General features: G+C 36.4%; 16 protein-coding genes and 3 non-coding genes across 30 annotated transcripts; 7 read left to right on the plus strand and 12 right to left on the minus strand.

The window, feature by feature from the left end:
- The first annotated feature begins 10172 nt into the window (after window positions 1-10172).
- Window positions 10173-21927, plus strand: LOC138329327 (uncharacterized). Of its 3 annotated transcripts, none has more exons than XM_069276236.1 (3): window positions 10173-10226; window positions 17269-17338; window positions 18546-21927. In XM_069276236.1, exon 3 carries the CDS (start codon window positions 18568-18570, stop codon window positions 20473-20475), a length of 1908 nt encoding a protein of 635 aa, XP_069132337.1. In that variant the 5' UTR covers window positions 10173-10226; window positions 17269-17338; window positions 18546-18567; the 3' UTR covers window positions 20476-21927. The 3 variants fall into 3 exon arrangements, with proteins under 3 accessions (XP_069132337.1, XP_069132335.1, XP_069132334.1); XM_069276234.1 differs by lacking the exon at window positions 10173-10226 and adding an exon at window positions 13490-13768; XM_069276233.1 differs by lacking the exon at window positions 10173-10226 and adding an exon at window positions 16180-16624.
- A 13990-nt stretch (window positions 21928-35917) lies between these two features.
- On the minus strand, window positions 35918-47647 carry LOC138329328 (uncharacterized). The gene is made up of 2 exons (XM_069276237.1): window positions 47409-47647; window positions 35918-39475 (listed from the first exon to the last, which is right to left on the minus strand). The coding sequence occupies exon 2, from the start codon at window positions 39450-39452 to the stop codon at window positions 36096-36098; it is 3357 nt and encodes a 1118-aa protein (XP_069132338.1). The 5' UTR covers window positions 39453-39475; window positions 47409-47647; the 3' UTR covers window positions 35918-36095.
- A 1500-nt stretch (window positions 47648-49147) lies between these two features.
- LOC138329330 (toxin CfTX-A-like) lies at window positions 49148-54059 on the plus strand. The gene is made up of 2 exons (XM_069276239.1): window positions 49148-49286; window positions 52658-54059. The coding sequence occupies exon 2, from the start codon at window positions 52695-52697 to the stop codon at window positions 54054-54056; it is 1362 nt and encodes a 453-aa protein (XP_069132340.1). The 5' UTR covers window positions 49148-49286; window positions 52658-52694; the 3' UTR covers window positions 54057-54059.
- A 1947-nt stretch (window positions 54060-56006) lies between these two features.
- Window positions 56007-60960, plus strand: LOC138329331 (toxin CfTX-A-like). Its single transcript, XM_069276240.1, has 2 exons — window positions 56007-56138; window positions 57989-60960. The coding sequence occupies exon 2, from the start codon at window positions 58061-58063 to the stop codon at window positions 59420-59422; it is 1362 nt and encodes a 453-aa protein (XP_069132341.1). The 5' UTR covers window positions 56007-56138; window positions 57989-58060; the 3' UTR covers window positions 59423-60960.
- A 208-nt stretch (window positions 60961-61168) lies between these two features.
- On the minus strand, window positions 61169-65365 carry LOC138329329 (toxin CqTX-A-like). Its single transcript, XM_069276238.1, has 2 exons — window positions 65150-65365; window positions 61169-64274 (listed from the first exon to the last, which is right to left on the minus strand). Exon 2 carries the CDS (start codon window positions 64272-64274, stop codon window positions 62850-62852), a length of 1425 nt encoding a protein of 474 aa, XP_069132339.1. The 5' UTR covers window positions 65150-65365; the 3' UTR covers window positions 61169-62849.
- A 1127-nt stretch (window positions 65366-66492) lies between these two features.
- LOC138329332 (proline-rich transmembrane protein 1-like) lies at window positions 66493-69727 on the plus strand. Its single transcript, XM_069276241.1, has 4 exons — window positions 66493-66643; window positions 67228-67276; window positions 67760-67867; window positions 68598-69727. Exons 2-4 carry the CDS (start codon window positions 67235-67237, stop codon window positions 68748-68750), a joined length of 303 nt encoding a protein of 100 aa, XP_069132342.1. The 5' UTR covers window positions 66493-66643; window positions 67228-67234; the 3' UTR covers window positions 68751-69727.
- A 1044-nt stretch (window positions 69728-70771) lies between these two features.
- LOC138329334 (C2 domain-containing protein 5-like) lies at window positions 70772-114037 on the plus strand. The gene is made up of 30 exons (XM_069276245.1): window positions 70772-71237; window positions 73336-73460; window positions 73774-73860; window positions 74285-74325; window positions 74836-74966; window positions 75491-75586; window positions 75891-76046; window positions 76571-76631; window positions 76924-77055; window positions 79880-80193; window positions 80602-80705; window positions 81282-81390; window positions 81803-81917; window positions 82824-83057; window positions 83318-83398; window positions 83757-83846; window positions 84362-84419; window positions 84901-84954; window positions 85235-85309; window positions 86119-86181; window positions 86828-86926; window positions 96192-96296; window positions 97738-97866; window positions 98365-98451; window positions 98922-99011; window positions 102080-102185; window positions 107089-107203; window positions 108196-108361; window positions 108871-109017; window positions 109668-114037. Exons 2-30 carry the CDS (start codon window positions 73371-73373, stop codon window positions 109794-109796), a joined length of 3264 nt encoding a protein of 1087 aa, XP_069132346.1. The 5' UTR covers window positions 70772-71237; window positions 73336-73370; the 3' UTR covers window positions 109797-114037.
- LOC138329333 (putative ankyrin repeat protein RF_0381) lies at window positions 87495-91813 on the minus strand. Of its 2 annotated transcripts, none has more exons than XM_069276244.1 (6): window positions 91671-91806; window positions 90946-91123; window positions 90218-90316; window positions 89503-89601; window positions 89043-89144; window positions 87495-88648 (listed from the first exon to the last, which is right to left on the minus strand). In XM_069276244.1, exons 2-6 carry the CDS (start codon window positions 91108-91110, stop codon window positions 88070-88072), a joined length of 1044 nt encoding a protein of 347 aa, XP_069132345.1. In that variant the 5' UTR covers window positions 91111-91123; window positions 91671-91806; the 3' UTR covers window positions 87495-88069. The 2 variants fall into 2 exon arrangements, with proteins under 2 accessions (XP_069132345.1, XP_069132343.1); XM_069276242.1 differs by having other exon boundaries at window positions 87497-88648; window positions 90946-91119; window positions 91671-91813.
- A 1621-nt stretch (window positions 114038-115658) lies between the features above and the next one.
- Window positions 115659-124654, minus strand: LOC138329337 (uncharacterized). Of its 2 annotated transcripts, none has more exons than XM_069276254.1 (3): window positions 124527-124654; window positions 119818-119983; window positions 115659-117023 (listed from the first exon to the last, which is right to left on the minus strand). In XM_069276254.1, exons 2-3 carry the CDS (start codon window positions 119980-119982, stop codon window positions 116163-116165), a joined length of 1026 nt encoding a protein of 341 aa, XP_069132355.1. In that variant the 5' UTR covers window position 119983; window positions 124527-124654; the 3' UTR covers window positions 115659-116162. The 2 variants fall into 2 exon arrangements, with proteins under 2 accessions (XP_069132355.1, XP_069132356.1); XM_069276255.1 differs by lacking the exon at window positions 124527-124654 and adding an exon at window positions 124118-124437.
- Window positions 124655-124762: 108 nt separating this feature from the next.
- Window positions 124763-133848, plus strand: LOC138329335 (forkhead box protein M1-like). Its single transcript, XM_069276246.1, has 8 exons — window positions 124763-124932; window positions 125397-126780; window positions 127044-127213; window positions 127919-128086; window positions 130159-130297; window positions 130634-130756; window positions 131179-131376; window positions 131889-133848. The coding sequence occupies exons 2-8, from the start codon at window positions 125424-125426 to the stop codon at window positions 132776-132778; spliced, it is 3045 nt and encodes a 1014-aa protein (XP_069132347.1). The 5' UTR covers window positions 124763-124932; window positions 125397-125423; the 3' UTR covers window positions 132779-133848.
- LOC138329336 (uncharacterized) lies at window positions 133840-145834 on the minus strand. Of its 7 annotated transcripts, XR_011209446.1 has the most exons (12): window positions 143854-144060; window positions 142904-143065; window positions 142023-142181; window positions 141072-141200; window positions 140482-140573; window positions 140049-140160; window positions 139522-139609; window positions 136049-136149; window positions 135516-135541; window positions 135458-135483; window positions 135374-135425; window positions 134498-135330 (listed from the first exon to the last, which is right to left on the minus strand). XR_011209446.1 is itself a non-coding variant. In XM_069276251.1 (11 exons), exons 1-10 carry the CDS (start codon window positions 143854-143856, stop codon window positions 135413-135415), a joined length of 885 nt encoding a protein of 294 aa, XP_069132352.1. In that variant the 5' UTR covers window positions 143857-144060; the 3' UTR covers window positions 134498-135330; window positions 135374-135412. The 7 variants fall into 7 exon arrangements, 6 of the variants coding, with proteins under 6 accessions (XP_069132349.1, XP_069132348.1, XP_069132352.1 ...); XM_069276251.1 differs by lacking the exon at window positions 135458-135483; XM_069276253.1 differs by lacking the exons at window positions 134498-135330; window positions 135374-135425 and adding an exon at window positions 135355-135373 and having other exon boundaries at window positions 135475-135483.
- A 4647-nt stretch (window positions 145835-150481) lies between these two features.
- On the plus strand, window positions 150482-206853 carry LOC138329340 (lipoxygenase homology domain-containing protein 1-like). The gene is given in 50 exon segments (XM_069276257.1): window positions 150482-150687; window positions 153779-153927; window positions 158108-158254; window positions 158635-158789; window positions 159319-159486; window positions 159958-160131; window positions 160525-160690; window positions 161211-161455; window positions 161817-161952; window positions 162419-162563; window positions 163324-163426; window positions 176678-176810; window positions 177218-177601; window positions 178217-178600; window positions 179021-179106; window positions 179109-179192; window positions 179579-179736; window positions 180054-180124; window positions 180487-180680; window positions 181146-181338; window positions 184090-184104; window positions 185389-185549; window positions 186065-186151; window positions 186454-186507; window positions 186510-186616; window positions 186618-186823; window positions 188200-188351; window positions 188628-188761; window positions 189281-189423; window positions 189624-189728; window positions 190104-190212; window positions 190439-190623; window positions 190920-191098; window positions 191294-191410; window positions 193897-194059; window positions 194406-194560; window positions 195152-195361; window positions 195719-195890; window positions 198517-198722; window positions 199041-199230; window positions 199506-199666; window positions 199880-199966; window positions 200334-200460; window positions 200849-201079; window positions 201302-201478; window positions 201666-201801; window positions 202059-202226; window positions 202517-202632; window positions 202928-203119; window positions 203432-206853. Coding segments are annotated over 49 exon segments (7701 nt in total). The 5' UTR covers window positions 150482-150687; window position 153779; the 3' UTR covers window positions 203614-206853.
- On the minus strand, window positions 166568-173756 carry LOC138329338 (putative leucine-rich repeat-containing protein DDB_G0290503). Its single transcript, XM_069276256.1, has 2 exons — window positions 170711-173756; window positions 166568-167453 (listed from the first exon to the last, which is right to left on the minus strand). The coding sequence occupies exons 1-2, from the start codon at window positions 172914-172916 to the stop codon at window positions 167350-167352; spliced, it is 2310 nt and encodes a 769-aa protein (XP_069132357.1). The 5' UTR covers window positions 172917-173756; the 3' UTR covers window positions 166568-167349.
- A 6086-nt stretch (window positions 206854-212939) lies between the features above and the next one.
- Window positions 212940-222712, minus strand: LOC138328776 (uncharacterized). Of its 2 annotated transcripts, XM_069275518.1 has the most exons (5): window positions 222216-222712; window positions 219113-219335; window positions 215899-216564; window positions 214993-215155; window positions 212940-213778 (listed from the first exon to the last, which is right to left on the minus strand). In XM_069275518.1, the coding sequence occupies exons 2-5, from the start codon at window positions 219294-219296 to the stop codon at window positions 213487-213489; spliced, it is 1305 nt and encodes a 434-aa protein (XP_069131619.1). In that variant the 5' UTR covers window positions 219297-219335; window positions 222216-222712; the 3' UTR covers window positions 212940-213486. The 2 variants fall into 2 exon arrangements, with proteins under 2 accessions (XP_069131619.1, XP_069131618.1); XM_069275517.1 differs by lacking the exon at window positions 222216-222712 and having other exon boundaries at window positions 219113-219773.
- Window positions 222713-239734: 17022 nt separating this feature from the next.
- On the minus strand, window positions 239735-244422 carry LOC138329341 (small ribosomal subunit protein uS17-like). Its single transcript, XM_069276258.1, has 4 exons — window positions 244359-244422; window positions 243212-243340; window positions 241136-241341; window positions 239735-239897 (listed from the first exon to the last, which is right to left on the minus strand). Exons 1-4 carry the CDS (start codon window positions 244368-244370, stop codon window positions 239774-239776), a joined length of 471 nt encoding a protein of 156 aa, XP_069132359.1. The 5' UTR covers window positions 244371-244422; the 3' UTR covers window positions 239735-239773.
- LOC138330457 (small nucleolar RNA SNORD35) lies at window positions 240696-240774 on the minus strand. The gene has a single exon (XR_011209580.1). It is a non-coding gene; the product is annotated as a small nucleolar RNA SNORD35 (small nucleolar RNA).
- LOC138330460 (small nucleolar RNA SNORD35) lies at window positions 241810-241888 on the minus strand. Its single transcript, XR_011209583.1, has one exon. It is a non-coding gene; the product is annotated as a small nucleolar RNA SNORD35 (small nucleolar RNA).
- Window positions 242820-242900, minus strand: LOC138330458 (small nucleolar RNA SNORD35). The gene has a single exon (XR_011209581.1). It is a non-coding gene; the product is annotated as a small nucleolar RNA SNORD35 (small nucleolar RNA).
- Window positions 244423-248625: 4203 nt separating the features above from the next.
- Window positions 248626-252539, minus strand: LOC138328832 (uncharacterized). Its single transcript, XM_069275560.1, is given in 4 exon segments — window positions 248626-251050; window positions 251052-251393; window positions 251558-251666; window positions 251995-252539. Coding segments are annotated over 4 exon segments (2415 nt in total). The 3' UTR covers window positions 248626-249631.
- Window positions 252540-271971: the final 19432 nt, after the last annotated feature.

Consider the following 271971-nt stretch of genomic DNA (forward strand, 5'->3'; position numbering starts at 1 on the left):
CTGTGTGACAGGTTGACCAGGTACACCTGTGATTGATGGCGTATTGTGATAACCATACATATGGGAAAAGTTCTGGTCAAAAGTTGAACACCCAGGAGAAATAGGCATGTCTCCAAACAGTGATCCATGAGCATTTGTAATTACCTGTGAGGTTTGCATTTGCGTACCTGTGCTTGTACAAGTACTAGTAGTATTCACCTGTGTCGTACATGTATCACTAGAGGTCACACGTGTAGTGAGCTGATTTTTATTCGGTGGGGTATCACCTGAGTTTTTACTTCTCCTTCTTTTTTGACTTTTCCCCATATTGTTCGTAGATGAAAAATACACTGTTTTCACACATACCTTGTACTTGACCGTTGCGACGAAATAAATTCAGGAAAAAAAGTCAATATGACCGCATATTTGTTCATTTTTGTCGGAGCTGTTTAGAACACCAACCTGCCACCCTGTCATGCGCACTCTCCCTCTCAACAACAGATAGATTTGTTTATCAACAGACACAAAAAACACGAAAATGGGAAAGTCGCCTCTATTCAGCGATTACACAGTTCATTTCGAATGTCAAATTGACTGCAATTGACATGCATATAATTGATGTACATGTATGTAACTTAACACTACATGGCAGAATGTACATAAGCATTGCTTCATATTGATGAAACTGTGTTCTGAAATAAATACAATGTATGGCAGGATCGTAATATTTGAGGATTAACTTGAATGCATTTTTTTGTTATGGAGATATGACACAAAAATATGTTGATATTAATCCTTATAAATCAATTTACTAACAATATTAATCTATATAAAATTCCGAAATCATTTTTGGGATTATTTTTTCTATGAAATCATCACGCCGTTATATCAGCCAATCAGAAGCGACGTTACAAACGGCGACGCCATTTTTTCCTTCTATGGGCTAATAAAGCAAATTTTATGTCAATGAAAATACCGGTGTAAACACAACATTTTCTTTCTTGTAGAAATTTTTATTTTGTCTACTCAATTATCTTAACACATTTCTTTTTTATAATATTCGCACAAGTTTGGGAGTTCCTTTCTTTTGAAAAAACAAAATGTCTTGGAAAACGGGTAAGGCTATAAATCTAGCTATAGTGAACAGTGTTTCTCAGTGCTTGCTGGAAAGGCCCGAGTGGTTTCTGGTTAGGATGCTACAGTGTCGGACCACGTTCCTTCCTTCCAGTGATCTGTGTAAGTAGATTACCATCGACAGATATAGATTGTGTAACAAGGGACAAGAATATAAAGCTTGACCTAGACTGGTCACCAGTTTGACAGGAATACCACTGCTACATTTTAATCCTAGATTATCTCTCACTTGTTTACAACTTTTAGATTCACCTACTTAATGTGCAAAATTATAAAGCGAAATTGTATTGGTAATTTTGATAATTAAGAGATGTGAAGGCCTGCCTAAACAAATGCTGAAACCCGATTCCTAGATCGTCAATATGCTTTAAGATGTTTATGTGTACAATATTTATTGATTAATTGGCATTTGTATACGTCTTAATTTCTTATTACGTAGATACTATCATATCACATTGTTGTATGATATTGGGGGGTTTTCTGTCTCTTTGAAAATTTTCTCCTTTGTTATAAATTCCAATTAAAGATATCTTGACAAAATATTTACTGTATTAATATTTGTATTTTACTGTGTAGTAAAAGAACAATATATTAGTATCGCTGTGAAAGTGATCTATAGCAGCCAAGTTTAAAGATGCTCCATCGACGACAGGGGATAAAAGATACGCATCATTTCAACAATAATTGGTGTTTAATCGTGTACATATATATTTAATGAACACAAACAATGATTTAAAAAAAAAAAATTTTGCTGCATGTACAATCAGTACTTCATTTTGTATAGGACACATTGCCACGGACTTTTTTTACGGAACGCAATTAATTATTTTAACATTTTTATCTTTAAGTAAAATTACAAGCTCAAACTTTTGAATGGTGGTAATGGTGTAAAGAAAGTAACTTTTGTAATTAAAGAAAGTACTAATTTGTCTGCTCCTGTTTTTGATAGAGTACCATTATTCCGCGATGAAGAATCTTTAAAGGTTACATTATTGCAAGTTTTTAATTATTTGTTCAAAGGTATACATACATGTAATTGTAATAAAAGAGAATCAAAATGGTTAATATTTGACGACTCGAAGCTCAGATGCCGAAGATGTATTTAGTGACCGAAATTCAAATGCAAGAACGTGTTTTAATACATTTATTAATATCATAAAGGTGTATTCCAAACTGATGCTAAATATCCTCACTATCAAACATACGGAATGAAATTGCAAGCAGGTAATGAAAAACCAAGTTTTAGCAAGCATAGTTGTACAGTTCTCAAACGTAAGGCCTGCTAGTTGTTCCTGAACAGCTGAATCCTCCACTTAACCATATCGTCAGCCTTGATCAAACATGGAATTTCCTAATATGTATACGCGGTAGATACAAGATAAACGTTGGTAGGTATACTGATAAAGGAGAGGAATTCAAGATATCAGACTTTCATAATCAAGGGTAACGCCGGAGGTAAGATTTGACCAACAAAGCCTGGACTCAATATGACACAATCGGCAGAAAATCTGAGGACAAATCATCTTGTTTCATCAACCGTGACGGGTTATTATCTATCGCAGCTATAGATTTATTTTCGTTTCTAAGTATGTCTAACGACCATGAGCGTAAATGTATTTAGCATCGAAACTATACGGCGAGGAATGCGTTTAATTAACAAAGAAGACCGAACCTCTGGCACACTTTAGTCAAATATACATGTGACCGCTTCATATCATTATTTGACACTTGAACGCAATTTGTAAATATAAATGTTTGCTTATTTTCTATTCTAGCGTTCCTCTTACAGACCAAAAATATTAAGTATCTGTAATGACTTGATGGCAACCCTATGTAGTTATGGCCGAAAGAGCGGTAGACTGGCCACCAGTCTCTAGAATGTTAAATTGATCACTAAAATATGACTTGATTATTTTTGTCCCTACTACATGCCTGATTCTAGTTTTAAACTAGGAAGGTTGCTATAATCTTGTAAAGAACTCCGCTGAGAGAGTCTTATCAGCAATTTAGGGTCTGGTGGCCAGTCTAGGAGAGCAGGGCAATATTGTCTCCCATTTTGCTTCATATGTATATTTGACTCCACTTCCTACTCATGCCATCATATAAATTATAAATCTGAATTTTACGAAAACATTGACTCTAAAAGTGTAGCAGATTGTAATTGTTAATATTAGGTTCTTCATTTTTCAATGCCAAATCCAAACACATATGGCAATAGGCTATAAAATAGTAATAGTATCAATTGGTATTGACATGTTCTTGATTTTGTGAATGCATGAAATATTATTATAATGAATGTGGATGCATCTTAAAACAATCTAAACTTGTATGAAATAACGATGTAACTAATTATGGAACGTAAATGTCGTAATTAAACATGATTTCAACTAGGTTTAACAGAGTTCCTGTCGAACGTTATCAAATGAGCAATTGTACATTTTTTTGTAATTTAGCAATTGAAAGTTACAGATAGTTGAATAATTCAAGAGACATTGACAACGGATTTGATTACTAGTTCAATAACAGTGACCAGTTTATAAAATCAGGAGAATGAACCATGCATGTACATATGTCTATATATTATATTGAAATGCCAAACACGTATTTATATAATACTGTCAAAGTAAAGTACCATTACCCAATTAATGAAATTAATGGGAACATCCAATCAACTGATGTCCATCGTGATCAGCTTAATGTTTTTATGTAAGCTTTGTTGTGTAAATAATTTACTGTAATGTTTATGAGAGAGAAAAAGAGCAAAAATACCCTTTATTGTCATTTATTAAATCATTTTCGTTGCATGGCACAAAATAATCCGTTTGATACATTGAGGTATATGTATATTGTATATTGTGTATAAAGATTATTTACAATATGTACTTAATAATTGATATAAATAGTTAATATATTAGTTACAACTATAACTTGAATTATATGCGTGATATAGCACTTAATGGAATGTTTATAACATGAATTTATGATCAGATTTCTACATCAAAGTAAATATACACATGCTATTTATAGATAAACCTAACCGACCACTAGAAACCGGTTAGTGCGGTGAGCCTAAGCCAACATATAAATGCTACATTTTACATTAATGCTGTCCATCTGACAAGGTCTAAATGGCCCTTCATATACAACTGTGTTATTTTTAAAATTAGCAGTGTTATTTTTAAAATGTAAATTATTGCGCTGTTATTTCCTGACAAAAATAAGAAGATATTAATTTTTTGATAAACACGTGACCTACTCTGGAAAAGTCCCCACGATCTCTGAAATGAAACATTCCAATCATTCATATAATGCATCGACCGTCAAATCTCCCCAGCTGAGTCCGAGTGTGAATACCAGATGTGATAAAGGTTGCTGCTATAAATTCAAGGTAATATTTCTACCTTTTTAATGCATTTAAGGTATTTCATACATCATAGTCAACAGTCTCTAAAATATTAGTTATCTCCAGTAAAAGTTTGCTTTTTTATTTCTACATCTATGGGGATAGATTATATTAAAAGAAAACATATATACGATTTGGTGGTCGATTTAAGTTTGAGCATAATGTATTGAATAGCTGGATGACATATACGGAATTTACATTAGGAGATTGAAATTGAAAATTGGAATGATATTGCATGAGAATATTGCGTTGCATGCACATATGTCATTGCATATTACTGAGTTATATGCTCTTGTGGGTAGGTAATGATTTCCGTGACGTCATGCGTTTGTGAGTATAATGTCAGAGTTTCCATAGAAGACAAAACGAGTTTCGGTCACAATGTAATGACGTCACAATAGATATCTACCCGCATGGGAGGTTACTCTCTAATATGCAAAGATAGAAAGCAGTTTACTATACGAGACTGTGATCTTTCAACTCAGTACGATTTTATCAATGAATGGTTCAGTAGATTCATGTCAGTAAGATATTGCAGTCATTTGGCTGACCATCAGGTCTGAACATGCAGTCGATTGATATCTTTGCTAACTAGCATGGTTGTATTTGTATTACAATATAGATATGATTGATTTGACTTTTGCATTTAACATGCTGTTTGTAAGTTCATGGTAGGTTTCTTTTATTTGTATTGAAATATCAACATTGCTTCCTCATTATTCTCACTTATATTTTAAGATTTTTTATCTAACTTATTGTATTTAGAAAGAAACATTATCAAACCATGCAACCATGGATGTATCATTGTGAACTAGAGTCGTAAACATCCTCACTGTAACGTTTACCGTGACATAGTTTGTCCGTGGTTTATCTGTCAATTTCTATTGTTATTTGAAGCCAATAGTTCCACATATGAAAATGTGATTGACAGGTGTAGGGGCGACCAGAGTGTTACGGTCTCTCTATCAAACATATTTACTAATATATCATATACATGTACATATATCATTTTGTGAATCGTATACATGAATATGACATTTAGGATTTTAAAAAGAAAAATAATAAACGTGCCATTTTAGTATAAACATTTACGAACCAAGCATGTTTATTTTAACCACTAAATAATATTTACAACAACAGAGATCACACTGTTAAAGTTGTGTAACGAAGTCGGTGCTGGTTACTGGTTACTAAATTCGTAACAAACGTCAATCATTTCCAAATTTTATTTACCATTTTCTCTCGTACAACTATTTACAATGACTTTGTTTCTTCTCAACAAAGACCTACATTCTTTAATATGTCCCTATCTTTCTAGACTCCCTTGATATTCACTTTCACGTTCGTTCTCTTGTAATACCGCAACATGTTTTGCCAATTCTTACTTCAATATTTCGACTTTCCACTCATGACACGCCATATCATTTATCTTTGAATATCAACTAGAGCAGAGCACTCTCGCCACCTAGTCATATCAAGAGCAACAGCTCAATGAAGGACGATGTTGTCACCAACTATCGGCTCCTCAAACAGATCCCTAGAACCTTACTAATTTTCCTTCGGGTGCACGCCTCGCATTCCCTTCCCATGACCCTTTTAATTCCTTTTCTCCTACGACCCTTTTAATTTCCATATAATTACCTGTCAGATTTACTGGAATAAAACCACATTACTTCTTCATTATTTGACTCCTCTAATCGTAAACCAATAAATGTTTATCAACTTAATTGGACACAATATATACCATCTAACTCCAATTACCCACAAATACTACCCATTGGCCAGCCCTGAAACTAATCGCTCTTTTCAACCCAATTAATTGGAACTCATCCCCCTCACCCCACTCTCTCCACACACATCATTTATACCCTTTCTCACCAAGACACAAAAAGTGACTAAAGCACAAAAGGACTGATATTGGCCCCTATTAAAATCCAACAACAAAACCATTCTGGTTTAGCACAATAAGAGAATGTCTGGACATATTTTTTTCTAAATGATATTTTATAAAAAATATTTTGATATCTTTTGCAGTAAAATTCAAAATTAGTTATGTGTCTGATTGTGTCGTTAAATAATTCTTTTCGAGCGTTGAATATTATTATAACCCATTAAAATGTATATGAATACTAATATCCTCAATCGAGATTGGCGCCCAGCACTATATATCTTAGTTATGTAGTATCTGTATATCGTACAGATATCAACAGTATTTGTAAGAGGTGTTGTCCATATTACATCGTTGTCGGTATAATGTGATCACGTGAGGCTTGTGCGGTCGCCACATATACATCAATAGTGGGGACCGCAATGCACTCCGGGATAAATTGGCTTGGTTTGGTATCTTCAGCGGTATGCTCCGTTGAGATAGCACTATAATAAGACCGGGGGTGGGGGTAGGCTTTTATTACAAAGAAACACAACACAAATACACAAACAAGCAGAAAACTAAACGCAGTTGGGACCGTAGCTGTTAATAGGAAGTAAGCGTAATGATTCAAACCCATAATCTGTACACCATCATAAATGATTGTTGATTTACGATGCAGTCTATGGTACTTAAATGTGAAGTGATGACAAATTTACTCCCCGGTGCATCCTCTACATACGGCCGAGAACAAATCATCGGAAATTGACCCTCGGGATTCTTAATGGATGTGGATTAGTATTAAATCAGACTCGTGACTCGTAAATGGAGATCGCTAGCAAGTTATCTATTTATTCCGTTTAAATTAGTTGTATTGTCATTCGCCTAATTCCTAAAAATTCGCCTAAAAAATCATGAAGAGATTGTTCCAATTTGATTAAATACACATTATTACAGCAAAAACACATATTACAAATAATGCTTTAAATTATTATAATGCATAGAATAATGCTCAGCATTCAATCTCAATCCTCTGAGTTCTATCCCCTAGCCATAATGAAAGTGGGTGGTTGTAATGATGTGTCTGATGTATGTACTGACCGGTGTCTTGGGCAGCAAGCTTCATTGAACTGATAATGCTACAAAAAGACCCGAGATACACAGTCACGTGGAGAAGCAACAAAAAATACCCCAACTTCCAAAACCAACATTTACAAAGGCAACACATTGCATGCACGTGAAACTGTCGTTAAATGACATTAGCTAACAAATGAATACTTAGTACTGATGATGAACCAAATCTACCAATTAACAAATTTACGTCCATATGTAATTGATGAAAGACTTGTTTTGGAAATCGGGATCCATGCCAATTACTTTTGACTCACAACTTGCATTTTTCAACTGGAAACTTGCATTTTTCAACTCGAAACTTGCTTTTTCGAATTATCCAACTCACAACCTTTATTTTCCGACTCGTAACTTGTATTTTCCAATTCGCAACTTGTATTTCTTAACTCGCAACTTGCATTTTCCGACTCGCAACTCCTATTTCCGAACTCGTGTGTGAAGTGAGAGGTGCGTGTTTTGGGAGACAGTGGTATGTTCGTGTTGTGTCTTCTTGTATAGTGAAACTGTTGCCCTTTTTATAGTGCTATATCAGAGAAGCATGCCGCCGAAGACACCATGCAGCACACCCAAACCGGTCACATTAAACTGACCACAGTCAAGATAGATGTGCGGCATAATATAGGGATCTGAGAATCAGTTACATTTCATATTTACATTATGAATTGGGATTGACCTGAGTGACCATAGATCATTTTTCAACTCGCAACTCGCATTTCCGACTCGCAACTCGCATTTCCCTATTCGCAACTCGCATTTCCCTATTCGCAACTCGCATTTCCCTATTCGCAACTCGCATTTCCCTATTCGCAACTCGCATTTCCCTATTCGCAACTCGCATTTCCCTATTCGCAACTCGCATTTCCCTATTCGCTACTTGCATTTTCCGACTCGCAACTCGCATTTCCCTATTCGCAACTCGCATTTCCCTATTCGCAACTTGCATTTCCCTATTCGCAACTTGCATTTTCCGACTCGCAACTAGCATTTCCGACTCGCAACTCGCATTTGAAAATCGCAACTCGAAGAAAAGAAACCTGCCTCCTCCGGGTCATGCTATGAAGCCCCTCTGTTTCATGTATTATCGTGTCCAGACACACATGGACAGAGTCAAATCCTCCTGCAGCCAATAACGAGTTGAAGTCTCCATAAGTAAAGAAATATATGTAATGAGCACTTTATAAACGAAATTTCAACAAGTAAATCTAAGTTACATTTTTATTCTATTCTTATTTTGTTGGGTTTTTTTTACTTCATGTACCTTTATCAATACATTTGTATGTTACGTTCTATTTATAGATACATGTACGTGCATGTAAATTCCCACCAATTTTTCTCAAGGAGATTTAATCTAGTTTTATCTATTGATTCATGGTTTTAATAACAGGTCTCGGAGTTTAAAGACACAATACACAACCGTATCATTATATATAATTAGCCGAGCTGTCATTCACCCTGGGAGGGGCTATACAATGTCAGTGTCGCCCCAACCCATATATACACAGGTGGTGTTCTTTGAGCCAATCAGAATAGTATTTTATAATTTCCAAATTAGGAGGGGGATTTACTGCGCGAGTTACTTCGCCAGGAAATATCCATACAGCAATTCGTACCCTTTATGTTTGATATTTATCAAACCTGATAGATAGTATGCAAAGTATAATTCATTTTATTGTTTTATTCGCGTATTTTTTAATTCATCATTATAAATTATATGAAAAATGTTGTGTATATGTACAATGTTTTAGTAAGAAGAAAAAAATATTTTGAAAACTTCGGCACTGTGACAAAACTTACTTCAAAAGCATAGAGCTTGGAGAGGATTTAGAATAATGTAACTGAGGTAAAGTATTTTTAGTTCAATGCAACTAAATACAATAAATAAAACAATGCAATCTAAAATAGTAATCTATATACAAATCGCGTCAAAATGCTTCAAAATATACACTGCATGGTAAAAACAATATGAAAAGAAAGCATTGAATCCCGAGAATATTTACAATATTAATTTCATAAGATGGACAGACAATTGTTAGTTCTAGTTTTATCTAGCCATTGCACCGGACTTGGACATTGTGACAGACAGATATAGTTTGTAAGTCTGGTATGTGAACAAGGAGATCAAAATTTACGTTTCATATCTTCGGACCAGTGTTATAATATTTTCATTTCAAATAAAAATTGCAATATGAATTATGAATGTGGTATTTTTTCAACTGCTATATACGTGTTTCGCTCTAGATCTGGTGCATTACAACAATTAGTGTGTGACATTAAAAATGTAAACTACAAATATTACTTTTCACTCATCGTCTTCGCCTGCTCCATCAGTTTAGAATCTGTCTCGATAGCTGCCGTCAACCTGTGACACATAAAACGTAAGATACCTGAACCTACATTGTATCATAGAACCTCACAGTAGGTCCCCGGCCCGACCTGTTCTTTATTTTCGACCTGAAGTAGGTGTTCAATTCGTGCCACACGAGCCAATCCCCTTTATGCTCTAATAAATACCTAACATTACGGTATACATGATCCTCGACTAACACAGCTGAAATTTGGAATCGTCCAATTAAACTATACGGCTGAGTTAGGGGTTTTTAAACTAAAATACACTAGTAGATTATCAGATGTGAACCACATGTGCTAGCGCGTATACAGTCTATTCAGTAAGAAATGTATTTCGGATTTTAAAAAATAGTAACGTGAAAAAAGGTATGGAAACCACTTTTAATTGTTTTGTGTTTTTGTGACATTCTTTACAATTTTGGTGTTTTGCAATACATGTATGACGCATTATATTTAACATTAGGGGGATGGGGATGGTATAGCTGTGTGGCGTGGGAGACTGTGGAAGTTTAATGTCATAAAGTACATTTTAGATTTTAGAGTTAGCATTTTTAGATACCAGTTAACCAGATTTTCTTCGTTTAAAAGAAAATGTTACAATTTAAGCTGAATTTCACAGCATATTTGGTGACACCCTTTAAATGTATATGTACATGTATATAGTGCGGACTTATAAATCTTGTTTTTAGACGATTCAAATATTACTCTATCATAATGAAGTTAATTCATAGTTCTTGTACATGGAGTACAGCAGAACTGTAGGACTGGCATTGAATATGTACTTATATACTATATATAAAAACAACTGTCGAGTTTTTCCGTTTAGTCACAATTAAACTAACCTTGACAGAGCGGAAGTTCCTAATTGAATCTATTTCATTTATTTACACCGAATGATTGTCACCATGTTTGAACTTGTTAATACATGTACAAACAACTACGGATATTTACTATAAATAGAAAGCGGAAGATATTGGTTTCTCGCCGAAGTCTTGTCAAAATCCGAGTGTCCGTGTTTCTCAACATAGCATAACGTTGACATAACGTTGGAACATTAATCGCGTAATATAGGTAACATTTATCGGATTGAGCCAGTTATGGACCTTTAGCCAAGTTGATAAGTTGTTATGTTAACCTGGTGTTATCAAATATTAACCGAGGATAAAGTCCATTGTTAATTTATCTTAGATAAGATTATCTTCCATGATAAATGATTTGTCTTACTTAGTTGCAGTTAAAGATGCTCCACCGCCGACAGAGCATAAATGACACTGATCATTTGAACAGTAATTGGTGTTTAATTGTGTGTATATATATATGTCTAATTAACACAAAATATAACATATAATTATTCATTTTGCTTTAGGTGCATGCGCAATCAGTATTTCATTCCATATAGGACATACATGTAGTGCCATGTAATATTTTAGGGGTGCAATTAATTATTTTTAATATTTTTATCTTGACGTAAAATTAGAAGCTCAAACATTTCAATGGTAGTAATGGTGTAAAGTAAGTAACTTTTGTAACAGAAGAAAATTACTCAATCGTCTGCTGCTGTTTTTGATAGAGGAAAAACACAATATGTCAACGGTGAAGCATCTTTAACAAAGTTCATTCATTGGAAGCGAGATAGTATTTAGATTATACTAAAGAATAAATATATAGTTAACATAAATTAATCTTAAACATTAAACCATTTATCGTGATAGAGATCGCATCGCTGTTTGCTTTTGTCTTTGTCATCTTAAGGACCTTATAGAATTAGTGGACGAGATGTAATGTCATCTTTGTCGTTTTCAAAATTTCTATTTATTTTGTGGATGTCTTTCTTAACTATGTTTGACATCTGTATTCCATATTGTCTACGTCTGGTACTAGGGTAAGCTGAAACTCGGAGTGTTCCAGACATCTGTATTTTATATTGTCAGTGTTGGGTCCAAATTGCTATACACAGTAACTCATACCCCTCTGGTACCACCAGACATCTATGTATATGTAATTGGGTCAAGTGGTGTTACATACTTGGCCACAGCGTGAAGACGTCGATATGATTTCTTATGAAACCTACTACAATAAGACTGATTTCATCTGCAAACAAATGTACACCACTTTTTCACGCTGCCTCAGGGGTTTACATAACGCAAACGTAAAAAAAAATTAAATTCAATCGAGAAGGAGCGATTAAATTTTTTTTTCTGATGACATGTTGTTAATTACTGAAGCGTTACTAATGTACACTGGATCCGCGATATTTGAGAGCCACTTTCCCATAAGTATTATATCTTGTAGATACGATCGAGAGGTGTAATCATCTCGGGAATATTTGTTTACCGCTGGGTCCGACCAAGGTAATCCTCTTCGTGGGTTCTGCTCAATGGTATAACAAAACAATAGAAAAGCACTGTATGGAACGATTTGTTTACTCTAAGACTATAAACAGGTATCAGAAAAGCCCGAATTTCCTCTGGTCATAACGCCAGCTTACTATGTACAGATTACAGAGTATGTCATGGTGTCAAAGTCTGTTTATTTGTTAAGGTTTGAGGAAACACGGACTGCTTTTTAACACTTATTAAACGAATGACACAATAATACATAATTATAGATATATCTGAGATAATTAATTATTTATTTATTAATGACGTAAGTTTCATATAATGCGAATTGGGATTCGTTAAAAATAGTGGTACATGAAATGATTCATGGCCGTTTTCATTTTTTATTTATTTTTTAATCTCAGCCTTATTTGTGTTAATTTGTCAACATGCTTTAGTACAAATTTTAAATGTCAAATACTGTATGATGAAAAAATCCAGACACACAATAGCCGTTTTTTTCCCATAATTTTTAATTTCTGACTTTAATTTCAAGTCAGTATTTGTTCTTTTAAAGTTATATCACACTACATACTAGTAATGCAAAGTTCAATGTTAACGATTAGATAACAATAATCTGACAACAACAAAATCATGCTACACAACCGTCCTAAAGATATGATTATCATTCCAAACGCATACCACTAACGAATTAAAGATTTTGACGTGTGGGCGGAAAAGAAATTCATTTAATTAAATAGAACAGTGAATAGCCGAGTCAGTGACGGTTTGACTCTAATTCCGTAGGATATTGTGTCACTTTGATGTAGACATGCAAATAAACCATTACTATAATGATGGCGATAATTACATTTTACAGTTGTGTAAAGTTTTAATATTAAGTATTTATAAGAATAGTGTTGATCAACAGTATTCCATTATGTCTAAAAGTAGAGATAGATAGGTATACTGTCTGTGTCTGATAATATATATTCATGCTTTTAAATTCTGCCTGCAAATTCATTCAAGGACATAGAACTGTGATTTGTACAGCCTTCATTCAACGATCACAGCGGGAAAATTAGGGCATGCTGGTGTGAAAGAAGACAGTTCGCGCCAACAGGCCAAGTAAACAAAACCTGGCTTTGTCGCTTTATGTAAGAAATGTACATGGTATCGCAGCGGGGTTACTCGAAGTTCATCTCTTTATCAGCGTTGTCACGAACACCGGTTTAGGCATGGTGGAAATTTCCACTGCTCGAGGATGGGGGCGGAGCTTAAAAGTAGCGTGCCGTGTGCAAAGTGGTGAACTAGGTGTGTCGCGTAGTGTTAACTTAATGGGAGCCACAAGCGGTGGTAGGTATCGTTACAAAATTAGGGGCGGGGCTTACATGATAGTGTCGTGTGCAAAGCTGATTGATCCAATCACGATGGATTATAAATTTCGTGTGCAAAAACGTATAGACACCATGCTTGGCACTTGTCGCCATTCAGCCGCGAGATACTGATTTAATCGGAAGTGTATAATGTTCACTGGACTTCACGAGGAGGGTGCGTCCTAGAACACATGTGGGAATTAATATCAGCTAGGTATGGAAACAATGTAAAGTAGCACTGCTTTAAAATAACTTATCTCATGTAATTTTGTGATACTGTAAGTCTATATTACTAACCGATGTTGCATGTCATATTTACATACATTATTATATATGATATAAGTAACAATCAACATTTTATAGTTATAAGTACCTCATTGTTATCAGTTCTGAGAAGTTGATAGTTACTTATTTATTCATCATTCAAGGCTTTAGTGTGGAACGTTTTTATAGAAGTGATGAAATATGGATGCAGGCCCGTAATCAACACAAATATATACATTTTTTTTAGATTTTTTGTAATGCTGACTTGTAAATTGTTTATGTTAACGAAGGTTTGTGTTCCTGTCACTGTTCGCGTTGTCGCCATTGGCCGATATATCTAAACGTGTATCGCTTTTATGGGCGAAAACAAATTATTCACTGATTACGATATCGTTGTTGATTTATTTTCATTTATATTGATGATATCGCATGAAATTTGTGAACATGTTTTGCCAATGATTTTGTAAGGATGATATTCGATACTGATAAAAGTATATAGACGTCTACTATGGGTTTCGATGATATCGGTGCTATCGCTTTGAAATTTTGGGATATATTATCGATAATCAAAGAATCACTTCAGCATCATCACTGAACATTTTAATTTGTATCGGTGATAATGTCAGAGAATATGTACATATGTATGTATTAGAGATATCGTAAGGGAACATGTTTGTATCGGAAGAATATATTATATCGGTATGAAACGGGAATTATCTATGATATCTGAAGGAGATGTGTTTGTTCAGGCGATATCGTTTGGTAATATGAATGCGATTATTTTTGCACTGGCGATATTATGTGTTAATACGATTTTATTGGTGATATCGGAAATGTTTGTAACCATTGGTTGTATATTAAATGGTAATATCGACGACATCGTTCGGAAATGTGTTTTCACCGGCGATATCGTTCGGAAATATGAAAGTATCGGCGATAATGTTAGCTGCTTTTCGGTGATATCACAAATGGGAATGTTTGTAGTGTGAAATTAGCCTCTATCAGAGGTATTTAAGTATCTTTTGTCAGCGATATTGTACTGAATTTGATTTATCGGCGATACTATAAGGCCACAAATATCGAATGTTAATATCGACGATATCGCACGGAAATGTGTTTGTACAAGCGATATCGTATGGGAATATGAAGGTATCGCCGATAGTGTCAACTCTTACTCTGCGATATCTCAAATGGAAATATTTATCGGCGATATCTGAAGGTAATTTATGTTTTTGCGATATAATTGAAAATACAAAGATTTACGTAAGGCGATTTCTTATAGTAATACGTACCTAACATATTCCCAACATCGATATGGTGTTAAATTGTGTTTTATTTAGATTTGTATGTATCGGCGATGTTATATCAGAGTTGCATAGCATTTACAATATCAATTCGAAGTTAAATCTGGATTTATCGTCGATTTAGTATAAAGCATCGTGATCGATTGGCGATTTAGAATAAAAATATTGTGATTATCGTCGATTTAGAATAAAATGTCGATTAAGAAAAAGAATATCGTGGTTCATCGTCGATTTAGAATAAAAAATATCGTTATTTATCGGCGATTTAGAATACAAATATGGTTTATCGTCGATTAAGAATAAAAAAATATTGTGATTTATCGGCGATTTAGAATATAAATATGGTTTATCGTCGATTAAGAATAAAAATATTGTGATATATCGGCGATTTCGAATAAAAATGTCGATTTAGAACAAGAATTTCGTGGTATATCGTCAATTAAGAATAAGAATATCGTGATTTATCGGCGATTTAGAATAATATTGTTGTCGATTTAGAATACGAATATCGTGGTTTTATCGTCGATTTAGATATAAAATATCGTGTTTAATGTGAATTTAGAATAAGGATATCGTGGTTTATCGTCAATTTAGAAAAAAAAATCGTGATTTATTTGCGAATTAGAATAATTATATCGTCGATTAAGAACCAGGTTAAGGACTTTGTTAACGAAAAACATAAATGATGTATATATATCGTTTACATCGGCAATATCGTAATAGTTTTCCATATTATTGTGTTTGTATCGATGTTATCATAGATAAGTCAGGCCTCTTAAATATAAATCACACGCTGTGTAATGTTGTAAATGAAATAGATTCTATAGTAATGGAATATTAATAGCTGTGGGCGTATTTATTGAGACATGTCACAACATGTCGACATATATATATATGATGGCAACTTTATAACTCCTTACCATGTCTTGAATACATAAACCTAAGGGCTATAAGTATATCTTAATAGATTATTTTTCATTCTAATCTAAGGAAGGCAATTCAGAATCAAGTTTGATTCACTTCAGAAACACCGAGCCACCGTATGATAAAACACTTGATGACCTTCCAGTATACGTAGGTTTTCACAATCTATACCGACAGAAACCAGCCGACCGACCTTTGGTCAGACTTATGTCAATAGTTATATGAGACGCACGGCTTTCCCGCGAGTCTTTGTTGGCAGGGAACTTTATATGTGTATACATTTCTAGTAGATAAAGACCGTGGACTGGTAACTGTAGTGTTGTTGAGGTAATACATCGCGGTGCTTGGGGGCAGAATCTGTTTAGCTGTAAGTGATAAGTGGAGCGGAACGTTGATTTATTGGATGATAAGGGGAAATGGGAGGGGCTAATTGATATAATTGAGTGTGGTAACGCTGTGGTGACTCAGTTATCTAGCGGACACAGAGCAGGATAGGAGTGGTGCGGTAGGGCATTATACCGATATGATAGTGCGGGATTTACATGTGTAGGTCTTGAATATGATTTCGTTTTATTAAGGTAACCAAGCTTAACCGTGAGGTTTATGCTGTAATGTTTTACTAGTATATATAACATATCTGGTGTGTTGCACTCGAATATTTTGATTTTATAGTTTTCTTTTTTTGTTTTTCTTTCCCCTCTGATTTTATACTTACATTTCATTTGTTTAAATACGACAAATATTTAAACATCGTTTGTAGATACTATGAAGTTAAATTTGATGAAAAAATATCCTTTCAAAATCTTGATATAAATTTTCCTAAATCAATGACTGACATCGTTAATTGTGAGAAATTAATGGAATCTGTAGTTACAAGATATCTATATAGAACTCCGGTGATAGTGTTGACACGGAGTGTTTATTTTATTTTGTAATATATATATATAGTTCGATAATTTTCTATTTTTTTTTTTTTGACTTTTCGTTGGAATTTTTCATTTTTTTCAGTGTTTTATGATTCTATTTTTTTCAAAGAGATTGATTCGTGAAATTTTGTTGTAAGCATACCACGGTATGATGATAAGGAGTGGTGATAAGTATTACCTACTTTACCTTGTTTCACATGCATCCATTTGCAATATCCTGTGTAACCAGAATACAAACTTGTTTAATACATTAAACAGATTAAAGTAACATGGAATTATTTATTTATATTTTGTAGATTGGCTTAACTTTCGACTATAAACACCAACTGAAGACAATCTCAAGAAACCAGTTCCGAGTCCCCTCAGGTAACTACAGCAACGACCATAGAAGGATCGATTTTAATTGCAGGAGAATTGTAATTGGAAATAAAAGTTTACCAAAATATCGGGTTTTGTTTCTTATCATCAGTGTTGTGACATATTCATCCGCCATGTCAGAAACATTCACTCATCTGATGATAAGCCTATACTGTCATTTCATAATTTGCATGTTCATTTAGTTTAGTTTTGTTTTCTTCATTAGATTGGTACTTAATCCATGATTTTTTGTAACATATTTATTTTATTATTTTTTCTCTTGTTTTATTTATTATTTGATTGCATTATCATTTTCTAAATACAGTATAAATCGTTAAAACATAAAGCCATGTTTTGAACATCAATAACACTACACTAACATCTATAGCACACACAAAACATTGACAGGATTAGACAGGACGATACAGTAACACGAGTGCCTACCCGCAAGGGGGACAACTATTAATATCCAGAGACGGACGAAGAATGTAAACTACAAATAATTTGTCCTGATCTCTACAAATATGTAAAAATTGGCTGAGCCAAATGTTATACCAAATAAAAACTGATTAAAGTAAACGAACAACTAGTAGATTCGTGTAGTATATATGCCATGCACGCGACCAACTATTTGGACAAATTAAGAACTAGCTAGGCAATGATAAATGCATGGGCACTTATTTCAACCAAGAACGTGAAACTATTTGTAGGTACCATAAAAGAAAATAGTACGCCTTGCGTCTTAAAAGAGGCATGGGAATTCATATAAAGATTTCAGTTTTATACTGTAAAACAATATAAATTCATGTATACCTTTGTACTAAGTAATCGCTATCAAATATGAAAATGAATCCAAGATTTATGACATAATTAAAGAAGACATAATATCGGTAACAAAACAGTGAATGTTGTATATTTTTGTTTTGAGGAAGATTTGCAATGTAGTGCTTTGAGAATATTTACGTTTGGATGCAAGAAGAGACTAATGTTATGAAGTCTATAATTTAACTGAGAAAATCCTATTTAGTGAGTGGTTTAATTTCATTATCATAAATATCTGATTTGTAAGGAAAGAAATCATTTAACATTTCATGGATCTAGTTGAATTGCAATGAAAAGTTCTGGTGTCAACGCTCTCGTCTGACTGCTGTTGCGGCCCACGAGTGAGTGTCGAAGCAATGCCCTGTTCACTACTCTCAACTATTGCTATTTGTAGGAGACCTACTGAACCCGCCAGCATGCCTAAGGTGTTCGGAGTAGAGGTGGCAGAGGAAGAGGACGTGGACTGGGACTGGGATGCAGAATTGATAGATAACACCACAGGAAAGAAAGTCTTCGAATTGAGTCATCAATATATTCCTCCTGAACAACTCTTTCCTAGTTTCAGCGATGGGCCATGTCTTCTGAGTTGCGACAACTGTGCAACTGTGATGCGAGTAGAGGAACTCATTCAGATAAAACGAGAGTACTATCCGCGACTGGACGTGAGTGCCGTTTTTCACGACATGAGAAGCGCATATCGCTCTGAAATCGTGCCGATCTGCTATACTTGTATGCAGACAATAACCGGTATGCCAGATACGTCTTGCCCGCCTCAATTGTTGAGAGAGGAAATTGCGAATGACGCTCTCCAAGAGGAGTGTCCGCATAAGAATAGTTGGAAGACCATCGATGTGAAGAAAGAAGAAAAAGAAGAAAAATATGTCGACGTCATCGTGCCATTGCCAACCAACACTATTTCAAATGTTGGTGGAATGGTTGATTCTGGTGTAGAAATGGATGACAGCGATACATCTAGTGAGGACATGGCGGATGAAGGTAATTCTTCAAGAGAGGGTCTGGAAGATACCGATGCTTTCGACGAGACACAGGAAGACGACGAGATGAGTTATAGTGATACATCATGCCAGGATATGAAGAGCAAGAAGATGGAAGACGATTCAAGTATAGATTCATTGGACGAGGATACAACGTATACTTGTACAATATGCGATTCGGAATTCCAAACCGCTGAAGGATTCGGAAAGCATATTCGGACGCATGAAAGAATCAACGCTGCCAAATGCCCAGTCTGCAGCGATAATGTTTCTCCAGATAAACTTTACAAACATATTGAGAGGCACGGAGAAACCGTAAAACGAAGTCTTGAAGATTTGAAGAAAGTTAACCAGAAGGGAGCTATAAAGAAATTAAAATTAAATAAATGTTCTGTATGCAGCTGGGCCTATCGCAGTCGTGCAGAATTGAAGAAGCATAAGCAAGAAGCACATGTCAAGTGTGCCTTTTGTCCTAAATACTTTAAAGATAAACAGCGATGCAAGAAACATGCGTTAAAAGGAAAGTGTGACAAACATAGGAAACGTAAGAAATCGTCTAGCAGTCCTTGTCAAAGCGAATTTGCGTGTCCGACCTGCCAGAAAGTTCTTCCTTCCCAAAATGATCTGACACGACACCTAAAAATGCATATTACTTTTAAGAAATGCACAATTTGTCGTTCAAAAATTCGAAGTGGTGAACTTTTCAAAAGTCATATGCGCAAGCATGAGATCGCGTATAAAGAAAGTGTAACTAATCCCTCCTTAACATCACGGCCAGGTGAAGAAAACGTCGGTCCGTCTAAAGTCAACCAAAGAAATTGCTCTTTAACATTAACATCTGAAAATCAAGAAACAATAACCACTACTACCTGGCGCCAACTCTCATTGCAAATGAACAAGAAGTCATCCGTAAAAGAATCTGGGGTTACTGGCACTAGAAACTGCAAAACATCTGGAAGCCATGCAAGTAGCAAGAATATCACCAGCCTATTTATGAGTAAAGTCAACAGCGATAACATTCTAGAAAGGGACAGTTCTTTGGTCAGTAACAACACCTCTTCCAATAGTCCCAGCAAGATGGGACAGCCTACGGGTGATGTAAACAACAATGAGAGAATTGGCCAAAGAGTCAAGAGGTCATCCTCGGAAAAGGAGAACGAACATCAGAAAAATGAACCGCAGGAGGAATTCGTTCTACAAAAGAAGTTTTCATGGAAGAACACTTCGAAAAAAATATATTTCAAGAAGTCTCCAGACATACTGACCCAGCTGGCTAATAGACAATTGAAACATAAGGAAATGGTTAATGTGCATGACAGAGTGCCTTAGTGGACTGCCAGGTGTCTACAATATTATTGCAGATCTGGATATAGATGCAATGCTTCCCAATACCATGAATTTAGTTGCATATATGCTCCAATGTATATGCGAGCATCGGTTGTTAGGGCTCCCCCGAGGAGATAAAGGTTATCTAAGTAGGATAATACAGGTGTGTACATTTGTTGATAATGGAAACGCGGGGAGCCCAAACAACACCATATCGAAGTGGCCAAGTATTTGTGTATATTATAACGCCACTGGTTACAGCGTGTTAGAGAATGTTTATAGGACTGTAAGGCGGGTGTGTGGGCTCTTACTTAGTGATGGGGGAATCCTTTTGCTAACGTTGGAGTGCGTGTACAGTGTTGAGGAACCCTCACACTGATTGTAAATAGACGGTTCTGAGGTACGTAGTCTGAACAATGTATTGAATGTAACAGTAAGTTTGTCCGAAACTGACATTGTTGCAAACGCTTATCATATGTGTTATGCAACCCCGATGTACAAAGCATGCATGGCTCTACGTCGAATGGAGAAGATGTCGGAAGAACATCGATCACGAGACAGCAAACTTGAGGATGCACAAAGACAAGGAATGCGACAGAATACTTTTACCAGAAATGACTTTGGGTCTGAACAAATGACTTGAGATCGATGTGGCCATTATGGATATACGAATAAACTGAACTAATACCATTAGTGAGCCGGATACCATACCTCAAGGAGCCCCAACAGACGTGATCATCCATCAATAAGCTGTATTAGCATTTGATAGTGGCTACCATCTAACCGATGCGCAACATCTGCGTTTCGATAGTATGGATATAAAGCGACGAGGACGTTGAGCAACTATTTGTGTGATGAGTCAAGTAAGCGTTGAACGTTGACGTTGGAAAAAAGACTGCAGGCTACTCTAGTGAACACGAACTGTTCGCAATCCTATAGACAAGGATATAAGGAACGTGTCCATACCTTATTAGGTGATATGGATATACAACAAACGGGACAATACCAAACATACGGGTATACACGAAGAACCCAATACCGTGTATGGAACACTTATCACCTGTATATATGTATCTTTATTAGTCGTACGATATCACCTGTATATATGTGTCTTTATTAGTCGTACTGATCAGATGATAAATGTAATCACGCAATACTAATTAGTTGTTCTATTATCCCGTCATTTTAATGTTAAGTTTATTTTTATGAAAATAAATGGTGGTTGGTTTAAATCTTGCTCATTACGGTAGGAACTAAAGTGACGAATAAAATTTGTTGAAAATAATCTTCTAAAAGTGCTAAGATAAACATAATTTAAGAAAAATAGTGCTAATACGTTTCACAGAAAAATGTATTCCCATTTCCGTTTTGAGGAAGATTAGCAATGTAGTGCTATTTGTCATTTTCCCAATTTTTGTCATTTACCCAATTCATAATTAAATTAATGTAGTTAATCGCTCGTGTTTTTGTTGTTGTTGATGTGTGCTCTTGTCGAAATATACACAAACAATGTATGCTGCAGAAAATACTCAAAACTTCTTACGCTTATCAGATGTGTATGCAACTCCGATGTATAAAACATGCAAGGTACTACATCAAATGGAAAAGATGTCGGAAGAACATCGATCTTGTGACAGGACTTCAGGAAAAAGACAAGAAATGTGACAGAATACTTTTATCAGAAGTGACATTTGGTCTGAAAAAATGACTTGAGGTGTCATGTGGTAATTATGGATTTACGAATAAAACAATGTATGCTGCAGAAAATTCTCATAGCCTCTAGTCGATAAAATACAACTGATACACAAAGTTTGAGGTCAAAATACAATCGATAAACAACTCTAAAAACTGATGCGAGAAACTATAAATGACCACATCTATAACACTTTAGCAGAAGACCGTAATTTGTAGAAAGGTGAACAGAGGTAATGTTGAATAGAAGATATCGTCCTATAAACAACCGTAGTATGTACTAGAGAAACGTTGTAGCAGCTGGTGACTATCACAAGGAAAAACGCACTGGGAAACTCTTATCTCATCCTCAACATAAAAGTGTATTACTCGGGGAAAGACATTGTCAGCACAGACCAGTCCATTTCTTAGTTTTCAAAAATAAGCCGTCATGCGAAGAGGTCATTTTCGTTAAACCAATATATGAGCTTATTACGTTCAACGGAAATCTTAATTAATGGTTCTGGAAAGACATAGTCAGGCGGTCTTTGTAAGCATCATATTACTAAAGTAGTCAGAAAAACCCCCACTTATATACTGCTCTGGAATAAAATTCTGACAGGCGGTGTAGTAAACATATTTACCATTTCCTTAACGCTCCTAAATCCTTCTGTATATGGTACATTTATAGCTCATATCCTAAACGACACGTGGATGTACCACTGTCAGACACGATAACCTATACATTTCTACGATGTCATGAAATATATTAAGCAAAATTGATTTATGAAGTTACATTACAAATCATTAAAAAAGACGAAAATAACAGTAGAAAAAGACGTTATGCAACAACGTAAAAGAGCTACTGGAGGCTTGCTTTAAATACTATATTTTAATTACCTTGCAAAAAAACATTTTTTCATATCAGAGGAATCGCGTTAACCTTGTGGTTAAGGTTCATAGATGCACTATATTGCGATTGTGACACTCCATAGGATTTGCGACGGTGATTTTGTGTGTGTTTTTACTTCCCTTCACCTTCAAAGCCTTGGTGTTAATGTGACAACATAGGCAGAAGAATTCAAGTCATCTACTTCACAGACACACCGCGTTCTCTCTCACATGCAGCCTGAAAGGAGAAACATGGAGAAGAAAGATGTTACATTACATCAAGAAAGCCGAAATTTTGTCTGCCTGAGCAGGATCATCATTTAAGATCGATTGAGACATCGAAGTCGAATTTACAAATCCTATTGCGTTCAGCTCACTCAGGTAACAATACGATGATCAAAAGCCCTCGTGCTCAACCATGAGATCCGGATCTTCAGTACTAACGTCAATCATGATCCAACCTAATAGATGATATAGACCAATACACAAGCACTCACTCCATCTATTCACCGACAGATGTTTCAAGAATGCGTTAGTGTCAGATAAGTGAAGGTCAGCTCTAGTGAACAACTAGACGCCCCCAATCGAGACCAAGGGAAATCGGTCATTCACATCGCAGGCCAACTTCTAATGTCACCACGGGCCTTTGAATGGGATCCACAAGAAAAGCAGGTCTGGTGCAGACGTGTCGAATCGGAAGTAGAGGCAGACATTTTTGACGCCGGCTAAGCTGAAGAGGATTCCCAGAATCGTTGTTGCAGACAGTCCTCTGCTCCCAAAGGAGTCAATATGCATAAATAAAATAGAACGTTAGATTAAAAAAAGTCCGACCGTCTTCCTGTATTTGAGAGCATTGCTTAACGCGAGGCAAACGCTATACGATGTTATGATATACGATATTTTGTTTTCAAAATTTCAATTCTGAATAAACCAATCAGCATACAAAAGATTGATTAAAAAGATATATAACAAAATGTCGACGCATAATAAAACTTGATCATGTTATGAGAATATCAAACAAAGAACTACAATTGAGAGAAAGTCTAAAACTATCAAAATTTCACTGACGTTTTCGATCTTCTATCCTTTCAAGAAATGGTAAACTCAGTCAGAGGCAAGAGGTTCAATTCAATTCTTTTATTACCTTGAGCCTTTTGGCTCATCAGAGGTAATCCTTCTGTATGAATATTCTAATATGTCTTTGTCAATATGCATGGTGACGCTGGACTAACGTTACCTTAATCTTTTATGGAGTATATAACAGCTGGGCCCGGCAACATAAAACAATATATTCTCAGGCAGATTTTTTACTCAAGTATATGATTTTCATAGACTTGAGAAAAGAACCTGTTTGATGAAGTTTTATGGTGCCGGCTCCAGGTCTCAGCACACGCAGATAAGCCACGATAAGGGAAAAAGACAATCTTGCACAGATCCTTTGTAAAGAAGGAACGTTATAATTAAAATACTAGTAAACCAGGTTAACTTAAGACGAGATTCCAAGACAGCAGGTATGTTGATGTGCTGTGAACCATCTTTCACATGCCATTTAATTTTCCGATCCAAGTACATTCGTACACAAGCACTATTTCCTTACCTGAAATTCTTACCTCTCATAAACCTCAAATGTAATCTTTAAAGTTTGAAACAATAATCTATGGTGAAGAACATTTGTTAAAATGTTATCTTTTGTCAGACCATTAAACTTCGCTAGGTTGTCTCCTGTTGGTAGTATTACCCGACTGTACGTGTTGAAGGAGGTTATAAACATGTGCGGATGCTGCAACCTAGTAGCCTCGTGACCTGATCATTTGGAATGTTTAAGGCCGTAAGCTCCTTGCTATGAACTGGATGCGGTCTTTTATATCCACGAAGTTCATGGTTTAGAAGTAGTTAAGCCGCCTCTGCTACTTTTGGGTGGTCACACTCATTCCTTATGGTCAGTAAAGTTGAAGTTGAAAATGATGTTAAAAAGATATAAAAACGGTTTAATGATCTTATTTAGATGAATAATCATCAGCTGTGTTTCAAACTAAAAATATCTATACAAATGACCAAACTCACTAAAAATAGCTAAGCAGTGTGATTTGCAATCACTGATATGCTCAGAAAATGCTACTATTCTCGGAATACCGTGATTTACCAGGAAATGACATTGACAGTAAAATATACCTTCAAATAGCATGAATCTGGTCAGGTCAAATTCTGGTCAAGTTTTATTTATGAAGAAATTGACCCAAAAAGAGCTTAATAGTTCACCTGAAATTGACCAGAATTTCACATGAATTTGACCAGACATTGATCAGAATTTTACCTTAGCGATTATCATGTGAAATTCAGGTAAATTACAGATGAAATTCAGATTAGCTTTTTAAATCTGAAATCGACTATTCTGTCCTTTAAGGACAATTCTCGGAATCCCTTGGATATTATATCAAGCGCAAAATGCAAGTGTTTTTTATCAATGCTTCGAATTTTAGACACATTAAAGTTTATATTCCAAATGTTATTAAGAAACTAAAACTCTATCAATATGTATACACACACGTAAATGGCCAATTATGCGGATCTATCGTCCCACACTGATGTTGACGGCACATCAGTTTACAACAGTCCAATGTTATTTATAACGAGGTAAAATGTGGAGAATGTTATCAGGTACTTGTTATAAGGCAATTACTTATCTGGACAATAGCCGATGGTATTATAAATACCCGTGGCGAAATACTTCGAGACTAGGACAGATTTAATTTCAGATAAATACCCGTAGTTGCTATGACTGTACATAAGTCATGGTAAATATCTTTTTGAGAAGTGAAAGTGTCATTATCCTGTTAATTTAAGCCGCATTAGTTGTCAAAATTTGATATCTTTAAATAACTTCCTTGAACCATGAAAATATTGTATTAGGAATCTTCAGTATGGACATGCGTGTAACACAATATAAAATCACTGTCGATGATTAATCTTCTGAATTTAGCTATTCATTTTATTAAACATCATCAAGGGCATTTGTGTGGGTTTTTTTTCTCTCTCCTTTTTTGGTTTGGTTTCGTTCATAGACCAATGATTAACGTCTTAAAACTTAGTTGAACTCGATTTTAGAGTCATTTACTTGTGTTTAATTTTTCAAAATACTAGTGGAAGCTATGGACGGATTTTAAACATTAGATATTTTTCGTTTAAGAAGTCCTCAGTGGAAATTTATTCCATTCAGAAATTAAAACCATTGATGCACTAGGAATATGTATGAGCTGACTTTTCTTTTACATACTGCTCGACATATCACTGCATTTAAGACAGAGAAAAAAAAGAAAAGCTAAACAACTTGTTATATTCACACGGATACCGATTATTCTGGAATATCATCTTACCACAAAAAATAGTATACAAAGTCGTAAAAATAATTTAGCCTACACATTAAAACGAACACCTGCGTCTGTCCCGAGATAAAGTATGTATTGAGTTTCATCTATGTATACAATAAATAACAATAGGAAACTCCGAATGGTGTTAAATGTCGCCACACCTGAGTGGTTAGGAATGTTTGCACCATCCTTTTAAAATACAAGACATTCCAGCTACATTAATCATTATTCACAGAACTGATAATGAATTGCTTTCGCGGGCTGGTAATACCTGACTTCAGAAAACGTGTCCCGAATTTCGATTTTTAGCACATTGTTACGAAATATCATAATTGTGCGAAATCAGAAATCTGGAAAACCAAATGCTATGATCATTTCTTGAAGTGCATATTTCATATAAAGACAGTATGACGTCATCGAAAATAATGATATCTGGGATTTTATAAACATAATATCGAAAAAAAATGAACAAAATTTAAAAAAAAATCTAACATTGACAATACAAAGCAGTTGAAAAGCTAGCGTGTTAATGTTATTATTTGGACAGTTGACTGGCTTACTGGCCTATTACACCTGAGATCATTTAAAGGACGATCTCTCCAGTATAGGATGTGTGAATATCTGTGTGTTTTGGGAGGATGCGGTATATTTGCGATGCGTCTCATTGCGATAGTGGAACTTCTGCCCTTTTTATAGTGCTACCTCACTGAAACATCAAAACCACATCGAACAACACATCCTACTCGGCCGCCCATTATACTGACAACGGACAAAGTCGTCGTCCCACTTCTTTTTGCGCCTAAATGTTACACCGAAACAAGAAAGTGCTGTTTCTTATATTGTCATCAATATTATAATTTGAATGTTAATCTTCTGCAATAATTACTGATCGAATAAAGACGACATTCGAAGAAAAATTATTGATAACTAATACCCATATGATATTACTAAGAAAATGGTTTGTTATGTGTGTGCATAAAGGCCGTATATTTATATTACATCTAGGATACACAGCCTCCACATTGTCTAGACAGTCATGGCTGACTGATCCACAATTAATGTCAGGTCCATTCTGGGATTTGGCTTTAAAGTTAGCATATAGTTTCGGAAACTCCTTGTTTATATGCTTCGGGTCACCTTCACTAATATTCATTTGACACCGAACGTCAATTTTCATATTATTCAAAATATAGCCTCGGAGAAAAAGGTTCATTTGAGTTTACGCTTGACTGGCAGCAAGATATTACTTTTACAACCTGGCGTCTTTATTGGGTACTCAACCCACGAGACCTACACTTAACTAAGGAATGTAGTCGTTAAAAGACAAATTACGCATAGGGTTTTGAATTTTGTTAAAAAGATTGAAATATATTTTTTTCACAATAATGCAATGCTAAGTTATTGATACTTGGAATATGTAGAAGATACGTAGAAGTAACTAGTTCGTCAAAAAGGAGTAGAGAGAAAGTAGATAGGGGTCATATGTCTGATAGGATATTTATGACGCCGTCTTTAGCGAAATAAGAGAGGAATGTATTTTTAAAAGCGGAAATAAATTGCACACAAGACTTTCGCCAGATCTTAATAAAATAGTAATGGCTTTAACACGACACAAGCTTCTTACTGTGTAGAGCACAATAGTGACAAGAAAGAATTGTTCTCTCTTCGTGTATACTCCATTGTTTGACATCAATGCCAGCTCCCAGTGTGAGCAGTTTGTACCCCACACTCCGCCTTCAAGCAAACATACTTTCGGTACCCGGCGCCCCACAGTTGTACAAGTTAACCTCGCATATTTAGTAGTTCATGGATGTGAGGTATATGTGAAACAGTAATAAACGTTCAATGAAGTTTGATGTGTTATAAACGTATAAAGCCTCGGTTCCTGAGTGAATATTGCTATCGACATCAGTTAGCAGTAATAAAACACTATATATGAGATATTTCCTAAATGCATTCGATGTCATCGAAGCTGGAACATAGAGGATACAGCTCGTGCACTTTAATAGTAAAGTTATGAAATTATTGAATATGGATTTTGTAAAGTCATGTTATTTACCAAATGTATTTGTCAAAGAATGGTGTCATTCCTATTAATCCATGTACATGTATATGTAAAAAATCTTTGTCTTCAGTCTGCTAACAGAAAAAAGAGACCAGAGGTTATTTATTTATTTATTTATTTTTGCTTTTTTTGAACATAATGTCAAGCCTTAAACTATTTTCGATGCTCATAGTATTTTTTTCTGCCTTTCACAAATGTTATACTATTGTTAACACCTAGCAGTACTAATATGAGATAAACATTTGCTTGTTCCTTGATATGAAAAAAAAGTTGCACCAAACATCAATTTTGAAAATTAAGAAGTGACGTCATATTAACTAACACAAACTTTAAATTATTTTTTAACTACACATGGATACCAAATTTCGTATGTAATAATAATAAATAGAACATTCCTTCAATGACCACCAATATAAAGTCCCCATTGGGTGGCCACTGTTATCCTACTTTATTTCTGTAATATTATTGGTTCTGACTGGATAACATTTTGTCCAATCACAAGGCAGTGATAGCTATCTTTGATACATTTACCTAAGCGACCGTTTTGGATTTGTCTATTTTTGAAAGTTGGTCCACGGGACTGACTTGGTGTTTACTCACTCAGTCATCCTCGATATTCTAGGGATTAATAACATTTATCGATATACATGGACTATGTCATAGCAAAACTGAAGACTATGTGTGCGATAACGGATGAGATAGGAAGTATGATCCTTAGAACTACCTTCAGTTTTGCTATGGCATATTCCAGAGGTGGAAATAACGACAGTGATAGTAATTCCTGGAATATCGAAGACGTCACTCAGTGTTAAAATGGCTTACAATTGTGAAAAAACGGTATCTAATTAAGTGAAATAATCCTATTATATCGGAGTAATTGATGTCATGGGTGACTGGTTCAAGCAAAGGGCGACAATATTAACTCAGATTAGTCATAGGTCATAATTAAACGTTGTAATTAAGACAAATGATACATAATCATAGATTAAATAAAAAATTAATACCAATCAGCGATCATTTCCTCCACTCTCGCGTCCCATGTACTTCAGTAAACACTATTTCACGCCTGATTGATTTCCTGATATTACATTAATGTAAAGGCTACCTGTCAAAGTTTGACAGATTTTGGCTATTAGCAATGAAATGATGGATGAGTTGGTTGACATGGCAATCAATCATCGAGTCGTATCTGGCTATATAAATGTTAGGCCAGAACTACATTTAGTTTATCCGTGTACCGCTGTATTATACACAACGCAATCTTAAGTCTACAAAATATCCTGTATTCTTTACTTCTTTCATTATTCACTTTACTTGATCTGCATTCTGATAAATATATTATTCTAGTACCAATATTAATATAGTAATTAAAGTTTGTATGTGTTACGCCGAAGTTGTGAGTAGCTAGCTATGGATATACGGGGTTCTACTCTCATTTTACCTGAAAGATTTAAAATATCTATAAAAATGTTTCTTTCTTAATGTATTTTACCTTCTGAAGGACACTTGCTTAAGAATAAAATTTCAATAAGTGGAACTATAGACACCAATTTGTCTGCCTCTGACTTTACGTTTTGATACACACTGCCAAGAATAATATTAAATTGACTAGCCACCGTCTTAAGAACGAATGCGCCCTATTAATTTACATCTACTGCAACCAAAAGCCACCAACATTTGTTCTTCACACTCTGAGTTACGATCTCTGTAGAGATCGTAACTGATCGAAAGCCCTGGAATATCGAGGATGAGCGAAAGGCGAGACCAATGAGTTGAATTTTATTTCAACCATACACAGTCGCTACTTGTAGATGAGAAGTGTAGCTTATGAACAGGACGGTGTCAGATTGTATTAAACGTCGCTAAATTTGATAATAAGTATTCGAGCATTCACTTACAGTGTTTTCGGGAGTACAGGAGTTGTTAGAAATGTTTGCATGCTGTTGCATAACTACGTTTGATTACAGTCATTTTACCAACATAGAGTTTATTCCACATAATATTATTATTCTTACCGTTATACCGTAGTATCGGTAACTCCTCATTTGACCACGATAGTTTACCACGTATAGTGTATCGATACTTTATAAAATACTGAGTATAGCTATGCTTAATAATATTTCGATTCCATACAATCATGTTATATTTAAAAATTAATTCCATAAAACAAATCCATATCTAATAAAAAGGATTTATATATAAAAAGGTAAGTCTCCAACCGATATACTTGTCGTCATAAGATATCAGTTTGTTTCTTGTTAACACGTACAGCTATTGCACAGAGCCTGTTGTTATTCGACTTATGATACTGTTTTTGTTAAATAGCTATGATTGTTCGACAACATTGTCCAGCATTACAGCAATATTATTGATGAGGCATGCATGGTGGAGATCTCCATGGATTAATTTCTCCAACAATTCAGACAATAGTGAATTTAAGATAATATCACATATCAGACTATAAGGTATTTCAGATAATAGCATGTTTTAGACAATAGGCTTTGATCTGCATTGAACGGTCCAATATCGCAGTAAGTAATACATGATTTATTCATAATTACAGACCATTTTAAATTTCTCCAACAGTACAAGTAAAATTATTTGCTTTGCATTATGGAAAAACGGTTCAAATTCGATGAAACTTTTGGTTATACATTTCTAAAATGTAAAAAAAAAAATGCCAAAAAATGTGTTAAGTAAGTTTTGAAAATTACCGGTCAATGAGGACGAACGCATGCGTTTAGGATATGTTCTCTCTACTCTCGATCCGTGAGCCGTGTCTATCAGTAGGATTCGGGGATCGTGTTTATCTCCAACACAGGTGTTACTGTGAGTCCAGGTCCTGGTGATCGATGTCTACCATACGGACTTTCACATAGTGTTCACTTTCGATTTATACTACTAGTTTTTCAGCGTATGATTCATAAACACAACAGGGGGATATTTATGGTATATTTTATTATAATAGATCCACAATTAAAGGTTATATAAACAAACAAAACATATTTTGATAGTAATCTGTTACTCCTGGTTATTGAAAGCGGCTAGTTTACGACAATGTATATACATTAAACAAAGCACAAATGACAACATTGTTGTGTACAAAACATCAGCATTTTATTACAAAATTGTGCGTAAAATAATTTTGCATTTTGAATGTAATGTTTGTAAACATCAATGTGAGCACTTTTATATGTCATATTGATATCTGCTCAAAAAATGAAAACAAAATTTAATTTAAGCTACAAAGTTTGTTTCTTCTTTAATAGCTCTAATATAAAGTACTGTGTAATTACGTATGTTGACATGGACGATTTGCAAAGTTTCAATATTGTTGCATCACATCCAAGACCACCAGACCGCACACCATTAGTAAATCACGATACTCTCAGTAAACATGCATGACCTGGTTTCACGTGTTACAACGTTTAGTTTTACGTCCTATTAACAGCCAGGGTCATGTAAGGACGTGCCAGGTTTGTTGGTGGAGGAAAGCCGGAGTACCCGGAGAAAAACCACCGGTCAGCGGTCAGTACCTGGCAACTGCCCCACATGGGATTCGAACCCGCACCCCAGAGGTGGAGGGCTTGTGGTAATATGTCGGGACATCTTAACCACTCGGCCATCGCGGCCCCCCCCCCCTGGTTTCACGCATAACACCAATTAAATATGGCACAAATAATGATCTGAGAACGCACGTGTATAAATATGAAACATTTGGTCTGTATCCGTCTTGGTGGCCATGACCGATAAACATTATTTTTGTTAATGTTTTAATATGTTCAGAAGTGAGGGAAACTGGGTGAAATATTTCTATTTTTATGCCGATGAATCACATTTGAGATAATATAATTATGTTTAATAAAACGCACGTTTGAAATATTTACAAAGTCATCATTGCATTTCAACATTTTACAGCAAAGTATTTGAGCTACTTTATAGCTGAAAAAAAAAAAAAAAAAAACATTTATTGGTATTTCAAAGTTTAAAAAAAAAAAAAAAAAAAAAAAACTACCCCTCAAAATCAAGGCTACCCTCACAAGCTTTAAACTCTCTGTTTCTAGATAAAGTAGTACTGTGTATCCCTGTGTATCTATTTTGGTTGATGAAAATACTGTCCATGTACGATGTGTAATGTTCAGTGTAAAAGCACTTGTATCCGCAGGATGGTGAATTTTTTGGCTTATTTCCCTGTCTTAGCAAATATAACAAAGTGTGAACATATTAACAAGTGTAAAAACTACATTTAATGATTTTTAATAATTTCATAATAGATATAAAGCAATAATACTATAATATCGCGATCATTTTGAAAGCTGACTAAGAAAAAATATCCACATTTCCAAAGCTAACACGAGCCTGATTGTGGTATTTTCCGACCCACTGGAATACTGTTTGTAAATTTCAGTTTGAACTTTGTGAAGCTTGACATATTTATTGGATATGTTAAAATTGGAATGCAGTATGTATTTTTCTGAGAATTTTATACTTGTATTGATCAATGATTCTATAAACTGTAAAAGTGTATCCATCTAGACTACTACAATCCAACGCATTGTTTCCTAAGTCAGCACGGAAAGTTCGTTTAATCTTTCCATTAAATCCAGTGTGTAAGCTCAATTCGAAGAACAACCAGCAAAATATCATCCTAACGGCATCAATAACACGTTACAGCTATACAAAAATAATATTTATATTACTTTTTATTTAGTGTTAATATTAATATCTTGTGAAATTTTCTCTAAAATAGCATTTAGGTTATTTGGTGGTTTGGAACGATACCTCTCTTAGAGTTTGTCAAAAATCTTAGAACCTCCGAACACTTTTGAACTAAATGATGGTTAGTTCGTCAGCGAAAATGTTTCAAGTAATTTTCAAGAATAACTATCTAGCTGATTAAAATGTATGGTAATAACTGCTTTATTTTTCACGGTGATTAAAATTGACAAAATATGTCATGTTCCGAAATAGTTTAGAATATGACGAAAAATTTCATGTTCCGAAATATCATTTAGATTTTGAAAGCACTATTGGCCACATTTATCTTATTAAAACGGTTCCAATTATAGCCGTATTTCCATATTGGCCACTTTTGATTGCTGTACATGTATATAGTTGCATGAATAAACATTTGAATTTTATAAACAAATTGAGCAAAATATAACATTTCATATACATAGTGAATTACCTTATACGAGGACCAGGGTGTCATATCTTATCCAGACAAACAATACGAATTACAGTCGACTGAATATACTAGTAGACCCGAAAGCATAGTAATGAATCAGGTTTTCCATCCGATGCGACCAGACTTGAAGGAAATCACATACTTCATAATACCTGTAAGCCACTCTGGTCAATCTAACTACTGGATACTATATGGCAAATTTCGCTTTGATTGCGGTCGTTAATCGTAGTCAATAATCAGGATCATCGCTGTTTAAAAACTAATTATATAATCTAACCATAATAATGTTGCAATTAATAACCGCTCCAGTTAATTACCCTGGCATTTGCTAAGATTGTTATATGTTTAACTACCCATAATCACAAGCGCTCCACATGGGTAATAAATAAAATAAATGTGGATTAAGATGTGAAAGATTGTGACATTTGACTTTTTCAATTGACCCGACACAAAATGAGGTCGATGGTTAACCAACACACTGGGGTTCCGCTAGTCATCATTAACCAGCGCCCACATTGTTCAGGAAGTATTTGACCGATAACAATTATTTGTATATACTTGCATGATACCAATAACAAACAAAATTATGAAAAACGATGTAAAAGATAATTTCCATTCTCTGTTACATTAAAACGTCCAATAGGAACAAGACCAGATTCATTACTGAATGCAGAAAATTCAGCGATAGGTGGAAGGCACAATCAGAAAATGAGCACCACATTAAATTGGACTTGATTTCGGCTTGATTATTAAACCGGTGTTATTTCACGAAAAGACAAAAAATACCATTGACCTTTGAAACACTCGTAAACAGTCTCGTACGCGTATTCGTGGTCCCGTGTAAGGAACATTGCAGAATTCGAGTCTGATGTCGCATATAGAATCGGGGACTTTTGCAAAGAAATTGGTATAAATTCCAGTCAAAGTGCTCTTTTTCTATTTTCAGGCTTTCAAAGTCATTCCGAGAAAACACTCTAGGAAAGGAACACGAAATATTTGATTCCAGTTTAATAGAGTTGCCACATGGAATCATCATTTTTCATTTTAATTACAATGGCCTATAGACCGCAAATCCATGAAGTTTAACTAATTCAAGAAAAAACCTCAGTCATCACACTTAAACAAAAATACGATTTCAATAATAGTGAGGTTGACTTTCATTATTTAGACTTGCTACATGAAAAGGTCTGTGCAGCATACATGTCCACCAACAATTTAGTTACTGCACATGTAGTATCCAAGTAAAACCTCAATAAGAGATGTTAGTTTACATCGTATGTGTAAAGCGGCTTCATCTTCTTGCCAAGAGGGAGTCATGTACCACGAAGTTTCAGTGCCTCCTGGTGATGGAGGCAGAGGGTATGTTGGTAGTTCTTTTCTTCATTTTAACATCTCCTTGTGCGTGGCAACCATGTGAAGTTTGAATTACATTTGGCAAAATTTAGTAGTTTTCTTCTTCCTGTTCATTTTATGATCTCCTCACCTCCGTACCGATGTCCTTACAACCATACATTTGAAATAGGATCAAGGGTTTAAGTGGAGCAGGCCGTACCTTATAATATAAGGCTTCTGTATTTCTCAAGTAGACAGACAAACGAAATTGGAAATCTAAACATAAAAAACTCGCAACAAAATTTCTTTTTCATATAAATAAATATTTGACTTTAATTACAAAATTGTTTATGCTATCATAATGTCGTGTATATAAGCGTTGCTGTCCCGTTGGGTAGCAACTTAAGTCATGTAAATATTTCACTGGCTGTACCCCTTACTGTAAAAGTTAACGTTCGTTTGATTGTGACACCTGTGCTCAAGTATGGCTTCCTTTCTCCGAATACTTAGTAATAAGTAAAGTTGTTGCATTCATACCTCCTTGTTACTCTCTGTTAGCCTTCCCAGAGTGGTTCGAGAGGTTTCTTCCATACTTCCTCATCTTTCCACTCAAATACTTCGCTCCTTCCTATTAGTATTCATCAAGTTCCGCTAATAATACTTAATCACATGCATGTCTATGGTAACATTTAAAGCTAGAAAAGGAGAGTAAACAATATCGTTTTCATGATAACAAAATATATGTAATACAGATTAATAATTAATAAGAAAAGACTAGGACACCAAACTAATATATAAAGTAGGTATCGTTGAGCCAAAATATTTTTTTTTAATTATAGGCCCAGAAGTTCAGTTATTCACAGTTCACTTTACCGTCCGTTCTCGGCTAGAACCGAGAGTTAAGTAAACTGTAAATGAGTGATTTTTATAAAAAAAGAAATGTCCATATAAAGAAACACGTGTGTTCTAGCCTAACTTGATTTACATAACCTTTTGGAGTTAATTACGGTTGTGGGATCACAGCCTGAAAAAGACACTAGGACGGATGGCAGGACGGAGTTCAATTCACATTCATTTCCCAGGTAGAACTAGTACAATAGATTGTGCCTCATGTAAGTTTCTCTCCCACCGAAGGTGGTTTGTGCTGTTCTTGCTTAAACATTCTGTGTTTATGTTTCTTACTCTTGGTGTGACTGAGAAGATCACTTTTCGTTCTGAAGGACTTCCGACACACATCACATTTAAAAAGTCGTTCGCCAGTATGTTTAGACATGTGTTGAAGTAGTTCAAATCTCGTATCGAAACCGCTCTTACATATATTGCAGTTATAAAGACGATAGTCTTCAAACTGTTTGTGCGTCCTCAAGTGACGATTATATTCTAGGCGCCTGGTAAACTTCTCGTCACAAATTGTACATTGCATGTATTTTCCGTTTTCGTGCTTCAATAAATGCCGCTTGAGGTCGCGGTTTTCGAAAAACTCCTCTCCACATTTGTCACACGTGTGTAACTTCTCGCCTGTATGTACACGTCGGTGTCGAATCATATGAGGTTTCTGTGTAAAACGTTTGTCACACAAATCACATGGAAAGGGTTTAGCCTTCGCGACGTCTGAATTCCTGTCAACATGTGTTATCATGTGTCTATTCAGATTACTATTCTGAGAGAAGGCCTTGCCACAGATATCACAACGATAGGGCTGGTCCCCTGAATGAACAGTCAAATGTTTCTTCAGATCTCCACGTGTCTGGCAACTCTTATCACAAATATCGCACTTATACGGTCCTGTACCATCGTGTGTTGTAGATATGTGGAGAGTGAGGTTACATTTACGCCGAAATATCTTAGAGCAATATTTACATTTCAGATGGTCTTCGGTGAAATCAGAGCCGATGGAGGAGTTCTCTGAATCCTCCGAACCACTGACAAGTATATCCGAAGACTCTCCTGGCTTCTCCGATGAAACGCTATCAGACGACATCACTTCTTGTCCACCCGATGTCAATTCCCGGTCACTACTAGGTGACGTATAATAATTCGATGAACGGTCTTTTTTGCCACAAGACTGGCGCTTCCTCTTCCATTTAGGTGATCCGAAACAAGGCCCGTTTTCCGCCTCACGTTTAGCTGGTGATTCTACAGATGCACGGTTCTGTTCACTTCCCGCAAACTCCAAATAGCATGACCTAATATATGGAGGACTACATCTACTTTTCAAAGGAGAATCCTGCTCTTCTGATTCGTGAATACTTTCTTTGCTGGTTGATTTGTCATCGAATCGCGTTGCATCGTTCAACGAGCCTTCGTCGCGGAGAAAACTGGAAACCAGAACTTTATTTCTCTTGACTGCCTCGCTATTGATACGTTTTGGTATATCAGGTTCAACATTTTTATATTCCCTCTCATGACTAGCCTTTGGCAGTATGCTGATATGTTTGTTATGCTCCACATATGAGGGTTCCGTCTGAACAGCAGGAGTTTGCGGTATACTAGCACATTTATTATGCTGATCGGGTGAAGCGTCGGTCCAAATAACAGGTTTTTTAAGTAGGCTTACATATTTCCTAAACCGAACAGTTGCAGGTACTAGAACTTTTAGTGTTCTATTCTCCATCATGTTAGCGGGTTTTGGTAATATTCGAACATATTTTGTTCTCTTCACATTGTTATTCATGTCTGGAAACTCTTGTTGTGAATGTGCCGTACTTATCATTATTTGTTTTTTGTTGACATCATTGTTGTCTGGTAACTGTTGTTGTAAATTTGCCGTGCTTATCATTACTTGTTTGTTGTCAAGATTGTTGTTATTCGTATCTGTTTTACCCTTTTCCATCATAAGTTTGGCCTTCGGTAAGACAAGAGTCTTTTTAATACTAAGCTTTTTGCTCTTGTCAATCTTAAATTTTGTTTTGCCGATGATTGTCAAATCTACCTCAATTTTTTTGTTCGGTTCTAAGAGATCCTTTGATTTCTTTGATCGAATTTTTGTCCTGCGGTTGACTCTCTTCTTACTGATATCTAAATCCTTCTTGCGCGACCTTGTAAATTTTCGATGTCGTGTAGAGTTCGTAGCATTACTTCGTACTTTTACATCCTTCTCGGGATCACTATCTTCACTTTCCTTTTCCCTGGTCTGACATGAAGCATCCACAACTATCTGATTTTTGCTGTCCGTTCTTGTACAGTCGGCATCTCTCTGTTTCTCCACCACATTACAATTATTATTGTGGTCACTATCTTCAATTCCTTGTCCATCACTTCCATTGTTTGTGTCTTCCACTCTCTCAATTCCTGTTTCTGTTCGGTCTTGATCTTGTACTTCCGGTCTCTCACTACCGGTTTCAGTGCAACTACCGCTGTTCTTTTCCTTTTCCTCGGTTGACTCGTTTAGTTCCTGATAGAGCCTATCAGCATTTCCTTCCACATTTGTAATCATCATTTTGGCACTTGAATTGCTATTGGTGATGACGTCATCATTTTCCAATGACATAACGTTAGTAAGGTTTTTAGCACATTGATATTCGTCCATTTCACTTATTCGTTCAGCGTGAATAGTTTGCGTCTTATTCTCTACGATTTGGTGAGTTTTCACGTGAAAACGAAACTTCTTTTCACAAGTGAACATTTTCTTACAAAGTCTACACTGAAATTCACGTTTTTTCTTATGTGTCAGAAAGTGAGCGTAAAAAGTTTTTCCATCGCTAAACACTTTTCCACACAACGGACAAGCCTGATTTTGAATTCTGTTATGCGTGTTTATATGTTTATGGATTTCCTTTCTTGTTTGGAAAACTGCCGTGCAGATCGTACACTCGAATTCGACTTTTGATGTGAAGTCATCAAGAATGTCGCACTCTTCCCCTGCAGACTCGACAGCGCTGCTTATCAAACAAGTCACACATAGTTCCTTCAGCTCGTTCTGGCCAAGGTCATATGACGACAAGGATAAGTCTTTTGTCAAATCATGAACGTCTCTTCCTTGCACCACTTCCTCTCCACACGCCCTACATGTGAATGTTGCACCTTGGTCAACAGCCGCTGAAATCGTTGTTTTTGAAGGTATCTCTTCGTCTTGACAGAACTCGGTATCCATGACAACATGTGTTTGGCTCCGTTGACCGTCGTCATAATGAAGAAGTTTACATGCTCCGACAAAGAGCTTCTGGCAGACATCGCAGTCACATGGTTCGGGTTTGACATGAACGGGATCCTTACTCACTGGTATAGTGTTGATAACACCATCCTTTTCTGATTGATTCGAAGTGGGTTCCTCTGTTGTAGTGACCGTTTGTGTTGAATCACGGGAAGTCGCGTTGTGTTCTAACCACTGGTAAGGGTCAACTTGTGGATGAAAGTTATAAGTTGACCACAGCTTATGTTTATCATCCTCTGGGCTATGGAACTTGACTGGACTCGGGAAGATATTGTATGGGCCACTGTTATTGAAGACAACCTCAACCGCCATTGGTCACTTCAGTACGCATCACTCTACAAGAAAAGAAAGCGGACAATCAAATAACGTTCAGTGTACTGTTAGGTTGCAAATAAGGCATTATTTATGTCATATCGAGATCATCTTAGTACAATGCAAAAACAATTTTTTCAAAACTATATGTAACCTCTAGTAAGTCTCTAGTGTAATATGTACTTGTCTGGGCTTTAGTCTTTAGAAACAGTTATGGAAGCATTCAAAACCAAGAAATCTATGTATTTGTGTTGGCAGATTCCGGCGACTAGAAAATCTGACTGGACTGAAGTTACCGTTAACAAATTAAAACATCTGCCGTTTTACCGCAGAAATTAAAACTTCCATTGCTTCATGTAAGATGACATTAGTGACCGGTTCCTACAACACTGTTTGGCAACACGTTCTCAAAACGCAAACAATAACACCTTGAAAACATTAGAGGGAAACTATTTTATTGTCTTAAATGCCAACCTATGTCATACTGCGGCATCGGATTCGGTCTGTTGGCTGATCATGACAGTAGCTATAAACTGTAACACAGAAAGTAGGATTTACATAAACATAATCACTGCCTCTGACTGGGATCGAACTCGGGACCTCTGAAATACTAGTCTGACGCTCAGCCGATTCATCTAAAGAGAAGCTATCTCTAGCTGTGAGGTTTATTACGGCTATGGGTATTAAGCAGGGTTAAATGACAAGCTAAAACGATAAATATGCTCTCTACATAATTACTTATTCTTTTACTAAAAGACAAGAAACAGTACGTGTCTTGTTTATTTTCAAAATCTCTCGACAAAATAACATCACAAATAACAAAGCAGTACAACATCATCACAAATATACATAGCAACCAAAGCAACATAATCACAAATATACCATAGCAACCAAAGCTACATAATCACAATTATACCATAGCAACCAAAGCAACATAATCACAAATATACCATAGCAACCAAAGCAACATAATCACATATATGTAATAGCAACCAAAGCAACATAATCACAAATATACCATGGCAACCAAAGCAACATAATCACAAATATACCATAGCAACCAAAGCAACATAATCACAAATATACCATAGCAACCAAAGCTACATAATCACAAATATACCATAGCAACCAAAGCAACATAATCACATATATGTAATAGCAACCAAAGCAACATAATCACAAATATACCATAGCAACCAAAGCAACATAATCACAATATACCATAGCAACCAAAGCAACATAATCACAAATATACCATAGCCGATAGCAACCAAAGCAACATAATCACATATATGTAATAGCAACCAAAGCAACATAATCACAAATATACCATAGCAACCAAAGTAACATTATAACAAATACCATAGCAACCAAAGCAACATTAGCTTAAATATGTCATAGTAGCATTCAAAACAACATCATCACAAATATACCATAGCAATCAACGAAATGATCCGTTTTGACGATTTTAAAGTCCTATAATTCTTGCTAATATTGACGGAATTTGACCAGTATCAAATTGATCTGGGATCTTCTTGATATAAAGCAATATACCAAATTTGGTTGAAATCGGATGATAAATACTAAAGTAATCGACGCATCATATATTGACAAAGTAATGTATTATAATTATAACAGTGTTGAAACCAATGCAGCTTCAATTGAAATACATGTTGTAAAAAAGCAAACGTTATTGTGATTATAGTGTTTTAAACAAAGCAAAGTTATTGTGAATATGATGTTGTAAACAAAGCAAACGTTATTGTGAATACAATGTTTATGATGTTGTAAACAAAGCAAACGTTATTGTGAATACAATGTTTTAAACAAAGCAAACATTATTGTGAATATAATGTTGTAAACAAAGCAACCGTTATTGTGAATATGATGTTGTAAACAAAGCAAACGTTATTGTGAATACAATGTTGTAAACAAAGCAAACGTTATTGTGATTATAGTGTTTTAAACAAAGCAAACGTTATTGTGAATATGATGTTGTAAACAAAGCAAACGTTATTGTGAATACAATGTTTTAAACAAAGCAAACATTATTGTGAATATAATGTTGTAAACAAAGCAACCGTTATTGTGAATATGATGTTGTAAACAAAGCAACCGTTATTGTAAATATTTAAGGAATGATTTTTATTATTTTTGTTTACTGGTGTGTAAGCTGTAAGCGCGTCATGTTGAAATATCTGTACAAAAAATGCAGTTTACACACCAGTAAACAAGAAACAATAAAAATCATTCCTTATATTTACATTTCGATCGACCATTTCATTTAAATTAAGTGTTCAAATGAATTAAAACTTTGTCTTTTTTAATGTTATGCGATTGTTAGAACAGCCGGTCAATTGATGGAATCCTGGAACAGCTGGCTTCAATTTAGCGGGAAATGTTTTCAAATTCAGAGTACACAAAATATAGTTCCATATTAACTTTATATTGTTTCATCCCATTTTTGCCTTTATATTGTTTCATCCCATTTTTGCCTATATATATAATTTAAGATTTACATTACATTCATACATGCAATATATTGAAGATTTGTCATACAGATATGACAGGCCTAACCGGATGCGCATTCACACTACTTGCGGATGTCAGTGTTCCGATGTGTTATTCTTGCGCGGCAACCACTGCGTTTACGCAAGTGTAAACGATTTCGCAGTTGGTAAGGTTATGAAGCAAAGAGAAATATAATGTTGTTAACAAAGTAAACGTTATTGTTACATTATGAATAAATATATTATTATTATAATATATTATAACCATAGCAGTATAGGCCTAATCATAAATACATATGTGTGCCCGAAACATTACAACGTCAATATATATGTATATATCGTAATACGGTTATCAGCATTACTATACAATGTTACATAAGTACCAAAACTACGTGTACAACAAAATTCATCAGTATATATACCTAAGCAAAACTCTTAGATATTACTTTAAAACCGTTTGTTTATATTTTCAAAGGTAACATGCCAGTTTGATTTACCTTCGCATTCGACCTCTTTATTTATATATTTACATCACATGTGCAACCACGAAGCCAAAATATAGTCCATACTTTTTAGCAGAAACATATATATACACATATGTGTCTGTTTTTAGCATTCACCATGATGAGCAGTTAAAACCGTGATGGAAGTTTCCATGTTTTAAATACGTTGAAAATAACAATTGAAAGTTATAACGTTCAATAATTACAAAAGTATTTATCTAATGGTGTTATATTTATACAAAAAAATACAAAATGATTTTGATATCTTTAATATGCTGTTGACTGCTACCAAATATATATGTTGTCATTTCGTTATTTTAGAAGGTGAAACAGTTCAAATATTTCCTATCGGTTTTAATATCATGACAACGGGTTTTTTCCAGTTGTAATATCCTACTTAAAAAACAAAACAGAAACACTCAAACAGAAAATATTAACGCATATATAAATAGAACTTAGCTACATTTTTGTTGATAGGCGGGCAATTTCCAGAACATTCGCTAATTTTCAAACATCCTCCTTTCTTCCCGAGTCCTAGTTTCCAACTGTTACCACAACCTTGGTAATCGACAGTATATAAAAGAATTGATTGACAGGCGACAACCATAGCTCTTTTGTGATTTGAGAATGTAACCGGACAGGTAAGTAATTTACCTATCTTTAGTCCTCAAGCAATGTCTTACATGACACGGTTACGTCATACAGGAAGTTGATTGGTGTTAGATAGGTAGGTAAAAGACGGACAATAATAACTGGCCACGGGTCACCGGTAATTATGCGTTAATCTGTTAGTTTATGAAATGGACGCAACATGATTTATTGATTTATGACCATACCAAAATACCAAAAGATCAACAAAGCATTATAATGTGGCTAATTTTTCATGCAATACCATGGCCAACCAGTCTGACCCATATATAATATGGTTAATTTTACAGTCATTACCATGGCCAACCAGTCTGACTCATGTATAATATGGTTAATTTTACAGTCAATACCATGGCCAACCAGTCTGACCCATGTATAATATGGTTAATTTTACAGTCAATACCATGGCCAACCAGTCTGACCCATGTATAATATGGTTAATTTTACAGTCAATACCATGGCCAACCAGTCTGACCCATGCAATACCATGGCCAACCAGTCTGACTCATGTATAATATGGTTAATTTTACAGTCATTACCATGGCCAACCAGTCTGACCCATATATAATATGGTTAATTTTACAGACAATATCAAGTCAAACCAGTCTATCGGCTTATTAGTATTTAGTATTCTCACGTCGACATTGCCATTAATAACATTTGATCGAAGACACTGTTAAAGTTGATCTAAACTCCATGATATGCTAGGTGATATTTATGTTTTTGTGTTTTTTAAAGGGTTTTTACTTTTTAGTTACGACCAATCTCACAATGGAATCTGTCCATACATCGCGGGATCGGTAACTACAGAATTAGTCCGCTAAACCTGCCTATATTATTAGGCTTTTTTAAAAAAAAAATTGCCTAATATGCCGTTGATGTAGCGTAGCGTAGGCCAAATCTGTCCTACGATTTCACATTTTTAAGAGGTACCGCGAGCTGACTATATATTAGGCCAAAAAAAATTAAAAAGCCTAATAATATAGGCAGGTTTAGGGGACTACTACAGAATATGTCAATACATTTTTTACATTCACTATTATAGATTTTCAGTTAATTCCTATTCTATTTGTGTCTAAGATCTAGGAACGCTAATCGTGCAAGACACGACACACAAGTAATGTTTTGGTTTTGATCAAGTGTGATCATATAAATTCTTGACCAGAAGAATGGTATGGTCCGGCATTGTCACGATCACCAACGTTTTTTTTTTTTTTTTTTCTCTCTTTTAATATAACAGCCAACCTACATCTATTGGCGTTGTCTAGAGACCTGTGTGATCCAATGGGGAATTTCCGGTGTTAAATAAAGCTTGATTGATATGTTTCCGAAGATTGTCGGAAATTTCTCGAGATGTCGTGATTGCAATCGCGACCATTCGGAGTAATTTCCGTCAATCTTCGGAAATATATCACATGTTATATTTCCGAAGAATACCGGAAATTTCCCCGAGGGGATTCGATTGGTTGTGATTGCTAGTTGTGCAGCATGATTTGTTCGGTAACACTAGAGTGTTAAATTTGTGGTAAAATTGTTTATGAAATAATAGTTCACTTTTGTATAACAATATAAAAAATGTTACACAACATTAGTTTAATATTCCAATTTATTCTCACACAAATCACTACTATATAGTATATAAATTAATATATTCAACAATTACATGCAACTCTTTGTGACTCATGAAAATGACATCCTTGATACTTCAGCGCTTACTATCACTGTTGTACGATGGCCGACAGCGGCCGGCAAAAAACAACTCCTACAAAAAAATTTCGTACTTAAATATTCATTGATATTTAAGTACAACTTTTATTTTCTAAAAATGTTTTTTATCATGAAAAATAATTATGTGCAAAATAATTATGTACAAAAAATATTTTCTAAAAATATTTTTTGTCGTGACAAATTTTTATCACATATTTATGTACAAAAAACAACAGTATCATATGTGTTGATACTATAATACATATAATATTAACCGTTGACTGGAAATTTGTGTCAAGTCCCCGAGTCAACTTTGTTTTCTTTCTCTTCAGCTAGACGCAGGCGAGAAATCTGCTATGGTATGGAGCTGACCTCTCTGGTGGCCAGTCTACGCTATACCTTCAGGCTTCATAGCTATAATTATTAGCCCACCATCATCAGATGTGCACGTTTCCCAAGGGGTCTAGTTGTGTATATTGCATTTTCGGATCGATCGGTGAACAAGATGGCCGACAGGCTGCCATCTTGAATTTTGATAGTTGAAGTTTGTTACGGCTATTTCTCGGGAAAGTACTGAAGCGATCTGTCTCAAATTGTATATGTAGGTTCCCCTAAGGGCCTTGTTGTGCATATTACACTTTAGGACTGATTGGTGAACAAAATCGTCGATAAGCCGCCATCTTGAATTTTGATCGTTGAAGTTTGTTACCGCTATTTCCCAGAAAGTGTTGAAGGGATCTGTCTAAAAGTTCATGTGCACGTTCCCCTATGGGTCTAGTTGTGTATATTGCATTTTTGGACCGATCAGTGAACAAGATGGCCGACAGGTAGCCATCTTGGATTTTGATAATTGAATTTTGTTACTACTATATATCTCAGAAAGTACTGAAAAGATCTTTCTTAAATTCCATATGTAGTATGTAGTAAAAGTTTGAAAATCAGAGAAAAGATCCCTCTTTCCATTGTCAGACATAGATCAGTCTTTGGAGGGCGCCAAGATCCCTCTGGGATCGCTTGTATTTATATAGTTCCATAAAATCAGAAACAGATATATATATACATAGAGATTGGCAACTTCGCCATTTTTACGATAGGCAGATGTACCTCTGTATGTCCCTAGGGGCTTTTAGATAAACTCTTAAATAGTTAAATACAGCAGAATAACTTTGATATTTTATAAAAGTTAAGTAATTTTCAGATGGTTTGAGTACGATTTTGGAAAGAAAAAATAATATTTTAACTTATATATTAATAAAACAAAATGCACTTCCGGTTTCGAATGCCTGATTTTCGAAAAACCGGGTAAAATTGCTCATTTTCATACTTTAAAAAATCATATTAAATAACATCAATTGGGAAAACTGATCACATCAAACCATGATATAATGTTTTAACTTTGTGTTGATGCAAAAATATCATGTTTAAAAGAATACACTTAAAAGTAGTTAGCCAAGGGAAAATGCCTATAAACTGGAGGTCCCTCTGCCTGTCAACATAGACAAAGGAGGAGTTTCCAATGTCTATGTATATATGTTTCTGATAAAATCACAGACCCTTGGCTCTGTAAATACAGACACTTCATTCTAGTCCGCTCAACCTGACTATATCATTAGGTTGTCTTTTTAATGTTTTTTCCCTACTATATAAAAAGTCTAATGATATAGGCAGGTTTAGCAGACTACTCGATTTCTATATATCTATATAGAGCCAAAGGCCTGTGAATTTACTATATATCACCAAGAAATCAAATGAAAAATAAATGTTTCTGATATAATGTATTCTCTTGATGAATATGTAAAACAACACAAAACGTTATCTGCATTTATGTTGTGTATAAAACTTTGTCCAAATATACATCATATCCCTGTGATATACCTCCCAATTATGTGGCATAATAATATGCGTCCCTATGTCTGACAAGTCTAACGGCGTGCAAATATCTATATACAAGTGTAGAACTCCTGGTCAAGATGACCTTGGCCAATTGGTCAGTGGGCCAGTTTCTCACGACCGACTGGATGTAATTAATCAGTAGTGGTTTGGTGTGTAATGGCTATACATAATGTACTACAGGCTGTCAGCGGGGTCTTCAGAATCACCAAGCTTAGGTCTGTAGTATCCCGCATAGTAACAAAAGGTATCAATCCTGTCGAGATCGACAACCTTGACAGCTAGACGTCTAGTGTATATGACATCCATCTGTCAGATGTCAAGACTGTAATCAGAAGATATATAGCCAAATGGAGTAGGGGCCACTAGGGGCACAGGTGCCCCCCCCCCCTCCAACCAACTCCCATCTGAGCACGCCTGATCATGAGTATACATAGATAGACAGTGTACAAAGTGTACAACAAGGACGCATATATATGTACGATATGGACTCTTTTTTACCAGAATATATATATATACATCTAATAATATGTTTCACTTATGATGGGTAACTTATTGTTATTTGTCTTCAAACACAATTAAAATATACTACATGGGATCCTTGTATGTCTCTGACATGTATCTAAATAAATTTAATATCCCAAAGGACGTCTGTCCAAATACTGTTTGTCGAACCTCGAACTCGATTATATAATTACCTTTCATTTCAGCAGCTGTTCCAACCCTCTTGGCACATTCAACTCGTAGAGATAATTTTGGTAAATCTACGAATACCTGGAATACGGCCACGCACACGCATATATCCAAGCTCTTTGGAGTAAAATGAATGAATCGGCCCAAAACCTTGACTAAAAACTAAATCCTCGTAAAATCCATGAAGTAGCCTCCGTCCTTTTGTTATGATAATCCCACGCGCCCCATGATTTACCTGACCGTGTAGAAAGTCTTTTGTTCCTGATCAGCTACCCGCGGTGTTACAATGACCCCCGGGGCACGAAGGCACGCTGTTGACGTGTGGCAGGCTCTTCTAATTGGCTATTACGTAATATTTACTCACCTTGTTAGATGGACTTGAAAAGAACTAGGTGACCTCATGTGGTCAAAACCTGTTCGGTCAATGGCATTACAATTTATGGTTTAGTAATAATAATAACTATGGTTTAGTTGTCATAACGCTGATGGTGTTACACGAATTAAGAAATAATTAGAATTAAGAGGGAAAATACGTCTCTTTATAAAACTATTTAAATGTTAATTCAGCTATTTGGGTAGTATCAGCGACATAGATAGTAGTCAAATTATCTGATATATCTCTGGAGTTTATTCTTCAAAGCCAATATAAAAGTAATTTAGATTTCAAACATGCCAATAATCTACGTATCTTTCATGAGAAATTTATAGCTTACATTCTTGCAAGGAAATGCTGTAGATGACGCTTACAAATATGCTGATGAGCTAAGGATTTATAAGTGATTTAAAAGTTCTTGTGGTTGGTCAATTAATAAAACTTCAACTTGATTGATTGAGAATAAACTTACATTGTATACTAATTGTACCGTATGGAGTGGGAGATTATCAACATCTGAAAATTATTACTACAAACAGTGGCAAAACACATATGTGTTACCCAATATCCAATGTCTACCCGGCTACACATATGTGCTACCCAATGTCTACCCGGCTACACATATGTGTTACCCAATACCCAATGTCTACTCTGCTACACATATGTGTACCAAATACCCAATACCCAATGTCTACCCGGCTACACATGTGTGTTACCCAATACCCAATGTCTACTCGGCTACACATGTGTGTTACCCAATACCCAATGTCTACTCGGCTACACATGTGTGTAACCCAATACCCAATGTCTACACGGCTACACATATGTGTTACCCAATACCCAATGTCTACTCGGCTACACATGTGTGTTACCCAATACCCAATGTCTATACGGCTACACATATGTGTTACCCAATACCCAATGTCTACCCGGCTACACATATGTGCTACCCAATGTCTACTCGGCTACACATGTGTGTTACCCAATGCCCAATGTCTATCCGGCTACACATATGTGTTACCCAATACCCAATGTCTACCCGGCTACACATATGTGCTACCCAATGTCTACTCGGCTACACATGTGTGTTACCCAATACCCAATGTCTACCCGGCTACACATATGTGTTACCCAATACCCATTGTCTACCCGGCTACACATATGTGTTACCCAATACCCAATGTCTATACGGCTACACACATGTGTTACCCAATACCCAATGTCTACCCGGCTACACATATGTGTTACCCAATACCCAATGTCTACCCGGCTACACATATGTGTTACCCAATACCCAATGTCTACCCGGCTACACATATGTGTTACCCAATACCCAATGCCTACCCGGCTACACATGTGTGTTATTCAATACCCAATGTCTACCCGGCTACAAATGTGTACATGATGTTCAACATTCATGATTATCGGTCCGTGAAAAGACAACATGACGAATCCGAATTATTTCACACAGAGATTCAATATATTTATATAAGCTGTACATGTAGATTAGGTAAGTAATATTAATGCTATGGGTACCTTAGTCATCCATTTTGATGAAGATGTGCATTATTGATGAAGTAATTATATATTAATTAGCTTCTGTAACGTGTTTAGGTTCATTTTACTTCCTGCTTCCGCATACGTGCAAATTAAAATAACAAACCACACTTTACAAATTGATAACAGATCATTTTCTTATATGGACGATTGTCAGTTATTTTCTGTGTGAATTAATGTACATTTGTGTAATTGTAATTATCCATCATAATCATTGCATATAATTATATAATACATTGAACGTATGTTTCTAGGGTCTAAATTAAACATCTGCATAGCTACGAAGCAGTTTATAACCCCATTACACGTATATCTAAAACCATTGATCATGGTTCTTAATGGCGTCTAGTTTCGAATTCGAATTCTTGGTAAAAATAAATTATGCACCAGTTTAACTGTGTTTTAAGCACATGTTCCAGGAAATTGTAGTGTCATTGGTACAAGGGAGATAACCGCTGATAAATTCATGCAAAGCCACAATACACGTATAACAATTTTTTAGTTCAGTAAATGGTATGTTTTTACCCTAAAAAACATCATTTTCATTAGAATTTCTGTTGATTTGAGTTTGTTTTATACAAAAGAGACGCCACAAATCCAAATGAGTTTTTTTCGACCCCCCCCCCCAAAAAAAATCAGAAAATTATAAAGGGTGATGCTGGCAACAGTCCAAGGTTTGAGCCGTTTCCACTCTTAATTATTACTTAATTTAATACACAAAAAATATTTTATCATTTCTACTTATTTGTGAATGGTGTAAAACCTTTGACCGTTTACGATGCTATCTTTAGTGTCCTTTTGCCGGGGTCGTAGAATTAGAGAACATTATGATCAAAAATTTGAGTCAAGCATTTTTTGTTAAAATATTCATGTAGTGAGTTCAACTTAGTCTTTACCGATCTGTATTTATCACGGTACTCTATTTTATTTACAGAAAAAAACTACTGTACTGATGCCAAATAACAAATATCGTAATACTATTTTTTTCATTAAAACCTTACGTTAACGTTGCCTTATGAAAATACAATCGCCGTATTTGACTTCTAAACCGAGAACGGCTTAATTAACTGCAGCTTTGTGTACAAGATTAGCATTTTATACCGTTATTATACATATGTACATTTTGGAAGTAAAATAAAGATGAAATATGATTTTAGTCCTCAACATGAATATTGGAAACTCCATTCAAGCACAAGAGAAACATTACAGGAATCTTTAATTCGACTAAATCAAAGAAAAGTTAGATACAGACACAATATACAGATGTATATACATACATTTTATATACATGGTCTTATAGGTCATATTAAAAGGATTCGATACATATATAACTTTTGTACATCTATATTAGAAATTTCTTTATATGCCATTTTTAATCCATGCCGTTGTCCGTATTTAACGCCGTTCGACGTCACGCTAGTGTAACGTTAAGTATCACCAGTATCTTACGACGCGTCTATGCACTCTATTTCCAAATTCCGGTGTACAGTACCCACAGTGATCTTATATATATCAAAACGACGATGTATGTACCACAAAGTCGAATACATTTAGATTTTAAAATGATAACATCAAACGGTAAAGGTAGGAAATGAAGCTTTCTGTCTAATTCTCACTCTTTATCTAATTCCTTATTTTTTCCCCTTTTTCCTTTCTCCCTCTATTTTTTCTTTCTTTCTTCTTTTCCTTCTTCCCCTCTTTCTTTTTCCCTTCTTTTTCCCTTTTCTTTTTTTTCTCTCTCCTATGTTAGGGGGGGGGGGGGCGTACGCCGGGTCCCCCCCCCCCCCCCTTGGATCCGCGCCTGGTCAAGTTCCGCTAATGTTCTGCGTACAATGGAAAAGCCTCGTATAAATTCGCCCAATTCTTTTGAATTCGAAGCTGCGTGGAAATATCAATACAGACATAGCCAGTCGGGAGGACATTTTATGATTCCTATAATATGTATTAATTTCCTCGCATGAAGAGCGATTTTGATGGAAAATTATAATTTTCTATTTCTTAAGAAATTATACTGGATATCTTAATACCAATTTTACCAACTTTAGCCTTCATTCTCCCGACTATTCACTTTAAAAGTGACTTTCATTATATTCTTTGGGTGTTGAAAAACGACTGTACAAACATATTCTGGTTAGGTCTCTATTTCGTAATTTTACTGGATTTTTAGGTTTACCTGAATGAGTAGTTTGTCAGTCAGTCAGTCCGATACTGTGATAGTTAAGTCGCTTTGTTCTATACGCAGCATATATCATCAAAGTTTGAATCCCCTAACCTAAACTTGGTAGATTTTTCTATCAGAAAAAATCTGAACTGTTACAGCTAAGTATAACATTGTTTTTAATCTTTTCCCTAAATTTGTCCTAAATTACAAAATATTTTACAAAGATACCTACTCTTTCGTATATGATGCCTCCAAAGCAGACTCCCAGTTATTTTAATAGCATCTATACGAATATGAGAAAGATTTAATCAGAGATATTTAAAGTTATATATGCCGTATTTTTCATACTCACGAATCAAGATGAGCTTTTGATATGTTATTTATTACCAAAAGTTATCAACATTTTGAGAATTACAGTATTTTCAATGCTTACGTTTTAATTTTACGAGTACATATAAGAGCTGAAAATGATTTTTGGCAGTACTGCCAAAAATCATTATATGTACATCTATATGGAAGTGAAATGAGTACATACGGTCGGACCATAAAGCCAAATCGTGGTCTACAATTTCATTTAGCATTTTTATAATGTTCTTAGTCATTGTAAAGTGATTTCTGCAGGTATGTTTCCATATAAACATACATAAGGCATAAAAACCAACAATTTTGCATTACTTAAATTCTGTGTTGCAACTAACGTTTGTCAGACATCTGGAACCATTTGAATGATTTTCACGGCTTAATTCATCAAACCTTACGGTTTTCAATAGATTAATGAAGAAAAAATAACATGTCAAAATTTTCGTTCAGTTACGGCACATATAACTTTAAGTATTAGTATATGTTTGAATTAGACGTATTTGGTTGGTATAACATTCATGGAGTATATATGAACCTGATTTGCTTTTGAGTATTTGTTTACTTTTAAATACAGATATGTGTTTCAAAAAGTTCTGAATAGCAGTTAACCTGTTGTCACTAAACCATCCATCCTCGATACATTGCAGGGGTTACTATCACTGCCGCCCCTCCCTCACTCTGATTATGTCATTAGCATAACCCATGGGGTATTGGCGATGCCGTTCATTCTTAAACAAATTTTTGTTCACGCGACTTCGTATTGGAGATACTGTATCTAATTATTCGTTTCTCCTTTTTTCCAGACAAATAGGCGAACGAAAACAAAACTTCGGGAAAGAAATGTCGTCTGTCTGTGGTATATCTGAAATTCTTACCAAGATTGGAGAATTCCTACAGCAATTTAAAGTTAACGTTAAGGAACAAATTGAAGCTGCCAAAAAATATTTCCAAACAAACGAAGGATCATTGGACGTTAAAAAAATAGAGGATGTTCTGTCCCGCTTGAAAATAATATACGATTCTCTGGCAAAGTTTACTAGTGGCGACTCAGCGAGGCTGCTCCAGGGCGTTTTAGAAATAGTATCCTCCGTCTCATCTTTCACTGGCCTCGGTGGAGCAGCTGTCCCGGCTATCTGCGGTGTGCTAAGTAAGGTGTTTTCAGCTTTTGGCGGTCACAAACTTACCATAGGGGAGGTCGTTGAAGGTGAAATCCGACGAACGTTTGCTGGCCATAGCAATGAAACACTTTTTGAGGAAGCAGAAGACCTCCATCTTCTATATCGTTTTGCATACGACTTCCTTAACCCAGCACATGAGAAAAGCCATTTTTCAGAACATGATATAACAAACATGAATATTCAAATGAACGTGTTCCAAGGAGCTACGTTTCTTCGTAAATTAGGGAAATTAATCAAAGAGCTGGCAAAAGAACACGAGGAAGAAAACTCTGACAAAAAAATCGAGAAAGCAAGGAAAGCTATGCAATTCATTGAATTGTATGTAAAATTAGCATCACTACGCGACATGATTTTATTTCAATTCTATACCATTACCAATTCAACACCCCACAGCCTGAATCTAGCTGGCGGAGTACAACGAGTACTAGGCTCGTTTGAAGAGCAAGATCGAGAAGCACTTGGCATGTTCCTCAGACCTTTAAAAGAGTATGTTTACCTAGTGTCATACGCACAAGAAGAGGAAAGACCACTTTTGATGATGTTCCTTGACCAGAAGAAGCTACTACCAGATCATAGCTGGCTTACACACGGAATGTTTTCACTGTATTCAGTGAAATGGCCAGAATGCCATGCCATCCGTTTAACGAGGCATCGGTCGTTCTTTGGAAACGGAGATCTGAGGTATTTACGGAGTAACAGTGAGGCAGTTGGGCCTGAATCTTGGTTCTACTTTATACGAGTCAAGAGAAAAAGAAATTATTTTCGTATCATACCAGTAGCCAGTTCAGACGAGTGTGTTTGTATGACGAAGGGCCAAAGTAGATGGGTGATGTGCCTTAGAGACGGCCCGAAACCACAGACTGAGTGGAAAGTGATCCAGATGGACAATGGGAACTACGTGTTTTCTTCACTAGAGTTCCCGGACTATTTTATGGGGGTGACGAAACTGTTAGATGGGAGTGTAGCCGGCTTCAATGGGGGATGTAGTAGGCAAACACACTGGACGATCCGCTCCTCAGAATAATCCCAATGTAGTAGGCAAACACACTGGAGATCTGCTCCTCAGAATAATCTCAATGTAGTAGGCAAACACACTGGAGATCTGCTCCTCAGAATAATCTCAATGTAGTAGGCAAACACACTGGGGATCCGCCCCTCAGAATAATCTCAATGTAGAAGGCGAACACACTGGACGATCGCTCCTCAGAATAATCTCAATGTAGTAGGCAAACACACTGGAGATCCGCCCCTCAGAATAATCTCAATGTAGTAGGCAAACACACTGGAGATCTGCTCCTCAGAATAATCTCAATGTAGTAGGCAAACACACTGGGGATCCGCCCCTCAGAATAATCTCAATGTAGAAGGCGAACACACTGGACGATCGCTCCTCAGAATAATCTCAATGTAGTAGGCAAACACACTGGACGATCCGCCCCTCAGAATAATCTCAATGTAGTAGGCAAACACACTGGACAATCCGCTCTTTAGAATAATCCCAATGTAGTAGGTAAACACACTGGACGATCCGCTCATCAGAATAATCTCAATGTAGTAGGCAAACACACTGGACGATCCGCTCTTTAGAATAATCCCAATGTAGTAGGCAAACACACTGGACGATCCGCTCATCAGAATAATCTCAATGTAGTAGGCAAACACACTGGACAATCCGCTCTTTAGAATAATCCCAATGTAGTAGGCAAACACACTGGACGATCCGCTCATCAGAATAATCTCAATGTAGTAGGCAAACACACTGGGGATCTGCTCCTCATTAATCTCGATGATGCGTATAAAACAAGTTGTAAAATGAGATGGTTGCTGTCTTAGTAACGACATTTTGTATAGATATGTAGGATGATTCTCAAAGGTTTGTGAAATTTTTGCTCTTTCCAAAGATAGAATCAATTTTGCGACGGCTAACTATAAACATGATTTTTTAAGCCACTAAATCCAGACGGGGTAAGTTTTTTGTCTCGAGTTTTCCACACTTTTTGTGTATAGTGCTACGTAGAATATGAATTTAGCGATTTTTGAGCTAGACCTCTAGAACGTCTAAAAAGGGGTCAACGGGCACTCTGGAGAGTCCATGTTGATATAAACTTTAACCAGTATCCCGATCCCTATGGTGAAATCAAAACTATGCTCATGCTGCGCGCTTTCACTGACCCCCTTCCAATCAGGTACTGGTTAGGTGGTATTACCAAAAAGGTAATATTTGGCATGTCAAAATTGTTACTGTGGCGTAGATGAAAAAAGTAACTTGATCAATGTGTTACATGTAGTATGCATTATAACTTACTATATTTCTTACTGATAGCACGCAACTTATTTGAAAAGTTGTACAAAATACACCAAAAATTGTAGCTCATGCATTTTACATAAACGTTTTTATTGCTTATCGATTTCTACTCTCATTTTATTTATTTTACCTCAATGATTATGCGTAATGGTGTGTGACTGAATTTATATACATGTACTTACATATTTTCATGCAATAAATGTGTATTTCGTGATATTATATTATCATATACAATGTGCGTATGTATGAATTGGCTCTTGCTGAATAAAACTATTTTTGGAACAAAATGTCCTGACATAACACCACAAGCCTCCCGCCTCAGGGTCGCGAGTTCGAATGCCATGTTGGACAGCTACCAGTTATTGACTAGTGGTCGGTGGTTTTCTCCGGGTACTCCGGCTGCCCTCCACCATCTTAACACGGCACATCCTTAAATAATCCTGAATGTTAATAGGACGTTAAACTAATCAAACCGAACACATTCTTCACGCATTCAAGGAATTGTAGGCAATATAAGTAGATGAGGTTATTTGTTTGTCGTTTGTTTGGTCGTAGTTTATCACATCTGTGTTTAAAATGCAAGTACACGTTATTAAATGTAGAACTGATGCACCACGTTATCAGATCACGGTGATAGATTGTCCATATGTTTTCACAACATTGATATAAGTAACACCATCTGTTATCTCAGTCGAAAGGTCCACAAAGAATGTCCATCCGACACACACTAAAACGACGATACATATTGACTCCTGAATTATGTTTACATCAAGGCTGATGGTATCACCTCAGAGGCACCAGGTAAACGGTTTTAGCTTTATTTTCTTATATGCATTCATAAAAATTCATTAAATACTCTGATGGAAAAGCATACTTTCGTTTTGTCAAATACATAATATACTATGATTAACAAGGCACATACATAAGATAACGTTTTATTATTATTGTTTCAAATCGCCCACATTGTAAACTGTATATACTGCACGTCGGCACTGTTTGAAGTGCTGTGTCTGTTTCCATTGAACCTTTCCACACTTGCTTCACCTTGCTGAAGGACTAGATGTGATGTAATGGGTACTGTATCACATGGAATATTCGTGAGTTTTCATTTCGCGTTTCGAGTATGACAATGTTCTTAATATATTTACATATGTCCCTATATAGTCAATGGGAGGGGAGTTGCGTTCATATTAGCGTAATCGCAATGACGTATGAATACAAACGCAGTGCAGGTTGGGAATACTTCTAGTTCATGCTTCGAAAAGATTTTGCGTCATACGTTGACGGATTTTAAAGGAACAATTAAGAGTTTTTATTAGATCCAAATATGTATTTGACATCAAAACAAAATTTGTGTTCAAGTATTGTAACGTTAATAAACAACAATATGAATCGCTTGTCGGGGTTACAACCGGGAAGGTGGTGGCTTTCCTCAGGAATGTTCGGGGAAATTCCATATAGTAGTTACGTCAGTATGTGTGTACGGTCATTCATCTCTCCTACAGAACATCTGATTCTCGGAGAACAATTCTAGGAGCGTCTAAGCGAGCAATAGTTTAACAGAAAATGTACAGGTTTTCAGGAAAAAACCCCCATTACAGGTAGCCTATCAAAAACAGTATACTATCATCAGCTTTACCGTAGTTACCCAACTTAACAACCAACACCGTTTTCAATTTGACGTAAAAGTACACTTATTCATGTAAATACATAGATTGATCAGTGTTTTGATTGCGTTAAAGAAGGTATGAACGCAATGGGCTACAGACGTTTTCAATGTAGCGCGTTAACTTTACATGTAGAATATGTCTGTATCCCATTGCGTTCATATCACTTGTAACGCAATCAAAACACTGCTCAACCTATATATAAACTTCCATTATCTACAAGTTATTGTTAAACAAGCTCAATCAAGTCACACTTGTCAAAGTGTAACCAAAGAAACAGAAAAGGTGTTGGTTGTTTAGATTGTGAGTTATTCAAATCGACTTTCGTCCGTGGTTCGTCCATCCTTTTGTCCGTTAACAAGCCTTTGGTACAGCTGTTGCTCAGAAAGTCTTAATGGGATCTTTCTAAAATTTTATTTGTAGGTTCACCTAGGATCCGTGTTTAAATTTGATACTAACATTTCAGAAAATTAAATATCCACTATCTTTCCGAAACGGCTTATAGTTTTCAAAATGGGAATGTAACCCGTGATTGATATTTTGTAGAGTTGCGAAAGTTATTACCTTACTATTAATACTACACTTTTCATCTTCTTCTGAGTGGAAAGGGTGCCCAACTGAATTCAAACAAACAAAATATTTATATTCAAAACGCGGGTCGTATTATGCTTTCTAGCTGTCGTCCTGATTACCGCGCGTTAGTTGGCTACCACTGCCCCAGAGATAAAACAGCAAAATGAATACTCATTGTTAACATTGATAACATAGAGAATTTTGCATATGTTTGGTATTGTTATACCTGAAACCATCACTATGAATTCTATTATGTTATAATTGTATTTGAGACGCTTTAATTTTTGCTTCTGAAAGGAAATGGGTTTGAACTATTCTATGTTTGTTTCTGACAGGATATACGTACATACATTGGTAAAACGATATATGACTATAATGAAATAAAACCTTTGATTTTTTCTTCTTTTTCAGATAATCATTTAATATTCATTTCTAAAAAAAGGAAAACTACCGAGTTACAAATGTCTAGATAGATCTACAGCAATGTCGGCGAGTACCACTGCAAAAGAAATCATCGCAAAGATTGATTTTCGTTTGCAACAAATAAAAGTAGACCTAGAAGGAAAGCCTGAATTTGTCAAAGCATATTTTAGGAACAGAGACGGGACAGTGAATCTGCAGAGATTCCAAGAAGTTGCAGCTCATTTAAAAACTCTTTACCAGCATTTACCAAACTTCACTAGTGGAGATCCTTTACAGCTTCTCAATGGAGTAGCGGGGGTTGTCCACTCGGTATCTTCCTTCACCGGCCTAGGGGGACCAGCTGTTCCGGTCGTTTGTAATGTGTTAAGTCAAGTATTCGCTGCTTTTGGAGGAAGGAAACTCACCATAGGCCAGGTCGTCGAAGCCGAAATCCGCCGAACCTTTTCTGGACATAGCAATGAAACACTTGTTGAAGAAGCCGAAGATCTTCAATATATGTACCGATTTGCTTTCGACTTCTTAAACCCAACAGAGGAGAAGAGTGACTTTTCAGAACACGATATAACAAATATGAACATTCAAATGAACGTGTTCCAAGGTGGGACATTCCTCCGTAAGCTGGGCAAGTTAATCAAGGAGATGGCAAAAGAACATACGGTGAACAATTCAAAAAAGAAAATCGAAAAAGCAGAGAAAGCTATGCAATTCATTGAATTGTATGTAAAACTTGCTTTATTAAGAGACATGCTTCTGTTACAATTCTTTGTAATCATAAACTCCACTTCCCACAGCCAGCACCTAGCAGGGGGAGTACAAAGGGTTATGGGCTCGTTTGATGAGCAAGATCGTGAAGCCCTTGGCATGTTTCTCAAACCTTCAAAAGAATATGTCTACATAGTGTCATACGTCAAACAAGAGGAGTGCAAGTTATTAATTAATTTTCTTGACCAGAAGGGGCTGTCACCGAATCACTCCTGGTTAGAAAACGGAGAATTTGAACTTTGTTCCGTGAAATGGCAAACACATCGTGCTATTCGGATGCTTAGTCATCGATCGCTGTTTGGTAATGGTGACCTGAGGTACATCCGGGGTACACGTGATGAGGTGAGCCCAGAATCCTTATTCCGTTTTAAGACGGTTCCTGGAAAAAGAAACTGTTATCGAATACATCTGGGTGGAACACCAGAAGAGTTGATAACTATGACGACGGGCGAAAATCGATGGGTGATGTCCCTTAAAAACAGTCCGGAACCACAGACTGAGTGGAAAGTGATCCTGATGGACAATGGGAACTACGTGTTTTCTTCACTAGAGTTCCCGGATTATTTTATGGGGATGACGAAACTGTTAGATGGGAGTGTGGCCGGCTTCCTTGGTGGATGTAATGAACAATGTCACTGGATTCTTCGCGCCTCCGAATAAGTTTCCCGGCAATAACTTGTTTATTTTAACTGATTGACAAACAATAAGAAAGCATCATATACGAGCTAAGATGGATGCCTATCTGACATGATATATTTTTTTCTTTTAAGCTTTGTTCATTAAAGGATTTATGAAGTTCTGAATGTGACATAAAACAGAAAAATCTCCATCTGACGACCCGAATTTAAGAACTCCCCTTCATAGGCCTATCGTTACCTAGAGTGCATGGAGTTGGGGTAGGACTATTGGTGGGCTAGTGGTAAATACCGGATACCATTACCTCTCAGTCCCTGTAACCCAGAGGTGGAGGTTTAGTCGGAGAATATCGGGCACCCTTACCACTCAGAAACTTTTATCAAACGTTGGTATACTAGAGGTTACGTAGTAAATCCATGATTCCCTTATCAATATCACTCCATTTGAAATGATATTTATTATTGTCTGTCATTTGGAAAACCAATCGTGTCGAATGTTTTTGATGGGGTAAGTGAAATAAGCAATGTGGTGTATATCTAAATTTCCACATTTTCGCTGCATAGATACATAAATTGTTATACATCACTGAATGGAATGTCACCTAACTTCATTTTTTTTTTCGAATACATTTTTCACCTTTGACCTTTAAGTTAGGAACTATCAAAGTTCACAGAAAGACGCTTTTTGATTGAACGAATCAATTGTGTGTTTTCTGATCATTTAAAGCACACAATAACACCAGGAAGTCATAATTGAAGTTTCAATGTAAAAAACATATAGTTCTGAAGATAATTATTATTAATCATCATCTTTAAAATTTTGGCTAAAACATTCTTTGCATGATCTTCAAAAATAACAGCCAAAATGACAGCATTGACAGCAAAACCAAGTATACATTAACCCTTGTTAGTAATTACATATATCATAGCAAAACATTGAATTGATATAGATATGAGGTGATTAAGGCATTAAAGAGCCTAAAATATGTGAGGATATATGTAGAGATCTTTAATAAAACTTCCGTAAGAGTATGCAAAAACAAGTGAGGTAATTCATTTCTGTGCATACTACTACACTCGTACTTTTCTTTTTAGGAGGGATATCTGCATATTCATTTACTAAAAAAAACATGAACATTGTAGTATATGAGCGATATTGTGAAACATCTTCATCTTAAGATATTAAATTCATTTATAGGGACTGAAATTAGCTACGAATTTTTTAATTGAACCTCCAATCCGCTGCATAACGAATCCGCGGCTAACTTAAGTCCCCTAAATATATATGTACATGTACAACCCTGGTATAAAACTTTCAGTGATTCTGATTATCACACCGAGCAACGTCAATATTTAAAGGCGCTAATAGAAACGCAATTGATTACTTGGTATCAAACTATTTGTATTACATGGTAGGTTTCTTTTCTTTATAATAATGATATGGATATGGAAGTTTACAAAAGACTAATCATAAATCAGAGAATGAACGTCTAAATGATCATTGAACTTTAGAATGTAAATAAAAGCCGAATAAACCATCATTCTTCTTGCTTTATTATATGTCCTTGTTTTGTGTTATCCAAACATATAATAAACATCCAAAATAGGCTGGCTCTATGGTAATGGGTAATGGTCTCGCATAACATATATTTTGTATTTCTTGCCACATTAATAATCAACTTATGAACATTTCCCATTCTGCATCTACCAAGTATCATTTGAACGATCACCAAGTAAAAATTAACGTTGTTCTTCAACACTTAAATTTGAAAACTGTACATAAGACCAAGGATTTCTAAGTGAGACATTACCTCTATTGCATTCACCACGCCATCCATTAATTTATCATGAGTTCAATATAAACGTGGGTATTCTAGTATAATGAAATAGATAAACTTTTCACTACTTGTTTTACCACATAGTTTACATCTTACGACTACATTCACACATGATATCTACTCCTATGAGCATGAGAATCTAACTTCCCTTCATGGATTTCGATTTCTTAACAATTACCAAATGTCGGAGAATGCAGGGAGGTGTTCATCACCTAGCTAACATGGCCCTCATTTTATCTATACGCAGTTCTTCGATTTAACGTCTCATCACTAATATATCCATATTCCGTCTTTCCATGATAAAAATTAGTTGACATTGTGGGTAGGTGTTTAAAGTAACACTATTTGTTTTTTTGGACGTAACGTATTTGTTTTAGAGAAAATGACTAAATTAAACAGTTTTACTCACAAAATGATGACGTCACAATCAATACCTTAAAACAAGAGTACGCAAAGACGAAATATTTCACATTAAAAGTAGATTCTAATAACAAGAAGGGTGTACAAAAAATGTTTTATTTGATAAAACTCCAAAGTATATATGACCAAACAGCAAACTGAAAGGCGGCGATCGCTAGAAGCAACTAAGCTATATTTTTGTACCTGTATGTTTACATAACATCATTTAAATGTTTACAGCACATATCACAGGAGGTTTTAAAGGTAAATTTATGACTTCAATAAACATCTCTTGTCAATATTTCAGCGGATATAAATAATATGAAACTTAAAATGTCAACCACGAAGTATTTCTTTGAACTCCGCAACTGGGATTAGTTACACTTAATGGATTGTTTTAAGTTCTTGTAAGGACTATTTCCATTAAAATTCAGTTCAATTCAATTCTTCATTACATGGAACTATATGAGTCGTCAGTGGTGCAAAAGATATACAATCGAAGGTCGCATTTGCTGCCATTTGTGCATTCAAACGTTGTGGTAAGTAGGTTTCACCAGCCTACTTGACCAACCCTTAACAGGCTATGCAACATATGCTTAGTTTTCGATGATGTTTTAGCGACAAATAAGTACAACGTATACATAGATACACTTCGAGTTACTATAAAACTATTTAAAGTGTTTGGTCTCGGAAGGGTAAGCGCTGGGCACGTAATCGTTACTTGACAGGCTACTCTAAGACAAATTTGAATCGCTCTCTTCAACAACCATACCGACACTTTATATAGCTAAATATGTTATCATAACTTAAAGATGCTCCACCGCTGACAGAGCATAAATGATCTTCATTATTTGAATAAAAATTGATGTTTAATCGTGTATATATTTGTCTAATTAACACAAAAAATAATACAAAATAATTTATTTTGCCTTTGGTACATGCGCAATCAGTACTTCATTCCATATAGGATATAGTGCCAAGGAATTTTTTCGGGATGCAATTAATTATTTCTCATATTTTTACCTTGAAGAAAAATTAGAAGCTCAAGCTTTTCCATAGTGGTAATGGTGTAAAGTAAGTAACTTTTGTAACTGAAGAAAAATACTAAATCGTCTGTTCTTGGTTTTGATAGTGAAAAAAATACCATTTGTCGGCGGTGGAGCATCTTTAATGTACCAATATGGGAAGTACATTGTACTTATTGTGACAACGTCTTTAACGATGGCTCTTTATTACCCATTGACATCGCCTACGTAAACAACCAAGCAACCCAGCTGCACTCCCGTCCAATAGCTTACTCATAGACATAAAATAGTCTGGAAATCCTCGGGGAGAAAACACATAGTTTTTATTATCCAATTTGATGACCTTCCATTCGCTTTCGGGACCTGGAGGCCCTTTAAGGGACATTATCCATTTGTTGGAGCCCTTTGTCATCGTTAAAAACTCCGAATCGTCCGAATCCGCAGCTCCCTTCGGAGTGATGTAAACGTAGTTCCCCGTCCTCTCAACCTTGCGAAAGGAAAACAAAGATTCAGGTCCAACTTCCTCCTTGGTGCCGCGAATGTACCTCAGGTCACCTCCTCTAAAGAAAGATGCATCCGACCTGAGTCGGATAGCATGGTATTTCGGATGTTTCACCGACCAAAATTCACAAACCTCCTGTACTATCCAGCTCTCTTTTGGCAAGAGGTTTTTCATCTCCAGGAATCTCATTAAAAGTTCTTGCTCCTCCTCCCTGACACTCGACACAATGTAAGCGTGCTCTTTTGTGGGGTTCAGGAACAGGCTGAGAACTTCCCTATCTTGTTCATCAAATGAGCCGATCACCCGCTGAACTCCTCCCGCCAGATGCTGACTATGGGCTGTGGAGTTTGTGATTGTATAAAACTGAATCAGAATCATGTCACGAAGTGACGCCAAGGTAATGTACAGTTCAATGAAATCCATCGCTGTCTTAGCCTTTTCGCGTTTTATATCTGGGTCGCTCCCTTCCTCTTCTTTTGCTAATTCCACGATAAGCTTTCCTAACTTACGAAGAAAAGTAGCGCCTTGAAGTACATTCATTTGAATATTCATATTTGTTATATCGTGCTTTGAAAACTGAGTTTTCTCATTCGTTGGGTTGAGGAAGCCAAATATCAATCGATACATGCAATGAAGATCCTTTGCTTGCTCATGAAGCGATTCCATACTTTGTCCAGAAAATGTTTTTTGGATTGCTTCCTCCACAACCTTTCCAACGGACATTGCATTGCCTCCAAAGGCAGTGAAGACCTTACTCAACACCCCGCAGATAATCGGGACGGCTGGACCACCGAGACCAGTGAATGCAGAGATGGAGGATATTACTTTCACCGTGGCATTAAGCAACTTAGCAGTGTCAGCTTTGGTGAAGCTTGGTAGACTATCAAGTAGGTCCTCTAGGAAACTCTGAACTGATTCGAGTCTACATTCGTCCATCAATCCGTCGGCATTCTCAAAGTATTCTCTTGCTTCTCTACATTTGTCCGATATATCCACATTTGTGTTTTGTATGCATTCCTCTATCTTAGAAAGAACTTCAGTCACATCGGCTACCGAAGACATTTTGCAGCGTTTACGTGGAAAAAGAATACCGGTGTTAATACCTGTGTTCATCTGAAAATAGAACATGACACTCATATAAATCTTATGATTGGCGTATGCTAAGATCATATTGTTATCCATAGGAAATAACTTTGCTGTTATAATACACCTTACCAAAGCTCAAACTACACTATGTAATCTTTAAATGTGTCTTAATCTGCATACTCTAAAACGTTTCTTACAAAGTTAAAAATTTGTAAAACATTGATTATCCTACAAATTATGAAAGATTCGGTTTTGCCAGACGGTATGTATTCAAGTTCTCGCGCAAAGTATTCTATATTGGAGCACAGACATTTCAAAGCGCAATACGTGTCATACACGGGTGGTTTGATTGACAAAAGCCGTCAATAATCGTGATATTCGTATGGAAATGCTTTCCTCACTGAATCACGTATGGGATATTATTTCTGTAGTTGTGGTTTGAATCAAGATTGCATTTTAGTGTTCAACACGACCACATTATCACATATATCCCCATCCATAATATTTTTAGCATTTTATTTCGTCTGTTTTTGCTTCTCGGATCAGATATTGATGAATCAAATGTCTATTAAAGGCGCTCATGTCTTGATAGTTGTTTGAAAAAGAAACATGCTTAAACATGTACAATACAGTAAATTCCATATTAACAATTAATTGTAATTTTACAGTATACATTCTAGTTTGGAATATTTTGCTAAATTATATATGCGTTGATCGTAGTTTTTTTCTACAGTTTCTGTAAGTGAACGTTGTGTGCTAATTGCCATACCACTTTGTTTGATTTGGCCCAAATGATAGCGTATTTAGGATGCAATGATAAATAACATATGTGGTATTTTAAAGTAAATAACGAATATAATGATAGTGATTTCATTTAGATATTATGTATACAGTGTACTTACCTATGATATCGCTGATTTATCGGAATGGTACTCTTCAAAGCCTTAAAGTCTTGGGTTAAACAGAAGACTGTCCTCGCCATGACTATAAACCACATTACAGACGTGAGCTAAGGGGTGCACAACACAGTATAGATCTAGTTCATGTCGGAATGTAGATATGGATTTATTGCATTAAATGACCGCGACAGAAGAATAAATATGACACAACACTTGAAGACAAACTGCTTCACATGTGCACACTCACACAGCACAGAACATCAAACATAAAAAAGTACAAAAGAGTCAATATATTATTAATGAAACTGCGATTCTTAGTAAGTAACCTGTTACAGTCGACTGTAAACGTACTTTGTGCTGTAAACAGAAAGTAAACATCCATTCTATATTGTCACATAAGGCGAGATCATTGGAGAAGATATATTTCTATCAGTCATGGACCCGTGGTGCGGTCAATGTGGTGGTATACTTACCTTGTAGGGTTAAACCGAGAAGGAAGTCAAATACCAACATTCTTATTTTTTCCATGTCAGTTTGTACGCCATATTATTGAAACATATTAAAGATTTATCCATAGGCCTAAAAACAAGTATGTCTGTTTAGGGTTACCCGACCGACCCTATTTTTTAACCCCCGACCCTATTTTTTTCACTTTTCTACGAAAAAAAATAGAAGTCAGGATTTCGATCTCAAGTTTTGGCCAATACTTTAGTGTGAAAGACACACAAAAAAGCCTGACCTATCCACCCTATTTTATTTTATTATTATTTTTTTTTTTTTTATTATTTTTTTGCCAATTAACCCTAAGCAGACTTTTTTGTATTAATTTATAATTTGGATATGAAACACATGGCTTTTATTATATTACATATTTATGTTAGTAGGCCGGAACATTGTTTATTCAGGAAATAAGAAACAACCTACAATTTTATATTTTTAAAACGTATCCTAAAATTGTAACCTCCACGTTCAGTGTAAGCAAGCAACTCCACCATTGGAAAGATCTCAAAATATGAGTGGGAAAATTGTTTTTGATTCTGGCATTTGCTATGTTACAAAGAGTTTCATTGTAAAATTTTGCACTACAAGGTTTGGTTTACACCATATTAACATCAACAGAATTGCGGTAGTTTAATTTGGCTCTGCAAAGTTTGGGTTGCACCAGAGATTTAGATATTATATACTATATAGATCTCTGATTGCACCATAATAACTTCAACAGAAGTACGGTCATTTATTTTTCTACATAAACATTTACACTACAAATCTGTGTTGATTTACACACGCTGTGTATACGCCGTGTATATTTTTTCTGTATTACACAGTAAAACCTTGAGACATTTCCAGCTTCCGGTATGACGGCAGTGCCCTGTCAATCGCTGCATTGTTTTAGTATATATAACGTATTTAATGTGTAAACAACGTCTGCCTGAAATGTTATTATAATTACACACGAAGGAAGGGCATGTAGAATTTAATATTTTACATTTTTATCAGGTATGTATGCATTATTTTACAAATAATAATATTCTGGTTTCTATTTAATGTTATATGTTACTGAAAATCTTACAGTTTCTTAAAATTGATCCAATTGACCATGTACAAGTTGTTGTTTTTTTCAAATAATTTTATGATAGCAACATTATATACCTGGTTGGCGTTTAAAATACGACAGTTAATCCCAATAGCACAAGAAAGTTGATCACACCATCATCTCAAGGTTATTCTTTTATAATGTCGATGTCAAATTGGAATTGACATTTTATTTTCTTAATCGAAGAGTTCTGACCATCCCATTCGCTGAAGACAATGCGTAAGAGGATGATAGCTAATACCTCTCCCTATGTAAAGACACTAAAGACGTCTTTCAATTCAATATTTTAGCGAATCGGATGGCACGAACCAATCAGACATTTTTCTTTTTTTTTCTAGATTATCAAAATATCAATTGGAAACCGACCGTTAACAATGTCATTATCACAGACAAACGATGTTCTCCAAAGCGAAAATAAAATAATCTTATTAATCTTCGTACAGTCACTTCACGTTGAAATAAATCCCGTGTCGTTTTGTTTCATTAGCCTGGACATGCAGCCGACACCATCCACAAGCACAGCCAGTTCCAACGGGGTAGGTGAACTTGTAGAGACACCACAGGTGCCTGTCGGAATGCTGGTGGTATGAGTAGCGATTCCACAATAACTTCCTCGCTCATATCAAATTAAATGTGTGGACATAAATTTTTTAACAAAATATTAAATAATAAAGTATTGTTCTCGCTTTAGAATTTCCCAGTCAAGCTAGATTGTCTTCTTTTGGAGGTAGAGGGAATTTGTTGCACATTCCGCCCGGGGTTTCTCATTTGGTTGCATCCAATTAAGATTCTTCAGGAACATACTTTTGACCTGCTGAATCACCAATAAGAAAAAAACAGATAACTCTATATGTATTTTAAAGGTGACTAGCATTTGCAGGAATAATATGACCGAAATTCGGGTCGCAAATCCACACAGCAACTTTACTTCGACATTGTATTTTACTTTGAAAAAGTAATGTGTTAAGAAGTAATGTGCGAACATTTTTCACATTTTTACATCTCTATGTACCTTTCAGTCCGTAGGTAAGAAGCGACATGTCCATTACTACATGATGCCCGCCATCTTCGTTACCCTCTTCTGCTTCTGGCCCACTGGTATCATGGCCATCATGAAAGTCACGGATGTAAGTAGTCAGTCATGGATAATGTTTGACCCAACTTAGTTCCACCGGCCAAACAAGTTAATACAGAATATGCTGAGTGCTTATAGACTTATATGGTGTATATAGATAGCGGGACAAAACCCAGAGCTTTCCTCACATTGACGAGCGCTCACCTGTGGTGGTCAGGCGGTGTCAAGGGGAAGGTTAGGTAGAAGAGAAAAGATAATATCCTAAATTTACGATCTTTCCGATCATGCAATTAGGCAATAAAAGAGGCTGTCCATATTTGGAAAATATACCCCATTTCATGTTCACTGAATTGAAGAAATAGTGTGTAAGTCTTGCTTGACACAATTAATCAATATTGCTATGCGTAGAAGTCGTAATCCAATAAAGTCTTAAAATCCCAAACCAACGCCAAATATAAACAATGTAGGCCTATACATAACCATAAAATTTAGGTCGTCGCGACATTCGCCATACAAATCTAGGTCAAATTTAGGTAAAGTAAAAATGAGAATTTGGTCTTATAACAACAACGAGATTCAAGAAGTGTAATTGAGTCTATTCTCTATTTTGTTCATCATGTCGATATTTCTTTCAATTGCTAAGTGTTGGGTGAATTGTTAGAAGAGATTTCGTTGAAAAGTTAAAAAAAAAACACCACTTCGTTATATAGGTAAGTTTACGCCAAGGATACATCAAGCTTGGATAAACATTGTCTGCTGATATGTGCCTATTTTTATCGTAGATTGATGATGCGAGGAGACGAGGTGACGCCATATACCTACAAACCAGCAAAACTGCCGCCAAAAAGTGGATAGGGATAACATTTCTGTTCGGCGTGGTGGTCGTATCGTCTGTGTTTTTAGTGATCGGCTGGCAGATATTCCTCAAACCATGATAATAAGAAATGAATGACTTATATATGAGAAGAAGGACCATGACAATGAAACTTGATAATTGCAAATTAAGCAGTTGAACAATTTGAATTAAATGTATTAACGCAATGAATATTGTGGATATACTTGGATTTTTAACGTTCACTGTCCAATGTGGCCAATTTATGGTGCCTTATATCACTGTGTTGACTGTCCTAATGGAATTAATTATCATTTCATTGATCGGTTAACTTTGGTTGACATCTGGTAATGCTCAGACACTATCTTCGCTTGCCAAGAATTTGAGCCCCTATTCCACTTCTATGCGGCGTAGATCATTCTCAATAGTGGTTACTATCACTATCGTTAAAACTACCCCTGGATTATCTCATGGTAAAACTGAGGGCAATACAGGAGGAAAAACTTATTAATTACAGACATACAGATACTTCCTTTGAAGATTCATAGAGAGCGACATGCAATGTACCGTTATTCGATTCTTTTGATGTACATCAAAGGGCCAAATTAACTATTCAAACGTTATCGCTGACAGAGCATCCGGTCGGTTTTACCATGATATAGTCCTTGGGTGGATATAATGACAGCAATATACCATTGGAAAGTCGAGGATGGGAGCTTCTGTTATCCTTTGTTAGGAAAGATGGTTATAAAATTTATTTATTTTACATCGATTACGAAACAAGTTATACAACTTATGAAAATCACTCTCGATGGCCCGGATGTAAGCGCGCGAGGGATCTTAGTGTGGGAGGAAACCGGAGTGCCCGGAGAAAACCCACGTGGTTAAGAACATTATACTCAGCTACGTGGATCTACATCAACTGTTCTTAATCTATTACTTTGACGCATCTGTGATCCTCAATTTTCCAGTTTCTTGGTATTGTAAGCAGTACTTAAGCAATAAATATAAGTTTGTGGGAGCTGCACAGAATATGATGATACTTTTCATCTATCTTTAAATAAAAAAAATCCACCAAAATATGACTTTGTTTCTGAACGAAACACGCTTAGTCTTTTTAGTGTTAATTTGTCCCATCCTCGTCGTCATATCCCCCAATGAAGTATCTCATATAGTAAAATTGAAAGCACTCCAGGAGGAAAACTTACCAATCTTGGACCTGCATAGACTTTCTTTGAAGAATACATTTAGAGTTATAGTCCAAATTCAAAACCATACAATATATCTTTATATATAAAGGACAAAACTACTTACTTCATCTGTTATTGCACATGTATATGGCCTTAGCGAGACAATTAATTATTTTTTATGTTACACAACCATATGCCGATGGTGTGAAGCCGGTGTATTCAGATCGAGTAGGGTTGCATAATATTTTGACGACACAATTATCATTTCTAAATGCAAGTAGCTTTAAATCGAAAAATTACCATGTTAAGAACGCTTTATGATCATTAAAATACATCGTAAAACTCATCTCAGCCATTCTAAATCGTAATTTTTTTCCGACGGAGACCCCCGGACCCCCAAACACCAAAATCTCGCGCTTTCGGGCGCTCACAAATTCATCCAAACTCATTTAAGCTATTCTAAATCGTAATATTTTTCCTGGAGGAGGCCCCGGACCCCCCAAGCACCAAAATCTCGCGCTTTCGGGCGCTCGCAAAATCATCAAAATACATTGTAAAACTCATCTCAGCCATTCTAAATTACAATATTTTTCCCGGGGGTCACCCTCAGACACCTAAAACACCAAAATCTCGCGCCTTCGGCGCTCACACGCTGATTTGGCCAATTTCTGTATTCGTTAATTTCCTTTTAGCGACTCCTCTGTCTATAAATGTGTACAAGGATTAAATTTACTGATATGAAAAATGTACATAAAGCATATATGGTTGGGAGTTGAATTAATCTCCTCCTGTAGGTGCGGCGGGGGGGGGGGGGGGGGGGGGGGGGGGGTTTACAAAATATTGAGGACCTTTGCCCCCCATTACGTTTCATCTTCCTACGCCACTGACATATATACAAAAGTCTCTCTAATATACGTCTCTAGTAGGGCCTATTATGAAAATAGTATATGAGTTTAAAATGTAGATAATTTTCGCCAATTTATGGCACACATAAAGAATGATTCATAACGTAAAGCATAGGCCTACTGTTCATTAACAAAAAAAAGTGTTACCATCTTACGGCAGTGTAGATAAAAAAATCACAATATAATAGTCCAGATGAATGTGTGTATTTGGGTAATTTTATATATAATATGTGGAATAGGTAAGTTTTCGTCATTATTTTGTCAAATCTTGCCCCGGGATCGGACTCACGATTACCTAAATAGTTTCGACGTTATCTTTTTTCGAGCGACGCAGCGTAAACTAAATACAGATACAGTAACATCAACGACATTACGCATTTCGTTCAACGATTATGTGTGTGTGCAGAGATTGCGACTAGACAATAACAAGAAAATCAATGGCCTCTATTCGGAAGGAAGGCCTGTTGTAAACACCGAGTCGTTTACAAAGTTAAAGTAAGTATCTGTCAGTTTTTAAAAATCATCATTTTCACAAATGAAGTCCTTGGCTTCCCATTCTTTTGTCTTTTTTTCACGCATTTACAACAAGGCTGGAATTAAAACGAATACATCACTGGGCCACGAAAGTCTGTCACGATTTTTTTTCTGTAACGTTAACTGTTTTCGCCGAGTACCAATTCTCGCCATCGCATCTTTAGCTGTACGATTACCACTCAAATAAAGTCAATAAAATCATATTCTGGTAGAAGACACTTCCTTTGTATTTCCCACAAAGAATTGTCTGAAAGTTCGTGTGTGACAGCATATTATACAAAACCACACATAACACACAAGATGTACTTCAATTACAAGAAGATCTAGACGCAGCAGGTAGGTGGGAGGAAGATTGGTTAATGTCCTTCCACCAGGACAAGTGTAACGTCCTCAGCATCTCAAACAAACGCACCAAAACCAAATATACATACAAACTCCATGACGACAAGCAACATCTTGCACATTCCTAGGAATCACAATACAAAATAACTTACGATGGGACACGCACATCAACAACATAACTGCAAATGCTAACAAGACACTAGGATTCTTGAAACGAAACCTACAGATAAACTCACAACATATAAAAGAACATGCTTACAAATCCATAGTAGACCCAAACTGGAGTACTGCTCCGTATGGGACCATCACCAGACAAATCAAATCATGCAAATCGAAAAAAAACACAACGCAGAGCAGCACGCTACACAACAAGCAGGTACCACAAGACAAGTTCAGTACAAGACATGATGGAAAACCTCAACTGGACCTCACTAGTGTAAACACGCAGAACAAGAACACATTTAATTTTATTTTATAAAATCATACACCATCATATGGCAATAAACTATAGTCAAATTCTTAATCTGACAGACTACAGGACCAGACAATCACATCCATTCACATATAGACATATAGCTGCCACCAAGGACATATTCAAACACTCATTTTTTCCACACACAATTAACCAATGGAACATCCTACCAGTGGCTACAGTACAAAGCACTAGTACTACACTATAGGTCTTCAAGTCACATATCCTAAAAACAGATTTGGAAGACCTAAACCCCACTCCCTAAAATTTCTATCATATTTTTATCTTATTACTATACACTAAAAAATAAAATAAACAATAACATAGAAGAAGAAGAAGTGATCATACAAATACACATGCGATGGCGAAAATTGGTAGGTACTCGGCGAGAACTAGTCACCTGCCAGTAAACATGTTACGTTTCGAGTGTAAGCTTAATCACTAGATAAGGCTTATATAATGAGGCTGCTCTTTTGACAATCAAATTAGGAAATAAAATCTTGTCTGGGATAGGCCGCCTATGTATATGATCTTTCAATATTCATTCCTAGACAAGACCAGCGATAACCATTCAGTTGAGATTGCACCAAAAAACTGAAAAAACAGAATCTTACTTCTGGCAGGCGACCAGTTCTTGCCCAGTTCTCCCCATCCCATCTGTATACGTATATACAATTTCCACACAAAGTTAGTCAAAAGCCTTCTTCTGATAGAAGACACTTTCATGCTGATTTAAAAAAAAAATTCAAAATTTGTCTGTGATCATACAATTACATTTGCGATGGTGAGAATTGGTACTCGGCAAGAACTGGTCGCTTGCCAGTACAGCTTGTATATAACTGCTACACGCCACTGCGATCTACCCTAACAACCAAAAATCATCACTATTGATCGGTCGTTATACAAAGAAGAAGTACACGATTACTGTTGTAAAATCTCAATATGACTGAAATAAGCTCAGTCAGTAGAGCCGTAGTTTTTCCCACCGGAGATCCCGATTCGATTCCTTATTATAGTACACACATTTGCTTTTGTCTAGCATCATCTACTGAGTGTATCATTTATGGTAACGGATGATAACTAACTCTTACAGGGTATCATTGAATGTCCATCAGTATTAATGTCTAATTCAACCACACATGATTATGAATGGAATAAAAACATCAAATTAGCTGCTCCTTAAAATGAAGTATACAATGAATCATATATACCCTACTATTACTTGATTGCTAATTTATTTTATAGAACCTAAAAACCAGAAGAGCTTGTTAACAAACAAGATGCCAGGGAAGTTGAAGGTTCGGGTTGTCAGTGGGCGAGCCCTGCCCATCATGGATCGGTCGACTGACCTGACAGATGCCTTTGTTGAGGTACATGTATGATAGGCCCTAAGTATTGTTGTACCTGGATCCATATACTGGAGCTATTAATTTATGATAGTACAAGTAAAAGACTTGAAACTTTCCAATTCTAAGGCTAGTAAGGTACATAATGTTTCATGTCAATTAAAAAGGTTCATTATATAATCTAGTTTGACAATATTGATTACATTAACGATTAATCCATCATCAATTTGTTATATTCATAAAACTGAGTTGATTTTTCTCAATTTTTTTAGTAGCTAAATCTTTTCGTTTGGCATTTTATATTTTAATTCATTTAACTTTATCAAACTTTATTTAGGTTCGATTCGGAAATGAAGCTTTCAAAACAGATGTGGTTAAGCGATCTCTTAACCCACAGTGGGCCTCGGAATGGTTCATTTTTGAGGTAAGATAGCTTGCAATTGCTACACATGACATCAAGTCAACCTTTGACAATAGTCATTTATTCATTTCAGATAATTATTTTTCCAAAATCTGAAGGATCAAAACAACTGACAGTGCTTCCAAAAGGGTCTATCAAATTATGGTTCATACTTCTTCCAGTGAAAGTTTATGGTCAAAACATTTTAGATGGTGATATTCGTCGTAGTCCATGGAATGTAATAAAGACACATACCAATATATATACATTATCGACATGTACTTTCACTATGTTTTGTGATATTTTAATTGTTATATGATGACTTTCATCCTATATTATAATAAATAATAATACCTATATACATGTACTGCATGTATTTCTTATTAGATGATTATATCCTAGCCTGATAATTGATGAGTAGTTAACCAGTGATGTTATATTTATACAGGTAGAGGATGAATCACTACAAGATGACCCATTAGAATTAAGGTTAGTGCATACAAAATATGGCTAGTATATTTACACTTTAAGGAGAATACATTGCCGACAGAAATTATTTGTAAATTTTGGATTATGAACGATTTATATGTCTGATTTTGATTAATGAATTAAGAATTCTCTAGAAATTATATACAGTATGTCAAACATGGTATAATGGATTGCGTACATGTGGTATACAATTGTTTAGTGTAACCAAACCAATGGTTCCAAATTTCTGGTTTTGGTTTATGAATTATGATCATGAATGTATACCAGGATAGGTATATCAATTGATTTCTACGCAATACCGGTAATCTATTCGGCCAGATATGCAAGTGAGATAATGAATTTCAAATGTCAGTAAGAAGATCATGTATTCTGTGTATGTCTGTATGTGTTACGACTGCCATTGATACCAGGTCTGGCATACATAAGGAAAGAAGATGTCAGATTTATGATTCAATTCATTCTGTGTTAAATTGTTAGATAATATATTATAATTTTTAATCCCTTTTGTAGGGTCCTGGATCACGATACCTACAGTGCACATGATGCTATAGGGAAAGTGTACATTGACCTGAACCCCCTCCTCACCAAGGACAACCCCCATGTTATCAGTGGCTGGTTCCCTATCTATGATACCATGCATGGTAAGGCACTAGTACAAATCAATGAGCTCATGAGCTCTATCATATTTAAACATAATTAATATTGTGATAATAGCAAAGTATAGTTTGTTATAGGCGAACAAATAAAAAAAATATCAATTTTCTGAAGCTCCATGCAATGGTGAAAAATCAACTTCAATTCTATAAAAAGTAAAGTATTCTATACTATAACAAGAACATACATTAAAAACATATTTATAACAAACATACTTAAAATGAATTCATGGTTATATTGTAGTAATTTCCATTCCCTATAGGCCTGTTGATGTTCCTATAAGATGTTTATAATGTGTGTATAACAAATTATATATTTGTAACATTGCTTACATTGGGCCCATTGATTAATTTTAACTGTGTTTTCCAATACTGTATACTGATTTTAGTGATAATAAATATGAAGACCCCCTAATATATCAGGCAAGGAAATTTGAAATTGTAATCTCACCTTTAAAATTGGCCTGTCTTGTTTATCTAAAATCTGATACAATGTTTTTTATTTTACCCAGGGATTAGAGGCGAACTCAATGTCATTGTCAAGGTCGACTTGTTCAGTGACTTCAACAAGTTCCGACATTCTTCATGTGGAGTGCAATTTTTCAGCAGTGAGTATACACAGTGCATTCCTTTGACTCTGCAAAACTTATGTTGATGGATGAGTCATTAATGAATATCTATTGCATACAATTTAATTGTAGTTTGATTGGGTTTAACACTTTGATATTTTACAACTAAGGATGACTTCTCTTGTATGTGATGTGTTTTGTCTGATGAGTTTTTCGGGAGCCCGTTGTATGTCTGTTTTGTGTCTTTTTGTCATACTGAAAGTCTGAATCATTTTATGGTGCCAATCAGTGATGACTTGGTTTGGGGTTTTTAGTGAATCAATGATGGCCTTTCTTGTTACAGCTGCTGAAGTACCATGTGGATACCGTCTCCAGATGATCCATGGATTCGTCGAGGAGTTGGTTGTCAATGACGACCCCGAGTACCAGTGGATTGATAAGATACGAACACCCAGAGCATCCAACGAGGCCAGACAAAGGTTATTCTCCAGGCTCTCAGGTTAGCATTATTGTTAGTATGTTTTAAAAGTTGCTGTCTTAAAGTTTAGCCTAAAGGATGTGTGAAATTTTTGACGTAATTCTGTCCATGCTGTCCTGCTTAGAAAAATTGAGGTCTTAAAAATCTGATGGTTATCAAATCTGTAATCTTAAGATAGAAAAACAAACAGAAACAAATTATCATATTTGCTGTTAATTAAATGTAAAGCATCAATGTTGCTGTGATGGAACAAATACTGCGTATATGTACCCTGGTGTAAACTAACCGTAATATACCTCTCATCTAGAGAGAACTTCATTTAAATTTTTAGTCCTGGTACAAATTGTGCGAAAGCTTTGAGTTATCTGAAAATTAAAATGATTAGTCCTGTGACATAGCAAAACCATTTCAACAAAATTGTACAAAATATACTCTTAAAGGAACAACTGTTACTAATGCCATCTATTCTTGCAGGTAGTGATTCTTACAGGTATTCATAATTCTAATATATGAATATTCAATATTGATGTGGTTTTTTTTTACAGGAGAGTTACAGAGGAAGATTGGACTGAAGGTCTTAGAACTCGGTGGGAACTCAGTAATAGGGTAGGGAATTAATTAGGATATTGTTAACATTATGGCTTACAGTGATGAAGTTTTATATTGAATAATAACACGAAAACCTTGTGTAATATCTCTTTTGACAGCTTAAAAAACTTATGTAATTTGCACATATTTTCTGTTTTGCAAAAAAGTTTGGAGTTAGTGGTGTGGAAATTACATTAATATGCATGAAGCAATAAAGAGATATGCATGTATGCAATAAAATATTACAAGTATGTTGTAAAACCAAGCCGAACATTAAAACTTCTGACATAGATGATGTGTTGTTTTACAGATACACTCAGTGCTTTGATCTGGAAGGCGAGTCTGGCATCGTTGTCCGCAGCATTGGTACGGCTGTTACAATCAATAGGCCTGACCTCAGGCCCATACCATCACCGCTAGGGGTCTCGCCACAACCGAAGGAGTAAGTTGACTGCTAGGGGAGATAATCCTGTGGTAGTTTACTAAGGGAGATAATCCTGTTTTAGTTTGTTTGAGATCATTTTTGCAAAAGCTTTGGTTGAAATTTTATTGAAATTTTAATTGCATTTTGTAGTCTTGCATCTTTTACAAATTTTGTCCCATTTTTATGAAGAAGCCGATTTTGAAAATAGACACCATCATTATAAAATAGGAAGTCTGATATTTCCTGGAATTGTCCTCAAAGTGTATGGTTAAAATTTTATATCTTATACTTCTATGGGTATATTGTTGATTAGGGCTATTCTGTTAAAATATGTACCTGTCTCCAGGACTTTGATGTCTGATTTCCATGATTTCATTTCTTATTCGTTATTGCTCAATTTAATTTCATGAAATACATGTGTGGTACCCCCTAAACTAATTCTGAGGTCCTGGGGTCGTGTACATATTTTACCAAAGTAGATGAACCACTGCAGTTTGATAAGCTATCTCTATTAAATTGTTATAAAAACTTTGAAATCTAATACTTTTATACGTTATGTTTTTCATTGCAACATTATTGCTAAGCGTACAAGAAACATGTAAAAGGTAATTGCTTTGTTTTGTACCTGTATTGTAAATACTCACCTAGTAGTTGGATTCACTCGTTTTTGTTCCCACTTGAGTATAGACACCTAACTTACATCTAGTATCCTTTCTCTATCTGCATGGATGTTCATCTTCTGTTGCAAAAAAACAAATCTGAAAGAATGTCAATTTGTACTTGCACCTTTTCCATTGAATGTGCATCAATAACTTCTATTTCATTAAAGTGTTTAAATATGTACAGTATAAGTTTAAATGCATACACTATAGGAAGAATATTGAGACAGTGTAAATTTTCAACTATTAAATAAAAAAAATTGTAAAAAAAGTAAAGTTTGAAATTTATGGAATCCAGTATCGTGATTAATATTGATTCAGAAATATCTGTACATGTATATCAGCATGCATTCAATTTGTTAGAGAAATATGAACTTAGCACATGTGGCCTTAATTATTAGTTATAGCAGTTTATGTTCCTTGGTTCAACATTTTTCACGGGTTAATAATACCATCTATTGACCTCATCAGAAGGCAACAATTGTATATGTGTTGGTATACAGGTATAGCACAATACACTATATCATACTAACATAGAATAGATATTAATTAGTTCAGATTTCAGTGAGTTAGATCCACTGGACATCATGATCAGTTTAGTGTATTTGTGCTCATTAAAAATTTTATTTTGCTATATATAATTTTTTATTGCAACTGTAATACGTTTTAAACAACAACTTTTCGGATAGAGATTTGGAGTGTCATGTATGTTACTGGAAACCAACAAGTTACCGCTCTATCATTTGTAACAAACAATAGAACAGTGACGGGTAGGTTTCTGACAATGGTATACCGATGCCAATTTCATTGGTGTGGATTTCCAACTGTTATTTACTGACACATTAAAATGTCTCCTACTCTTTGTATTATTTGTATATCTCAAGTATGAACCTGACATGAAAATGGACTTTTGAACATTAAATTACTCATGAATTGCATTGATTTAACACATTTGATATTCTATACATTGTCGCAACTTAAAAGTTTGTTTTATCATATATGAAGATGGATTTTTGATAAATAAGTTATGTTTATCATTGCAATGGTTCTGTCAAAATTCATAAGGTTCTTTAGTTTTACTTTATTGATATCTGCATTCTACGACATGTTGTTTTCACACTAACAACCATGGGCTGCATTCATTGGTAAAGTGTTTAGCCTTCAGGCTTTAAAAAGATAAGAGAAAAGAATGACTGGTGTTGGATTTGGTTTGGGTTTTTATACTAATTTAAACAGAAAACATAACTTGGGGCTACCCGTACTTAAAGATGCTCCACCGCCGACAAATAGTATTTTTTCAATATCAAAAACAGGGCAGAAGATTAAGTATTTTTCTTCAGCATTACCATCATTCGAAAGTTTGAGTACGTCAAGTTAAAAAACCTATATCCTATATGGGATGAAGTACTGATTGCGCATGCACAAAAGCAAAATGAAAATACATATATTTTTTTTTGTGTTAATAAGACATACATACACAATTGAACACCAAATATTGTTCAAATAATGAATATCATTTACTGGAGCATTTAACCAAGCAAGGCACTTTATAAACCAATTACTAATTTGGGTTTGTGGTCCTACAGAGTTTTAACCCCCTACCTTCATTGTTCCTTTCTCCTCCCCCAGCCCTCCGTCCGTCTGCCCATTCCCCACCCCCACCCTCTTACTCTTCTGTCCTTGATTACTGATTAGAATGGTTGTTGGTTGTATTTCCAAGTTTCTATCAGCAAAAACTGTCAGTATCACGAAATCAACACTGATATATATATTATATCATTTTATGAAATGTTCTTCATTTTGTAGGAATTTTTTTCGATTACCCTGGCTAAAAGATTCATTCTCTATCAAATGTTGATCCAGAAACCCAAATATGATAATGTTATGATTCTGTAAACCAATTTATTTTTGTGTGTGATAAATTTTCAGATATTTAAAAAAGAAAAAAGCCAAAAAGTTTGAATACTAGCAAATTAGACATAAGAGTCTAGATTATGAAATTAAATCGTGGTAAATAAGTCGTTTGGCAGACAAGCGTGAAGTTAAATCATCACAAATATAAGTTGGTTTTTAATATAGTTGTATATCTAGGTAAAAAATAACAGATATGTTGTTGTTTGTATTAATGATGTATTGTGACTAACTGTGTGCAGTGATCTAACAGTACTGTGTTTCTGTTTCAGTTTGCGGCATGCTCTCCACTCATCCGCATCCAGGTCTCTCACATTCCACCACATTGGGACTCCGCCCCATACACCTGTCAGACAATCACCCCTATCGTCGCCCCCACCCTCGGCTCCGCCCTTCCATAACGGCAGCCAATCAGCATTCAGTTTTCATTTCAGCTCCCCCGTACCAGAAGATGCTGTTGTGCCATCCTCCCCACCCTGCCAAGTTCAGCAGAGCACCACATCTCCGGTAAAAGTGTCACCACTACTTCCACAACGTATTCGGCGAAGATCGTCTGACTCGGACCTTAGTAACACTCCACCTAAAGGTTGGTATAGATGATATACAGTTGATAAAGAGTGTTGAAAGTATGAGTAAATTGCTAATAAAGGTACAGATATTTCTCTATCATGTAATTCTACAAGATTATGCAATAACCAGACAAAATCACTAAACTTTTATTTCCAACATAAGTCAGCAGTTCTTTTGATGCACATCAAAGGACCAAACTACTTGTCTCTCCTGTTGTCACACACTGAGCCTTCAGTTTTGCTGTGACATAATCCAGGGGTGGATCTAAAAACAGTGATAGTAACCTCTGGAGTATCAAGGATGTCTTTTCCTGCAAGACTTTTTAACAATTTGAAAACATACTTTATCTCTTAATTTTAGGGCTAGTCAATTTGTCTTGATTAATCATAATTAAGGAACTTCTTAATGTTTTGTTGTTTGTCAGGAAACAACAGTTTGACTGAGAGTAGTGGCAGTGGTAGTGCATTTGGAAGTGGAGGGAAAGCTATACCAAAATTATCTTCACAGCAACCCAGTATAGAGATGATGGTAAGTTTAGACAATACAAATTTCTTAATTCTACAGGGATCTCTGTGGCCGACTTATTAAAATGTCTCAACATAACCACTAGCCTTTCACCTCTAGGTCGTGAGTTTGAATTCCATGTTAGGTAATTGTCACATACTGACCTTTAGCCAAGCGCTCTAAACCTGGCATGTCCAGAAATGACCTAGCCATTCATAGATTGTTAAATAATTTTTAAGCACATTTTAATTCAATACTTGTGAACTCAATTATATGTGCTTTTGATTTGTCAAACTGCTGTTTTTTCCACATTTTCTTATCAGGATTATTTGATCAGAGTTTATTTTCATTCTGCCAGTTAAAGAAAAAGATTTTGTCATTTAGAATAAAAAATCTATTCAAACCTTTGCTTCAGATTTTTAACTACCCAAATTTAGAAGAATGTTAATTTGAAAAAGGATTTTATTTCTTACTTTATGAAGAAAATGTGTAAATTTGGGAAAGGAAGTTTCCTTAGTATAAACTGCATATCTGCCCTATAATGTCCCTATAAAAACCTTGGATGATATCCATAGTAACCATTTGACTTTTACCACACAGGAGTACCCATTTTTCACCATGACATCATTCCCTCCTGGCTTCATCGTCCATCTAGGAGGTGTGGTATCGGCCCGCTCAGTCAAACTTCTCGACAAGATACACAACCCAGGTGACATATAATAATTTTGTGTTCACATTTACTCTTTTCTCTGCTACTTGGCAAATTGATTTGAAAGTTTAAACTAAAGGAAACTGAAATTTCACTTTCGAAATATGTAGATTTAAATCAATTATTAAAGCATCCATATAGATTTGAAAAGGAAATGTAAATGATTGATAGATTTGAATGGATAATGTAATTAGCAATTCAGAAGATAATTTCTCATTTTGTTAAAATAGTGAAAGGGAAAAAAATGGATATTTGGTCATAAAAAATATTCTATAAAAACTTTTACTTTTAATGACAATTGTTAAAGATTTCTACACATACTTCAAAATAGAGTTTGTTGTTTATACTAATATTCTACACATGCTACTATAAATACATAGTTCTCTGATGATGACCATTCTGGTTTTTACAGAGGAACCAGAGACGCGTGATGCCTGGTGGACAGAGATACGAACAGAAATACGATCTCATGCCCGTGCCATGGGATGTCACGCTGTCCTTGGCTACTCCGAACACACCTCTATCTGGTAAATACAGGATGTGACATACACATTTATACTCCGGCACTGTCTACTGTAAAGCTTTTCTTTCAGAATATTGTATATAATTTGTAAATAGAATGATGTTGTTTGGCACTAATTAGTGTGTCTTTCAATCTTGAATCAAGTCTTGAATCACAAGTAAAATACAATGCTATAATATCTAGAAAACGTCAATGTGATCTTGTGTTTGAAATTATTGGGTGTATTGCACATAATAATGGAGTTATGCCTTGTGGGTAGGTATACATTTTGATGTTATTTATAGTATATGAGCACAATTTACATTAGACTTATAAAATCGTGACATCACAATTAAGACCTCCCCACAAGGGCATATAACTCTGTCATATGCAAATGCAGAATGCCTAGCCCTTAACCTCTTAGTTTTGAATTAAAGGACCACATTGAGCAATGCTGGCTCTATGTTGGTGCCTGGCAGGGTTGGGGTCAATTACATTGCAAAGTAATTAATTACAATTACAATTACTTGGTCAAAACTCAATTACAATTACAATTACTCAGTTTTGTAAATGTAATTAAGATGGAAATGTAATTAAGATGGAAATGTAATTGTTAATTACACATTTTTAGAATGTAATTAATTACAATTACAATCACATGTAATTGAAATATTTCTTAATTACAAATTACTTTCAATTACTTGAAAAAATGTAATTAATTGCAATTAATTACAATTACATTTTTAATTACCCCAACCCTGGTGCCTGGTGAACTCTTCCACAACCGAGTACTGTTATAATGTAGCTGTTGATAGAACAAAAGCACAAACATACAAGTATTTTCTGAATTAATTTTGTAAGTATAAGCACTAAGCAGATATATGCTGACAATTTTGAAGTGTATGTATTAAAACATTATTTTTATTTACAGTGATGAAGTGATTGTCCTGTCTGCCATGGGAACAGCTGCCCGAGTCACAGTGACCTCTGACCTGACCCAGTTACTACGACACCAGAGCCAGCCTGTAGTTCCTCCCCATGAGCGTGCTCAGATGACAAAGAAACGGACAAAGATAAACAAAACTTTTTGTGGATGTGAATTGGCCAATCAGTCTCTCAAAACAAAACCTTCCATGGAGGCTTTGGGTAAGTCAAAAAAGGTTTAGCCAATCAAGTTTCTCAAAACAAAACCTTCCATAGCTACTGGTAATCAGGTTTATTCAATAAGTTCTTAAAATTAATTGTCATATCTAGCAAAATCCAAGTTTGAAAAATATAAAGAAAAAAACAAGACATGGTCAGACTTGTAATGATTGAAAAAAGCGACAACCGTCATATTGTGTTTTGTTTTGTTCCATTACATATGTAAGTAGATTTTACTTTAACCATTTTGTTGTTTTCTAGGTTTGACGATACGACCCAAAGTAACTGTTCGCTGTGTCATATACCTTATAAGGCTAGCTCAACGCCTTTTCCTGTCAAACTAGCTGTCTGTGCTATCTGCAAGTAAGTCGTGGTTAATATGGTGGTGGGGGTGGGGGGGATTAAAATCATGCAAACACTACAGATAGAATAGTATTTCACTATATTTGCTTGTGCTAGTTATGGTATGCAAAATGATAAATATTGCTCTTTATGCATTTGAGCTTATTTTGTGTAACAGCAATCCAATCCGAATTAAAGCACTAAAAAAAATTTGAAAGAATTGTAATTTTTGAACAAGAAACTTAAAGGCAAATTCAGTTTCTAACGTGCACTGCTTGGAATATCTGTTTATTAATCTTTGACTATAGATGTATATTGATAACTTGAGATGAGTAATGGAAGGTTTTGTATTAAGATATTTGTGTGTATTATTGTTAAGGAAGAAGAAGGTACCTGATGTCCTATTTACCACTATAGATCCTCCAAGTGAAGTTCAGATTTGTGGGCGGGGCTCGCTCATTCAGGCAAGGTAAACAGAGATGTAGTAAACACGACAAATGTCTAACTCTTTTCATCAGTGATGTTATTTATTGCATGATAATGCCTTTCTAAAATCATGATTCACAATGCATTGTTTTTCATGATTTTGATTTGGAAATTTTAGTGGGTGCTGATTTTCCTGCCTAACCTTTGCAATTCAAAGAATCTGCAGTATATGAATTGTGTTCTCTTTATTGTTTGGTTGCAGTAAATATATCATGCCATTTAGTAATTGTTGAGAAGCATGATGTCTGAAAGTTGAAAAGTTAATCTTTTCAAGTTATACTTAATGACTCAAATATGTTTTGGTAGATATAATAATGATAAAGTAATATAAACAAGCATACCAGTATTTCAGTAATGATTTCTTTGATTGATATTATTACAAATTATTTGAATTGTCCATGTGAACTACACCAAATAATACCACCTTTGTCTATAGTCTATTAACCAGTTATGAAAGTACATTGTATATCAAACCCTATCTTGTTTATTTTGTTTCAGAATCTGCAGAATGAAATTAAAAGGAAAAGGGGAGACTAATGCAAGGGAGATCAGCGATGTAAGTTTCTTAGCTTTCAGATTAATTCAAGGGAGATTAGTGATGTAAGTTTCTTAGCTTTCAGATTAATTCAAGGAGATTAGTGATGTAAGTTTCTTAGCTTTCAGATTAATTCAAGGGAGATTAGTGATGTAAGTTTCTTAGCTTTCAGATTAATTCAAGGGAGATCAGCGATGTAAGTTTCTTAGCTTTCAGGTTAATTCAAGGGAGATTAGCGATGTAAATTCCTTATTTTTTCAGTCCATATACAAGATGCAGGGCTTGAAACCTAAGTAAATCTTAGGTATGAAAGAAAAAATTATACGACCTCTAGAACATTGGAAAAAACATGTAGAATTTCTGGAGAAATCTGGCTTATGTTCTTTATATATGCAGATGAAGTTCGAGCAAAAGAATAGATACAAAACCTGGCAGCTACAATTTGTCAAGTACCGAATCTCAATCTATTGAATAAAGTGAATATGTTATGTCTTTATTTCAGAGTCTCCCATTCCTAGAGTACGAGCTTCACAATCAACTTATGAATAAATTAAAGGTACAAAAATATGCTACTTGTATTTTCATTATCATTAATAAGAAATACCTGTCGCTGTAAAATATATTGACTAAACATAATACATAAAGAAAATTTGTAGTCACTGCACTATTTATAATGTTAAGTTCTTTAATTTTGCAGGGTGTTATTTTTAGTTACATATTTAAATCCATATATATTAGATCTCATACAAAAATAAATGTTTTTGTTGGGAAACAAGATAAATATGTGGAGTAGACCTGATTTTCTAACTGTATTAAATCCTTTACCTGTGTTATAGTTACGAGGTATGAATGGTCTGTTTGGATTGAAGATACAGATTTCTGTTGGAGACACACTCCTTGTGGGAATCGCTGTAAGTATGGAAACTTTGTTCTTCTTCACTCATATATCAGTTTTCTCAATAGAAATATTGAACAAATTAGTTTTTTTGACATGAAAATTGGTTGAATTTGAATAATTGAAGGAGATAAAAGTTTAAATGTGCTGCAGGATAGGAGTTTAAATGTGCTACAAGATAGGAGTTTAAATGTGCTGCAAGATAGAAGTTTAAATGTGCTACAAGATAGGAGTTCAAATAGTGAATAGCTTGCCCTAGTGTAGCTTGGGACAAGTTAAAATTTTCTTTCAATATAAATGACATAGATGTTAATTTATGGGGATAAACTTTTGTGAATTTACTTGGATCACAAAATCTACGAAAGTAAATCGCACACAAAAGACCTATGGTTTACAGTAACACAATCTTACATGGGTCTGTCAAGTAATTAGGGATATCTCTATTCAAGTGAAAGATTTTGGCTGGTCAGCACAAGGCTTCCCGACTGCTAAACTGCCAAAACCATTCATGATAGTTGAAGTATCTCTACCTACTTGCCTGACTCATGCTTGTCCCAGACTTAAAAGAAATATGATAAAATTTCAGTTGCTCAGAAGAATTTTTATTATGCCATTGTGGGAACGTCCTAATGTATCAAAATTTATGATGTCATGAACACGACAGTTATGCCACATATATTGGTGACATCATGTAATTGTCTAGTGTGTGTGAAATTGCTTACTCATGCACCCCTCTGTTAAAGATAGAATTATTGTTTCCTTAGCAACCTTAAGCTGACCTTGTTAATTTATGTCTGAGTTATTGGTATGCTGATCCGTTTACAGACTGCCACGGCTGTGTTCCTGACAGCCCTAATGCTCCCTCCTGTACCCAAGGTCACAGGCCAGGTTAGTATCTGCCATACATCTGTCAGGGTCAGAACAAGTCCTGTATTTGTCTGACACCATATCTGATGACAAGCTTATCCTACATCTCGTCAATATTCATCAATACTGGAAGGATCTGTGTTCTGTCCTAACAAAGCTTGCTATGAATACCTGTGCATACTTTATATCTTTAACAATTGTAGTGGTTAAAAGGCTGTAAAAAATGTTTGTTATCATCATTGCGATTGATAATATTGTTATGAAAGTATTCCATATATATGTAGATTCCCAAGAATGGCAGCCATAATCTATGATTACAAAAGTATGGGTTGATATATGAACATATCCAGTTATAAGCATGATCAAGCCCTGATTTCTTGAAACAAAAACTGACTTAAGTCTTAAATTTTCATATCAGGAGAAAATTTTTAGTTTTGACTAAAGTCTGCACTTGTGTTTCGAGAAAATGGGTCCAAGTGTCGACTACGCGGATAATGGTCACAGACTTCCACACGCGATCACTTTCGGCATGAGTTGACTCCTGAGAGTTGAAACCATACTCCTTTGAAGCCCAACTCGACAAGTGTTCTCACTCACAAAAATATTTTCTGAAATACTTTTTTTGTATTTTTTATATTAAAACAATATCAACTTTGTATGCTTATAGGCAACTTCTGACCGAGAGAACCTAGCCCTTATAGAACTACAGAGGAAGATCACAGAGACGGTACAGAAGAACCGGGAGATACATGACCTTTTACAGATAGTGAGTACTTCTTGATTATACTGTATAGCCGGCTATTTTTGTTAGTAAAAACAAAAAAATTACAATTTTCATTTAAAGCAATAAAATTAAAAAACAATGGCTTAAAAATTTTGTGATTTGCTCATACAAGTGCAGTTAAACCTTGTTAGACCTACACTCACACTACTCCAAGTCATGTTAAATTTGATGTATTTTGTTGGTCTCAAAGATTTACCATCCGCCTGACTGTGAGTTAACTAAGTCAGGTTGTATAATCATTTACACATTTCTTAATCCTTCACAGATCAAATTTTCATGACTTTGTCTGTGTTATGCAAAATTGTAAAAATCATCTCCATGGATATGATATACTCACAAATTTATCCAACGTCATATAAATCTTTACTAATACAGTGAGTCTAGTGTAAACCAACATATTTTGGTGTATAATTAAATTTTGCATATTTCATGAATGATGATTAACTGAAAGCTAATCACCACGAAAATGCTTTGAGCACAAATTCAGCCAAAGCATATTACTCAAAATTGCGAAATTAAATCGCTGTGAAAAGATTGTTAGCCATGAAAATGCAAAATTTGTCTCAAAGATAAGTTTGATTACAGGGATCTGTGTTACAATAGTGAGTACAACTAATAGTAGTGATATCATACTTGTGTGGTGTGCTTACATTGTTGTCAGCTTTTGCAAAAAGGAAGTTGATTTAAAATTGTTTTTAGAATTATTGGTCTCCCAGTAACCATAATGAATCATAAGTTGTTATTTCAAATTAACTTGAAACTGTTTTTATTTACATTACCCTTAAGTGATATAATAAATAAATTACATACATGTAGGTCCTAAACATGCATATAATATGATATCAGTCAAATAAAAAAAAACAATGATGTACACTTGGTGGGCATTTTCCATCAGTCTGTCATAAAAGGATAAGATTAATATTCCATTCCATAAGCGGTATACATGTAGGTAAAAATAAATTACACAAAAAAATACTTACAAATGAGGATATCACAGATATTTATGTGTCAACATAGAACACCATTGCTTCGTGAAAGCATGGTTCTCCAAATCTCAAATGGTATGAGAGAACCGTATTTCAGTTAACAGATTTATTAAACTGATGAAGTTTTACATAATCTGTTTTATTTTTTCTTGCCAGCCAATCTATCAAACACATTGGTAGCCATGCGCTCTTGGTGCTCCTTCGAAAACTCAAGTTTCCTGTTGACATTGCGATTGGATGTAGGATTCTTTTTGGTGTTAATTATTTTCTTAGCTTCAGCATCCTTCTTATAAGAATCCTTTTCAGAATGCACTGAATGACCTGTGGTGTCTTTCGATGTTTTCAAATTCTTCATAGATAAATCGGATTGGCTATTTAGATCTTTTGCTTGTCCTCTTGGTTTTGTGTTAGGTTGCATTGAGCGACCTTTAGGGTCATTGATGGGCGGTGTTGTTAATCTTTTGTTTGGCGATGCTGTCGACTCAGTTTGTGAAGCAGGTGATGTGTTACGTTTCAGACGTCCTGTATTGTCCACTCTTGTGCCTTGTTGCCGATATTTACCAGGCATGTTGAGATTCTGTTCCTTCACAAATACATAATCCTTAGTTGAACCTGTTTTATTGTCATCATTGGGTATGTTTCCATTGTGTTTTTTCCAATCTTCAAACTCTTTCTTTGTGGGTTTATTTGCTGCATAAAACTCAGGGATTTTACCTATCTGTAGAGAAGAAAATTTGGTAATGTGATCAGGATTACATTTTATTATCAACCAACTTTTCCAAAAATACATGTACTCATCTAAATTACACTTGAAGTATCATAATAGTGTTGAAGACAGAAAAAAAAAATTACTTAGATTTTGTCAAAGTATGATTGATCTTTCATATTATCAAGCTAAATCCAGTGGATCATGCTTATAGAAAAAAATCATGTTCTTTAAAGACTACTTCAATGTGCTGTGAAGGTCAGCTGTATTGACAAGCAGTGTTATTCACATTCTTGTTATTGGAACTATCAAATAATCTCCGAATTCAAATCCTGTTGCAGGATTTTTAATATAAAAAAAAAAAAAAAAAAATTTATCTATTTGATTGTTATCGTAAAAGACGTACACAGTCTGGTTCATCGGGATTTGAGCCATTTTTGAGCAGCAAGCAAACAATGTTATGATGCCCAGCCTTGGCAGCCAGATGTAGGGCTGTCATCTCACTGAACTGGAGAGGAACAAACAGAGCTTGATTATAAAAAATTCATATTTTTCAGAAAATAAGGTTTGACAAACTTGTTCAAAAATCCTTTATAAAATTTCTTCATCCCAGTCATTTCAAAATTTGTTAATCCTGTTTTATTATATATTCATTCCTTTTTTCAAAATAGCTTGTTTCATTTTAAGTAGAGTTCAGATACGAGTACAGGAGTGTCATTACACTTTCTGGTGATGCTCATTCATGATTGAGCTGTATATGCTGTCTTGATCGTTTACCCACATGAGCTAATTGAGCTCATCAATGTGTTTAATTTTGGAAGTGAGTTAGATTGCCACTAAATTATCCCATTCAGATATCCTAATACCTTAGTTTTGATGTCTGTTTGTGCTCCGGACTCCAGTAGTTGTAGTACAGCATACCCTTTACCCTTGTCAGCTGCCAGGTGTAGTGGAGTCTGGCCATTCTAGATATAAATAGAACAAAAAAACATCACTTGTTTTATCTACAAGGATTTGTTTGTGTTTGTTTTATGTCTTATTAGCAGCCAGGGTTAATAAATGATGTGCCAGGTTTAGGAGGTAGAGGAAAGCCGGTGTACTCAGAACCTGTTGTCAGTACCTGGCAACTCATGACTCACATGGGTTTCTAGATTGCTACCCAGAGGTGGAGGGCTTGTGGTAATGTGTCAGGGCACTTTACCACTCAGCCACTACAGCTGCATACAATTTACTAGACACGTTTTGAGAGATTTACTTTGTAAACGAGTAACAAGTACTGACCAAATGTGTTGTCCTACAACTGTGTTTTGGAAAGCAACTTGGCTGTCAGCAAAGTCTGGGATAGCTTAAAGAATTATATGCTGTACGGTTCGATAATGTAGTGATGGCTGTTCGTGTATCAAAGGGGTTTGATATTCTATCACTAACCCCAAACTTCTTGGTTTCAAACTTCAATTCTGTCATTATTATATCATGGATAAAGAAGTGGTGATCTGGATCGTGTCAATGTCTGGCAAAATAGTTCAAATACAATGCCCTAAAGATTTATCTAGCTATGTAATATGTTGTAATTATACTTACATCGTTTTGCCTGTTGACATCTGACCCAGCGTCGATCAGCTCCCTCACCATGTCTGACGACTGCCAGATAACTGCTGTATGTAACACCAGGTTACCATGCTGGCAAATTTAGAATCCAACACACACATTACACGAAAATGTCACTAACATTCCCAAACACAACTAACATTTCTATTCACACTTATAATGAGGACATTTGATTTGTAAAAATTGAAATTATATTAATGACTTTGATAAGATATGTCTTGAGTTTGTATTGAATGGGTTATATTGTGTAAAATAGTTTAGAAAAATTGAATGTTACAGATGTTATTGCAGTGATATATTAAGATTAACTTAGAAATGCTCCACTGCCGACAGAGCATAAATGATACTCATCATTTGAACAATAATTGGTGTTAAATCATGCATATATATGTCTAACCCAAAAAATGATATAAATTAATATATTTTGCTTTTGGTACATGCACAATCAGTACTTATTCCATATAGGACATAGTGCTACAGAATTTTTTCGAGGCACTATTAATCATTTTTTATCAAGGAGTAAAATTAAAATCTCATACTTTTAGTAGTGGTAATGGTGTAAAGTAAGTAAATTTTGTAGCTGAAGAAAAATGCTAATTTGTCTGGTCCTGGTTTTTTTATTGAGAAAAAAATACTATTTGTCAGGGGTGGAGTATCTTTTTTAAAGTTAAAACTTTAACTGTATTATGTACCCAACTTACCATATCTGAGGTGTTGATGTCCATTCCATGATCAATCATAGCTCTGACAGCGGTCAGATCTCCCTTGTCCACAGCTGACCACAGAGCCAGCTGTCTGTCTCTCTGAGTGACCACTCCATCTGTCCATTCTCCAGTCCAGGGGTCAAGGGTCAGTTCCCCGGTCATTACACTTCACTACCTCATAAAACAATGGACATAACACAATGACCTCATTATGGTATATTGTTATCAGCACTGATTAAAGTAGCCATTGGATTGACATACACGGTTGATAGATTTCTTTTCGCTTCTTTTGGTCATGTATAGAAAATATGTAAGATTCATGAATGTAAAGAGGTTAAAATTGAAATGAAATATTGCCTATTTACAATCATTATGTAAGAACTTTTGAACTTTGACACAAAAAGAAGGATTGTCTAAATAATAATAAGAAGAAAATCACAAAGTTTCTCAAACATCATAATTGAAGTTGCATAAATATTTGAAGTTCAAAAAATGTCCAGATTTAAGATTTTTACCAGCAGGGGTGAAGAAACTCATTTTGCTTGCATAATCATTATTCCAAGGACAAAAAAAAAAAAGAACTTCATAGAAAGAATAAGATTAGTTTTAGAGCAGAAAGGTCTTCTTATGCCAAGCACGACATAAACAAATTATGAGAAGAATAACTTTTGTTATGTAAAGAAATTTCTGTCAGTATTGTTCTGTTGATCAACACCACTCACCTGTTGGGTTGTGTTATTCCTGTGTGTCCAGGTGTACAATAATATATACAAGTTACTGTCGTTGACGAGAGCATCGACCATAAACAGTCCTGATAGCCACTCTCCTAGCCACTCTCCCCATCACCCTACTCCACTCAAGACTCTTTGTAGTCAAACAGGTAGACCACGATAGCTGGTCCTTTAAATTGTCGTAACGCAGTATGGAAGCATTAAACGTTAAGTTATGGTGGCCCATTCTTACCCAGGATATATACTTCAGATTTATAGTCTTTTTAGATGTCCCAATATATTTGCTTTAATCCCTCCACCTCTAAGTTGAGAGTTTGAATCCTATGTGGGGCAGTTGCCAGATACTGACTGCTGATTGGTGGTTTTTCTACAAGTACTCCTGCTTTCCTCCTCCAAGAAACTTCACATGTCCTTAAATGACCTTGGGTGTTAATGGGATGTTAAACTTCAAAAACTAAAACCAAATTATAGCCTCTGATATCCTTTATGTGAATGACGGGATTTAAAGATTGCCAAATAAGTGCAAGACAAGTGAGATGCTTAGAGGCTTCTATATGTTTGTATTTAGTCTCCATGTTATTTGGGGTCTATCTTATGTAACATAAGCCTTGGTGCACTATGTGTGTTATCAAATCCCTAAAACAAAGTGAGACACTTTTCTTTGTATTCTATGAAAATTCACCTGCCATGAATTTCCTCAAAACTCTACCCATAAGAAAATGGAAACGAATCACAAAGATAAAGTCACAGGATTTGTACCATAATTTTCACTTTGCAATTTTTAATGCTTAAATGAAGCGAGTACACCTTTCAATACTGAGACACGGTCATTTGAAGTCATCAGTTGATAGACAGCTAGGATTACTTAACAAAGACCAGAAAAAATAAGCTGCACCTGATGATCTTAGAACGGATAGCATTAGGTAGAGTTTTTACTACCTGTAGGAGTCATACCTTTATATATCACACATAAAGGTATGACATGTGCTTGAGTCGTGTATTACAGTAGATGTTACAGATCTATACATTCCAGTCAATGGTAGGGTAGTCCAGATACAGCTAAAATTGAATTGATTATTGACCTGTTTATTTTGATACGTGCACCTCGAGTATTTAATACTAATCCCAATCCAGGTATAGATATCTACCAAAAATATATTATGTTGTGCTTGTTCTAATAAAATACATACCTAGAGACATTCTCATACGAGCCAATTGATTCTCAATCGACAAATACTAGAACTGACAATATCTTGGTACTAAGGTAAACCCCACATTTCGAGAATGAGCTGCTTTCATAGATGTTGGGCCATGGTGGCCGAGTGGTTAAGATGTCCCCACATATTGCCACAAGCTCTCCATGTCTGGGTTACTAGTTTGAATCCCATGTGGGGCAGTTGTCATGTACTGAGAGCTGGTCGATGGTTTTTCTCCATGTACTCTGGTTTTCCTCCACCAATAAACCTGGCAGGTCCTTAAATGACCCCAGGATGTATAACTAACACAAACCAAATCATAGATGTTGGTTACAGAAAAATATTCTTTCATTAAAAGCTGGTTTTTGTAAAATCTTAAAGATAACTTGAGTTTAGGTTACAGGAAAGTCAAGAGTACCTAGAGTAAAAACCACCAACCTAATTAAAGCTATTGCCAAGCTCTGCTAGTGACTACGCATATGGGTCTGTCAGTTAGTGAGAAAAGTGGTTCTATATATATAGCTCTGAATCGAAGAACAGTGGAGCTTTGGTGTATAATGTAAATTTTATAATGGTGTAGGAATTGGTGAAATATAGGATATATGATTTTATGACACTGTCAAGAATATAATGTTTGGTGTATTTAGCAGTATGCTTCAGTGAGATTGCACTATAAAATGGAGAGGAATTTCCACTACCACAATGAGACACAACACAAACATACTGCAGTCTCCCAAAACATGCATGATTCACAGCACAACACATTTGCAAGTTAGCCTTCATTGGCTTAGCTGTTAATATTAAGGGTAGGAAAATCAACCAATAGTATCTTTCTCATTAGTCTGTGCAATTCATAAGGATATTTTTTAAATCAATGATAATCATTTTATAATCATTTTAACACCTTTCAAACTGTCTCTGTTGAACTTTGGACTTGAAAGTTTAAACAGTGAGTCATATTTGATGCAAAAATCCAAAACATGTGTCACTTTACTAACTTATTAATTCCTGATCTGATCAAATATGATAATAAAAGCCCTCTGCATTATATCTTTTAAATGAGTTGTTTTGTCTGCTGAAAATCTACCAAATATGTATTTTAGCTTTTCAGATCATGATGAGATATTCTTTATTCAATACGTGTCGACAGATTCCAAATGTATTTCTTTGCACACATATCATTGATGATGGATTAGGTTAATGGCCTGCTGTATATAGATTTTTATGACAGTCTTGTTACAAGTATCGTCAAAATATTACCTTCTACCTACTGCAAAGATATGATAGTTTTCTTTAAAATCAATGGGCCCAAAATATTATATGTCAAACTTGGTCCAATCAGTTAGATAAAATAAATCTTTTCCTAATCTGTTTGAAACATTTCTTTCTCAAATGCACAGGCTCCTGAAGTAACTTCAAAACCTACTGTCTTTTAATTAATGTTAAATAGTTTAAGTACAGAGGGACGAGATTTTGTTACAAATTTCTATGACCAATTGTGATATGGTTTGGTTTGATTAGTTTGATATCTAGTCAGAGTCATTTAAGGACATTACTGGTTCAGAGGATGGAGTAAAGTCGGAGTGCCTGGAGGAGAACCACTGCCCTGCTCTCAGTACCTGGCAACTGCCCTGCACATGATACTCAAACTTGCGACCCATATTACTGTAGATAATAACTTTGATTGTATCATTGCTTTCACATCTCTTTTTACTGGTATGGAATTGAAATGAATTCTCACGTATCAGAGTAAAATCAGAACATTGTAGATCCCCATACCACTTATATGGGGAGTTTTCCCCTTAGTGAACTTAGTGAATAGTTTTAGATTGGATATATGGAAATACAGAATGTATTAAGCATATTAAGTATGATATAAACCTGTGCAGTAAAAATGTATTTCAATTTTGTCGGATACATCCAAGCAAAATGATAGACATGAAAGAAAATCAGATATTGGAAGATTTGATTTTCTAGATGAAAAAAAGCCCTACATAGAATTTATCCTCCATGCTGTTCAGGTGGTAAAGAATTTATGTGGTTAAATGGTTTCTTCCTTTCACTGAGGCCACCGTCTAGAATAATTTAACATTTACAAATCTGCCTTTTAAACATTTAATGAGGATTTGATGTGTCACCCGGAATTTCTGCATTTTCAGAACCACACATTCTGGATAAGTAGTTTTGACTATTTTTCAGGTTATTTGAGCAATCTTTATCGGTAATGATAAAACCGTCGTTTCATCAATCACTTCTAAGGCCAAATAAAAATTTTAATCTGTTTCCTGTAAATTCTTTTCAGGAAAGGTTAGTAGATGCCTGGTAGGCCTCTTCTACATTTTTCAGTTTGCTTCCTTCCATGCAATGATACATGAACTTTAGACCTCATCTAACCTTATTTAGACCATGCATTTAATTTCCTATTGTATTCTTTGTGTGGTTTAAAGGAAGAATCTTTGCATAAAATCCTTATTTTTTTCGCAAAAATAATTTATATTTGACTGATGAAAAGTCTTTGGATAGCCAATGATTCAGTATAGTGTCACCAGAAACACAAAGCATTTTTTGTGTGGCCTAAATATCTTTTTAGATATTATGTGTCCCTAGAGTCATCCATTCATTCTAATGTGTATTGAATGCGTGTCTGCCAAAGTAATAAATATTGGTGTTGGTGTATTAGGTGATTATATAGGTGTCTTAGGCTGTTATAACTGTTCATGTCATTTCAGTATACAGTTATTGTTGGTGAAAAGATAAATCACTTCATATAGCTGGCACTGATGTTAATCAGATGATATCTTGTTCAGTCACTGTCGCCATCTTCAAATGGGGGCTAGTTTTTCTCAAAAAAATATTTCTATAGGCTCCTTTACAAAAACAGTTGGAAGACCCAGGATTTCATTAATATGTCAAATAAAAACAATGATAAACATTTTTATAATTAGAGACATTTACAAACAGAATAAAAAACATGTATACATTGTAATCTGTTTTTAAAAAAGCTACTCTAATTAGTCTCGAATAACAGCTCCCTTCGAAGCAAGGTACATGAAAATTATAGTTCTCAAAACATCAAATTTAATTTTAAACTTCATAATAAACATGCTATTGCTTTTAGGGGACGACATATACAACAGTCCTTTTTCCTACTTTAGAAAATCCTGTTGCCATGGTCACAAATGAAGGGAACCAGACTGTATTGACCACTGGCTTACAGTTCTAGTTCAAAATATAAATATATATAATATGATTTACACATATCTGTTAGATGTACCTTTTACCTGTGGTTTAATTATAGATCTGTTTTCTATTTTAGGATACGGGTCAGACAAGTCCTCACTCTGTGACCACAGATGAAAGTGATGATGATGCGTCTGACCTTGAACTGTCCTCTGGAAGCAAGAACACATTTATACTAGAGGTACTAACTTTATGTAACATGCCTATATCTATAATTATCAAACTAAGTCAAAATTGTCTATAAAGACCACCCATGGAACAAAGTACAAAAGTCTTTGTAGCCAGGTGGTCTTTACATACAGGTCAAATGTTTGGGAACCAAAGAAAGTGGTCATTATACACAGATATGGTCGCTAAGACAGGTTTTACTCTGTACCTCTTATAACATGACTGAGCTTATATAGCAGAGGTTGACTTGGATAGATGATAGAATTTTAAATCCTGTATAATTAGGTACATGTGCACTATGCATAACTCCACCTTTATGATTTCAGACCTTGAGATATAGTCATAAATCCACTAGTCTGTCCTTCTATCTGACAGTATACAACTCTATATAGTTGTAGTATTTATTATACTAGAGATAGATAGTAACTCAAATCTCAAAGGGACTTTCAAGTGGACACGTCAAGTACAGATAAATTATAGATCCTTGTCCTTAGTCACCTTGTCTGAGAGCACTGGTTAGCCACCAGGAACTACAATGATAGACTTAGTGCTGTACAGTGGGTTTTGATTTATCACCGTTATTGTCACTTCTATACTGTTCATGTGTTCTGTATTTACATATTACATAGTTATCTGCCCATGTGGGTAGGTACTGGTATGGACTGTGACGTCATATGTTTGGGAGAGTAACATCACATTTTAAGCTCACTTGGCCCAATGGGCCTGTTAGCTTATGTCATGGCCGTCGTCCGTCCGTCAACATTTCCTTTAAATCGCTACTAGTCAATTTAGCCAGAAACATCCTTGGGGGAAGGTGAACAGAGTTTGTATAAATTTTGACTCTGATCCACTGGGGGCAGGAGGGGCGGGGCCCAATAGGGGAAATAGTGTAAATCATTTAAATCGCTACTTGTCCTAGAGTTCTGCATTGAATGTAATCAATATTTTTTGGATGTTTATAAAACAAATGTTAAAGTTATCTACAGTACATTTGTTATTGATGAAAATAATTCATTGATTCAAGCTTCGACATCATTTTCAATGTGAATTCATGTACCGAAATCAGCTGATCAAGATGCGACTAATACAATTTTGTGTAATTTCATTTCAACTAGCACTTCAGATTTATCTAACAATTAGTTTGTGTTTTTTGGTTGGGTTTTTTTTCCAATTCTCACAAATTGAGACTAATTCATGTGCCACGTGATACCCGATAACATTTGTGCAGGACTAGTATTTTCAGTTGTGCTGGAATGTAACTATTTGTAATCTTCCGGCTGAAATGACATTAGCGTAGATGGTATCATTTTATCACCAATAGAAACAATAGTCCTGAACATACGTTATCAGGTATCACATGGTATGTGAATAACCTCATAGGAAGTGATAGTATTAAAATAAAGAATTTAAATCTTGACATATTCAATACAGTGTCATATAAACCATATCTTCAGGTAGACGATACAAAAGACCAGAATATCGCTTCCATCTTGAATGATCCTGTGACACCTGAGGGATTCAATCTGATAAACACGGAGCGTGTCCCTGGATCTCTCTCAGCAAACCTTACCTATAACTTCCAGGTACGTTGTTGATTAACACGCTAAAGATCATCAACTGATTCATTCTTCTTTTGATAGAACAAGCACCATATTGATTAAGGTCACGGAATCAACAGTTTAAAAAATATTTGGTGATTTCTGTGACCAAATATGATTTGTGTGCATTTAAATTTTGTGTATTTTGTGGAGAATTAGTATTTGTAAACATTAATCACTGCAAATTAAGCTAAAATCCTATGCAATAGAACTTTTATTACCATAGATTGCAAAGTATTATCATTTGAAAAGTCGTGTGGCATGAACATAGAAAACAAAGTCACCTAGAAGTGTGTCTGTTGATAATGAGAATGACAGCTATGTGTGTCATTTTTTCTAAGATTTACAGAGTTATCTGCCTTTGTTGAATTTTATTGTTATACATAATCTTAATATAATCAATTTTTATTTAATTCTACTGTACTATCGTGTTTTGTTTTGATAAAATGAGCTAACCTGAATTGAATGATTGATGTATTTCAGATGTTCAACTATGTATGGCGCCATGAGTTTATTCCAACAGCTGATAAAAAACAAGACTTTTCTGACCTGTTTGAAAACATTAAAAAGGTTATAAAGAATCTAGTTGTGATCTTACAGATCTTGTATTTTGATAAATGAAAAATGTTGCTGATAATTTTGGATTTAAAAATAATTTAAATATTTATCTGCAACTATGAACTTTTACAGATTTTACTTGGATCATGAAATTCACGAAAAGGAAATCATATGCAAAAGTTAGTTAACAGTTGTGAGAATTTGAGACAGGACCAACACAATTTGATTAAATCAAGTCCTCTAGTTGTATTATTTCAGATTAACAAGGTTCAATTATATTTTGTTGGTCATGACCAAGTTTGATGCTATATACACAATGCACCTAATTTAGATACTGGTATAGCTCAAAGTTTTACCATTCCCCTGTTTACTTCAAGGTAACACGATATACTTTAATTGTACCAGAAATCAAGTTGGCAAACAATAATGTCAAGGTCACTGGTCACTATTGCTATTTTTAGAAAAAATTCTTGTCTTTGTAGAAAATATGTTTTAAATTGAGACGAATGGTTCCTTGCTGTGTTTGTAAACTTGATTTCAACGTTGAGCTTCCAGATGAGGACGAGATACAGGTTAGTGGAAGTTTTCACTCCTCATTTAAAAACTACAAGTGTGATATTTAAAAGATACAAAACAGAGTGAATTGCAAACCATGATAACTACTGACACAATACTTACTGGTAAGATAAAATACAAGTATGACATAACCAGATGTTTCAGAATCGTATATATATGTACTGTTGTACTGTATAGATGGTCAGGTCATTTTCACATATCAAAATATTCGCATTTCATCTAAAGACAAGAAAATCTCATTTAAGCAGCTTTAGATTTTCATGATATAGCTATACTTCTGTCGGTACAGACACAAGTGATTAAGAGGCCTCAATATATTACCACAAGCTCTCCACTTCTGGGTTGCGAGTTTGAATCCCATGTGAAGCAGTTACCAGGTACTGACCGCTGGTCAGTGTTTTTTCCAGCTTTCCTCCACTAATACCGTAAACCTGACACATCCTTAAATTATCTTGTCACTTAATAGGACATTAAACATATAAACCTAAATCTAATATTTCACAGATCAGATTTTCGCGATCATAGCAATATTCCACATACCTCAGTAATCGCTAATATATGATCCCCAAGAAAATTACCAACTAAATGTATATTGTATGTCTTTTATCACTTAGCACCTCTTTCTCCCTCTATTAGTAAGTGTTAATCTTAATCCAATTGTATTGACTGTTTTGTTAAAATAAGACTGATTTAATTAGGGATGTTTATTGAAGTAAAACAAAGCTTCATAATGGTGAAGGGGATTTAGATATTTACATGAATTTGTGTCTATACTGACAGAGGTATCACTAATACAGTCTGGGGATCCAGCATTGAAGTCCTATAGATTTGAATTTAGAATTATATGCTCCTTCCTGATAATACTCAAGCAGGAAAGATCATTATTTTAACTCATTTAGAATGCTTTATTGTTTCTCTTTACTAACCCTGGGTTGAGATATTCTAACCATTTCTACTATTGGTCCTCCGTAGATAAGTCTAACCATTTCTACTATTGGTCCACGGTAGATAAGTCTAACCATTTCTACTATTGATCCTCTGTACATAAGTCTCACCATTTCTACTATTGATCCTATGTACATAAGTCTAACCATTTTTCTACTATTGGTCCTTGGAAGATAAGTCTAACCACTTCTGCTATTGGTCCTTGGTAGATAAGTCTAACCACTTCTACTATTGGTCCTTGGTAGATAAGTCTAACCATTTCTACTATTGGTCCTCCGTAGATAAGTCTAACCATTTCTACTATTGGTCCTCTGTAGATAAGTCTAACCATTTCTACTATTGGTCCTCTGTAGATAAGTCTAACCATTTCTACTATTGGTCCTTGGTAGATAAGTCTAACCATTTCTACTATTGGTCCACCGTAGATAAGTCTAACCATTTCTACCATTGGTCCTTGGTAGATAAGTCTAACCACTTCTACTATTGGTCCTCGGTAGATAAGTCTAACCATTTTTAGCTCACCTGGCCCGAAGGGCCGGTGAGCTTATGTCATAGCGCGGCGTCCGTCCGTCCGTCCGTCCGTCCGTCCGTCCGTCCGTCGTCCGTCGTCCGTCCGTCAACATTTCCTTTAAATCGCTACTAGTCATAGAGTTCTGCATGGATTGTAACCAAATTTGGCCACAAACATCCTTGGGGGAAGGGGAACAGAACTTGTATAAATTTTGGCTCTGACCCCCCCGGGGCAGGAGGGACGGGGCCCAATAAGGAAAATAAATGTAAATCCTATAAAACGCTACTTGTCCTAGAGGTCTGCATGCATTGTAACCAAATTTGGCCACAAACATCCTTGGGGGAAGGGGAAGAGAACTTGTATAAATTTTGGCTCTGACCCCTCCGGGGGCAGGGGGGGCAGGACCCAATAGGGAAAAGAAAGGTAAATCCTATAAAACGCTACTTGTCCTAGAGTTCTGCATGGATTGTAACCAAATTTGGCCACAAACATCCTTGGCGGAAGGGGAACAGAACTTGTATAAATTTTGGCTCTGACCCCATGGGGGCAGGAGGGGGCGGGGCCCAATAGGGGAAATAGAGGTAAATCCTATAAATCGCTACTTGTCCTAGAGTTTTGCATGGATTGTTACCAAATTTGGCTAAAAACATCCTTGGGGGAAGGGGAACAGAACTTGTATAAATTTTGGTTCTGACCCCCGGGGGGCAGGAGGGGCGGGGGCCCAATAGAGGAAATAGAGGTAAATCCTATAAATCGCTACTTGACCTAGAGTTCTGCATGGATTGTAACCAAATTTGGCCACAAACATCCTTGGGTGAAGGGGGACAGAACTTGTATAAATTTTGGCTCTGACCCCCGGGGGGCAGGAGGGCCGGGGGCCCAATAGGGGAAATAGAGGTAAATCCTATAAATCGCTAATAGTCATATAGTTCTGCTTGGATTTTAACCAAATTTGGCCCAGAAACATCCTAGGGGTTAACAGAATTTGTATAAATTTTGGCTTTGACCCCCTGGAGCAAAAAGAGTGGGGCCCAATAGGGGAATTAGAGGTAAATATTCAAATTCCTTCAGAAAAGAAACAATGAACTTATATTCAGAACATTCCTAGGCATTACAAACCAGGTGAGCGATACAGGCCCTCTGGGCCTCTTGTTCTACTATTGGTCCTTGGTAGATAAATCTAACCATTTCTACTATTGGTCCTCTGCAGATAAGTCTAACCACTTCTACTATTGGTCCTTGGTAGATAAGTCTAACCATTTCTACCATTGGTCCTCGGTAGATAAGTCTAACCATTTCTACTATTGGTCCTCCGTAGATAAGTCTAACCATTTCTACTATTGGTCCTCCGTAGATAAGTCTAACCATTTCTACCATTGGTCCTTGGTAGATAAGTCTAATCATTTCTACTATTGGTCCTCGGTAGATAAGTCTAACCATTTCTACTATTGGTCCTCCGTAGATAAGTCTAACCATTTCTACTATTGGTCCTCTGTAGATAAGTCTAACCATTTCTACTATTGGTCCTCCGTAGATAAGTCTAACCATTTCTACTATTGGTCCTCCGTAGATAAAAGTCTAACCATTTCTACTATTGGTCCTCTACAGATAACACTGACCGGTGTCTGTGTAGGAATTACAGATCAGCATCTGGCCACATCTTCTCTGTTAGATATCAACGCCTCAGCCATCAAAGGAAACCTCCTCAAAACAGGTATCAAAATCTATACTCTTTAACCTTTTAACCCTGTATATGCAGGTTTAATTGTAGAGCTAGAACTTTTCATTATAAAATTACAGCGATAAATGGGGGACATTCAGAGGCTAGTGAGAGGTGATACTGTGTAAATTCAATAAGTAGGGAAAGAATCTACATTGAGTAAGAGAAACTTTAGATTTTAGCTCAATTTAAAATGATTTAATAAGCTGTTTGCAAATGTCAATGAAGACTGCACCAGGAGGGGTTGATAATTTAAGTTTGTTAATTGTAGCAGCGTCAGGAGGGGGTGATAATTTAAGTTTGTTAATTGTAACAGCATCAGGAGGGAGTGATCATTTCATTCTGTTTATTGTAACAGCCCCTGGAGGGATGAAAATTTTAGTTTGTGTTTTGTACATTGTGTGGAGGGGGTGATAATTTGAGTTTGTTAATTGTAACAGCGTCAGGAGGGGGTGATAATTTGAGTATCTTTATTGTAACAGTGTCAGGAGGGGGTGATAATTTCAGTTTGTGTATTGTAACAGCGTCAGGAGGGGGTGATAATTTGAGTATATTTATTGTAACAGCGTCAGGAGGGGGTGATAATTTCAGTTTGTGTAGTGTAACAGTGTCTGGAGGAGGTGATAATTTGAGTATCTTTATTGTAACAGTGTCAGGAGGGGGTGATAATTTCAGTTTGTGTATTGTAACAGCGTCAGGAGGGGGTGATAATTTGAGTATCTTTATTGTAACAGTGTCAGGAGGGGGTGATAATTTCAGTTTGTGTATTGTAACAGCGTCAGGAGGGGGTGATAATTTGAGTATCTTTATTGTAACAGCGTCAGGAGGGGGTGATAATTTGAGTATCTTTATTGTAACAGTGTCAGGAGGGGGTGATAATTTCAGTTTGTGTATTGTAACAGCATGTGGAGGGGGTGATAATTTCAGTTTGTTTATTGTAACAGCGTCAGGAAGGGGTGATTATTTTAGTTTGTGTATTGTAACAGCATGTGGAGGGGGTGATAATTTCAGTTTGTGTATTGTAACAGCGTCAGGAGGGGGTGATAATTTCAGTTTGTGTATTGTAACAGCGTCAGGAGGGGGTGATAATTTTAGTTTGTGTATTGTAACAGCATGTGGAGGGGGTGATAATTTCAGTTTGTCTATTGTAACAGCGTCAGGAGGGGGTGATAATTTTAGTTTGTGTATTGTAACAGTGTCAGGAGGGTGTGATAATTTTAGTTTGTGTATTGTAACAGCATGTGGAGGGGGTGATAATTTCAGTTTGTCTATTGTAACAGCGTCAGGAGGGGGTGATAATTTCAGTCTGTGTATTGTAACAGCATGTGGAGGGGGTGATAATTTCAGTTTGTGTATTGTAACAGCGTCAGGAGGAGGTGATAATTTCAGTTTGTGTATTGTAACAGCATGTGGAGGGGGTGATAATTTCAGTTTGTCTATTGTAACAGCGTCAGGAGGGGGTGATAATTTCAGTCTGTGTATTGTAACAGCATGTGGAGGGGGTGATAATTTCAGTCTGTGTATTGTAACAGCGTCAGGAGGGGGTGATAATTTCAGTCTGTGTATTGTAACAGAGTCAGGAGGGGGTGATAATTTCAGTCTGTGTATTGTAACAGCGTCAGGAGGGGGTGATAATTTCAGTCTGTGTATTGTAACACCGTCAGGAGGGGGTGATAATTTGAGTATATTTATTGTAACAGTGTCAGAAGGGTGTGATAATTTGAGTATATTTATTGTAACAGTGTCAGGAGGGTGTGATAATTTCAGTTTGTGTATTGTAACAGCATGTGGAGGGGATGATAATTTCAGTTTGTCTATTGTAACAGTGTCAGGAGGAGGTGATAATTTCAGTCTGTGTATTGTAACAGTGTCAGGAGGAGGTGATAATTTCAGTTTGTGTATTGTAACAGCATGTGGAGGGGGTGATAATTTCAGTTTGTCTATTGTAACAGCGTCAGGAGGGGGTGATAATTTCAGTCTGTGTATTGTAACAGTGTCAGGAGGGGGTGATAATTTCAGTCTGTGTGTATTGTAACAGTGTCAGGAGGGGGTGATAATTTCAGTCTGTGTATTGTAACAGTGTCAGGAGGGGGTGATAATTTCAGTTTGTGTATTGTAACAGAGTCAGGAGGAGGTGATAATTTCAGTCTGTGTATTGTAACAGTGTCAGGAGGGGGTGATAATTTCAGTCTGTGTATTGTAACAGTGTCAGGAGGGGGTGATAATTTTCAGTCTGTGTATTGTAACAGTGTCAGGAGGGGGTGATAATTTTAGTTTGTGTATTGTAACAGTGTCAGGAGGGTGTGATAATTTCAGTCTGTGTATTGTAACAGTGTCAGGAGGGGGTGATAATTTCAGTTTGTGTATTGTAACAGAGTCAGGAGGAGGTGATAATTTCAGTCTGTGTATTGTAACAGTGTCAGGAGGGGGTGATAATTTCAGTCTGTGTATTGTAACACCGTCAGGAGGGGGTGATAATTTTAGTTTGTGTATTGTAACAGTGTCAGGAGGGTGTGATAATTTCAGTTTGTGTATTGTAACAACGTGTGGAGGGGATGATAATTTCAGTTTGTGTATTGTAACAACGTGTGGAGGGGATGATAATTTCAGTTTGTGTATTGTAACAACGTGTGGAGGGGATGATAATTTCAGTTTGTGTATTGTAACAACGTGTGGAGGGGATGATAATTTCAGTTTGTGTATTGTAACAGCGTCAGGAGGGGGTGATAATTTCAGTTTGTGTATTGTAACAGCGTCAGGAGGGGGTGATAATTTCAGTTTGTGTATTGTAACAACGTCAGGAGGGGATGATAATTTCAGTTTGTGTATTGTAACAGCGTCAGGAGGGGGTGATAATTTCAGTTTGTGTAGTGTAACAGTGTCAGGAGGGTGTGATAATTTCAGTTTGTGTATTGTAACAGTGTCAGGAGGGGGTGATAATTTCAGTCTGTGTATTGTAACAGTGTCAGGAGGGGGTGATAATTTCAGTCTGTGTATTGTAACAGTGTCAGGAGGGGGTGATAATTTCAGTTTGTGTATTGTAACAGCGTCAGGAGGAGGTGATAATTTCAGTTTGTCTATTGTAACAGCGTCAGGAGGGGTGATAATTTCAGTTTGTGTATTGTAACAGTGTCAGGAGGGGGTGATAATTTCAGTCTGTGTATTGTAACAGTGTCAGGAGGGGGTGATAATTTCAGTCTGTGTATTGTAACAGTGTCAGGAGGGGGTGATAATTTCAGTCTGTGTATTGTAACAGTGTCAGGAGGGGGTGATAATTTCAGTTTGTGTATTGTAACAGCGTCAGGAGGGGGTGATAATTTGAGTTTGTGTATTGTAACAAGTGTCAGGAGGGGGTGATAATTTCAGTTTGTGTATTGTAACAGATGTCAGGAGGGGGTGATAATTTCAGTTTGTGTATTGTAACACAGTGTCAGGAGGGGGTGATAATTTCAGTTTGTGTAGTGTAACAGTGTCAGGAGGGGTGATAATTTCAGTCTGTGTAGTGTAACAGTGTCAGGAGGGGGTGATAATTTCAGTCTGTGTAGTGTAACAGTGTCAGGAGGGGTGATAATTTCAGTTTGTGTATTGTAACAGTGTCAGGGGGGGTGATAATTTCAGTTTGTGTATTGTAACAGCCTCAGGAGGGGGTGATAATTTCAGTTTGTGTATTGTAACAGCGTCAGGAGGGGGTGATAATTTCAGTTTGTGTATTGTAACAGCGTCAGGAGGGGGTGATAATTTCAGTTTGTGTATTGTAACAGCGTCAGGAGGGGGTGATAATTTCAGTTTGTGTATTGTAACAGAGTCAGGAGGAGGTGATAATTTGAGTATATTTATTGTAACAGTGTCAGGAGGAGGTGATAATTTGAGTATATTTATTGTAACAGTGTCAGGAGGGGGTGACAATTTGAGTATCTTTATTGTAACAGTGTCAGGAGGGGGTGATAATTTCAGTTTGTGTATTGTAACAGCGTCAGGAGGGGGTGATAATTTCAGTTTGTGTATTGTAACAGCGTCAGGAGGGGGTGATAATTTCAGTTTGTGTATTGTAACAGCGTCAGGAGGGGGTGATAATTTCAGTTTGTGTATTGTAACAACGTGTGGAGGGGGTGATAATTTCAGTTTGTGTATTGTAACAGCCTCAGGAGGGGGTGATAATTTGAGTATCTTTATTGTAACAGCGTCAGGAGGGGGTGATAGATAATTTTAGTCTGTGTATTGTAACAGTGTCAGGAGGGGGTGATAATTTCAGTCTGTGTATTGTAACAGCATGTGGAGGGGGTGATAATTTGAGTATATTTATTGTAACAGCGTCAGGAGGGGGTGATAATTTGAGTATCTTTATTGTAACAGTGTCAGGAGGGGGTGATAATTTCAGTTTGTGTAGTGTAACAGTGTCAGGAGGGGGTGATAATTTGAGTATATTTATTGTAACAGCGTCAGGAGGGGGTGATAATTTCAGTTTGTGTATTGTAACAGCGTCAGGAGGGGATGATAATTTCAGTTTGTGTATTGTAACAGCGTCAGGAGGGGGTGATAATTTGAGTTTATTTATTGTAACAGCGTCAGGAGGGGGTGATAATTTCAGTTTGTGTATTGTAACAGCGTCAGGAGGGGATGATAATTTCAGTTTGTGTATTGTAACAGCCTCAGGAGGGGGTGATAATTTCAGTTTGTGTATTGTAACAGCGTGTGGAGGGGGTGATAATTTCAGTATGTTTATTGTAACAGCGTCAGGAGAGTGATAATTTGAGTATATTTATTGTAACAGCGTCAGGAGGGGGTGATAATTTCAGTTTGTGTATTGTAACATTGTGTGGAGGGGGGGATAATTTGAGTATCTTTATTGTAACAGCGTCAGGAGGGGGTGATAATTTTAGTTTGTTTATTGTAACAGCCCCTGGAGCTGGTGATAACAGTGTAGGGGGAGAGACACAGCCAGACGATATGATGTTCCACATGGAAGAGTTGTCAGAAAGCTCACCTAACTTACAAAACCACCTCAAAGGTCAGTGTATATTGTTAAACATGGAAAAGTTGTCAGAAAGCTCACCTAACTTACAAAACCACCTCAAAGGTCAGTGTATTTTGTTAATCATGGAAGAGTTGTCAGAAAGCTCACCTAACTTACAAAACCATCTCAAAGGTCTGTGTAATTTGTTAAACATGGAAAAGTTGTCAGAAAGCTCACCTAACTTACAAAACCACCTCAAAGGTCAGTGTAATTTGTTAAACATGGAAGAGTTGTCAGAAAGCTCACCTAACTTACAAAACCACCTCAAAGGTCAGTGTAATTTGTTAAACATGGAAAAGTTGTCAGAAAGCTCACCTAACTTACAAAACCACCTCAAAGGTCAGTGTATATTGTTAAACATGGAAAAGTTGTCAGAAAGCTCACCTAACTTACAAAACCACCTCAAAGGTCAGTGTAATTTGTTAAACATGGAAGAGTTGTCAGAAAGCTCACCTAACTTACAAAACCACCTCAAAGGTCAGTGTAATTTGTTAAACATGGAAGAGTTGTCAGAAAGCTCACCTAACTTACAAAACCACCTCAAAGGTCAGTGTAATTTGTTAAACATGGAAGAGTTGTCAGAAAGCTCACCTAACTTACAAAACCACCTCAAAGGTCAGTGTAATTTGTTAAACATACTAGTGACAAGTGTTGTTGGCAAGTTTAGAGGCTGGATTTGATTTATTTGACTGCTTGATGTATATCATAACAATGCTTTGTATTTTGTATTTGTAGCTTCTCGAACTTCTAAAGAAAACATCCAGATAAGCAACTCAAAGCGCTGCATTCACCCAGTGAGTTTATACTAACCCTATGATGAAACAGTACTAGTGCAAACACTGCAATAATGAACTGAGAAAGGAGTTGAATGTACACTCGTCTGTTTGCAAATTCTAGTAGAATGTTTTGAGGTATCACAAATACTTGTCTCAATAGAAAAGGCATCAAAGATAATTGAACTTTTATACCAGTACTTGCTAAAATTACCAGATTTGTTTTAAGAATGACCTTGACATACTTTGTATTTCAGTACATTCCTAAACACAAGGTCGGTATAGAGATCACTCCTCTGTCCTATGTTCCTGGTGGCAAAATTGAACGTTACCTTGGTAACTACAATTTCTTCTTTATTCGAGAGACGACATCTCTACGAGAAGTAAGTTATATTTTGAGGAGGGAGTGTGATAGGGGCCAAGTGGTTAATTGTTTGGTATTCTGCCATTAGCCCTATGGTCTGTCTGAGCCTCAGATATTGACACACAATCAATGCATTGATCAAGTTAATGTAGATATGATTACTTGGAAATCAAACTTCAAATGAAAAGTGAAATTCTGACACTCAATTGAAAGATCTTACAAGAGTTTGATATTAAATTTGTGAGACAGTGGCTTTTCTAATGAAAATGGGATACATTTGTGAAACAAAATCCTTAATTATTTTTTAAAGATTATTTAAACAAAAATTAGTTGAAACAAGTTGATAACTTTGTTGTTTACTGTTACTTATTTCCATATTGAAAGGATTCATCTGATTATTGTTGAACTTAAACACTTTTTACTTTTACAAGGTATTGTATTTATCTATTGAAACTTAAGGTGTACTGTAATTATACAACAATACATATGTTTGCCGTATACATTATATCTAACCGTTCCCTGTTATAGATGGGAGGAGATGGAGGTTTCATGCAGACCTTTATAGCTGAGGTCCTTGCCAATGTCCGTGCTAGCGTGGCTGCCCTGGGAGGAAACGGCCTGGTTGCTTACAGAATGAGCCAGTGTGTCCTACTTAGTAACCCACAGAAAAATCAGGTGAGACAAAGCTTGATGGGATTTTCCTGATTCAGTAAAATATTATTATCTTAAAATTATCCTTGATATTCCAAGGGTTAATTATTCCACTGGAGTTATCGTTATTCAATATTTACATATTGCAGAGTTATCTGCCCTTGCGGGTAGGTGTCGGTTGCAACATGATGTAAACTCACATAATCTTGATGTAACAATCAATACCCACCTGCAAGGACAGATAACTCTGTAATATACAAATAATATCCACCCATAGACTATAATCAAAGCGAAACCGAAGGCATTTCAGCTGGGGGAAAATCTGACCAATCATAGGCCTACAGAGACTTCATTTGAAGATTGCAGAGATTGCTGCCTAACTTTAAAGCCATTCAGTACACTTAATCAAATATTTTAATGTACATCAAAGGACCAACCTACCTGTTTCATCTGTTGTACATACAGAGCCTTCAGTTTTAGTCTAGTGTTGGGTATAATGTAACCCCTGAAATATTGAGGGTGCAAGTCATTGAAGCTGTAGTGAAATGTGTTTTCCCAGTCGTACCTTGTAATCTTGAATGTGCCTTGATTGAAATGGAGAACATGAGCAATTCAACAATTTATCTTTCGTTGTTCATGTTTTCACATAAATTGTTATTTTTGTGTTATTTCAGAGCCAGTGTTTGATCAATGTATATGGCGATGCAGTGTGTATTAGTTATGATGGTGAATCTACATGTGGATCAGCTTTGTTGGAACCAACAGGGAAAATCTCAGATTCTCCAGTCATCATACACACATAATGTAGGGGACACTTTCTGTAAGTTCAAAGATTCTCTGATCATCATTGGGGCAATTTCTGTAGATCTGCCTCCCAAAACAAAACATGGAAAACATAGAGATGATCAAAGATTCTCTGGTCATCATACACAAGTATTGTAGGGGACTTTTTCTGTAGATCTCCCCCCAAAAAACATAGAAGACATGAGAAATTCGTAGATTCTCCAATCATTATACAAACATAATGGAGGAGCCCTTCCGATGAACCTGTACCCATAGAAACCTCAGTTTGAAAAATTAACTGTCTAAATAACTGATGTGGACCCTTTCTGTGGATCTCCATAGAAAAAACTGACATGTGGATACAGTTAAAATATTGGATCAGTCCGGATAGAATGCACAGAGATAATCATACCATACAAACTTAATTAACAGTTTTTCTGTGAATTATTTCTGAAAAAAAGGACAATAACAAATCTCTAGTCATCGTACAAGTGCTAATATTAAATGTTGAGCTGCTGTAGTAGAAATTACATACAAAGTCTCAGAATCTTTGGTCTACAAATAATCCAATACATATATAGATAAAAACCACGGAGAAAGGGCAGATTGTTCTGACATTGTACAATTACACATCAAGGACTGTCACCCTATAAATCTTCCTTTATAGAAACCACAGGGGTAGTCAGAGATTCAACAACATTCAGAATGATTACAAAATAACAGAAAATTGCAAACCATATAGCCATTTATTTTTATTTTTGCAATTTCGTGGTACAGTGCTATGATCTCAAAAAATTTATAAACAAATTATTAACTCAAAATTCAACCTGCAAAATTAACTGGCTATATAGTAATCAATGAAAAATTGTCAGCATCAATATATACATGATTGAATAGACTTCAATACTGGTAACTGCTGTCAGTTGTTTGTATTGGTAAACCAAATTTCTTTTGTAATCAGCTAATGTTGGCAAAATTTATGATCAATGTAAATTTGTTATTTACGTTTCATCCCCAAAAATTAAATATCTACCAGGTAATTTATTTTTGATATTGAATTGCTAGGCATTTCCATTCACATTTTGAATATGTGATAATTAATCATTACAAACCTGTTTTTAAAATGGAAATATCTTGAAAGTTAGTCGTCATGAAAGGAAGTTGGTTTATAGTAATCTGCTGTTTAAGGTATAACTGCTGGTTAGTTTTTATTGTGCTTCCACATTGGAATACAGATCAGACAAAACATTACCAGGAATTTTGTTTATGTTATTTGTTTATCTTTTATGCCTTTTTTGTGAATATATGTATAGCACTTGTTGGCATTATTATGGTACTGTTTTGATTTTGTTACTGATGTTATTTTGCAAAAATAAAAAATTAAGAAATGTTAAATTTCCAGTAGACAAAATTAAATTGCTTTTTAAATACAAAACTAAAATTTCTTGTAGTGAATTTTCTGTATCGTCTTACAGACTTGTGATATTGCTCAAATTGGTTATTACTTACTAATTTGTCTTTTAAGTATGCTGCAGCTTTTCTTTAATCAGCTCAAGTGTGTTCATTCCATATAGTGTAGACTCTGAGATGTTTTCAGTATACTTTGTAGATAATAATGTGATGTTTCTTATAGAAACAGCTGTAAGGTATCACATACTTATTTTGTCCTTACTAAACATAATTTACCAGCCTACTGTGTGGGTTGTAATTCAGAACTGTATATAATTCATCAAGTTCTTTATTTGCAATATTGTAGTAAAAAGAAATTTGTCGTTGATTACATGAACTGTTGTAAATATATTATCTGAATTATAATTCCTTTTATTAATAATGGATAATCTCTATGTTAATACGTAAACCACAGCACAGACCCCAAAGGACATTATGAAATTACATATCATATTTAATGTATTCATATACTATGGATTGTATTTGAGAATACTGTAGATACCATTTAAGTCATTGTCATCAACTTGATTAGTGGGCTTCAGTATAGTTCTGAAAAAAACCTTCCTCTTCCAGAAAAGTACTGCCATACAAGTTGACCTATGGTAGTCTTGATTCTGCCTTTGCATATTAGAAAATTACCTGAAGTTAGGTATTGATTGTTATGTCGTCAGTTTGTGTGTGAAAATGTCATTGAATTCTGTGAAAAAAACGTTATACTCAAAAACATGTGATTTAAACATCAATACTTATCCTTAAGGGGAGATCATTCTGTTACTTTTACTTGATGAGACTAGATTAAAGGGAGATAATTCTGTAACTTTTACTGGATGAGACTAGATATAGGGGAGATAATTCTGTAGAATTTTACTTGATAAGACTAGATAATTGTGTACTTTTACTTGATAAGACTAGATTAAGGGGAGATAATTCTGTAATTTTTACTTGATAAGACTAGATTAAGGGGAGAAAATTGTGTACTTTTACTTGATAAGACTAGATTAAGGGGAGATATTTCTGTAACTGTTACTTGATAAGACTAAATTAAAGGGAGATAATTCTGTAACTTTTACTTGATAAGTCTAGATTAAGGAGAAATAATTATATTTCTTGATAAGACTAGATTATAAACAAAATATAACAGTATCTCTTTGTGAATCAGTCAGCAAGGGGAGTAATATACTTTTCCTCTCTTGACTTAATTCTTTACCTTACACATGTGGTGTAATGTTACATGAACACAGGGCATTTGATATGACTTAAATAGTTGATGAACTTAAAAGTTCAAATGAAATAACATGTTTTGTGCTGTAATGATTTAATTTGTCAGCCTTGCTCAAGAATTATGATTTTTGCCTGATCAATAATTTCTTACCCATGTGTCATTATTGATGTCTGTATGAATAAATTTTTAAAAATAAATGTAACTTCTGATCTTAAAAATACGAAAATACCAAGAAATTTCATTTTCAGAATGTTACAGACAACTTTAAGTCAATATTGTAATAGTTCCAGGCTAGCCGTTTTGTTATTGCCATGCCCACCAGTATTATAGAAAACTATATTATATTATAAGAACTTTACATGAGCCTGTAGTTAAATTCAGTGTTTTTCGTGAATGCTAGCCTGCAATTTTTGTACTTTCAGTCAAATTCTTTTTCAAACTTTCAAACTAATTTTCAAACTAATTGATATTAAATCTGTTCAGTATTTTTTTAGACATTACAAATATTTCATGGTTGATTTACTTTTCAAGTCAAGTCTTCATGATTTTAGCAATCCTTGATAATTGATTTACTATCAGTGTCTCTATATCAACCTCTGGACTATGTCATAGTAAAACTGAAGGCATTTCAAGAGAAAAAGACTGACCAATTAAAGGCATGCAAAGATTTCCTATGAAGATCACAGAGAGCAACTTCAAAGCCATACGGTGCACCATTATTCAATTCTTCTTATGTCATTCAAACAATCTGATGTTGCACTCAAAGCCTTTAGTTTGACTATGACATAGCTCAAGGTGGATATAATGACAGTGATAGTAACCCCTGGAGTATTGAGGATGGATTTAAGCTAGTTTATTGAATGCCTGTGACGTGCTGTAATGTTTGTGATCAATTCTACTTTTGTTGTTGTTTATTTATTTGTATTATTCTGTTGAATTTCATGTAAACGTGATATTGTTTAATTGGTGCCAAATTTTATTTCCTTTGAAATTTTTATTGAAATGCATTTTTATGACAGTTTGAAACCAAAATATTGATAGTTTTAGAACACTGGTTATTTCTTGACCAAACAAATTTGTGAAAAGGAGTTTAAGTCCAGCTTGTCTCCTCATTAGTATCTTGAGTCCTGTGCTTGGCTCTTCAGTTGAAGATACATGCAGTGATGTGATTGATCAGTCAAACCGCTACAATGTAGAGGCATTATACCCTACTTAACCAGTATTACTTTGCACATTTTAGGCAGCAATATAAGAACTTGGCAATGTCAAGTAGGCTTATATTGTTCACCAGACTCTAATAAACTTTTAAAAATAAGTCTGTAGAGAGTCAAACCATGAAGATGGTTCTAGTGGTTATTGGTTATGTAAGTTACATGTATATTCTTTTTTACCAAATATGAATTTTCTCTTTGAAAAATATATTAAGTGTAGTTTCACATTCAATGCATAATAAAATAGAGTTGTGACTTTGTCCAACACATATTAAATAAATGGCACCATGATTCCATCAGTTCTTAATGATCTTAATGTATAAAATGTCATTGGTTTCTGGTTACCAGAAATTCAAACAAAATAAAGAGATTAAACTGGTCAATGGCTTAGTTTCCATGTGCATTTCATACATGAATATTTACAGTTTTCACTGACATGAACTCAATAACCATCCTTTCTAGTATTATCATTATCAGTGTATAATGATAGCACAACACGCGCTGCGATTCTATTGTTACGGAAATAGTAGCAACGGGGTGTCATGACCCAACTTTTGGTGGGAACATATGAATGACTCGATTCCAATCAGCTGAATTCGTTGACGATGACAGGAGAGAGAAAAATATGTGTATTTTAATAAAAAATATGCAACTGCCGCGAGAATAAATAATATTAATTTACGTGAAAAACTGTAAATATAAGGAATTGAAAAACTGTAAATATAAGGAACTGATGTTTATTTTGTTGAGGTTATGAGGATATAATGAAAATGGAGGCCGTGTAAATTTTATGTAACCCGGCTTATAAAATTTACACAGGCTCCATTATCATTATACCCTCATTACCTCAACAAAATAAACATCTACATTCCTTAAATACATGGTTAGCAAAAGGAGAGTCAAGAATATTGGAGCTTTTAAGAGATAATTACCTATACCAATAAGTCCAGGAATGTACCTGCCTAAGAAAGGGGAATGAGTCAAATGTACTGGACCTAATTTGAGGTACCACAATATAATGAAGTGTAGATGGTAAAAACAGCGACCACATGGTATCATCTTTTAATTTTGTATTCCAACAGAATGATGGTCACAATAAAGGAAATAACTATCAAAATGGGGATTATAACAGCATGAGGGAGGAATTAAAGAATACTAATTGGGACAACTTATCAGAATAGGATATTGAGGACCCATACACAATCTTCTTACAAATTTTGAAATGAAATACAGATCAAGACATACCACACAAAATAATACATCAAACAACACACAGGTAAAGGTATTGTATTGGGGAAAGTCGTCAAGAAAACCAACAAGAAACAGAGGGCTTGGAACTACAGAAATCAAGTTAAATGGGAATTAAGAAAAGCAAAGAAGGACATGGAAAAGGAAATTGTACAATATACTAAATACCAACCAAAACGCTTTTGGATGTATGCAATGAGGAAAGTAAGAACAGGGATTTTATCATTTCAGACCTAAAGGGATTAAAGTGAACAGTAAATGGAGACCTAATGTAGATTGCATCAAGGATTCTGAGAAAGCAGAAGTACTTGTTAATTTCTTTACAAATGTCTTTACTAAGAAACCATCAGGAGAGCTACCTGTATTTGAGACAGAAATGTCAGTTAACCATTTCCTAGACACAACCTGCTATGAAGAAATTATTTTTAAATTTCTGTCAAAATTAGATGGGAAAGAATTCATCAGGACCAGATGGATTACTGTAAACCCAAAGAAATGGAAGGAACTTGGAAATGTCTTGAGCACTGACAGAGAAAAAAATCCCAAGTCATGGAAGGAAGCTAATATTACTGCCATGTATTAATGTTTATTAGACATATATATACACGATAAAAATCAATTACTGTTCAAATGATGAGTATCGAATATGCTCTGTTGGCATCCTCAGTTACTATGACAGTCAATATTCCATGGAATAATGTGATATCTACAGGACAGGAATGTCAAAAACAAAATAAAGTAGAAAAGTCCAATATGTTTTCATGCATTTAATATAAGGCAGTGAATACAAATACAATTTAAACATCATTGATTTACTGTATATTAGCATTGCCGACCTGCAACAATGTGGAAATACCATTAGTACTCAGCCATATCTATAGTAACCATAGTACTCAGCCATATCTATAGTAACCATAGACACTTTTCTAATCTTTAAATCCTGGTTCTACCTTAATTATTGGTATCTTTGATGACCTTCAAGGATAGAGAAGTCTTGTACAAACATTTCAAAGCTGGTCTTCTCTGTAAGAATTATTGTTTTTGATCAACTTTTAAAATTAAAGTTTTCCATCACCTTTCTCAGTAGAATCACTTGTTTAAATCGACATGAATCATGATTTCTATAAATTCTAAAAAGATTTTTTTTACTTATCACTTGTTTATGACATTGCATCTTTATAAAAATTCTTTTCAAAAAATTGTAACAATAATTTCCAGACTATTTCTGAAAAGATTGTAAACTTAACAACAAAAGTTCATGGTGCTTCCTTTGCAGCTTCACCCAACTGCCTTTTCCTTGCTGGTAAACCATATTCTGTCTCTGGGGTGTCTAAAACAAGAATCCTTGACCCTAGTGCTCGGCCATCTTTGGGAGTAGAGCATACAGTCATTTCAAAATACTTGCGCAGAAAATATCTAGATTTTGGTGTTTGTTCCTCTGGGTCGCTATCACATACAGAATCACAGACTGGGCTTTGTATGTTTGTGTCACTGAACGGTGAATTTGTCATTCCCTGATGTTTTTTCCTGGGTTGAATGTAGTCAGGAAGATGTCCTGCTATTTGAATTTTTCCTGGAAATAATCGTTTCACTGGCGTTTGAAAGTTAGCACCATCTTCCTTGTTGATAACTGGCGTACTCACGTCAACAGGACTCCCAGGTAAGGGAGAGCACTCTGTATTAATCGATCCTATCAAATTTTCTCTGTTATTGATATCGTCTCTCTCTACACTTCTTACACTTAGCCTTGAATTTTTTTGTCTTACTTTACGCTTTAAAACAGGTTCATCATCACACCTGTCATCAATCCAGGATGTACGTGATTGTCTTCTTAGTTTTCTCTGATGTTTAGGTACATTTGGAGAAGCATTTTCCTCAATACTTACTTCCTCCAGCACTGAAATACTTGTTCTAGCTCTTTTATTCTCCACAAACTCCAGAGACCTATATTTGCTTCCTTTTTGACCTTGACCTTTGACCTGGTCATGGCTTGTTGACCCACATGTACATTCAGGTTTCTTTCCATTGATATCTGCAGAAGACTTCCTTCGGCGTCGTAAAGCCCTTCTGCCTCTTGGTCCCCCAGATTGGACATTACTACTGAACTGTGGTGAAACCTTGTCAAGAAAACATAAATATTTCAAAACAAAATATCTGCTACTGCTACCATTATGTGATAATATGTAAATCTGCAATTTTCAAGGTTCATGTACCTGATCAAGCTCATCAAAAATTCCAAGAGCAACAACCCAGAATTTTATTATCATTTGATTTCATGGTCGATCATAAGTTTTATTTAACCAATCAATGATCCATTAAAATTGATTAGTTTTTCCTTAATGTATAAACAAGTCTCATATAAAAGTTTCTTTCAAAGCCTTACAATTGCGAGGCCTCTCTGTGCTGTCATGTTTTCTTGTCGCTTATTTTCTTCACAAATCATGCTCATCTGAACGTTTACATTAACACAGCGATACCGCTTATTATTTAGCGAAACTTGTAACGGTAAATAGTTTCGATCCCTTTGATCTCTCACACAGCTCGGTGATGATCAGTTTACAAAACTTTTCTGATTTGCCAACCAATCAGGGAACAGTATCAACCGGTGTAAGTGTAACACTTTGATTGACTAATAGTTTGGAAAGAAGGCGCGGCCACTGTTCGTCGCATTTTGTACCATGACTTTCTAAGTGATCTACTTCCCTATTTGTACCAAAGATACACTTAATTGCATGATACCAGAAAAATGAATGATTTGCTGGTTGTTTTCTCTCCTCCTTCTGCTTACATAATTATACAACTATTGCCTAGATTTTAATGCGTTTTGCAAACTGAAATCTGTAACCAAACATGCAGGAACTATATACATTTATGTTAATATTTGCTAAGGCAATCTTAAAGTAGGAAGTTCTGAAGCTCTGCATGAAATATCCTTGGCAGACATTTATGTTAATATTTGCTAAGGCAATCTTAAAGTAGGAAGTTCTGAAGCTCTGCATGAAATATCCTTGGCAGACATTTATGTTAATATTTGCTAAGGCAATCTTAAAGTAGGAAGTTCTGAAGCTCTGCATGAAATATCCTTGGCAGACATTTATGTTAATATTTGCTAAGGCAATCTTAAAGTAGGAAGTTCTGAAGCTCTGCATGAAATATCCTTGGCAGACATTTATGTTAATATTTGCTTAAGCAATCTTAAAGTAGGAAGTTCTGAAGCTCTGCATGAAATATCCTTGGCAGACATTTATGTTAATATTTGCTAAGGCAATCTTAAAGTAGGAAGTTCTGAAGCTCTGCATGAAATATCCTTGGCAGACATTTATGTTAATATTTGCTTAAGCAATCTTAAAGTAGGAAGTTCTGAAGCTCTGCATGAAATATCCTTGGCAGACATTTATGTTAATATTTGCTTAAGCGATCTTAAAGTAGGAAGTTCTGAAGCTCTGCATGAAATATCCTTGGCAGACATTTATGTTAATATTTGCTTAAGCAATCTTAAAGTAGGAAGTTCTGAAGCTCTGCATGAAATATCCTTGGCAGACATTTATGTTAATATTTGCTAAGGCAATCTTAAAGTAGGAAGTTCTGAAGCTCTGCATGAAATATTCTCGGCAGACATTTATGTTAATATTTGCTTAAGCAATCTTAAAGTAGGAAGTTCTGAAGCTCTGCATGAAATATCCTTGGCAGACATTTATGTTAATATTTGCTAAGGCAATCTTAAAGTAGGAAGTTCTGAAGCTCTGCATGAAATATCCTTGGCAGACATTTATGTTAATATTTGCTAAGGCAATCTTAAAGTAGGAAGTTCTGAAGCTCTGCATGAAATATCCTTGGCATACATTTATGTTAATATTTGCTAAGGCAATCTTAAAGTAGGAAGTTCTGAAGCTCTGCATGAAATATCCTTGGCAGACATTTATGTTAATATTTGCTAAGGCAATCTTAAAGTAGGAAGTTCTGAACTCTGCATGAAATATCCTTGGCAGACATGCAACATTGCTGTCCAATATTAGATATTTGAATGCAATCTGTTAGAGAATGTAAAAATTTCATCATGTTTTGAATATTCAGAAAGTTCCACATTTGCAAATTTTCAGATCGGCAAAAATGAATGTTTGTTCAAACTATTTCTAATAAACTGAAAAAAATGTAATTTTCTTTCATAAATCATTTTCGCCTGGAGTATTAGCTTTTTAACTTCTAAAGCAAATTTTCAATAATTGAGACATGTATATGGTAATAAAATATTATTTCCCTACTTTATGTTACACATAAAAAGAAGTTGGTTACAAACTGCAAGCTGCGTTTAACGAATGTGATCATTTGAATATTATCAAAACAATTGTAAAGCAAAAAAGACATTATTTTTACGTATACTGTCAAACGTTGGTCCCGCCTACCAGCAAAACTATTAGTCTATCAAAGTCTTACGCACATGTCAATACTGTTCCCTGATTGGTTGGCCAATCAGAAACGTTTTGCAAACTGATCGTCACCGAGCTGTGTGGGAGATCAAAGGGATAACTATTAACTGTTACAGGTTTTGCTAAATAATAAGCGGTATCACTGTATGTAGTGCTAATATGCTCTTTAATTTGTCTAGATGCTTAAAATTTGAAACGATATGAATGTCAACCATGCACAAAGGAATGATTTTGACAAGTTGACTATAAGTTTTTTGCATGTTTTACTGATCAGCTAACTTTTTGCTTTGGTTTATCATGGTGTCGGATAATCCTGACGAAACTTGATTACAGATTTGTTACTCAATTGTTACCAACAATACTCGATGGACTCAATTAGTAAGAACACCACTTATTAAAATGAAAAGAGGGGACCCCTGGGTGATCATTGACAAAGGAAAGAATTACATTAACATGTAGTAATCAGTTCAATCGGAATTATTACCCAGGATGATTTGTTTAGTTGTTCCACTGGAATAGTCTGGGCAGTGCGCGGATGAAGAGCACAGCACACAGGACTCGGCACATTTCGTTGTATATCAACAGGACTCTCTGTAAATATCAGTGGTGCTTTCCTGTCCCTACCTGATTTCTTACGTTTTCGAGGCATCCTGTAATGATAAAACATCCATAAGTCATTAAAAAGTGACCAACTAAGTGTAATTTAAATATTCTTACAAATACACTCCATGCAGGACATCCAGAAGACCCTTCACAGTGCGTTCTTCACTCCCAACAACAAAATTTAGATAAATAACTATTTGATAATTGTTTTCAATGCTTATTTTAGATCTCTTGTCTGAAAAAACATATCACATGGCTTTTTGATTGGAAATCTAATATCTTTAAAAGTTTTGAATTAAACATTCTTAACTTGGTCATTACAGACATCATTTGTAAATGAATATCATGAATTTTAAATGATGGCTACCGGTATTTTAGATTGGAAATGGGGCCTTTATATCACCTCCAAACTGGCTACGTATACAATAGCCCTGCAAATAGTTTTAAACCGTTTTAAGAAATGATTTGACATGATGTCTGAAATTTGTCAAAATTCAAGGGTTAATTGGATGTCATATATATATATATATATATATCAATCAATCAATGGGTTGAATCGTTGAATGCCACTTCAGGCTTCTAGTGAAGATACATTGAGGTTAGTTCTTTAATGTAGATGGATACATTTTCATTTTGGATGCGCAGTAAGATTTTAAGTTTTTCGATAAGTTTAAATAAAACAGAATTTTACTGAAGCATCATAATAGCTGAGACCCTTTCTATTGGTATGTTTCAACTGCAGCCATATATAGCTAGCCGATAGTTAAGCTGAAAAAATTAGGTTTTGTGCTCTGTTTGCTACATTATGGTATTTATCCTAGCAGTATCATCTCAAATGTTTGGGTTGAATATTGGAGTTGATTTGGTATTTTTTTAGACAGATCTGATATAGAAATCATCAGAGTAGTAGGATTCACCTTAAAGTGGAGTTTACTGCAGGAATGTTTTATTAGTGCCATGAAACTATAATTGAAAAATACTCTCGTTCATTCCTTAGGGTATGGATGCTTAGGGATCACTGATACATGCCAAATGATTCCCTCAAGATTCATTTCAAACAGTACCTACTGTTGTAGTGGAAAAGATATCACCTTCTGGTTGGCTTTCAGTCAGAAGGTGATATATCTTTTTCCCTACAACAGTAGCTATTCAAACAGTAACTTTAGACCCCTGGATTTTTTTCAAATAGCTATTACCAAATATATCACAATAAAGCGAGTCTTTTATTAATTTCATCAAGACTTTGAATAGTACTGGTATATCTATTTTACCATAAATGCATATACAACAGACTTTTAGTATGTAAATAATAACTGCACTTTATACATTCCAATGTTACAGTATGTAAACTGGTAATAAAATATGTACTATTTATTTTAGTACCCTTTGTTATATCTCCTTTTCTTTCGAGTGGCATCAAACAGCTGAGCTGTCCTCACTGGGACCGGGCTGACTGGGACCGGTGCTGGTGGGGCCCGTAAAGATAGATAACTCGTCTATACTTAGAGCAAACTTATATGTCAGAATTACAGATATTATATCCATGTATTAAAATATATCGAGACTAACCTGGTTTTTAAAATAAATGATATAGTGTATATTGATATATATGTATTTTATTATTATGTAGCTTTATCTAAATGTTACAGATAGCTGTTTCTTCTATTTTTCTTGCATTTCATCCACGTTCCCACTGACTGATAAATACCAATGTATGTTTTCAAATGAATTAGCTCCTTTTGTGTTCTTGTTTGTTTTTAACGCTAAAGAGAAAAAAAAGAAAAACATGTTTTTAAACTGTGGCAAAATTGTTTTAAAATAAAAGAAATCATTTTTAAACTTATGAACATATTTTAAACACTTTTAAATACATGCTGAAAAAGTCTCAGCTCTAACTTTTCAAAAAGTATTTTTGTTATTTAATTCTGATATTGTATATAGCACTTGTAATGTTCAAGTACTCTAAAATAATATTTCTTATTTCAAAAGTAATTTTGAAATAAAAACCCATCTTAATTAAAGTCATCAGATAGACAAATCATGCACTTACTTATAGAAACTGAAAGATGGACTGGGACATCTGGAAGTAAATATAACTTGTAATCTATGTTTTACTGATATTGGAAACGAATACCATTATTTGTGTTTAATGCAGTAACGAAATGCTGAAACGTTTAAGAGAAATGTTTATATACCTACTATTATAAAAAACATACTGTTATCATTTGAAAGGCCTATTTACTATCATATATTGTAATGTACTGTTACGCTATATGTCCTTTATACATATATGACTATAATAAATGAATAGTGACCTCCTGGGGCCGCGGTGGCCGAGTGGTTAAGATGTACCGACATATTACCACATGCCCTCCACCTCTTGGTCGCGAGTTCGAATCCCATGTTGGGGCAGTTTGCCAGGTACTCGGCTCGCTGGTCGGTGGTTTTTCTCTCCGGGGGTTTTAACCTCCGGCTTTCCTCCACCAACAAACGCTGGCACGTCCTTAAATGACCCTGGCTGTGTAATAGGACGTTAAAACTAATCAAATAGTGACCTCCTGATACAAACTTACATGTCTGGTAGTAAAAATAAAATCTGAAATCCGGTATTTATAAACTGGCCCCAATATGACAGATGTGCACAATCTTACAAAAACTTAAAACATATGCCCGTGACTTGAAGATAGATCGCGACTAACACTTCTTTACAAAGACATATATCTAACGCCTCATATAAAATGAAAATACGCCAAGCTCTTCTTTCTTAGCACAACCAAAGACCAATTTGTAACAACGGATTTCAAGAAAAAAAATCGTCTAAATCTGAATGATGTTAAAAACTACCTCAGTTTTATTATTATTAAAAAAAAATCTTTTGGTAGGTTTCCAAGTATTTTGTGCGTATACCAAGCATTTACATATTATTTTGTCGAAAACAAACATAACTACCATTCATGATATCTAACTACGTCAACCGCTCACAAAACGTCAAATATATACTTTGTAGACTTGCTGTATAAATTCACTGCGGAAAGGTATTCATATGTGTATATTGTAAAACAAAATGTCTCGCTGAGAATTTGATATTTCATATGGTTCAGTTTTATTGCCTAGTAGGTAACCGATGTAAAACAAGTACGATAAACTTAATAATGCATATGGTTTCATTTACTTTAATGCATAAGAGTGAAATATACTACAGAAACTGAGGTAAACTGTGTGTCTGACATATAGAAGAACGATTAAAGGGAGGCAAATGCTGTCAAAAAAATCAAGAATGAATAAAAATTAAAAATTGTAATAAAATTCTCAGTTATTTTGGTTATAATTAGGTAAACCACCTAGCATGGCATATATCTCAGGCAAATATAGCTACAAGGTTAAGATATATTGTTGAGGAGGAAATTTGTTTTAAGCGGAATACAGCACCACGGTCCTAGCCAGCACCGGGCCCAGTCAGCCCCGGTCCTGGTGAGCGCGCCAGCTCAGCTGTTTGACACTGTTGATTTCTTTCTGCTCTACTTATAATTACAATATACCTCTATCATTATATACACTATACACCTTAACTTAAATCTAATTTTACAAAATTTTCTTAAATTAAGTTCTGAGGACGGCTCGCTTCGAGTCGAAACATGTCAACAACTGTCTGATTAAAAAATCAGCTTACTGGAAGGAACTACCCTGTTGGATCTTTATTAATATCGCCTTACTAATAACCACCTTCGTGAGTGAAAGATAGAGTGTGAGAAGACTATATATGATTATGTATACTTCTTTTCTTATGTGTCTGTGGAATGGATGGAATAATAGTGCGATTGTTCTTGAATAATTTGTATAAGATGAGAGTATGAAGTACCAGTATGATAAGTGACAGTATGATTACATATGCATGTTGATGAATAAGACGATATGTTGAATGATGCGATGATGATGCTGGTACTATTATGATGATGGTGATGCTGCTAATGATCATGATTAAAATGAATATGATGGTAGTGATGATAATGATGAGTAAGATATGTTAAGAATTATGGAATGATAATGATAGTGATAACGAATGAAAGTATTTAGATATTTGTAGTATTTTGGTTTATTGCACATGAAAAAGAAATAAAAAATAAATTATAAAAAATGAATGTTGCAAAAGCATAAAAAAATCCGGTATACACTATACTGACTGTAAGCTAAATCAGGAAACTGGATTTTTGTGGGGGTGCCTTGTTAAACTATCTATCTGTGGTTGTCTGCATGTTAGCTGGTTGACAACTTCAATGACAAAGTGATAGTGAACTGATCATAATATTATCATTAGTATGCGCGTGTTCTATTTAAAGACTGGGCGATGGCACAGTCTCCAAGCAAAATAATCGACAGTCTCGTGATAAACAAAGATTTGTCAACATGGACTTGGGAATGTTTTTGTTAGAGCTAAGACCATCACAGCTGGAATACAGTCTAATACAAGTATCATCGTTTGTCACTTTCCGTTCATTCCAAAATGTAATCTGGGTTTAAGTACATGCGATCAGATTAAGACTTATTTGCTAGACTGACTTATTCGTCTAGTTTAGACATAGTTCAACTAACCTGCCGCGAAAGACGTGTCTGGACTCATTTACTGAAGTTTGTTTTCATTCGCCGCCATGATGAATCCATGGAACATATAAGAGCCGCTATTTCATTGGTCAGAAAATTTTAATTAACCAATGAACTAGAACGTCACAAGCAGGTGTTCGGGTATAGTTGTCGGGAAGTCTCACGAGATCGTAATTCCAGCTATTTGATTGGTCAATTACTTTCAAGCCTCAAAATTCAAAAATGGTAGACGTGCCTGCTTGGGCATGCTTGTATTGTGTATGAAGCCATATCCATTTGCCATTTGTTATTGTATGTGCTATTTGTACAAACACCTTGTGCAATATTTGCATTGAGTTATGCTGAATAACGAAGAAAGTACCGAATTAACGAAAGGTGAAGCCGGAATTTTCTACAGGTTAGTTCACATATCGGGTTATCAAAAATGACCTTAGTGTTTTGTTTTCTTAAATTTATTACCTCATGAAATTGCTATCCTGGCATATACTGTTTCAAGAAGCTACCTACCTGTTATTTGATTTTGACTGAGACAATATTTCAAACCTAGTTCTGATGCTTAACATTGGAGTATTTAATCGAAATGGGAAAAGTGGATGAATATAATGTTTCGACACTTTTGTAGAAAGCATAACGTGTTATGTTTTAACGTTATAAGAGAAAAATATTATAACTGTACATGCTAAAGTCTGTCTCACTCGACTTGTTTCAAAGTATACGTACAAGTAGTCTAAACAATTGTCTATTTCAGTATTGTAAATTTAAACAGAACTATCTTGCCTTAGAATTCTTTCAAATATCAACTACTTAATTATAATAGAGTTAATATCCTTGGCTTCATATCATGAATCGGTTGTATTTCAGGTGATGTCGTATCAGATTTAGATACAAATGCAAACAAAACATGATTTTCTTGGAGGAAGTGGGACGCAGCCTCCTTGTGTGGATGCATATAGAGGGAGACAAAAAACCACCATAGGACAGAGAATTCAGAAATTGTCGAAGGATGATGGAACAAATTATATTGTAATTGTAAATCAGCAGTCACAAAAGACAACAACAGCCCAGATACCCAATGCAGAGATGCTTTTAAAATCTACAAATGCACCTCGTTTTGTTCTGAGGGAAAACAAAAGTAAAATGTCTGGGACAAATGCCACAGTCACTCAGGATAATTTTGGTCATGATAATATACAATGGAAACCTCAAAGCAAAACAATTTCACGATGCAAAGGGCACTTTGGAAGTGAAATGAAGGAACATGTTAAACTAAATTTCTCTGACTTAGGATTTGATAATTATGATAGTACAACATCATCACATAGTGTTTTCAATGATGATACAGACATAAAGGAATGTTCAGCAGCTGTTAAGTCATTAGATGAAGGTTATTCCGAATCTGCAATGACAATAGAAAGTTTCGCACAACGTCAACATAAAGTTTATAACTTTGATGAAACTCAAGAGATGAATAGTCCTTACAATTTATCAAAGTCAACATATACTCCTTCCAGTAACACAGATCTTTCAGAGTCCTCTGGGTACCAGTCTGCTGGAGGATCCAGTAGTTGGTTCACCAGTCCGTCCACTTCAGATTTACCGTCGCCAAGATCAAACTGTTCAGCCAAACAAGTTATTCTGATCTCCCCTGGGCCTAGTAGAACAATGGCAGCACCTGTGTCAAATCATGATACCTTTAACTGCTCTATAACCTCACCAGTTTCCTCGTTGGCTTGTAACTTCAAAGGAACTTCATTTTTTCATTCACCTTCTGGTATTTCGCCTGTTCTCTCACAACTTCAGCATGACTTAGGGAAACCTCTATCCAGTTCTACTCCTGTTGATCACAAACGACCGTTACCTGTGTCCGCCATAAATACTTCAACAGGGGCCTCGCCAGTTACATGTGCTTCAAACAATATTGGGAAGGGGTCGCAGGTCCGGACTTCTACATATAATCCCATAGGATCAAGCAAGGTCTCTGCTGCAAAATGTCTCAAATCAATGAATATTGTGTTACCTAACTTAAGCCAAATACCAAAGACAAGTACAAAAATGACCATCACTGACAAAGGCATAAAACAGGAGCCCCCAGAGCCTCCAGATCCACAGGCTGGGGAAGTTGTTATACACATCAACATTAAGGAACAACAGACTGTAGTGAAAATGGACAAGGACACATCTCGACCAACTACGCCTCTTCAGTTTAAAACAGAGCCACAGTCTCCAGACCTGAGTAACTCTTCAGGTATATATGGGTTTTTTTATGTCTTGTTTATTGTAAAGAATTTTAAAGGTAGTGGACACATATACCTTCATCACAATGAGCTATAATGTAAATATCAGATGAAAAATTGCCTCGGAAAGTCTCCCAAGTATGGTTCTTTATTGGGAGAGGCTCTAATTAATGTTTTTAATTTGATAATATTTTCATATCATCATGTCAGCAGTAAAAGTTGTCAATTACATGTTAAGAATAATATAAAATGTATTTACATTATCTATTTTCAGACTGCCTGAATAATTCCCTCACTAATATGCATTGGCTGAAAGGTATCCAAGGTATCAATGAACCGGTACAGGGTAGCCCAATGGTAGTGTCTACTCCAGTAGAGACTCCCAAAGGTGTTGCCTCCAACCCCTTACAGTGGCGCTGTCTCAGTACCTCTGATGTTGAAAAGGTGTGCAAGTTTGATATGTTGTAAAAGGAATAATAAAAATTTTATCATCACCAATAATGTCTTGATTAACACCAACTGAATCAAGATTTAGAAATTACTCTTCAGTGGATATAATTTCAGGGTAAGATACAATCTGATTAAAATACAGATCCTTATTAAGTTATTATCACTTTGTTGGATAAGAAGATCTGACAACATCCCATTAAGGGGTCACGTTCTGGTGACCTTTGGACACGGTTAATCAAATTGCTGCTGCCAGAATCTTGACTGGGGATGGATTACTTTGAAAAAGCTGTCAGACTTATTTTTGTGCATGTAGCCATCTCGCCCAAAGAGCACAACAAAGTTAAATGTATTTGCATACTGATTTCAATTGAGATAGGCAGGTGAAAAAAATGCATTTGATCTGAATTACAGGTGGTATGAAGGTCATCAGAACTTTACCCCAGATAGGTGGTTGTCAGATCCTCTATTGTTTAACGGGGGTTATAAGGATCTGTATTTCAATCAAATTGGGGTCAGATGACATCCAAAATTGAATAAGAACTGATGTTTCTCGATCATGAATTAAATGACAATGAAAAGCAGGAAAAATCTTTCCTACAGAAAAATATTTAGTGAATATGGAGTTGTACAAAAATATCTAAGGGACATTGAAGAGAAATATAATATTACCTACATCTTTTCGTTTTCTTACCTGAACAGATTGCAAGGGAGTGTGGCCGTCAGAAAAGACCACCTTTCTCGTATATGACCCTCATCCAGATGGCATTGAACTCAAGAGAAGATAAGCGTATGACACTAAGAGAGATTTGTCGTTGGATTGAGGATACCTTCCCATACTATAAACACACCGCCAAACCAGGCTGGAAGGTGTGTATAATGAAAAAATTATCAAATTCAAATTTACAGTTATTTTTCTAATTTCAAAGTGTTTGTGAAATAAATAAAAACCTGAAATAGTTGCAGTGAAGAAAATTTAATGGACTTGTTATATAATTATGTATTTGCAATTTTTAAATAAGTTGTGTTAGTGACTATAAGGTTATTATTAATACAAATGTGTTCCGTCCATCCGTACGAATGGTTTCCGGAGCATAACTCTAAAACCAGTAGAGATATTTCCACGAAACTTCATACACACATTGGTCTTATGGTCTAGTAGTGCCTTTTGCTATTTTTAGGTTTTCATTTTTTGCATTTTTTCCGTAACCATGGAAACATTGCTGAAAATATCATATTTTTGTACCAGGTTCGTTTCCGGAGCATAACTCTAAAACCAGAAGAGATATTTCCACGAAACTTCATAGACACATTGGTCTTATGGTCTAGTAGTGCCTTTTGCTATTTTAAGGTTTTCACTTTTTGGACTTTTTTCTGTAACCATGGAAACATTGCTGAAAATGGCAGACTTTTGTGTAAGAATCGTTTCCGGAGCACAACTCTCAAACCAGCAGAGATATTTCCATGAAACTTCATAGACACATTGTTCTTATGGTCTAGTAGTCCCTTTTCTATTTTTAGGTTTTCATTTTTTGCACTTTTTCCGTAACCATGGAAAATGCTGAAAATATCATATTTTTGTACCAGGTTCGTTTTCGCAGCATAACTGGAAAACCGGTTGAGATATATGCACAGAACTCCATAGGCACATTAGTCTCATGGTCTAGTAGTGCCTTTTGCTATTTTAAGGTTTTCACTTTTTGTACTTTTTTCTGTAACCATGGAAACAATGCTGAAAATGGCATATTTTTGTGTAGGAATCGTTTCCGGAGCACAACTAAAACAGCAGAGATATTTCCATGAAACTTCATAGACACATTGTTCTTATGGTCTAGTAGTGCTTTTGCTATTTTAGTTTCATTTTTTGCTTTGTTCTGTACCATGAAACATGCTAAATCATTTTAGTTTCGAGCACAAACCAATTTCACGAAATTTAGACACATTTTTTTATGGTCTAGTAGTACCTTTTGCTTTTTTTTCATTTTTTGCACTTTCCGTAACCATGGAAACATTGCTGAAAATATATTTTTGTACCAGGTTCGTTTCCGCAGCATAACTGGAAAACCGGTTGAGATATATGCACAGAACTCCATAGGCACATTAGTCTTATGGTCTAGTAGTGCCTTTTGCTATTTTAAGATTTTCACTTTTTGTACTTTTTTCTGTAACCATGGAAACAATGCTGAAAATGGCAGATTTTTGTGTAGGAATCGTTTCCGGAGCACAACTCTAAAACCAGCAGAGATATTTCCATGAAACTTCATAGACACATTGTTCTTATGGTCTAGTAGTGCCTTTTGCTATTTTTAGGTTTTCACTTTTTGTGTTTTGTTCTGTTACCATAGAAACATTGCTGAAAATATCAAATTTTTGTAGCAGGTTCATTTCCGGAGCATAACTCTAAAACCAGCAGAGATATTTCCACGAAACTTCATAGACACATTCTTTTTATGGTCTAGTAGTACCTTTTGCTATTTTTAGGTTTTCATTTTTTGCACTTTTTCCGTTACCATGGAAACATTGCTGAAAATATCATGGTAAATGGTAAATGTTACTTTGCAAAACTCCACCCATCTTTGTGTATATAGTCTAATATAAATGTCAAGGCTGTATACCTGATTCAACAATTGCAGCCCCGCTCTACTTGAATTATACTCCATCTTTCTTTAGCTCAACTTCCTTTTTCCTGTTTTTTTTTCATACACATAAGCCTCCACAATCAAACTTTCTTCAGCTTTGATATCTCCATTGGCGGGGGATCTGAATAACTATGTCCTTGTTGATTTTAATATTAATATTACATTCAAGCAGTCTTGTTGGTTAATTTGTTAATCTAACATATATGATTTATCAGAAGGAGAAATAAAAAAAAATCAGTGTTTGGACATTGGCCTATATCCAACTGAACGTTTGTGATATAAAAGAAAATGTTTCCTTTTTAGAACTCCATACGGCACAATCTTTCCCTGTACAGTATATTTGAGAGGGAGAAATCCAAAAAGCATGGTTCCCATTGGACAATAAGAGAAGACTGTCCAGAGAAGTCCAAGTCTGTTCCAGCTAAAGATGGATTCAGAAAAGGTATAGGTCATGCTCCCTAATACCAGCTACTGACCTATGTTTGGTATTTGTTTAGTAATGACTGTGCTACATGGTGTGTTAGTTAGTATAAAACACTTAATTAGGAGAAGGTGTAGAGAACAATTGTTATAATATAAGATTGGTGATTCTCTACAGATACTGGGACTGTAGTTGTCATCCTTTATTCTGCTCATGGACAAAATCTTTCTATATTTAGTATTATTTACTACTTAAGGATGAGCTCATTTTGTTCTTTTCAATGTTTCAACTAATTTTTTTTCTTCACAGTTTTATCAAAACATTATTATATTGGAATTGTCTAATTAACGTGTACAGGAGCAGGCCCTCTGGGAGTAGGAACCATGCTGCCACTGTCACTTCCCACCTTTTTACAGCAATCACATGGACCAAAACTGGCTCTACCTCCTAACCCAGCGGTGACAGACAGGTCCAAAAAAGGTACATACTGTCATACTTATAGGATAGAATTTCATTGTCTACAGAATGTGACAAAGTAGATAATTACAAGTGGTCAAATATCACTCCTGTAGTTATGGGGCAACAATGTGAACTCAGCAGGACCATTACTGATTAAACATTTTAAGTTAACTGTGTTTGAGTTACAAGTACTTGAATGAAGTGGAAAGTTTTATTGGAATTGTTAGAATACGAATACAATTATAATTAAATGGATCTTTTCAGTTAACAAGCTTCAGCTTTACCTCAAAAATATTTTGGAGGTGACTTTCTTGTCATTACCGATATGTCTCATGTAACAGATGTCTCAGATTATACAGATTAATGTTTGTATAAAGTAATCAAAGTATGTACAAAATGTAGTTGATCTTGTTGATACAATGTTTACATTGTGATGTCTTCAGGTCCCCAGCCAATCCTGCCACGGCCAATGGCTGTGTCACAGGCACCTCTACAGACCTACGCACTCATCCCCATACAGAACGTGGGCCAGGGCATGCAGTCAGGAATCCAACAGGGTATTCAGATCCAAGATCAGGGTCAGCCAATGATCATCCAGCTAGCCAAGTCTGGGCAAGGTCTGGCACCTTGCTCCAATCCAGGTTTGTATATGATAATCCATAGGGAGAGAAACAAATAAGTAAAAAAAGGATTTTGACAATTGAGTTGTGATATCTTAGTCAGCATGTTCAAGTATCGACCAATCTAATTGAAATTAGACTTGTAATTCCATTCCACTACGATATTCTAATTTCTATGTTGCGCTAAGATACAAGATTTAACAACTACCCGTTCGGGGTCAATCAGCATCTCGCCTATGGAATCTTCCATGTCATTGATTCTCTCAGAAGTTTAAAAGGTTAACAGTACATCCCAAGTTGTTCTGATTCTAGGCCTGGGGTGACCCCAAATGGGAAGTTGTTAGATCTTGTATTGGAGCATATCGTAGAGCAGAATTACAAGTCAAATTTTAATTAATTATGTATCGACAGACTTATAAAATAATGAAAGGAAATTGTTAGTTTTTGAATCCTGAAACTTTTGTGTAAATTTTTTGTTTGTTTCTTTCTTTACATTCTTGCAATACAAACATTATTATTGTTTACATTTACAGAATCTCCAATAGTCTCACCGCTAGTGCCTAGCACAGAAGAGAAACCATCATGTACTCGCCTAAAAAAGAAACGTTATTCCAACATAGCCCCTAAGGAGACTTCATTGCCATCTAAATCTCCAAAACAGTCGATCAGTATTGTACGACAAGCTTGGTTAGATTCACAGAACAATAGCACAAGTGATGAGAGTGATACAAATCGACTGCGAGACTCGAAAGGTAACTTAACATCACAAACATGTGCAAAGAAGCCAAAACTAAGAGCAAATCTTCCAAAGCCTAAACTTTACATGCGCACAACCCCACCCCGTAAGGGTAAGGCAAGAAGGAAACAGAAACTTGTTCCCAAGGAGCGTGAGCTTATGGTCGACAGCTCTGAGGAGGAGTTGGACAATGTTATTGAACAGGAAGATCCACTGACAAATGTGTTATCTACCAGTGGTAACAGCACCGTATCTACATCTACTCCTCTCAAGTCGTGTGGCTTTCCCTCTCCACAGATGCCCTCCCCTATCATTGGACTAACTCCACTCCGCAGTAGTGGCCTATTAGACTCCAGTTTCTTAGACTGCTTGAAGGATTCTGATACCGAGTCCAAGGGCTTTTTGATATCACCTGATATTCGATGTGCAAAAAAGTTACCATTAGGGCAAAACCGAACTCCACCCAACTCAACCGTGTTAGATTTTAACTTCTCTTTTTCTCAAACTCCTTTACGCTGTGATCCTGGAACAGAGTTTGGGGATGGGGACCATAACCAGAGTCTTTCAAAGTTTTTGGCGGAGTTTCCAATTGACACTAACATGATGGAAGATGGCCTGCCTGTAGATATTTCAAATTTAAACTGGAGTGTTGGTGAACAGGACCACAGTCCGCTAGAAAGCAGCTGATTCAGGGATACTCTTTAGTGATAAATGCTCCATTATAGAGAATGGTAGATTGGGGCAAAAACCTTACAAACAGGTCATTGCCTCATTCAGAATATTCTGATTCAAGTGTTCTCCTTAGAAATGTGTTGAAGATTCAGGGATGTCCACCAAACTAGTCTGAATTCTTCTACCATTCTATTGTCTACTTTCTCTATAGCTCCTAACCTGATAAAGTCAAAACTTTATATTATAAGCTATGGGAATTAAATCATTCAGAGGAATCTCATTTTATATAAATAAATACCATAAAAAAAAATATATTTTTTTAAAGAATTCCCAGTGCAAATCCTAAATTAGTCTTGCAAAACTGAAGAAAGAAAGAAATCCCCTTTTTAGTATCTACCCTATCAATTCATTCCTAACCTGTACAAAAAGACATTAGAACAACAGAAAAATTCAGACTACCAGGAATTTTGCCCACCTTGTAATCAGACTATTTCTGTTTGTCACCCTATGGCAAATCTGATGCTGGCAAATCAGCTCCATTTTGTAATTTAAAAAATATCATGACTTTAGACCAAATTTTGAAGCAGTGAAATCATGTTTGAAATGTTGTGTGTGTCAGAGAGTTTTACTGTAGATGCTATGTTTTCATCCCTGTACGACTAGCAATGTATTTGTTAAAGTTTAATGCCATGTTAACCTGAAATAGAAGCAGAATGTTTTGCTTTCAAGTGTTTGTTGGGTAGTAAATTATAAAAGAATGCAAAAGTAAAATATAGTTATTTTCTTTAACAACCTTGTAAATATAGGAAATTTGTTATCTTATTAAGTCAAACTTTATCATCTAACAGTAAAAATAGACAATTTTCAACCCTAATATCCTGTAATGTTACTGTCACTTTGTACCATCAAACCCTATTGTTAGCAGACTGTACAGATGTTGTTGAGTGTCATGTTAAAGGATTGTATAGAACGTCTGTGTTATGTATAAAGACTTATGTTGTTAGTGTATAAACATACTCTATGTATGTTGATATTCTGTCACATGTGCCTTGTGACTTAACTTATTAAAAACTATTTTACATATATACACAAATTCTTGTTTTTGTATCAGGACTTCCAACTGAATGTAGGACTAGACAGCTTCCCGCCTGAGTTACCTCCCTTGTGGAAGCAACACTGAGAATCGGTAGTGACCAGTCATCTTGGGTAGGAATTTCTACTCCAAAGTGTGCATCATTTCTGCGCATGTCATCATGGCGATGATTACCTCTGTTAAGAAAACATAACGTCATTAATGTGTTTCCCATATGCACACTAAGCTCTAGAAATGTTAGCATAATCTTAAAACTTTTATCTATATTAAATCCAAATAGAATATTTACGATCCATTGCTTTGTGTGTAAATGGGTTTCCCACGTCTAAAGTTGGTGGTGCCTGTGAAACTAGATATGTAGATTGGCCAATCAGAAAACCGCCATGGTTACCCGCTACTGGTCCCTAGTGAGTAGAGCGCAGCCTGGCGGAGAGTAGAGAACTAAGGAAAGGAACTAGTCTAAATGTAGCACAATTGATAAAAGATAAAATGAAGGACAGAATTCAATTTTGGATGATATGATATGAAATCATTTAAGGGGGATTGAAATTAGTAGTAGTAGTCCTAGTCAACATTTAAAATAAAATTCTATCAAATTATTTAGCATTGATTTCAACTGCCTTCAAACAAGAAAGCAAAGGTGTATTTATACTTTTAATTAATATATTCATATACATTTCATAAAGTATACATAATAAATTTGTATAAAAAATAACATTAAAAATAAAATGTTCCATTTAACATACCAGGTATATGAGAATTGTGAAAAAATGAGAAACTAGCACAATCACTTTCACATAATTTTTCACCCACAATACGCACAAAACAAATGGATTTGTTTCATGAAAATCACAGGAGAATCATGCGTAGTATGTATATCTTATATTGTTATACAATTGTTTGACATGGTATACTGGCCACCAAACCCTAAGTTGTTGATAAGGCTTTCTCAACATCTAATAGATGATCTCCCCCTTGTTTGAAAACTTATAAGCTGACATATTATAGTGATTCTTCAATATTCTAGAGACTGATGGCCAGTCTATCTGACATGGTATGTCGGTTAATTTCTGTGTATGAACACCCCAATTTCTTGTTTGACTTATGTTGTTTTTTCTGGGCAAGATATGTTAACACTGCTGTTATTTGTCATCCATAGTTCAGATTCTGTTGATGAGTTTGTCCTCTGCTATGGTCTTTATAGATGGACATGACAAGGTTTGGTACAGGAGAAAAGCCAGAGTTCCAGGAGAAAATTCACTTATATCTGGTTAATAACTACTGTGATATCTGCTATCAACCATGACCACCAACTGATCATGATGATTCCGAGATGTATGGTTCATCGTCCTGGTCACCGACTCCATTACTGTACTCGACCAAATGTGGATGGATAACAGTCATTTAGATCTGTCTAGATAGTCCATCAGTATCCCAGGTCTGATTTATCAGTACTTGTTGTTAAACGGATCTGCTCCGAGTATTGGTAACAGGGGATTCACTATGTCACTGATCACCTCCGAGTATTGGTAACAGGGGATTCACTATGTCACTGATCACTTCATAGGCCTGAAAAAAACAAGTCAATTTGATTTACTTACACTATGTCACTGATCACTTCATAGGCCTGAAAAAAACAAGTCAATTTGATTTACTTACACTATGTCACTGATCACTTCATAGGCCTGAAAAAAAACAAGTCAATTTGATTTACTTATATGGATATGACCAGCACAACTTAACACACACCCACTTACAAATATTACATGATGTTTACCAAAGCTTTAATCTATCTAGTTGGATGAAAGCAATCCTGTAGTTTGGAGAACAAGAAGAAAATCCTAGATAACTGTCAATTGACCCAATAACTGCAGCGGATCATTTTCTGCTGAGAAGTTGACTTAACTGTTTCCATGGGGAAAGGTTAGTGAAATTTTCTTAATATTAATACACTTGAACCATCCAATGATCTACAGATTAATCTTATGTCATGATTTATTTTTAATTAAACCTATTCAACTACTGGAGAAGTGGGGGACATGGTGTTTGTGTTTTCGTTATGTCTTGTTTAGATTTCTTATGGAGGCAGGGGCATTTGTGTCTTACAAATAAATCATTTTCTGTTTACCTATTGCAAATCATGTCCATGGCTTCCTGCAATATTGTATATCTAGTATAAAATGTATGCTTACTTCTGTTGTAGTTCTTGTCATAAAGCGTATATAGATGCCAGACATTCCTAGTTTGTTTATTGGACTGATACAACATACTGTGTCTGTATTGTACTTCTCACCTACAAAATAAAAAAACAGAATCAGATACAAAAGACCCTCATTTCACCATACAAAGTAACTTGTCTAAACTGGATATCACAGTACCAGTAACTTCACTAGCCAAGGGTACAGTAGTTGTAGGTAGAGTATAGGACTGAATATACCGGGACCAGTAACTTCACTAGCCAAGGGTACAGTAGTTGTAGGTAGAGTATAGGACTGAAAATAACCGGACCAGTAACTTAGCTAGCCAAGGGTACAGTAGTTGTTGAGGTAGAGTATAGGACTGAATATACCGGGACCAGTAACTTCACTAGCCAAGGGTACAGAAGTGTAGGTAGAGTATCGGACTGAATATACCGGGACCAGTAACTTCGCTAGCCAAGGGTACAGTAGTTGTAGGTAGAGTATAGGACTGAATATAACGGGACCAGTAACTTAGCTAGCCAAGGGTACAGTAGTTGTAGGTATAGTATGGACTGAATATACCGGGACCAGTAACTTCACTAGCCAAGGGTACAGTAGTTGTAGGTAGAGTATAGGACTGAATATACCGGGACCAGTAACTTCACTAGCCAAGGTACAGAAGTTGTAGGTAGAGTATGGACTGAATATACCGGGACCAGTAACTTCATTAGCCAAGGATACAGAAGTTGTAGGTATAGTATAGGACTGAATATACCGGGACCAGTAACTTCACTAGCCAAGGATACAGAAGTTGTAGGTATAGTATTGGACTGAATATACCGGGACCAGTAACTTCACTAGCCAAGGATACAGAAGTTGTAGGTAGAGTATAGGACTGAATATACCGGGACCAGTAACTTCACTAGCCAAGGGTACAGAAGTTGTAGGTAGAGTATCGGACTGAATATACCGGGACCAGTAACTTCGCTAGCCAAGGGTACAGTAGTTGTAGGTAGAGTATCGGACTGAATATACCGGGACCAGTAACTTCACTAGCCAAGGGTACAGTAGTTGTAGGTATAGTATCGGACTGAATATACCGGGACCAGTAACTTCACTAGCCAAGGGTACAGAAGTTGTAGGTATAGTATAGGACTGAATATACCGGGACCAGTAACTTCACTAGCCAAGGATACAGAAGTTGTAGGTATAGTATCGGACTGAATATACCGGGACCAGTAACTTCACTAGCCAAGGGTACAGAAGTTGTAGGTAGAGTATTGGACTGAATATACCGGGACCAGTAACTTCACTAGCCAAGGGTACAGAAGTTGTAGGTAGAGTATCGGACTGAATATACCGGGACCAGTAACTTCACTAGCCAAGGGTACAGAAGTTGTAGGTAGAGTATTGGACTGAATATACCGGGACCAGTAACTTCACTAGCCAAGGGTACAGAAGTTGTAGGTAGAGTATTGGACTGAATATACCGGGACCAGTAACTTCACTAGCCAAGGATACAGAAGTTGTAGGTATAGTATCGGACTGAATATACCGGGACCAGTAACTTCGCTAGCCAAGGATACAGAAGTTGTAGGTAGAGTATTGGCTGAATATACCGGGACCAGTAACTTCACTAGCCAAGGGTACAGTAGTTGTAGGTAGAGTATAGGACTGAAAATAACCGGACCAGTAACTTAGCTAGCCAAGGGTACAGTAGTTGTAGGTAGAGTATAGGACTGAATATACCGGGACCAGTAACTTCACTAGCCAAGGGTACAGTAGTTGTAGGTAGAGTATAGGACTGAAAATAACCGGACCAGTAACTTAGCTAGCCAAGGGTACAGTAGTTGTAGGTAGAGTATAGGACTGAATATACCGGGACCAGTAACTTCGCTAGCCAAGGATACAGAAGTTGTAGGTAGAGTATCGGACTGAATATACCGGGACCAGTAACTTCACTAGCCAAGGGTACAGTAGTTGTAGGTATAGTATCGGACTGAATATACCGGGACCAGTAACTTCACTAGCCAAGGGTACAGTAGTTGTAGGTAGAGTATTGGACTGAATATACCGGGACCAGTAACTTCACTAGCCAAGGGTACAGTAGTTGTAGGTAGAGTATTGGACTGAATATACCGGGACCAGTAACTTCACTAGCCAAGGGTACAGTAGTTGTAGTAGAGTATCGGACTGAATATACCGGGACCAGTAACTTCCTAGCCAAGGTACAGTAGTTGTAGGTAGAGTATCGGACTGAATATACCGGGACCAGTAACTTCACTAGCCAAGGGTACAGTAGTTGTAGGTAGAGTATTGGACTGAATATACGGGACCAGTAACTTCACTAGCCAAGGGTACAGTAGTTGCAGGTAGAGTATGGACTGAATATACCGGGACCAGTAACTTCACTAGCCAAGGGTACAGTAGTTGCAGGTAGAGAGTATGGACTGAATATACGGGACCAGTAACTTTGCTAGCCAAGGGTACAGTAGTTGCAGGTAGAGTATTGGACTGAATATACCGGGACCAGTAACTTTGCTAGCCAAGGGTACAGAAGTTGCAGGTAGAGTATAGGACTGAATATACCGGGACCAGTAACTTCACAGTAGTTGCAATAGAGTACTGAAATACCGGGACCAGTAACTTTGCTAGCCAAGGGTACAGTAGTTGTAGTAGAGTATCTGACTGAATATACGGGACCAGTAACTTCGCTAGCCAAGGGTACAGTAGTTGCAGGTAGAGTATTGGACTGAATATACCGGGACCAGTAACTTTGCTAGCCAAGGGTACAGTAGTTGCAGGTAGAGTATTGGACTGAATATACCGGGACCAGTAACTTTGCTAGCCAAGGGTACAGTAGTTGTAGGTAGAGTATCAGACTGAATATACCGGGACCAGTAACTTTGCTAGCCAAGGGTACAGTAGTTGCAGGTAGAGTATTGGACTGAATATACCGGGACCAGTAGTTTCACTAGCCAAGGGTACAGTAGTTGCAGGTAGAGTATCGGACTGAATATACCGGGACCAGTAACTTTGCTAGCCAAGGGTACAGTAGTTGCAGGTAGAGTATCGGACTGAATATACCGGGACCAGTAACTTCACTAGCCAAGGGTACAGAAGTTGTAGGTAGAGTATTGGACTGAATATACCGGGACCAGTAACTTCACTACCAAGGGTACAGTAGTTGCAGGTAGATTCAGAGTACCAGGAGAAACAACACCAGCCTATGGTCGGTACCTGGCAAGTGCCCTACATGGGTTTCAAACTCACGACCCAGAGATGTTGAATATCTGAAGCAATGCAGTGTATATTAGTCTACACAGCAGGTAAAATGTCCTTGGTCACTAAAATTATAAACAAAATACAGACTATTCAGTGAAATATATGCCTGAATGCATTGACAGTATCATCCTGTTGAACTTGTCTAATTTTCTAAGTTGAAGAGAGCATTTTTGTATTCAGTATGAGGATGGCATTCTTACCAAACTTCTTCTTAGGACAAAGAGATGTCTGGAGATCTGCACATATATCCTTGAGTTTGCTGCCCAATATAACACAGGTACCAAGAACCTGTAATCATACAGAAATAAAAACCTGTGTAAACTGAAACATCTACAATCTCTTTATAAAGACCACCTGCTTAATAAGGCCACTGTTTTGTTTTCGCAAATGGCCGACAATTTGTACACAATTTGACCTGTGTATAAAGACCACTTGGCTATTAAGACCATTTTTGTTCTTGTCCCTTGGGTGGTCTTTATATACAGGTTTGTGGTGCATCAAGGTAATGTCCACTGTTGTATTACGTAGCGTATAAAAAGTTTATTTGAGCAATGACACTAGGTAATTTAGTGCAATAGTTTAACTCAAGAAATATTCAGATAAGATTTTCAGTCATTTTTCAGTTGTCAATAAACAACTTGGCACGAATGCCATTTGAAATATTTTCCACAAAAAACCCCTACACATTTCTGATATAAAACAGGTGCTATATAGCAATGAGACTTACTTTATAATTCTTCATTGACTGATGTATGGTCAGGTAGGGCGAGTCCTGCATGAGGACTTGGTCCTTAAATATCAACTCCCCGTCCACTTTTATCTGTGTCTTATTGAGATACCTGTAATCAACAATGACAGGTGTATCAGGAGCTACAGTATTTTGTTTGTCTTATTAATGACTGGTCCTTTTAGGACATGCCATGTTAAGGAGGTGGGGGAAAAACTGGAGTTTCTGGAGAAAAACCACCAACAACTGCCAAATGTGGGTTTCAAATTAGCAACCTACTCTCATGATCACAAAATTTGCAAGCCTCGGATAATATTTCACTGCACAAAATGTACTAAATGATGTTATGTTTGACGTCACATAATGATGTCACAAGTCTACTGTAACAGTGACTATAATATTTTTTTAAATCAATTGTGACAGTACTAGTTACCTGTTAAACTCCCACTCCTCATTCCGTGCTACTCTACCAGCTGTCAACCAGTCTAGGTAAACAACATTTCCAGATCTACACAGATTAATCTCCTGAAATAGACATCCCACAACTTCACATATTAACTTGAACAGACAATAACAACATGATCGGAATATTTATAGATATTCCCCAAAAATAATCATCATGACATTACCAAAGTTCTTACGAAATATTCCAATCATCAGGCAGGTTTTAAAGATAATCAGCCTCATTGGAGGAAAGTCAAAGTACCCAGAAAAAAAGCATAACCTGTAAATGATACCTATTGACTACCATACAAAACTAGCAACTCAGACATGGAGGGCTAGTAGTAGAATGTCAGACACATTAACCACTTGGCCATCATTACCCAGAGGTGGAGGGTTAGTGGTAAAATATAAGACTCCTTAATCATCCAGTCACCAGTACCTAAAGGTGAAGGGCAAGTACATGTAGTAAAATATCAGAAACCTGAACCACTAGACCACCATGGCAGAGTTGGAAGGACTTTGAAGCCACGGCCCTTTCTCGAATAATCAAAGACAAACCTGAGTATCAGTACCACCTACCTGTGTTTGAGTATATGCTGCGTCCTTGTAACAGACAATATAGTCAGGTAACACACAGAGTAGAGCTTCATTCCCTACAGTATACACAAACGACTGACTCGTCTGTCTGTCATCTTCACAATGGTACACCTAGAGGATAAATACAACCTCATTTATACCACAGCAAATATCATATACAAGTAAGTATATCAACAGCAAATATCAAATACAGGTAAGTATATCAACAAAAAATATCATATACAGGTAAGTATATCAACAGCAAACATCATATACAGGTAAAAATATCAACAATTATTTACATTTTCAATGCATCCCCACTATGTGATGTTACCAAACACAGTTGGCATTCATCAGTCCATGAACTGCCATCTGCTTTTTTTGATATCATTGTCATTATGACTTCACAATTGTCATGCCAGCGATCACGTAAGATGGTTGTTCAAATGGCTGTTCTGTCTTTGACAATAATAGACTCTGTATTCATTATTGATGCAAAATCTCTTACCTTTTTATCATAAAATTAACATCAAATGTAAATATAAGCATTGAACTGCATTCTGTTGGCAACTCTGTGAGTGTGAATGCCAACTGGACAGCAGCAAATTCAACCTGGAACCCTAGCACTTCATTTAATTTTCCTCTGTCCAGTTGGCATTTATACTTCCATAATTGCCAACTGAATGCAGTTCAATATTTAAAAAGTACATGTATCAGATACCTTGTATAGCAACTTTTATTTCAAAACAGTAAAAGAACACATGACTCGTTTGTGAAAATCCAGTGAAGTGATTGTAATGTTCTTTGTTATTGAATTATATTATCTTTCTTTTTTTCTGGGAAAATAATACTGCTTTAATCAAAACTCCTCTATCTAATTCATTTCCATGTATGTTTTTATAGTTTTTCAATAAAATTCTGATATATATCTTAAAATTGTTTGTACTCAGTCACCTTTGTGGCCTCTTGGCTTGTTAGCAAACCACAACAGCCATCTTCTATGTCTATCTCCATGGAAACCTTGTCCCCGCCCACCAAACCACCTCCAAATGTGATGGGGAAGATCCAGCGACAGGTGCCATTACCAACATGTTCTGGTACAAGGATTTTCATCTGCAGAGGTAAATCAGGCAAATATCAATGAAATATTACATGATTTTTTTATGTTAATATATTTGTTATTGGTACAAGTTTGGTGGGTTTTGCTATTTTTGATGTTGATATGGTACATGTATTGCTTGCAATAATTGTAATAGTAATATTACAGTCGAGGAATAAAATAAACATTTTATGTAGAGATTCACATTTATCCTAATAATGGCCATCCTTTTTTATGATGTTACATACCTTATACATACATACTACACTAATAGTTTATAAATCCTATAATGTGATCCCTCTCCTTCATCATCCCTGCTACCTTCTCGCCATTCTATTCATCAACTCACTTTCTCTAAATTACCTTCTATCTTATCCCGCTCCTCTTCCCCCATCTCTTTCTTTCCTTCCTCTTTTGTCCCCCTCCTCCTTCCTTCCCTTCCTTTTGTCCCCCCTCTCCTCTATTCCCTTCTTCCCTTCCTCTTGCCCCCTCTCCTCTCTTCCCTCCTTCCCTTCCTCTTGCCCCCTCTCCTCTCTCCCCCCCCCTTCCCCTTGATCCCCTCCCCAATACCTGGTATATACTTACAGTCTTACAGGATAAGTATAATTGATGGTCACTGCCTCTGACTGTCCAAACTCCTACCCCTTTCTCCTCTCTCTCCCCCCTTTCCCTCCTTTCCTCCCCCTTGCCCACCTTCCCTCCCATTTCTCCTTTCCTATCCCTGTTGAATACTTACAGGATAAGTATAATTGATGGTTACAGCTTCTGACAATCCAAACTCCTCACCCTTCCTCCTCCCTTGTGCCTGTAACACTACCTTCGCTGTAGGCTCCTGAAGTGGTCGCATTGGCCCCATCGCTGTTGGTGTCTTCTCCTTTTTACCATTGTCAGTGACAAGCTGTTAAAATGAGAGAAACAAAATTTAACTTAAATTTGTACCATATATCTATCCGGTAAGATCTTTTTTCAAAAACTTTTTTTTCACGATATTTGGGCCAACTAAGATCAATGGATAGGTGTGGCTCAGTTTTGATATTTAACAAACAGACATTGATCACCTACCGAATGCACTTCTCAAATAGGGTATGAACTTGCAAATTAATTCAAAACTAGTCATTTCAATCTTTTCCATACCAATAAGCTACAATGTTGTTACTATTTATGTTTGTGAAAAAAATAGATAAAGAATTAACTTTAACAATAATATTCAGCTAACACCTGAGCTATATATATCTGATCAAAGGAAATTTGACCTACATCAGAGATTTGTCTGTCATGATAATGTCTAAATATGGTTCCAGGGTCAGAGGATACTCGGACTACATCTATCTACAATTCTTATAAACAAAATGCCTTATTCTGGTGTCAAGGTTAGAAGAAGCTCAGTATCCGTTGTTGATAACTGCATGCCAGTACAGGGCCAGAAGAAACTTGGCCAAGAGCTATATTGTCAAAGAATGGTGTCAGGGTAAGAGGAAACTCTGACTACACCTGACATACCGGAAATAACAGTTGTATTATCTTAATTCGGGTGTTAAAATCAGGTGAAAGTGGCAAGACCTTAAGATTATGTTAAAATCAGGTGAAAGTGGCAAGACCTTAAGATTATAGTTAAAGTGCAACTTGCACACCTACATGTTCATGTGCCAGACAAAATGTAAACAAATCAGCGGTTGTAATTCTTACCATATTCGATGGCTGTTACAGGTTCACGTATACAGTTCTTTACATGTGTCAAACTTCTTGTAACATGTCTAGCACATATGAACACGTACGGTGTGTGTGTTTATAATGCCTTATGGTACCCTAAAGCTTCTGTAAGAGGATCAGGTGCATAGCTGTAATTTGACCTACATATGTAGCCATGTGTGTTAGGAGTACAGGCTTATCACCGAGAGTTGTCTCTCCTTGTGTTCCGTGACATTCAGCATGCATTTCACTTGCACCTAATCTTGACAGCAGACAGATAGAAAGATATAGACGGAGACTAACACTGCAGTTAACCCAGATTCACCTGCAAGGGACTAATTGGAAGTAATATTTGAATTGCCAATAAATTAAGGAGAAAATTGATAACTACTAGAAAGAAAATTATTTGAATAGGGTGTAATGAAATGAGAAGCATAGAAAAATGCAAATATCGTTTTATTCTAAAGTCTTTTAGGGGTCAAAAATATGCACCTGACAACAAAGACGTGGGCAGGTGTAAATGATAAACCTGTAAATAAATCATAAATTCTGTAAATAAATGCATTTGGTTTACGACTCATGCTCGTTTGTGGATTAGATCTATATTAGGTTGAAGAAGTGTGCAAAAAACCAGAAGCCCCACCGACCTAATTCAAACCTGTTCAAATTTAAAGCAAAATTTTATCGCAACCTTATTCAAATTCAGTTTCCGCTTTTTATTCTCCAGTTTGCTATAGTAAACGTCTTCCTCGTGCATCCCTTATTATAATTAATTATTCGACAATCCTTTTCCCTCCTTTCCTCCCCCTTGCCCACCTTCCCTCCCATTTCTCCTTTCCTATCCCTGTTGAATACTTACAGGATAAGTATAATTGATGGTTACAGCTTCTGACAGTCCAAACTCCTCACCCTTCCTCCTCCCTTGTGCCTGTAACACTACCTTCGCTGTAGGCTCCTGAAGTGGTCGCATTGGCCCCATCGCTGTTGGTGTCTTCTCCTTTTTACCATTGTCAGTGACAAGCTGTTAAAATGAGAGAAACAAAATTTAACTTAAATTTGTACCATATATCTATCCGGTAAGATCTTTTTTCAAAAACTTTTTTTTCACGATATTTGGGCCAACTAAGATCAATGGACAGGTGTGGCTCAGTTTTGATATTTAACAAACAGACATTGATCACCTACCGAATGCACTTCTCAAATAGGGTATGAACTTGCAAATTAATTCAAAACTAGTCATTTCAATCTTTTCCATACCAATAAGCTACAATGTTGTTACTATTTATGTTTGTGAAAAAAATAGATAAAGAATTAACTTTAACAATAATATTCAGCTAACACCTGAGCTATATATATCTGATCAAAGGAAATATGACCTACATCAGAGATTTGTCTGTCATGATAATGTCTAAATATGGTTCCTGGGTCAGAGGATACTCGGACTACATCTATCTACAATTCTTATAAACAAAATGCCTTATTCTGGTGTCAAGGTTAGAAAAAGCTCAGTATCCGTTGTTGATAACTGCATGCCAGTACAGGGCCAGAAGAAACTTGGCCAAGAGCTATATTGTCAAAGAATGGTGTCAGGGTAAGAGGAAACTCTGACTACACCTGACATACCGGAAATAACAGTTGTATTATCTTAATTCGGGTGTTAAAATCAGGTGAAAGTGGCAAGACCTTAAGATTATGTTAAAATCAGGTGAAAGTGGCAAGACCTTAAGATTATAGTTAAAGTGCAACTTGCACACCTACATGTTCATGTGCCAGACAAAATGTAAACAAATCAGCGGTTGTAATTCTTACCATATTCGATGGCTGTTACAGGTTCACGTATATAGTTCTTTACATGTGTCAAACTTCTTGTTACATGTCTAGCACACATGAACACGTACGGTGTGTGTGTTTATAATGTCTTATGGTACCCTAAAGCTTCTGTAAGAGGATCAAGTGCATAGCTGTAATTTGACCTACATATGTAGCCATGTGTGTTAGGAGTACAGGCTTATCACCGAGAGTTGTCTCTCCTTGTGTTCCGTGACGTTTCAGTATATGCATTTCACTTGCACCTAATCTTGACAGCAGACAGATATAGTCCAGATATAGACGGAGACTTACACTGCAGTTAACCCAGTTTCACCTGCAAGGGACTAATTGGAAGTAATATTTGAATTGCCAATAAATTAAGGAGAAAATTGATAACTGTTAGACAGAAAATTATTTGAATAGGGTGTAATGAAATGAGAAGCATAGAAAAATGCAAATATCGTTTTATTCTAAAGTCTTTTAGGGGTCAAAAATATGCACCTGACAACAAAGACGTGGGCAGGTGTAAATGATAAACCTGTAAATAAATAATAAATTCTGTAAATAAATGCATTTGGTTTACGACTCATGCTCGTTTATGGATTAGATCTATATTAGGTTGAAGAAGTGTGCAAAAAACCAGAAGCCCCACCGACCTAATTCAAACCTGTTCAAATCTAAAGCAAAATTTTATCGCAACCTTATTCAAATTCAGTTTCCGCTTTTTATTCTCCAGTTTGCTATAGTAAACGTCTTCCTCGTGCATCCCTTATTATAATTAATTATTCGACAATATGCAAAAGAAGTTATTGCGTGTAAACCGAGATTACTAGCTTCGTGACTTGCAAATTGTGCCCATTCTCTTTCATGTCTATGGACACATTATTGACTTTATAATTTGTACAGATCAAACGATTCATATCGATTTTCCGAACGTAATTTCTACAATACGTGACAGGTAACCAGTGTATGTTATCAGCTGTCTTTCGATGTCAGTAAATCTTCTCCAAACCTTTATAACTGATTATAGATATATGCACGCACAATTGCATGTATTTGTAAAATGCAGTCTTTATTTGAAATACAATGTGCTCTTTGCATTAAAAAATAATGCATCATCGTAAGTCCAGGGGTTACTGTCACTGTCGTTAAAGGTTCTGTGTATGCGACAAAGGATGAGCAGGTAGTTTGGTCGTTTGGTGTTGAATAACAGTACGTTGTTGTTGACTGTGTGGCTTTGAAGTTGGGTGTAGCTGTCTCTGTAATCTTCACAGAAGGTCTCTACGTACAGGCCTGTGATAAGTCGGGGCTTTTTAATGAACATTAGTTATAATGAATTTTACTTATGTATTTTATACATGATTTATGGTGATTTGCGGATAAGAATGCTTTTAAAGTCTATACACAGCAGAGATCTTCAGTGTCCCAGTATTTAACCCTTGACAGGCATGGAAAGGATTTCCTGTAACATCAATTATTATCATTTGGGGCTATTAAAGGGACAATTTGGGAAATTAACTTATCTAAATGTCTTCTATGATAGTGTTCCCTTTCGTCTTAAATATACTGTCATTGTTCATGAGGGTATTGGTTCGAAATGTATGCAATTATGTGAAAATATTGATGGAAATATTGGTTTACCCGAATGCTTGTATCGAAGCTCTTGCTGGTCAAGGGCAGCACTACACGTACCGATGCCACATACATTCCCGTTGGGATTGCACTGGGTTAACAACAGACACAAAACAAACTACAATGACCATGCATGGAATTAAAATAGCCAAGACAAGTAGAATCCCAGAGAATGTACATGTATATATATGTATATTTATTCCGCAATTACAGTTTTGATATAAAAGATGTTCCATTGCCGATAGAGCATAAACAATACTCATCATAAGTATATGTGTCTAATTTTAAAAACACAATAGTACATATAAAATAATCTAACTTGCTTTTGATGCATGTCCAATCAGTACTTCATTCTATATAGGTCATAGACTAGTGTCATGGAATTTTTTCGGAAGCGATGAATTATTTTTAATATTTTTATCTTATAGTAAAATAAAAAGCTCAATCTTTTTAATGATGGTAATAGTGTAAAGTAACTTTTGTAACTCCAGTGAAGAAAAAATACTGATTCGGCTGTGCCTGTTTTTGTATGACAGTGTAAAATACCATTCGTCAGCATTGTAGCATATTTAGATGATCGGAATTTAAATTAACGGGGTTGATTCTTAAAAATAAGATATTAAATGTATTAGCATATGAAACAGTTTATTTACCGGCTAAAATCAATACAAATGATATAATTCACTATTAAACGCAACAAATGTCCTAAACCTTAGAACTTTAGCAAGTCTACAAAGTATCTTGTGCAATTACAGCAAATTAAAACGGACGTAGAAAATATATATGACGTAGAGAAGGGGAAATTGTGGCACCAGTGTGTCTTTGTACGCATAAAATATTCATAGTTAAAAAATGAAAGGCTTTTTTTGCAGAATGAATGCACAATATGCATTTTATTGTGCAAATTTGGTCAATCAGGGGACATAACTCATGTTGAGAGCAGACGGTAAAAATGGTGTGAATGTATCCAGTATAATTTCTTAATAAGATGAATTAGAACCATTGGTCAATCTGACATATCCTGTTCACGGCATTCACGTCTTTTTAGACGTGGGAAACCCCTTTACGCACGAAGCGACGGATCGTCACGTAAAGAATAAATAATTTATTTGAACGATATATAAACAAATAAGTAAATAAGGTCTTAAGTTTTGAAGCTATTTCGTGCTTAAACAGAGATTAAAGTGTTCTATAGGACGACGGTTAATGACGTTTATTCTTCCTCTTAACGGAAGTGCCGTCTCCATGATGACATAGCATGCGCAGAAATATGGATGCGCACTACTCTGGAGTTAGGAATTCTCATTCAGATGAGCTACTCAGCTACCGTTCCCTCATTTGAAAGCGTACGCAGGGAGGTAAACTGAGGCGGGAACCAGTCTAGTTTTGAATTCCAGAATGTTTTTTCCGATACCGCCACGACAATCACACTTGGATATTTTTTTCAATAGGTGAAAATTGTCTACATATAATATTGAATGTTTAAAATCATTTAAATAAATCAAAAAAATGAAAGCAGTGAAGTGAAAATTATATGCTATTCTCTGAGGTTTTTGCGGTCCCTGTCGTAAATGGGAATGGATTTTTAAACACCAACGGAAGTGCCGTTCGTCGCTATAAATCATAAGACGGGAACCGGCAATAAAAATCGCATACGGATTTCCTTTAAACACACAATTTGGAGAAAATCATGAAAAACAAATCAGACATAAAAAGATATAATATCACAAAAACGTATGAACTTGATGTGAAAAGTTTTTTTAACTCGGCATGATTTTCATAAAAATAGTCAAACTTAACCGATCTTAGCTACTCAGATGGATATGGGGGTAGGGTTGCGAGTTACAAACTTCAAGCTTACAAACTTGTGAATTTTGATCGGAGGCCCCGCGTTTTTATATGATATTTTTGAAAAACATATTATCCTTGGGCAGATCAATACAAATACAGTGAAATTTGACATGGGTTTTCATTCCTATTTGGCCTATTCATTGATTTTTTACGGGCGAAAATATGGCAAAAACCCATGGTAATTACGTATAGAAAACGGTTGGGAAATAACAAAAATTAGTTAGCATTGTAAAAATAAAATCGTTTCTGTATAATTGTTCTATCGTAAGAAATTTAGGACAAAAAGCAACAGGATCGGAGGGGATACATTCACCCTATATTACAGAAAAACATAATTTGTGAATTTTTCTATTCTCGGTCAGCAAATTTGCCATGGATGGTATATTTCAAAGCTCTAATATCTCAAAAAGTAGTTCGAGAACACCCATTGATCTTTTACAGATTGGAAATCTACATGAAAAATGCAGAAAAATAAGACACTGTTAGAAAAAAAAATGACATGGGTTTTCCGAAAAGTATGGAGCTACCTTAAAATAAAAAGGCCCACTACTTTCGAAACGGCTTTTAATTTTAAAAATGGGAAAAGTAAATCGAGATCGATATTTGTGTATAGTCTTTAAGTTAATTAACTTACCGTTAATACTTACACGTGCATCACATCTGGAAAACAATTGATTAAAATAAATAAATTGTTAATTTTCATTAACGCGGGTCGTTTTATGTCCCCGCCGTTCGTCCTAAATACGCGCGGTAGTTGATATATTAATATGTTTTCCTCCGGAAAGGTTTGTGGGGCCTTTAATGGTCAGAACTGGGAATACGTAATCAGAATTGCGTATTAATATGTGAGAACATTTGGAAGGCCAATGAACGCATTTAGACTGGTTTTCTTTGCCCGACTATTCACTTTAAACTAAAGTATGTCCTATATTATAACACTGTCATGAATTTCTAACTATATAGACCAATCTACAATATTCCAGGCCAACCTTTTGTTGTTTGTTCATTTAGAAAAAAAAATATGTACACTAACGTTAGCCCAAGGATTTCACTTGTACTAAGGATTTATAGTCAAGGATTTCCTATACCACTGTAGGTATCCACAGATACAGTAACCTTTCACGAATCATTTGATCGAGTTTTTCATCAAAACAACAATTAAACCATCATTTTTTCAATTGATATATTTTTGCTCTATCGACATTTGGCCAGGTCTTCCTCAGGCATACTGTGGCGCGAAATGGATTGATCCTACTGCGCATGTGCTGTGAAACTTAGGCAACGCTTGTAAACAATGGCATACAATCCTACTAGCATTAGCCCCAATGGGACTCGCTCCCACGTGTTTACATGAAACTACATGTTCAGGTACCCAGAAATACCCGTACAAAATGGCAGACCCGTATCCATTTAACCAACAACAGAACTAAGGATACCAACTATATATCGTGTAGGATTTATTTAGCTAAAAGGCAGTACCAAACACAGAACAGGTGCCCGTAGTGTGTTATATATCGGAATTACTAATCAACTCTAAAGGTAGGTAATTCGTCGGTTTCTGTCTATATAAGATTGGGTCTACGACAGTTTACCACAACGACCGGTTGTTTGTTTACAAAGTATATTTACAGCCGTATGTTACTATCAGTATTTATGCACATAATAAATATCTATACAGTGTAATTATGAGTAATGAACATGTAGATCTAGATGTATACTTTAGTTCTGTTGGTATCTGAGGTTGCAGGGTTATCATGCTCAGTTATCAAAATATAAAGTATATCTATAAACTGACTGTTTAAGTGACAACTATAATATAAATGCATTCATGTATGAGTTATACATATAAAGACTTGAATTACTAAAAATAATTTAGTACACAAGGTTATCACTTTGGAAGAAATGGATTTTATTCCTAAGTAAGATAATGTGTTATTTGTCAATGTAAAATTCTCCTTCACAAAAATTAAAAGCCATATCAACAATTATGAATCTTCATTTTCCATAGTGCAATTTTAGTGTAATTGCTACAATGACACGCGACATACCAAGCAGCTAGGGAGTTTAGGCTTAATACATGAATCTTTTTTTTCTTCACATTTTTATATGCACATGGTTGGACTGAGATTAAACCACATATTTAGAATATTACAGGCTCAATGCCAAATATTGCTGACGGCCAATAAATTAACAATAACACCCCACATACCATGTACAGTAGTCTTTTGTTTCTTAATGTTTTTAAAGTGAATGCTTTAATGGAAAGGACTAGATTTGTAGTTGTTATTTAGAAATTATGGTAATCAGATTTATAAAGGATCGTTTTGACCATGTTAGAAAAGTTACTATCAATATACAATGTATCAGGAATATTCACTTAATGATAAAAAAATATCTATGGTTACACTTACAGGCACAAATAATAAATGAGGGCATTTGGTTTCAGCAAAACTTGCTCAAACAGAAAATTGACCATCCTGTTTAACAAGAAAAAAGAATAATTACATTGAAATGAAGGGTATATAATACCTATGTTAGTGTGTATCCATGATAGTATTTTATCAGTTGTCATTGTTGGAGATGCAGCACAAATTATCAATGTACAGCATAATACAGTATCAACCATGGTTCTCCAATGATGATCTGATGTCAGAGGAATGGTTACATTTGCTTAGGAATTCAATCTTATATCAAATGATTACCATAGTCACCATCTGTTCACAGCAATGCAAAATCATATGGGTTATTATGTTATTTATAATTTTAATGTTATATGGGTAATATTTCTATGTATGGTCATCAAGTATTCAAACCTCAGTTATATGAATTAATACAATATTATTGTATCAAACTAACAAAGTCTCAAAAGTTTGCTATTTCACCACTCTGTGAAATAGGTGGAAAATCATAACCACAAAATTATTTTTTTTAAATCTGTCATGTCACTAGAATTTTAATACTTGAGCAAATCATCATTCACGATTTGTTAATCTGTTGGTGTTCCGCATGATTTGCTATGATGACCCTGACAGGTTGACAGATTTAAAAACGACAATCCTTTCAATGCTGTGTAAAAACCATCAGTTACATTATCTGATTATTTGTTCAGTGTTTATATTTCTGTATATATTAATACTATGGTATCCGATTTGATAAACACTCCATCGTATCCGGTATTGATAGGGTTTCTTCATCAAATATAATTACTAAATAATCTATGAATGACGAATGTCTATTTATGTTTTTCCCTAAAGCATAACATTGACATTAGTACACAACAGATTAAATATCCAATCAATGTCTCCCATTTGGTAATTAAACTTAAAACTTAGGTTTTAATGTAAGCAATGTCGTTAAAATTCCTTCATGAAAATTACAAGTGATGAGATGGCGATTTTGTACTGTGGGTTTTCCCAGAAACTCGTTAGGTCTGTTGTAGTCATAGTGTTAATCAATATTATTGATTTTTGAGGTAGATACTCCTGGTCCGCATGACTTAACATAAGCTATCGGGTCATAATTACCACCTGATGTTTCTTCTCAAATATAATCATTTTACCGGACACATTTTTTGCATGGTTTAGAAACCGTTCATGGTATGATTGAGTCAAGCTTAAGTCTGTACATTATTATACGAGAAACAGTTGCAATGATTGGATGGAACTTAATTAGTTATTCTATTGAATAATCGGATAATTTTCAGACATTAAGGATTTTCCCTGAATTTTTGTAGGAATAATCACAATATGATCAGATGAAAATCCATTCTTTCTCTTTTTGAAAAATTTTAATACCCATTGCTGTCCTTTCATTAGTTTCAGATGTTTTCTTCTCCGTGACATTGATGTGATGCTCTCCAATCAAATCACTCAATTAATTACACGGCTTTGGTATAATAGTAATTACTATAAGATCATTTCATTAATGCTTTGCAGTAGATTGGATTTTAGTTAATTAGATATCAGGTGATTTCTGGTCTTTGTCATTTACACAATCAGACCTTTATCATAATTAACAATTACCAGTGGAATACATGGCTACTAATTCATCCAAAACTGGACCTCTCAAGACCTTTCCATAAAAGTCCTGTTGTGTAACCTTGTCACAAGAGTCAGGAGAATGTAATTACAAAGGTTATGCACTTGTTTCTAGTCCACATACATCTAGTTTTAAGTTTGGTAATTAATAGTGCTATTGTGGTTGGTTTAGTTCAAAGGTTGAGACTGGCTAACCAGGGGCCTCTCACCCACTCATCATTCCCCATCGAATGTTTCAGATCCATGTGATGTAGTTATCAGACATCAGCTGTAGGTTGGTGATATTTCTCCAGGAACTCTGACATTCTTGGCAATAACAACCCGTCATAGATATCATAGATATCATTAATTTTTCGTAACTGTTCAATTAGACGTATATCACCATCAAACTAGATTTTTTAATTGATTCTCAGTTAGCAGATTGTCATTGTATCAAAATCGCTGTTACAGAGAATGAAATAAATGCAATTGGTACAAATTCATGGAAAAGGGTGTTTTGCTTTAGACATTTAGTAGCTTCTAAAGACTTGTTTAAGTCCTGAATCCTTTCTTGAGTGACACCCTTTGATCCATTTGCTTTACTTTCAGTGAAGAATGCAGGCGCCATGTACAAACTCCGAAGCGGTCAAGCGATGCATGTCCTTTCCAAACAAACCACTGTCCAGTCAAATGCGATATGTTGAACCACGTCCACCATACGCTGCCGGGAATAATGTGGTCAAACGTGAAAGACCATACTCAGGTATGTATAGCACACTCGGGTACATTGCATCATACCACCAAAATATATACCTTATAGCTGGTCATTTTCATGGGATGATATTATCATGATTTTACAGAACATTGATATGATCAGGAATATTTGATCTGCGAAATATTGAGGAAAAATGGCTTAACTTTTTGCCTACGTTAATAACAAGCTATACCATATCTTACATATGTCACCAGTATTAGATAATGTACCGGGTATATATAAAGATCGAGTGGTAAGGTGGTTGGTTCAGTTGTAATATATATATATTATAAGAGTTTTATTTTGTGAAGAAAAAAAAATAAATAAACTGACCACTTGGATATTCACAGGTGACTCTGGTTTCTTCTGATGATGATGTCACTTTCATGTTCACCAATGATAAGTTAACAACTCATTTGCACTTGTTGCATAATTATTCAATAAAAGTCATACTTTATAAGAAAAAAATCTCATTGATGCTGTAATCCCAGGAAGAGATAGAGATTAAATTACATCAAAGGCACACATCTCTACCACATAGTAACTTTTATATAAAAGTGATTCATACAAACCCTTCAGTGGACTTTTAAACGTGATGGAAACAGATACAATTGATAGGCTAGGAGTAAAGGTGTAACGGTCCTTTCTATAGGAATACGGTAGTAATATAATATTGTTAGGCTTTAAATCTCCGCCTTAGGAATGCTGCACACTTATCTGAATGGCCAATACCCTATACTGAACAGATTTATATGCTGATGGTATAAGGACTGACTGTGTTTATCATAAGAATGTCTTTCTCATTATAACGATGATATAGAAACAAGTAAGTAAAGATACAAGAGAGATTTTCAGGGATACCAATACAGGTGGGATTTCTTTAATTAGTAGATCATTCTTAACACTACTGATGAATATTATATGAGATTTTGTTCATTTTACCTCTGGGTAACCCATTTTGGGAAGTTGGCAGGTACTGACCACTGGTCAGTAGTTTTTCTGCAGGTACTCGAGCTTTCTTCCACCTATAAACCTGGCACATTCCCTGGTTGTTAATAGGACATTAGACTAATCAATTCCAATCATACAACATTTGAAGCATATTGATAGGTAGGAATCACATCTAATGTGTGTAATATCTAGTTGATATGTCAGAGCTTATTTTGGACAGGTATTAAAAGTATAAATTTGACAGAAAGAAGCTTCTTATCAAACAGTTCAGGTTTAATTGACAAGTATAGGTCACTTATAATACAGGTGAGACAACAGATAGACACAGATGTTTAATATATCTGGTTTGCATGCCATAATCTCTCGAGAAGTTTGTTGCTACACATATTGTACTCTACTGATATGTGATGCAGCAGAAACCTTGTGCCATCACCATCTTAATTAGTCAGGTCACCATGACATCGGGCCTTCATAAACAGCTAATTTACCAAGCTTTTGATAACCTTGGTGATTTTATTGATTTTTGTTGTCATTATTGTTACAAGCAAATTAGGTTACATAACTCAGTACATACACAGGCATATTTTTTTCTCATGAATATTCATAGTTAACACAGAATTCACATGAAAAAATAAATGTGAATTTCGCATGAACCATAGCAAAAAGATGAATTTCGTGTAAAAAAGTGAATTTAGTGTGAAATTTTTCACATGAAATTCATGGGAAGAAACATTGCCTGTGTAATATGCATAATGGCACTGAAGTATTTTGATTTAAATTTTCAGTTTTTAGACAAATTAAGAGGTACTGTATATATCTTAATCTCAAATTCTGAATGTATTCGATTAAAAATTCATATATTTCAAAGATGTTTAATGTTCTTGCTGTGCCTTAGGCAGCATTTTGTACTTTAATACCATTTTGCACTTTTGATGCAAAGAGTTTTATATCGGCTCACATTGTTTCATAAAATATTTATGGCTACCAATGTAAGCAGACGTCACTCAGGGCAAACAGGCAGATCAGCCATAGATAGTGACGCTGAACACATACGGCCCCACACATACCTGTACTGGTGTCATGTCGGATAAAGAACAAAGCAAATTATTTATTCTGAGATATAATGATACTATCAGTAACATCCATTAAAGTGGTATGTTGTTTTATTACACTGTTTAAAACATCAGACAACAAACAGAATTTAAAATTATTTTTTAATTAGTGAATTGTGTGAAGATTCACGTTAAAACAGTAATTACAAAAATATAATTTAAAAACAATTCTAAACTGAACTCCGAATTATATCTAACACAGCTATTTAGAACAAGAACCGTGTGAACTATATCAATGTTCTTACTGTACATGTATTTAAATTCCCCCACTCAAATTTCAGCGCTCCGAAGCCGTATAGACTTATTGGCGCAATCTTGAATTTGCGCAATCGTAACAAGAACATTTTTAATTTAGCGCTGTTACAAGAAATGTTTTAAATTAACGGATATATATGGATGAGAAAAGACAGGGAACTGTGTTTGAACTGATTGCAAATTATAAATACCAAAGAACTTATGTTGTTCAATTGTAAAGGTTTCTTTACGCATGTGTTTAAAAAATAAAATATTTAATGACCAATGACAGCTGTTTGAAGCTTCAAATTTAATCAGTTTTAAGAAATGATACTAAACTACAATAAATATCAATATTGAAAAGATGTGGCGTAGAAACATCCAAAATGACCAAATCTGAAATAAGAGCTGTTATTGAACAGAATGCTAAAAGAATGAGGCTGCAGTGGCCAATTGTTTGACCACAAGCCCTCCACTTTTCGGTTGTAAGTTTGAATCTCCTGGGGCAGTCGCACTGACTACTGGTCGATGGTTTTCCCCGCACCTCCTAAACCTGCCACATTCTTGAACAATCCTGGCTGTTAATAGGACATAAAACCAATGATGACCATCATAGCAATGGTTGTAGTATTACGCCTTTAGGTTTAATACCATTATAGATTTTGCTGACAGGCGTAAATCACACAGGTAAACATACAGGTGCTCGTTAACACTTACCTGTAAATTATAGATAATGAGTACCACGGCATTGTATGTATTTTTGTGCCAGGTATACATTATTGATTAGAGGGCAAGCCTACAGAGACTTGGAGGTGTGTAAGAGAATAGGAGATGTAGAACTTGTCTTGTTTTCTTCATTAAAGGTGCGAAGGCTAGGATAAGTACAAGTTGGCAATATGTGGGCATACCCTATAAAGTTGGCCATGTCCATTACACACATTGATCTGACGTAACAAATGGCAACAATGCTCTGTTTCTATGCAGTGGTGATGACATGGTTATAAGGTGTTCCAACATGTAACCACTGGCCCTTCTCCTCTAGGCTGTGAGTTGGAAGCCCTTGAAGAGTAGTTACCAGACACTGATCATAGCTCAGTTGTTTTTATCTGGGTACTCCAGCTTTTCCCCCACTTTAATCTGGCTCATCAGTAGAACTAAGACAAAAGTAAAACCTGATGCTCTGCAATAGTTCAGTGTTGTACTTATACATTTGTAGACCCCTTTGTAGACCTATGGTTCATAGGTCGACTCCTTCTGCCTGTATATGCTAGTTTTGTATATCTCTGTTGGATGAGAAATGTACTAGTTGGTACCTTGATGTTCTGTCTTTATGCAAAGCTCTTCCCCTTGTGAGTTTGTGACTTTTGTACCTTTTGATGGCCTCAGTTTTGTGTATTAGCCTCTGATCATAAAGGGTCAGAATAAACCTACTGATCATTTAATAATAAAAACAAAAGCAAACAACACTACAGAAATTTACATGTAAGGCTTAACAGAGAAACATTTCTTTATTTATAAAAGCTCCAGTCAATAACAATGTTATCTACCCTATATAGATGACTCATTGTCATAAATAATATGAAAATGTTGCTAAGTAACAATAACTGTCAATGACTTCTTCCACTATAGCACAACACATGAGGGGCAGACATTTGCTTAAACTGGCAACCAGTCTCTAAAATATTGAGAGAGAAAAAAAGTCACTAAAATTTGGCTTGAATATTTTTGTCTCTACTTCATGTCTGATTCTAAATTTCAAACTAGGGGAGAAAATTTATTAAAGAATTCTTATCAACAACTCAGGGTCTGGTGGCCAGTCTAACATTCGCTGTCTGTTATCCAGCTTAACAACAAGTACCAATATTTTAATAACAGCATTTTTTCTATTTCAGCTCCAATGCGACGCATCACAGCAAGCAATCATTCAGAACCCTGGCGTGGTCCAAATTACGATAGGACCCCGGCACGACCAAGTTATAATGTGACCCTCCATCATCATACGTGGGACACAGAATTCAGCAGAAAGGCCCCTTACGCACGTATGTACTGTTTACCTCTGAAAGGCCCCTTACGCACGTATGTACTGTTTACCTCTGAAAGGCCCCTTACGCACATATGTACTGTTTACTGCTGAAAGGCCCCTTTCGCACATATGTACTTTCATTTAACTCTAAAAGGCCCTTAATATAGTCATGTACTGTGTTTACCTATGAAAGGCCCCTTATGTATGAAGTTGTACATTTTGTTTTGCCATGTTTGATAATAATCATAATACAGTCAATGAACAATTACATGGCTATAATTTTCTCTCTTGTATTAATTATTGTTTGTTCTCATATTTTCATAGATTAAGATACAAGAGAAATTTTCTGTTTCCATTTTCATAGATTAAGATACAAGAGAAATTTTCTGTTTCCAGCGCGGAGAAAAGATGTCTATTCTAACTCTGTGTACGATCCAGTGGACCGAGGAGGAAAGACGCCCCCCTTTCCTCCATATGACCCACTAAACGACCCCCACCTCACAGAGTACTTTGACAGACGCTTTGGGCTCATACAGGCAGCTTCAGCTATGGTAGGCATAACAGTGAGATAGTACAAAAAATAACTCAAGTTTACAACAAAAGTTTATTCATTTTCATGTAATTAAAAATAAGTTTTCTTGGTTATCAGTCTATCAAAAATGAATTTTGATACTAAATACATGTGCAAGTAAGCATATGGAAAAAAGAAAAATCGTAGTTTCTTTGCAATTAATTTTGAAGTTATAAAGAACTCTGCTGGATTAATGATATTTATTTTATAGTGAAAATGCTAAACATTAATTTTTATCTTTGTGTCTAATTGATACACGAGGTACTTTGTTAACATTGATTTTGTTTTTGAAGAAACTAGTACAGTGGACTCTGAAAATCCGAACATTTGTGTCAACCTGAATTGCAAATTTCCGGACACCAAATTCTGTTTTCTTCATTAATAATTCAATCTATTGCAGACTAATAATTCAATCTATTGCAGACTAATGACGTTCAGATTATCACGAGTCCACTCTGCAAGGTTTGATGATGTTAAATTATGTTTGCATTGTGTTTTATCTGTTTCAGAAACGAGGCTGGGGGTCGCGACCTTCCAGTGCCAGTAGCTACATGTCAGGCAGCAGTAAAAAAATTAAACGGTCCAGTGCCTTAGGAAGTTCATCTGGAGATAAATCTACATTGTACAAAGTAGCAGTCGTCACGGGCGACCTCAAAAACGCAAGCACAGACGCAAAAGTAAGATTTTTATAAGAATGTCTTTGAATTTCAATAACCAATTCTGGTAAGGAACAAGTTTGTATACTAATTGTCTAAACATAACTTAATCTTTACTTCAAAATTCAGTGATAAGAAAATACCAGTGGTGCCACATACGAATACAATGTAAAAGGGCGATAACTCCATTCATTAGAAAAAAAATGCTGAATGAGAAGAAGATACTTCCGTTTTTTATTGTGCTTATTCTCTTTAAAATGTATTCATTTTTTAAGCTGAAAATTTCAACAAATAAGCCTAAAGAGTGGAGCAATGTATAGAACCTTGAAGAGGAATGAAAAATACTACATTATAGCTAAAAATTTGTTTTAGGCATGTTTGTTATAAATGCGTTTTATTGTAGCAAATAGATTCAAAACATACTAAAATGTCTTATTTCTAGATTTGTACCATATATTTGTACTATTAAATCTACATATGATTTTTTACCAGGTATTCATCACTCTGAAGGGGTTAAAGGGCAAATTCCCCAAGACTAGACTAACCAAGAAAGCTGGATCTGTTAAGTCCAACAAAGATGTCGCCTTCAGATTCTCAAGGGACAGTACTCACATATTCAAGATCCGAGGGCCCAATGTGGGCAACCTCAAGTCAGTCATTATCGAGGTAAGGGCGAGATTGTATTGTAAAGTACAGAATATACTGTGTAACTTGTCTAAACTGGAAGTCAGCATGTTTGGCTAGTAAAGCCAGGTTTCCAGTTAATACAGGTTTTATTACTATATATTAACAAAGGAAAATGCTATTTCGGAATACACAGGTTTTGACAAGTTGTCTTGTATTTCATGTTATTAAAATACAAGCACTATGATTGGCCACTGAATCAAACTTGTGTTGTTCTCCATTCTGACAAAGGACGGTTAAAAAAGCTTCAACAATAAACCTTTTTATGACATACGATGCCCTGTAAATTTGTTGTATGTTAATAAAATTTTAAATAATTATTAGATGTTACAGCAACTTTTCCTAAATCTGTATTGTTTGTTTTGTCTTGGGCAGACCAATGGTACAAAGAAAGAGGATGCCTGGTTTTTACGGGAGATTGAAGTCATGCATGTGAAAACAAAGAAGAGTTGGGTGTTTGTGTGTAACCAATGGTTGTCTCTCGTACATGGAGACCAACAGACACTGCGCGAACTCTTCCCTCGTATGTCTCCGAAAACAAGTAAGTTGTCATAGCAACAAACACAGAGTGAACATCTCCATAAACAAATAAGTTAATTGCCATAACAACAAACACAGCGCAAACTCTTCCGTCATATGTCACCAAAAATAAGTCAGTTGTCATAGCAACAAACACAATGTGAACTCTTCCCTCAAATGTCTCCAAAACAAGTAAGTTGTCATAGTAAGGTGTGATTTCTTTCCCTTCCACTATAACATTTTGTTCAAAGCTAAAGATTTACTGGCTGATTTTGGAAGTGATATTTGTCCTGGCCATAAAATGATTCATGCCTACTATTAAAGATATGTCATTGATAACACATTACACATGATTGAGATTTACATAGTCTTATAATTTTATGGCAACATACCTTGTTTTATTTTATAAATTGGGACCGTAAGCTCTTTTCTCTCCAGTAGTCTGATATAGGATACACATTTTTAGTCTATAAGATATCCATCAATGTCAATGATCAGGGTTATTTTTTTTTTTACGAACTTATATCTTCTCTTGTCTACAGCCTATGAGATTGTGACAGTGACAGGAGACAAGATGAACGCTGGAACCAATGCCAATGTATATTTGACACTGTATGGAAGAACAGGTGCTACAGAGAAAATACCTCTGAAAAATAATACAGGGAAAATGTTTGAACGAGGCACCAGTGACATTTTCAAAGTGAATACAAGATGTGTAGGACCGATGCGTAAAGTGAGAATTGAACATGATAACACTGGTATGGGAGCAGGCTGGTATGTAGAAAGGGTGAGTTTGGATTTGTTACGATAACCATGATATACATGCATTATATTACCTTTAATACCAATTACAAAACATGTTCTGTATCTATACAAGTCACTTTCGATGACCAAGATGTAAGGGTATGAGTGGTCAGTTGGTGCAGTGGGTAAAGCATTACCTTTCACTTAATTGTCCTGGTTTCAAGTTCTGGCGTAGATGTGAAAAGATGTGGTCACCTGCCTGATCATGTGGGTTTTCTCCTTGCACTCTGGCTTTTTCCCACTTCAAGACACTTATAATATACCAATCAATATATGTTACCTTGGTAACAGAAGTTATGTTACTTTGGTAACAGAAGTTTTATATTGACACTTTACATTTACAGGTTGTGGTGTCAGACATGAAACACCAACAGTGGAAGTACTTCTTCCCGTGTGGACAATGGCTGGCTCGAGATGAAGGAGATGGCGCCATCTGTCGTGACCTCATCGGCAGCAAGGACCCGTTTGGGATCAGGAAAGGTGAGAGTTTCATCAGTTCACTGAAGATTATGGACCTTTGCGTAATTAGCTAAATATTTCCCTCTCGTGTGAATTAACATGTTTAAAGTATATCATAAAATCCTAAATATTTTACTGCTTCAATATTCCTATTTGCCTACTTAGTGATATATTATATGATGTCCTTAGTGATATTATATGATGATACCAACAATAAAAAAATCAAGCTTTTATTTAAGCTAACATGAATAAGTTCAATGTTTCAAGACTATGTTTTTAAGTTATTATAAACATGTAAGAAAAAGAAAAAAAGTTTTAGATTTTAAAATTCATGTTTAATTTTGTTGTAATAATGTGTTTTAAATGAGCAATTTTTTACACTTGTTTGTGCATAACTGGTAAATCTTTTGTAGAATTAAAGAATATCTTTTAAAAATTTTCTAAATGACATTGGTTCAATCCATCACAAATTAAATTTATTTTCCAGAGAGCAAATACAGAATCACAGTATACACCGGTGATAATCGCGGTGCTGGCACAGATGCCAATGTTTACATTACAATATTTGGGGAGGTTGGCGACTCCGGAGAGAAACGATTAGACTCTACATCAAACAATTTCAGACGTGGAAAGTAAGCACAAATCTTAAAAAAATCATCTTCATTTAATACTTATGAAAGGTTTAAATGTGTAAAAAAAACACTTATTAAATGAACAATATGTTGTAATGATAAAGTCAGAAGAGTTGTTTCCCCTTAAACAGCAGTTTTGCTTTTGGTGTTTACAGATTTTTTCAAAAACCATAGGGCCCATTGTTTTGAAATTTTACATGTTAATAGCGGATAGATGTGCAATATAGGTTTGATTTTTTTTCTGGGAAATCTAAGATGGCCACCATAACCCTAAAAAAGGTCATAGATTAACATAAGTGTCTAAGACACTTGTTTCTATTTTCTTTATATCAATTGTATGTTATATTGTTGTATGAAGAAATTATAAATTAAATTTTTGAAATAAGAAAGATTTAGTATACCAAGGTTTTCGGGGACACTGCATACTATGGTGATGGTTTTGAGAAGGTCTGGAGGCCGCCAGTATGCTGCATTTACTACAGCTAAGAGAGAGGCATAATCCTTACTGACAGATATCAGTTTTCTATTTGTATATCATATAATCCCTTGCAGTAATTCTATCCATGTTCATTTTTGGTTGATAGAAATGATTCATTTTTTTTCTTTTTTAATTTTTTAATATGGTACCCATACTCCTACTCAATTGTCTTATCCATTGGTCTCTCATAACCCTGATGAATGGGGACAAGAATCTCTGAATATATTTTTGTAATTTAAAAGAGATTTAGAATGTTTACATTGATGGCTTTTTTTGTTCCAGGTCAGACGAGTTCATGGTGAAGGCACCATGTTTAGGGAGGCTGGAACGTGTCCGAATCGGACATGACAATTCCGGATTTGGTCCTGGGTGGTTCCTGGATAAGGTAGGTGTAGAATTATAGAATCTTCAGAGTCATGCAAGCTTTACGTCAACGACTTGTAACCACTTACACAGAGACATAGCAATAACAAAAGCAAAGGGGAGAAAGTGAGAGGCAAAAAAAAACCAAAAACAAATTAAATTGAGGCAGGGAAGTGATTCTTATACATGTGTCAGATTATATTTTTTAGGTAGAAAATGTTTGTTGTCAGTCTATGTAACAATAATTTAAGTTCCATATTAAACACTTAGATACACAGTATGTAGGAAAATATTTGAGATAAGACAAAAAATAATTGGCTGTATAGTCTGTCTCGATAAGTGATGAATTGGTCTTATATGTGTGTGCGAAATATCAGAGATATGTTTAACGAGGATGTTTACTGTTTATTTAATCGCTGTCTGCAAACTATATCAATATCAGGTGGAAATGTGTACTTTATTCATAGGTATGGAACAAAGCCAATAAAGTTTTTTGTAAATACATGTAAAAATAAAACATCGTCATATGTTTGCTAAGAATAACGCATTTATTGTGTTATGAACATTTGTTTAAAGATGCTCCACCGCCGACGGAGCATAAATTATATTCATCATTTGTACAATAATTGGTGTTTAATCATGTAGATAATAATCTAATTAACACAAAAAATAATATAAAATTACTTATTTTGCCTTTGGTGCATGCGCAATTATTATATCATTCCATATAGGATATAGTGGCACAGAATTTTTTCGGGATGCAATTAATTATTTTTCATATTTTTTACTTGAAGTAAAATTAGAAGCTCAAACTTTTCAATGGTGGTAATGGTGTAAAGTTAGTAACTTTTGTAACTGAAGAAAAATACTAAATCGTCTGCTTGAGTGAAAAAATACCCTTTGTCTGCGGTGGAGCATCTTTAAAAAACATCTACTGAAGTTCTAATGGTTTCGTGCTATTGTTGTTACTATTGTAATTTAGCATGTGGTATTCATAAAATATGCAGCTAATTAGAAAGGGTTAGGGATGTTAATATCCCATTAAAGCTTCTAAGTCAAAAGTGTTTGTAACATGTTTTGGCTAAAAATTAATCTGATAGACAGCTACTTGTATATGCATTGTACCGGATATTTGGTACAAGTGAACCTTCCCTGAAACACTTTTATAGTTCTAAGATAAAACTAAGCATGGCTTCTATAAAGATTTTTTTTAAATTTCTATAAAGAAAACCACATTCATAGTGACCAATGTCTTGGTACCTGTAATGAATTTTACTTTAGAATAAATATGGAAAGTATATCTTGTGTTAGAATTCAATAACTTCTGCTCTGATGTCCTAATTGGTTATATATCATGTTATTGTAAAAGTGAATATTTTTGCGAGTTCTTAATTTCATGATTTTAAGCATAAAACGTCTGTGGTAGTATATTTTTGTGATAGATATAATTTCAGTTTTAAAGCTACACAGTCAATACAGTCACAAAATATTATGTGCGGGGATTTTTTAATTATTCCTATTTGCCTACTGAGTTATATCCAGGATAATTCTAAACTTCTATAAAAGGCTTTACTACATGATATTCCTTACGAATGATCATTTGAGAAGTCTTGTATGATTGTAAAAATACCCTTTCTGCAGTGACATTCCTAAGCAGTGATGGTTTCAGATACCCTGTACTCTTATAAATGACCTTACTGTAGTGACATTTCCACTCAGTGATGGCTTGAGATACCCTGTACTCATACAAATGACTTTACTATAGCAACTTTCCCACACAGTGATGTTTTTCAGATATCATGTACTCTAATAAAATGCCTTACTATAGTGACATTCTCATCCTATGTAGAAAAAGATATATTTTCTACACTTATAAAATCCCTTACTGCAGTGACTTTCCTAACCAGTGATGATGGTTTCAGATATCATGTACTCTTATGAATGGTCTTACTCTAGTGACATTCCCATCCTGTGATGGTATAAGATATATTGTGTAAGTACTCTTTTTAATGGTTGTACTATACCAACTTTCCCACACAGTGAGCATGGTTTCAGATAGCCTTTACTCTTATAAAAGGCCTTACTGCAGTGACAATCCTAGCAAGTGATGTCATGATTCCATGTAATGTAAATCATGCTACCCTCTCATCCCTCTAGACTAAGCAGCTCTGGGTATATATTTATCTTAGCGCCATCTGGTGGTGTACAAATACTCACCAGGTTGCACTAAATGTAAACTCTGAGTCAAGAGTCAAGGCAGGACAGTATTTCTGTTGGGTCATGGTGACCTAATTTAGTGCTTCAAGGTCAAATGAAGTGAGCATGTCCAGGAAATGATGGTTTTTTAGGTCATCTGACCCAAAGGGTCAGGATGACCTATTGTCTTCATGCACCATCCGTGGTCGTGCGCCATGCGCCATCCGCCATGCGTAAACTTTTCATTCAAGATCACAAGAGTCAAATAGGCTAAAAATCCTTTAAACAACTTCCATGTGAATAACTAAGAGGCCTAGAGACCTGATAATGGGCCTGTGACATGCTTTGATGAAGGGCTACCAAGTTTGTTCAAATGAATGACCTTGACCTTCATTCAAGATCACAGGGGTCAAAATGGCTAAAATCTTTAAATGACTTCTTGTGAAAAACTATGAAGCCTAGAGACCTGATATTGTCCTGTGACATGCTGGGATGAAGGGCCACCAAGTCTATTCAAATGAATAACCTTGATCTTCAATCAAGGTCACAGGGGTCAAATAGGCTAAAATCTTTAAATGACTATGTTGTATTGTGCTAATAGTCAGATGACCGTTACGGGACACATTTACCGGCGGTGTAGATGGCTTTATAAATAGGTATAATTAACCACTTTCCCTTTATGGGATTATAGTCAAATTTTTACCAGTTACTTATAGTCGAAATCTAAAAACATTCCAACAAAAATAATTTCTGTTGCAATTAGTTTGATGTTGAAACCTATTGTGACTGGACTATTAAGGCCCATGGGACTCTTGTTTCTATCATCTTTTAATGTGTACACCAAAGTTTCTAATTCATCGCATTCATTTTTCTCTTGTGTATTTACCCAAAATGCAACAGCTAAAGCCTATAGCCTTCAGTCATAATGGTAATCTCCATTTGTCGTTAAATAATAAATGAAAGAAACTTAATGGATTGACCATTTTAATTATAAAAATATCAAATTTTATTATATTTGCATTGTTAACAACCTTTCCCTTTTTTCCACTGTCTATAAAACAGTTAGTTCCATCAGTTCAGGATTGTTTACAATTTTGATTTGATAACTTATTTTGTCTTTTTACTCTCCAGAATTTGCCAACAAGACCTTTCCACACACTGCAGTTATCTCCCATTAGAAGATCAATAAACCCAGTCTTTCAGTTCATTCTTTGTATCCATTCACAACACATCCTTATGTCCATTTACAAATAGTTCCACTATATAAGTATAAACATGTGTATAACAGATATATCATAGCAATAACAAAAGGCTGTTTATGTCTCACTGATATAAATCACAGTTATCTTTCCTTGTTCAGAGTCGTCTCCCTTTGCACAACAAGGTTCGCCACCAATTTCCTCACAATACTTTATTTTATCATTTCAGCTGGAAAAATTGTTTTGTTTATTTTGCCATTCTTTAGTCCATAGAGAAGTTATCTCCCCTTTGGTTTTTTTAAGAATCTTTTGCTTTCCCTGAAAATGCATTTTCCAGCATTGTAATAGATTGTTCTTCTTATAAAACATAACACATACACATGTTATGTATTCAATGTCTTTTTCTCTATGTACCGGTATTTGGTCTAAAATGAGAAAAATCATACTGATTCCACTTGGTATCATAAAGCACCATTTCACTTCGTGCTCCACATCATCTGGTCCTCTCTGACCAATGTCGGTCAGTCCAATGTAGATCTTAAATCTTTGCTTAGGGAATTTTAACACCACACTCGTACCAGCTAGCTACAGGGGTCAATATCGGGGACATGTTGGCAAGGCGAGGTTCCTGGCCCCAATTTTCTCTCATATAGGCTGTGGAACAGAAACAAAACAAAAAATGAAAAAATAAATTTATTTGAAGAAAAGTAATTTTGAAAACTCCTATGGTGTATCAGTTACTTGATGCACTTTTGGATAAATTATTTTGTTAACCTTAGAATCATGGTCAGTTTAGACTGAGAAAGTACAAATTATCTTATCAAATCTGTTCAGTTTGGCTCTATTTCCTGTCTATCTGCCAGCAAAGGACCTTGAAATGTTATCGTATTAAGTTTTGATATGTTATGGCCAAAGGAAGCTCTAATACCACCTGTTTACAGAGTTATACCCCGTCCCTTGTAAATACTTAATAAAACACCACATGTTTATTGACATCAACAGTGTAGTAGATCTTTAACGGAAGTACGTGTTTAGAGTAACCACCTGTCAAAACTATAAACCTGAGGCCTAGTGTTGGCAGTGAAGTCCTGTGTAGATGGTTTATCAGATCTACAATTTCTTTAATTATTTTTGTTCCCTGTTTACTGAAATATATTCCTCTCATATCGTTAAAGTATTGCTTATATAGTTTTTTAAAGAGAAATTTTCAAAACGTTTTCGTGGAGATTAAGTTTAGCAGATAAATATTGAATGGAAATATCCTTGAATTATATGGTGCAAGAATTAAAGGGACAATTCACTCACGCTAATTCTTTTACATAACCAAGAAGCAAAATATGGCATAAATGTATTGTTTTACATTTCTTATGAAACATATAACATAAGATATTGACAAATTCCACATCATTGTTTAGTATTTTAATTGATACCGTTGTAATTACAAATCGTTGATCAATACGATTAAGCAGGTACAATATGTACGCTGTACCAATATCCGAGCCAAAGTCACGCACGTTAAACAAATGAACTACATAACCACTGTGGAGGTGATATAATGATTTTTTTAGGCAAGACAATTCACCTAATAAGGTAAACACACTATTGTCAGAGCGATTTGAGCTGTTCTAGACAAAAGTAGCATTACTCTACGAGCAAGGGACTGGGTTCGGCATACAAGATATTCGACCACAATTTGTAATGGCGGACAGCGAGTGAGTTTGAACATTTCACACGCATTTCACCACCATGGGATTTTCTGACATATCACAGTAAAACCAACTGATCTAATTCCCATTAGAACTGGGGTTTTTCCGATATATATACAAATTTTAATGTTCTCGTAGAATGAATTGTCCCTTTAAGGAAGATTACCAATTTGCGAATTTACTTTGATCATGAAATTTGTAAAAAGTAAATCGCATGCGAAAGAAAGTTAGTTTACAGTATACAGTCAGATCTTCTTAATTCGAGACCTAGGTTAGGGGCATCCTGATTATACCAGGGTTTACTATCACTGCTGTCATATATACCCCTGGTTTATGTCATAGCTTAACTGAAGGCAGTTCAGGAGAAAATAAGTGACCAATCACAGGTTGCAGACACTTCCTTTTAATATTACAGAGACAGTGACGATATAATGACTGTGATATTAACCTCAGGCGTATTGATGACCCGCGAGGGTGGTCAATATAAATACAAAAATAGTAACCCTGGAGTATTGAGGAAAGGGTGGATATAATGACAGTGATAGTAACCTCTGGAGTATTGAGGATATGTGTCAAGGATTTTTACCCCTGGAATATTGAGGATTGGGATGAACATGACGATAGTGATAGTAACCCATGGAGTATTAAGGATGGGATAGGGATTGAGGGACCTTCTTTTTGATATAAAATGAAAAGTTTAGCTGGGACTGACAAAATACCGGTACTTCAAATTAAGTCTTCAAGCTAATGAGTGTGAGTCAACGTGGTTAAAGTACATCAATGTTGTATGTGTCATAATTTTCTTACTCACACTAACAAAAGGTCAAAGTTCATGATAATTAATGAACATTTTTTAATATTTGTTTTCACTCTCTAATGGAGTTCATTATTAAAAATGATGTATTTCATGTTTGACCTTTTAATATTATGTTCATACCATGCTTTATCAAAAATAGAATTTGTTGTAGAAAATATTTCCAACATCAAATTCTTGATATTATTATTGTGTACGATAAGTAAAGGAAGTGGCTTTGAAGGATTCACTGCAGAATCCTATTCATTTCCTGTTGGCATTTAAATCAGTTCTGTTTATTGTACAAATAGTGATTGTTGACATGTAGGACTACCCTCTCAACAGAAACACCAACTTTACTTACTGCATGGTGTGAATCATGGCTAATTAAGGGGTGATAGAAGCTAGACAAGTGTGGGGGAGGGGTCGGGGGGGGGGGGGAGGGGGGAAGGGACTTCATTAGTGTGGGGGAGGGGGGAGATTCATTAGTGGGGGGGGGGAGGGGACTTCATTAGTGTGGGGGAGGGGGGGGACTTCATTAGTGTGGGGGGAGGGGGAGGAGACTACATTAGTGTGGTGAGTTTTTTGGGGCCCTTTTGAAAGTAAAAGAGGAGAGAACTACTATGAATACTGTTGAATGTGGATTAGTATTATAAGTAATGTTGATGTTGGGGATAGATGCTCACAAGTTGATAAAGCTTGTAAGTTAGTATGGGAATCAGGTTTTAAATTTGTCTCAATAAACTCAGAGGGTTGGCCCCAACGGTTATTAGGGGAGGCAGTGGTTTTGGAGATTGGATCAGCTTGTAAAATGCGTTTATAGGTCATTTGGTTTGGAAGTACAAAGTATATATCAATTTACTTGGGGATATGGTCAGTGCAGTAGCCACAATTAGGTTTGGACATAAAAATATATATAGTCCTAAAATATGTAGGTAGAGACTGCGAAACAGATCTTAATAAAAATATCTAGAAAGCAAGGGTTAGCAATGAAATTTTCTCTTGTGCATGCATGGAAATGTTTTATTACATGTAACAGCTGATTATTATTTTTTTGCGAATCCAAAAAAAAAATAAGAAATAAAGGGTGCTTAATAGAACCTTTGGACTAGCCTTTCATCAAATGATTATACAAAGTAAGCCATAAATCAATTTGCAAAAAAAAATCAAACAAGAAACTTAAGGTTTTCATATTCTTAGTCTGACCAATGAAATTGAAGCCTCATTAAGAGAAGTAGGGGGTGTTTATATTGATGCAGGTGCTATATTAGATTGAAAACAGAACTTATCATTTCATTAATCAATTTGTTGTGACCACAGTGGTGTCCTAAAATATCATGAAAATATATTCCTCAAAAATTAATGGCTACCTGGTAGTTATGACTTCAGTGAAACACAATTTTGACACCTACCTTTTGTTGAAGGGAAATAGGAAAACTCCTTTTCTACTGAGACACCTGTCTCTCCTGCACCGCCAACAAACTCACAGTGATCTTCTCCGTGTCCATGCTCATCTGCGATGTCCAAAAAATCATCGTCCAGCGAGTTTCCGAGTAAAATCTTGTATCTGTCCTCGGAACACAAAATCACGCCTACAAATCTAGCTGTTGTCCCACTACACACGCTGTTCTGGCGGACATATTGAAGTTTGTTACAGCTGTTTTTTACGCTATTATAACTGAAATTATAAGCCATCCACTCACCAGACTCTAACCTCTGCTGTATATATAAGTACTTAATTGTCTTTTCATTTTTGGAGACTTTTTTCTCCATCGTTGATTGTTTCACTCCCATAATCTGAATGTTCCGACTCATATTAGTAAGAATTGAAAATCTGGATTGCACACGGTTAAGATTTTGCTGAAGTGCACGGAATTCAGTGCCCACTTCTCGATCATTTTGTGCCATAGAGTCTTTGATTCGATCTAATCTAACATCAAATGCATTTTGTCTGAAATCGAAATTACCAAAATCAGCCTCAAGGTCATTAACACGCATTTCCATGTCTGTGTTTTGGTGTCGCGATTTGTTCAGATGTTTGATTTGAGATTCAACGGTATTGATGTTCTGTCGAAGAGCTCTAGTAATATTTTGACTTTCATTTCGATAACTCTGCAGCGTTTGCTTAAAAATATTGAGATAACTGCTTGACACATTATTATTCCTTTCCACAATGGCTACTCTTTGTTCCAGTGCTGTTATGGACGAATCAAGACGTTCCTTTACATTCACCTGAATATGTTTTTTAAGTAGATCAAGTTCATTTTGTAAATGTGATGCTCGTTGAAGTGTGTTTTGAGGCCCATCAACGCGTCTGCTCAGTGATTCAAGTTCTGCCTTCATCTCGGCAACTTGTTGTGTCATAAGAAGTCCTGTTGAAAGAGACGACGTTCTTTCAGTTCTATAAAATTCAGACAAATTCTTTTTCATCTCAGAAAATCTTATTTCAAGTTCTGAAATTTTTTCGGTGAAGTTGCACTGAGAGCATACCATTTCAGAGTCTTGCGGTTTTGTTGACATCTCAGCTTGTTGTTGAATGACAGCCTTTTTAACGATTCGCTGTATTATAACTTTTAGCTGTTGTGATATTTCACTTGTAATCTGGTCCTTATCCTTGGTACTCACAACAGACTGTAAGTTGTCAGGCAAAACTGTCGACCAGTTAGATGAAATTGAATTTAAACTTGACGTTTCATTCTCGGACAATGAATTTTCCAATGATGCATTGTAATGCAGTACATCGTCAACATCGTCGGAACTATTAGACACATTTAATTGCTGTTCGTCATCTGTTTTTGTTACAGTAGAATTGTCTGTCAATGTGACATTTGATTTAGATTGGGCCAATTCTTTTTGTGGTTGACTTTCACTTTCTGTCGTCTCTTCGTTTCCATTGTTAATTCTCCCTGTTAATCGTTGAAGGGACCGAGCCAGCTGGTTAATATTCACTGAGTCCACTTCCAACAATTCATCGAGTTCCTGATATTCATTCCTAAGGGCAGAGTCATCTCCTGCTAACAATTTCTGCAAATAGGAATAATCGCCATTTTTACTTGGCTCCAAATCAGTAGCAGAACCGATTTCATCAAAGTTCCTAGAATATAGATGGAACAGTTCCTCTTCCAAACTCTGCATTAAATTTGCTTTTAGAATTTGAAACTCCTCCATAAGCAAAGGTTTAATGGGGTCAAGTAATCTATCAGAGCCCTCTACTGGTCCTGAATTTGACCTACTTAAAGTTTCAAGTTTGGACTCAAGTTCGTGATATTTTGATTCTAGATATTGGTTTTTTAATGTCATAGCGCTCATTTGACCTTCCATGATTTCGACCTTGTTTGCCAGATCTGCGTATTGTGTCATGGCTGGCTGAATACGTTGTGTGTCTATCACCCGTACATGGTGTGTCATTTGTCGTAACTGGGCCTCAAGTGACTGAATTTTCGCCATGAGTGCCTCATGGTTGTTACAATTATTTTTAATGCTATCCTTCGGAATGACAAGACTAAGTACACATGTGTCCTGGGCCGAGTTGTAGTATTGAGGAATAGCCCTGACAGGGATGGTGTAGCACCAACTCAGTAGGAAATAAGCTACAAATATTGTACACAAATATTCCATACTTATATCCAAGAATATCACAGATACTTCAATGTTAAGTCTCACTCCAAAAGCGTTGATGAGAACGTTCAGCAGCAAATAAACGGTCAACAAGTTTTAGTATTGGTCTAATATTCAATTCTTTGAAAGTAAATTGAATGAGACTGTTCCACGACGTAGTTCACTGTATAACAGTCATCTTCCTATCTCTGTGTATCAAAATTATCATTGCACTCAAATATTGAAAGTATTGTGTTTCCAACATTTAAATTTGAAAATCTGGAAAAATGACAAATTTGTTTCCTTTATGGATTAAAACGTAATTTATCAGCGATGAAATGATAACAAGCACTCTCCTGTGTAGTCTGTATCATCCGCACTGCAGGGCATCATGCTGGGATGGCATTCATATCATTTTAACACGGAAACCGACACTTCCTTTAGTTTTTGTCTCATTGAGCAATCCCTCCTCACAGAACACCAATATATCGCTACTGGAAAATGTTCATGTTTTTTTTCTTTAAACCAGATGTATTCAGTGTGTAAATACGCAGATATTTTTGGTGTTTCTTATAAACATGGCTTCTGTATCACATTGGTGAGTCGGATGTACGATTGTCGGTAGGAGGTTTACTTGATCATTAGACATATTTCCATGCCGTTTGATGTGAGTGCGCCGTCTGCCGTTTGGTTGTAAGTGAGAACTACACTGTACCCCACCAGCCTCTGATTGGTCTGGCAAACTCACACAAACAATTCATTCAGTGTTTACAAATGTCTGTAATGGTTCCCAGTCTCAGAGACATGCCCTCTCGTTTGTAATCCAATGGATCATTAGTTCTGGCATTCTGAAGATTGGACTCTGGTCAAAGAATTTCCTACAGGCGGAAATGTTCTAAGTGTTGTTTGTAAATAAATTAATGTTGAAATTCTGAGTCATGTACTTACACAGCAAACATATTTGTTTTGTGAATGGGTGTAACTAAAACACTGTCTGTCACCTTCCCCCCCCCCCCCACCCCATGCCCCTATCCAGCCTCTCCCTACTTCACCCCATCTTCCATCTCTCATCCAATTCTTTACCCCTACCTTGCTCTAACTTCAGTCCTTCATTTCCAACAGACATTCACTAATAATTGTCTAAATTCATTTTCATGAAAAATTCTAGTTTTCTACACTTTTTCATAATTTTCTTCAGTAATGGAGATACGTTAAATGAAAAGCAGAAACACAATGCAGATGATAACACTTTCAGTAGAACCTTTGATACTAGTCTAGGGCCGCATATTTTATATAGAAATATAAATATGGAATTTGGAAAACATTTTAAGAATTCTAATTAAATTGCAATGCAAAATTGGTTTCATACGGAGTTGAAGGCTATTTTAAACATCTTCAGATTATATTTTAAATAACTGTAAACGAACTTTATGTATATCTAAAATGTAGGTTTAGGTTATTTTGTGAAATGATGTCTTTCAAGGGGAAATTAGATTATTTTCACATTATGAGGTAATTTAATTACCAGTTATGTCTAAATGTATCTAAACATCTATTTCCTTAATGAGTAGTTTGATCAAAACTAGCTGTGAAATTCTTACATCTTTCATTTGATATGAATATGAAAATGAAGTTAATGAGGAAATGTTTCTATTTTTATACTCTTTAAGAAATTTACGGTCTCGTTTGTGCTAAATGTATGTGTTTTAAACATGTGTTCAATTACGAGTTAGGAGGTAATATTGAAAATGGGTTATTGTAAATTACCGTATTACTGAAATAAACATCCCTTCAATCCTGATATTCACTGCAACTGAAAGCATTTATTAGACATATCAGCCATAAAATCATTTGTAGAGTTTAGAAAAACACCCAGGAAATTCAATTAAAAACAGAATTATAACTTTTATTTATTATTTATTTTTTTTATAAAACAAATATGGTAACTTCTCAGTAAGGACTTTTTTTATATCAAATGTAATAAAAATCTGATCAAAAGATATTAATGCACTGCTCAGATTTTGAAATGAAAAAAAAAGGAATTGCAAAGCATTCTTAGTAAATATTTCATCAAAGAAATAATAGTCCTCAGTTTACTTTGAAAAATCATTTCTTGAAACTTTTATCAGAGCGAAAGATATCAATGAAAGGATAAAAGATCTTTAGCTATACAACACAATCTTTTCTTTTCTTTTTTTATTCTACACCTATTCAAAATGTATTGCTTACTTTTTGTATATGTATCATTTTGATAAAAATCTTCAATAAATTTGCCAGATATATGGCTGATATGGGAATACAAACTGATCCCAGGTGCGGTTTGGAAAGGGTGGGAGTTGTCAGGTCAGTTTAGGGTAGGGGGAGGGGAGGGTGTAGCGAAGGGGTAATACATATAGTAGTTGGAGGAGAAGTTGCTTGGGCAGGGGAGGGGGAGGAGTGATAAAAGGGAAAGTACACAAAATATTTGCAGTTTTTGGAGGAGGGGGGTAGGGGACAGTATTTGGTACTAGCTTACCCTCCTCACTTGAGTGGGTTAATAATCTATCGTGAAGTTGCAGGGATATTTAAGATAAGTTAACTCCTGGTTCCCATTATGTTGTCAACACTGTAAAGAAATATCTCCAGTGTATTGACAGCATGCATTTGTTACTTCCTAAATCTGCCTTCCACACGTCTGCTTCAGCATCGTAGTTTATTGCCTCAAAGAACAAAGGAGGAAATCTTTTGAAAACTGAGAAGAAAGGACTCTCTATACTTCCTTTTCCAATTTGAATTTTGAGTAATTTTTCAGCACTTCTCATGTCGATCTAGTGTTAACATAAGTACCGTACATGTTTGAAATACGATGGAAATATTGTTTGCATGCAAAACAAATTCTCTGGAAAAAATGATTATTTGAACATTGTTGATATCCTATCTACTCAATATATCTATTGTTTTCTGGTGGGATCAGGCTTTGTATAATGTCTTTATTTTTGTGATAATGTTTGATGGTTTGAATTTTCACAAACTTTCACAATGGATAAATTGTATAACAATATACATGCCAGAAACCTGATCACTACACTGAAATGTTTGCTAATTCCTTCAATATGAAAAACCCGCTAAAATAAAACAACTACAAAAATGTGTATGGTAACAGTGATGATGATTGTGTAAGTGCAGACTAACAAAAGAATGTGGGAGGCACTACAGAATTTGGGCGGAATGAAAACTGTGGTTTTAGCACTACAGGGTTTGAGGGCGGGGTAAGAGCTTTGTGGTGCAACATCACAGACATTTACAAACAAAATTCTTAATTTATTAATATGATACAGAACTAGAGCTTTTGGTGTAGGCAAAACTATTTGCTATGTCAGCAATTTTTAACTGGATCTAAATTTTCACCCCCAGTGAAAACATACATAGCTTAATTAAAGAAAAAATATTTGTGTTTTTCTTGAGAAAAGGCATATGTTGGAGGGAGGGAGGGAGAAATTGAGCGTGGGAGGGGAAGGGAGAAAAGGGACTGTTTGGATGATGTTTCAGAGTTTCCAGGTGTTATATTTTTATGCAAGCTGATGATTTTTGATAAAATTTATAAAAAAAACATTTTACACAAGTCAATTGTTTTCATGATATGAAAGTGGATGATTTTTTTATTAAAAAAAAGTATTATCTACATTTGAGTATCTTTTTAGAATTATCTTTTATATTTATCTTCAACTTCAGATGACAATTTGAGGACTTCACACCTGTAAAAAGTTAATCTGTCTCACCCTTGTTATTATCTTTATCTACAGGTGATCATTGATGACGTTGACAACAACATCGTGTACGAATTTCCTTGTAATCGATGGCTGGCTACAGACGAGGACGACGGCATGACTTCTAGAGATCTAATTGTCAATGTTGGCCCAATGAACATTGCCCCAGGTATATATACATGTATTTCGGAACGTCACAGTCCATTTTTTAGAATAATAATACAGTATTCTGTCAATTCTAGCTAAAATGATACATTTACAAAAAAAATGACTTAACTGCTTTATGTATTAATTAGGATTTCAAAAAGCTATGCATTTTATTTATGTTATTTTAAGACCTTCTGTGTGACTCCATGGATCCTGTTCTAATACTATTCTGATTTTTTAACATGAATGTTTTGATATCTCCTTTTTCTCACCCTTCTTCATTAACTATGACTGTTGCTTCATTTCAGAAGATAAGGAATTCCTCCTGTTATAAAAAAAAAAAAAAAAAAAAATTCTGAAATTGTAATTAGCACAGGTATCTAATTCTTATTTGTTTTGCTACCTAATGTTAATTTCATTTCTTACTAGGAATCCCATATGTGATCACCGTGACAACAGGGGACAAATCCAACGCTGGCACAGACGCAAGGGTCTTCGTCGTAATGAATGGACCTCAGGGAAAAACAAGTGGCAAAATTTGGTTGGAGACAGGAAAGTTTGAGAGAGGAACAACAGACATTTTTAATGTTGATGTTGTGGAGATGTTGAGTCCCCTAAAGGAGATCGAAATTGGCCATGACAACAGTGGACTAGGACCGGGCTGGTATATGGAGCAGGTGATCGTGTTCTGTCCCAGTACAGGGATAGAACAGGTGTTCCCCTGCCAGAAGTGGTTCGCTACCGACAGCGGCGATGGTCAGATACAACGTACTCTCAAGGAACAAAAAGCGGTCCGCAAAACAAAAGAAAAGAGTAAGTATTATCTTCTAAATTTTCAAATAATGTCACCTGCTGATTTCATAATATGCTGTTGATCAGCAATAATCTGGATGCAGAAAATCTGAAAAACTCATAATTTAGACCGAATGGAAGGAAACTTATTTAATTGATGATCATGATAGACGGTATTCCGATTCTGGAAAAATTCTCAGTCCCGAGATTTTAGACTGGGAACCAAGTGTCTGGATTATCAAGGTCTGCTTTAGAGATTCCACAATTACAAAGTGAACTTTATTTATATGAGCATAATTGTAGCTAAAAATTACAGAACTTTGCTATTTTTTCTACTGTTTAGAGCTCTTTAACTCCCTGAAAGTTCATAGTGGACTGGTCTAGTCTTTGATTTAGAAGGGCCTAAATGTGTCTTCAGGGATGAATGAGTTTAAGACTGTTAAATTAACCTTACATCCTTTCTCTTTTAGTATTGAACAATTTCTAATGGTGCTTACTAGCTGTTGTAGAGATCATCATGAAAATTTTAATCCTAACAAGTTCGTTAATACACAAAGAAACATTGAATTGTAAACACACGGTATATTACTTGAGCGTTGAAATTTGTTCATACTAATTTTAATTTCTTTCTTTCAGAGATACCTTGGCTTGTTCTTGTCACAACAAGCGATATAAAAAATGCTGGTACGGACGCAAATGTTTACATGGTTGCCTATGGCGACAAAGGCAAGTCTGACAAGATCACCCTGGACAACAAGGGAGATAACTTTGAGAAGGGACAGTCGGATCACTTTAAAGTGGGTATGGTTGACATTGGCAAGTTGTATAAGATACGAGTATGGCACGACAACGAAGGATTCGCATCAGGCTGGCATCTTAACAAAATAGTCCTTGAAAACATGACAACAAAAGAGAAGTACAATTTCAAGTGTGACAGATGGCTGGCAGAAGATGAAGATGACAAATCACTTATCCGTGAAATTCCAGCGGAGAGTAAAGAAATCAACAAGCCGCTGCCTTGTAAGTGCTGAAATATTTGTTAATGAATAGTCTTTTATTTTTCAAATACATGTATTATCCTGACATTGCATCAATGTCTGATGTCCACCCATTAGGATTTTGTCTAGATTTCCAAGTTTATTTAAATGGGACTTACTGATGCAAGAAGAATGTAGAGTTGTTGCCCTTGCTTTGTTTTTTTAATTTCCTCTTTGTTTTGCTGCTTCAATTAATACCTGCTGAAGAACTATTTATATTGTCATGTTCAAATTTTAGAAAAAGACTGAGTGGATGCAAATGAAATTAGTTTGATTTACCATCAAATTTAATCAAATATGTAATTAGATTTGTGCTCATAGTACTTTCCTATGATTTAAAATTTAAATGATTTTTAAGAAGCTTATGGTGTGAGAATAATGTTTTCTTTTTTTTCTCTAATAGTGGTGAAATACACGGTGGAAGTTCACACAGGGAAGAAAATGAGAGCAGGAACAGACGCCAACGTGTTTTTGAACATGTTCGGTGAACTAGGAGACACGGGCGGCTAGGAGACACGGGTGACCGACCTCTTAAAGAATCTAAAACCAACAAGAACAAATTTGAGAAAGGAAATGTAAGTGTAACGATCTCATAAATACACACAGGCTTGGAATATAATCAGTGACCTGGATCAAACAGATTTATCATAGGGGTCGGACTATATGGTTGATGTTTTATCCTGTGAAAATGAAAATTGTCGAGCCCCTATGAATGTGATCAAATGATGTAAATGAAGTCAATTATAATAGGTTTTAAACTAAATTTTGTTTTTGTACAGTATCTCCTCATGTAAAATTATATATAATATTAACAGTATCAACATTATTTGATGAGAGTCTGTTACATACTCAGTACTATATTATATTTTTTATTACTATTATTAGTTTTATATATTAGTCAAACCATGAACAAAATATTTTTTAAACATAGTTGTCAATTTCAATATTCTCACTATTTCAGGTGGATATTTTCACATTAGAAGCTGTGACCTTGCTCAAGATGAACAAGGTCATTATAGGGCATGATGGGAAGGGTGCAGGTTCAGGCTGGTTCCTGGACAAAATAGTGGTGAAACAAGAGGGAAGCGACAAATACGATTACACCTTCGAATGTGGACGGTAATTATACCCACCTTAAATTCTGGGGGAAAAATGCTTTATTTCATTGTTGCAAGAATTGAAAGATATCTGTTTATAGATATGTAAATAAGGAAATAGGCTTGTTTTTGAAACTCTGGTTGAAATTTTCAGTATTCTTCAAGTTAGATAGAATTGGTTCCCTTAGTTAGCTTGAAATATTGAATGATACTGGTAATCCTTAGACCATGGATCTGAAGGAGAAAGAGTGAAATTAAATCTAATGATAGTGTTTTTATTTTGATCAAAAGCATTCTAATTTGCCCCTGTAACATGCATTTATATTTTGTTTTAAACAGCTGGTTAGCCACCAGTGAAGATGATGGTCAGATTGTCCGAGAACTGACCCTGGGGTCACACATGTTGTCAAGTAAGTATTATGGGATGGAGTATATCCTATTTATGTTCAAAATAAAAGATGTTTGTAATGTTTTTCTTTAATTTCCTTAATTCATCCATTCTGTAAATTAATCTACAAATCTAACCAAATATTTTAATGTGCAGTTTAGTAAGTGATTATACTAATAGGAAGAGCAGGATGCCAGCAATATGAATATGAGCCACAGTCAATATAGAAAGAGGCAAACTTATATTTACCAGCTCTTAAGACTATAGCCATTTACAGGTCCATACTGTAGCATTATAAGCTGAGAGGTTAAGATATCCCAACATATGACATTCAAACAAGCATAAACAAAAAACATATATATACTGTCTCTTGCTTCTTTTCAGCGACCACCTACAATGTATTTGTGACAACAGGCGATGTTAGAAGTGCTGGAACCGACGCAAACGTCTCAATCCAAATATTTGGATCTAAAGGGGATACGGGAGAGCTTCAGCTACGATCCTCGGAAAATACCTCAAACAAATTTGAAAGGGGAAAGACAGACATGTTTAAACTGGAATCTGTCAACATTGGCCAGGTAAACTGGAATGTGTGGTGTTTGATTTCGTCTGTAATAGTAGTGACATATTTCTGTCAGCTTCTTCAAAATATGACAAAATAATAAAATAATAGTATGTTGAGATTTTATATGCTTCAGTGCGATTAGACTTTAAAAAGGCAAGATTTTCTTCTATAAAATAGAGACAAAACACAAACATATTGCAGTCTCCCAAAACATACAAGCTCATAAAATCAAATTGCATACAGAGACAGCCATCAGCGACCTTAGCTGTTAATAGGATGTTTTTCAACCAACTTACCAAAGTATGTAGGATTGTATATGCCCCCCCCTCCCTATCTCTATTCAGAATCTTCTTGTTCGAGTGTATACATAATTTTTTTTGGAATTTCTCTCTTTAAATATGTTATTGTGATTTGAGCTGTACATTAAATATATTTTTGTGATTTGAGCTCTCTATTTAATTTGCTTTTGTGATTTTAGCTGAAGAAGATAAAGATAGGACATGACAATTCTAAGCCAGGAGCTGGCTGGTATCTCGATGAAGTACGTATCGACATTCCGTCACGAGGCGAACATTATCTGTTTGCGTGTCATCGCTGGCTGGCTAAGGATGAAAAAGATGGCCTCACAATGGTCGAACTGGAGCCTTCACATAAGGAGGATCGTGAAAAACGTAAGATTCATATTTTTACTAATTGAGAGTTTATTTTTTCACACACAAAAAGACACATTTTCTGCAATTGCATGTTTCTGGTTATAAATTTAAGTTCACAAGTTTGCTTATCATTTGACTGCAGAGATTCACTGTAACAATGATATTTATATTAATGCTATATTTGTTTACTGTGGAGGTCTTTTGTAAGTTGTGTCCCATTATACTAACAACATATGTCTTCCAGAACATTTTACATTGCTGCCGTTGTGTTAAAATCTGCTTTGCACAATGTAACTAATTATATATTTAACACATTACTACATGTATTTGTATATTGTGTGTATTGGAACTTCTGCAAAGATGTAATGGTTTCTTCGTGGTGCAATAACCAAAATAGGTAAAATAGATCAGATTAATGATACAGAAAAAGATACATGTGGGAGGAGTCAATTATTTGTGACAGGAGTCAAAAAGCTATTTCTTAGAGGAGTTATTTTTATATGTGGAAGAAATCATTTCTTTGTGAGAGGAGCCAAAAACCTGTTTCATAGAGGAGTTTTATGTACATGTGGGAGGGGTTACTTACTTGTGGGAGGGGTTACTTACTTGTGGGAGGGGCCAAAAACCTGTTTCATAGAGGAGTTTTATGTACATGTGGGAGGGGTTACTTACTTGTGGAAGGGGTTACTTACTTGTGGGAGGGGTTACTTACTTGTGGGAGGGGTTACTTATTTGTGGGAGGGGTTACTTATTTGTGGGAGGGGCCAAAAACCTGTTTCATAGAGGAGTTTTATGTACATGTGGGAGGGGTTACTTACTTGTGGGAGGGGCCAAAAACCTGTTTCATAGAGGAGTTTTATGTACATGTGGGAGGGGTTACTTACGTGAAGGGTTACTTACTTGTGGAGGGGTTACTTACTTGTGGAAGGGGTTACTTACTTGTGGGAGGGCAAAAACCTGTTTCATAGAGGAGTTTTTAATGGGGGGGTTACTTACTTGTGGAAGGGGTTACTTACTTGTGGGAGGGGTTACTTACTTGTGGGAGGGGCCAAAAACCTGTTTCATAGAGGAGTTTTATGTACATGTGGGAGGGGTTACTTACTTGTGGTAGGGGTTACTTACTTGTGGGAGGGGTTACTTACTTGTGGAGGGGTTACTTACTTGTGGGAGGGGCCAAAAACCTGTTTCATAGAGGAGTTTTATGTACATGTGGGAGGGGGTTACTTACTTGTGGGAGGGGTTACTTACTTGTGGGAGGGGCCAAAAAACATGTTTCATAGAGGAGTTTTATGTACATGTGTGGGAGGGGTTACTTACTTGTGGAAGGGGTTACTTACTTGTGGAAGGGGTTACTTACTTGTGGGAGGGGCCAAAAACCTGTTTCATAGAGGAGTTTTATGTACATGTGGGAGGGGTTACTTACTTGTGGGAGGGGTTACTTACTTGTGGGAGGGCCAAAAACATGTTTCATAGAGGAGTTTTATGTACATGTGGGAGGGGTTACTTACTTGTGGAAGGGGTTACTTACTTGTGGAAGGGGTTACTTACTTGTGGGAGGGGTTACTTACTTGTGGGAGGGGCCAAAAACCTGTTTCATAGAGGAGTTTTATGTACATGTGGGAGGGGTTACTTACTTGTGGTAGGGGTTACTTACTTGTGGGAGGGGTTACTTACTTGTGGTAGGGCCAAAAACATGTTTCATAGAGGAGTTTTATGTACATGTGGGAGGGGTTACTTACTTGTGGAGGGGGTTACTTACTTGTGGGAGGGGGTTACTTACTTGTGGGAGGGGCCAAAAACCTGTTTCATAAAGGAGTTTTATGTACATGTGGGAGGAGTTATTTACTTGTGGAAGGGGTTACTTACTTGTAGGAGGGGTTACTTACTTGTGGTAGGGGCCAAAAACAAGTTTCATAGAGGAGTTTTATGTACATGTGGGAGGGGTTACTTAATTGTGAGAGGGGCCAAAAACAAGTTTCTTAAAGAAGTTTATTTTACAGGTGGGAGGAGTCAATTATATGTGGGAGGACTTATATTAGTGAATTGTTAAAGAAAAGAAATGATTTCTTGTGGTTTTTTCCATATAAGCACAACATATATGATTCAACATATATATTTATTGTCATAATGATGTGGATATATCTCATGTTATTTCTATAATCATCTAGGTTTCTGATATTAACATATTATTGGCTGATAATCGACCCACATTAACATCTCACAATGATTCTATTGTTCTTGCTCTATTGTCTTCTTTGGCAAATGGACCTTGTGGTGATTTTGGGGTTTTTTTTTTCAATTTTTGCAAAGAATACAATATGCAAGATCAGTTTGAACAATTGCTTCTTATTCTGAGTACACAGTCTGGTTTGGTCAATCTGCTGAAAAAGAATGTTGAAAGATCTTTTTATTTCAACAATTTCCTGTAAAGGTTACCAAAAGATGTTTTTGTCAAAGACACAACTGATAAATCAAAAACTACTAATTGTATTACAAGGAAAAAACATGCTAAACAAAAAATAAATATATGACATATTGCTATGGAAGAGTTTGCTGACTGAAAGTAAAAAATAGAAAAAAAATAACCAGTGGTTGATAAGAAAAATGACAACAACTGGCCAATGATGAACAAAAAATAAAGTTTATAGCAAAATGATGGAATATTTCTGACCAATCAAACACAAACTGGTCTGTAATTTACTTGACCACTGGACTGAGTACGTTTCTATTCTGTCACTGACTTTATATTTGTCTTGCACAACTATCTAGGACGCCGTGGGCCAGGTAAGCTGGATTATCTCCCTTTGAGAATTAAATTGTCTCCCTTTTCAGCTTGACATTTTCAAATATGGTATCACTGCATGAGCTCCATAAAACAAGATTATATTACCAAACTTTTTGAAACATGATATTAAAAAAATATTGTACAAAATTGGATATTAAATTTTGAGATTTTGGTTTATGGAGAATTTGTGTTTTTGGAGCTAAAATTGCCATATGCATGTATATTTTTTGTGTCTGATAAGCGTTTATCATTGTGGAAGTCTTGCAACCCCTGCTTACATTTGTTGTCAATTGTACTTGATGCTTATCAAACTGATTTATTGATAAAATCTTATATGGTGGATGTTAGAACATAGGAAATGTATTCAATATTTGAATTTTTGGTGAATGCCTGTTCAGTTGTAAGCTAGCTGCATGGAAAACTCCTGTAGCGTTAGCAACAATAATGAGTCGTAGACAACAGCATTATGTGGTATAGCTATTATAACAGATTGAGTAGAACCCCAGTGTTCTGTGTAGTGGTGTAGATACGACATGATTAACTGTTTGTTATGTATGTCAATAGAATCATAGAGCATGTGGACAAGTAATTAAAGGGAGGTAATTAGGGGAGTAGACCCGCAGGGGTGTACACTGCTGTAATGATAATCTCTTCAACATGGAACGAAGGCGAGGACACAAGGCGGAGGACGCGGGGGTGTGTTTTGATGACCTCAGGTCATTATAGAAAGTGTTTATGTGATAATGAACCCGTGTTTACCAGGCCTCTGTATAACTGTTGGTTTGTTATAATTACTGTACAGTTACCACTAATTATACAAAATCATTGATACTGTCACTGTTTATATAAGAGAGAAAAAAACACTCTTTTTCTCAAGACAAGTGTTTTTCTTAATTATAGGCATTTGATGCATAGAAAAAACAATGGTACATCCTTTTGACAAACTAACATTCTTTCTGTTTTTGTCTGGTATTCTCTTTCTTTCATCTTCACCTAGGGGCCTTTATTTAACATTATTTTATAAGAATTTGAAAAATCAAGAGGTCTTTTTTATTTTAAATCCATAGTATAACAATTGAGTTAAATTACTGAAGACATACTTATTTTAGTGGTAGTTTTATTTTAGTACTTTTTGCACTATCTTTGGAGCATTAATTCTTGTACAGTACTTAATTTTGTATAAGGTTATTTCCGTACTGAACCACCGAATTCCACTAAAATATGTATGTTAACAGCAGATAAATCACTATTGATTACTTACACTGGTTCTCTGTATATTAAAGGTCTGCCTTACGAAGTCACAGTCTGGACGAGTGACAAATCCAGCGCTGGGACAGACGCCAACGTCTTCCTTCAGATGTACGGAGACAGCGGTAAAACTGAGAAGGAAGTGCTCAATAATCGCTCAGACAATTTCGAACGCAACAAAAAAGACATGTTCAAGGTAATCATCTTCGTTAGTTTACAAATATTCATGAATATATTAATTCATAATCAAGCGCTGTTTAATAAATATATTTGCATTTTGTAATTACATTTATTAACAATGTTAACATGTTATAAATTGCCCTCAAAAGTTAAAGTGAACTGTCGGGCAAGGATGGCTAAAGTCGGTAAAAATGGTGTGAATGTATCCAGTATAATTTCTTATGAAATGGAAAAAATAAAATCTCTCGTCAAAATCTGTCTGCGTACGAAGAATTTAATTTAAAGTATGGAGAAATTCTAAAACCGACCTCCCGCTCACTATGTCCGTGGTTACATTTCCACGCAGCCTCGCTTTCAAATGCTTTCAACTTTTCTTTACTTTAATGGTCAGAACTGGAAACTAAGCAGAACTTGACCGTCGTATTAATATGTGAGAACTTTTTGGAAGGCCAATGAACGCATTTAGACTGGTTTTCTTTACCCGACTATTCACTTTAATTATAAATAGAATATTTCTCTTCTTTATCCCAGATTGAAGCAGCAGATGTTGGGAGAATTCAGAAGATCAGGGTTGGTCACGATGGTACAGGGATGTTTTCAGGATGGCATATGGAAAAAGTAAGTAGAACTCTCCTGTTTCACTTCCTTTTGGTCAGAATCATAAAATGATAAAGTCACAAAAATATATGATCCAAAACCTCATTTTGATTTGAATGAGTCTATCAGAAATCTTGGTTCTGACATTAATCAGAATATGAATGAATATACAATTTGACATAAGAACTGAACATTTTGATTAACAGAATGCATTAATTCAAATTTAACTGTATTTGAGAAGAAAATTCAAAAATTGTATATATGAAAACATGAATTTTATAGTTTTATGTATAGTAAGTAACTGTGGTTATTGTCTTGGACAGATGTTGATCCAGAGGCACCCACGAAAGGGAACGCGTAAAAATCCCAAACGACGACGACAACACCATCAGCCAATGAACGTCGGAAGTCTCTAGTCTCAGACCTACAGGAACGAGATGACGATTCTGACGGAAGCAACTCATCATCATCTCCAACACCACGGCGAACGAAGAAGCTTCAAGAAACATAAAGAGCCGGAGTTGAAGACGGTGGAAGAAGAGAGCGAGGAGGATGTATACGATGGCACCGAAACAGAAGACTACTGGTTCTTTGTTAATGAGTGGTTTGCACGTGGTGAAGGGGACGGTGCTATTCAAAGGGAGTTCACTCCTACTGATAAAGATGGAAAGCCACTCAAGGGAGCTCTCCAAGGTAAATTCATGTGTAGTATAAAATATCATGAAAAATTCTTTCACATGGCATAACTCTTACAATGTAAGAGCTGTTTGTGCATTGAAAACCTATTAATAAAATGTTTTAATGTCTATTTATTAGAAATATTTTGGAGGTTAGATTTCGAGCCACATATTGATAATAATATTGACATATTGATACTGGACTTTATTGGAAGTTTTTTTTCATAACAAATGTCAGCAGTACCAGATGTTTGATTTTGTAGGAAAAAATAGTGGTAAGTTTAGATATTGTTCACATGTAATCACAGTGTTACCTCATGCCACCTCACAAAATAGTCTGAGCGTGTCACGCTCATGGATTCAGTTCAAATTCATCATTGAACATCACAATATTTGTTAACATTTGATGTACCAAATAAAAAAGGTACGTCATCCCCCCTCCATCCCCGCCCTATCCATATTGTTGAGTACTTCTCAGGAAGTTGAGTAATTTAATGGTCTGCACTGTTGTGGATTTATCATGTACATTGTTGTTCAGGTAGCTCAGAATGGGCCTTTTGTATGTTGTATAATATGGTAGTAACCATTTTGAAAAAAAAATCAGAAGCAAACAGAAAATTATCAGATGACTAGGTAATAATTATGGGATGTATTGCTCATTTTGACATGTTTGAGATATTTATGAGGAAAGGTGAGTTTTTGGTATGTTTTGACCTCTTGGGGTTTTTGACAGTTTACATTTCACATTAAATTTTGATGGGTTGTATTTCACATTGATAGTTGTACATTTCACACATTGTTAGTTATACATTTCACAGATTACCACAAAAATCACAACTTAACACAAAACAGCTTGTTTTAGTTTTTGAAAATCATTTGACCCACATAAATCACAAACGTTACACAATATATTGTACATTACGTGCTTTAAAATGTAAAAAGTTTAGTCTCAAGAATAAAAATTACTTTGAAAAGTGAGGCTAAAATAAGTTTGAACAACTATTATCAGAAATTCTATGTTTCTACCTTGTAAAAGAATGTCAACTTCATAAATTACATCTCACAATTATCGAAAAATGCAGTAGACCCCCGATAATCCAAACAATTGGCCCAAACATCGCTATTGCTAATTTTCTGGACTGTATGATTTAGTTTACGTAGTTACTAGTCAAATATATTCCCCCATATTTCGATCTGGATTGTGAGTTTTCTGGATTATCACGGGTCCACTCTTTTATGTATATTTACTGGGCACACAACAAAATGTATAAAACATTATAAGACCATTGTAAGTACAAAGACTCTACCAAATGTTACAAAGAAAATACGCATCTTAACCTCCAAGAAAATCTGAATAATCTATAAAAAGTGTATTATACTTGAATGTTTCAGACGTGGAGTATGAAGTCCATGTATTTACTGGAAATGTAAGAGGAGCAGGAACAGACTCCAATGTATTTGTTAACATATACGGAGAAAACTTTGACTCCGGAGAACGGCAGCTCAAGGATTCCAATAACTTCAACAAGTTTGAAAATGGACAGGTATGATCTGAAGTCTTTTATTGGCATCAAAATTGTATAAATATTTTCTGTTTTATTTGACATTAAAACCTGTAATTGCATAGTTCATAACCTAATACATGACATTTTGTAAAGTTTAAGAAAATCAACATAATTTGAATTATTCTTCTCTTTTCTTCAGCCAATTTATGAAGAATCAGATATATTGGCTATTTAGTCCAAATTTTTGTCATTAAAATCACTGAAGAAATCAATGTTGTCATTTCTGATGTACAAGGTCTTAATAAACTTTAACAGGAAGATGTATTCAAGCTCAAGATCAAAGAATTGGGACGACTGGTGAAGTTACGTATTCGCCATGACAACAAGGGCATTGGTGCTGCCTGGTATTTAGACAGGGTTGAAGTTGTGGACACAAAGAAAAAACAAACGTAAGTTTGACATCATTTTCAAGTAAAAAAAAAGTTTTAAAAAATATCAGATTTTTGTTTTGTAAAAGTCTAATTAAGCATTGAACATCTTTCAGTTGGCATTCATAGCCCATATGAATGCCAACTGGACAGAGGCAAATTCTATGAAGCACACTGGGGCTTCATTTTGAATTTGTCTCTGTCCTTAACCAGTTGGCATTCATATGGGCTATGAATGAAAGACGTTTAATGCTTATATTTACATTTGCTTACAATTTTATAATGAAATCCAAAGAGATTTTGCATCAATAATGAATAAATGTTTCGTTACCGTCAAGGATGGTACAGCCTTTTGAACAGCCATTTTTCGTGATCGCTGGCACGATAATTGTAACGTCATAATTATAATGACGTCATAATAAGCGGCTGTAGTTCATATGAATGCAAACTGGGCTTGGTAAGATTACATAATGGGACTGCAGTGAAAACGTAAATATTAGTGGATGTCTGATTTGTATTTGAAACTCTTTTGTGTTGAAGGTATTACTTCCTGTGTCAGCGTTGGCTAGCCGTAGGAGAAGACGATGGACAAATCTGTAGAGAACTTGTGCCTGTTGACAAGTCCTTGCTCAGTAAATCAGGCAAGGATTCTGCTCGGGCTGAGGTTGCCTTGGAAACCAAAGGTAACTCTTACAACTTAAACAATCATATGTCCTTACTCATAACGTCATGACCTTGAAAGGTTTTTTCTTACATATGGATTATTTTCTGTAATTTGTTAAATGGCTCTTTCATTTATCTCTGACAAAAAAATATATAATACCATTATTTGATAAAAAAATATATACATGTAATACCATTATTTTGTCACATTTTTTAACAGCTGCCATGACAACCTACTATGTGAATGTGAAGACTGGAACAGTTTGGGGAGCTGGAACAGACGCCAATGTCTATGTCGTCCTGTTTGGGGATAAGGATCACACAGGTAGGAAGGGAGATAACTCTATTCCTGTTAAACATATCAAGATTGACTGTTACATTACAGCTAACATCAGTCCTTATGTCGTATTATAGGTACATTTTAAATTGATGTGAGGTGTTAACTTTACACTCAAATGCTGATCCAAGGTTTTGTATCCAAAGATAAATTATCATTTAAAAAATGCTGAAATTTTAGTTGTTTTGAAGCATTTTCATTTTGCCATAATCAAAGAAATATTGTTATGTGTCAACAAAAATGTATGTCACAGTTATGCCTCGTGTATTAATGACATCATAAAAAAATCTTGTGGAATAAAGTAGGGTATAGACTTGTCTGTATTAATTATCAATTTGTAAATTTGTAATTGTCTTTGTTTAGATACCATTTTCTTGAAATCATCCATGACAAATAAGAACAAGTTTGAGAGCGGGCAGACGGACAAATTCCTTGTGGAGGCTGTCAACATTGGAGAACTCAAGAAAATCAAGTAAGATTTCTTTCCAATATTTTTCACATATCTTCATGAATGAAATCTGAAATTCCACACCAATTCATTGTTGATGACTTTGAACTTTGCAGAAAATTTTCAATCTTATATGCTCCGAATAATCCAAATTTTTCCCATTTTTTTTATTAACCCAAATAAGGACTTCCTTATTGATATATCTACTGGACTGTATGTTATTTGTGTGTAACTGTTTTATCTTGACCAGAATTGGCCATGATGATGCCGGAGGTGGTGCCCCCTGGTTCCTTGACGAAGTTGTCATTGACAGTCCGTCGTTAGGGAAATGCTGGGTGTTCCCTTGTTACAAATGGCTCAGTTCTAAGGACGGAGACTGCCAGTTGGAACGGGAGCTGTGGCCCCAGGAACTCAACACCCAGGAATACACGCCATGTAAGTATACTTGAGAAAGTAACTCCAAACGGTTTGATGAAAAATATTTTAAAGTAACCTATTCCATCAAGACATATCACAGAGTTATCTGCCCATGTGGGTAGGTAGTGATTGATGTTATTTTGTGTGGGAAACTTGCATTGCTTTCTCTGGAAAATATTATGTTTCGCCTGCAAACATAATTAATATGATGTTGCAAGGACAGATAACTCTGTATTATGCATACACAGAGTATTGAAAATGTTTCCTTAACATCCAAAATGTGTACACTAAGCATAAACTTAATTGTTATTCAGGTATTCCTTATGAGATAAAGATATACACATCCGACAAGTCAGGAGCGGGGACCAGTGCCGATGTCTACATTCAGCTGTACGGCAAGGAGCTATGTACGACACAGAAACAGATCTGTACAACCAAACGAGAACGAAGTGACAAATTTAAACGTGGTGCTACCGACCTCTTCTTACTCGAGGTGAGGTTTTGAAATTCTGAATTTTAAAATCTTCTGTTAATTTTCTTGAAGAAAGAATGTTTATACTTTGATCTATAATTTAATGCTTCTGACAGGAGCAGATAACTCTATAAGTAAAAATAAATCAAACTAATTTTACTGAATACAGCAATATGACAATTCTCATTTCACCGTTTTCATTGTTACTATTAACAGTTGGAAGATGTTGGCGATACTATCGAGAAGATCAGAATCGGTCACAACAATTCAGGCTTGATGGCTGGCTGGCATTTGAACCGTGTCGAGATCCGTAAACTCCATGATACAGGAAGGGTAAGTCTGGTTGTGTTCTTCTCTATTCTTTTACCTCATTATATCTTACTTCCCAAATCTACAGTCTTTAATTCTTCCCATTAACAATTACACAGAGCTAACATGATATTTCTGACATATTTCTAGTCCTTTGATTATATCTTCATTCCAATAATAGATTATAATTTTACAAAGAAATAAAGTTTTGGGTTTAATACTGTTTACTGATTTTTTTTCACAAGTTTAGTCAAGATGTGTGAGGAAGTAAAAATTTATTAAGAAATATATTATGTTTTGTAAGGTCAAAGTCACACTAACTCTACATTTCTGTTACACATTACTCCTACAGGGACCACAGGTAGGTTGTTGGTTGTTTGTTTCCATGGTAACCAGTGTTTTGTTAGTTTTGTGTTCAGTAGAGATCCTGCATGTGTGATTACCTTCCCACCTCCCAAACCCCCAACCCCCCAATTTTTTTTTTTTTTTTTTTTTGTCTTTAATAGCTTAAATTTGGAAACCTTGAGTTATCAAAGACAGCATCAAAAATCAATGTTACTAAATGTACTCATTGTATGACCCTTTTAAAATATAAAATGACACAGTTGAAGGCTTCTGTAAACAAACATATTTTTGAAAATGGTAATAAATTCTGCGTATTTTATGGGGAATATGAATTCACAGATAAAAATTGCAGCGAAAAAGTTTGAAGTAAAAGCATAATATCTTGGATAACAAAATCAATTTGCTTTGAAATACATTGTGGTCATATGCTAAATCAAATCAAAGTCGGTTTACAGTAAGCCACTGCCCCTTTTTTGGAAAAGGTTTCTACAAACCTCAAAGTTACAATACATAATGATCCTTTATTACAAACAAAAGAAATTTAAATGTTCTGACATAGCTTTACGTGTTGTTAAGTCTTTGAAAGTTCTTAGTTCTTGTAGTCTGTGGTGGATTTGATGTTGAAAATATCAGCCAGATGTCTAGCCCTGTTTTATCTGCATTTTTGATTATTATTTTTTTAATCTAAATTTACCATAAGAGAGCCAGTTGAGAATGAAAATGATTTTAAATTCTTAGGAAAATGACTTTGGATAATCTTAACTTTAAACTTCTTTTTTTTTTTTAACAAGCTTAAAGTGAATAGTCGGGCAAAGAAAACCAGTCTAAATGCGTTCATTGGCCTTCCAAAAGTTCTCACATATTAATACGACGGTCAAGTTCTGCTTACGCTTCCCAGTTCTGACCATTGAAATAAAGAAAAGTTGAAAGCATTGAAAGCGAGGCTGTGTGGAAATGTAACCACGGACATAGTCAGCCGGGAGGACGTTTTAAGATTCTTATACTTTAAATTAATTTCAACGTACACAGACAGATTTCGATGAGAAATTTTATTTTTCTATTCCATAAGAAATTATACTGGATACATTCACACTATTTTTACCGACTTTAGCCATCCTTGCACGATTGTTCACTTTAAGTGGTGGAAAAGATTTTGATTGTATGATAGTATGCTTTCTCTTTGTATCTGCATCTAAGATTGTGATATATAGACTGAAAAGGTTCAAATATATGGCAAAAAAATTGTTCTGACTAGATTCTTATAATTTTACAATATGAAATTATTAGGCTGCTTTATCAGAGGGAGATGTATGAATAAGAAATAAATAAGCTTCACTAGAAAGAGTAATCATCTAACAGAGATAGTTATGGTATATGTATACAAAGGCTGTGTGTGAATCTATAAACAGCATTGGATCCATAAGAAGATATTAGTTATATGCATGAGCATGAGGTACAATTGTAGATAGATAAACAGAATGAATCAATTTAAAGCTTAATTAATCAATTACACCGAAAAAATCCCAAAACAACTAACTAGTAATGTGTAAATGGTGAATTATGTGCATGCTGCTAGATTGTATAGTGTTAGTGCTTTAAAGCTGAGAAATGCTGGAAAAAAATATTCAATGCTATGATTTTGAAACGCAAAGTCAAGCTCAAAATTTTCTATGACATGAAGTTGTTTTCATTTTCTTAATTTCAAAAAACCATATCACTTAGTAAAATTAACTGGTTTTATCTGGATAATTTATTAGTGTGATTGCTTTAATGGTGACAGTCAGATGTGACCAACTAGCTGTAATAGAACGAAAACAGTATGAAATTATCTGTATGTATCTAATGCAAATCCAAGCTTTGTATTACAATTTCTAAAGATATGAAAAACAGAACTAATAAAGGGCTGAATGGTCTGCATGACTTATCAAAGCTAGACTGTGCATATATGATTCCTCAAGATGATTCTCGATCCGTTGAATAGTTTTGATAACATTAAAGTGAAAGGATACATGGACATAATATGATATCATGATGAATAAATAAATTCACCTTTTTCAGCGTTCATTGATATTTGAATAGGTAAGATTGGTAAATAAGATCATCAATTAATTATTTAATGTTGATTCAGGGCTCTCAATAATCTGTTGACCTTTGACCTGTTCTAGGGGTCGGTGACCTATGTTTTCCCATGTGATCGCTGGTTGGCTCGAGATGAGGACGATACAGCAATAGAACGTGAATTGATTGCCGGAAAGGTCCACCAAGAAATGATAGGCAAAGATGGACAGGTCAAGAAAAAGGACATCAAACTACGAGATCAACTTCAAAGTAGGTCATAGGTCAAGGCCAACAACCTAAATGTCATTAATACAAGATCAGCTTCTAATAAGGTCATAATTATAGAAATTATTTACATTGTTTTAACTGCATTCTATTGAGTTATGAAGGTATATTTCATCAAAGTGGAGTTTGTTGCCTTGGGGAAAAGGATTTTGTAAAACAAAAATACATGTATACATGTATTATTTTTTGGAAGGGGGGAGGGGGGGTCATTTTGCTTTATAGATATATATGACCAATTTTTTTAACCCAACTTATTTAGGTATTGTTACAATTCATAGCCTTGATGTTGTATATCAAACTCTAAATGTTGCTGTATCTTTCCCGTTTCCAGACAAGCAGTATCTGGTCAATGTCCACACAGGAGATGTGAGTGGGGCCGGAACAGACGCCAACGTGTTCCTCACAATCTGGGGTGACCGTGGCGACAGTGGAGAGAGAAAACTACACAAGTCAGAGACCTACTCTGACAAATTTGAACGCAATCATGTGAGTCATCCTGATCATAGTGTTAAATATCTCCGTTAAGGAATATAAATATCATCCATTTTAAAAACTTTACGTGAAACCTTTTTTTGCTAAAAATTTAGGTTGATGTTGGGGGTGCGAAAATTATATTGATTTAGAAATTTTCATTTTTTCTTTCAAAAAATAGTCAATTCTCAAGTTTAAAGATTTTTTTTATTCCGCAGCTCATATGCAAAGGCCTGCACTGGCTGAAGTCTGGTTCATAGGCAATTATCCCTCTCCCTCAACTAAGAGTGTAACCTGGATTTCACACTTTCTTTCAACTAAAGGCTTCACAAAATAGATATATGATAATGAGACCGCATTGAGGTTCAAACCTTTGACTTATATAAACTAAAAGTCCATTTTAGGTCTATTCACCTGTTGGAGAGACCACAAGGATATATGACTTTTTGTGGGGGAGAAGGAGGCATATATGTATACCCCCATTAAGACAGACAAAAACTTTCATCACATTCTAGAGTATGGTCAGAACCCAAGAAGATTGTGTCCTGCTGGCATGACACGGAATTGTTTCTAAGTTTAAAAATCTGCTATATTTCCTTTTGACAGATCGACGTGTTCAAGATGGATATTGTGGATTTAGGAAACGTTTATAAGATCAAGATCCGCCACGATAACTCCATGTTTAACCCCGCCTGGTATCTGGACTATGTCGAGGTGATTGACACATCAAACAACCAGAAGTTTATGTTCCACTGCGAGAGATGGCTTGCTAAAAACAAAGACGACAAAAAGATACAACGATCGGTCTACGTCAAGGTACGTAGTCCTTATCATATCCAGAAACATTTATAAGATCATGATCCGCCAGGAAAATCACTTGGTATGACATCATTAATAAAAACCTATAATTTTACAAAATATTGCAAATAAGTTGATAATATTTTATGGGTATTTTGTGTACATTAATTGCTTTGAATTAGCATTCTTTGTCCACAAATTTAATACAGCAAAATATTTTGGTGAACAAGAGATTACTTATTTTACAATTTGACTATATATCTCTGATAATTTATTAAAACCGAATTTATAAAGGGGATTATTACTTTCCCAATTCCCTTGTGATTATTTTTATGAAGGGAGGTAATCCTCTGTTTATTTACCAATGTTTATCAGGGCTATGATGGAGAGATGGAGTCGAGTACCGGCACTCTAGGTACGATGAAGTCCACACGTTACGGATCCGTAGCTAGTCTGGATTCTCTGAAGAGTACCGACCCATTCTCTAAGTCACCTCGTCTCACACGTAAACAACAACTCGCTCAGGAGGAAATGCCAGAAGGCGACAGTAAGTTTTGGAAGAACTCTTTGTTTGGCTTGAATTCTGTATCTTTTCAAATTGTATTAATTTCTTATTTTCAAAATCACTTAAGGACGTTCCGAACAGTAATCGAATGCGCCGTTTGTTCGGACCTCCTCGGGTCAACGAGTGCATTCGGAACTGCACATGAAAACTCTTTTGTGACTAAGATTATGAAGAATACCTATCTATATGTTATCCGTCTAACGATATCTTACATTTTAACGTTAAAATCAGGATAGTATAGTTGATAAACGGCGTATTTGTCGATATTGTACTTAGTTCGGTTTGCCGAAAGCTTGATACCGTAGCAGTGAAAACCAAAGTTTGTACGGTAGGTGTAGGACCTAGTTTCGACAAACTAGGAAAAAATAATGTTGTCAGATCTTTGAATTTGGCTAGGCTAATATAACATGAAGCTACATGTATCTTTTGAGAAGCACATTACATAACTCATACAAACGGACTGATATATGCCGAAACGGTCTCGATCTTGTACTGAATAAAATGAGATTTCATAACAATCAAGTGATTAAAACATTTTCTGTTCAACTCCGTTAAACTGTGAATAGATTCTATTTGACACTTAATATACATGTGTTTTAAGGGAGATGCATAATTAAATCAAGATATTCCAATTTTGCCGAGTAATCCTCTAGTATAAAACTACAGATACAGAAATATTTTCATCTCTCCATCGCCCAACCCCTGCTTTTCATTCAATTTGTACAAGCTAGTATATTTCATGAATATTGCGTATGTAGATGTCTACTGTATCATGTTTAGCTAATATGATCCTCAATAAGCACTAACACGTTCGGGAAACAGGATTTTATTTACTATATACATGTACGATAAGACATTGGCCTAACTACTGTAATTAGATGATGCATGTATTTCCCGTTTTGAGAAAATGCATGGAAGTACTCTAATTAAGTTGATCAAATACTATATGTAAGCTAGTGTCAACATCAGTATATATCTGTGATATAGAAACTAAACATGTTCATGTAGGCATAGACTAATTATTTTCCTGTCTACAGTAATCAGCTGAACGTAGATCGAGGATTCAGAATAAGAGATTTTTTTCTTAGGCGTACACTTGCTGTATAGTTTATATCAAGGCTCCAAAAATTTGTTTTAGTTTACTTCGGATAATAAGGCCCTTTGGGCCTCTTGTTAGATATGCAGATATCTCCTAAAAAAACATACAAAGACATACAGTTGCGTATGATGACATCGGTTTTATCGACATTGTTGTGATCAAGTTTAAGTTATCAACTTTGATCGTTGTCACATAGACGCTTTTCATCGTCACAATTTTGGCGCCAAATTCAAATTTATGCTTAAATATCTGCCTCAAACGACTATTGAAGCTAAGATATCTTGACGATAGAAAGATAGATTTTGATAAAATATTTTTCCGCTAAAACAATATAAAATCATGGATTGTCTAAAGGGTAATTAAAGTAGAATCTTTACACGGAATTTTCCATATTCATTTTTTCAGATATTATATCCAGGCAAAATAATGGCTTATTTGTGCCATTTCTTAGCTTTGTAAAGCATCAAATCGGTGGCATCGTGACATAAAATTAACTGGTATAACACTTTATATTATCAGACTATTACACTTTATAATATTCAATATATAAGATGTTCTTTATAAAAATATTACCGCTCGATTTCGGTCAAATAATATAATTGTGAAAAAAAACATTTTTTAGGGGGTAGGGGTATAGAAAGGCTAATTACTCAAAAATTCGCGGTCAATTTTTTTTAATATTCTTTCATCATAACCAAAACACCTGTCTTATTATGTGGACAAAAAATAAAGAAAATTAAACGACACAATTTTTTGAAATTAGGTATTTAAGTTGAAATTCAAATGCAAAAATTGGGCCTTTTTAGGCCTCATTTACACGCATTCGCGTGAAAAATTTACAATTATTGTATTTTTAAGAGTGGTAACGACATTGAGGTCATTGATAGCCATATAAACTTACACATTAAAGATAAAAAATGTTGTTGTTTGTAATATTTCAGTCAATTACCAAGCTTTGAAAATATGTGTGTAAAATTGTATTTTGAGAAAAACAGACGGTAAAGTAGGGTTATTGAGAGTACAATATTTCCAAAACCGCACGGTCAAATTTCAAATAAAAGCCTTAATAAACAGTTTATTAACCAATCTTTCAGTGAGCAAATTTTAAAGAAAATTAAACGACGGGAAATTTTTGGGCCTAACTGTATCGAACCACCTTAAAAAGTCAAATAAAATAAAAATTAATCCTGGCCTTTAGAATTTGTTATGAGCCAGTGTATTGTGATATTTTTGTGAGGTTCTTTTGAAGAAAATTCTCTGAACAGTAATAAAATATTTGTCACTTGCATTACCTATTCCTAGATGATTATTCTTGGCAAATGTAAAAATCTTTATTATATAATACAAATGTAAGACATGCGCTTCAACATGGCTGAACATAGCTCCTTTACAACAATAACAGTATATATCACATGCATCAATAATCATTAAAACTCTTAACTTGCATTTCATTTTTTTTAAATTGTACATTAAGGTATTTGAATAAAGATAAACATTTTGTTGTTACAGCAATTCCATACACGATCAAGGTCTCGACTGGGAAAGGGAAGGACGACGGCACGAACAGTAACGTGTGGGTCAGGGTAATAGGACCACGAGGAAAGGACACGGGACGTTTGTTCCTTGAACTCGCTCAGAAGGACAAATTTATGCCTGGATCTGTAGAAACCTTTTCTCTAGAAGCTATAGATGTTGGTGATGTCAAGAAACTTGAGGTAAGATAAAATTTCTATTGCATCTGCCATGAATAAATGTGAATGAGGGGGATTTCATGTAAGAAATGTCTGTGCCGTCCCATTCTGTTCCGTACAGCTTTAATGTATGAATTGGAGGAGATAGTATTTATGTATTAAGATGATTTTAAGGTTTCTTTTGTTTCAACTATGAAGAAATTTTCTCTAAATAGTCAACCCTGTCTATAACAACCTCTGAAGTGGGGGCAGAAAAACATGTCATTTTAGACAGGCTGCTTTCATAGACAGGTTGATACTTTCGTGTCATTCATCCAGTAACTTGATTTATTTGTGTAACAGATTGGTCACGATGGAGAAGCACCAGGAACAGGTTGGTTTGTCCGGGAGGTCAGCGTGGACGTACCTACCAAGGGGAAACACTATCTATTCCAGTGTAAACAGTGGTTGGCCCGCGACAAGTTCGATGGCAAGACTATCAGGATATTTAGTCTGGACGACGGTGTCAGCACTGTCACATCTTATAGGCCAAGTAAGTATGCTAAATAAGTATTGTTAGTCCTGTCATATTTCATATTCCTGAAACTTGGCCAGTGTCTCAGAAATATCAATCTGATATTCTCATTAAGTGTGATAAACTAGTCAAAATGATCAGCACTGTTGAATCATAAAGTTCATACATCGCTGCATTGTTCATGAATTTATTCATTTATTTAAAAAAATTTGATTGACGACATCAACAAAGTCTATGACTTACTAATGATCCCCTAGTATTCTGTGATTTGACCTCTGACCTTTGTGTTACAGTGGTACAGTATGAGTGTGAGGTGACCACTAGTGACATCACAGAGGCTGGTACAGATACACAGATTACACTGACGGTGTTTGGTGCCAAGGGTACGTCTGCACCAATCATCCTGGAGAAGGTTGGAGACAGATTCGAACGAGGTCACAGTGACCTAATTAAGGTACTGATTTAAAATAATTGTTTTTCTTTCATTTTGATTGATGAAAATGAATTTGTTGAAATAATAATACCATTGTTTAGATAAATTTTGAATACACTGTAGGTTATGAAAAAATGTCAGTGTAGCTTGAACATTTATAGAAAACAAGAGAGTGCAGTATGCAAAGCATAGATATTTGAGAGTTCCTGAATCTGTTTTGTTTGACTGTTACAGTTGGAGATGGAGGACGTTGCTCCAATCAAGAAGATCAGAATACAGACCAGTGGAAAAGGCAGCAGACCTGAATGGCACCTTGAGAAGGTGAGAGGTCATCGAGGTCAAATGAGATGGGTCAAATAAATAAAGACCATAAACCAAATCATGTTTGAACCATGTGGTTACTGATAAATATTCAGTCAAACCTGTCAATAACGACCACTCAAAGGACAGTCAAACCTGTCTATAACGACCACTCAAAGGACAGTCAAACCTGTCTATAAAGACCATCCAAAAGACTAAAAAAATTGACTTTATAGCCAAAGGATTTTGATATACAGTTTAAATGTTGTACTCCTGATACACTACGTACTTAGTTCAATAGTTATGTACTGGGTTATACTATTATATGTGCCCTCGGTGACATGGTTTTAAATGTTGTTTTTTTAAATTGTTTGTATTTGATTTTTAGTTGACACTACGCAGTTACGAGACTGATGCATTGTCTGTATTTGAAGTCAATGATTGGTTCGGAAAGAAGAAAGGAGTACTGATGCGCGACATCGCTGCAAAGGAACGAGGAAAATTTGTTCTCAAAGGTGAGTCAGAACTCTTGAATGACATTGTATTGCTTGAAAAAAACAATAGAAGAAAATTTATCATCATGGGTTTGAACTCATAATGCAGAGTATAACTCGATTTGCCCTCTATTACTTCTAGAATAAAACTTCTGATTACTCAATTTGTAGCTCAGGAAGCTCATTCATCTATAGGCTGGAAGTGTTCTGAGTAGAAATCAAGTTGAGCTCAGGAATAAGCTCTTTAACCCATGCATTATAGGTGAATCTCTATTCTATAGGGAAAGGACATATTTGTCTTTTAGAGGTAGGCAAAAATGACATCATTGCATCATATCACTGATATCAATACAATCGTTTGAATAAATTTGAGTGTCGGAGCTGTAACGCCATTTTTTTCTGATTGTAGAAACATCTTACAGAGTTTCGGTGAAGACGTCTGACGTGAGCGGAGCTGGAACAGACGCTAAGGTCTTCATCACACTGTTCGGTGCCAATGGTGACACAGGTGAAATCCATCTGGCAAAGTCAGAAACATACAAGGATCCGTTTGAGAACAACCAGGTCGACGTATTCACGATTCAGAAGATCCTCAGTGTTGGGGAACTTTCCAAATGCCGCGTCTGGCACGACAACTCAGGTATGTAAGAGTTCCTGATACTTCCAGTTCCTTTATATAATGCAAACTGTGGGCGTTTGGGTTGCTAGGCTGTAGATAAGTGCAGACAATGTGCAGAAAGTGTCATCTTTCAATAAATACTAAATTAATAATCTAAAAGTTTTCTGGAAGCTCTTGACTTTGAACTTTCATCCGAAGTATCTCTAAAATAACAGTAATGATGGTTGTATATTTTCTCCCCAGGTTTCGGAGCGGCCTGGCATTTAGCCTATATCGAGGTAGAGGATCTTAGTAACAAGAAGGTATACACTTTCCACTGTGACAACTGGCTGTCAAAGAAAGATGGCGACAAACAGATTCTACGGGAGCTGACATGTGGAACCATCGCAAAACCAGCCACGGGCGATAAGGAGATGACCAGTAAGTTTACAAAAGTCACTATAACACGTCAGATGTTTAAATGAGCAAGATTTTATCAAATATTGTATTTAGTTTCATTTCATGAAAGTTTTTGCTAGATATATGATTAATTAAATAATGTAATTAGTAAGTCAATTAGTATGTCTCTTAACGATTTATCACTAATATTTCTGACTTGTTTCTACAGCTTATGAGGTTGAAGTCAAGACATCTGATAAGAAGGAAGCAGGAACTATCCATAATGGCTGGGTCATATTAGAAGGCAGCAAAGACAGTGTCAAATATAAACTAGAAAACAGTGCTCGTAACAAAATTCTCCGCAGGTAAGCTTATCTCCCCTTACACTATCAAATATAAACTAGAAAACAATACTTGACTGTGTTTAGGGTCAAGTGGTTTATTCTGACATTCAACTACTAGCCCTTCACCTCTTGGTTTGAGTTTGAAACCCAAATGAGCCAGTTATCATGCACTGATTTACGGTAGCTGGGTTTTTTCTCTGGGAACTCCAGCTTTTCTTAGCCTCACCTACTTAGCCTTCTAACTACAAGTACACTCAAAGACATTTTGTTGTTAACAGGGGTAACACAGACTACTTCCAAGTTCCGTCTCGGCCCCTCGGGAAGCTGAAGCGTGTGATAGTCGGTGCCACAGAGCGTGAGGACCACCCTCTACAGGATATGGAGGGCCACGAGGCGATGTGGTTCTGTTACGAAATCAGCGTCACCGACACCACAACCGGCAACAAGTAAGTTACAACAAGAAACAGATTAACAAAATTCTGATTTCCGAGATTTTCCTGAATTTTACAGAATATATCTATTTCACAGAATATTTGCTTGTTGTTATAGGAATATTTTTAAAAGTACTTTGTCCTTATCTCTGTTCTCTCTTGAGGGTCATCAAGGGTCAACCTTCCGATATTACCTAAGAAAATTAGAAGATTCTATTATATATGAGGTTTTGCCTTAAGAAATGAAAGTATAATTTTGTGAATGAAAAATACTATAATGGTACATCTCTTATCCATTTCCATAGATACCTGTTTCCCTGCAAGAAATGGATTCAGATATCCGACAGACTTTACTCCAAGAAATACCGGGAGACTTTGGAGGTTAAATCTGTGGAGGAATCTCAGGTGTCTGTAGTGAGAAGTAAGTATTGAAATAACAGCCAATCAACAAGTCTATGCTAAATTACATTTTGTTTAAATATTAAATCACTATTATACACTTCTGTTTTTTCACTACATTGATGAGGGACAGGGTAAGGGGCCGTGGTGGCCGAGTGGTTGAGCTGTCCCAATCTTAAAGTGTTTCGATTCATTCATATTTGTTAAACCAATCTGCACATAGTAAGATAAAGTAGCTTTATTACATATACATGAACGTAACTGTATAAACCCTCAAATATGTGTATGGACTGCTAATGTTTAATATTTACTTATAGATCTCGCCCCGATCAAGTACGAGATCATCGTGTTTACGGGAGATGTGTTCGGAGCGGGAACCAATGCCAATGTCTCCATTACCATATTTGGATCTAATGGTGACAGCGGTAAACGAGCACTGCAGCAGAGCTTCAGGGATCTCTTTGAGCGTAACCAGACAGACAAATTCCAGATGGAAATACTCGACTTAGGTAAAATACCTTTGTTTAAAATTTTATGTGATATAGATAAAGCAGTGTCTGAATTATTAAGATACGGGGAAATTTTGTTAAGAATAGGAGTTTTTAGATACATACTTGAATAGAGTTATTTAGATCAGCTAAATGTTTTGAATTAGAAAAGAGTGTTCAAGTAAATCAATTTCGAGTTAACTAAGGTCAACAGTTTGATAAATTAACTTTTAGAATAAATCTTCTGTTGTGCCCTGTTTAAACAATAGGCATTGTTAACATTGACATTTTTAGAACAATTCATCGTAATGCTGAATCCTATCTCTATTTCAGGAGAGTTACACAAAGTTCGAATAGAACACGACAACAGTGGATTCCGGCCAGCTTGGTTCCTTGACAGAATCGAGATTGTGAACCTTGCTACCAACAATACTAGTGTTTTCCAGTGTAACAACTGGCTAGACAAAAACAAGGGAGACAAATGCATCTGCCGCGATCTTCTTGTCAGGGAATAAGGCTTAAAGACTGATTTACTAGGATATTTTTTAATTATAGAAAACATTAATAGTGCTTGTATTTATGACTCTCTGTGATAAAACGATGTGTTATAAGTGTCATAGCTAGATAAAGCAAACACCAAAGACTACACGACACCACAGAGTTACCTCCCCTTGTTTTATCTAAAAGCTAACATTGGCATTTCCTTCAGGTTCAATTAATTGTATCATGATAGCTGTATATGTAGCTAATATTTATTAATTATTTACAGAATATTTGTGTATACTTTATATTTCCTACAAACATTCCATTGAAGCAAATCAAAACTATACATATAAGCTCTGTTGTTCAAACTTAATTGGCAGAAAGCATAGTCATCTTAATGTGTCATTGTTAGAAAAAAAATGATTGGGATTGTTTGCATTGTTTTCTTCAGATTTTGAGAAAGATGATGAGTGTCTAGTTTAAAGATGTTTGGTGGCACATGAATATATTCAAGAAATAATATCATATAATTGGTGATATTTAAAAAAAAATCAACAAAATTTTTCAGTCAGAAATGGTTATTAAGCTGATAAGGGTTTGAACAACGGGCTATGGAGGACTAGCAATCTAGTTGTTTGTATACTACTGTAGAATATGGTAGAAGAGTATTTTTATAAATTTCATATGTATCCTAACAAATTTACCTCACAATGAATCTATGTATCCCTGTCATTATTTTAATCGTTCTTTTTAGCATTTAATAATGATTTATTTTACTATTATTGTGATAGAACCCATGGAATCCAAAAATGGCTGCCAACATTAACTATGTTGAATCATATTATTAATGTGATTTTTGAAAAAATATTGTAAGTTTATTTTCATAAGCATTTCTGTGATTTTAGTTCATTAACCTTTCTCAACTAGAAACAATAAGCAAGGATATATTTTTAAACTTTATAAGGTATTTTAGATTCGCATTTTCCGAAACATGACCAGAATTTTCATTTTTCATGTAAAATTGTTCAGCCAATCTAAGGTACCTTGTGACTATGTCTATTCAGAGCCAAGAGGAAGTCGAAACCAAGAAGGTATGAGTGAAATATGTGATGCCTTGTGGTGATACAGTGATTATCTCCCCTATTCTTTGATTTTTTCCCCCCTTATATTTAGTTGACTTTTTACCAGGCATTGGTTATTGTCATATCATGATGTGATTGTCTTCCTTTAATAACTAATTATCTCCCCTTTCACTTTGACTCTTGAGAAAGGGATGAAATAATTAATTGCGATTATTTCCCTTCCAATGCTAGTTATATCCCCTATGTACTTTTATATATATTCTTGAACATTCCGTCCATGGATAGATATTTTTTATTTAATCATTCCATTTTTTCCAAATTTACATTAATACTTTCATTGTAATCCTTATTATAATTTCAATTTTACATTTCTATAAATATTCAAATTTTAATTTTTATTAAAATGTTAGTTTAAATATTATTTACATGTACAATGTTCTTGTAATAAATTCTCATGTTCAATACCTGTTTTCTATTATACAATCAATTTAATATGAATCCCTATGATGTTATTTCACTTTGTACATTTTGTATAGCACTTCAGATTCATGACGCTGAGGTAGGAAACCTTAACTAGAAATGCTTCACTATTAGACTAAAGGGATTTTAGTTGAGATACTAAAAGGTTAATGATTGAACTTCGCATTTAAATTCCATTTTTATGCTGTATCTGTCTCGTATGCTGTTAATATTCAATATATCATTATTTTTGTATAATATATATTTATGATGTACATTTGCATTAAACTACTTGTATATATATATATATAAATCCACTAGCTATAGAAGTCATTGAGCATTTATATTTAATACTTACAATACTAGTCCATTGAGTAAGCAATATGATTCTCATTACCATATCATATGATGGTAATAAACATTATATATACCAGTATCATTGTCTAGTAGCTATAGACAAACCTCTAGCTGATGTGACCTTGACCTACACATTAAAACCTACTGCCTTCTTGTACTCAGAACATGTGTGTTGTGCCTTTTATACGAAAGTTTTGACCATTAATCCAATCATCTTCTCAACTAGTCATACTTCAATGTTTAAGACAAAGTCCGCCTGCAGCTCGAAAAATTTAACATAGTAAAGTGTTCTTTCACAATTTGATAGGCATTACAATAAAATGTCTCGAATCGCAGAAGCAGCAACTTTCTTAAGTATGATTGTGTATATTTGAATATAAATGTAAGGGGGCCAAACTTCTCATTTTCTCTATGTGCCAATGACCTTTTAACAAGAATCTGACGATTACTAAGTCACTGTGTGAGCCTTAAGTTCAATAGATACCAGCTATTCTAAATATTTTTGAACTTATTTGTGTCATTGAATCAACCATATTTTTTTTATAATCTAAGCTTTAACTTCTGTGCCATGTCAGTTTTTGTATCAATGGTGAAATAGGTTTTAACAGATTAATCCATTTAGTGATTGGATACATTGGAGCATACTCCCTTCTGTAGCCAAACGTTTTGTATTATCATACTAGGATCAGACTGTCATGGAATTCAAAAAAATTTAAATCATATTGTTTCTGTAATGTTGACCATCGATTATCCAGATAAGTAAGTCCGAAAAACTCAAAATGCAGACAGAAATATCGGGGAACGAATTTGATTATTAACGAAGTAGATGGAATTCCTCAGTCCAGAAAATTTGCTATCCAAATGGTTTGGGCTGGATATGCCAGTGTGTGGATTATCTGTATGTTACATTCCATTTTCAAATTCATTTGGACTAGCATGCCAAATCAGAGCTCTTACACTGTAGTGCCCTGTATCAATAGTAATAATAATAGAAAAAAAACATGTGTTATTCATGTATTTAGATGTGTACAGTACAGTAGTTATCTTTGAAAAAACTGGACTTTAGCGATATACAGATTACTTACATTCATCTTTGGTGTTGAGAATATTATGTAAGAAAGTCATAAAATAAGTATGCTTACATTATAAATAATATTGTATTATAATTGTATTATAATTGTACTATAGATTGTATGATATATTGGTGTAGAAATGGTGTCATGGGTTGTACATATTTTTACGCATTATGTTTAAATCATGTTGTGGAATGTCCATTGCGGTTTAATTAACATGTCTTACAGTTACTATGTCAACATACCTCTGATGGTATGTAAACTGCTGTTTAATTAAAACCAGTCTAGATAGAATACTCCATATCCTGTCTTTCTTATCATTTTCCTCTCTAACTGATTTGGGTTTTGTATAGATCCCAAATTAAGGTATCCATTCCTTGACCATATCTTAGTAAAATTGAAGACATTTCAATTTCAGTAAAAAATATCCTAACCAATCACAGGTCTACACTATCTTTCTGAGAAGATTACAGACAGTCACACTCAACTTCAAAGCTATGCAGCATAACTTCTTTAATCTTTTTGATGTATTTCAATGACAAACTTTCAGTCTCATTAGCTGTCACAGAACCTTCAACTTTGCTATGATATATTGTAGGGGTGGATGTAACAACTGATTGTAACCCCTGGGATATCAAGGAGGCAGATGGATATAATAAAAGTGACAGTAACCCCTGGAGTATTGAGAATGGCAGCGAGGTTTTTGGGGTTGTCGGATAGGACAGTGCGTCAGTTTTAGCAGTGATGTCTCTCTGGAAAATATGGCAGGTTACTGTGAAGTCATATAGCCTCTGTGCTAGAGTTCCAATCAGAATTTGCTAGCAAAGGAACAGAAACATCGATAGTAATATTCTACAGACAAATTCAAGGTACGTCAAATCTTCCTGAATGGAATAGTGTTAAGGCTATCAGGTGGCTATGAAAAGGTCGTTTTCACTACTCAAGGACATTTTAATAACTATTTCCATTTTCCGAACAATAAAAAGTCTAAATGTGGGTGTGTAAATAAAAAGTGTTTCTCGATACAGCATAATTACTATTAATTAGATCGACATGTTTGATGTTTCATCATGTCACGTTATAATTGATTATAGTCAACTAATCGTTTCCATGCCAGTTCAAAGCCTATCATCGTCACAAAGCTTTCCTCACTAACAATCTCTTAACCAGTCTGGTTTATTATATGTAACGTTCTATGAACAGCTAGCTATAGGGCTATATAAGGACGATCTCTCGCGTGGGAAATGTCTTGCGTGTGGATGTCGAGATGTTTTGGAAGACTGTGGTATATTCCTGTTGTGTCACCCTGTAATAGAGAAACTCTTGTCTCTACCTGGGTATAAAGTGCTATCTCACTAAAGCATAACGACAAAACATCGAAAAAGTAAAACCACACAGAAGATACTGAAATATTGTACATTAGGTAGAGTTAATAGTGTAAATGTATATTCACTTTTGAATTACCTTTTCCCAATACTTCCTCCTATTACCAACACTTTACTATCCCCACACTGTATATAAACCTTTCCCAATACTCCCCTCCTATTACCAAGACTTTACTATCGTCACACTGTATATAAACCTTTCCCAATACTCCCCTCCTATTACCAAGACTTTACTATCGTCACACTGTATATAAACCTTTCCCAATACTCCCCTCCTATAACCAAGACTTTACTATCCCCACACTGTATATAAACCTTTCCCAATACTCCCCTCCTATAACCAAGACTTTACTATCGTCACACTGTATATAAACCTTTCCCAATACTCCCCTCCTATTACCAAGACTTTACTATCGTCACACTGTATATAAACCTTTCCCAATACTCCCCTCCTATTACCAAGACTTTACTATCGTCACACTGTATATAAACCTTTCCCAATACTCCCCTCCTATTACCAAGACTTTACTATCGTCACACTGTATATAAACCTTTCCCAATACTCCCCTCCTATTACCAAGACTTTACTATCGTCACACTGTATATAAACCTTTCCCAATACTCCCCTCCTATTACCAAGACTTTACTATCCCCACACTGTATATAAACCTTTCCCAATACTCCCCTCCTATTACCAAGACTTTACTATCGTCACACTGTATATAAAACCTTTCCAATACTCCCCTCCTATTACCAAGACTTTACTATCGTCACACTGTATATAAACCTTTCCCAATACTCCCCTCCTATTACCAAGACTTTACTATCGTCACACTGTATATAAACCTTTCTCAATACTCCCCTCCTATTACCAAGACTTTACTATCGTCACACTGTATATAAACCTTTCCCAATACTCCCCTCCTATTACCAAGACTTTACTATCGTCACACTGTATATAAACCTTTCCCAATACTCCCCTCCTATTACCAAGACTTTACTATCGTCACACTGTACTGTATATAAACCTTTCCCAATACTCCCCTCCTATTACCAAGACTTTACTATCGTCACACTGTATATAACCTTTCCCAATACTCCCCTCCTATTACCAAGACTTACTATTCACACTGTATATAAACCTTTCCCAATACTCCCCTCCTATTACCAAGACTTTACTATCGTCACACTGTATATAAACCTTTCCCAATACTCCCCTCCTATTACCAAGACTTTACTATCGTCACACTGTATATAAACCTTTCCCAATACTCCCCTCCTATTACCAAGACTTTACTATCGTCACACTGTATATAAACCTTTCCCAATACTCCCCTCCTATTACCAAACTTTACTATCGTCACACTGTATATAAACCTTTCCAATACTCCCCCTCCTATTACCAAGACTTTACACCTTTCCCAATACTCCCCTCCTATCGACTTTACTATCGTCACACTGTATATAAACCTTTCCCAATACTCCCCTCCTATTACCAAGACTTTACTATCGTCACACTGTATATAAACCTTTCCCAATACTCCCCTCCTATTACCAAGACTTTACTATCGTCACACTGTATATAAACCTTTCCCAATACTCCCCTCCTATTACCAAGACTTTACTATCGTCACACTGTATATAAACCTTTCCCAATACTCCCCTCCTATAACCAAGACTTTACTATCGTCACACTGTATATAAACCTTTCCCAATACTCCCCTCCTATTACCAAGACTTTACTATCGTCACACTGTATATAAACCTTTCCCAATACTCCCCTCCTATTACCAAGACTTTACTATCGTCACACTGTATATAAACCTTTCCCAATACTCCCCTCCTATTACCAAGACTTTACTATCGCCACACTGTATAACTTCAAACCTTTCCCAATACACCCCCTCCTATTACCAAGACTTTACTATCGTCACACTGTATATAAACCTTTCCAATACTCCCCTCTTCCTCACTATTACCAAGACTTTACTATCTCACACTTATATAATAAACCTTTCCCAATACTCCCCTCCTATTACCAAGACTTTACTATCGTCACACTGTATATAAACCTTTCCCAATACTCCCCTCCTATTACCAAGACTTTACTATCGTCACACTGTATATAAACCTTTCCCAATACTCCCCTCCTATAAACCTTTATACAAGACCTATCGTCACACGTATATAAACTTTCCCAATACTCCCCTCCTATTACCAAGACTTTACTATCGTCACACTGTATATAAACCTTTCCCAATACTCCCCTCCTATTACCAAGACTTTACTATCGTCACACTGTATATAAACCTTTCCCAATACTCCCCTCCTATTACCAAGACTTTACTATCGTCACACTGTATATAAACCTTTCCCAATACTCCCCTCCTATTACCAAGACTTTACTATCGTCACACTGTATATAAACCTTTCCCAATACTCCCCTCCTATTACCAAGACTTTACTATCGTCACACTATATATAAACCTTTCCCAATACTCCCCTCCTATTACCAAACACTTTACTATCGTCACACTGTATATAAACCTTTCCCAATACTCCCCTCCTATTACCAAGACTTTACTATCGTCACACTGTATATAAACCTTTCCCAATACTCCCCTCCTATTACCAAGACTTTACTATCGTCACACTTATATAAACCTTTCCAATACTCCCCTCCTATTACCAAGACTTTACTATCGTCACACTATATAAACCTTTCCCAATACTTTACCAAGACTTTACTATCGTCCCACTACTGTATATAAACCTTTCCCAATACTCCCCTCCTATTACCAAGACTTTACTATCGTCACACTGTATATATAAACCTTTCCCAATACTCCCCTCCTATTACCAAGACTTTACTATCGTCACACTGTATATAAACCTTTCCCAATACTCCCCTCCTATTACCAAGACTTTACTATCGTCACACTGTATATAAACCTTTCCCAATACTCCCCTCCTATAACCAAGACTTTACTTTATCGTCACACTGTATATAAACCTTTCCCAATACTCCCCTCCTATTACCAAGACTTTACTATCGTCACACTGTATATAAACCTTTCCCAATACTCCCCTCCTATTACCAAGACTTTACTATCGTCACACTGTATATAAACCTTTCCCAATACTCCCCTCCTATTACCAAGACTTTACTATCGTCACACTGTATATAAACCTTTCCCAATACTCCCCTCCTATTACCAAGACTTTACTATCGTCACACTGTATATAAACCTTTCCCAATACTCCCCTCCTATTACCAAGACTTTACTATCGTCACACTGTATATAAACCTTTCCCAATACTCCCCTCCTATTACCAAGACTTTACTATCGTCACACTGTATATAAACCTTTCCCAATACTCCCCTCCTATTACCAAGACTTTACTATCGTCTCACTACTGTATATAAACCTTTCCCAATACTCCCCTCCTATTACCAAGACTTTACTATCGTCACACTGTATATAAACCTTTCCCAATACTCCCCTCCTATTACCAAGACTTTACTATCGTCACACTGTATATAAACCTTTCCCAATACTCCCCTCCTATTACCAAGACTTTACTATCGTCACACTGTATATAAACCTTTCCCAATATACTCCCCTCCTATTACCAAGACTTTACTATCGTCACACTGTATATAAACCTTTCCCAATACTCCCCTCCTATTACCAAGACTTTACTATCGTCACACTGTATATATAAACCTTTCCCAATACTCCCCTCCTATTACCAAGACTTTACTATCGTCACACTGTATATAAACCTTTCCCAATACTCCCCCTCCTATTACCAAGACTTTACTATCGTCACACTTATATAAACCTTTCCCAATACTCCCCTCCTATTACCAAGACTTTACTATCGTCACACTGTATATAAACCTTTCCCAATACTCCCCTCCTATTACCAAGACTTTACTATCGTCACACTGTATATAAACCTTTCCCAATACTCCCCTCCTATTACCAAGACTTTACTATCGTCACACTGTATATAAACCTTTCCCAATACTCCCCTCCTATTACCAAGACTTTACTATCGTCACACTGTATATAAACCTTTCCCAATACTCCCCTCCTATTACCAAGACTTTACTATCGTCACACTGTATATAAACCTTTCCCAATACTCCCCTCCTATTACCAAGACTTTACTATCGTCACACTGTATATAAACCTTTCCCAATACTCCCCTCCTATTACCAAGACTTTACTATCGTCACACTGTATATAAACCTTTCCCAATACTCCCCTCCTATTACCAAGACTTTACTATCGTCACACTGTATATAAACCTTTCCCAATACTCCCCTCCTATTACCAAGACTTTACTATCGTCACACTGTATATAAACCTTTCCCAATACTCCCCTCCTATTACCAAGACTTTACTATCGTCACACTGTATATAAACCTTTCCCAAAATACTCCCCTCCTATTACCAAGACTTTACTATCGTCACACTGTATATAAACCTTTCCCAATACTCCCCTCCTATTACCAAGACTTTACTATCGTCACACTGTATATAAACCTTTCCCAATACTCCCCTCCTATTACCAACACTTTACTATCGTCACACTGTATATAAACCTTTCCCAATTACTCCCCTCCTATTACCATCACTTTACTCCTATTACCATCACTTTACTATCCCACACTGTATATAAACCTTTCCCAATACTCCCCTCCTATTACCAAGACTTAACTATCGTCATACTGTATATAAACCGTTCCCAATACTCCCAACCTATTACCAACTCTGTATATAAACTTTTCCCAATACTCCCCTCATATAACCAAGACTTTACTATCGTCACACTGTATATAAACCTTTCCCAATACTCCCCTCCTATAACCAAGACTTTACTATCGTCACACTGTATATAAACCGTTCCCAATACTCCAAACCTATTACCAACTCTGTATATACACTTTTCCCAATACTTCCCTCATATAACCAAGACTTAACAATCTTCACATTGTAGAGAAAATACTCTTATTACTATGAATACTTCGCTGATATGCGTCCTCGTTGTAAGCGTTTCCACTTGTGGAGAGGTATCGTTGTAGCGTGATGATTATTCATGGCGTTTAGTGGTTTTCCTCTCTACTTCACCGACTTTTGAATGAATGACCCCGCGGCACTACATAGAAACGATTATTTTTTTTCAATACCTTGGAAGTTTGCATTTATTAATCAATACAGTGACAAACATTCGAACACGTTAAATAAGTTTGATCAAACAATGTGTTATGATGGAAAAACAAAATCCTTGAAAACCGCTGTCGTTTACCTCATTACTGTATGATAACGAGTGTTATGTGATTACTTTTATTATGGCAATTCCATAATAAGGATTCCAGATATGGACATTATGCCAAAATGTTTGTACAATGTAAATATTTATTTGCAATAGTCCTTTGTCATTGAAATATCTTTTGTATTGTCGTAGTCGTAACACATGCAAACTAAACCCTTCAGAAATTGATTTATTATAGAAACTTTCACAACAACAATATAATATCAGAGTTTGTATCTAAACTTAGAGCTGTCAGGATAACAAGCGGTTTCGGTACAGCCCATGAACGCCATGTTGCTTAACATTTCTAATCGATATATGACGTCCGAGATGATTCGAACGTCTATCCGGAAAAAGCCGGTGAAAGGCGAGTCGAGATCGGCGACGATGTAGCACAGCATGACGACTGAGAATAGAGTGAGCATGCTCATCATCAGCTCCATCCGGTACGAGTAAGCCTTTATCATGAGGATTCCGAACAGGGAGAAGAAGCCAAGTGTCACCAGAAACGCCCATCTACAACATAGAAAGCCTCTTTACACATTATAGGTATCGATAACATCAAAGGAGTGTCTTTATTACAGTTACTTGTTCATGGTTCCAAAAAAGAAGCAAAAACAATTATAATTTTTTTTATATATATATTCCCTTTGGAACACTTATGAGAAGTTATATATTTAGCATTCCATTTTGACCATAACATGCTTCACGTATTTCTGCTTATGCAATTGCTTATTCCAAGAAGCCAGTTTCTGCAATTGCGGTTGTTACAAGTGTAAGAATAATAGATATAGATTGTGCAATGCATTAAAAACAGGAAATAACGAGATCTAATTGTGACGGGTGCCGTCACATAAAGTTCCCTCAACTTCCACAGAGCCCAATTTGACAGAATTGACCTTCCTTGAATGGTGACGTTTTACCAGTAAATAAATTTTATTTCGCAGAAGAAAAATGATTTTGAAAAGTCACATCATTTAAAGTTGATATATTAGGCTTAGCAATGCCTATAATTGTATTAGATTTGTGTTCTCAACCATCTTCCTTTTTGTTCCATTTTGACCAATTGCATGCCGTGGCAGCCATCTTGATACCTGGTCTACAGAAGTTGCCCAAAAATGACCTCAAAATAATTTTATGTCACTAGTTACAGTATGATCTATAACTTAAAAATATAACAAAAATTAACTTGGACTTAAAACTTGAAACTAAAAAGATAACTCTTACGGTTCAGAATATTTAAAACGGTCACAATATTTTTTTTTTTTACCAATAATTGTGGTAATTTTCACTTGAAAAGTTTAGAAACAACATATTGAAACCGATTCCAGGCAAATTGAACCAGTAGTTAAATAGCTATAAGCAGTTCAATTTTGACCAATGAAAGGCTGTAGCGGCCATCTTTGATGCAGGTCTGAAAAAAATGAAACTGGTCGACACATCTGCAGGTCACCAGAAATTACCTCACAAAATTTTATGACTATCCGTCTTATAGTTTTCGAGAAAATGGTCGGACAAAGTCGCGGCGGAAAAAGAGAACCAGAAGAAGAAACGGAGCAAACACATTAATTACACACGGATCGCTTCATGGGATCTCTGAAACTGAACGACTACTTGTCATCACTCGTACGCGTGTAAAAATCTCGGTTTAGCTCTCTGTGGAACTGCTACGTTTAAAGATACTTGATTACTTCTGTGAACAGATCAAACGACCGTCAATACATACTTACTTAAGCCAGTGAATTTTGGAGTGAAGAATACCCAGCTGATCAGAACAGACACTGTTTAGCGCCATGATGTAGTCTATGATCCTCTGGCACATCACGACGTCGACATGGTGGTGCGGACCACTAGACAGCAGGTGTAGGTGGTCAACTATTTTCCAAATTTCAACTGAAAGAAGACATATTGTTGGTACGAACTACGGCCTAATGAAATCAATAAACTGTTTAACATTTGCGAGAAAATAACGATATCCCATTGGTGTATGATAGAACGAAAAAACTAATGGCTATACAAATAGAGTATAAAATTAATTATTTATTGATGTCACTATTTTTTAATTTTATCGGGTTATGAAAAAAAAAGTTTGCAATCTTTTGTGAGAATCCGCTACGAGGATTCACACAGTTTGCAAACATTTTTTTTATACCCCGATAAAATTAAAAAATAGTGACATCAATGCTTAAGAAAATAATCATTTGCGAAAATCCCATTGGTGCATTGATAGCACAATGCATACAAGATATGACCTTGAATCCCACAGAAAATAGAGTATCCCCATTGAGATCTAGTATTTTATATAGCGATGACAATCGAAAGGAATTTCAAGACACTTTTTTGTCATTGTCAATGTTCACCTTGGACAACAAATAACAAAGCAAACATTTTCATTTGTACTTTTGATTGCTTTGTGGTGACTTTAATACATTATCAGGAGGTTTTGGACAAAAAAAAACTCATGGACGCATGATTTGGAATATCGAGAACGAGATGTCAGTAATGAAATACGTATTTCGTGTTTTTACCTTATTTAATGTAAACGCTTCTGTCAATTCAGTCTTTATCCCTTAACATTTTCTTATTGATAAAATATTACATATTTTCTGTGATAGACTTAAAGTCGTCATGGTTACCTTTGATATTCTCCTTCGGACGGTGTCTGTACTTTGACATGTCGCATTTCTGCACCTGAAGAATCATGTAGAGCGCCTCGGCTTTCAGAGCTCGGTACATGCTCGCCTTGACTGCGGGTGACCGTAATTTGAGTTTACTGGTCAAGGTGGCCGCTTGGTCAAGGTAACTTATTTCTGTTGTCATTTTCTCTAATATATCACATTGTTTATTTATTGCTTGTTGGAAGGCAAAACCAAAGGAGATGGCGTACACCAGCCCAGCTGGAGTAAGAAAACAGGCGACACATTGGTTGATATTTGGCAGTTCGGGATAGTCTTCTATTGACCAGAAAAAGTCTATTATTTCATAGTAACCGACCATAAGTATTGGTCCTAAAGTCAAGGTAGAAAACGCAGGTAGGCAAATTCGGATAATTTCTCCCGGTTGGACATGGAACGAGCAAAGATTGTCCAAAACCTCCTTGTCAAAGTCTTCAAGGAAGCTTCGTGTCGTTTTCTTGTCTGATAACGGCACATCATCAAAAGCTACGCGTGTGGTATGATTGATGATGGAAATTCCAGCATCGGTTACAACTGTCATTTCCCATCGTTCCGCATCCACACGTGACTTCCGGCGATTTATGGCTTTGACACGAAATGATGAGGAAAAAAGCATCAATGCAAGAACTGAAATAGCACAAAGATAGATACGTTAGGGTAGAATCTGCTTGTACAAAAAAAATGTATGTGTTTGAGAAATAAATGAATTGACTCAGTAGTGCACTGTACCGATTTATTTCCATTGTTTGAGAAACAAGGTTTAAATTGACTCATCATGCATTTTACATAGCAAGGTTACATTTCCTCCACGCCTTTCTACAAGAATAACTCGACCAAATTCAGATCAAAGTCAGGTCTATTTACTTAACTCTACAGTCATCCATGTAGTTCTGTTATTCAGAATCTAATCAAAAGATGAAACTCTGGACATCTAAAATTTGAAATATAACCATGGACGTTTGATTGTCCATTAATTTTCCGATCTAAACCCAGAAAAAAATATGACTGAAGTTGCATGCAAAATTCGTTATGATATTGCAATGTTATTCAATAGTGAATCACCGCATCATTGGAGTAAAAAACACCGGAATATCATACAAAAACAAGACAGCCCATAATTCTGAACATTGATTAGATACAATCAATAACATCTGATTTGGACCAGAAAACTTTCCATTGTTCAAACATCTTTTCACTGCAATTGATTTTCACTCATGACACACTGACGTGGAAATTATGTGCAACAGAACTTAATTGTTTAAATTGTTTATACAACATTGAATTGCGATATAGGGATCATAAGTCATATATATAGAAATCAGAAATACTGAATAATTCTGAAATAATAAACAAAATTGTGTGTTTATGACTATTTCCACCAGTAAAAAAAAAGAATATTGTTCGATTAAATTATGATTATTCTTCTGAGGAAAAGTAACATGAGTTTTTTTCTCAATGGAATCACGACTATTCTGGTAAGGTATATCATATAGTAAAAAAAGATATCCAAGAGGGATCATGGCGCCCATCAAAGAATATTATATGTCTGACAATGGAAAGAGGAATCTTTTCTCTACTTTTTCTAATTTTAAATATCAAAATCTAAGATGACGACCTGTCGGCCATCTTGTTGCCCGATCGGTCCAAAATTACAATGTGCACAACTATAGGATCATAAGGAAACCTATACACGAAATATATCCCTTCAGCACTTTCTGAGAAATAGCGGTAACAAACTTCAAATATCAAAATCCAAGATGGCTGCCAGTAGGCCATCTTGCTGATTGATCAGTTCTAAAATGAAATATGCACCCTAGGGGGACATACACATGAAATTTGAGACAGATCCCTTCAGTACTTTCTGAGAAATGCGGTAACAAACTCCAAATATTAAAATCCAAAATGGCTGTCCCAAATGCAAAATGCACAACTTGGACCCTAGGAGAACATACACGTGAAATTTGAGGCTGATTCCTTCTGTACTTTAAAAGAAATAGTGGTTTCAAGTAGAAAACAAGAGCAAGGTTCATGAAGGCGTTAAGTACAGTAGAAAGTGACAGCAAGGCTTACATAAGAGTGTTAACAAACAGAAAGCTAAAACACCAAGGCCAAGGTTCATGTGAAGGCGGGCTTCAAGTAGAAAACATTACCAAAGGTCCTAAGAGGGTAATTTCAGTACGACATTAATAGAGAGAGCTACAGCAAAGTTCATACGAGGGTGGATTTCAACGGGACATAAATAGAGATGGTCGCTGGCTACTGGTTTCAAGGATCACAGCAAGGGTTATAAAAGGGAGTTGGTTTTAAGTAGAAAACAATGCAACAAAAGGCCCATAGAAGGGCTGGTTTCAAGTAGAAAGCACAGTAATGTTTATATGAGAACGGTTTTCGAGAAGAAAGTGACAGCAAGACTCGTTTGATAGCGTTGTCAAGTAGAAAGCAGCAGCAAGACTCGTGTGAGAGCGTTGTCAAGTAGAAAGCAACAGCACCGTAGCTGTGTTTATGAAGCAAAGGCAACGGTCATCGATGGGTTGGTTTCAAATGTTACAAAGACAGGGGAGGAGGGTGGGGGAGTCAGCGAGACATCAAATCTACCACTACTTAACAGACACAGGTTTTGTTTTTGCAAAGAGCAAGAGGTAAATCATAATAGAAGGTCTTTAAACTAACAGTATCCATAAGTTTTTGTGTGGCAATCATGACTTTAATTTTACATTTTAAATAGTACGTTGCAAAAATATTGTAATTGTCCACTACCAGCAATACCTATATTAGATTATGAAGGGCATGTAGAACGTATAATGATACTGTTTGATAAAACGCATTCTATTACTGTCCATTTACCGCTTGTTCTTTGCAAAATAATAAAAAAAAAATCTGTGTCTGTAGCGGTAGTGGTAGCTTTTGTTCTACATGTCTTACTAGTAAAAGTATTACTAGTAAAGGTAGTGGACAATTACAACATATTTGTAACGTACCATTTACAATGTAAAACCTATTATTTGCGAGACAGCAGAAAAAGGTATGTGTACACGTCACGATTGCCAATGATAAGCTTAAAGAAACAGTGGGAAACTTTAAACATAGAATTATATTAAACTAAGTTGCTTTATTTTGTAATAACCAAATGAATCCCAGTTTATTTGTTAATGACTTAATTAAGTGCAATACTTACACAAGATGGCGACAGCTAACACTGTGTAGCATGGTACGAAGATCTCGAGAACTGTCGGTACAATACGCTTGTTGGCGGTGGCGGTGGTGTTCGCGGCAGCAAGTGGAGGGACAGTGGTCAACAGTATCTCGGCAAACACGGACAACACCCCGGTAGTCATCCCTCTAATCCGTGTCCGACACATAGTCACATTCTCATACGTACAAAATAGGTGCAGGCCATCCTATTTCCAAGAATAAGTCAATGATTAAATCAAGGAAGTCAACATGAACACGTCACTTTCAACATGCTGTTCAATTGTTTCGGAACAAAACGTTATTTTCAATTCAATAGTTTGAATGATATTGTAATTAATTCACGTCACCTAGTATAGATGATACACAGTACACGATTTACGTTTCACATTTTGAGTAAGTTTCATATTTTCTAGGCCAATGGATTTTTCTGCTCAGTATCTTGAAAAAGACGATAAAAACTGGAAAATCCGTCACCATTTCAATTACATTCCTCCACCATCGATATACGTTTTACAGTATCAAGTCAACAATGTCTCGGAAAGATATGTTGACTTTTACATGTGTTTACGTAAACCCGGTGTTTGTAGTGAGTCTCGTGAGGACACGATAAAAGAGCTATTTACCTGTAAATTCATACGCGAGTACCCGTATAACGATTTTAAAAATCAATCGAAGCTCAGTGTACAGTATCATTCTAATCAGGAATAAAGTGTTGATTAAATTTGTGTTTCTATCTGGTTGGAATCGATAATTGATAAATCAATACGTTTCTTCGGTGCGGAAACTAGTCCCGTTAATTCCTTTACACGTTTTCCGACTTTCCTTAGCAGGTGACTCGCGTCGCCTGGTCAACCGAGCACGGCCTATATATTTCTGCGACACTGACTTGCACGCACAAATCCACCCACTACTAAAGGTAGTCACCAGGATATAAGTCGATACTTCGATCTTTTGTCAGGGTAATAACTACAATTGTCATTCTAATATGTACCTATTACCTATAATACCAGTAATGTTCTGCACTATTAGTGCCAAGGAAAACTGGCCAGTTTCCACGCATCCTTCGTTAGGCTCTGCATTTCTGTAAATGGGTGTCCTTTTTGGCGAGTTTTATGTGGAAGAATCTAGAGCGTAGTGTCTACGCCTAATTCATCAAGGAAACCGACATATATAAATATATATACATGTATGTACGAAACCGCTTATCCCTAACTTCACATTAATAAGAAGACAAAAGAATAAGAAACACATAATTCCATTAGCGCATTTAAGATGTGTCTGAAAAACCAGATGGTATAGCTAATGCTGATGTTTCACACGTTCAAAACAAATCACTTTGAATAATCAACAAATTAGAACACATGACGAAACATTCCTTTGAACTCTCTGATAAATTTCTGTTTTAGTTGTCAGTTGTAACGAACAACAATTTCTCCATCCTTGTCTAGCTATGAAGTCCTCTAAGGAATGGGCAAGTATTTTTCAGGACATCGTCTACGTATTGCTGTATTGTTTTGTACAATCCTCTGAAGGAATGTTGCTCTTGATAACTTATGACAAAGTCAATAACATGCACCTTATCCACTCGCCATCCCCGAAATGAGACCTAATCCAAATCGGGTCACATCATGTAGTGTAGTATATGGCCTTGGATGTTGAAAACTAAAGTAAATAACGGAGGCGTCAAAGTAAATCCGCCATTGATTATGTATCGTGTGTAGCAAGCGTCATATCTCAGTCATCGTCGGACACTGATACATGGTTTGTTGTACTACAAGTGGAAAGTCAACGAACACCATCGCTTGATTGCGAGTTACGCTACGCTCTTTGAGTGATTATTTTTGCAAAGGAGAAGGTACGTTAAGGCTCGAATATGGCCCCAAAATTTATTCTCCAGTAAAGAACAACATATTTTGCAATATAACAGTTGAATACATTTGCTAACACGTTACATCCCGAAAATATCCCGCGTGTGCCAATTATGTTCATTATGACGTCATCAACATGCAGTTTCCCGCCATTTTTCACAAAAATCCTTGAAAAATCATACTTTTTGAGTGGTTTTCTTTAAAAATGAATGTGGCCGCTTCGTGGAGCAGAAAGAGATTTTCACATGTTGTGTATCGTGTATTTACGTATATCCATGCAAAATATAAAGTTGCTCCAAGGTGGCGGCAAAATCCATTTCAAGCCTTTTCTAACCTAAAGATGATGAATTTCTAGCAAAATTTGGCGAGAAGAGGAAAATCATCAATTTGATGACGTCATAGGTGGAGCGCATCGTGTACATATATATTACATATATACTCGTATACAAGTTATGTTTTGATGAATGGCAAGTATGAGAGTATTTATTGATGTGAAATTGATGTGGATCAGGGTCAATATTTTTCGGCCTGAAAAATTAAGGCCAAATACTGGTCCTATCATATCTTCTCCTTTGTGTAAACAAACGTTTAAAATTTAATTACGTAATACAGCGAAAGTCTATTGACACATGCAATTAATTTGTAATGCAGAACTCTCCCAACTGATATATGCATATTTGAAGGATATTCTCTTGTGTGTATATGGCAATAGCAATGTCAGGTTTACTTGCATTATGATCAATAAAATATTCAAAATGAAATTGTAAAATCATTAACCAAGCAACTACCATTAATTAATGCACAACGACAAAGTCCCAGTTGAGGAAGACAATTACAAAAACATGTCTATAAAACCCGAATTTAGAACAAAATGACGTCTTTATTGGCCAAACTTGCATCCTTTATACTTTGAGGGTTACCTTTACTTCCATATTCTGCAAGCAGGTTCCTATAGCCCCTAGTAAAGGTGAAGATATATACATATATATAAATTAAACCGATCGAGGATGCCAAATTTAAGAATGGTACTTAAGCCCGGTTCCCATACTGTGAACATAGCCAATTAAGGTTCCATACTGTGAACATAGCCAATTACGCTGACATTCACGAACTATGTATTAGAGCAAACATATGGCGCATGGAATTTTGCATTTAAAGATAAATATTGAGGGCAAAAACGTAACTAGACTGACAGAATTCCTTTATATTGACACTAACCTTACGAAGTCTTACAGCGCCGTTTAATAAGCGTACGTGTGACGGCCAGTCTAGTAGGTGGTTCGCTTGATTGGTAGCTAGTCAGTTTGCCAACGACATTCAATAAGCTGTGTAAGCACGGCTCTCAATGTAGGGGCGGAGCTAAAACAGTTGGAAATGTCTGTCGTCGATTACTACATAAAATGATCGGCATCGGAAGCTTCATAAAGTAAAAAGGTTACACAAGTACATTTTAATTACCTCATGTATAAACTCTAAATCAGCGCTAATCAGTGAAGTACGTATGGACAGAGCTACTGTTGTAGCTGAAAAGTCAGTTAGAAATTGTACGGAAAAGAAATCACCTGATTATGACTAATTATAACTTTACCGCAAGGTGTGTGAAACCAAATCGGGGACAATGTACAACCAAGGATTTATAAGTATAAACCGACCATCGTGTCTTGTTAAAATATATTCCGATAAAACACGGCTTTGACACATACCTGGATGTTAGTAGGGAATGCTATTCCAGCTGTAGGCGTATTTTTTTTTAACTTTGTCACCAGTATTTAATCTGAGAGATGCATTGAATCTAGTGTTGACAATTTCTTGGCTAAAATCAACCTACATTTGTATACTACCGCCGCACATGCGCCAACGTCCGAGAACATTACCTCGAATATGAATCAAATTAAATTATAAATATTTAGGCAATGCATTCAAACTCAAAGTCTACAAATAGAATAACATCCCCCTACTACATATAACATCCAGGTATGTATCAAAACCGTGTTTGATCGGAATATATTCTGATAAGACATAATCTATTGTCAGCCGTATCTGATTTGTTTTTCCCAGAAACATATATTTATATATATGTTTCTGGTTTTTCCACACCAAATGGACCTTGCAGCGGAAAAGTCAGTCAGAAGGTACAACAGTAGCTAACGTTAGATTCGGCTGTGACATTACATGTAACATTAGAATGGATACAATTGATCTAAACCCAACACATTAATAAACACGATGAAAAGTTTGATCCATTAGAACGTTGGCAGATACGTAACGTTAATGTATGGCAATACTCTCGTGTTCTAAAGGGGTCTATCCCGTAGTTTGTGACAAGTATTTTCTCTTTTATATACCCATCTTATTCGTAAACATTATGACTAAGTTTCCATGGTGATAGAAAAAAATGCACGGTCTGCAATAGCAAAAGGCTCAACTTGGTCACTTGTCTAATATACACAGAAAGTTTCGCGTGTAACGGCAATTCACACAAAGTTTTCAAAAATATTAACAATAACTTTAGGTCAAGATCGGTCAAGTCTTAAACTATGTACTTTGCGTTATCCTAAAGTTAATCAGAAATATTTGGCTCATATTTTCCCGAACATCTACCAAAGAATGACGGACGGGGCCATAGGCTTAGGCCGTTTTCGTTTATTCGGAACAACCGATTTGACCGTTTGTTAAAGTCATTATTATAGTTTTTAATACAGTCCTGTCATGGCTTTGTCCAGGCTCGTCTGAAAACAATATTTATAAACAACAAACACATTTGATAAACTGCAGAATTGTATTATATGAAAACCAAAAACATATATATATACAGTCAACCAAAAACAAACATTGATATCACAATAAAAATATACTTAGTAAATCAGTACAAAAAAAACATAATAAACAACAAAAACAATTTGCCTTTAGGACTGTTTCAGCTGCTGCATGAATAACCAGTAAATTCATATGTTTTAAGATAATATCAACAAAAAATGATTGAAGGAGGACCAGGCGAAGAGTACATACAAATACGAATAAATACATAGCCAGGCGAGTCCTGAATTCTGCTGAAGAACAAGGCGATAAATGTCCTGCACTAAGTGCTGTAAATCTATGATACAAAGCTTGGTTAAACTGACATTACTATTTCTGTAAAAGAATTAGGCGAGAAATGGTCCTGAACTAAGTATAACAGATGTATGATTATATGATTTCGGGCAGAAGGTCCAAAATGAACATGCGCAGCATGAGGAAGCCCCAAAAGGAGAAGTGTAACGGTCGAGCGAACTGAAGGAGTGATAAATGGAGACATTTGATCAGTTTATAAACCAAGTTTAACATATCATTAAACGTCAATAAAATCACCAGGTCAGTCTTAAATTTATAAACGAACAACTTGGTCCAACCAGTCAAACCGTATAATCAAAAACGGTCTTAGTTACAGCAAAAATATTTAGCACTCGTATAAGTCAAAGACCCACCATAGACTTTGACTTATCAGCGTGCTTGTACCAACCTACAATAATATACACGTTTTATGGGTCAACTTGACAAGATATGAAATTCTAGAGTTAATGGTATTCGAACAAATCAAAACGCCACTATACAGAGTTATTGCGTTTTTAAAGAGCGTGCCCAAATCGATTTGCTATTAACGCCATAAAATTGACGATGTCATGGTGTATAATTCTCCTATTATACCAAACGCTAAAAATAGTTCCGGAAACATTTCACCCTTTTCCCATTCCAGCCAGCGTCTACAAAAGAAATCCTTGTCCCGTTTCTAAAATTATTGATTATATTATAACTTTTCTAAAAAAAAAAATATGTTGTATACATGTTTTTACTCGAGTAACAATGTCTATTTATAACTCTGGTCTTAAATCAACAAAAGAATTCTGAACGATTGACAGAAGTTTTATTTATTTTATCGTTTTCCTCCACTTTTCCGGAAGAAATGTCATTTCCTTCAATAATTCAAAAATATCAAAAAGACATATTAAATGCAGAGTTCATGGGTTCTGCTTGTGTTATTATAGATTGTGTCCTAATCAATCTGCTACCCATGCCGTGTAATTGACAGTGCCAATTGGTGCATACTTTCACCAGGCTAGAATTCGAAGGTGTCGGCCAATCTCTATTCAAACGCTCAAAATTGCTCCGGAAACATTTCACCTCTTTCCCATTACAACTAGTATTTACAAAAGAAATTCTTGGCCCGTTTCTTTAAACTATTGATACTTTTCAAAGGCAAACTTTATGTTGTATACACGTTTTTGTTCCTGTAACAGTGTCTATTTATAACTCTGGTCTTAAATTAACAAAATAAAGTTGCAATAATTCACCAATATCGAATTCTGAACGATTGATAGAAGTTTTGTTTATTTATCGTTTCCCCCCACTCCACTTTTCAGGAAGAAATGGCATTGAAACACGTATACAAACTGTGGTACAAAATAAAGAGAACAAAAGCCCCATGGCCAGTGTTCCTTATAGTGGAGCGGCTAAGCATGAAAATCGTTCAAAATTTGAAGAAAGCATGAAACTTTGCATATGGCTTCTTCAGGACATAAGGTTTCAGGAAAAAATGGACCCCAAAAAATCAGACCCCCTAGCGGCCGCCATATTGATTTTCAAAATGGCCGCCTTGAACACATTCTGTGACCCATTACTCGCGTTCTATACCAGCTAAACCCAAACTTTAAACGTCTACACCCATAATATTGATACCTAGGAACATTCTGGTAGTGTCAAACTTCATATAGAAGGACCGCCATTTTGTATTTAAAGATGGCCGCCAACTTTGCGAGCTATATCTTTATATATAATGCATTTAAATGGATTATATACGTCCTTGGATTGGCTAAGCTGACTTTAAGCAAATAAAAAACCTACAAATACAGTTAGTATTTATGTTTCGTAGCTTTTGATAAAAAATAATTTGATTCTTATTTTGTTTTCAAAATGGCCGCCATTTTGAAATCCAAGATGGCCGTTTAAATTAAAGTTGTTTCCGAATTTCACTCTGTAAATTATCGAGCAAAATATCAAATTTACATTTTTGAACGTCGACACCCATATTATTGGTACTTGTTATTATTGATACTTAGAATCATTCTGGTAGTGTTAAACTTCATATAGAAAGACCGCCAATTTGCATTCCAAGATGGCCAAAATGGCCGCCAATCTGAAATTCAAGATGACCGGCAGCATTGAATTAAAGGTACATAATTTAACCGAAACGCTGATAATTTATGAAACATTACATTAACACTTGAGTCCCAAATATTATCAATTTGTGTAAATATAACACTTAGCATTATTCTCTAAACCAATATGAATAGATGAATTGAATGCAAACGTTAATTTCCATAAAGCGGGTCGTTTATGATCCCCGGCGTTGTCCTTATCATTTCATCCTTTCGGACAGGTACCGGACCTTTAACTATTTCAGTGTACAGCAGCTTGAAAAACGTTTATGTTTCACATCCATTTTCATGCCTGAAAGGTAATTATAATTCTAGAATCAAATTTTACACGATAGCAATATTTGCCATTCTGGAAAGAACAGACATACAAGAACTCAGTGCTTTAACTCTAAAAACAGGCCTGGGCAGAGACTTTTTAACACAAAATGTAATTGGAAATGAACCTTTCCTGAAGAAGATCTTCACTACATCATCACAATAACCTATTGGTATACTTTACACTGTCTACTTATGCAAGATGTGCCAAAACCTTATAGAAGATACTGAAGAGGCTCATTAATGTCATTCGGAAGAAAGATATGCTATCTGATAAACTGTAGTGAGCAGAGCAGGTGTTTCCTCAAAACCAATTGCATCCTCGATACTCCAGGGCTTCCGATCACTAGCGATCTCTACACCCCTGGACTATCTCATAGTGAAATTGAAGGCAGTTCAGCCGAAAACATTTGACCAATCACAGGCCAGCAAAGATTTCCTTTGAAGACTACAGAGAGAGAGAGCGATGACTAAAATCAAAGCCACACAGTCGACCACAGTGTACCGTTTATACGCTCTTTTGATGTACATCAAATGACTAAATTACCTGTTCTATTCTGTTGCCTCCAGTTTTACGATGAGATAGTCCAGGGGTGTAGAGATCGTAAGTGATCGGAACCCCTGGAGTATCGAGGATGAACCAATTGAGGATCATCTCCTTTTTGAAAGTGGAATGTAAGATATTATTTGGCAGAAGAATGGAAATATTCATGGCAGTTAACGGATATATTTTGGCTAAAGCAAGAAGGAAATCAAGGCTTCAAATGGTTTATTATGACTGCAACTACATCCTTGTACATGTATTTAATGCATATGGATGATATCACACCTCTTTTCCTGAACACAGCAAGGGAATTATCAGAAAATATTTAACCGAAATCACTTTGGCAGTCATCCGAGAGATATTTTTTTGTGATGAAGAAATATCAGACCTGCAGGAAGAAGTACTAAATGCAAGGATATCATTTTGGATTTGTATTCCAAAGGAGGTTTCATGGATGAGATGTCGCACTTATATTGCATAACCACGTTCATGCCCGGCCGTCAACCGTATCTCAGGCAATTTGATGTGGATTCAGGGGAAGACATTCCCTCTATCGTTAATAATCAGAAAAAATGTCAGGGAAATTGGTTCGATGTAATCCCAAACGACTCCAACATCAGGAGACGCCACTTAGGAAGGACTCCGATTAAGTTCATAGCAAGGTTTTGCCGTCAAAGCTTGGATGTCTACCTCGTCTGACATAACCACTTGTGGTACGTCTGTCAGTTTGAGAGTAGTTGCACTAGAATTAACTACAAACAAGTCCTTGCGAAGATAGTCATAAGTACCTTTAAGTCAACAACTTTACAAATGTTAGCTGAACCTCCGAGCTAGAACTCCCAATCACATTACTGGAGATGAAGGTGGCGAAGGCAATACAGATGATGGTGTTGAATGAAGAACAGATATGAAGCGCTATGCTAGCAGTGCAGTATATACAAACTAAATTTACCTAAAATGCATAGTCTCTGTCAGTAAAACATGCATACGGCACCAAGTACTGGGTGAACATATATTGCAGCGATGTAGAATAGAAGAACAATAAGCCATCGAACTAAGTGCAAACAATGGAGATGATAGAGAGTATAAACAATATTAGGACCACATAGACAGCAAACTAACTTAGATATTGGTCATCTAGACAGCAAACTCATATATTGGTCATCTGGAACCTAGCCGAATTAAGTTCTGGTTGACGTCGATATATGACAAAAAGTGGGACCGATAGTGCAGACTGCTGATTGTGCCACCAAGAACTCTTTGGCGTTCTACAACCCCAGTTCCTTAAAATAGGTATAGCGGTTGTCATGAGAAGGTGCTAACAAGTACAAGAGGCCCAGAGGGCCTGTATCGCTCACCTGGTTTTTTGTTAGTAATTATCACAAGACTCTGACAATTAGAAAAATAAGCAAAATTGACTCCCAAAGTTTAATTTTGAATCACAACCATACAATGATGTTATTGATACCATACAAATATGCTATCCAATACATAGTTTCAGAGACAAAGTAATTTATATGAAAGTAGTAGCCTAATTGACCTTTTTGACCTCGCATCTATTGCCGTCTAAGGCCCCGGGGGTCAGCCCTATCATTTGTACAATTTCAAATCCCAACCCTATAAGGATGCTACCATTGCATTATAAGTGCTCTTCCATTCTTAGTTGCAGACAAGAAGTCGTTTATATGGAAATAGCTAAATTAACCCCTTTTGACCCCACCCTTCAGGCCCACGGGGGGTCAGCCCCATCATTTGCAAAATTTTGAATCCAAACCCTATAAGGATGTAACCATTGCATTATGAGCGTAATCCCATGTTAAGTTGCAGAGAAAAAGTCATTTATATGGAAATTGACCACTTTTGACCCCGCCCCTCAGGCCCTCGGGGGTCAGCCCTATCATTTACACAATTTGGAATCCCCACCCTAAAAAGGATGCTACCATTGCATTATGGGTGCTATACCATGCTTAGTTGCAGAGAAGAAGTCATTTATATGGAATTAGCCAAATTGACCCCTTTTGACCCCGCTCCTCAGGCCCCCAGGGGGTCAGCCCTATCATTTGCACAATTTTGAATCCCCACACTATAAGGATGCTACCATTGTATTATGGTGCTATACCATGCTTAGTTTCAGAGAAGAAGTCGTTTATATGGAAATAGCCAAATTGACCCCCTTTTGACCCCGCCCCTCAAGCGCCCCAGGGGGGGGGTGTCAGCCCTATCATTTGCACAATTTTGAATCCCACCCTATAAAGGATGCTACCATTGCATTATGGGTGCTATACCATGCTTAGTTTCAGAGAAGAAGTCGTTTATATGGAAATAGCCAAATTAGCCCCTTTTTGACCCCGCCCCCACTTTTGACCCCGATGCCCTCATTATGGGGCCCCCCGGGCCCCCTTTGGTCAAGCCCCCAGGGGGGGGGGGGGTCAGCCCCATTTGCACAATTTTGAATCCCCACCCTATAAGGATGCTACCATTGCATTATGGGTGCTATCCCCATGCTTGGTTTCAGAGAAGAAGTCGTTTATATGGAAATAGCCAAATTGGTCCCCTTTTGACCCCGCCCCTCAGGCCCCCGGGGGTCAGTCCCATCATTTGTATACAATTTGAATCCCCACCCTATAATGATACTACCATTGCATTATGGGTGCTGTCTCTTGCTTAGTTTCAAGAGAAGAAGTCGTTTTTATGGAAATAGCCAAATTGACCACATTTGACCCCGCCCCTCGGGCCCCCGGAGGTCAGCCCCATCATTTGTACAATTTTGAATCCCCATCCTATAAGGATGCTACCATTGCATTATGGGTGCTATCCCATGCTTGGTTTCAGAGAAGAAGTCGTTTATATGGAAATAGCCAAATTGACCCTTTTGGCGCCGCCCCTCAGGCCCCCGGGGGATCAGCCCCATCATTTGTACAATTTTCAGTTAGTAGCCCATAAGGATGCTACCAGTCAAATTTTGTTGAAATCCGACCAGCGGTTATGGAGAAGAAGTCGATTGTTGACGGACGACGGACGCTGCGGTATCCCATAAGCTCACCTCAGTCATTCGGACCATGTGAGCTAACAAGAGGCCCAGAGGGCCTGTATCGCTCACCTGGTTTGTTATGCCAAGTAATGATGTGAATACAGGTTCATTGTTTCTTTTCTGAAGGAATTTTAATATTAACCTCTAAATCCCCTATTGGGCCCCAACCCTCCTGCCCCCAGGGGGTCAGAGCTAGTCAGAGCCAAAATTTATACAAGTTCTGTTCCCCTTCCCCCAAGAATATTTATGGCCAAATATGGTCACAATCCAAGCAAAACTCTAGGGCTAATAGCGATTTTAAAGGATTTACCTCTATTTCCCCTATTGGGCCCCGCCCCTCCTGCCCCCGGGGTGGTCAGAGCCAAAATTAATACAAGTTCTGTTCCCCTTCCCCAAAGAATGTTTCTGGCCAAATTTGGTTACAATTCATGTAGAACTCTATGACTAGTAGCGATTCAAAGAAATTACCTCTATTTCCCCTATGGGCCCCGCCCTTCCTGCCCCCGGGGGACCAGAGCCAAAAAAAAAGTTCTGTTCCCCTTCCACCAAGGATGTTTCTGGCCAAATTCGGTTACAATCCATGCAGAACTCTAGGACAAGTAGCGATTTATAGGATTTACCTCTATTTCCCCTATTGGGCCCCGCCCCTCCTGCCCCTGGGGGGTCAGAGCCAAAATTTATACAAGTTCTGTTCCCCTTCCCTTAAGGATGTTTGTGGCCAAATTTGGTTACAATCCATGCAGAACTCTAGGACAAGTAGCGATTTATAGGATTTACCTCTATTTTCCCCTATTGGGCCCCACCCCTCCTGCCCCCGGGGGTTCAGAGCCAAAATTTATACAAGATCTGTTCCCCTTCCCGTAAGGATGTTTCTGGTCAAATTTGGTTACAATCCATGCAGAACTCTAGGACAAGTAGTGATTTATAGGATTTACCTTTATTTCCCGTATTGGGCCCCGCCCCTCCTGCCCCCGGGGGGTCCGAGCCAAAATTTATACAAGTTCTGTTCCCCTTCCCCCAAGGGTGTTTCTGGCCAAATTTGGTTACAATCCATGCAGAACTCTAGGACAAGTAGCGGTTTATAGGATGTACCTCTATTTCCCCTATTGGGCCCCGCCCCTCCTGCCCCCGGGGGATCAGAGCCAAAATTTATACAAGTTCTGTTCCCTTCCCCCAAAGATGTTTATGCCAAATTTGGTTACAATCCATGCAGAACTCTAGGACAAGTAGCGATTTATAGGATGTACCTATATTTCCCCTATTTCCAGAGCCAAAATTTATACAAGTTCTGTTCCCCTTCCCCCAAATGGATGTTTGTGGCCAAATTTGGTTACAATCCATGCAGAACTCTAGGACAAGTAGCGATTTATAGGATTTACCTCTATTTCCCCTATTAAGCCCCACCCCTCCTGCCCCCGGGGGGGTCAGTGCCAAAATTTATACAAGTTCTGTTCCCCTTCCCCAAAGGATGTTTGTGGCCAAATTTGGTCACAATCCAAGCAAAACTCTAGGACACAAGTAGCGATTTATATAGGATTTAACCTCTATTTCCCCTATTGGGCCCCCCGCCCCTCCTGCCCCTAGGGACCAGAGCCAAAATTATACAAACTCAGTTCTTATTCTTAAAAGGATACTGGCCAAATTTGGTTACAATTCATGCAAGAACTCTCTATGGACAAGTAGCGATTAAAAGGATTTACCTCTATTTCCCCTATTGGGCCCCCACCCCTCCTGCCCCCGGGGGACCAGAGCCAAAATTTATACAAGTTCTGTTCCCCTTCCCACAAAGGATGTTTGTGCCTAATTTGGTTACATTCCATGCAGAACTCTATGACAAGTAGCGATTTAAAGTGATTAAACCTCTATTTATCCTCCTATTGGGGGGCCCCGCCTCCATCCTGCCCCCGGGGGTCAGAGCTAGTCAGAGCCAAAATTTATACAAGTTCTGTTCCCCTTCCCCTAAGGATGTTTCTGGTCAAATTTGGTTACAATCCATGCAGAACTCTAGGACAAGTAGTGATTTTATAGGATTTACCTCCTATTTCCCGTATTGGGCCCCGCCCCTGCCAAAATTTATACAAGTTCTGTTCCCCTTCTAAGGATGTTTATGGCCATATTTGGTTACAATCCATGCAGAACTCTAGGACAAGTATCGTTTTTTATAGGATTTACCTCTATTTCCCCTATTGGGCCCCGCCCCTCCTGCCCCTGGGGGGTCAGAGCCAAAATTTATACAAGTTCTGTTCCCCTTCCCCTAAGATGTTTCTGGCCAAATTTGGTTACAATCCATGCAGAACTCTAGGACAAGTATTGATTTATAGGATTTACCTCTATTTCCCGTATTGGGCCCCGCCCCTCCCTGCCGGGGGTTCAGAGCCAAAATTTATACAAGTTCTGTTCCCCTTCCCCAAGGATGTTTATGGCCAAATTTGGTTACAATCCATGCAGAACTCTAGGACTAAGTAGTGATTTATAGGATTTACCTCTATTTCCCCTATTGGGCCCCGCCCTCCTGCCCCCGGGGGACCAGAGCCAAAATTTATACAAGTTCTGTTCCCCTTCCCCCAAGGATGTTTGTGGCCAAATTTGGTTACAATCCATGCAGAACTCTAGGACAAGTAGCGATTTATAGGATGTACCTCTATTTCCCCTATTGGGCCCCGCCCCTCCTGCCCCCGGGGGGTCAGAGCCAAAATTTATACAAGTTCTGTTCCCCTTCCCCCAAGGATGTTTGTGGCCAAATTTGGTTCACAATCCATGCAGAACTCTAGGACAAGTAGCGATTTATAGGATTTACCTCTATTTCCCCTATTGGGCCCCGCCCCTCCTGCCCCCGGGGGGTCAGAGCCAAAATTTATACAAGTTCTGTTCCCCTTCCCCCAAGGATGTTTGTGGCCAAATTTGGTTACAATCCATGCAAAACTCTAGGACAAGTAGCGATTTATAGGATTTACCTCTATTTCCCCTATTGGGCCCCCGCCCCTCCTGCCCCCGGGGGACCAGAGCCAAAATTTATACAAACTCTGTTCCCCTTCCCCAAAGGATACTGGCCAAATTTGGTTACATTTCATGTAGAACTCTATGACAAGTAGCGATTTAAAGGATTAACCTCTATTTCCCCTATTAGGCCCCGCCCCTCCTGCCCCCGGGGGACCAGAGCCAAAATTTATACAAGTTCTGTTCCCCTTCCCGTAAGGATGTTTCTGGCCAAATTTGGTTACAATCCATGCAGAACTCTAGGACAAGTAGCAATTTATAGGATTTACCTCTATTTCCCATATTGGGCCCCGACCCTCCTGCCCCTGGGGGGTCAGAGCCAAAATTTATACAAGTTCTGTTCCCCTTCCCCTAAGGATGTTTCTGGTCAAATTTGGTTACAATCCATGCAGAACTCTAGGACAAGTAGTGATTTATAGGATTTACCTCTATTTCCCGTATTGGGCCCCGCCCCTCCTGCCCCGGGGGGTCAGAGCCAAAATTTATACAAGTTCTGTTCCCCTTCCACCAAGGATGTTTATGGCCATATTTGGTTACAATCCATGCAGAACTCTAGGACAAGTATCGGTTTATAGGATTTACCTCTATTTCCCCTATTGGGCCCCGCCCCTCCTGCCCCCGGGGGGTCAGAGCCAAAATTTATACAAGTTCTGTTCCCTTCCCCCTAGATGTTTCTGGCCAAATTTGGTTACAATACATGCAGAACTCTAGGACAAGTAGCGATTTATAGGATGTACCTCTATTTCCCCTATTGGGCCCCGCCCCTCCTGCCCGGGGGACCAGAGCCAAAATTTATACAAGTTCTGTTCCCCTTCCCCCATGGATGTTTGTGGCCAAATTTGGTTACAATCCATGCAGAACTCTATGACTAGTAGTGATTTATAGGATTTACCTCTATTTCCCCTATTGGGCCCCGCCCCTCCTGCCCCCGGGGGACCAGAGCCAAAATTTATACAAGTTCTGTTCCCCCTCCCCCATGGATGTTTATGGCCAAATTTGGTTACAATCCATGCAGAACTCTAGGACAAGTAGCGATTTATAGGATTTACCTCTATTTCCCCTATTGGGCCCCGCCCCTCCTGCCCCGGGGGACCAGAGCCAAAATTTATACAAGTTCTGTTCCCCTTCCCCCAGGGATGTTTGTGGCCAAATTTGGTTACATTCCATTCAGAACTCTATGACTAGTAGTGATTTAAAGGATTTACCTCTATTTCCCCTATTGGGCCCCGCCCCTCCTGCCCCCGGGGGACCAGAGCCAAAATTTATACAAGTTCTGTTCCCCCTCCCCCATGGATGTTTATGGCCAAATTTGGTTACAATCCATGCAGAACTCTAGGACAAGTAGCGATTTATAGGATTTACCTCTATTTCCCCTATTGGGCCCCGCCCCTCCTGCCCCCGGGGGGTCAGAGCCAAAATTTATACAAGTTCTGTTCACCCTCCCCCAAGGATGTTTGTGGCCAAATTTGGTTACAATCCATGCAGAACTCTATGACTAGTAGCGATTTAAAGGAAATGTTGACGGACGGACGGACGACGGACGGACGGACGACGGACGACGGACGCGCGCCATGACATAAGCTCACCGGCCCTTCGGGCCAGGTGAGCTAAAAATGACAGACATCATGAAAAAAGAAGAAAAAACAAAGAAGCCCTAGCCACTAAAAAAGGCAGATATGGATGAGAGACGTCTGTATGATCTAAAGAAGGAATTTATACACACACATGAGAAATAAGGTGGGTTGTGTTCTGACACACTATAAGGTGAAATGTGTCGAGATGTTCTCAAGTGGTTACGGATGACTTGACAGTTCCATAGGAGTTACGCTATGTGGAAGGATTTGAAAGGAGGAAGACGAAGTATTAAGGTTTGGTAGAAGATACCAATACCATAGAATGTAGGAATGGGTGTTCCTGTGTCCTGCACGTTCAACTTAAAAGCTATTGCCAACATTGAAAATAATGGGTAGTGGCAAGAAATCAACTGGATTTTCTGTCAAAAACAGGAGAGAATGCGCCTTAGTGATCCCAGTAGAAGTGACAAGGTATGAGTTAGGTGTTATCTGCAAATGAGCAATGATTTGGTCAATCGCTGTTGACTTGCGACTTTGAGGATGTTCCAGTTGAGAATTCGATAAAGCTTATGAACGATGATCCTCTGATGACGCCTGCAGGGTTGTAATTTAAGGCATTTCATATATATCAACATTTTCAGAGTGGTAACTTGAATGTTTGCTCGATCACTTACAAAGTGAAATACGGAAATGACTTTAATTTAAACGGCCATTTCAAAACGGCGGTCATGTAAAAATGAGAATCAAATTATTTATGTATCAAACACTACAAAAATATTAGTTCTCTCGCTATATTTGCTTAAAGTCAGTGTATCCATTTAAATGCATTATATATAAAGATATATACCTCTTAAAGTTGGCGGCCATCTTGAAATGCAAAATGGCGGTCCTTCTACATGAAGTTTAACACTACCAGAATGATCCTAATTATCAGTAATAATAAGTACCAATAATATGCATGGATGTAGACGTTTAAAAATGTTAATTTGAATTTTCGCTCGATAATTTACAGAGTGAAATTCGGAAACAACTTTAATGCAAACGGCCATCTTGGATTTCAAAATGGCGGTCATGTTGAAATTAAAATAAGAATCAAATTATTTATGTATCAAACACTACACAAATAAAGTACTCTCGCTATATTTGCTTAAAATTATATGTGCCGTAACTGGGCGAAAATTTTGACATGCTGTTTTTCCATCGTTAATCTATTAAAAACCATAAGGTTTGATGAATAAAGCTGTAAAAATCATTCAAATGGCTTCAGATGACTTATTAACGTTAGTTATAACACAGAAATTTTGTACTGTAAAATTGTTGTTTTTATGCCTTAAATATGTTTACATGGAAACATACCTGCAGAAATCTCTTTACAATTACTAATAACATTGTAAAAATGTGTAATGTAATTGTAACCCACAATTTGGCTTCATGGTCTGACTGTATGTACTCATTTCACTTCACTATTGATGTAAATAAATGATTTTTGGCAGTACTGCCAAAAATCATTTTCAGCTCTTATTTGTACATGTAATTTTAAAATCTATGCATTGAAAGTACTGTAATTTTCAAAAAGTTGGAAATTTTTGGTGATGAATAACATATTAAAAACTCATCTTGATTCGTGAGTATGAAAAATACGGCACATATAACTTTAAAGTCAGTGTATCCATTTAAATGCATTATATATAAAGATATATACCTCGTAAAGTTGGCGGCCATCTTGAAATGCAAAATGGCGGTCCTTCAACATGAAGTTTAACACTACCAGAATGATCATAATTATCAGTAATAATAAGTACCAATAATATGGATCAAGGATTTATAATATACGTCCTTGTATGGATGTAGACGTTTAAAAATGTTAATTTGAATTTTCGCTCGATAATTTACAGAGTGAAATTCGGAAACAACTTTAATTTAAACGGCCATCTTGGATTTCAAAATGGCGGTCATGTTGAAATTAAAATAAGAATCAAATTATTTATGTATCAAACACTACACAAATATAAGTACTCTCGCTATGTTTGCTTAAAGTCAGCTTATCCATTTAAATGCATTATATATAAAGATATAGCTCGGTCCTTCCACATGAAGTTTAACACTACCAGAATGTTCCTAAGTATCAATAATATGGGTGTAGACGTTTACAGTTTGGGTTTAGCAGGTATAGAATGCGAGTGAGTCACAGAAGGTGGTTTGTGGTTGCCATTTTGAAAACCAATATGCCGGCCGCTAGGCGCTCTGATTTTTTGGGGTCCATTTTTTCCCCTGAAACCTTATGTCCTGAAGAAGCCATATGCAAAGTTTCATGCTTTCTTAAAACTTTGAACGATTTAGCCGAAAAATCGACCTTAGCCGCTCCACTATTATGAAGTTCACGTGCACATAAATTGTTAACGTGGTTATATGCTTCCTTCATGTGCCGCGCGGTATTATGACGAAACCCGATGATCTGCAGAGGAAAGGGGAATAACCCTATCTTTCAGACCTGGCATACCTTGTACAATAGAGTAATTTCTCTCGTATCACACAATTAATTATTTATCAGAACTTCAAATTTCATTGTTGAAAATTAACTGCCTCCACTCCGTTCCCGACAACCATCTGTCAGAAATCTTCCGTCCGTCGTTCAGAGCTTTACACCACCGCAGCTACGTTTCCCTTGCCCAAAGGGCCGATCAGCTTATGTCAATACGTGGCATTTCCTTTAAATCGCTACTAGTCATAGAGTTCTGTATGGATTGTAACCAAATTCGGCTAGAAACATCAGTGAGGAAAGAGGAATAAAGCTTGCATAACTTTTGGCTCTGATCGGGTTGGAGGGGTAAACAGGAATATATCCTTTACATGTAAATCGCTACTAGTCTTGGGAGTTGTGCAATACACTGAATGGAATGTAACATAATTTGGCCAGAAACATACTTAGGGAAGGGGAACAGAGTTTGTATAAATCTCGACTCTGACCAACAAAAATCCTTGAGAAAATAAATACCAAACTTGTATTCGAACATTTCTTTACATAACAACCTAGGTGAGCAATGTGAGCAATGCAGGCCCTTTATGGCATTTCAATGATCAAATGTCATATAAAAAATGTACATGAGATTCAAGGGCCTTAACGGTCACCTGATATTTGTACAAATTAGTTATGTCATTTACCAGCCAACAGATGTCTTTTCTTCATGAAATAGGAACATAGATCGAAGAGGTCTACATACAAAGTTCCATTAAAGGGACAATTCAGTCTAAGAGAACATAAAAATTTGTACATATATCGGAAAAAAACCCAGTTCAAATGGAAATTAGATCAGTCAGTTTTATTGTGATATGCCAGAAAAGCCCATGGTGGTGGAATGCGTGGGAAATGTTCAAACTTGCTCGCTGTCCGCCATTACACATTGTGGTCGAACATCTTGTATGCTGAACCCTGTCCCTTGCTGGTAGAGTAATGCAACTTTTGTCTAGAACTGCTCAAATCGCTCTGACAGTAGTGTGTTTACCTTTTTAGATGAATTGTCTTGCCTAAAAATCATTTCATCACCTCCTCAGTGGTTATGTAGTCCATTTGTTAAACGTGCGTGACTTTGGCTTGGGTATGGATACAGCGTACATATTATACCTGCTTAATCGTATTGATCAACGATTTGTAATTACAATGGTATCAATTAAAATGACGTGGAATTTGTCAATATTTTATGTTATATGTTTCATAAGAAATGTAGAACAAGACATTTATGCCATATTTTGTTTCTTGGTTATGTAAATGAATTAGTCCGAGTGAATTGTCTCTTCAGGCTTGGTGCATATTAACTCGCATTATCCTGTTCACAAGGACGGTTCAATGATTATTATTACAAAGGGCAATAACTACGTAATTAAGTAGAGTCGAATCAAGCTGATTTTCAATCTCGTCGGAGATCTTTCTAATGTTAGTCTACAAAGTTTCATTAAGCTTGCAATTGGTTTATATTTACTCAAGTTATCGCGTTCAAAAGGTCTAATAATAATTCACAAGGATCGCAATAGGTCACCATGACCCGTCCTTTAGAGCCTATGTACATTTGTGGCTGTGTCATTGTATTGACGAAATTATTATTAATAAAGTTTGTCATTAGTGGTTTGGTTAAAATGACGTCACGTGATATCCAAGATATAGTCGTATCGGGTTAGTAGAAATTGTATCAGGTTTGGACGAAAGAGTTAACGTTCTTTGCCCCTAATGTCGTTAGCAACAAGATGGCGGCACTCAACAAGATGGAGACAAAATGTTTGAATGATAGTGCTGATGACCACTTTCAAAGCAAACCGAAATTGGCAACACTTATTTAGGACTATTGAATAGAAATGGACCATGACAACGCATTCGAGTCTTCAATGAAGTGAAAATTGTTTTAAGTTTTCAGTCGCATTGGTTTCCATACTCAGTACATAATGCATTTTGCAGTTACTTCATTGAAAGGGTCTTCGACGGGATAAATTCATTACAGTTTGTTAGTGACCTAATACGGAAAAATATTGGGTCTAAAATAAACATGTATCAGGCTCGGCTTCGCCTTGCCCAATAGAAGTTTATTTTAGACCCAATATTTTTCCTTATTAGGTCACTAAGAAACTGTAACTAATTATAAAATAATAATAGTATCCCATATCACAAAGTTAAAATACCGGTATAGCCAACTTTTTTTTTTTTTTAGTGTCCCCTTTTAAGTGCCCCCTTTGATACAATTTTTAAGCACCCTGGGAGCTAATTACAGCAAATACAGTATACCAATTTGTCGTGTTGGCCCCATTCTGCCACCCCTGGGAGTAAGACACTGATGTCATGAGAAAACCTGTCACTAAGTAGATTCATTTCAGTGAACCCCTGACAATCCCAATGTTTCAGAGTCCACAGCAAAAACTGTTCTGATTGAGAATTTTCCAGACTTCTGAATCCCTTCCCCCCCCCCCCCCCCCCCCCCCCAAGTCAAAAATCAAATCTTTCCCCTGATTTTGAACTATCTGTATCCAGATTATCGGAGATCCACTGTGAATTTCTAACCTAGCTTACCCTCTGATGATCGTGTATAAATAAGCACAGATTTTCCTTTTCTTTACTTTTTTTTTTATTGACAGTACATTTAGAATTTGGAGAAGCCTTTCTTTGAGCCAGCACCCTTGCTGACCTTGAGGACGTTGTATCTCACGGTCTTGCTGAGGGGTCTGCACTCTCCAACGGTCACCACATCTCCAGGCATTACATCCCTGTAACAAAACAGGCATGTCAAAATAAAATCAGGAATTTTCTAACTGAAATACATTTATAACATTTTTGTCACTAAACAAATTACAGCAATATAAGTAATCTACGTCCTTATTTGTACCAAATATACACATAACTGCACGATACCAGAAAAACAAATGATTTGTTCTTTTCCTTCTGCCTACATGTAGCCTAGATTTTAATCCAGTTTAAAATACGTTTTGCAAACTGAAATCTGTCACCAAACAGGAACGATATACATGTATGTTAACACTTAAAAGAAGTTCTGATTTTCCGCATGAAATGTCCTTGGCAGACATGCAACATTACGGTCGAAATATTGGATCAAGGATTTATACGTCCTTGATTGGATATTTGAATGTAATCTGTTAGAGAATGTTAAGATTCCATCATGTTTTGAAAAGTCCGAAAGTTCCATATTTGCAAATTTTCAGATCATATACAGTAGCAATAAATAATTGGTTGAACTATTTGCAATAAACTGTTAAAAAGGTTATTTTCTTTCATAAATCTTTTTCGCCTGGTGTATTTTTTTTTGAGGCGAATTTCCAATAATTGATACATGTATATGATAATAAAACATCATTTCCCTACTTTATGTTAAATAATAAGCAATATCGCTGTACTGGTGAATTCTAGCACCTTCTTTTCAATTTGGGATTGACAGAGTATAAACAATGTAGTAATACAGTGAGGAACACATTCCTGTGTCACACAATGTACAGGATTAGAAGCATCAAGTTTAAACCATCTGAATGTATATGATAGTATTTCAAATATTTGTCACATCAGCAAAATGCCATGAGGCAGTGTCATCAATGATTTCAGTAGACCATCGTGATAAAAACATCATTTGTGACCTCTAACTATAAATTATGACCAAATAAAATCAGAAACTCTGACACCAATAAATAGTACTAGTTCTCACCTATTTTGTGTAGCCTACTATCTAAAAAAACCCAACACTTTCACATGGTAAATGGTAAACATATGCTGTACTATAAGACTTTCATATGTGGATATGAACGATAGGAAAATTCTACCAAAGGATCACAAAATGTTGTAAAATCTGAGGCTTGCCGACTGTTTTGTAACTATCTTGTGGTCCCAAGGGTGACGTCACAAGGTTTGTATGTATGAGAGAAATTGATAAGATTACCTCTGTACCCAAATAAATACATGCAAAACCTTGACATGATAATCCAATATTTGTGCTCACCTAAAACATGGGCTGATATGGACAGACATGTTCTTGTGGCGCTTCTCGAATCTGTTGTACTTCTTGACGTAGTGGAGGTAATCCCTACGGATAACAATGGTCCTCTGCATCTTCATCTTCATGACAACCCCGGTGAGGATTCGTCCTCGGATGCTCACGTTGCCAGTGAAGGGACACTTTTTGTCAATGTATGTACCATCAAAGGCCTATAATCAAATGTCAACAGAACACTAAATCAAAGATTGTGAAAGGATTTACAGAACACAAAATCAAAGATTGTTAAATTTTGAGTTAAACTTAACTTTGAGGTAAAATTTAAATTTCAAGAATGTTAATTTTAGGGTCATGATAGAATCTACAATCAAGAAAGTTTACATACGATTTCTATTTTTCTTATTCGCTTGTACATCATGTATAACTTACAATCCTATTTATATTTCAAAGCTAATTAATCAAATTGACAAGATTTATAATTTCCATGATGAACATATCCCAGGTTAAATCAATGTATCTACCAACTGCCCATTGTGGGATTCTAATCGTTGTGCTGCCAACATTCGCTTTAATCAAGTAAAGCTTAAATATCAAGTCGCATCATCCCACACTACATTGTTCTTGTTATTTCATAAGAAATATCAATCATGACTACCGAGTATAATCATTCTAGTATACATTATGTCACATCAGAGAAATGCCATTAGGCGGTGTCATCAATGATTTCAGTAGACCATCGTGATAAATACATCATTTGTGACAAATACTTCTAAAGTATTCTCCAATGCCATTGTTACAGACATATCAGAAATACATCAAATTCAGACAAAAAGATAAAAGGTTATCCAGGGGTTTCATCATCTTTCAGGAGAGGTGGTACAATTGCAATTTCAAGGGGTACTTTTCTATACCATCTGTATATGCTATCTAATGTAAATTAACCCAAATCAGGTGGTACCACAGCCAGGTTACCCCGGCAAAAAGTACCTGGTACCGCCTGATATTAAAACCCCTCTTAATCATTCCTTAACTTAAATTGTCGTTACAGAAGTTACGAAATGGTTCTAAAGTGAAGATTTTCCTCTTAACGTCTATAATGCTTTTCTATGTGTTTTTTTTTTTAAATATTATTATTTTGGGAATTCCTTAAGTTTAATGATGGGGCCTGTTAATTTGTACATTAAATTGAATAACATGTTACTCTTCGTGACTCTTTTCACCATGGGTTTCTCAGCTGCTTCCTAGGTATCACATTTCTATATCCTATACAATACTCTTCCCTTAGAATAGTCTTAAAACTGCCATTTTACATCAGCACCTTAAGTCCTTAACCAAGCCAGATTAGTATTCTCGTAAATAGCAATCAGGATATGTCCTAGGATCCAGACTACCATGTATCCAGATGGAATCTGGCACAAGCAGGTCACATGCTATGGTCATCCTGATATTTACCAAAAATTACTGTGCAGTAGCTATATAGTTTAGGTGCGAAATTCTGATGATTGTTGCATTTCTTGACTGTTGTAAATATGTTTCTCTACACAATGTATTTTGTAAAGAGACTAATAAAGTTTGAAGAAGTTTGAAGAAGAAGATGATCATTGCATGAAGAAGATTTTTCTGGAAGAACAAATTCTTTAAACTACTGTAGAGAATATTGCATAATGGATAAGATTGTTTTATAGAATATGGAGTCACATCAGCAAAGTGCCATTTTGGCAGTGTCCTCAAAAGAGTTCAGAAGACCATCGTGATTAAAACATCATCTGTGACACAATTAGATGAGATTCCTATTTCGCTTACCAAGACTGGGATATCCTCAATTTTACCAGTGCGAGAATTTTTCTATATCACCCTAGTGGAAAGACAAGCTACAAAAGATGTTTGCATGTGCTCATAGAGCAAAAGAAAAAGAATCATTCACTCTCTTTGGTGCGAGACAGGATATATCAATATTCAGGATAAGATTCTTAAGCTGTCAAACTTGAGGCAAAGTATTTGACAACTTAAGAATCTTATCCTTTGAGCCGAGATTCTCCTGTCTCACCCCGAAGAGGGTGAACAATTCTTTACTCTACGTACCTCTCGGGGTGTTTTGAATCCTAGACCAATAGACTTGACATATCGCAGGTTCTTTTTGCCTTTGCCTGACAATACACTCTGCTTCTTGTTTAAGAAGACATTGTTCTGCTTCTGGAAGGACTTCTCCGTCTGTAAATAAACATTCAATTGATGATGTTTGACAAATGTTTTGCTTATTCAGTATGAAAGTAATGACATACTTCAAATTCCGTTTATTTGGTTAAATACATTTTGTTGTTTTTTCTTAAAACAATTTACTTTTTTTTTTATTTCTTATTCTGAACATGGATTGAGCACACTCCCTTCCCCTGCTAAAAAAATTAATTTCTTCTTCTAGCAGTTATATATATTAGCTGCAAAACTAAGTTAATAAGTCTGTACATCTGCACGTGGTAAATTTTTTTTGTCTTCTATGCATTTCCTTCAAATTGGCTATAGCTTTGCGATTCAATGTCACTTATCAGTCAAGTGCCATTAGGCAGTGTCATCAATGATTTCAGTAGACCATCGTGATAATAACATCATTTGTGACAAGGAATTCATGCAATATGTACAGTGCAGCTGTACACTTGCAAATTGAATACAAAACAAAACCACGATTCCACCTCTTTCATACCATTTAATAGTATTTTCATAATATATTTTACTATATAATAAATAGACCCATTTTGTACATCTCATTAACAAGTACGGTTTATGTTGATAACGTAAACTAAATGTTTACAGCAGTTCTCTAATCCAGTATTTGGCCACTATGAGCCAAATGACCTAACGTTAGTAGCACAATGGGCTAGACTTATTATACAAATAGTTGTAAAACTACTGCGCGATCAGTCGATCGTCACACACTTCGGCACATAATGAAATAGGAATATATGTGCGAGTGGTACGTAACTTTATAACAAACTATTTCATCCAATATGCGAGTCCAGTAGTTATATATAGACCCACATGTATTGTAACGTAAGCGAAACCATGGAGGCAAGACATATCGAATCTGACTCTTTACACTGCCGCTATGACTTTCTTGTGCACATGGTAAGACGAAATATAAGTTTATTCGACAAAAAGGCATTGATTTGATATCTATAGAATTCTATTTCAACGAGAAATATTGATTTTCTCCCCTCCCCACATGGCAATGTACCTGTTCCGCCATGTTGGTCGTGTAAGAGACCGAATGGGGTCTACACACTTCCGGTTAAAGGGCAAGGCAGAATCAAATAAAACGAAACGAAACTATTATGAAAAATTATAAAATAATTTCAAAAGCTACACATTACTTATATCAGAGATTAAAATAGTGCTAAGATACAATAGGTTAAAAACATTAATCTTACATACAGATGCAAATTTATCATCTGAAATATCATTTTTCCACAGTTCATAATGGAAAATCTTAAAAGAGGAATACACCATAAAACTGAGAAAATCGTTACCACAGCATCCTCGATACTCCAGGGGTTCCAATCACTTACGATCTCTACACCACTGGACTATCTCATAGTAAAACTGATGGCAGCTCAGAGGGAAAAAAATGGACCATTCACAGGCCAGTAAAAAAATCCTTTGAAGACTACATAGAGCCGCAACGCCCACTTTCTAAGCCACACAGTCAACCACAGTGTACCGTCAAAGGACTAAATTAGATCTATCTGTTTGTTCTGTTGCCTCCAGTTTTACTATAAGATAGTCCAGGGGTGTAGAGATCGTAAGTGATCGGAACACCTGGAGTGTCGAGGACGTACCACAGGCCACAGGGGGCCAACTCAATGAAAATGGATGTTGTCATACATTTTTTGTATTTGGAGGATGGACTGATGAGTATATATGACAGTCATGTGATTTTTTTTTCAAAAAATACGAGATTTGAAAAATTATTAAAAAATCGGGATATTTACTATAAAACAGAGTAAATATCCCGATTTTTTAATAATTTTTCAAATCTCGTATTTTAAAAAAAAAAAATCCTGTCATATATACTCATCAGTCCACCTCCTAATACAAAAATGTATGACAACATCCATTTGCATTGAGTTGGCCCCCTGTGCCACAGGCACGAATTTTCAGCCACAGGGTTGATGCGGAAATTTATTATTGGTCAATAAAATGTGGTATTGAATGAGGTAAATATGACGCTTCTGGTAAAATAAGAAACATATATTAGAGGAGTTGACATCCTCATTATTTTTCACTGTCGTTACATCAACCCCCCCCCCCCCCCCCCAGGTTGCATCATAGTAAATTTAAAACTAAAGATATTTCATGAGAGAAAACTGACCAATCACAGGCCTTCAGATGCGCAGGTACATAAAAATGTAGTCTTCCTCAAGTTTTATTTACTATATAACGTCAGTAATTGTAACTCATAGGGCATTGATGATGTCAGCCCCAGGCCGAGATAATCAGAGCCAAGATTTACATGTACATGTATTATAAGACTTTCATGTGTATTCATGGACAGGAGGATATGGGTATTCCACCGGAGGGGTCATAAAATGTGGTAAAACTAGAGGCCTGTCGAGGGTTTTACCACATTTTATGACCCCGAGTCTTTTTCTCTCACATTCTTACCAAATTTCCGTTAAAGATGCTCGACCGCTGACAAATGATAATTTTTCTCTATCAAAAATAGGACCAGACGATTTAGTATTTTTCTTCAGTTACAAAGTTACTTACTTTACACTATTACCACCATTGAAAAAGCTGAGCTTCTTATTCTACTTCAAGATAAAAATATTAAAGATAATTAATTGCATCCCGAAAAAAATCCGTGGCACTATGTCCTACATGTATGTACTGACAGCAAAACTAGATCAATTATTTCATATTATTTGTTGAGTTAATTGGGTCACACTTAATAACGACAACAAACGACAACAAACGACAACACGTTAAATACAAGGAAAAGTTAGTGACAACACAGGATATGTTATTCGGTACATTAAAATGAATATTTCTACCAAGTTTTATGAAGATTGGAGCAAAAATGAAGGAATTAGAGCGATTTGAATATTCTGAAATCGGCCGCTGGTCAACGATAGATCGAGGGACAAGATGTTTGCCGTGACGGTATACCGACAACACATTGTAACATCGAAAATGTTTTGAAAACCTAACGACAACAGAAGATATGTTTTTGTCATACTATAATGTATCTATGTACAAAATTTCATTAAGATTGGAATAAAAATGAAGACTTTATACCTGTTTTAATGTTACGAGATCGGCGACTGGTCAGGTTTACTACCGACTATGGCAAGCCGTTTTGATATTTAATACATAATAGCTTAAGTTAAAAAGTTATTTAGCTTAAGTTAAAAAGATTTTAGCTAAAGCTAAAAAGATTTCAACTTAAGTTAAAAATTTTTTTTTTGCATTATCACTTTTTTTCACTTAAGTCAAAAAAATCTTTTTGACTTAAGTTGAAATCTTTTTGACTTAAGCTGAAAAAAGTGATAATGCAAATAAACCTTATTCAACTTCAGCTAAAAAAAATCCGGTTGTAGATAAGTATATCGTATTTCCAATATTCCACCTGCCATCCCCTTCTATTTATAATGGGTTAGGCTAGTCCATTTGTACGTTCCCGACAAGCTTGAACAGCCATATTGCATAAAACAAAATGGCCGACGACGTACCATCTGCAATTCAGATTAATATTTGAACGGTATCAAATCAACTACTTCAAGGTAACCACAACAAGAAATGTTTTCTGCCTAGAAGACATTGTAAATATGGCGCCTTCCATTATTTTTCAAGATATCCATCTTGCTAGTAAGAAAATAAAGGTGCTGGATTTGAATAATGTCTTATAAATAATTTTTCGTTAAAAAAACCTGGTGTATATTAAATAATCTTTTCAGCTTAAGTAAAAAAAACTTTTCAGCTTAAGTTAAATAAACTTTTCAGCTTAAGTTAAAAAACTTTTCTACTTAAGTTAAAAAAAAAACTTTTCAGCTTAAGTTAAAAAAACTTTTCTGCTTAAGTTGAAAAACTTTTCTACTTAAGTTAAAAAAACTTTTCAGCTTAAGTTAAAAAAACTTTTCAGCTTAAGTTAAAAAAACTTAAGTTTTAAAAAACTTTTCAGCTTAAGTAAAAATCTTTTCAGCTTAAGTTAAAAAAACTTTTCTACTTAAGTTAAAAAAACTTTTCAGCTTAAGTTAAAAAACTTTTCTACTTAAGTTAAAAAAAAACTTTTCAGCTTAAGTTCAAAAACTTTTCTACCTAAGTTAAAAAAAACTTTTCAGCTTAAGTTAAAAAAACTTTTCTGCTTAAGTTGAAAAAAAACTTTTCAGCTGAAGTTAAAAAACTTTTCTACTTAAGTTAAAAAAAAAAATTTCAGCTTAAGTTAAAAAACTTTTCTACTTAAGTTAAAAAAACTTTTCAGCTTAAGTTAAAATCTTTTCAGCTTAAGTTCAAAAACGTTTCTACTTAAGTTAAAAAAACTTTTCAGCTTAAGTTAAAAAACTTTTCTGCTTAAGTTGAAAAAAACTTTTCAGCTTAAGTTAAAAAACTTTTCTACTTAAGTTAAAAAAAACTTTTCAGCTTAAGTTAAAAAACTTTTCTACTTAAGTTAAAAAAAAACTTTTCAGCTTAAGTTAAAAAAATTTCTTTTCAACTTACGTTAAAAAACTTTTCTACTTAAGTTAAAAAAACTTTTCAGCTTAAGTTAAAAAAAACTTTTCTATTTAAGTTAAAAAAAAACTTTTCAGTGATTAATTGTAGCTGGTCTAATATGACTTTTTAAAAAATGCAATTTTTTAGATGAGCAACAGGAGAATGTGCTAAATGAACATTTAACTTATCAATTAACAGAAAAATGCAACGTGCAATTGGTATTCGGCATATAAATATTGGGAGCCGCCATCTTGTTAGGCAGTTGTCATCGCATGCAAAGCAGTTTCGAAACGGCGACTGTGATTGGCTGTTATGTATGGAGTGTTTTCATTGAATGAGTATATTGGACTAGTCCAAAGGCGATTTCACGGTTGACTTCACATTTTTTGCATGATCACAATTTCGATGGAAGTGCGATCGATATGTTTTTACACTTAAGTTAAAATAAGTGTTATGCAAAAATGAGAAATCTAACTTAAGACAAATTCTTTTTGCATTATCATAGTGCAACTATCTTTTCAACTTAAGTTAGAAAAGAGTATTTTGCATTATCACGTTATTTAACTTAAGTTAAAAAGATTTTAGCTTAAGCTAAAAAGATTTCAGCTTAAGCTGAAAAGATTTCCACTTAAGTTAGAAAGATTTCAACTTAAGTAAAAAAAACTTTGATTATGTAAGTTTTTTTAACTTAAGCTGAAATCTTTTTAGCTTAAGCTAAAATCTTTTTAACTTAAGCTAAATAACTTTTTAACTTAAGCTATTATGTATTAAATATCAAAACGGCTTGCCATAGCTAGGGAAAAATATGTAATTGCAATCAGTACCAATTTAACAATAATATTAAGCTTACTAAATACAAGATTGTATAACACTGGTATTATAATAACCTATCATGCACATGAAGCAGCAGAACAAACAAATTGCTGTACTGTTTTGAGTTTTGCACTAAAATCAGGTTCTATATACCGATGCACTGCGTCGCTCGACCACATACCAATGTTTTTAATCATGTCAAGGGGGATCCCCATTTTAGCAAGCCAGGAAGCCCCACCCCTACGAAAGGAATGACCCTTGATATTGGACGGGTCTATTCCTGCTAAGGTGAGGCAGGTATGCAACTTATCACGAAAGTTTTTATAAGTCAAAGCAGATCCATCCAATTGCTGAAACAATGGGCCCAAAGGGTCTGCAGATATGGACTTGGCCAGAAGCATTTGAAGAGCTTTGGCTGGACACAAATCACTGTCTGCTGAAAGTTTTGGTAAGAAAACCTCTGCTACTCTTTCCCTGTATTGTATCGTTTTGGACCATCTAAGTTGCAAAATATAACCCCAAGAACATGCTAGTAAATCTAGTCTACGTAGATCACGGTGCGGATTAAAACGAGAATGTACCACAATATTTCCTGGTCTCAGAAGCCCAAAAAAAGCTGTCAAACATGCGCACCAAAATGAAATGTCTCCAAGATCCTTCCAGTTGAGTGAGGATCTTATTCTAAACAAAAGTTGAGGTGTAATAGCATCCACTGGGGTCTGACTTAATCCCAAAACCCTTTTTGCACCCATTAACACCTGGTGCAAATGGTAATCTCCTGGAATCGGATTCGAAAATCCTGAAACACGATGAATGTGCGATATGATGTTCATATATTGGCGAATGGTATGATATTTCAACTGTTTCACTGTTATTAGGTAAGCCACCTGAAGCACATCTGATGATGCTGGCACTGGATTATACTTGTACCTGTCACAAAAAGCTGTGTAGCATCTCCAGTGTGTGGAATAAGTTCTACTGGTGGAATCAGCCCACGCCTTGCTTTTTAGTAGCTCTGCTGTTTCCATAAGCACAGTCTCTGACATACCACCTATTGATGAAAAAGTTTTGTGACATGTGAGTTGTCAGTTCATGAACATTAAATTGATCAAGTTGTAAAGATGGTAACAACTGGTATAGTAAGCTAAGTTTTCCATTTTCGTGAAGTCTAGAACACGTGTCTGCAATGACATTTTGGACTCCAGGAAAATACACACATTTCAATGTAAAGTTATAACATGCGCAAAACCAAAATAAAATTCGCAATATAAACATACAGAGTTCATTTCGAGAGGATCCTTTGTTAATCCATGACGCCGCCGTTTTATTGTCAGTATATATAACAACATGTTGATTTTTAAGCAAATGACACCAGCGACAGATAGCAAGATATATGGCAACTGGTTCTTTGATATTTATGTGTTCTCTGTAGATAGGGGGCATGTCTAGCTCCCAGTTAACATAGTAATAGTCTCCATTGTAGTATGCGCCTGCACCTTTATCACATGCGTCTGATTGAAGGGAGGTAACTGGCTTTGAATTCAGGATTTGCTGTGTCCCATTGAAAAAGTGTAGAAAAGACAACCACCACTCCAAATCCTTAAAAAATCCTGGAGACAGAAGGGCTTTATGATGAGTATCAGCCATTGCGTTTTTCATACTAATAATACGACGGAGAAAAGTTCGGCCACCACATATTACCTGAGCTGCCCAGCTTAATTTTCCACATAGAGTTTCTAATTGTTTTTTACTAGCACGCTTTTTCGATACATAAGATTGTAACAGACAAGCAAAATGATTTAGCTTATCCTGCGGTAATGAAAATGTCATGGTTTCACTGTCGATGACTATTCCCAGAAAAAGAATCCGCGTGGTTGGTCCTTCTACTTTTGACCAGTTTATAGAAAAACCGAGTTTACGTAATACTCTGATGAGGGTGTTTAAGGCCTGAAGGCATCTGTCAAATGAATGTTCCATGATCAGAAAGTCATCAAGGTAAGATATTACCCTGAAGCCATATTTACTTTTTAATATACGGCATACTGCGCTACTAAGGCGCTGGAATATCTGTGGACTTTTCGAAACGCCAAAGGGAAGTCTACAGTCATACATATAAGTGGGTTGGGTTTCACCAGAGAAAGTCCATTTTAACCCTGTAGCTGTGTAGTTGGATGGATGAATTGGAACAGATCTATACGCGTTACTAAGGTCTACTTTAGCCATATAACACCCCGGGGTGATATGCTTCGTGGCCTCCCGTAAATCCATATACTCGCATGAACAATCCGATAAAATGTGGTCATTTAGTGATAATTTAGATGGTCTACTGGCATCATGAATTAGGCGTACTTTAGAAGATGACTTTGGGATGGCCCCTAAAGCACTAATAATAGTCGGTTTTTGACGCAGTCACTTTATAGTTGCCATGTAAGAGTTCATGTTTAATCTGCTTTTCAACTAAATCGAAGTATTTTGTGCAGGATGAATAATTGTCTGCCTCTACTGTGGAAATTGACTCTAGATTTGATTCTAGTAATTTAAATCCATGTTTCACACCTTCCAAAATGTAGTCACGGTCGAAATCATCCTCATCTAAAAGCCTAGACCACTCTTCAATACGTAGGGGCCCTCTAATATCCCCAGGGGTATTGTCCGTAACTGGGCCCGGGCCCAAATCTACTTTTTTGAATCCATGGAATGAGTACCTGTAGGGTGTATTGTTGCAGGATGGTCCCTCAAAAAACACAAACTACAATTATGCGCCATTCTACAATTTGTTAGCGATCTGTCGCACGATTCCACGTTGAAACGACGACAAATCTCCTTTCAATTCGGAAGGAACGGGCCTTTTCTGCGTTTACTATTAGTGGGCGTAGATAAAACTTCTGAACTGCCTTTGGTTGTTTTCAATACCAATTGGAAATCTTGTATGTCCCTTCGAGACGATGACCACTTAAAACCTTCTTTCTTCTGAGCCTCGCGATATTCTTTGTCGTATGCTAATACACTTACTCGTTGGTATCTATGAAAGTAACGCAGGGTGTTTTGAGTGTACTTTAGGTAATCAAGCATGCCTGCATTATCTATCTCCTTGGAGTCAAGCATGTGCAATAATATTGCAATACAACCATATCCCCATTGCTCAACCGAGATATTTTGTATGTCTGGTTTTACTTTTTTGCTGACCTTCACATTGCCTTCGGTGCTAATTGTTATGGTATCACTATTCTCAGATTTCATAGTGGGGTCTTCCCAAATGAAGTCGGTGATTTTATACGGCGATGACTTTTTACTAGGTTGTGTGTCTCTGAATAATAATTGTCGCATAATGTTCACGAAATCATTCTCACCTTGGTTTTTTGTGTATTGTGTCTCCCTCTACCTGGTGGCTAGCTTTCACTGAATGAGCTCGAGGTTGTACCACGTGGAATCCATCGGGCCTATGTCCATGATCATCACCAGTCTCATTTAGGGAAAGTTGGTGTGATTGATAACCCGCAATTCTTTCTGCTATTTCTTTCCGCATTTTGAGTTTTTCTTCCTCCATTTTTAGCGCCCGGAGTTCAGAGGCCATCGTGGCCATTTCAAGGTCATGTTGAGGGGGGTCCACGTGGGATGTTATTGATCTTGAATTAATTGCTTTTTTACCCACAGGTCGTGGTAAAAGTCTATTTTGATTCGGAGTAGACCTCGTTGATTCTTCAATTTCAAGTTCATCGCGCTGCCCTTGTGGTGGGGCCACGTGCGCTTCGGGTTCACCTGAGAAGTCCGCCTCGGACTCTTCATCCGAAAGAATATTCTGGTTATCTGCCATTAATATGTCTGGCTCAAGAACAGATTTGGGAGGACCAAGTGTTCTAGCTAGTTTTTGTAACCTTTTAGGCCGATCTTCCATCGTTGTGGTCTTTGCAAAGAATCACCCATGCCGGCATTGCAACTTGCCTATCACTGCAATTAATTAACTCCTAACAGAGGAGAGCTATGCAAGGGGAGATAACCCCTGTCCTACAATAGCATGTAGGATATATATGAGCTATACATGCATTTATGACCATCATACAAAACTTAATTTTAATTACAAAAATTATCACTTTAAAGAGCATCTAGTTTTCTACACTGGTTTGCATGTTCTTAATATGTATATATTTAGACTAAAAACAAAGTATGGACAACGGAAATATAATAAGAGTGTTAAATAAATACCATTCGCCGGTCATCGCTTCAGACTCTGCAGCCATCTTGTTGCTGAAAATAGCCTCTTTTAGGGCAAGGTCAAACGCGCCGTTTGATTGGTCGCGCACGCCGTCCCATATCATATATAGATGACAACGTTGTGAGGGCTATCCAATGCTTAGTTTCAGAGAAGAAGCCGTTTAAAGGAAATAGCCAATTTGACCCCTAATGGCCCCACCCCACAGGCCCCTGGGGGGTCAGCCACATCATTTGTACAGTTTTGAATCCCTACCCTATAAGGATGCTACCATTGAATTTGCATTTTCAGAGAAGAAGTCGTTTTTATGAAATAGCCAATTTGACCCCTTTTGGGCCCGCCAAACAGGGCACGAGGGTCAGCCCCATCATTTGTACAATTTTGAATTCCTACTGCCCTATAAGAATGCTACCATTGAATTTGCATTATGAGTGCTGTCCAATGCTTAGTTTCAGAGAAGTCGTTTATTAGAAAATTGCCAATTTGACCCCCTTTGACCCAACCCTCAGGCCCCCGGGGGGTTCAGCACCATCATTTGTACAATTTTGAATTCCCATCCTATAATGATGCTACCATTGCATTGTGGGTGCTATGCAATGCATAGTTTTAGAGAAGAAGTCGTTTATATGAAAATAGACAATTTAACCCCTTTTGGTCCTGCCCCTTTGGCCACCAGGGGTTGGCCCCCTCATTTGTACAGTTTTGAATCCCTACCCTATAAGGATGCTACCATTGCATTGTGAGTGCTATCAAATGCCTAGTTTCAGAGAAGTCGTTTATATGAAAATTGCCAATTTGACCCCTTTTGGCCCACACTCACAGGCCCCTGGGGGGTTAGCACCATCATTTGTACAACTTTGAATCCCCATCCTATAATGATGCTACCATTGCTTTATGAGTGCTAGTTATCACCTGCTTAGTTTTGGAGAAGATTTTAAGTTGTTTATATATCAAAATTGCCAATTTGACCCCTTTTGGCCCACTCCAACAGGCCCCTGGGGGTCAGCCTCATCATTTGTATAATTTTGAATCCCTACCCTATCAGGATGCTACCATTGCATTATGAGTGCTATCCAATACTAAGTTTCAGAGAAGAAGTCGTTTATATGAAATAGCCAATTTGACCCCTTTTGGCACGGGCCCTTAGGACCCCATGGTTTCAGCACCATCATTTGTACAACTTTGAATCCCCACCCTATAATGATGCTACCATTGCATTATGAGTGCTATCACCTGCTTAGTTTCGGAGAAGAAGTTGTTTATATGAAAATTGCCAATTTGACCCCTTTTGGCCCCACCCCACAGGCCCCTGGGGGGTCAGCCTCATCATTTGTAAAATTTTGAATCCCCATCCTATAATGATGCTTCCATTGCATTATGAGTGCTATCACCTGCTTAGTTTCGGAGAAGAAGTTGTTTATATGAAATCGCCAATTTGACCCCTTTTGGCCCCACCCCACAGGCCCCTGGGGGGTCAGCCTCATCATTTGTAAAATTTTGAATCCCCACCCTATAATGATGCTTCCATTGCATTATGAGTGCTATCACCTGCTTAGTTTCAAAGAAGTCAAAGTTGTTTATATGAAAATTGCCAATTTGACCCCATTTGGCCCTGCCCCTCAGGCCCCTGGTGGGGTCAGCCCGACCATTTGTACAATTTTCATTCAGTAGCCCATAAGGATGCTATAAGTTAAATTTTGTTAAAATCTGGCCAGCTGGATGCTGTTGTATCGCATTAGCTCACCATGATCCTTTGAACCAGGTGAGCTAAAAATAACTTTATTCGAGGCGGGGGTAAAAATTCTGATATGGCAACTATCGTCCCTTTCTCTGTTTATCCAAATTTTTTAATAATTTTTTCAAATCTCGTATTTTCTGAAAAAAATCACTTGACTGTTATATATTTTCATCAGTTCATCCACCAAATACAAAAAAAAAATGTATGAGTATCTTGTACTATACTTGGCATCTACCCCACATAGGAAACCACATGACCACCACAGCCCTAAAAAACTCCATCTTTTTTACCTTCTAAATATTTTAATTCAGTGTATCCTTATACGAACAATACTGACGAAAGTACAAAAACAAAATTGAAACTTGTAATAAAAGTGATTATTTATGAAGTCATATACATAAGTCATTAGTACAATTTGCAGGGACAAATATGAAATCATTGTGTGTTTGGATTTATTGCATTGAGAACATTTATCTATCTTAAAATTATTGTTAGGTAATCAAAATTCCTAGGAAAGCTCTACTCATATTGCAATAGTAGCATGCAGGGATAATGAGTTACCAAGTTTGTTCAAATCAATTACCTTGACTATTTGAGGTCATAGGGGTCAAATAGGTAAAAACTGTTAAACAACTTCTTGTCAATAATGAAGTCAAGGGGCCTAGAAAACAGACCATGGGCTTGAGACATCCTGAGATGAAGGGTAACCAAGTTTGTTTAAATTTAACAAAATTTTACCTTCATTCAACGTCACAGGAGTCAAATGGTCTGAAATATTTAACACAGGTTCTTATCAATAACTATTAAGAGACATGGACACATATTATTAAATAAATAATCTGAACATCTTGTAAAATGAGAGTCCTAGATATATGATATTGACTCTGTAATGTAAAATGAGAGTCCTAGATATATGATATTGACTCTGTAATGTAAAATGAGAGTCCTAGATATATGATATTGACTCTGTAATGTAAAATGAGAGTCCTAGATATATGATATTGACTCTGTAACATGTTGGTCATGTAAATGACATCAAGATCACAAAGATTAAAGGCCCACTACCTTTCCGGTGCAAAATTTAAAGGTTTCTTGAAAACATCATTAATAACATAAGAACATACATATCGATGGCATAAGATGAGGTAACAATACCAAACATATGCAAAATTTTCTGCGTAAGTTATGATAACTGTGGAGATTCATTTCGCTGTTTTGCCGTCTGCCGCAGTGACATTCAACTACCGGACGGTATTTAGGACGATGGCGGGAAACATAAGACGACCCGCGTTATGAAAATTAACATTTTATTTATTTTAATTATATTGTTCAGAAGCTAATGATAAGTGTAGTATTAACAGTAAGTTAATAACTTTTGCGACTCTTCAAAATCATCGATCTCGTTTTACATTCCCATTTTAAAAATGAAAAGCCGTTTCAGAAAAGTAGTGGGCCTTTAAATGGTTGAAAATTCTTAAAGATGCTCCACCGCCGACAGAACATAAATGATATTCATCATTTGAACAATAATTGGTGTTTAATCAGGTATATATATATGTCTAATGAACACAAAAAATAATATTAATTAAATAATTTATTTTGCCTTTGGTGCATGGGCTATCAGTACTTCATTCCATATAGGATGTAGTGCCACAGAATTTTTTCAGGACGCAATTAATTATTTTTTATATTTTTAATTTAAACAAAAAATTAGAAGCTCAAACATTTCAATGGTGGTAACAGTATTAAGTTAGTAACTTTTGTAACTGAAGAACAAGAGGCCCAGAGGGCCTGTATCGCTCACCTGGTTTGTAATGCCTAGGAATGTTCTGAATAAAAGTTCATTGTTTCTTTTCTGAATTCCCCTATTGGGGCCCACTCTTTCTGCTACAGGGGGTCAAAGCCAAAATTTATACAAATTCTGTTAAACCCAAGGATGTTTCTAGGCCAAATTTGGTTACAATCAATGCAGAACTATATGACAATAAGCGATTTACAGAATTTACCTCTATTTCCCCTATTGGGCCCCGCCCCTCCTGCCCCCGGGAGGTCAGAGCCAAAATTTATACAAGTTCTGTTTCCCTTCCCCCAAGGATGTTTGTGGTCAAATTTGGTTACAATCCATGCAGAACTCTAGGACAAGTAGCAATTTATAAGATTACCTCTATTTCCCCTATTGGGCCCCGCCCCTTCTGCCCCCAGGGGGTCAGAGCCAAAATTTATACTGGTTCTGTTTCCCTTCCCCAAAGGATATTTGTGGCCAAATTTGGTTACAATCCATGCAGAACTCTAGGACAAGTAGCGTTTTATAGGATTTACCTCTATTTTCCCTATTGGGCCCCGCCCCTCTTGCCCACGGGGGGTCAGAGCCAAACTTTATACAAGTTCTGTTCCCCTTCTCCCAAGGATGTTTGTGGCCAAATTTGGTTACAATCCATGCAGAACTCTAGGACAAGTAGCGATTTATAGGATTTACCTCTATTTCCCCTATTGGTCCCCACCCCTCTTGCCCCCGGGGGATCAGAGCCAAAATTTATACAAGTTCTGTTTCCCTTCCCCCAAGGATGTTTGTGGTCAAATTTGGTTACAATCCATGCAGAACTCTAGGACAAGTAGCAATTTATAAGATTACCTTTATTTCCCCTATTGGGCCCCGCCCCTCCTGCCCCCGGGAGGTCAGAGCCAAAATTTATACAAGTTCTGTTTCCCTTCCCCCAAGGATGTTTGTGGTCAAATTTGGTTACAATCCATGCAGAACTCTAGGACAAGTAGCAATTTATAAGATTACCTCTATTTCCCCTATTGGGCCCCGCCCCTCCTGCCCCCAGGGGGTCAGAGCCAAAATTTATACAAGTTCTGTTTCCCTTCCCCCAAGGATGTTTGTGGTCAAATTTGGTTACAATCCATGCAGAACTCTAGGACAAGTAGCAATTTATAAGATTACCTCTATTTCCCCTATTGGGCCCCGCCCCTCCTGCCCCCAGGGGGTCAGAGCCAAAATTTATACAAGTTCTGTTTCCCTTCCCCCAAGGATGTTTGTGGTCAAATTTGGTTACAATCCATGCAGAACTCTAGGACAAGTAGCAATTTATAAGATTACCTCTATTTCCCCTATTGGGCCCCGCCCCTCCTGCCCCCAGGGGGTCAGAGCCAAAATTTATACTGGTTCTGTTTCCCTTCCCCAAAGGATATTTGTGGCCAAATTTGGTTACAATCCATGCAGAACTCTAGGACAAGTAGCGATTTATAAGATTACCTCTATTTCCCCTATTAGGCCCCGCCCCTCCTGCCCCCGGGAGGTCAGAGCCAAAATTTATACAAGTTCTGTTCCCCTTCCGCCAAGGATGTTTGTGGCCAAATTTGGTGACAATCCATGCAGAACTCTAGGACAAGTGGCGATTTATAGGATTTACCTCTATTTCCCCTATTGGGCCCCGCCCCTCCTGCCCCCAGGGGGTCAGAGCCAAAATTTATACAAGTTCTGTTCCCCTTCCCCCAAGGATGTTTGTGGCCAAATTTGGTTACAATCCATGCAGAACTCTAGGACAAGTAGCGATTTATAGGATTTACCTCTATTTTCCCTATTGGGCCCCGCCCCTCCTGCCCCCAGGGGGTCAGAGCCAAAATTTATACAAGTTCTGTTCCCCTTCCCCCAAGGATGTTTGTGGCCAAATTTGGTTACAATCCATGCAGAACTCTAGGACAAGTAGCGATTTATAGGATTTACCTTTATTTTCCCCTATTGGGCCCCGCCCCTCCTGCCCCCAGGGGGTCAGAGCCAAAATTTATACAGTTCTGTTCCCCTTCCCCCAAGGATGTTTGTGGCCAAATTTGGTTACAATCCATGCAGAACTCTAGGACAAGTAGCGTATTTATAGGATTTACCTCTATTTCCCCTATTGGCCCTGCCCCTCCTGCCCCCGGGGGGTCAGAGCCAAAATTTATACAAGTTCTGTTCCCCTTCCCCCAAGGATGTTTGTGGTCAAATTTGGTTACAATCCATGCAGAACTCTAGGACAAGTAGCAATTTATAAGATTACCTCTATTTCCCCTATTGGGCCCCGCCCCTCCTGCCCCCAGGGGGTCAGAGCCAAAATTTATACAAGTTCTGTTTCCCTTCCCCCAAGGATGTTTGTGGTCAAATTTGGTTACAATCCATGCAGAACTCTAGGACAAGTAGCAATTTATAAGATTTACCTCTATTTCCCTTATTGGGCCCCGCCCCTCCTGCCCCCAGGGGGTCAGAGCCAAAATTTATACAAGTTCTGTTCCCCTTCCCCCAAGGATGTTTGTGGCCAAATTTGGTTACAATCCATGCAGAACTCTAGGACAAGTAGCAATTTATAAGATTTACCTCTATTTCCCCTATTGGGCCCCGCCCCTCCTGCCCCCAGGGGGTCAGAGCCAAAATTTATACAAGTTCTGTTCCCCTTCCCCCAAGGATGTTTGTGGCCAAATTTGTTTACAATCCATGCAGAACTCTAGGACAAGTAGCGATTTATAAGATTACCTCTATTTCCCCTATTAGGCCCCGCCCCTCCTGCCCCCGGGAGGTCAGAGCCAAAATTTATACAAGTTCTGTTCCCCTTCCGCCAAGGATGTTTGTGGCCAAATTTGGTGACAATCCATGCAGAACTCTAGGACAAGTAGCGATTTATAGGATTTACCTCTATTTCCCCTATTGGGCCCCGCCCCTCCTGCCCCCAGGGGGTCAGAGCCAAAATTTATACAAGTTCTGTTCCCCTTCCCCCAAGGATGTTTGTGGCCAAATTTGGTTACAATCCATGCAGAACTCTAGGACAAGTAGCAATTTATAGGATTTACCTCTATTTCCCCTATTGGGCCCCGCCCCTCCTGCCCCCAGGGGGTCAGAGCCAAAATTTATACAAGTTCTGTTCCCCTTCCCCCAAGGATGTTTGTGGCCAAATTTGGTTACAATCCATGCAGAACTCTAGGACAAGTAGCGATTTATAGGATTTACCTCTATTTCCCCTATTGGGCCCCGCCCCTCCTGCCCCCGGGGGGTCAGAGCCAAAATTTATACAAGTTCTGTTCCCCTTCCCCAAAGATGTTCGTGGCCAAATTTGGTCACAATCCATGCAGAACTCTAGGACAAGTAGCGATTTATAGGATTTACCTCTATTTCCCCTATTGGGCCCCGCCCCTCCTGCCCCCGGAGGTCAGAGCCAAAATTTATACAAGTTCTGTTTCCCTTCCCCCAAGGATGTTTGTGGTCAAATTTGGTTACAATCCATGCAGAACTCTAGGACAAGTAGCAATTTATAAGATTACCTCTATTTCCCCTATTGGGCCCCGCCCCTCCTGCCCCCAGGGGGTCAGAGCCAAAATTTATACAAGTTCTGTTTCCCTTCCCCCAAGGATGTTTGTGGTCAAATTTGGTTACAATCCATGCAGAACTCTAGGACAAGTAGCAATTTATAAGATTTACCTCTATTTCCCTATTGGGCCCCGCCCCTCCTGCCCCCGGGGGGTCAGAGCCAAAATTTATACAAGTTCTGTTTCCCTTCCCCCAAGGATGTTTGTGGTCAAATTTGGTTACAATCCATGCAGAACTCTAGGACAAGTAGCGATTTATAAGATTACCTCTATTTCCCCTATTGGGCCCCGCCCCTCCTGCCCCCGGGGGGTCAGAGCCAAAATTTATACAAGTTCTGTTCCCCTTCCCCCAAGGATGTTTGTGGCCAAATTTGGTTACAATCCATGCAGAACTCTAGGACAAGTAGCGATTTATAAGATTACCTCTATTTCCCCTATTAGGCCCCGCCCCTCCTGCCCCCGGGAGGTCAGAGCCAAAATTTATACAAGTTCTGTTCCCCTTCCGCCAAGGATGTTTGTGGCCAAATTTGGTGACAATCCATGCAGAACTCTAGGACAAGTGGCGATTTATAGGATTTACCTCTATTTCCCCTATTGGGCCCCGCCCCTCCTGCCCCCAGGGGATCAGAGCCAAAATTTATACAAGTTCTGTTCCCCTTCCCCCAAGGATGTTTGTGGCCAAATTTGGTTACAATCCATGCAGAACTCTAGGACAAGTAGCGATTTATAGGATTTACCTCTATTTCCCCTATTGGGCCCCGCCCCTCCTGCCCCCGGGGGGTCAGAGCCAAAATTTATACAAGTTCTGTTCCCCTTCCCCCAAGGATGTTTGTGGCCAAATTTGGTTACAATCCATGCAGAACTCTAGGACAAGTAGCAATTTATAAGATTACCTTTATTTCCCCTATTGGGCCCTGCCCCTCCTGCCCCCGGGAGGTCAGAGCCAAAATTTATACAAGTTCTGTTTCCCTTCCCCCAAGGATGTTTGTGGTCAAATTTGGTTACAATCCATGCAGAACTCTAGGACAAGTAGCAATTTATAAGATTACCTCTATTTCCCCTATTGGGCCCCGCCCCTCCTGCCCCCAGGGGGTCAGAGCCAAAATTTATACAAGTTCTGTTTCCCTTCCCCCAAGGATGTTTGTGGTCAAATTTGGTTACAATCCATGCAGAACTCTAGGACAAGTAGCAATTTATAAGATTTACCTCTATTTCCCCTATTGGGCCCCGCCCCTCCTGCCCCCAGGGGGTCAGAGCCAAAATTTATACAAGTTCTGTTTCCCTTCCCCCAAGGATGTTTGTGGTCAAATTTGGTTACAATCCATGCAGAACTCTAGGACAAGTAGCAATTTATAAGATTTACCTCTATTTCCCCTATTGGGCCCCGCCCCTCCTGCCCCCAGGGGGTCAGAGCCAAAATTTATACAAGTTCTGTTTCCCTTCCCCCAAGGATGTTTGTGGTCAAATTTGGTTACAATCCATGCAGAACTCTAGGACAAGTAGCAATTTATAAGATTACCTCTATTTCCCCTATTGGGCCCCGCCCCTCCTGCCCCCAGGGGGTCAGAGCCAAAATTTATACAAGTTCTGTTCCCTTCCCCCAAGGATGTTTGTGGTCAAATTTGGTTACAATCCATGCAGAACTCTAGGACAAGTAGCAATTTATAAGATTTACCTCTATTTCCCCTATTGGGCCCCGCCCCTCCTGCCCCCAGGGGGTCAGAGCCAAAATTTATACAAGTTCTGTTCCCCTTCCCCCAAGGATGTTTGTGGCCAAATTTGGTTACAATCCATGCAGAACTCTAGGACAAGTAGCGATTTATAGGATTTACCTCTATTTTCCCTATTGGGGCCCCCGCCCCTCCTGCCCCCAGGGGGTCAGAGCCAAAATTTATACAAGTTCTGTTTCCCTTCCCCCAAGGATGTTTGTGGCCAAATTTGGTTACAATCCATGCAGAACTCTAGGACAAGTAGCGATTTATAAGGATTTACCTCTATTTCCCCTATTGGGCCCCGCCCCTCCTGCCCCCGGGGGTCAGAGCCAAAATTTATACAAGTTCTGTTCCCCTTCCCCCAAGGATGTTTGTGGCCAAATTTGGTTACAATCCATGCAGAACTCTAGGACAAGTAGCGATTTATAAGATTTACCTCTATTTCCCCTATTGGGCCCCGCCCCTCCTGCCCCCAGGGGGTCAGAGCCAAAATTTATACAAGTTCTGTTCCCCTTCCCCCAAGGATGTTTGTGGCCAAATTTGGTTACAATCCATGCAGAACTCTAGGACAAGTAGCAATTTATAGGATTTACCTCTATTTTCCCTATTGGGCCCCGCCCCTCCTGCCCCCGGGGGTCAGAGCCAAAATTTATACAAGTTCTGTTCCCCTTCCCCCAAGGATGTTTGTGGTCAAATTTGGTTACAATCCATGCAGAACTCTAGGACAAGTAGCAATTTATAAGATTACCTTTATTTCCCCTATTGGGCCCCGCCCCTCCTGCCCCAGGGGGTCAGAGCCAAAATTTATACAAGTTCTGTTCCCCTTCCCCAAGGATGTTTGTGGTCAAATTTGGTTACAATCCATGCAGAACTCTAGGACAAGTAGCAATTTATAAGATTACCTCTATTTCCCCTATTGGGCCCCGCCCCTCCTGCCCCCAGGGGGTCAGAGCCAAAATTTATACAAGTTCTGTTTCCCTTCCCCCAAGGATGTTTGTGGTCAAATTTGGTTACAATCCATGCAGAACTCTAGGACAAGTAGCATTTATAAGATTACCTCTATTTCCCCTATTGGGCCCCGCCCCTCCTGCCCCAGGGGTCAGAGCCAAAATTTATACAAGTTCTGTTTCCCTTCCCCAAGGATGTTTGTGGTCAAATTTGGTTACAATCCATGCAGAACTCTAGGACAAGTAGCAATTTATAAGATTACCTCTATTTCCCCTATTGGGCCCCGCCCCTCCTGCCCCCAGGGGGTCAGAGCCAAAATTTATACAAGTTCTGTTCCCCTTCCCCCAAGGATGTTTGTGGCCAAATTTGGTTACAATCCATGCAGAACTCTAGGACAAGTAGCGATTTATAAGATTTACCTCTATTTCCCCTATTGGGCCCCGCCCCTCCTGCCCCCGGGAGGTCAGAGCCAAAATTTATACAAGTTCTGTTCCCTTCCCCCAAGGATGTTTGTGGCCAAATTTGGTTACAATCCATGCAGAACTCTAGGACAAGTAGCAATTTATAGGATTTACCTCTATTTCCCCTATTGGGCCCCGCCCCTCCTGCCCCCAGGGGGTCAGAGCCAAAATTTATACAAGTTCTGTTCCCCTTCCCCCAAGGATGTTTGTGGTCAAATTTGGTTACAATCCATGCAGAACTCTAGGACAAGTAGCAATTTATAAGATTTACCTCTATTTCCCCTATTGGGCCCCGCCCCTCCTGCCCCCGGGGGGTCAGAGCCAAAATTTATACAAGTTCTGTTCCCTTCCCCCAAGGATGTTTGTGGTCAAATTTGGTTACAATCCATGCAGAACTCTAGGACAAGTAGCGATTTATAAGATTTACCTCTATTTCCCTATTGGGCCCCGCCCCTCCTGCCCCCAGGGGGTCAGAGCCAAAATTTATACAAGTTCTGTTTCCCTTCCCCAAGGATGTTTGTGGTCAAATTTGGTTACAATCCATGCAGAACTCTAGGACAAGTAGCAATTTATAAGATTACCTCTATTTCCCCTATTGGGCCCCGCCCCTCCTGCCCCCGGGAGGTCAGAGCCAAAATTTATACAAGTTCTGTTCCCCTTCCCCCAAGGATGTTTGTGGTCAAATTTGGTTACAATCCATGCAGAACTCTAGGACAAGTAGCAATTTATAAGATTACCTCTATTTCCCCTATTGGGCCCCGCCCCTCCTGCCCCCAGGGGGTCAGAGCCAAAATTTATACAAGTTCTGTTTCCCCTCCCCCAAGGATGTTTGTGGCCAAATTTGGTTACAATCCATGCAGAACTCTAGGACAAGTAGCGATTTATAAGATTTACCTCTATTTCCCCTATTGGGCCCCGCCCCTCCTGCCCCCGGGGGGTCAGAGCCAAAATTTATACAAGTTCTGTTCCCCTTCCCCCAAGGATGTTTGTGGCCAAATTTGGTTACAATCCATGCAGAACTCTAGGACAAGTAGCGATTTATAAGATTACCTCTATTTCCCCTATTAGGCCCCGCCCCTCCTGCCCCCGGGAGGTCAGAGCCAAAATTTATACAAGTTCTGTTCCCCTTCCCCCAAGGATGTTTGTGGCCAAATTTGGTTACAATCCATGCAGAACTCTAGGACAAGTAGCGATTTATAGGATTTACCTCTATTTCCCCTATTGGGCCCCGCCCCTCCTGCCCCCGGGGGGTCAGAGCCAAAATTTATACAAGTTCTGTTCCCCTTCCCCCAAGGATGTTTGTGGCCAAATTTGGTTACAATCCATGCAGAACTCTAGGACAAGTAGCAATTTATAAGATTTACCTCTATTTCCCCTATTGGGCCCCGCCCCTCCTGCCCCCGGGAGGTCAGAGCCAAAATTTATACAAGTTCTGTTTCCCTTCCCCCAAGGATGTTTGTGGTCAAATTTGGTTACAATCCATGCAGAACTCTAGGACAAGTAGCAATTTATAAGATTACCTCTATTTCCCCTATTGGGCCCCGCCCCTCCTGCCCCCAGGGGGTCAGAGCCAAAATTTATACAAGTTCTGTTTCCCTTCCCCCAAGGATGTTTGTGGCCAAATTTGGTTACAATCCATGCAGAACTCTAGGACAAGTAGCAATTTATAAGATTACCTCTATTTCCCCTATTGGGCCCCGCCCCTCCTGCCCCCAGGGGGTCAGAGCCAAAATTTATACAAGTTCTGTTTCCCCTTCCCCCAAGGATGTTTGTGGTCAAATTTGGTTACAATCCATGCAGAACTCTAGGACAAGTAGCAATTTATAAGATTACCTCTATTTCCCCTATTGGGCCCCGCCCCTCCTGCCCCCAGGGGGTCAGAGCCAAAATTTATACAAGTTCTGTTTCCCTTCCCCCAAGGATGTTTGTGGTCAAATTTGGTTACAATCCATGCAGAACTCTAGGACAAGTAGCAATTTATAAGATTACCTCTATTTCCCCTATTGGGCCCCCGCCCCTCCTGCCCCCAGGGGTCAGAGCCAAAATTTATACAAGTTCTGTTTCCCTTCCCCCAAGGATGTTTGTGGTCAAATTTGGTTACAATCCATGCAGAACTCTAGACAAGTAGCAATTTATAAGATTACCTCTATTTCCCCTATTGGGCCCCGCCCCTCCTCCCCGCCCCCAGGGGGTCAGAGCCAAAATTTATACAAGTTCTGTTCCCCTTCCCCCAAGGATGTTTGTGGTCAAAAATTGGTTACAATCCATGCAGAACTCTAGGACAAGAGCGATTTATAGGATTACCTCTATTTCCCCTATTGGGCCCCGCCCCTCCTGCCCCCGGGGGTCAGAGCCAAAATTTTATACAAGTTCTGTTCCCCTCCCCCAAGGATGTTTGTGGCCAAATTTGGTTACAATCCATGCAGAACTCTAGGACAAGTAGCAATTTATAAGATTACCTTTATTTCCCCTATATTGGGCCCCGCCCCTCCTGCCCCCGGGAGGTCAGAGCCAAAATTTATACAAGTTCTGTTTCCCCTTCCCCCAAGGATGTTACTGTGGTCCAAAATTGGTTACATAGACCATGCAGAACTCTAGTACAAAGTAGCAATTCTATAAAGATTACCTCTTGTCTTCTCCCTATTGGGCGCCTCTGCCCCTCCTCACCCGCGAGGCGGATCAGAGCCAAAGTTTCATACCAGTGCTCTGTTTCGGGCCTTTCCCCCAAGATGTTTGTGTGTGTACAATTTGGAGTTACACAATCCATGAAGAACTCAGGACAAGTCACACACGCGTTTTATAGCATTCTACCTCTATGTTTCCCCTTACTTGGCTCCCCCCGCGTCTCCCTCTTGGCTCCACCATGGAGATCAGAGACCACCAAAATTTATACAAGTTTCTGTTTCCCTTCCCCCCAAGAATGTGTTGAGGTCCAATTTTGGTTTACCAATACCATGCAGATACTCTAGACCAAGTATCAATTCATATAAGATTTACCTCTATTTCCCCTATTGGGCCCCGCCCCTCCTGCCCCCGGGGGGTCAGAGCCAAAATTTATACAAGTTCTGTTCCCCTTCCCCCAAGGATGTTTGTGGTCAAATTTGGTTACAATCCATGCAGAACTCTAGGACAAGTAGCAATTTATAAGATTACCTTCTATTTCCCCTATTGGGCCCTGCCCCTCCTGCCCCCGGGGGTCAGAGCCAAAATTTATACAAGTTCTGTTTCCCCTTCCCCCCAAGGATGTTTGTGGTCAAATTTGGTTACAATCCATGCAGAACTCTAGGACAAGTAGCAATTTATAAGATTACCTCTATTTCCCCTATTGGGCCCCGCCCCTCCTGCCCCAGGGGGTCAGAGCCAAAATTTATACAAGTTCTGTTTCCCTTCCCCCAAGGATGTTTGTGGCTCAAATTTGGTTACAATCCATGCAGAACTCTAGGACAAGTAGCAATTTATAAGATTACCTCTATTTCCCCTTATTGGGCCCCGCCCCTCCTGCCCCCAGGGTGTCAGAGCCAAAATTTATACAAGTTCTGTTTCCCTTCCCCCAAGGATGTTTGTGGCCAAATTTGGTTACAATCCATGCAGAACTCTAGGACAAGTAGCAATTTATAAGGATTTACCTCTATTTCCCCTATTGGGCCCCGCCCCTCCTGCCCCCAGGGGGTCAGAGCCAAAATTTATACAAGTTCTGTTCCCCTTCCCCCAAGGATGTTTGTGGCCAAATTTGGTTACAATCCATGCAGAACTCTAGGACAAGTAGCGATTTATAAGATTACCTCTATTTCCCCTATTGGGCCCCGCCCCTCCTGCCCCCGGGAGGTCAGAGCCAAAATTTATACAAGTTCTGTTCCCCTTCCCCCAAGGATGTTTGTGGCCAAATTTGGTACAATCCATGCAGAACTCTAGGACAAGTAGCGATTTATAGGATTTACCTCTATTTCCCCTATTGGGCCCCGCCCCTCCTGCCCCCAGGGGTCAGAGCCAAAATTTATACAAGTTCTGTTCCCCTTCCCCCAAGGATGTTTGTGGCCAAATTTGGTTACAATCCATGCAGAACTCTAGGACAAGTAGCGATTTATAGGATTTACCTCTTATTTTCCCTATTGGGCCCCGCCCCTCCTGCCCCCCAGGGGGTCAGAGCCAAAATTTATACAAGTTCTGTTCCCCTTCCCCAAAGGATGTTTGTGGCCAAATTTGGTTACAATCCATGCAGAACTCTAGGACAAGTAGCGTTTTATAGGATTTACCTTTTATTTCCCTATTGGGCCCCTGCCCCTCCCTGCCCCCGGGGGGTCAGAGCCAAAATTTATACAAGTTCTGTTCCCCTTCTCCCAAGGATGTTTGTGGCCAAATTTGGTTACAATCCATGCAGAACTCTAGGACAAGTAGCGATTTTATAGGATTTACCTTTATTTTCCCTATTTGGCCCGCCCCTCCTCCCCCGGGGGGTCAGAGCCAAATTTTTATACAAGTTCTGTTCCCCTTCCCCAAGGATGTTTGTGGCCAAATTTGGTTACAATCCATGCAGAACTCTAGGACAAGTAGCGATTTTTATTTGACGGACGGAAGACGGACGACAGACTGACGGACGAACGGACGGACGGACAAAGACGAGCGGAACGCTGCGCCATGACATAAAGCTCACTGGCCCCTTTGGCCAGGTGAGCATAAGCTCACTGGCCCTTCAGGGCCAGGTGAGCTAAAAATACTAAATCATCTGCTCCTGTTTTTTAATAGTGAATAAATATCACCATTTGTTCAGCGGTGGAGCCTTCTATTTGAATTTTACAGACTATAAATATGTAGAAGTCAAAGAGACCTAATATTATACCTGACTATGCAGGGATTTGAAGACTTTTACAAAGCTTTATTCATCTGAACATGACCTTTGACCTTCATTTATTGTCGCAGGGATCAAATAGGCTGAAATGTTTATAATGTGTCAATAAATACCACCTCGTTTAAATGAAATTCATGACCTTGACCTTATTGAAATAGGCTCAATCATGAACGCCTTCTTGTTAACTAAAGAGCTTATGTCATGGCGCTGTGTCTGTCGTCAGTCCTGTCTGTCTCCGTCGCGTCAACATTTCCTTTAAAACACATACTAATCACAGAGTTCTTGCATGGATTCTAACAAAAATCTGGTCAGAAACATCCTTGGGGGAAGTGAACAGAGTTTACATAGATTTTTGGCTCTGATCCCCCGAGGGGGCAGTGAGGGCAGGGCCCAATAGAGGGGAATAGAGTAAATCCTTGAATTACTACACTAGTCCATAGAGTTCTGCATGGATTCTAACCAAATTTGACAAAGGACTAGAAACATCCTAGGGGAAAGCGGGAACAGATTTTGTATAGAATTTTGGCTCTCGTCACACCCCCCCCCCCCTACTTGGGGGGGGTGGATGGGGTGGGGTCCCATAGGGGGAAATAGAGGTAAATCCTTTAAATTGCCCTACTTGTCATAGATTTTTGAATGAATTCTAATATCAAATTTGGCCAGAAACATTCCTTGGGGAAAGGGGAACAGAGTTTAATTTGTTATAATTTTGGCTCTGACCCCCTGGGACAGGAGGGGCAGTCCAATAGGGGAAATAGAGGCAAATCATTTTAAATCATTTCTTTTCATAGTGGATCCACATGGATTGTAAACCAAAATTTGGTCAGAAAACATCCTTGGGGAAGGGGACCAGTAGTTTCGATATATATTTTGGCTCTGAACCCCCCGGTGGCAGGAGGGGCCGGGCCTGATAGAGGGAAATAGAGGTAAATATTAAATTCCTATAGAAAAGAAACAATGAATTCCTGTATTCAGAACATAACTTTGGCATTACAAACCAGGTGAGTGATACAGGCCCTGTGGGCCTCTTGTTTTATGTGGCTAGTACAATATTGGTTTCCTGGTTGGAATTTGGCTGGTACCTAATACCCTATCTGCATTAGTTGTAGACCAGACATTTAAGATTTACCATTGACATCTAGGTAGAAAGATATTCCCCTCGGAAGTTGACAAGATAGATCCAAGATCTGGTAACATGGTGCCTTGTTGAGCAGTAATACATTGTCATAACTTAATATGCATATTTTCCACAATTTTCCATTCATTTGTATACCCGAGGTATATAAAATATTGACAAAATTAAACCCCAAACAAAACCTTGCATGACGAATTTAAAGGTTATAATGAATACTTGTGGGCGTTAGTATTTGAGATTTTTAGAGATGAGCATTAAAAGTAAGCTAGGCCCTATAGAGGGTCACTAAAGATTGGCTTCAATTAAAAACACACATGGTTCTATCAATTAGTTAATGGTAGTAATTACTTAAGCAAATTGTGAAAATTATTAATCTTTTTTATCATGTACTTACAGATCAGCATTACAATACTTAAGACTTAAAACACTTAACTGCAATGGATACTTTTATATTTATAAGACTATTACTTACTCAAAAGGATAAATAAAGATACCAGAATTTCTCCTAAAGCGTGTTTTTAAGATTCGCCTCGGCCCAAGAGGGCCTGGTTTGCCTTATCAATGTCTACTGTGCGGCGGGAAAAGACTATTAATATAATATTAGGGGTCTAAACCCCAATGGCAAGCCCTTTGAGAACGCAATTGTGAGCCATATATGTATGAGAGTGCATGCATGCATCGATCGCCAAACCACATTTCCTTTAAACTATCGGGCTTGTCATGAGAGTTACTGCATGGATTCTACACCAAATTTGGCCAGACCTAGGGGGACAGGGGGATAGAAGTTTGTACTACTTTGGCTCAGACACCCAGGGGTGCAGGAGGGGCGGCCTATAGGTGGAAATAGAGGGTGAACGGTTCAAATTGCTAATAGTTCAGAGTTCTGAATGGAAATGCAGATTGTTTACCTAATTTTAAACCTTAAGAAAGATCCTTTGGAGAAAGGGAACAGAATATGTATAAATTTTGGCTCTAGACCCAAGGAGGGTACTAGCTAGAGTTCTGCATGGATTGTCACCAAATTTGGCCAGAAACATCCTTGGGGGAAGGGGAACAACTAGAAAAGAAAAAATGAACTTGTATTCATAACATAACTTATTACAAACCAAGTGTATCATAATAATTTGAGTCTAAGCTGTATATTTCAGGAGAATTATTCTGATTTCTTGCATGGATTTGGCGTTTATTTGTTATTTGCTTATGTCAATTAGCTACATTTCTGCTTGTATTAGACTCACTCCTCATGAATTCTAGTATCATTTTCAACCATTTTGATGTTTAGAGCTTAAAACATAACATTAAAACTGATGTGCCTAATAAGGAACACCGAACTTCAAAAACCAGTGACGATACAAACCCACATGCGAGCACGAATATTTCAAAATAACTTTATTCCAGGTAAAGGTCAACTAAGCAGTATTAGAATTACCTAAATAAATGGTCTTTATGACAAAATAACCTAATTTCATTGAGATTTACACCGCAGTTTCTTGTGATTAAATTGAATTGTTATTGTTTATTTATACATGTTTTTTTCCATGTGTCATGTGCTGCACTAGTGGATTACATTTGTATATGATACTGATGAAGTGAAATCCATTTTCTGTCCTATTTTCCCCTTTTCTATCTCTTATGTTAATTGTTACTTTAATAGGTTTTATATACCATCCACCCATCTTCATACACCCATATACCCCCGTAACTCTCCTTCCCCCCTCCCCATCTTGTCTACCCCCCTGTCCCCTTTTCATAAATAAAACAAGAGGCTCCGCCCATGGGCCTTAACGGTCACCTGAGTTAGAATATATAATAAAACAAATTGACCCCATATAAAACAACTATATGCTTGGCCTTTGGTCAGTGATTTATGATAAATTTGACTTTTTAGACTATGAAGATATTTGCTTCCATCAAACCTGTGAACTTAGAGGTATTTTTTGAAATTTTAATCATTTTGACCCTGTTTGGTCCTGCCCCTCTGGTTCCCCAGGGGGTCATCGAGGACGGGATATGGATGTTAAAAATGCTATATCTTAGGCTAATAATTCAAAGCAAGTTTGACTAATTTCCTATGAAAATTGGGAAAATAATGTTCACAAATATGTTTTTCCTATATAAACTTAAGCAAACTTGATCCCCAGGGGGTAACGTGGACCCAAGGTCATTAATTCACAAATTTTATACACATTAATAAAACACCCTTAAGGGACAATTTCAAACTGTAATTATTGTGATTTACTATTTCCAGAATTTAGAAGATTTTTGAAAATTTTATTTGACAAACCTTTTTTAGACACGCCCCTCTGCCTCCAAAGGGTCAAGTGGTATTGAAGATATTCACATTTTAAAATGCACTATGAACTTTCAAAACATCTAAGACACGGACGACCTCATGAAAATACCAAACCCGAAAATCCTATAACTGTGTGGGAATAACTAATATGCTGTAACTTGACCCCTCCCCAGGGGAGAACATGAGACCCAAGGGTCATATAAGTTTACAATTTTAATTATAAAACTTTAAGACCTTTCCATCTATAAAGGAAATTTAATTCTACCCCAGAATTTTAGAAGATTTTCCCGACTGTGACAGTTTTAGCCTATTTTGACCCTTTTTTAGCCTGAATGCCCCTCCTGCCCACCAGTGGTCCGGCCAGGCCAATATGGAATGAATATTTAAAATGCTATCTCAGGCTAATAATTCTAACCAAGTTTGACCATTTCCTCAACTGAAAACTTGAGCAAAAGAATGCTCATAAATGTGTTTTCCTAATATAAACTATAGTAAACCCCATGACCCTCTCCCCAAAGGGGAAACTTGTAGAAAACCCAGGCATATAACATAATTAACAAATTTTTGTAAAGGACACCTAAGGACCTTTTCATCTATAAAGTGTATGTTAAATCTACCATTTCCAGAATTTCAGAAGAAATTTTTGA

This window comes from Argopecten irradians, chromosome 8 (assembly GCF_041381155.1).
Source record: "Argopecten irradians isolate NY chromosome 8, Ai_NY, whole genome shotgun sequence".
NCBI classification, from domain to species: domain Eukaryota; kingdom Metazoa; phylum Mollusca; class Bivalvia; order Pectinida; family Pectinidae; genus Argopecten; species Argopecten irradians.

What these genes read in the sequence shown, in the direction of transcription:
- LOC138329334 (XM_069276245.1), top strand. Translation starts at nt 73,371, where the DNA reads ATGCCAGGGAAGTTGAAGGTTCGGGTTGTCAGTGGGCGAGCCCTGCCC. An exon ending in AACCCAGTATAGAGATGATG is followed by an intron (nt 80,706 to 81,281) that starts GTAAGTTTAGAC and finishes TTTACCACACAG; the next exon opens with GAGTACCCATTTTTCACCAT. An exon ending in ATGCAAGGGAGATCAGCGAT is followed by an intron (nt 84,420 to 84,900) that starts GTAAGTTTCTTA and finishes TCTTTATTTCAG; the next exon opens with AGTCTCCCATTCCTAGAGTA.
- LOC138329327 (XM_069276236.1), top strand. Translation starts at nt 18,568, where the DNA reads ATGCCTAAGGTGTTCGGAGTAGAGGTGGCAGAGGAAGAGGACGTGGAC.
- LOC138329337 (XM_069276254.1), bottom strand. Translation starts at nt 119,982, where the DNA reads ATGCCTCGAAAACGTAAGAAATCAGGTAGGGACAGGAAAGCACCACTG. An exon ending in AACTAAACAAATCATCCTGG is followed by an intron (nt 117,024 to 119,817) that starts GTAATAATTCCG and finishes TTTCTTGACAAG; the next exon opens with GTTTCACCACAGTTCAGTAG.
- LOC138329341 (XM_069276258.1), bottom strand. An exon ending in GATTCAAAACACCCCGAGAG is followed by an intron (nt 241,342 to 243,211) that starts GTACGTAGAGTA and finishes ATTTGATTATAG; the next exon opens with GCCTTTGATGGTACATACAT. An exon ending in CATATCAGCCCATGTTTTAG is followed by an intron (nt 239,898 to 241,135) that starts GTGAGCACAAAT and finishes GTTTTGTTACAG; the next exon opens with GGATGTAATGCCTGGAGATG.
- LOC138329336 (XM_069276248.1), bottom strand. An exon ending in CCATCAATTATACTTATCCT is followed by an intron (nt 142,182 to 144,715) that starts GTAAGTATTCAA and finishes TTACCTCTGCAG; the next exon opens with ATGAAAATCCTTGTACCAGA. An exon ending in CAAGCCAAGAGGCCACAAAG is followed by an intron (nt 141,201 to 142,022) that starts GTGACTGAGTAC and finishes TTTATCCTCTAG; the next exon opens with GTGTACCATTGTGAAGATGA.
- LOC138328776 (XM_069275518.1), bottom strand. Translation starts at nt 219,296, where the DNA reads ATGTGTCGGACACGGATTAGAGGGATGACTACCGGGGTGTTGTCCGTG. An exon ending in GTTAGCTGTCGCCATCTTGT is followed by an intron (nt 216,565 to 219,112) that starts GTAAGTATTGCA and finishes GTGCTATTTCAG; the next exon opens with TTCTTGCATTGATGCTTTTT. An exon ending in TCCAAAATTCACTGGCTTAA is followed by an intron (nt 213,779 to 214,992) that starts GTAAGTATGTAT and finishes TCTATGTTGTAG; the next exon opens with ATGGGCGTTTCTGGTGACAC.
- LOC138329328 (XM_069276237.1), bottom strand. Translation starts at nt 39,452, where the DNA reads ATGGCGGTTGAGGTTGTCTTCAATAACAGTGGCCCATACAATATCTTC.
- LOC138329333 (XM_069276244.1), bottom strand. Translation starts at nt 91,110, where the DNA reads ATGACCGGGGAACTGACCCTTGACCCCTGGACTGGAGAATGGACAGAT. An exon ending in ACATCAACACCTCAGATATG is followed by an intron (nt 90,317 to 90,945) that starts GTAAGTTGGGTA and finishes TAAATTTGCCAG; the next exon opens with CATGGTAACCTGGTGTTACA. An exon ending in ATCCCGATGAACCAGACTGT is followed by an intron (nt 88,649 to 89,042) that starts GTACGTCTTTTA and finishes TCTTCTCTACAG; the next exon opens with ATAGGTAAAATCCCTGAGTT.
- LOC138329331 (XM_069276240.1), top strand. Translation starts at nt 58,061, where the DNA reads ATGTCGGCGAGTACCACTGCAAAAGAAATCATCGCAAAGATTGATTTT.
- LOC138329329 (XM_069276238.1), bottom strand. Translation starts at nt 64,274, where the DNA reads ATGAACACAGGTATTAACACCGGTATTCTTTTTCCACGTAAACGCTGC.
- LOC138329332 (XM_069276241.1), top strand. Translation starts at nt 67,235, where the DNA reads ATGCAGCCGACACCATCCACAAGCACAGCCAGTTCCAACGGG. An exon ending in GCACAGCCAGTTCCAACGGG is followed by an intron (nt 67,277 to 67,759) that starts GTAGGTGAACTT and finishes TGTACCTTTCAG; the next exon opens with TCCGTAGGTAAGAAGCGACA. An exon ending in CCATCATGAAAGTCACGGAT is followed by an intron (nt 67,868 to 68,597) that starts GTAAGTAGTCAG and finishes TTTTTATCGTAG; the next exon opens with ATTGATGATGCGAGGAGACG.
- LOC138329335 (XM_069276246.1), top strand. Translation starts at nt 125,424, where the DNA reads ATGCAAACAAAACATGATTTTCTTGGAGGAAGTGGGACGCAGCCTCCT. An exon ending in GTACCTCTGATGTTGAAAAG is followed by an intron (nt 127,214 to 127,918) that starts GTGTGCAAGTTT and finishes TTACCTGAACAG; the next exon opens with ATTGCAAGGGAGTGTGGCCG. An exon ending in GACAGACAGGTCCAAAAAAG is followed by an intron (nt 130,757 to 131,178) that starts GTACATACTGTC and finishes TGATGTCTTCAG; the next exon opens with GTCCCCAGCCAATCCTGCCA.
- LOC138329330 (XM_069276239.1), top strand. Translation starts at nt 52,695, where the DNA reads ATGTCGTCTGTCTGTGGTATATCTGAAATTCTTACCAAGATTGGAGAA.
- LOC138329338 (XM_069276256.1), bottom strand. Translation starts at nt 172,916, where the DNA reads ATGGAATATTTGTGTACAATATTTGTAGCTTATTTCCTACTGAGTTGG. An exon ending in CTATTTCCCTTCAACAAAAG is followed by an intron (nt 167,454 to 170,710) that starts GTAGGTGTCAAA and finishes TCTGTTCCACAG; the next exon opens with CCTATATGAGAGAAAATTGG.